Below are 288358 nucleotides of genomic sequence, written 5' to 3' on the forward strand. Positions count from 1 at the left end.
GAGCGTGGTAATCCCCAATCCCTGTCTAATCGAAGACATTAAGGTGGTACATCTCGTCTAAGTCGCCTGATTCATGAAAAAACAACAAAAACAAACTTGAAACCCACGCACAATACGATCAATATGAAAGCAAACACGAGTCTGAATTTCCAAATGACTCAACATAAAGAACCCCCTGTACCCCTCCCTGCACCCCTGCATATAGCGTACGCTAATCCCCAACTAGCAGTGTGCCTGTCGCCTCCAGACTAATCTACTAATAACTAAAGGTAGAAAACAGGAGGAACTACTAGCAGGTCCGCCATCCCCTCCCCCGACTCAACGCAGCCACATCTGCCCTTTTAACGAATCAAAAAGATAACTCAACAAGGCTATATGAGGCAGAGAATACGGATAGTTGGTCCCTTAACTCCTCCTACTGCGTACTACTTAGAATTACCCCCGTATGGTCCAACATTGACAGAATCATTGTTCATAAGTCTCCTACAGAGCCTGCGACCCAGAGCTCGGCATTTAGACATTGTCCAACCACTCTGCTGCCACTTCGGGGTTGTCGAAGAACCAGGCTTTTCCCTTGAACTCAACACGAAGGCGGGCCGGAAACATCATGGCATATTTTATCCCCTCTTCTCTCAGCTTCTTTTTGATCACCAAAAATCTCTGCCGCTGTTTCTGTACCGCTTGGGTGAAGTCCGGGAAGAACTGAAGGGTCGCGTTCTCAAATACCAATGGGGCCGCAGCCCGGGCCGTCTGAAGGATCGCATCCCTGTCACGGAAATTGAGGACTCTGGCTATCATAGGGCGGGGATTCTATTACAGGACAGGAGGCTTCAGATTATGCTTCTCTTTCTTTACTGTAATTTTCACAGCAGCCAATAAACATACAGTTTAATAAAAATAAACTACAGAGGCCATGATGCTTTGTCTTAGCCACGCCTCTATGAACCCTATAAGAGTCCTGGTAACATTCCCAGCATCCTCTTTCTTTGCTGCTCACACAGCAAGAGATAAGTGCTATGATCCTTATACTACTTTGTATTGAATGCTTATTACTTGTTACTATACTATTGAGGCAGCGTCTATGACCTGTTCATCAGCGCGCTCGCTGTGAATTTCTTGGTTGTTTGCTTTTTAGTAGTCTTTATTGCCCTTTTGCATCGGGGCTTGCGGGTGCTTTCCGCGTCGGAAGGAGCCGCCTATGCGGCTTGCTAGTAGCGCTCCAGAGCGCATACACGGAGCTCCGCTCCGATTTCATTTCAGGCATGTTGTTCAGGCTCAGCGCTTAACGCGCGCCAGTACCGGACCGCTTCGCGGTCAGTTTCCTCACCTCCGGTTGCTTCATTCGCCAGCAGGCAGCGCAAGGGCTCCCCCTCATCGCCCGAATGCCCAGTGGAGCCGCGAACCTCACGGCAGACGCGTGCAGCATGACGCGCGCCCCATTGGGCTATTTTTGGTAGGATTTGGGCGCGCGTTGGGCTGCACACGCCGTTTTTGCCAATTCCACCGTTTTTCACCGCGTTTTCTACAAGCTGGTGGATTGTGACACCTTAACAGGTTGCAAGAATAGTTTCTGCCTCTTTTGGAGTTAGCACACGCTCCTTGTACAGTTTTTCTTGGCTCTGACGTCCTTTTGGGCTGCAATAATTGACTACAGCACCTGCTGAGGGGGTCTGGTACTGGTTATTTGATTTTTCATCAGTGTGCATTGGGGCTGACCCCACCCTGACTCCCCTAGTGCCTACCTCTGGTGAACTTTGTTCTTCCTGTATTCTCACCCCACTGTTGAGGTAATGGAGGAGTGGGTGTATTTTGATGAGGAGGCGGGGGAAGAAATTTATGATGAGCAGCCTGCTGCTGCTGTGGAGGACAAAATTGTTGAGGCTCTGGATGCTTCCGTCCAGGCCTCGGTCAGCAAGGCAGTGGAAAGCGCAGTTCCTGCAACTGTACATCAAGCATTGGCAGCTGCGCTTAAGCCGATAACCAAGCAGCTGGAGAGCTTTGCAAAGCGCCATGGCTTTACAAAGGATAAGTCCACTAGGAAGACTCCACCAGCCCCCAAACCTACTCCCAATACAGCTATTACTGATCAGTGGCCACACTCTGGCGCTTTAAGTTCCCTCCCGTCTGCGTCCGCACAGGACCATGCCTATCCGGCAGGTGGCAAGGCTACCAGCAAACAACATTATGTAGACACGGACACCACTACTACCACTGATACGGATGAGGAACAGCCACCGAAGAAGAAGACTAAGAAGGACATTGCTTCGGCGTCAGACTCTCCTCCTAATACTCCCTTTACCTTCAACCCCTCTGACATTATTTATCCTAGATCGTCAGATTGGGTTCCAGCCCCGGCGGTGGCAGAGTACCTTCAACAAAATATTAGGAAGGGGTTTGATATGGAGGTTCGGAACCGCCTTAGATCAGAATGCCCTCGTCCCGACCTTGCCCATAAGGTGGCGGAGACTCCTGAGATAGACCCTAGCCTTCTTACATTCCTCAAGAAGTTCGCTAAGGACCCAAAAAAGGGGTTAGACCGAGCCTGGCGAGGTTGCCAGGACAAAATGCTGGACGTCGTTGGCCCTCTGGCCAAAATCCTGGAGATGGCCCTGCAGGCAAAGGAATCCAATGTACCAGTTGACCCTGATATCTTGGCTGGTTGGACTCAACGAGCCATTTGCCTTTTAGGCAATGCTAATTGTGCAGTGTCCACAGAGTGGCGCAAGTCCCTTTTGATGAGAATGGACTCTAATCTGACGGAACTTGCGACAGCGGAACCTGGTCCCCTGGCAGAGGGCAACCTTTTTGGCGACCGTTTCGTGAAGGATGTCTCCAAGTACGTTGGCACCTTCACTTCGCTGGATAAAGCTCAATCCGGCATCAAACGTGTGCTTCAGCAGCACCTTTTTAACAGGGCTGGACGAAGTCGGGGACGCTCGCCAGGCCGCTTCACCAATCAAGGTCCCCCCAGAGGTGACTTCGGACGAGGTCGAGGAGACTGGGACTCGACCAGAGGTGGCACTTTCTATCCCACGCGACGTCCATACTCCAAAGGCAGATACCAAGGAGGAGGCAACCGGGCAGGGTTCCATGCCCAGAATTCCTCAGGTGAGCGCAATAGATTGTTTCCATATGCCATTGGGGGGTCGCACCATTCACTTCCTTCACACTTGGAGTCTCCTGACTCAGGACGCTTGGGTCCTTCAAACTATTCAGGGGTTTCGACTGGAGTTTTACGAGACACCGAGACAGGTACACCACCCGAGGGTTCTCCATTTTTCCCAACCAGAGAAGATTTGTATAGACAAAGAGATAGAAGAATTGCTTTGCAAACAGGCCGTGGCCGAGTGCGAGTTCAGTCCACACGGGTTTTGCAGCAATATCTTCCTTGTGCAGAAAAGGGGTGGTGGTCACAGGCTAGTGTTGAATTTAAGGGACTTCAACTATTTTCTGGTCTACAATCATTTCAAGATGGAGGGGATCCATCTGCTGACGGATCTCTTACAGCCGAACAATTGGATGGTGCGCTTGGATCTCAAAGACGCCTATCTTTCGATTCCCATCTACCCTCCTCATCGCCGTTTCCTCCAGTTTCAGTGGAACAGACGGTGGTTCGAATACTCGGCCCTTCCTTTCGGGCTTTCCTCGGCTCCTTGGTGCTTCACCAAGGTGATGAAGCCGGTGGTCGCGCGCCTGCGGGAGCAGGGATTGCGCATGATAATATATCTTGACGACATCCTGATCATGGCCCAGAGCCCAGATCTGGTATCGCGACATCTTCAGATGACCATTTCACTGCTCCAGTCTCTGGGGTTTGTGATCAACCAAGCCAAGTCGGCTTTGAGCCCATCTCAGTCGATGGATTTTCTGGGGTTTGTGATCGACTCCCAGAGGGCGCAACTCAGTCTGCCGCAGTCCAAATTGAAGGACCTGAAGAAGGAGATTGTATCCCTTCTCAGCAAACACATGATCTCTCTCAGGACGATTGCCAGAGTTGTGGGTTTATTGGCATCGTCCGTTCAGGCGATATTTCCGGGCCCTCTACATTACAGGGCCCTGCAGAGACTCAAGATTCAACATCTCCAGAGAGGTCTGGCTTATTCAGACCTGGTCCCTCTGTCTCAGGAGGTGAGAGACGAGATGCGTTGGTGGTTGAGCCACGTGGAAGCGTGGAACGGCAGAGCCATTTTCGGCTCGCTGCCCGAGATAGTCATCGAGTCCGACGCCAGCCGTTGGGGCTGGGGGGCACGCTGTGGCGATGTTTCCACAGGCGGAAGGTGGTCTCCGCAAGAGCTAGAACTCCATATAAATTGCCGGGAGCTCCTCGCGGGCTCCTTCGCCATCAAGACTCTCTCGCCACATCGGAGCTCTTGTTGCATCCTCCTTTGGATGGACAATGTCTCGGCGGTACGTTACATAAACAAGCTAGGGGGGACGAGATCGTCCATGTTGGTGGAGATAGCCAAGGATTTTTGGCATTATTGTCTCGATCATCAGATCACGATTATTGCAGAGTATATTCCGGGTCAGTCCAACGTGATAGCGGACTGGAACTCGAGACATCTTCGGGATTACAGCGATTGGCAGCTGCTTCCCATAATGTTCAACTGGCTTCAGGATCTATGGGGTCCATGTCAGATCGACTTATTCGCATTCAGGCTGAACCGGCAGCTCCCCAGGTTCTTCAGCTGGAGGCCGGATCCAGCGGCGGAAGCAACGGATGCCTTTCTACAGACCTGGTCGGGGGCGGTGAACTATGCGTTCCCCCCCCCTTTCTTCTAATTCCACGAGTGGCCTCACACATTATCAAACAGAAGGCGGAGGTGGTCTTAGTGACGCCTCTGTGGAGTTCGCAGCCCTGGTTCCCGATGTTATTGGGGATGTGCTGCGACCTACCCAGGATGCTCCTGTGGTCGGAGAATCTCCTCCTAGGGCCTCTGCGGGAACAGCATCCGTTGATCCTATCTCAACGGATTTCGCTGATGGCATGGAGGCTTTCAGGCAACAATGGAGTTTACCTGGAGTTTCAGGAACAGCTAACGACTTTATCAAACAGGCCTGGGCCCCTTCCACGAGAAAACGGTACTCTTCAGCCTGGAAGGGTTGGTTATGTTGGTGCGTGGAACGGGATTTGGATCCCGTGGGGGCAGGACTTTCACTCGTAATAAATTTTTTGTCGGACAAAGCAGCTAGTGGTTTGGCCTATAGATCCGTGAACAACTTCCGGTCAGCCATTTCCGCGGGGCACGCCCACATTGACGGGAAACCGGTGGGTATGCACCCTTTGGTTTGCAAACTTCTCAAGGGCATACGTGTCGTGAACCCTCCCAAGCCCAAGTATTCTGGGCTCTGGGATGTTTCTCTGGTTATCAAACTCCTTGATAGTTGGCCTACTAATGACTCGCTTTCCAGAAAACAGTTATCTGCGAAGCTAGCCATGCTATTATGTCTGTCAGCTTGCAGAAGATCGTCGGATGTACGCGCCTTGGACGTTACAGGTAGAGTATTTACTCCGGAAGGAGTTTCTTTCACCATTACAGGTCGTACGAAGACCCTTTCTAGACAGGTTGATTATAATGCTTTCCCTACTAATCCCAAATTATGTGTGGTCCAATGCTTGAAAGCTTATGAGGAGTGTACTCGTTCTTTGAGACCAGCTGGTCTCACACAGCTTTTGATTGCTGTTCAAAAGCCATTTAAACCTGTGTCCTCCGCTACTATTGCAAGATGGCTTAAGTTTATCATGAAGGAAGCTGGTGTTGATGTTCAACTGTTTGGGGCGTACTCGGTGCGTGGTGCCATGGCTTCGAAGTCATATTTATTGGGAGCTAACATTCACGATATCATGCATTGTGCTGATTGGTCGTCTGAATCGACATTCAAACAGTTTTATTATAAGCCAGTGGGAGACATTACATCTGTTGTTTTTGATACAGCGTTAAACTAGCATAATCTGAAGCCTCCGGTCCTGTAATAGAATCAAAAAATAGCTAGCATTCGCGCCAAGAATTTTCAATTCTATTAAGGACACGGAGGCGAGGATTATCCCACCCGGCTATGTTCAAATGTATGATCATGCTTACCCACCTGTTTTGATATGTTTCAGACTGTTTTATACAGGAATTACGGGTTGTTATATTTCCTTTTTTTCCTAGGCAAAGACAAGAAGTCCGAATGAAGAATCTTCAGTTGAAGAATGAAGTTGGAACGATGTTCCCTGTTATTGCATGTTGGAGAATTTTATAGACTTTTGGTTGTTGGACTTATTCTGCAAGTTCGTGCAAAGAAAGAGGATGCTGGGAATGTTACCAGGACTCTTATTGGGTTCATAGAGGCGTGGCTAAGACTAAGCATCATGGCCTCTGTAGTTTATTTTTATTAAACTGTATGTTTATTGGCTGCTGTGAAAATTACAGTAAAGAAAGAGAAGCATAATCCTCGCCTCCGTGTCCTTAATAGAATTGAAAATTCTTGGCGCGAATGCTAGCTAATTTTTGATTCACCCCCGGTCGCGGTCTACCACCCGGGACCCTATGGGCACGTTTAACTGTGAAAAAGTTGCTGAGGCCTTTGGGTTTAAGATGATTGAGTATGTGATTTTCCACAAAAAGATCCGGTGTGGGCCCCTCTGATTTCTCCGGCACTCCCAGTATGTGAATATTGTTATGCCTTGCCCGGCCTTCATAATCGTTGAGCTTACGATCAGTAAGATCCCTGGAAGTCTTGAGATCGCGCACTTCCTGCTGCAGCAGGTTGACGACATCAATGAGGCTAGTTGCTTTGATCTCCAACGATTTCACTTTCTCACTTGCTTTTGTGAGATCCGCCCTTATTAGCCCCATTTCAATTGTCACGGTGTCAAGCTTACCGTCCAACGCCTCCATCTTCTGGCCCAAGGAAGTCCGGACTCCAGTGATGGCAACCATAAGATCCGCCAATGTAGGCTCTTCACTTGCAGGAGTGTCTTCAGAACCCCCCGCAGGGCCCCTTTTCGTCTCGCTCGGGGAACCCGTCGGCAGGGTATATCGATTCAGCTTGTTGGATTGGATTTATCTAGCCCCCCACGTGGACTTAGGCTGAAGCTTGTCCGAGTCTGCTCTCCCCGCCATCTTACCCCTCGTGGAGCCAAAGGCCCTCTGAAGTCAGCCGTCTGGTTCACGGATACTTCGCCAATCACAATAGCCAGAAACGGGATGTCTCCAATCACGTCACTCTCTCCCCCGTCGGACCCAGTCCAGGAAGTCAATGCAGGCCTACATTCAGACCCTATCCGGGCGGGAGAGATACAACCTAAGTCAGTGGTCAAACGCCCCTGCCAGAACCTCCCCGACGGTTTGCTACCATGTACAGCACTGCCGCGGGCCCGCAGTCTCTATCCGCACCCTGGGTAAAGCCAAGACCAGGTGCAGTCCAACGTTCGATCAAGCACTGAGCAGGTTCCAGGACCCCCAAAACTCATCGGGGACTCACAGCCATCAGCACACATGGTAATCCAATCATACAGGAGATGTCCGCGCCTTACCGCCGTGGTTCCATGAGGAATCTCGCGCTGCCAGGTCCGCCCGACAACACAGAACAATCACCGCACCACCCCGTCTCCTCCGGGTGGCGCAATACACCCCTCGGCGGGCTGGACTCCTTGGCAGCGGTGCTTCAGTGTCCCACTCCTTCGCAGGGTATTATCCCATGGGTTGGGGATCTCACGCAGGTCGCGGGGCCACAGCCGCACCTCAGACCACTTAGGCCAGGTCCTGCAGCTCCGCAGCGTCGCTGCGCCTCTCCGTGTGATCTCTGCTGGTTGTGGCACGATACTGGGCTGATCGCCTAGCCCGATGCAAGCAAAGTCCATGCCTCAGTGTCTTCGCCAGCTCACTCTCTCCAAACGCGCCGAGGCTGGTCTACCACAGCGCGTTTATGTCCGTTCAGGGCCCACCAACAGACGAGCACAGGATATATAGGCTAAGGGAGAACACTCAGCAGCTCACAGGCGCATCTTCAAGCTGCCGCCTCCAGGTGTCCGGGTGGGCCGGGCTCTTCCGGCCGCAGAGGCCGGTGTTGTTCACCTCCAAGGCGGGCAAGTTGCAACTCGAGGTCCCGGCTTTACAGTCTGACGGGCCTCGATTTTGGAGACGATATTTCTCGGTCCCCGGACGTCAGAGAAATCGCGGAACTTCGCCCCTAGGCACCGCTACTGTTCCCCTGCCCGGGATTGAGGTCAGGAGAAGACGGACGGCGGAGCCGGTCTCTAAGCGGCCATATTGGTCGCAGACGCGGCTCCTCCTGTCTTTATTTAGATTTAAAACAAAACCACAAACGACAAAAATCCACAATACTGTACTTAAGATGGTTGTTTTAGCTTAGTTCTATTCAGTTCTTAAGATGCAACACTTTGCGTCAATGTACCTTACGATCCGTTGCGCTTCCTCAAAAAAAGTGTTGCAGCGATGGAAATGCGGCAAAGTTCCGGTGCAAAGAAAGACTTGAGGATCTTCCAGATGCGGCACGCTTCTCCGATGTTGCGAGAAGTCTCGGCTTGATGCGTCAACTGAAGCGGCGACACCCTTGTTCAGACATGCGACGACGGCGGCTTTGGCGGCGACACTCTTCTCCCTCGATGCGAGATGCTTCCGCTCGATGCGGCAACTGCAGCAGCGACACCCTTGTTCAGAGATGCGAAGACAACGGCTACGACGGCGGCACGCTTCCCCGTAGATGCGAGGCACTTTTCTTGATGCGGTGAAATGCGTCAGCTACAGCGGCGACACCCTCCTTCGGAGTTGCGACGGCAGTGGTGGCGATGGCGACATGCTTCTTCCTCTTGAGTCGCCCTTCCAGCTCATTGCGACACGTAGTACCTCAGAAGGCCCCAAAACAGCAGCAGACACTCACAAAGAACTCTGGGGAGCTGGGGTTTGAAGTCTGTTGTCCCTGAGACTTCAGCAGAAGGCAAGCTCTGTTCCAAGCCCTTGGAGATCCTTCACAAGTTGAAAATAAAGCACACAAAGTTCTTTCTCCTTTCTTTGGCAGTCAGGCAACCACTGCAGGCCAATCCCCCAAGCAGCACTTCAGCTTAGGGATAGTCTCTCCTTAGTTTCTTCAGGTTCTTCACCTCAGCAAAGGTTTCTTCTTGTAGTCCAAAAGTGATCTGTTTTCTTGGGATCAGGGTCTAAATATTTATACCCCAAAATCCTTTGCCCTCTGGGGGCAGAGGGGCCTTTGCCTAGTTCAAACCAATTCTGGAGCACTCTGTTTACGTGACTCCTTCTTTCCTTTCACAGTGCAGGGCAGAAACATCAGACGTCCCACAGGTGGTGGAGCCAGCATTGTGGAGGGAAAGCACAGCCCTGGAGCACTTTGTTGACATGATTCCTTCCCTCCTTTCACAGTGCAGGGCAGAGAAATCAGACGCACCACAGGGGGTGGAGCCAGCACTGTGGGGGGCAGGCACAGTCCTATTCAGGTCCCAGGTGCAACTCCTTCCTCCCATCTTGATGCAGATCTCTCTATTCACCACTGGGCTGACTCAATCTGTCTCCTGGAATCCCCCAGCCCTGTCACTCAAACTCCAGATAAGGAATACACAACCTAGAAGAGGCAGGTTTGGATAGTTAGACAAGAAAATACCTACTCTCTAAAAGTGGTATTTTCAAACACAAAATGTTAAAACCAACTTCACTAAAAGATGTTTTTTATCATTCTGAGTTCAGGCATACTAAACTCGAATTTCTACCATGTTCCCTGACAGTTAGGATTATAAGATGTAGTATTCTAACTGCCCATTCTGGCCTATGGAGAACAGGTAGCCTTGCAATAGTGAAAAACGAAAATGGCTGTAATTCACTATTATTATAGTATATATAGTATATATAGTATTGATGATGCTTCGGAAACGAATATATTGAATTGTTTTGTATTTCTATTTTATTAATGGGTAGGTTGTGTTTGATTGTAACATTTGTAAAAACCAATTATGATTTAAAAAAAAAATGTAAGTGTAACATTTCCACTGACATACTAATTCAAAATTAGATTGCTTCCTGGTGCGGTAGTAGCTCTGGGTATTGAAATCACAAGACATATATTTCTGCAGTATCAATAAAGATGAACCCGTAGCACACACAGTTTTAGGATAGGCGTGTAAATGCCTTGTGAGTAAAGACAAATAATGCTCCTGTTTACTGTGGCAGACTGTGAATTATTTCAGTATTTCAAAAGTTCACCTTCAGAACTTACAAAAGCTTTCATCTTTTGACTCATAATTTTTTATAACTGTGCTGCAAAAATGTACCACTTAACCTAAATCCTTTTTCCATATTTTATTTTTGATAGCCTTATACAATTTGTTGCATTCTTAAGTTATGCCTGTAAAACTGATACTCTGTTCTAAACTTTTGTCCTTTAAAATGGTCATTTGTCAAAAATGTTCTCAGTGACTACCCAGAATTTGAGTCGGTGAATGGTAGTCATACTTACCTGATACTGTGAGATGTGTGTTTTTTTATTCTCCGCCCTGCCCTTTCCAATGAGATTGTTAGTTATACCTTATGATAGAGAAGCTATGTGGAAGGGGTGTCATGGAAAAATAGAATGAAATTGAACCTAGACCAATAGATTGGTATTATGGTAAATGATAGGCCATGAATAATTTGATTTCTTTTACTAACTGTTTCAGTTATTGCTTAGCGATGGATGAGTAGATGCTTCTTTTAGCCTCGACTTGGCTACTCAAAGGTATGTTTGACCACTTCCTGAAACACACAAAAGTCGATGGGAGGAGTGCTTGCAATAAGTCTAACCATTGGCAATCGCTCGGGTAGCAATCCAACCCCTCATTCTATTGCCCACGGTGCCACCTCAGATTAGACCCATCCATATGCAAATCAGTCTTGGGCCTGCTCCAGTGGGAGCCCGTGGACAGTGAGTGGTAGTGACCCTTGTGTGTCAGAGAAGGTCACAGGAGCACTAAGGACTGCGACTTGTTCTACCCCATTGGAGAAGTGAGGATGATGAAGGAGCACTGTCACCCAAGTGTGGGACCCAGAACAGGATCGTCGTAGCCACCCCCATTGGGAGTGAGTGAACACTTACTCCGCAGGACAAGCCACAGAGACGAAGGAAACTTCCAATCGATGCAGGAGTGCGATAGCGAGTGAGAGAACCTGCACCCATCGAGTACAGTTGTTGAGTACGCATGCAGCCAACTCACTTGACTTGGGCTAGAGCTGCTGCAACGCCAGCGGATGGGCGCAGTCCAGGACTTCGCACACTAGAAAGACTTGTTTCAGGCCTGACAGCCCCGAGGGATCTTGCTGCCAATTCAATATCGAATGCGCTGGAACACTATTGACTTTGAATCAGAGTCACAGTGGACTCTTGAGCCCTGGGTGAACTTGCTGCTAATTCAAGGGTGAGTGTGCTGGAAGATTATTGCCTTCAAATCAGAGTGGTAGTGGACTCTTGAAACTCAGACTAGTGGGGCATGCCAATAGTGAATGGAGAATAACTACGATCGCTAACACAAAGATTGAGTGGGACAGGGGATTGCCAAGGAGGGCGGTGTAATTGCTTGTGAATGTTGTGAATGTTGTGTTCTTACGTTGTTTGGGCAGCGTTAGAAATAAAATACTTCTCCACTTTCATAAATGTGAGTATTTGGCGGGACAATGATGTATGGCTGCTGCTGCTGTGTGCATTTTGAGTTGTGAGCCTGTGTTCACTAATCTGTATCCACACCTCCCCCCTACTCCACTGAGAGAGTCTTGGGCTGCTTGAACCATGAAACTTTGAGAGTCAAGTGCAGAAGGGCCAGTTACTCAGAATTCAAAGTAAATTGGTCCCCAGGCCCAGTAATTCCTGCGTGCCCCGTGGCCCTCTAAAAGGGGTACTGATACTGGCTTCCCCACTTTACCTAAATATGCTACAAAAAAAGTTAATCATAAATCGGAGTAAAGCCCACAGAGACATTTCCCTGGAAACTTTGTTATTTGGCCTCTCTGTCTGAATAATTGCCACCCCAAGTGTGTTCTACTGGGCTAATTGGAAACTGTGTGATGAGGAGAATTGGTATTTAGTACCAACCTTCCCATTTGGCTAAAGTATGTCCTCATGTGAAATTACCTTTTGATCATCTTCTTCCTTTCCACTTTTTTATCAAAGAATGAAAGTATCTGAAACCAGTCTTAAAAAAGTTGGTAAGTCTGTGGCAAAAAAGACACTGGACTGGGAATCACCTCAGTGACCACTTATGCGGTCTATTCTTCAAAATGTTATATGGTGGCAAAGTAAAAAACTTTGGAGCAGGCAGTACCGTGTTACAATCTTGGGTCATTAACATTCACAAATTATTTGATCTTGAGCAAATCATACACTCTCCGTGCCACCAGATCTGAAATATGATTGAGCCTTAAATTTGAATTAATAGGATAAATAAACATCAAGGTTTTATTCCCAGCACATATCCCGGGCATATTTTTCATTCACACATTCAGGGTTGTCTAACTACAAGTGCCCATATTTGCTGTTAGCATCTCTAAGTGTGACTTTGACCCTGAAGATGCATTGTGCACAACCTACAGCTGCAGCTCCTCCATCCCACTTACAGCTCATAGATTAATTAAGGCAGGAGACCCCTGTTTTTTAAAGACAGAAATGTTCTAATTGTATCTGTCTCATGCTTAAAGTATCCTTTCTTTCAATGTTAGTTAATTGAGAAAATAAATTCCACTGATTTCGTTTGCACTAGCTCCCTCTTTCCTGTTTCGTAATGTTGGCATGTATGTAACTGGGAGAAGCAAAAAGAAGAATATTTGGTCTCCCATGCTAATGGATTGCTGGCACTAGGACAGACTCCCTAAATATGAGACAAAATTGCAAAAACGTGGATGGTTGACCAGCCTTCATCAGGACAGTCATTATGAAATAAATGCAATGTTTTTTTTTTTACCAATTCATGTTACGGAAAATTACAAACATATTAAGGGACAAGCATGTATAAATGTTATCCAACCCACCACTCACATAAACAACCCACAATGAGTTGTGTACCTTATTCTGTTAGTGGTGGAAGCATCACTGAAGGCTCAAGCTAAATGCCTGGCTGCCTGGCTCTGGCACAGCTCAATATACTATTGAACCCTCAACCCCCAAAAGAATCAATCTTTTGCCTGCCACCCACACTCTAACCTCATGTGCCTTAATTAAAAGAGAAAGCGATACAAAAGGGGGTATGATGGACAGAGCGTTTGAACAAATCAAACACTCACCCCCAGTCAACTGATCTGGGTTTAATCCATCACCATTCCTTAGTTCACTCCGCCACCCCAGTTCAGACATGGCCATATGCAAATCAGTCTGACCCTGTGCCTCATTTGAACAGTCCAGCCCGAACTGCCAAGCCATGTCTTCCCTGGACCGGAAACAAGCATCCTGGGACCGGTTTCGGATTCATAATCCTCATCAGCCAGGCTATCTTGAATCCAGTGGCCAAGTGAACAAGGGACTTTTTGCAATTAATTAATCTTTAATGTAAAACAGGACCGAGAAATAAACACCCATTTACTGGCTGAATTGTACCATTTGAAATCATAAATCCTGGAATTAATCCCAGCTTCCCAGCCTTGACCAATGTAGTGTGGTCCTAGGTTATCATTCTTAACATTTCCTTTCAATCGTTGTTTACTGTAATTAGCAGCTAGGGGTCATTAGCGCTGCTATTGAAAACATTTTAAAGTGTTTTCTTAGATTTTCTCTATAAAGTATGTACTGATAAGAGGAAAAAATATCGACTTTTGGTGATTTTCATAATTCTTTACTCACAGGGACATTAAAATACTGGTCCTGCCACTATGTTACCAGTAGGGTTGCAATGTATCCATGTGTTAAGTAAATGCATTTGCTATGTGTGTAGAAATGTGCACATATTTGTAACCCTGTGCACTATTGTGTGGACATGATTTTATGGCCTCAAGAACTGTTTCAGTACAAGCTCACAATTAAAGTCTTACATGTAATTTGTATTTAACCTCCAATGTAGAATGTGTTTGTTTGTAGTTGTGTTTGTACTGCAGGTGCGGACAAAGCCTTATTAGTTAGAAAAGAAGGGTTTTTGTTTTACTTAGCAAGGTATAAGAAGATGGATCTTGGCACAGAGATACGCAGTATCGAGAAAGGAGGCGAGTTCCCATGGAGGAGCAGAAGAATGGCCAAGGACGAATTAAGTACCAACTTATCGACGTGGAAAAGGTGGTGCCAGTAACCAATTTGTGCTGGAATCGTGGATAGTTACTGGAGATGAGCACGTGACTTACCTTGAGTGCAACAAATGTTTAATTCTGTAATGTATTCAGGGTCAGCAAGACATCTTAGGTCTTCATGAGGTACAGCAAAAAACACAGTTGATGGACAGAATGTAGAACAATGTCATACATTCACCCCAGTACAAGGATCTGGGCCTAAATCCATCGTTTTTTTTGCACTCCACACCACCCTGGGTTAGACACTGGCTATATGCAAATCAGCCTTGACCCTGTGCCTCATGGGAGCAGTCCAGCCCGAACTACCAAGCCATGTCTTTCCTAGACCGTAATCAAGCATCCAAGGACCGGTTTCTGGCTATCAGCCTTCATCAGCCTGGATAGCTTGACTCCAGTGGTGTGGAGAGCCTGGGACTCACGTCTGAGCATACCCAGCCCACTCGGGGTGAAAATTGCAAAAAACACAGTTGATGGACAGAATGTAGAACAATGTCATACATTCACCCCAGTACAAGGATCTGGGCCTAAATCCATCATTTTTTTGCACTCCACACCACCCTGGGTTAGACACTGGCTATATGCAAATCAGCTCTGACCCTGTGCCTCATGGGAACAGTCCAGTCCGAACTACCAAGCCATGTCTTTCCCAGACCGGAATCAAACATCCAAGGACCGGTTTCTGGCTATCAGCCTTCATTCAGCCTGGATAGCTTGACTCCAGTGGTGTGGAGAGCCTGGGACTCACGTCTGAGCATACCCAGCCCACTCGGGGTGAAAATTGCAAAAAACACAGTTGATGGACAGAATGTAGAACAATGTCATACATTCACCCCAGTACAAGGATCTGGGCCTAAATTCATGAGGGTCAGACCTCTGCTTCTGCTTTGTGTGGCTTCATGCTACTTGACTTTTGGTTGGAGTTTATTTTACTGAAGACTCTGACAGCTTTCTATTATTCATACTTACTCAATGCTTCTTAGTTTAGGGATGTCCCTTTTAAGGAATTGTAGGGAGAGGTAGAGCGCTCATAATTACCTTTCAGAATCATTTCATGCAATTTAATGTTCAATTCTTTTTCTGATTACTTGCATCATCATAACTGAATTAGTTGTATGCTTCTTGTTCTATAGAGTACATCTCTTCAGGAGATTTGGATTCCTTCTGTTTGTTCTGTAGTTCAATACTGTAAGTAGGTAAGTAAAGTATTTATAGAGCGCATGAATGCCGAGGCGTCTTGATGCTGAGTGTTGCATGTGGTGTATGTTGTTTAAAGGGACTGGGGCAATTCACTTTGAGGGGAAAAGCCATGCCTTCATCAACAGGAGTCTATTAGGTTGTAACCTAGTAGTGACCGGCAACTTGTTCCAGAGTGTGGTCGACCGATAGGATAGGCTTCTTCCCCTGCATCAGGCCCTTCGAATTTTTGGGACCTGAATTAGTCCTATGTTAGCTGATCTAAGATCCTGCCACGTGGAGTACCATAGAAAGAGTTTCTACATGTCCAATGCCCCCACCATACAGTGTTTTGCGTACCAGGCAGAGAGCTTTGAATTCAACCCACTGCTGGACCGGAAGCCAATGAAGTTGCCTGATGCTGCTAGAGATAGAGTGGTATTTGGGAATATTAAGCAACACTCGAGCTGCTGCTTTCTGTAGAGACTGAAGTTTTACTAATTGTCGCTTGTCAATGCCCAAAAACAGCACGGTGCCATAGTCAATTTTCGAGAGAATTAATGCAGCTATTACAGTTTTTCTAAAATCCTGGGGGATAAAAGGCAAGATTTCGCACAGAATCTTTAGTAAGAAGAAACATGAGGAAGTCAGGAGGTTAATCTGTCCTGCAAAGTTTAATTGGTCGTCCAACATCACTCCCAAGTTCCTAGCCTTTACAGACGGATGGAGGCAGCTACCTGCCTCTGTTGGCCACCATAATTGATTCCATATGGGTGGGCCCTTTCCAAACACCATGACCTCTGTTTTATCTGTGTTCAATTTAAGAAAGTTCAGATTCATCCATCCCATAATGTGCTTCAGACAGTTATGAAAACTCCCGGATATTGTTTCTACACTCGATGAGATAGATATTACTGAGTGTCGTCAGTGTAAGAGACCAGCAAAAAGCCATGCGCTTTGTTTAGCTTGGCCAGAGGGGTGGCTTAGATGTTAAGCAAGGTCGGCGACAGTGCTGATCCTTGCGGTACTCTGTATGGGAGGCAAAACCTCTCTGATTTAAGATTGTCCCAGCACACTGATAGAGATCGCAGGTCACCCGGCCAAATAATTTCACCATACACGTACCAGGCCCATATACTTGTTTCAATTTATCATATACCTTAATCGGGTGACCTTACACTCTACTACCAGTAACCCTGGTTCCTTCCTATTTTATTCCTCATGTACCCGACTTACCAATCCACCGTTACGGGTACCTATGATCACAATGGATCAGGGAGCTAGCTGTGAAAGAAAGGCAGTTAACACAATACCAACTTTATATTTTCTCTTTGTATTCATAAAATGACCACAAACTACTGGAAAGTTTTAAAAGTTTATCTAGAATTCAGATTCGGAGAGCATACAATTTACTACCAACAGGCAGTCAATAATCAACATAACGAACAGCACATAACCATAAAGAAAGAACACTAAGGCAACCATTTATGAGTCTATAGGGAGGTAAGAACAAAATGTAATATGCTAAGTAGATTCGGGAGTGGATCACAAATTAGAATTTTACTGTTTGGGAAATACTTCAAGAGTAAAAGATTGGAAATCATATACATATATAGGAGGGGGAAAAAGTGGAACACGCTATAGTTCTAGCATCATTACTTCAAATCAGATATGTAGGAGAAAATTATAAACCACATCTATAATTTATAAACAGTATGGAAGAATTGTACTAAAAGGTAGGGTAACATAGGAACATGCTATGGAGAATAAAATGTACGACTTCTCATATAGTAGATTGCGGAAAGCATGGAAAATTAAACAAATGCAAAGGTGTGTCTTTATTGAAGCAAAAGACAGAAAATAAAAGGTGCAGTATAGAGTTTTAACACTATATTTACCTAGACTGGTGTGAAGACCAACCCTGGCCACGAGTCAGTTAAGGACAGGAAATACCCCAAGGAAGGACAGTCATCTATGGGACAGCAGGTGCAGATGGGACACCCCAGGACAGGACAGGAGAACCAGATTAGGATCAGGACAGGACCACCAAGGCACGACCAGCACCCGCAGTTCGGAAGCAACGCCTGCGCTCCACCCTCTCTGCAGCTATTAGTCAGAACCCCGATTGGGTTAGCGAACTCTCCAGCAAAGTGCTCCGCCAGCACTTAAGGTTTAGTAAAACCTTAGAGTCTATGGTCAAATTCGGACAGAGTGCTCCGCAGCGCTCTGTATTCAATCACCTATTGAGTGCGTTGGGTCAGTGACAGGTCAGCTATTCAGACAAGTCGGACAATTTCTCTAGCTAAACCTAGGCTAGTTATACTGTTTTCGGGTCAGTGTACCACCCCCCAAATGTTGCAAGTGTCAGAATCCCCTATTTCGATTGGTCCCCAGGTAGGATAGGCTAACACACCAATCACAAGCCTGAATTTGCATTTTATGGGACCGCCTAGTGATTTTGGGGTTCTCACAAGATATTTGACAGAATACAATAGAAAATAACAATTGTAGCGAGTTAGGAACAGTTCAGCTCCATCTTGCTGGGTTAGAGGTTACGTTCACAGGAGCATCTTGACTGTGGCTGCCAGCTGGCTGAGTTCCACTGCTCAAGGTTGCCTTCTCCCTGCCTGTGCGACATGCGCAGTAGAGACTTTCAAGATGGTTCGCGTCTCCCTCAGGCCCCCAATATCGCGGTACATGAAAAGTAAGCGAAAACAAATTAATAACATAGAATATAAATGAAATCATCGTATATCATGAATAGCTGCTCTATACCTCTTACTATAAAATATACTATGGCATTAAGATTAGTGCAAACGACAATAACACAAAAGCATCTGCACAAGCTTCACCATGTTAGGACACAGACAGCCATTTTAGACGCAAGTACGCAGGCGCACAGTTTCCCACCAGAACTGCACGTACGTCACGTCACGTGAGTGTGACTAACGCATGCGCAGAAGAAACCCATCAAGCGGCGGCCATTTTTAGGAACAAGGGTTACTTAAATTAGTACACACATAGGCAAGCATCACTATGATACACACACATCAAAATTAAAGGGAAATTAGTAAAACATACAGGTTGAGTTATAGGATTATAATTTATTTGAGGTTCTTGATTACAAGCAAGTCGCGTAATATGCGAAATCTTGCTCTATCAACACCATCTGCTCCCTCGAGGAGAGGCACGAGGAGAGTAGGGTTAGAGCTGTGTCTTTAATACCTAATGATGCTGAGATTGATTTATATGAATATATTTTTTAATTTTTAATTAAACCTTACTAATCTCAGATAATTGTCGAATTAATTATTGTGTAAGAAAATTAGTTATACTCTAATAAGATTTCATTGTGATTGTTTCCTCCCTCTTACCTCTCAAGCAGCTAAAAAGACCATCTGGCTGAGTTGGGATTTTTAGGTGGGCCCCAGCTCTCTTAACTTGAAACAAAATTGAAAGTATTTATTTTGTAACATTACTTTTCTTCCCCTCTTTGCTTTAATTATTAGGGGCTTGCTAACACAGCACGAGAACATATTTAAATGTGTTTTCTATTTATATTTGCTGTTTGAAGTATGTACAGATAAGGGCTAAAAATACCGTCTCTAGGTGATTTTGCTTTGTTTTGTACCAGCCAGGACATTAACATACCCAAGGCTTTAAGTGGGCCGGGGACAGTTCTAAATAATATAATATAATAATATCCACATTTGTAAAGCGCACAATCACCCGTTAGGGTCTCTAGGCGCTGGGGGCCGTCGGGAAGATTAAGCAAGCTATTGCCCAGAGTCACATGGTGCTGGGCTAATCTGCCGCCGGTGCCGGGGATCGAACCGTGATCGCCAGATTCCGGAGTTAGTCGCCCTGGCCGTGGAGCCACACCTCTTCCTCAGGTGCTGAGACAGGTCCATATAGGGCTCTGTATTTTTGCCCTCATCCTCAGGGTGAAAAAAAAAATCTTAACTCAGCAGCAGTGCCACACTTCTCCCCTGCCTTTGCTGTAACTTCAAAGAGACTCGTTATAGTTCTTTCACAGTCTCATCATGTCAGAACTGAAGCATCAATATTATATGCAACGAAGCCATAGCTATTGCTTATTTAGCTTTTGCAACTAAGAACCATTGACAAAGCCAATGTATCTGGATGCAGTGAGAGAAGCCGCAAAATACCAGTCCTGCAGCACGCTATACTAAGCATAGATTTTTCGCTTACTGTTTTAAAGCCACACCCTTAATTACATCGGCCAAGCCCCTTTGAGAGACATCCCCCTTCAGCTTTTTTGAGACATTCCCTCCCTCCAGCTTTTTCATCCCACTTAAAGCCCTGACCATACCTTTATTTATTTAATTTAATTTATTTATGTATTCTACATAGCTGCCAAGGTTTCAGATTGCTATGTGTGACATTTTAATATTTTAAGAGTAATTATGAGTGACATTTCAATGACTATGAGTGACACTGTCTCGTGAGCAAAATTAAGCAATGAAGAGGAGGGAAACAATAATTCAGAAATTGCACACAGTTGAGGAACGAGAAACTAAGTTAACTGCTGCAAAAAGTAAGAAATATAACCGACTTCCATTGATCAGACTAGCTAAAATTGCAGAAATTAGATAAAGCAGCTTGGAAGTGGTTCAAAATGTCATTATAATCAGCTGAATGACTTGCAGTCTCCCTCAACAGCCACCAGTGACCTGAGCTGTAATGCAACTGAAAACCAAAGCAGAGCCAACTGTGTGAGTGACAGGGGCACAGGCAAACTCAGAATAAGTCTAGAATGGAGTGGTAGGCACCTGATTGAGATGATCCACACTTCTCACACAGAACTGGGTAAGCTCTCAGGTATGTTTGCAGTCTGTTTTCATGAGTTTAAATGGTTAAAGTTCTCTGAAGTTTAAGATGCCCTAATAAATCGAAAGTAATCCGCGGCATTTAATTGGACGTCGTGAATAAAGACGGCACAGTGTATTCTACTTCATAAGAAGCTCTAATAAATATTGGTTCGGTAAAGGAGTGGGGTATGCTTTGCTGTGCTAGCTGCCCTGACCCGGGCAGACTGAGTTTCTGAATAAGTGAAAGATCCACTGTGGCCTTCATGTGCTGCCTCTTATCTCTTTTCCTCTACTAGTGAGGAAGAGAGTGACGCTCTGAACAAACAAGGAGGCCCAATGAGAGGGTGGGTGGGGGGGCTCCTTTGCCAAGCAATAGAAAAAAAACCTTTCCAGTCGCTCTAGAGCCCTGCGGCCTCTCCCAAGGCTTCACCAAGGAGAGATAACCGAGATGCGCCGGAAGAGCTGCACGTGTGGGTGGGGGCTCAAGCCAGCATCTTAACTTAGCGCACACAGGCTCTCTCTCCCACTGTCCACGACCATTCGAACATGAGGTGATAGCAAAGTTTTACTAACCTCACTGAGAGGGGCCCTCCACCTCCAGTCTGTCCAGGCGGCCCCAGTGTCACAGACTTCTTTCCGTCGGCTACAGTAAAATATTGCATGATTCAATGGGGGGCGGAAATAACAATTTGCTCGTTGTGCCCGAGCCGATGCAAGCTGGCGGACGGTGCCGTAATTATAATTAGTGCTCCCTTTAACCATGAGCATCATGCTGTGCAGCCCACAAACTATCAAGCTGCATTGAGCGCCCAAAATAAACTGCGCGCTTCCACAGTGAGTCAGTGACGTCCCCCGCGATGACATCAGCCAGTAAGACCCGAGGAGCGGCAGTGATTCAACCAAGATACAGCCTGCTGGAGCAGCGCGCAGAAGCCACGGGATGCGCGCTGCCACAGAGTGACTCAGTTTAAATCAGGCCTGACAGTCCCTCAGGCTAGTGACATCCTCAAATACTGGTAATTCACTCAGCTTTTAAATACGCTGATTTGCGTGACAATTTTTTCACATGCGGTAATGCGGTAATGAAACTTAAAATGCGTTAGTGTCACACCGGATGTGTGACACTTGGCAGGGCTGATTCTAAAGTTTTATATAGCGCTTGCTTGACCCGTAGGTATCAGAGAGCTTTGCATACACATTGTAAAAACAGAAGGAGATTGCATTGCATAGTAGGAAGGCAACAAGGAAGCAAAACAGAGATAAAAAAAATACAACATGAAAAATAAGTAAGCCAGTGCAGGTGATTGAGAGAAAACAAACGAAGGTGGTTAACACAGTCCGGTCACCAACTATCCTTGAATGTTCAGAGAGAGAGAGAGAGGAGTCAACCTGTTGTGCCTGTAGAAAACCAGCCACATTGGCAAACCTAACGGTAGTAACCCTAAATACCATACAAATGACAACTGGCTTGCCACTGAGCCCTCTAGTAATGGGCTTGTCGTATGGGTGGTGATGAAATGCACTTTTTATTAAATGTTGAAGAGACTTTTATCATATGTTTGCATGAACTTTCAAGCCATCTATATTTTGGGGGGTTAAAGTGAACTACACTCCATGCAGGGAATGTTTGGGGTTGGAGTGGGCGCGTCGGCGCATGCGCACGAACGTGTCGTCATTCATGTCGCGCGTGCCCCCACGATCACCCTTCCCTCCCGCCGAGCTGCAGAGCGTGCTCCGTCTGGAGCGCTCCCACCGCGCATGCGCCGGAGAGCCGTGTGCCCAGGCAGCGCGCATGCGCACCGTCTCCGGGCCAGGTGGGGGCCGCTCAACTGCAGTATTGTTGGGATTTGTGCACCAGGAGGGGAAAGAGTAGGGAGTTGGGGCAGCGATCTGTTGGGGGGTCCCGAACCCTAGCTCCGGCTGCTTCCACCTGTGCACCCCCTTAATTCATGCAGCAATGTCCCGCTGCTATTTGGATAAGGTGAGCCCTGCCCTGCCCCTGCATTCCACGGCCAGGGTGGGCTTTATTTACATTATGTACACTAATTAATTGCAATCAATAATTGTATTTTGAAATTAGCGAACTGATATTTTAACAATATTTTGTCGCTCGTGCTCTCTCAAATAAAGTGTTGCAGCCCTGGTACTGCCAGGTTTGGTAGCTCTTCATAATTATTATGCATTATTATTTTTGTGATTTCGTTAATGCATTTTGATAATCGCCATAATTTGTCACGCTCGTTTTATTGCAAATTCTAATAGTTTTATGGGATTGGAAAAGGACCTGACGGTCCCAGGCTGTACTGAAAGCTGCTCTGTATGATATTAATGTAGGTGCGTGTGGTGAGATCTGCAGGAACTGCATTTTTGAGGACTTGGAGAATGGAGGAAAGTGATGTTTCTGGACTTTTTTAATGATAAATGTTATTATCTTACTTTTCACTCACCACGGATGGTTTCTTTGCAGCGCTGTAAACAAATTACATTTAGCCAAGTCAATGGTAATTATATCACCAATTGCATTAACACCTTAGTAGTTAGTTTAATCTTTATTTCGGTTCTTTAGACCATAAAAGCACATGAAGGCATTATACACAAACAATTGCATTATCAAATAAGAACTTCAGTTCAGTGAAATAATTGAAATAAAAAAAAAACATTTTTACCCATAAGAAATCAGTGAGTATTACTACCTTAGTAATTGCATGTTGCTCATTGCCACCTCTGCCCCGGATTCGAAAATATGAATGCATCAGTGCTCTCTATTTATTCCATGTCGTTCTTAACCACAGTCTTGATTTTTTTCCCTTTGTACTGTAATAGTTTTAAAGTGTACTCCCAAATGAAAAAAAAAAAACAAAAATATAAGTTGAATGCAAAGTACAGGGTGAATTACTGGTAAGTGACAGGTAGTTACTGGAGATCTGTTATCATTTCTCCACTTTATCATGTCAACAAACTGCAGGGCAGGTATTAGGAACTATTAACTCCATGAAATCCTTGAGAGTGCCTAGAGGGATGATAAGTATTTAAAGGTGTCATGAACAACAAGTGGTACTCCTACCCAAATATGTGGTAACAGTTGGAAGGCCTAACAGTTTGTGTCAAAACTCTGATCTGCCAAAGTTTTTACAGCAGGTGCATTAATGCACCAAACACTTGGACGCAAATAGATTTTTTTAAGGCGAAACAATTCTTAAAGCAAAAAGATTTGTACATCTCTTCCCATTAGCACAAACTGGGTGACCTCCCCACCCCCTTCAAGGCTTCAGGGATGCCACTGTTACAGACTGCTGCTGAACATGCTCCCTACCCAGGTTTGCTCCAGACAGGTCAGAGGGAACATTTACCTCTCTGCCTCAGTTGGTGTTAATTCAGCAAAACAGCCTTTTAATGCAAAATGCTACAAATGTGTTTTTAAGGAGTTTGTAGAAGTGCCAAGGAATAGAAATAACACTGAACTCTGATTAAATTAAAGGATATATTAGGAAGGCCTGATTGTTGTTTGTACTGGTGCTGAAGTGTGCTCCTGATATTTTTTACAATCCTGTCTTTCTGGCGGTGTCTTTAGATTTCCATCTAGTAATGGTTTTCGATCACTGGCTTCTTTGTAGAATTTTAAACCCTATGTTAATTTCATCAGGCATTGAGTTCTCAAATGATGATACTTTCAACAAGTGGAAATACTCAGGAGCATGAGATGATCAAGCTGTCTATGACAACGGAGAACGCCTGTTCCCAATTGAGACTTGCTTTTTAAAAAAGAAATATTTTTGGAGAAGTGTGGCTCACTCAGGAGCATAAGATGATCAAGCTGTCTATGACAATGGAGAACGCCTGTTCCCAATTGAGACTTGCTTTTTAAAAAAGAAATATTTTTGGAGAAGTGTGGCTCAATGGTTAGAGCGGCAGACCCTGATGCAGATGTCTGGGCCGGGACCAGGGTTCAATTCCCCGCCTCGGCGGGTCTTGGGCTAAAAATTCTACGGACCTGATCATTCTCGCCTCGGTGCCTATTCCAATCATGGAGAGCCCACTCTGCAACTCTGGGCAATAGCTTGCTTAATCTCCACAACGGCCCCCACAACGCTAAGGATGCCTGGCCTCCACCTTGGGGGTGCCCAGGAGTGGACACCTCACAGGGAAAGCCAGGATGGGTTCCACAGCGGTATTCGTACAAGCGCCTTGAGACCCTTGCGGGTGAGTAGTGCGCTATACAAGTATCAATTTACATTTTATTGAATGTCATCCGACCATGATAATAATACAGTTATGACATCGTAAGGTGCAAACTTAGAGTTACAAATAGCGTACAGAGTGAAGTTATAGTACATCTACATCGCAAAATAGAGACTTGCTTATATGAAAAAGAGGGATGTGGTCTAGTTTCACCTATATTTATTTATTTATTGAGAGTATTATAAAGCGTAAACATGGCCCAAGAGTGCCGGAACGCTGTACAGAATAAGGTAACATACAGATTACAGATCAGACCTCGAAAAATCTACTCACCCACTCACTATGGCGGATCAGATTTAACAGGTCAAGCTTTTTTAGCACCTACTCGTCCATTCTAGGGAGTGAACTTGAGCTGGAAGGAACAGGTGTTCTGTTCATTCAGAAAGTGAATGAGCAATAAAGATTCCTTTAAATCTTATTTTTATCTCGACTCATTTGCTGTCTGTTCAAGGACAGAGATCAAATGTTAGTTTGTCTTTTTTACAAATTCATTCTTATCTTAACCTGGAAAATGGTGTTTGCTTTTCTTTCTCTTATTACAGTTGGAGGTTTTTGTCAATCGAGCCTTCTGACCATCATTGTGAAACAAAAGGCTGTAAGATGTCAGTTTGTTTCTAACGCAGAACATTTAAACAGCTTGCAAATGTAGAGTATTTATATAGCGCACTTCTACCCGGAGGCCTCGTAGCGCTGTATTCATACCGCTGTGGAACCCATCCTGGATTTCTTGTGAAATGTCCACTCCTGGGCACCCCCAAGGTGAAGCCAGGCATCCACAGCGCTGCTTGGGCCGTTGTGGAGATTAAGCAAGCTATTGCACAGAGTGGGCCCCATGATTAGACTAGGCACCGAGGCGAGATTTATCAGGTCCGGGGAAATTGAGTCCAAGAGCCGCCGATGCGGGAATTGAACCCTGGTCCCGGGCCAGACCCCTGCATCAGGGTCTGCCGCTCTAACCATTGAGCCACACATATTTAAAATATATCAGGAATTATGAAAGTACATTTTATTTTTGGTAATTCAGAAGTGCGATGCGATCAAAGATTTAAATAGAAGTAAAACAATCAGAACACTACTTGGTGATGTGCATATGACAAATATTTGTAGAAACTCAATTTCCAAAGAGTATACACTATAGTTTGATCAGTATAACTACATGTCAGTGGGAAATGTTGTGGCCATTTCTATGGAAAATCTGCTGATAGCAAATAAGGGTGGGACCATTTAATGCTTCAGGTGTGTATTTATTAAAAGTGATAGTTTTTAAGCAAGACTTGAGAAACATTCCTGCCCCCGCCCTGATGACAATGCTGTTTAGTGAACTATGAGGCAGGTCAGCGTCGTGTGTATCTTATATGTGGCTTGATTTGTATTATATATGGTGCAAAAGTTTAGTGCTTTAATTCAACAAAAGTGTTTTTCTACAGCAGATATGCTGAACTCGCATATTTGAAGGTGCTCACATATGTTGTAAAATAGCAAATGGCGGCTCAGTGAATAAAAAAAAAATTGCCCAGGATCACATGATTTGAAACCAGTTTATAGGGCAAGAGCATTATAATTACGTCAAGTAGATTATTTAAGTCAATAGACCTGCAGGTCCAGAAACATTTTTATGTTTTTCCGCAGTCTGCAGAGTAACCAAATATTTAATGGTAACTTGCAGTTTAAGTATGCTGGTTGCAATGTATGCAGAAAAGTTACTGTGTAGGTAGCAAGTTAATCAAGTTGGGTACAATATATGCAAGTAGGGAACAGTGAAGCCCGAAATGTAAAGGTGATGCAACAGTTACATAGGATGCGTCTAATCAATCTACCTTTGGCTACAGTTAGCATGGCTGATTAGGCCAAGCTTTACAATATAAACAGCAGGTAACAATATAAGCAGAGATTCAGAGGTAATGGTACATTAGCGTCTGAAGCATCCAAGGCAGTTAACTGTGGTACGTTACAAGTAGCATTGAACTAGGTACAGATATAGCCGTCCAATGCAAGATCCAATCCATCACAGCAGTAAGTACGTTTTAAAAAGAAGTTATTTCACTCTCTTCTTGAAAGTCAGAGAGGAGCCGTTCGTGTGGATCACTGGTGGTAAGGAGTTCCATATCCTAAGCGCACACAAGTCCGAGCTTCTCAGTGTGAATCTTCCACCAAATAAGATTGGTTTAAATGGCAACTATTTTGAGGTTCAGTGGCGTACAGCTTTGTGTGTGACACAAGCTATCTTTAAAATGCATTGTGCTTTGATAGGTAGTAACTTTAGAGCAATTATTAAGGGAGTGATGTGCTCGTAGCGCCTTATTCCGATTACTAGTCTTCAAGATGCGCTGAGCATAGTCCTTACTGGTGCTATTTGAGATCTGGGTGTGTCGGTACACACTGCATTACCCTAATATAGCCTGGCAATTACGAGGGCTTGCCCCACATTTCAGAACTCGGGTAACAGAATGAATGAATTGATTTTCCTAATAAGCCAGTGTTGATCTAGGTGATCACGTTTAGGTGTTTGTCAAGGGAGTTTCCAAGAGATCCCGTGCAGTTGATGGTAAAGGATTACATCCAGGGCTTTAAGTGGGATGAAAAACCTGGGGTCGGGGGGTCTCTCAATGGGGCGTGGCCAATGTAATTAAGGGCGTGGCTTAAAACAAGTAAGCTAAAAATCTGTGCTTAGCATAGTGTGCCGCCCGACTTGTATTATGCTGTTTCTGTCATTGCATCCAGATATATGATACAACAAGTAACATCATACCTACAACAAGTCAGGACAATTGGCTTTGTCAATGGTTGTTACTTGCATAAGATAAATAAGCAGCAACTATGGCATGTATATATTATTGAAAAAGCTTCCACTTAAAGCCCTGGTGACACCACGACAATGTTGATGCTCCTGAGTTTCAAAAAGACAAGGGAAATCCAGAGAGAAAATGACTCTTTGAAGGATTTTTCTTCCCCTACAACGCTCACCTGGCATGATGTCATTCCGTAACTTCTCCACTAGTGATAAGTGAGCAGTGTGAGCATGCACACGTGGATGTACCTGCTGTCACTGCAGTCCAGAAAAGAAAAAAACCGCATGTGCCAGGGTAGGAAACAGAGCCCGATAGAGACCCGTTTCGAGCCCCCCTTTAAAAACCTGCCGGTGCTCAGCTAAGCACTTGAAGCCGTTGATTACCTCCTTTAGAGAAGAGATTTTTAGGAAGTGTTGTTTGTCATTTGCTTAAAGATGACACTGTAATTTGGCTTGGGGAACAATTGAAGTTAGAAGTTCCATGTATAAGTTAAAGAGAATCAGGGATAGGATGAAACCTCGAAGAACTTCTTGGTTGACATGGGTTGGATTAGATATGAAGTCCTTTGTTGAGGGAGGAGGAGAACCATTTAAGGACTTGTCCTCCTCAGATCCATTTGAGTATTTAAGGTGTTTAGTAGAATGTTGTGGTTAACAGTGTCAAAGGTCAAGGAGAGGTCAAGGAGTATTCTCCTTTGTCCAGTATTGCAAGGGCATCCCCATGATGCTGAATATGGCCGTCTCCAGGCTAAAGCCACCTCTGAAGCCCAAAGCTATAGTAGTAACTTTGTTCATATATCGCTTGCGACCTGAGTTTTGCCATTTTGTAGTACCGTGAGTAACAGATATCTCTGTTGTCCAGTGCATAACTATTTTTTTTATTGTGTAAGAATAAGAGTGCAGACTTGGACCGTCAGGATTTAAAGATGTGACCTAGTGTTCTACCCACCTCAACTGAGAGCTTTTAAGTCACAGAGGTATTTCAACGCTCTGTACTTACTGTCCGCTCTCAGTCTTTGGGTCTCATTGAGAGACCCCTGATGTGGAGTGTTTTTTCCGCAATCCCAGAATTAGCTATGCTGGGGGTGCTTATAACTTTGGGCATGTGGAGTTAACGGGGATTCAGGATTGAACCCTGAGGCTTCCCCAAACAATGAGGATTTCAGGGGGAATTGCTGATTCCTCATTCTCCCCCACAGTTTCCTATGGGATATTTTGGCTCCTTTTAGCCTTGTTGTTTAGATGAGAATCCTATTTAAACAAATGCTGAATGTTGGTTTTAATAATTGATTACTGCTCTTAAGAATGTAATTGTTTTGTTTAACCAAATAATACACTTCTTCACGTATGCACTACTTACATAGTGCCAAAAAAGAACCGGCAACACCAGAAAAGGTGGTAAGTAATTACATGTGAGAAATGGGCGTTTAAGTGTGAAAGTTGCATTGCTGCCAGTTGTGCCTAATTTTTAAGGCCCACTAACTTGGTCGGTTTCTTTTAATGCAACTAGAAACCATAGTGTGCTTTTTGCTTCCTTACTTAGCAACAAAAGCTACACCTGCGCCTTATCTATAGCAGCAAATGCCTTGTACTCTGAGACCCCGAATTAATCATGTTGTATACAGGTATGGATTTATATATTAAATAACTTCGGTTTAGTTACCTTTAGCAAGAATGGATGGGAAACACTCTGGATGGAGTCTTGTTCTTTGACGTCACCTGGTGTCGGTTGTAAGGTGGGCTGGTGTGTCTTTGTAGATTGATTGACAAACCGGCCACTACAATTCTTTTAAGCATAACATGGCTCGCTTTCATAGACCCAATTCATTTCTCATGCCTACGTGGAATTGTAAAATCGCCTTTCTAACAAGAAGGTCACTTCACTTGGACTGGAGTGGGACAAAGGTAAATCTCAATATCACCCCCCAATAGGACCAGGGTGGTGTCTCAGAATGCTGTGGCTCAGGGAGGAGGCAGGGTTCCTGAGGCTGGCCAGGTTGCTACCACTGAAGAAAAATTCCTCAACACCTTGTGACTGAAAAGCAGAGGCCTCAAACTCTGCTGAGCAGACAGGTTGCTACTGAAGCTGGCGAAGAAGTTCATTTGCTAAAAATTATAAACTCTTGTGACAGTGTCATATCTCACTGTCACTTTTACTGAATATATTCCCCAGAAGCTTCCCTGATTATTGCAAAGATTTTATATTCATCAGCTATTTGTAAGTAAATAAAGTGATCCATAATATGACTTTGAATTTCTGTTCCAGGCACCGGTTACGTTTCGTGATGTTGCTGCTTATTTTTCTGAAGAGGACTGGACGGTTTTACGCAATTGGCAGAAAGAGCTGTACAAAAACGCCATGAGGGAAATTCACCAGGCTATGATCTCACTGGGTATAGTCACACTGCTTACCTCTTTTATTTATTTACACTTTAAAAACTCCTGTATTCTTTTAGAGATTTTGTTTATATGTATATAGCGACTACTTCGAACTGAACCTCCTCTAAGCACATGCATACGTTATGGTGTGAATCAAGTATCCCAGAATGGTGCTGGAAGCAGAAAACCAAGGGCCAAGGTCTTCCAAGCAGTGTGAGCAACAATAGGCACCTAGGTAAAAGAGTCAGGTAGCATTGTGCCTCAAAGTTGTATAGGGCCTAAATTTCGTCGATTTTAAAGGTTTATGTGATCAGGAACCTTTTCCGTGTGGGCGGGTAAGCCTTTGATATTAGGTGGTACTAATATATCACGGACAGAATTTTGCCTGATGTAAATATTGAATTATTAATATTGTGTCAAAAAATAATACCCCATTACAGTTAATAATAGATAATATATAATACATGTTATGTTAGTTTTGCAAATGCTTTTTAAAACAGGATATTTTTGGAGTATGATAGTTACTATTTGATATTTTAATATACAACCTTTGTCCAGGGAAGCGGGTACATTCCCCTCCCCCATTTTGCGTTGTGCTTTCTTACTTGCTATATATATTACATTTAAAAAGCCTCTATGGATTAAATGACGTCAGACGTGGAGTGAAGAGGAGGCCAAGAACGCCATAGGTTTGTTGTGCATTTTTCACTTCTTAGGTCAGAGGGTTCCCGAGCCGAAAACTTGATACTTCCTCTGAAAAAGCAACAAGATTTAAAAAATAAAACGGAATTTCTTTAGGCAGGAATCAAACCCTGTTGGGGTGTAAAGTCTGGAAATGGTGCATAGCTAGTAGTTTGGCTGTCTACAAGAGGCATACATAGCAGGAATTGATTGATACTCCATTTGTAGATCTCTCAATTATTGATAGGTATGTCACAGTTGCTAGGATTCCAACTTATGGAGTACAAGAATGTTTCAGTGTTAAGCGCTTAACTCACTGAGCCAGGATTATAACCATTGCTATTCAAGTAGCTGTATTTTAGACACAGCATGTGCAAGTTCATCTGTTGTACAAGGAGCCTGTGGAGGTTTCATTGGCTTGATTTGGTGGTTTCCTAGAGCCTGTGACCTTCAGCGATTCTGATAACCTTCTTGTCGGTGTGCTACCTGCTGTTTGGACATCAGTATTGCACGTTTTGTGTTTTTCATCTGATAGATTTCAAAACAATTGAAATAATGGGGTGGTTTTGAGCTGTTAAGAAGGAAAGGATGCATCGACGGAGCTCTAGGTAGTGGTGGCGCTGCTATTACTGCGTCTGTAGGGATGGCTATGGTCATACTGGTATGCACTTTGTGACTGCGGCTTCTGCATATTGGAATTCGGATAAATTAATTGAACATGAGGGATATCACAAAAGATGTTTAGCTTTCTTAGCGGTTGAGGTATAATGCCTCTGTCTTGGCCAATTGAGCTTGAGGAAACACTTGTCATCCAGCCTTTTAAGTTTTTCAGGCCTAGGATTTTCCATTGATCTACAGGCATTGTTGCATTAATGACTACTAGGTGGCTATGCCAGTTAGTTACAAGAGCTACCAAAAGGCGTAGCTCTGATGTAAACTGTAGCTCTAAAATAATTCTTTCAACTAGGCAGTGTATATGGAGATCAACAGTGTTTGATTCCGCAAGGTGGTCTTCGGGAAACTGAGCAGACACTGATGGCGAGGCAAGCGCTTTCTGAATGATGCCATCCTGAGTTCTTCAGCTAAACATATTCCACTTCCCAGAACATCCTCAATTTGCCAGCTAATTCCATCTCTAGCATTGTGCACTGGAGTGTTCATTCTCAACCTGTGCCTAAAAAGACAAAATATTCCTTTTCAGGTGCAATTCTTGTTGAACATGCACTCCCAGCTTGATTAGTCCTATGGTCTTCTGTTCCAGTTTTTCAGTCAGATTAGGCTTGTTCGTTCCACAAAGTTTTAGTTCCCGCAACCTAGGAGTTTTCTTGTCAGTTGTCAGAAGCATGTGCAGTGACGTTTGTACTCCTGTCATGAGCAAGTGCACTAGACTCCTCTTGTCTCCTGAAAACTCTGCCAAATTTACTCTAAAAGGTTCTCCTAGTGGAAGGCAGCAGTGATCCAAGAACAAAAGTTGCTGTACCTTTTGAGGTGCCCCAATCATCACCTTAACTAGCTTAACTTCGCAGACAAACACTGATTGACCTGTTGACTCCCTTTTAGCAGTGGTGCCATTTCCTATTTAGGTTGCCAAATCTCGTGGCAGTACCGAACTATACGTACTCTCTGAGAATGTACCTCATATGGAAGAATGACGCTTGAGTCAGGAGGTAGACAAGAAGAAGCAGGTTTAATCCAAAGTAGTAACAGGACCCATCCAAGCCACAGCCAGCTCAAGTAACAGCCACAGCCTCTCTCGTTTAGAACACAAGCTTTTCAAATAACATTCTAATCCCTGGGAAACACAGCATAGAACATTCCCATGGTCATACCACAGAGTCACCATGGTCCAGGGGATGTATGACATTACAATGCATGCTTTTACCACGCATGCCTTTACAACGCGTTTTTTACAACGCAAACCTTTACAACGCATACCGCTTTGGGGTGCTGTATAGTGAATAGTTTAATTTACTATTCCAACTCCAGTCCCCGTGGACACTAGGGAAGGTGTTGGATAGTAAATTAAACAATGGGGAGAAAACCAAGCTCCCTGATACTGTGGTTAAAGGTAGTAAAGAGTGTTCTAAAAATGTCACCCCTCTAAGTAATGGTATTCAACACCCACCAAGCACCCTGAAACCCTGTCAAGGTCTTGTAGCTGGTGGTAACAGCAGTTCTAGAATAAACAATGCTGTACCAAATAACTCCCAGGTTTCCCAGGTTCCACAAAATGTTCCAATATCCCGCCCTGCTGTTCTAGATACAAGTTGCCCCACACTCCTTGTGACAAAGCCTCCCCCTAGGATACCCCCCATAAATCTTACCCCGGATTCTTACCCTTTTGTGGCAGTCCTTACCAATGTTCCTCCTTTATTGGTAGGCCAAAGAGAAACCTTCCAGATGTTAAAAAACAAGGTCATGCACTGGTTAAGGGCTAATAGACCATTGCCCGGTGAAGTAGATGGTTTGATTATCGGGGTAAGAAGGATTAATTGGATAGGTTGTACTCCAAAAAATTCGGGGGGGGGAATGTATTATAATTAATTTCCAAGATCCAAGGGTGGTAGGTTGGATCATGAGGCTGGGCTGGGGCACTAGCAGTGGTGGGATTGGTATTGTGGATCTTACCTTTTTCTACCCAAGACCAATTGGTGCCCAATTTGGTGGGAATAGAGATCTAGGCAGTTCTAGTTATCCACCACTGTCAGGGATCACCCCCTTTATTGTCCCTTTGTCACGACCAAACTTTTACAATGGTCAAACCTACAATTCCTATGATGGGATGAAAAATTCGGGGTGGGGTTGTTGACGAAAGTCTGGTGATTTACTGAATATCGTGGGTAGTGTGGCAAGGGGGGATTTATGTGAGAATTCTGTGGTGTTCACTTTGGATACAATAGTGCATCCAAAAGAAGTGACTAGTGGTGGGAAGACCGTGAATTGGAGGGGAGACTGTGGGGCGCGTATGCAAAGTTTGGGGGGTGACGATTCGTTGATAACAAGCACCACTGATACCCAGGAAACTGACGCTAATTCTGTGGATACTGTTGTAGACCAGGAAGGGAACTCTGAGAGCCCGATTAACCTTCCATCCACGTTAGCTATTGGGGTGGAAATCAGAGATGGCTCTAGCCCGGGGAAGTTTTTCTCGTGGAATATTGCGGGGCTAGGTAGTAGACTATTGTCCCAAAATTGGATAGATTTTGTCAACGGGTTCGAAGTGTGTCTATTCCAGGAGACATGGGCTTGCGATCCCATCTTCCTCCCAGGCTACTTAAATTTTTCCATTCCAGCGAATAGAGGTGCCAGGGGTCGACCTATGGGAGGTCTAACAGTTTGGGTCAAGCAAGGTCTACAAATTAAAGTGAAAGTGCTGGACCTGGGTTGTAAGGATATCCAATTGCTAAGAATGGCATCGGACAAATGGGGTGCAATAGACATCTATAACATTTATGCTAGGGGTACCAACACCAGGAGCTCCCCCACCCTAGAGGCCCTGTCCACTTTCCTTGAATCACTGTCCCTGGGGAACAGAGTGGTAGTGGCTGGTGATTTTAATAGGACCTTCGAACCGTTGGATAACACGGAAAATCCACTAGGGCAAGAGGAAGAGATCCAATGGGGTGTCCCGACTCTAAACCTGGTTCCGGTCAAACGGTGGACGAAGGATATATTGCTATTAAATGCAATGTGCCTGGAATACGGGTTGAGGGCCCTTAATGGAAGGACTAAGAGTGACCAGGAAGGTGTTTGTACATTCGACAATGGCCACAACAAAAGTAGAATAGACTATGTCATTTGTAGCCTTAATTTATGGCAGGGGGTATCCGATATGGTAATAAAGGGAAGATTGGAAAGTGATCACAATCCCCTTTGTGTCACCCACACTTGGTGGACGGCCACGCCAGGCAGTTCGCAACCTCGTGGTGGAGTATTACCTGTTATGGCCAATGACATGCGCAGAGTTAAATGGCCAAATGTGCTGGCGAATGTAGTATCTATGGACTTTATAAGCTCAGAGGTGGATACTGCAATCGCCGCCATGGAGATAGCAAGCCCCGTAATTCCTGGGTCCAGTGTAGCCACAGCCATACACGACAAGTTTTTCTCCCTTTTAAAACCACATTTCATGAGATTGTCCAAGGCAAATAGGAAAGTCCCACCCAACCCGGCTAGGTGGTTTAATAAACAGTGTAGGGCAGCCAGATTAGAATTGGGTAGAGCATGTAGAAGCAGGGATAGGGCTATGATTGGTGTAGCCAGGAAACACTACAATGTTAGTGTTCGCCTGGCTAAGAAAAAATGGGATGAAGAGTATTGGGATGAATTGCTGGAGGCCTCAGGGGCAAGGGATTGCGGGCTTTTCTGGAAAGTTGTGAAGTGGGGTAGAGGTGGCACCCCAAATAAACCAGATAACAATGTCGATGAGGCATCCTGGGTGGAGTATTTCAAACCCCAGTATGCAGAGATAAGGGAGGCTGTGGCTCCAGAAGCAATCCCAGTTGTATTCTGTACGGAAAGTTTGTTTTCCACCAAAGAAGTAGAATTGGTAATTTGCTCCTTACAAGGGGAAGGGCACCGGGTTTAGATGGGATACCCTCTGACATATTCAAAAATGATAAAGTACGGTGGGCCAGGTATGTGACCCTACTGGGAAATGCCATAGCAAAAGGGGCTGTAATCCCAGAAATATGGAAGGGAGCAATAATCATACCCATCTACAAGAAAGGTGACCGGTCACTCCCGGCCAACTATAGGCCAATAAGTTTGATTGCCACTGTCCAAAAAGTGGTAAGGAAGATGGTGGTAAATAAACTGATGGACTGGGTAGAGGAGAACAATGCTCTGTCCCCTTACCAGGCAGGTTTCAGGCGGGCAACCAGTACGGTAGACCAAATATTCCGTTTCACTATGTTGCGGTGGGGGACGGTGCTCCTTGGCGAGGGCAGCCTATATGTCGCTTTTGTCGACTTGCGGGCTGCCTTCGACCTGGTCCCAAGGAGCAAGCTCTGGACAGTTTTGAATGGAAATGGGGTCCCGCCTGAGTTGCTCACTTTGATTATGAGGCTCCACGAGTGCAATTTTGCCAAAGTCCAATGGGGGTTGAATGGGGAATCCACTGTCGATTTCCCGGTAGAACGGGGGGTGCAACAGGGATGTGCAATGGCACCCTTGCTCTTTTCCCTATTTATTAATGGAATTGTGGGTAGGATGCTGGACGCAAGTGTAGATGCACCTTCGCTAGCGGGCATCAGGGTCCCGATCCTGATGTTCGCTGACGATACTTTAATTGTGTCCAAAACCCCGGCTGGATTGCAGCGTGCTTTAAATATATTTGATGCTTTCTGTGGGGAGCATGGCCTTGAAGTTAATGTTGGCAAGACCAAGCTGATGGCTTTCTCCCAAAGGCGTAGACCTCGACCAAGGATATTTCTGAACAACATTGAGCTCGAGGTAGTAAGTGTTTTTACCTATCTTGGGGTTGAGATATCTAGTAAGCCAGGTTGGTCCCACCATATAAAAAAAGCGGTACTGAGGCACCAGCAGATTGCAGGGGCACTTCGGGTGGAGCAAGCAAAATCAAAAACCAAGCCTATAAAACCGGATCTTCTCGTCTACGATGCCAAAGCTGTAGGGTCAGCCCTATATGGGGCAGAAGTGTGGGGTTTCGAGAGGCTCCCTACCTTACAAAAATCAGAGAATAGGTTTCTAAGGGGAATTACGGGTCTCCCCCAGAGTGCGCCATTAATCCCGCTCGTTCTTGATCTAGGAAGGAGATCTGTTAGTGACCGAGCTAGATTAAGGCCTATTCTCTAATGGAGACGGCTATGAACTACCCCAGAGATTCGACACTATGCCGACGGGTTTCTAGCCCTAATTAAAGCAGACACCTTCCACAAAATATCATGGTTGAAGAAACTCAGGGTCGTTCTGGGTGAGCTTGGCCTCCCTAACCTTTGGGATAATCCATCTGGGAAAGTATTCCCAAGTAAAAACACCATTAAGACCCTTTATTGGGATTACATAGAAGAAAGACTCTGGAGGAGTACAAAATCCGAAACAATGGGGGGAAGATTTTTGGAAATTAAAATGAGACCTGTATTAGAACAATATTACTGTCCCAATGGACAGGAAGTTATTTTTCCAGTTAAGGTCTGGTTCCCTTCCCTTGCGATCCTTGACGGGTAGATGGCGGAGCTCGAATACCTCATGCTGTCCGGTGTGTGGCACAATTAATGAAAGCATAGGCCACTTTTTATTTTCATGCGAGGCCTATGCTATCCCAAGGAGAGTATGGCTGCCCCCAGTTTGTAGAAACCTTGGGGCATCTAGTGGTGCTGAGGGGCTACGAATCATCTGTACCTACACTGATATGCCCATTGTGCTTGAAACAGCAAAGTATTTGGGGTGGGCATGGTCCATTAGGCGGCGGATTTTATCTGCTAATGTGAATTGATATTGTTATATAAGTTAAATAATTTTTTTTCTTGTTAAAGCTTGCACAACTGTTTTAAATGTATTTATATGTATGAAATATGGATTTTAATTAACATGTATGTTTAAATGTATGTTTGTGCTTTTATGAGTAAATATCTCGAATAAAGCTTTACAACAACAACAACAACAAAAAATGAAACTTATTCCCTATCCTAGAGCGCCCCCCAGCGCAATGCGTTGTAATGGTTTGCGTTGTAAAAGTTGCATCGTAAAGGCACTGCGTGGTAAAAGTTGCGTTGTAAAGGATGTTTCCCGGTCCAGGTGTTAGGGTCACAACGCCACCATGACACCCAGGATACCACACACCTTCCCCCGTTAACAAAAAGAGAAAAGATGCATGAAAATAAAACATACACGTACAAGAATTAACAGTAAAAACAAGCATTTAAGAAACATACAGCCTGATTCATCAAGCTTAATTGCGCTCGCAAAGGGCCAGATTCTGAGAATCTGGCCCTTTGCGAGTGCAATTTTTGCATTTGGGATTCATCATCCTAAATGCAAAATTCGCTATTAAAGAATTCGCATATTTGCGAGGAATTGCATTTAAGGAATCTCTATTTGAGATTCCTTAAATGCAATTCATGAACCATTTTAAAATACCGAAATCGCTATTTTGGGCCGCTATTTACCGCGAGGTCAAACCTTGTGGTAAATAGCGAAAACTTAGAAAAATGCCTTTAGGCCCATAGGAATGAATGAATGGGGAGTTATTCCTTATTTGCGATTAGCAATTTGCAAATCGCAAATAAGGAATGTGTAGGAATCGCATTTCTTTATGCAATTTCTACATGAATCCCGTTTTGCAAGTCCTTAATAGCGATTCCTTATGAATCGCTATTAGGGGCTCGCAAAACGGGAGAATGATGAATCAGGCTGTACAGTCTTTCAAATACTCTGGCTTCTTGACAGCCCTAGTGGATTTTCGTGAAGAATCAAACAAATGATTTTCTTCTCTGGATGTATGCTCTTCACCCAAATTGGGATCAGAACACACCGAGATTCTACCTAAATTCCATATTCTATGATCATGAGTTCTTACAGCATTATTAAACACTTTAACAACATACATAGGCTTAGAGAATTTGACCTTAGAGCCAGGAAGTCTAACAACCACCTTATCTCCGACATTTACTGCTGTATGTTTAGTAGATTTCCTTGCATCAAAGTTCACCTTCCTATCTAGACATTTATCCACTTCTCTTTTCCTCCACTCAACTGTGTTCCTTGTAGATGTGGGGCTAGAAACAGTCTCTTACAGACGTCTTACCCATGAAGGTTCAACAAGAGTACAAGAAGCCCTACCTTTGAAAAAAACAAAAGGAGACTGACCCGTAGAACTGTGTGGAGTCACTCTATAGTCCTCACTTTTCTTTAAAACTTGTTCTTTCCAGTTGTACCCAGCACTTTTAGCCCATGAGATGGTTTCCTTAATTACTCTATTAAACCTTTCCACCATCCCGTTGGTTTCTGGATGGTAAAGAGAATTTATTTTATGTTTTATGCCTCTACTCTTCAAAAAGGTTTCCATTTCTTTTTTTTTTTTTTTCAGAACAAATTTTATTTGGTTTTGGCAGTTGACAGAATATAAAAGAAACACCGCTTCCATAGGAGCAGGAAGACAGTGAGCTTATAAGAGCGATAACAGTCAAAATATTCAATCAACATTTCCCAAGACCCCCTTCCCCGTGTTACAGCCCAGTTCCCACCCCCCACCCTGCACGGTGTTTACATTGTCCAGAACAGGAGCTTGAGCATCGTGAGAACAGTATGTGGTTCAGTTTACTCAGGGGCAGTACGAATAAGGTCTATATCAGTGGCACGTGTCGCCGGTGGGTCCAGTGGCAGGCCCCTATAGTCTGCCCACTTCTTCCAAATCCGGTAGTGCTTCGTAGGGCAGCCCCTGGCCTCAAAGATTGGGCGTTCCAGACCCATGTTGAAGTCCATGCCTCGCTTCCACACCCCTACCAGCGGAGCTCTGGGGGCTTTCCAAGCTTGGGCTATGTCTCTCTTGGCCACTGTGAGACCCAGAAGAAGCAATTGGCGTTTGTACCTATTACCCCCCACTTGTTCCAGAACATGAAGGAGGCCCAGTTTCGGTGTGCGAGGGAGTTCCCATGCCAACACTTCCTCGAGACAGTCCCACACGCCAGTCCAAAATCTCTGCAGCCGTACACATCCCCATACCATATGTAAGAAGGAGCCTATCGCGCTTCCAAACCGCAGGCACTCCGGGGAGGCTATCAGCCCCGCCTTCCACAGTCGCTCCCTCGTATAGTACGCCCTATGTAGGTACTTGAATTGGATAAACCGCAGACGCACTGCTATCGCTGCTCCTCTAGGGGCCTCCAGGGCTTCCCTCCAGTCTTCCTCCTCCAACTCCCCTAGCTCACCCTCCCAGACCGCCCGCAGTTTATCAAGACAGGGGGAACAATGGGTCACCAGCGTTTGGTATATGGTCGAGATTTTTTTGGTTTCCAATTCCCCCATGAATATCTTGGCTTCTAAGGGGCTGAATTCTGGTAAGGACGTCATGCCTGCTATTGCGGGGGTTAGGGCGTGTCGGAGCTGTAGGTATCTGAAGAATTGGGACTGGGGCATGTCATATTCCTCCCGCAATACTTGGAACGATTTGAGGACCGAGCCCTTTAGAACGTGGCCCAGCGCCGAGATGCCAATAGCGTCCCAGCCTTCAAAGCCCCGCAGTGACGCCAAACCAGGCAACCTCCCATTGTGCCATAGGGGAGTCTCACTCGTTAACCTATTCCACCACCCCATGCGGCGGAGAGCGTCGCGCCACACTCTGAAGACGACCTGGGTGACCATCGGGAGTCTTTTCCGGATAGCTGCCGAATAGAGGATAGTGTGGAGCGTATCCGGGTCCATCAGATACCTCTCCAGGGCATAGGTCGGGTCACCCCGATCCCCATACCACCATTCGTTAAGGACAAGCAGGTGCGACGCCTGATAGTAGGACTGGACGTCCGATGTGGCCAGCCCCCCACAGTAGGTTGACAGGAAGCAGGTGCGGAGCGCCACTCTCACTGCACCCCCAGTCCATAGGAACCGACCCAAGGCAGAGTTCACCTGCCGAAACCACTGCGGCGGAACAGGGTACGGGTGATTTTGTAGTTGGTAGAGGATACGGGGCAGGGCCACCATCTTAAAAATGGCTGAGCGGCCATAGACATTCAGGGGCATCCTGGACCACGTCTGCATATCCGAACGGATTTTGTCCCAGACTGGCACTATGTTGTGGGACCACGACACTCCCGGTACATCCGTCACAAAGACGCCCAAGTATTTAAGGCCTCCCGCCGCTTCCTGCAGGACTGAGGCCCAGGGACCCAAGGCTCCCCGGTCCCCTAGGACCCATAGTTTCGACTTCCGGGCGTTGATTCTAAGACCAGACACCTCACCAAAAATGCGCATTATTTCCAGACCCTCGGCCCCGATTTATTGAGGTCTGTGAGGAAGAAAAGCACGTCGTCAGCATAAAGGGCAACCCTATCCGATGGGCCTCCCACCCACTCCACTCCGCGCAACTGGGCATCTATCCTCACCCAAGCCGCGAGCGGCTCCATAGCCAAGGCGAACAGGTAAGGTGAGAGAGGGCATCCCTGCCGGGTGCCTCGACCAATGGGGAACGAGTTGGAGACCGCCCCCGCAACCCTGACCGCTGCCGTCAGGTCCGTGTACAGCTAGTGAATGGAAGACAGAAAACGTGGGCCCAGATTGAGTCGGAGGAGGAGTGCTCGAAGATATGGCCAGCTTAGGGAGTCTAAGGCGCGGTCTATATCCGCCAGTAGAAGGGCCGCGGGGATACCCGCCGCCCGCACCGCCTCCACCACCAAATGCGCGCGTCGTATATTATGTCTCGTTGCTCTGTGGGGCATGAAGCCTGCCTGGTCCGCATGTATCAGATCTGTGATATGTGGGAGGAGGCGGTTCACCAGAGCCTTTGCCAGTATTTTTGCCTCGAAGTTCAGCAACGAAATCGGACGGTAAGATTCCGGGCTATCCTGGGGCCTCCCCGGCTTGCAGAAAACCACAATCTCGGCATGTCGCCAGTCTACTGGCAGTCTTCCACGGTCCCTAGCCACTTCTAGGGCCTTCTTATAGCGTAGCCCTAATTGGAGATGAAACATCTTCATAAATTCACACGGGAACCCATTGGGCCCAGGGGCCTTGCCCGTGTTTAGTCCGCCTAGAGCTTCTCCCAGCTCCTCCGCTGACAACGGGAGGTCCAGTCGATCCCGGGCCTCATCCGAGAGTGCCCGGGGTGGAAGGTCAGCTAGGAATCTGTCGATCTCCTCCGCTGGGAGGGAGTCCCGAGGGGCATACTGTGTCTCATAGTATTGAGCAAACGCCTGGGCCAGGACCTCGGGGTCCGAGATAGGGCTACCCGCGACGTCCCGGAGCCCCGGCAGGGGTTGGGCTTGATAAGTATCTTGACACAGCCTATATAGCATCGTTCTAGATTTGTCCCCCCATTGATAGATTCTGCTCTGCGTAGCGAGCCAATTCTGTCGGGCCTCGTCCAGCAATAAGGAGGTGTAAGACCGCTGGAGGTACAGTAACTTAGTCACCTCGTCTCCGTTCTCCCCTGTTAGGCAGTTCGCCTCTTGGCTTCGTACCTGGGCAGCCGACAGAGCCAACGTGCGGGTCCTACGGTTTGCGGCACACCACGCGATGTCCACGCCCCGAAGCACAGGTTTCAGGGCTTCCCACAAGGTCAGGGCATCTACACTCGGGTCCTCATTCTCCGTCCAGTAATGTGCTATAGCCTCCCTCATGTGTGATTGGTAGTCATCGCGCTGCATGTGCCACGTGGAAAGGCGCCAGCGGAATGGCTGTCGCCGCACCCCCAGGCCCAATGTCAGAGCGATCGGGGAGTGGTCCGACAGGCCCCTAGGAAGTATGGAGGTAGAGTCGACCCTTCCTATCCAGGGCTGCGGGACGAACAGGTAGTCTAGGCGAGAGAAGGATTTGTGGAACGCAGAGACAAAGGTATATTCGCGATTGCATGCATGGTGATAGCGCCAAGTGTCAACCCATCCCATTCCTCGCACCATTCTGCTCAGTAGTGTAGTAGCATCAGAAAGCTGACCGCCCCCGGGTCTACAGCGATCAAGTCTCCCATCCATCACGTCGTTCCAATCGCCACCCACAATCGTCAGCACAAGTGGGATGTCAGTCCATATATCAAACAGTCGTTCAATCAGAGCGTCTTGAAGGGGGGGTGGAGCATACACACTGCCAAAGACCACAGGCTCACTCCCCAGCTTCCCCTTGACAAACGCGTACCGTCCATGCACATCCAACCACTGTGTGTCATGTGTGTAAGGGACCCTTCGATGTATCAAGATTGCGACTCCCCTGGACCCTCTCGTGAACCCCGCATGGAACACCTGTTCATATCCATACCTCCGTAAACTAAGGACTTTGGTGCCCATAAGGTGCGTCTCTTGGAGTAGCAAAACATCCGCTTTTTCAGTCTTCCCCAATCGCAGAACCGCACTTCGTTTAATTTTATCGAGCATCCCTCTCACATTCCAGCTCAATATGCGCATCGAGGCTCGCGAAGGGTTCGCCCCCTGTCCTTCAGCCGCCATCAGTCATCCAAAATCTGAGATCGTCGGGCCACCAAGACCACACATACACATACAGCTGCCTCCAGGTTCTCGTAGACACCGTGCTAGAGCTAGACCCAACTCCCCCCCCCACAATTCCCGTAACTCCCAAACCCCCGTCTCCCCCTCTACCCCCCTCCCCTGCCCCAAACTGTACCAACGACCCCCCCTCCAACCCCCCACCCCATACCTCAGCAACATTGAAGTACCTGTCGCGGTGCAGGCAATCTCAACCCTCCAACGGGAGGTCCAAGACCCACTACACCAATGGATCCCACCCAACTACCCGCAAAGTATACAACAACCCCCCACCCGACACGCGGGAATGAACTCCGGGAGTAGGCCCGCTCTCGTACGAGCGTCTCCCGACCTACCGCCCACCCATGAGTAAGGAATCATGAAGTTCATCTGGAAGTGGCATGTCCAAGAGCAGCGCCAGGCCTGCTCCATCCGTCAACGCACCTCATCAGCCCTATAGGCCCATTTCTAGAATCAGCGTGAGTGTGAGGATCTCAAGATTTTGAGGGGGAAGAGTCCGTCTCCTCCGGTGCCTCGGCCGTCTCGTCGCGGGGAGGCGGGCGCTTCTGGGAGCGCGACCTCCAGTTACTCCTGCTGCGTGATCTTCTAGGCGTTTTCGGGGGTCTCCCGGTGGTCGATGAATCAGAGTTCCTCCTAGGGGGGGTATTCACCTTGACCCGCACCGTTTCGTCCGTCCACTCGAACACTTCCTCCGGGGAATTGAAGAACTGGGTGCGGGATTGGAAGACCACCCGCAGACGAGCCGGGAAGAGTAGAGCATATGGAATTTTGAGCTCCCGCAGATGTGCTTTCGCCGCGGTGAACGACTGTCTCTGCTGCTGGACCAGTTTTGTGTAATCCGGGAACACAAGGATTTTGTGGTTCTCAAATATGAGAGGGTCTTGGGCGCGGGCTTGCCGTAGGATAACATCCCTATCGTGGTAGTTGAGTAGTTTGGCAATCACCGAGCGGGGGCGGGCTCCAGTGGGCGGTTTTTGAAGAAGTGCCCGATGCGCCCGCTCCACCACAAAGCAGCGCGACAGGGAGTCCGGGGGGAGCCATCCCATCAGCCATTGGGTCAGGAAGGCCTCCATGTTCCCTTTTTCGCAGTTCTCCGGGAAGCCCACGAAGCGCAGGTTGTTTCGTCTGGCCCTCCCTTCCGCGTCCTCCACCCGCAGCGCAAGTCCCTTCTGGATCCCCTCTATGGCGGCAACTTTCTTCTTGAGAATTACCACGTCGTCCTCAACTTCCGTGATCCTGGATTCTGTTTCGGTGATGTGTGCGACCGCATTGCGTAGGTCCTGCCGGAGCAGGGTCACGTCGGCTCCGACTGCTCCGATTTTCGCGTCCAGCGTGTCCCTCGACTGCGTGATCGCCGCCATCAACGCTGCATTGTCCGGCCCAGCGCTCGGGGGACCGCCAGAAGCCCCCCCACCCCCACTGGGTCCTGCGAACTTGTCCATCGGGCCTTGTTTGGAAGCGTTGCCGCTGTTGCCCCCTCTCGTCATAGCGCAAGCAGAGTAATAATCACAATCCCGGGGGGAAGCGGCAGCCGAAGGCACCCCTCACTGTATGCGCGTTCTTTGATGATGAGCGTCTCTGGGGTCGCCGGGGCAGGCCTTGGCCCCGTTAGGGTCGGAATGTGAAGCACACCCCGGCAGAGCACTCGCAATTCGTTATATGCCCAGTGGCTTGAAAAGTGCTGGGTCTACACAGCCGAACCACACGGCAATGGGGGTCACTCACCCCGCTTCAGGGGCCGCCGGAGGCAACCCAGAATCTGTGCCGCGTCTCCCGGCTTCCACGCCAATATGTCGCGGGGGCCGCCGGCCAGCTTGTGACTGTGCTGTGGGTTGTGGGGGTCTATCTAACCCACCTCCCTCACCGCGGTCCGATGCGACCACCGAGCCGGGGTGCACCGATTGTCCGGCACCCGGGGAGAGTCCAGCAGAGTCGCAGTGCAAATGAGGAGTGTGGGGGGGGGACCGTTAGGGGAGTCGGTATGACGGCCGCCTCCCTGGTGCTCTAGTATCTCTGTGCCCCGCGGCTCGAAACCGCCGCCGAGTGGGGCCAGGCACAGTCCCGGAGTGTCCCCTCCCCCACTGGGCCTCGCGCCCCACTACCACTCCTCACCCTTCCACAGCCGATATTCGGGCGCCGACTCCGTCCTCCTCCAGCCGTCGTTATTACTGCAGCGCCAAGCGTCCAGGCGCGGACGGGGTCAGCCCAGCCTCCCCCGCCGCTCCGCAGCTGCTCTCCACTGGAGCGGCACCTTCCGCCGGCACACCCCGGCTTCCCTTCACTTCCGGGCGGGCTACCCGGCAATCGAGGTCCCGGCCGCGGCGTGGAATGAAGGCCCCGTCGCCGTCGGGCTTCCGACGGCCGTATCTCTCCGGTCCCGGACCGCCGGGACACCAAAGTCACTGCCGAGGTGTCGCCTCCGGAGCCGCTTGCAGCCACTCGGTTTGGGGTGCAGTACGGTCGGGGCGACGCAGGATGCAGGTAGGATTAAGAATCGGCGGGACGGAGCTCGTTTAGGCTGCGTCCGCCATGTTCGTCGCCTTGGCCACGCCCCCCCTTTCCATTTCTTTTGATACCAACTGTAGTCCATTATCTGTTAAAATGGATTCAGGATATCCTTCTCTTGCCATGAGGCTTTCTAAAAATTTAATGACATGAACAGTTTCTATACCAGAGGTAAAATAAATCTCTGGCCACCTTGAAAACAAATCTAAAAGAACCAAAATAAACGTTTGCTGCCCATTGGAATGAATAGGACCCACAATATCTAAAGCTACCTCCTTCCATGGTGTAGGAGAGTAGGGTCTGCAATCCTATGATCACCCAGATTTTTGCTTTTTGCTGCACTGGTTTACGACTTTCCCTGGCTGTGGGCCTGCTAATCAGACCCACAGCCTAGCTGTTCTCTCTATCCAAATTGTACTCAGGTACTGAATTGGCACTGGGCCCTCTCCAAGTCCCTGTACCCAGGGCTGAGGTGTACCCAGAAGTCTCCCAGGGGCTGAAGCATGTATTATGCCACCCCTGGGCTGACTAACTAAACTGACACAACTGGCTGCACGACAGCTGGGGCAAGGTGGTGTACTCACCCTTTGCTTTAGATATAGTATACCTATATCTAACCCTAAAATGGACACACAGATCTCCTATCAGTCACTCCTATGGCAGGCCTTAACAATCCTGAAGGCAGAGTGCTTGGAATCGTGTGAGATGGTGCTCTGGCATGAGCTGAGCCTGTCTGCGGCTTTCGGGATCCATCCCTTGGCCGTTTCCATGATATCGCATACCATATACTCTTAAGTGCATTATAATCCTCGCGGTTAAATGCCAACTCTGGTATCGCTTTATCAAAACATGTCGAGTAAGGTGTCATACGAATTGGAATACTAACCCCTCGCCAATTCTGGCGACGGGGTTAGCATTCCACCCTTCTAGAGGGACACGACATGTATGTAACCCCTAACCCCGGTTAAAGTCAAACAGGGCCTCAGCTCCACAAAATGGATGCTGCCACCGAGACACAAGTCTGCCCTCCTGCTGCTGGGAGTCCTCCCAGAGCAGGAGATAAGGACAAAGGGTTTCCTGCCAGGGGCGGTGCCAGCACCGTCCCAGACAGGGTTTTGTGTATTGTAGGTAGGCAGGGCTTTAGAGGAAGGTGACTGCACGCGGCACCCCGGTGCTCACTGTGCATAGGCTGGCTGGAACCAGTTCCAGGGTCACTCCAGACCCTGTGCTGGGGAAAAGCCTGCCAAGGAAGTGGGTGTAACCACCCCCCTCCTAGTCCCACCCCTAGGGCAGGACTTAGTCGCGTGCCAGCCCCTTTTTACAGGATAAAGGTAGGAACTGGCCCCCTTCCAAATCAGATCATCTTTGAATCCTGAAACTACTTTCCACGAAAGGAACTCAAGACTTCTTCCTAAGATTTCTCCCTTGTGACTAAGGAGTAGTCACCCTGCATCCGCAGGCACCATCTTAAGAACACTGCGGTCTGCTGCAAGTCTCTCCTCCGGATCAAGACTGCCCAGCTCGACGAGAACCGGCTTCCCTGGCACCTCTGACCTCTACCTACATCATCAGTCACGCTGAGATTCGTGGGTGTGACGAGACCTCGAGGGACCGGCCATCTTCAAGACTGCACGACTTCTGCACAGCAAGCCCGCCGAGTAATTTCCTGGTGAGTGCTGTGGGGTCCGAGAAGCCCCCACCCTGAGCAGCTCCAGCACCGAAGAGCAGCCCCCCAGCATCTCCACGATCGGCGTGGTGCCCTTCTGCTTTTTGCTGCTCACCGCGTTGTTTGGCTACTAGCCCGCTGGCTTGTGGCCTTCCGAACGACGCCCGACGACAACACTGCTGCTGGTCTGGTTGCTCCAGACTGGCCCTTGCTTCCCTCCATCGGAGAAGTACCCTGGACCCTCCTGGTCCGGCTAAGACGCCATTTTAGGTCCACCGCGTGGGCCTTGCATTTGCCAAGACTTGTTGCCCAATCCTGGGTCCAGCGACGTCGACAGCAAGAACCTTCGTGGGACAGCTCGCACCTCCATCCTGGTCGCCGACAACGCCTCCTGGTCCGAGAGACTGCAGAGCCCAGCAGCGCCCACTCACCTGACTGCGGTGACTTCGCCCGGTGCCATCCTGGTGCCCACTCAATCACTGGCTAGTGATTCAAGAACTTGGTCCCCTCTGCTTTCAGGTTTCCTTCTTCCCTGATCCAGGCTTGGATCCATCGAACTTTTCTTCACTGGTCGCCTGCCAGCAACTTCTTCCTTCCAGGCTCCTGGTCCGGCACGAGGATTCCCGACGTCTTTTCAGACCTATGCAGCTGCAGCCCCTGGGCTAGGTAACTTCGGCACTTCGGTGTCCCAGCATAGCCTCACTATTCAAGGGTCAGGATCCACTGTCGTTTTCTCCCTACCAGGTCGGGTTCGCCCGTGAACACTAACTTTGCCTTTACTAGCTTCCATAGACTTTGTCCCGCATCCCGCGTAAGAGTGCACACTCTGCACCAGAGTCCCCTAGGCCTCCTAGAAGTAATCTAACGATTCTATAGTCAAGTCCTAGCGATTCCAAAGCCTATTAGTACTGTACTTACCTGCTAGTAATTTCGCATTCCACTCTTAGAGTATATGGTTTTTCGTGCCCCTCGGGCATTTGTGTATAACGTGCTAACTTAAGTATTTTCATAAGAGTTTTGTTGTGTGCTTAGCACCCTGTCCTCATAAAGAGTACAGGGTTGTTGTGATTCTAATAAATACATTGTTTATTTTCATAACACTTGTGTGGTGTCCTTTCACTGGGTGTTCAAGGGGTAATGTGATGGTAAAACAGCTGGCTTAACACGCCCTCTAGAGTCTTAGCCTTAGACTGCTCGTATCCATGCTACTAGGATAGCTGGTCTATAAGGTTGACTTACAACCAATCATCAATAAGGGTTGTTTGGACTGATATATAGTGATCACTAGAATAGTGAACACTGCACATCAGGCCAACTTCTCACATTGGTGGCAGCGGTGGGATTTGAGCTTGCTGTTGTTTTACCACACATGCCCTAAGAATATCTTGTGAAAGATCACATAAGTACTAAAGGTACATATAACTTAGCTTAGAATACTCTGAGTTCTACTGAACCAGCTGTTGTAGCTCCTAGGGCTTAGCACACCCTAAACTACAACTCTAGCAAGGGATCAGTAGGCAAACATATAGTGTAGGTAAGTGCACCACTTACACCTCACTAGAAAAGCATGTCTACCCAGGGAGATTCTACTGAGACTCCCCTGGTCAGTGTTGACCCTCCACAGGTCACTTCAAGATATGCAGCTCTCAGTTTCCAGGAGATGAGACAGATCTGTGTCTCCAGAAAACTGAAGCAGGGGTCTAACCCCACCATTCCCTTTTTAATAGGTCTCTTAGAGACTTATGATGCGAGAAAGCTTTCTCAGCTAGATGGGAATATGCCAGCCTTAGAGGGTACCTCTGGGGATCCAGACCTCCCCAACATTGCCAATGCAATCGAGGAGGAGGAGGATCAGGAGGAACTCTCTGGGGATGAGGTAGACAAAGGTCTTGAGGTAGTCAGAAGGCTAACCAGGACCAACTTAGACTTACTTGGGCTAGGATCTGGGGGACCCCCAGTACTAACCCGAAGTGGGCCTAACCTTGGGGTTAGGAGAGATAGATCTCTTTCTAGGGACTCCAATAGATCTCTGCACTCTAATGCCTCTTCTCAGGGGAGAAGGAATCCTCCACAGAGGAGATTTACTTCCCCTCAGAGAAGGGAGCATGAAGCTAGGATGAGACAAGCTGAACTGAGGATTGAAAGGGAAGAAATTGCCCTGGCCAAAGAGAAGCTTGCCCTGGCAAGAGAGCAGCAGATGAGTGGGTTAGCTCCCACTGGTGGCAGCAATCTCCCAAGAGATAGAGAGAAGGGTTTAGATACTAAACACCTGACTAAAATAGTGCCCCCCTTTAAGCAAGGGGATGATATCCAGAAATGGATGGCTGCTCTGGAGAGGGCCTGCACTGTGCAGTGCATTCCCCAGAGTCAGTGGGCAGCTATACTGTGGCTCTCCTTTGATGGTAAAGGTAGAGATAAGCTCCTCACTACAAGAGTAGAGGATGCTAACAATTACCAGGTCCTGAAGAATACACTGGTTGATGGGTTTGGTTTAACCACTGAGCAGTACAGGTTGCTGTTCAGAGACACCCAGAAAACTCAGTCTCAGGACTGGTCTGACTTTGTGGATTGTGCCACTAAGGCTTTGGAGGGCTGGTTGCTGGGTAGCAAGGTTACAGATTACACAGGATTGTATAATCTAATGATGAGAGAACAAATTTTAAACAATTGTCAGAACCAGTTGCTGCACCAGCACCTTGTTGATTCAGATCTGACCTCTCCCCAAGAATTGGGAAAGAAGGCAGACAAATGGGTCAGAACAAGGATCAAGCAGAACCAGAACCAGAACCAGGGTGGTCAGAAGAAAGCAGACCAGAAGGGTAATGTTAAGAATGAGCAAAATGACCAGAAGTCTTCACCAGGTCCCCAACAAACCAAAGAGGGTGGGGGTCAGGCTTCCCAGAAGAAGAAGACTCAAGAAGGCCAGTCAAAAAGGTGGTGCCAGTACTGTAAAAGTAAATCTCACTGGTTTAGTGAGTGCACCAAAAGAGGAGGACAAACTCCTGCCACTACAGCCCCTAAGGCAACTGCACCCCCTAGTACAGTCAGTAGTGGTAGTGTACCTCCCAAGGCATTAGTTGGGTTAACCTTGGGTACTGAGGGGTCTGACAACCTAGTTGGCACACTCACTCAGGCTGTCCTTGTCTGTACAGGGGATGTGGATATGTCCCCTGAAATAAGTCCCAATACTTTGGGCAAATACAGGCAGACACCTTTGATTAATGGCAAAATGGCTCAGGCCTATAGGGACACTTGTGCCAGTGTCACCATGGTGACACCTAACTTTGTGGACCCTGGACAGATCATGCCAGGTACTGATTTCCTGGTGACCAATGCCAGCAATGTCACTACTAGTCATAGTGTGGCAATTGTGGCTTTCTCCTGGGGTGGAGTGAAGGGACAAAAGAAAGTTGTAGTCAGTTCAGACCTCCCAGTTGATTGTTTGTTGGGCAATGATTTGGAGTCATCACTATGGTCAGAAGTGGAGCAGAGGACTCACATGGAGATGTTAGGCTTGCCAGCACATGTGCTTGCTGTGACTAGGTCACAGGCCAGAAGATGCCCCACTGAACAGGTGCTGGATCCTGAAATTATGGACCAGACACCTTCCAAGAAGAAGAGCAGTAAGGGTAAGGCTTTGCCTTCCCCCTTACCCCAGGTTGAGGATCAAGTCTCTGAGGAGGCTGATCTGAGAGAACTGAGGGAAACTGAGCCTAAAGAGCTTGAACTTGATCAAGTTGAGTTTCTGGGCTCAGGGGGACCCTCCAGAGCAGACCTGGGGAAGGAACAGTTGAGCTGCCCTTCCCTTGAACCCCTCAGACAGCAGGCTGCTGCTGAGGCTGCAGGGAATGCCACAGGTGCCCACAGGGTATACTGGGAAGATGGACTCCTGTACTCTGAGTCAAGAGACCCCAAGCCTGGTGCAACCAGGAGGCTGGTCATCCCCTTGTCTCTGAGAGGTTTCCTTCTCACCTTGGCCCATGAGATTCCCCTTGCAGGTCACTTAGGTCAGACAAAGACTTGGGACAGGCTTGTCTCACACTTTCACTGGCCCCATATGAATGAGAATACCAAGGAGTTTTGTCGCTCCTGTGTCACTTGCCAAGCCAGTGGTAAGTCAGGTGGCACAACAAAGGCCCCCCTCATACCACTACCTGTGGTGGGGGTCCCCTTTGAAAGAGTGGGGATTGACATTGTTGGTCCAATGGAACCCCAGACAGCATCAGGGCACAAGTTTATACTGGTGGTGGTGGACCATGCCACCAGGTATCCTGAAGCTATTCCCCTGAGGACCACCACAGCCCCTGTGGTGGCAAGAGCCCTAGTTGGAGTGTTCTCCAGAGTGGGTTTTCCAAAGGAGGTCGTTTCTGACAGAGGTACAAACTTCATGTCAGGATATCTGACTGCAATGTGGAAAGAGTGTGGTGTGAACTACAAGTTCACCACACCCTATCATCCACAATGCAATGGGCTTGTTGAGAGATTCAACAGGACCCTCAAAGGGATGATTCATGGACTACCTGAACCTCTTAGGAGAAGATGGGATGTCCTGATCCCCTGCCTCTTGTTTGCTTACAGAGAGGTCCCACAGAAGGGGGTTGGCTACAGCCCTTTTGAGCTTCTGTATGGGCATCCTGTGAGAGGACCCCTGTGTTTGGTGAAGGAAGGATGGGAGAGACCTCTCAAAAAGCCTGCAACCAACATAGTGGACTATGTACTTGGTCTCCGCTCCAGGATGGCTGAGTACATGGAAAAGGCATCTAAAAACCTTGAGGCCAGCCAGGAACTTCAAAAAGCTTGGCATGACCAAAAGGCTGTTCTGACTGTGTACCAGCCAGGACAGAAGGTGTGGGTGCTGGAGCCAGTGGCCCCAGCAGCTCTGAAAGACAAATGGTCTGGGCCCCACACCATCATTGAGCAAAAGGGAGAGGTTACCTACTTGGTGGACCTTGGAACTCCCAGGAGCCCTCTCAGAGTGCTCCATGTTAACAGGCTCAAGGCATATGTTGACAGGAAGGACATGAGCTTGCTCATGGCCACAGATGAGGGACAGGAGGAAGAGAGTGACCCTCTCCCAGACCTGCTCACTCAGAATCCTGATGATGGATCAGTTGATGGTGTTGTCTTTTGTGGCAGCCTCTCTGAACATCAGCAACAGGATTGCAGGCAAGTTCTGCAATCCTTCAGACATATGTTCTCTCTGACACCCAGCCAAACTGATTGGTGTACCCATGATGTTGACACTGGAGACAGTCTGCCTGTCAAGAGTAAAATCTACAGACAGCCTGATCATGTTAGAGACTGCATCAAAACTGAAGTGCAGAAAATGTTGGAGTTGGGAGTCATTGAGCCCTCAGATAGCCCTTGGGCTAGCCCAGTAGTTCTAGTGCCAAAGCCTCACACCCAGGGTGGTAAGAAAGAGATGAGGTTTTGCGTAGACTACAGAGGCCTCAATGCAGTCACTAAGACTGATGCCCACCCAATACCAAGAGCAGATGAACTTATAGATAAATTGGCTTCTGCCAACTTCTTAAGTACATTTGATTTGACAGCTGGGTATTGGCAAATCAGGTTAGCTGAGGAGGCCAAACCCAAGACAGCATTTTCTACCCCTGGAGGGCATTATCAATTTGTGGTAATGCCCTTTGGACTGAAAAATGCACCTGCCACCTTCCAAAGGTTGGTGAATCAAGTCCTCACTGGGCTGGATGACTTCTGTGCAGCATATCTAGACGATATTGCTGTCTTTAGCTCCACCTGGGAGGATCACCTGGTCCACCTGAGGAAAGTGTTAGAGGCCCTGCAAAAGGCAGGCCTCACTATCAAGGCCACAAAGTGCCAGATAGGGCAGACACAGGTTGTATACCTGGGCCACCTTGTAGGTGGAGGCCAGGTTCAGCCACTGGAGAGTAAGATACAGGCCATCAAGGACTGGACTCCTCCAATCACCCAGACTCAGGTTCGAGCTTTCTTGGGCCTGACTGGGTACTATAGGAAGTTTGTCAGAAATTATGGGTCCATAGTGACCCCTCTTAATGACATGACAAGCAAAAAGATGCCAAAGAAAGTTCAGTGGACAGCAAGCTGTCAGAAAGCATTCAATGACCTAAAGCAGGCCATGTGCACAGCACCTATCCTAAAGAGTCCAGATTACTCCAAGCCATTCATTGTCCAAACAGATGCTTCTGAGTTGGGTGTGGGGGCTGTTCTGTCTCAACTGAATTTTGATGGTAATGATCAGCCTATTGCTTTCATTAGTAGGAGGTTGACACCCAGAGAGAAAAATTGGTCAGCTATTGAGAGGGAGGCCTTTGCTGTGGTCTGGGCCCTGAAGAAGCTGAGGGCCTACTTGTTTGGCACTCACTTCACCATTCAGACAGACCATAAGCCCCTCTTGTGGCTAAATCAGATGAAGGGTGAAAACCCCAAACTGCTTAGGTGGTCCATTTCCCTACAGGGGATGGATTTTACAGTGGAGCATAGACCTGGTACTGATCACAGCAATGCTGATGGGCTCTCCAGGTATTTCCACTTAGAGCAAGAAGACTCACCTGGTCAAGGTTAGTTTATTGTCCCAAAGTTTGGGGGGGGGGGTCATGTAGGAGAGTAGGGTCTGCAATCCTATGATCACCCAGATTTTTGCTTTTTGCTGCACTGGTTTACGACTTTCCCTGGCTGTGGGCCTGCTAATCAGACCCACAGCCTAGCTGTTCTCTCTATCCAAATTGTACTCAGGTACTGAATTGGCACTGGGCCCTCTCCAAGTCCCTGTACCCAGGGCTGAGGTGTACCCAGAAGTCTCCCAGGGGCTGAAGCATGTATTATGCCACCCCTGGGCTGACTAACTAAACTGACACAACTGGCTGCACGACAGCTGGGGCAAGGTGGTGTACTCACCCTTTGCTTTAGATATAGTATACCTATATCTAACCCTAAAATGGACACACAGATCTCCTATCAGTCACTCCTATGGCAGGCCTTAACAATCCTGAAGGCAGAGTGCTTGGAATCGTGTGAGATGGTGCTCTGGCATGAGCTGAGCCTGTCTGCGGCTTTCGGGATCCATCCCTTGGCCGTTTCCATGATATCGCATACCATATACTCTTAAGTGCATTATAATCCTCGCGGTTAAATGCCAACTCTGGTATCGCTTTATCAAAACATGTCGAGTAAGGTGTCATACGAATTGGAATACTAACCCCTCGCCAATTCTGGCGACGGGGTTAGCATTCCACCCTTCTAGAGGGACACGACATGTATGTAACCCCTAACCCCGGTTAAAGTCAAACAGGGCCTCAGCTCCACAAAATGGATGCTGCCACCGAGACACAAGTCTGCCCTCCTGCTGCTGGGAGTCCTCCCAGAGCAGGAGATAAGGACAAAGGGTTTCCTGCCAGGGGCGGTGCCAGCACCGTCCCAGACAGGGTTTTGTGTATTGTAGGTAGGCAGGGCTTTAGAGGAAGGTGACTGCACGCGGCACCCCGGTGCTCACTGTGCATAGGCTGGCTGGAACCAGTTCCAGGGTCACTCCAGACCCTGTGCTGGGGAAAAGCCCGCCAAGGAAGTGGGTGTAACCACCCCCCTCCTAGTCCCACCCCTAGGGCAGGACTTAGTCGCGTGCCAGCCCCTTTTTACAGGATAAAGGTAGGAACTGGCCCCCTTCCAAATCAGATCATCTTTGAATCCTGAAACTACTTTCCACGAAAGGAACTCAAGACTTCTTCCTAAGATTTCTCCCTTGTGACTAAGGAGTAGTCACCCTGCATCCGCAGGCACCATCTTAAGAACACTGCGGTCTGCTGCAAGTCTCTCCTCCGGATCAAGACTGCCCAGCTCGACGAGAACCGGCTTCCCTGGCACCTCTGACCTCTACCTACATCATCAGTCACGCTGAGATTCGTGGGTGTGACGAGACCTCGAGGGACCGGCCATCTTCAAGACTGCACGACTTCTGCACAGCAAGCCCGCCGAGTAATTTCCTGGTGAGTGCTGTGGGGTCCGAGAAGCCCCCACCCTGAGCAGCTCCAGCACCGAAGAGCAGCCCCCCAGCATCTCCACGATCGGCGTGGGGCCCTTCTGCTTTTTGCTGCTCACCGCGTTGTTTGGCTACTAGCCCGCTGGCTTGTGGCCTTCCGAACGACGCCCGACGACAACACTGCTGCTGGTCTGGTTGCTCCAGACTGGCCCTTGCTTCCCTCCATCGGAGAAGTACCCTGGACCCTCCTGGTCCGGCTAAGACGCCATTTTAGGTCCACCGCGTGGGCCTTGCATTTGCCAAGACTTGTTGCCCAATCCTGGGTCCAGCGACGTCGACAGCAAGAACCTTCGTGGGACAGCTCGCACCTCCATCCTGGTCGCCGACAACGCCTCCTGGTCCGAGAGACTGCAGAGCCCAGCAGCGCCCACTCACCTGACTGCGGTGACTTCGCCCAGTGCCATCCTGGTGCCCACTCAATCACTGGCTAGTGATTCAAGAACTTGGTCCCCTCTGCTTTCAGGTTTCCTTCTTCCCTGATCCAGGCTTGGATCCATCGAACTTTTCTTCACTGGTCGCCTGCCAGCAACTTCTTCCTTCCAGGCTCCTGGTCCGGCACGAGGATTCCCGACGTCTTTTCAGACCTATGCAGCTGCAGCCCCTGGGCTAGGTAACTTCGGCACTTCGGTGTCCCAGCATAGCCTCACTATTCAAGGGTCAGGATCCACTGTCGTTTTCTCCCTACCAGGTCGGGTTCGCCCGTGAACACTAACTTTGCCTTTACTAGCTTCCATAGACTTTGTCCCGCATCCCGCGTGAGAGTGCACACTCTGCACCCGAGTCCCCTAGGCCTCCTAGAAGTAATCTAACGATTCTATAGTCAAGTCCTAGCGATTCCAAAGCCTATTAGTACTGTACTTACCTGCTAGTAATTTCGCATTCCACTCTTAGAGTATATGGTTTTTCGTGCCCCTCGGGCATTTGTGTATAACGTGCTAACTTAAGTATTTTCATAAGAGTTTTGTTGTGTGCTTAGCACCCTGTCCTCATAAAGAGTACAGGGTTGTTGTGATTCTAATAAATACATTGTTTATTTTCATAACACTTGTGTGGTGTCCTTTCACTGGGTGTTCAAGGGGTAATGTGATGGTAAAACAGCTGGCTTAACACGCCCTCTAGAGTCTTAGCCTTAGACTGCTCGTATCCATGCTACTAGGATAGCTGGTCTATAAGGTTGACTTACAACCAATCATCAATAAGGGTTGTTTGGACTGATATATAGTGATCACTAGAATAGTGAACACTGCACATCAGGCCAACTTCTCACACATGGCCCACGAGGAAGCTCCCTGATAACCATTGGTTGGACCCTGACAAGTTTGGACTTTTCTCTTCTAGCACACACTATACAATCCCTTATGACCCTTTCCACCTGTATGTCCATTCCTGGCCACCAATAAGAGAAACAGAGTCTCTCTTTTGTTCTAGACATACCAGAGTGCAATTCATGGGCCATATCCACCAAAACTTTCCTGACTTCCAAAGGAGGTATCAACCGTGTGCCACGTACCAGCATTCCATCACACACTGCCAATTCATCCTTCACACCCCAAAACTTGGAAGCCTCTTCCGACGCAACATTTTTTTTATTCCAACTGTTACGAATTAGATCCATTACTTCAGACAGCACTGGATCTAAAGATAACTTAAGCCGACACTGACTTTCATCAATTATTCCTTTACTCACAAAACACACATGTAAATCACTTTCAAACCAGTCTTCATCATCTACTTCTTCACCAGAACCATCTACAAGTCTAGAAAGAGCATCAGCTACACTGTTCTCCACACCAGGGATGTACCTGATCTCAAAATCATATTCTTGGAGTGCTATGACCCACTTGCTGATCCTCCCAGAAACTTGGTCAATCCCCTTTTTAGAAAAAATCTCACACAAGGGCTTGTGATCTGTCTTAAACTAAAATCTTGTTCCCCACAAATCTTTTAGTTTTTTGATCACCCAAAACACTGCAAGAGCTTCACGCTCAATTACAGAATAACGTGATTCCGAATCCTTAAGACCTCGAGAAATGAAGCTGATGGTTTCGAAACCATTCTCACTCTCTTGTTGAAGCACCGCACCCAAACCTTTAACACTGGCATCCGTCTTAACCACAGACGTTTTTGAAGGATTGAAACCCTTGAGATTAGGTGCATTGTTGAGTTTTTTTTTAGAGAAACAAATTCCCTATTGCAGTCGTCAGTCCATTTGAATTCAATAACTTTCTTCAAAAGCCCTCTCATATTTGAGCAATGTTCTGCAAAACCCTCAACAAATTTGTTATAATACTCTGCCATGCCAAAGAACTTCATAAGTTCCTCTCTGGATGATGGGGCTGGAGAATGAGAAATAGTGTCTACTAGATCAGATTTCGGAGCAATTCCTGCACCAGAAATCGTGTGCCCTAAGTAGTGAATTGAAGAGGTCACAACGCTCCCGCATCGATTTTACACCATAAAATTGAATTATGTACCTGCGCGGCAAATGCTCTCAGCCCCTTATGAAATTTGAGAGTACAGTACCTTGAGTGATTCAAAGTAAGCAGAGTGTTGAGGATGTTGGGTCCTTCTTTGGTCCAGCTGCCGACTACGCCAATGTGAGAATGTACCTCAGATGGAAGAATGACGCTTGAGTCAGGAGGTAGACAAGAAGAAGCAGGTTTAATCCAAAGTAGTAACAGGACCCATCCAAGCCACATCCAGCTCAAGTAACAGCCACAGCCTCTCTCGTTTAGAACACAAGCTTTTCAAATAATAACATTCTAATCCCTAGGAAACACAGCATAGAACATTCCCATGGTCATACCACAGAGTCACCATGGTCCAGGTGTCAGGGTCACAACGCCACCCAGGATACCACATACTCATTCTTGCGAGATCTTTCGTGAGTTCTTGAATTTGTATTTGGTGGCCTGTTTGCCAAATGCTGCAGGAAAGTGCATCTTTGTGTTGATCCTGTGCCTATTGTGGGACTGTGTATCGTTGATGGTACTAGCAACGTTATCTCTTTCAATGCACACGTATCATTACAGAAGCTAGGTTATAAAACATAACATGTACTCCACATAACAAGGCTTGCAGCTGCAGGCGCACTCTCGTCATATGCCACCTTGAGATTTTCTGCAGTGTCTCTGAGCACTGTGCTTCTTGGACAATCAAGCCATTACAGGTAAGGGGTTAACCCAATACGAGTTTGTGGACCTGGGTACAGTTCGGTGTAGAAAGACAATGGTTCTCAAACCAATCAATCTTTAGAGTAAAATCAATTACAATTTCTTTGTTTTAGAGCTTAAATAAATCCCACACTCTTAGAGAGAAACAATACATTTGCAGAAGAATTATATATAATAAAGGATGTGCAGCAACTGTATTTGTATGAAACAAAACAATTTTTCCAATCGATAAGGCTTCTCAAATTTTATGCAGAAACGTTTGAAGAGGTTGCTTCAAGGGGAACGTGCAAAGGAGAAAAAGTGCTTAAAGATTGGTGGGTGGGAAGATAATCCCAAAGTGGAAATGAAGAGAAATAGGAAAGTTCAATGTGGGATTGATTCAGCATATCAATCTTAGTGACCTGGTCCAAAGTATTTTACATGGTCTATTTACATCAATTCTTACAATCACAGATTGTTAGCATGTGAGGCACGTAATAGGTAAGGGTTGGTTGGGTCCAGGTACATGGGTATATATTTGTCGACGTTTCGACTCGGCTTGTGGCACATAGGGAAGTTGAGCCTTGGTCTGTGAGTCTTCCTCAGGACAGGGATCTTGGGGAATTAGGAGGCAACCAACACGTGGTTTAAGAACCTCATGTGATGGAGAAAAGGGGTGTCTATCAGTACATGATACAAGCTGATACATCCAATCAAAGAGTAACTGTACAGTAAATGTGATAGGGGTGCTTACCCGCACGAGTTCATTGCGGGGGTGAATACATTTGTTTTGTTTCATACAAATACAGTTGCTGCACATCTTTTATTATATATAATTCTTATGCAGAAGTATTGTTTCTCTCTAAGAGCGTGGGATTTATTTAAGCTCTAAAACAAAGAAATTGTAATTGATTTTACTCTAATGATTGATTGGTTTGAGGACCATTGTCTTGGACAATCAAGGACCTCAAACCATGTTGGTTCTGTTTTCCATGGTCAAGGACTCACTGACCCTAAGTAGAACACCTTAGTTTAGAGGTAGTTAGTTGCTAAATTTGTAAAGGCGATAACGTGATAACTGTTAATTGAAGCTAGATGGTTCCAAATGTTCCCTTGTGCAGCATGACTGGGTTTGCACATAGAAACTGTAGGCATCCTGGAAACGGCGCTGTTTCTCTTGGATTGGAACACTGTTGATACTGTGTGAGGTTCTGCCTCTATATTTGTGCATCCATTCATCTTCTTTTTAGTTGTTTAAGGGCAGATATCTCTATACTAAAATGTGTTCAGGTTGGATGAAATGGAACAAGGGTTTGAAGGAAAGGGATATAGAAAAAGTCAGTGAAAAATGAACAAAACAAAAACAAGAGAAAATGAAAACTGGATTTTAATGAAAGAAACTGACCAATGTCGGGATTTGGGTGATTATATTAAAGTGAAGGCACCCGTGGGATTACAGGAATGGTTGAAGTACACTAAAGCCATGAGGGTAACAAAAACTTTCAAATGTCCAATAAAGACATGTAATAGGCAAATTTGGAATAAAACTCAAGATAGAGACATTTTCTTTTCTGGCAAGGAATGTGCAGAGTAACAGGCAAAGGGTGGTACAGGAGAGAAAGGATAGGGAAGTTGTTGATCCCTATGATAAGGGGGATGCGACAATTTAGAGGAGAAGGAGTAAAAGAGTACGGAGATCTCCTAGGTATTTCAGTGATTATATTAAACATTTACATGTTTGTTAGAAGTAAATTAAGTACTTATCATTTTGGGGCGCTAGAGGGCGCCGGGCAAGATGGCCGCACGAATGTGAGGCTCTGCCGGATCGGATCGACATCCTGCATATATCCTGCTGATTCCGTCCCGGTGAAGGGCCAAGTGTTGCGGCCAAAACCGGAAAACTGCTATGTGCCTGATCGGCGCCGAGATCCTGGCTGATTGGACTGTCCTTAGAGGCGAGTGAGCTGCCTGCCGGAGATCCGCCATACTAACGTGCGGGAGAGGAGGCGGTCCCCGGAGTGTACGGCGGAGCGGGACCTAGAGACTGCGGCTGTGGTGACTGCTTGCTGGCCGAGCGCTGCATCGGCATATTGGATTGCTGGAGGGGGCAGCCAGCCAACGGCGGTGTTCAGGAGCCGGCAGGGATCGGTCCGGCTTCCTCCGGTTGCGGTGAGTGGGGTGGCGGCCTGGGAAAGCCCGAGGCTGCGGAGGCGGCGCTGGGCCGCACTAGGCCGCGCCGTGCGAGCTGTGACTGGTGGGGGCGGGGCGGGTCTGCAAGGGCAAGCGGGGGAAGCGTTGGCTTACAAAATACCTGCGGCTGCCCCTGGGGAAGCATTGCCTGGGACAAACTACGTCGATGTCGCCGGAAGAAAAGCTGTATGCTATTTGTGGGACTGTGCTGTGAATAGTTACCCCTAATGCCTGTGCGAGATCGTGAAGGATCGGGCTGTGACTGTGTGGGCCATTTTATGCGACTGGAATGCCGGGTGCAAATCGCGCACGCTGAGGGAATAGATAAGGTCAGAAGCTAGGGACGCAGCGGCCCGGAGATATCTGTTTGGCGCCTTGGAGGAGAGGACTGGGTTGGCGCTGTCGGCTTCTCACAGTGGGAGACGTAACCGAGGAGATCCTAAGCGCGCCCTCCATTTTGGGATTTAGGGCCTCGTACCATACGGAGTTGCCACTGCAGTGAGTACTGCTGTGTGGGCTGCGACATGGGTAGGACTGAGAGAAATCAGCCTGAGTTGGTGTTTGAGGCGAAGAAGACCACCATGTCTACCGCGCAGGAGCCACCGGTCACCGACGCTGCTGGAGCAACGGACGGCACGCCGAATTTGGAGGGGGTCCTCGTCGCCATGCAGAAGACATTGCAATCCATTGAAGGCACCATGGAGGCGGTTAATCATAGATTGGACCACATGGCCACCCAATTTGATAGGCAAAATGAACAGATGGGGGAGGTAGAACAGAGGGTATCAGCCACGGAGGAAGGTTTGACCGTAGTGTCTACGAAAGTGTTTAACATGGAGCGCGTCCTGGCAGTCATACAGGCCAAGAACGAGGAGTTGGAAGGGAGGTCCAGGCGCAACAACATCCGCGTCACGGGCCTACCCGAGTCCACAAATGTTGGTCGCATGGAAGATTTCATGGAACGGCTGATCACTGACATATTTGGGACGGACCAACTGTCTCGAGTGTTCATAGTTGAACGAGCGCACCGCGCTCTTGCTAAGAGACCGGTGTCCGGGGCGCCTCCGTGACCAGTTATTGCTCGAATACTGAATTATAAGGACAGGGACGTGATCCTTCGGCTGGCGCGAGAAAAGGGCACCATAGACTGGCAAGGCAGTAAACTGGAGTTCTATCCCGACTTTGCGGTGGCGGTGCAAACGGCAAGGAAAGAATTCCAGGCTGTGAAACAACTTCTTAGGGCCGAAGAAGTTCCGTACGCAATGCTATATCCCGCCAGACTCCGGATTGGATCGCCGTCCGATAATAAAATCTTCACCTCATCAAAGGCGGCTATGGACTATGCGAAAAAGCAAAAGAAGAGAAAAAGAGACGCTGATGCGGCACGGAATAGGGATGAAGAAATTCTGGAAGAGGCTGAGTGATCGGGTTCCTCTGGATGGCACGGACATTCCCCTATGACTCTTGTGCTGTGGCGTTGATACATACTGATCTCATGATCGTGAGTTAGGATATTGTGAACTAGGTGTTTGCAGTTTGCAGGCGGAGTCCGGACTGGAGGAGATAACTGGACTGGCCTTCTGTACACTGATTACGGGGATCTGGAATTGAGTACCCTGTTAATGTTTTTGCTTGCGGTGCTTTGTGGAGCTCACCCGCTGGAACACGGGTGGGGGTGGGCCGTCTGAGCTCCTTTGATAGAGGGGTGGAATATGGTAAAGTTCACTGTCAGATCTTGCGATGTTATGATTACTGTTGGGTGACTAATGATGGCCTCGGGGCCTGTTCCAGTATTTACAGCTTGTACCTTACATTTTACTATGTGGGCCGGGGGGCTTGGTTAACTAGGGCGGAGATTTGACTGATTATTCCGATCCTCTTCCACTACACGTGTTGGTGGAAGATGGGGCACCTCTACGCCCCCGCTTATGGGAGTTCCCCACGATGTGCTCCGAATAAGGGATTTGGTTGGAGGGCGGGGGGGTTGGGGAAGGCTTTGGCAGGTTGGGGGTGCTGAAGTGGGTGGGGGGAGGATGGGAGCAGTTAGAAGGTTTCAGATGGATACGTTGCTCAATGAGTGTGTGTGCGAAGGGGGGGCTATGATTTCATGATAAGGGCTGATGTTACGTAGTATTCTCTGGCTGATGATTATACTTCCTTGCGTGCTGGGTTACTACTTCTACTGTTGGGAGGCGAGCTCCACTTGCAGGCTGATGGATTGTGAAATGGACGGCTCTTATGGCTGAGAGTGGGAAGCTCTGTTGGATAACGTGGAATGTGCGCGGACTGAACAGGCCGCAGAAATCTCGACAAATGCTGTCCTTTCTTTCTAAACATGGGGCACAGGTGGTCTTTCTACAGGAGACACATCTCCGGGGCAAAGCTATTGAGGCCGTGGCTAAACAATGGGCGGGAGTGAAAGTGGCGACGGACTATTCATCCTATGCACGGGGGTCATGATTTTAATCAAGAAACAGGTGCAGTTTGATTTGATGCATAAAGAGATTGATAAAGAAGGCAGGTACATTATTCTACAGGGGAAACTCTGATGATATGCGTGACTTTGGCTTGGTGGATGTGTGGAGGTTGTGACATCCAGGCTTGCGAGAGGGTACTTGCTATACTTCTGCCCATGACACTTGGTCGAGATTGGACTATTGACTGGTTACCCGTGATGTCAGTGGTTGGGTCAAGCGTAGCGCCCATCTGCCCAGGACACTTTCAGATCATGCTCCAGTGCTACTGGAGGTGGGCTGGCCGTTGCATACTCCAGCTCCTTTTTCATGGCGTTTAAACCCAGGTATGCTGCAGGATCAGGTACTGCGGGAGGATTTGAGAACCTGTATTGCAGACTTTTTTGATAGAAATATGGGATCTGTGGAGAGTATGGGAACAGTTTGGGAGGCGTTCAAGGTTACAATCCGTGGTGTGTGTATAGGTATGCAGTCTGGGGTGCTTAAATCACTGAGAAACTCTACAGATGCTAGAATGGCTGCGATTCGAGAGAAAGTCACTGAGTATAACGAGCTAGCTGACCAGGAGATTAATTTCTTGTCCAAACGCACCAGGGCGCGATACTACCGTGAAGGGGGGCGTGCGGGTCGAGGCCTAGCGAATAGAATTAGAGAGCCATGGGCGAGGTACTTCGGCGTTCAGGAAATAATACATGAGGGCGACAAGGTCACCAGTGCTGCGGGTATCCTAGATTGCTTTGCGCAATACTATGAGCAGATGTACAGCTTCAGGGACACGGCTGATGAGGTGGAATTGGCGCAATACTTGGACGATATCGCTCTAGTTTGGCTGTCTAAGGGGCAGCAAGATTTTTTAATGCACCATATCACGGAAGGGGAGTTCCCCAATGGCAAGGCGGCAGGCACAGACGGTTTACCGTCAGAATTTTATAAGGAATACGCTGATCTGTTGTTGCCACGACTGGCGGCTGTCCTGGAGGACTCTTTGGAACAGGAACAGGGACAATTACCAGCCACGATGAGGGAAGCTCTATTGGTGGCTTTGCCAAAGCCTGGCAAGCCTCCTAATCTGTGCGAGTCATTTAGACCTCTGTCTCTCATAAATACAAACGTTAAGATCATCGCTAAAGTGCTGGCGACACGGTTGAGGCTGGTTCTGCCTGTGATGGTTCTACCGGACCAGTCTGGTTTTGTTCCTATGCGCTCCACGACACACAACCTAAGGGCCTTGTTCACGATTTTACACCTTCTCAAGCCGGAACTTTCCGCGGTGGCGGTCCTATTTTATGCGGCCAAAGCATTCGATTCGGTGGCTTGGAGATACATGCTGGTGGTGTTGCACCGAATGGGTGTGCCGTATTTTTTCACGTCCTTAATCACTTTACTGTGCACGAAGCCGATGGCCAGAGTGAGGATTAATGGCCACGTGTCGGCGACATTCTGTATTCAAAGGGGAACTCGACAGGGGTGCCCTCTTTTGCCCTTGCTCTTTGCTCTTATGCTAGAACCGCGGGCCTGCATTTTGAGGCAAAGATATGCTGACGCAGCGTTGAGGTTTCCGCTTAGGTCATTTGCAGTATCCATGTATGCGGATGACATGGTGCTATATATCAGAGATCCGGCTCTGCATCTGGAGAGAGTGCTCAGGGAGTTCATAAGGTTTGGGCTTTATTCTGGTCTCTCGATAAATTGGAATAAATCCATTCTGTTGCCACTCACTGACGCCACCATACCATTCCCGCTAGAATTTCCATTAGAATGGGCATCGGAACCGGTGCGCTATCTGGGAATCTGGGTGCACAGGGACTGTACTGAAGTGCTGCGAGCCAATTACGGAGTGGCGATCTCGAAATTGGAAGATCAGGTGCAAAGATGGAGTAGGTTGCCGCTATCGTTTGCAGATAGGGTATCCATCATTAAAATGGTGGTGCTACCTAAGTTTCTGTACTATTTTGTCAATGTGCCCATCGCCCTGACGTCACACTTTTTTGCACAACTTCAATAGTTACTTATCACGCTGGCCTGGGCCGGTAAGAAAGCACGGGTGCGATGGAATGTGCTAACGAAGCCATACGAACTAGGGGGATTTGCAGTGCCGGATATGAAACTGTACTATCTATGTGCGCAGGCTCATTTCGCTTCCTATTGGATATCGGCGCCGCCATACACACCGCATGTCGCGCTTGAGGCTGGCGCAGTGACTGCGCGACCATTGAGAGCCATGTTAGTGAATCGGTACTCTGTGTTTGAGAAAGGGGAAGTGGACACGGTACGTAGTACACACTGCGCTTGGCAAGAGTTAGGCAAACGGTCGGATAGATTACCGCTGTATGCCCCGGATATGCCGCTGCTATATCATACTGAGATATCGGTCTCTAACGAAGTGGGTGCACTACAGCTTCTCCAAGGAGCTGGCGTATATAACATGGGGCATGTGTTCCCTGCTGCTACGTTCATTCAGCTGCATACTCTGTTGGATAACACGACTAATCCTACTATGGCCACATTCCTCTATGTTAGGCTACGCGCAGCGCTGCGGGACTTATATCCCTCCTTCCCGGCTGAACCCCCAGTGTTGAGTGCCTTACAGTTACTGTACTCGTCAACGACACGTGTGAAGCTGATATCGCGTTTATATCGAGCTTCGCAGGAAGATGAGGGTGGGGGTGGGGCGCTGGCGAAAGCGAGATGGGACGCAAGTTTACCAGATCCGCTGACTGATGAGGAATGGAATGAATGCTGTTCTGGGACGGGTGGATTTCGCGGCAAATGGGAATTTCCGTCTCATACACTATAATTATCTACAGCAATGGTATTACACACCTGCACAATTGATGAGATATGGGTTACGTGATCACTCTAGATGTGTGAGATGTGGCGCAGAAAATGCTGACTTCATACACTTGGCGTGGGGCTGTTCTAAGGTATACGAGTTCTGGACTGCTGTGACGAAAGCTCTGTCTGAGATGACTTCCATAGAGGTGCCTGCGGAACCGCGATTGTGTTTGTTGGGAATAGCTTCGGGATTGTCTGTTGGAGCTCGACGTTTGATAGTGTTGGCGTTGCAGGTGGCCAAGCGTAGAGTGGCTATGACGTGGGGAGGGTAGCGAGCACCGACTGTCATGCTATGGTTGCAAGACATGGCGTATTGTCGTGACCAACTGACCTGTTACTATGAAGAACTGCCAGAAGCATCGAGGCCTAGAGATGTGTGGGGACCGTATACACTGTATATGTTGTCAAGGGCAGCAATGGAGGGGAGTCCCTAGATCATGACTGGTATGGAGGGCAGCCTCTGCTAAATATGAGTGACATAAAAGTGACTTATTCTTGCAAAGACTACTGATGGAGTGTCACAGATGGTTCATGACTTTGCCATCCCTCACTGCATGCTAGTTACGCACGCCCTAGAAGTTGTTCTATGTACCTCTCTGGATGCACACTTGAATATAAACTTTACTGAGATTCGATCTGAAACCTGAAATGTTGGATGGGGGGTTGTTCTATGGTTATGTGCTGTTAGGTTGCCTATGAAAAGAGACTGCTTACTATATGCATTAAGAATACTTACGAGACTCAGCTTCCGTATTATTACCTACTTTTGTTTAACTACTTCATATGAATGGTGATGATACGTTTTTGAATGCGATGAAAGACAGATGCTCATTGCAGCCGGCCCATGAATGGGTTGTAGGCTTCAGGCTGTGTTCTTGTACTTTGACCAATAAAAGTCTTTAAAAAAAAAGAAAAAAAAAAAAAGTACTTATCATTTTATTCTTTCTTTGCACCACATACCTGTGGGGTGTGTTGAGTATTTCATTTTGTAAATTTATACCCTACAGTTTTCTTTCTGTTGATAGTATTTTATTGAATATTAATTGGCTTTAAAGCTTTTTTGTTTTCTTTCTTTTTGTGCTGACAAATTAATGTAATATTTTTATTCTAATAAGGGAGAAGTGTGGGGTTCTACCTTGATATTCATGTATTTATTGAATTTTCTATGTTAGGATGGAATATTGGTATATGGTTGGCAGCGGCAGGGGATGCTGTAGCAGCTTGGATGAGGTTCCATCATAAAGCGTGCTGACACAAGATCCATTGTCTGTATTTTGTGGGGAAGTTTCCACACTACACAGTCAGCTGGTCAGTGGCTGCTCCTCACTTTGGGGGTTAGTCCAGCTCCCCCTCTTCAGGAAGGAACTCCTGGTGCCAGGTGTCTATCCAGGCCTGGAGGAAAACAGCAAGAAAATGTTCTTCTCTAGCATTAAATTGCCTGAGCGGGTACAGCAGTTACTGCAGTCAGGGCCGGTCCTAGGATTTTCGGGGCCCTGGGCAAAAGGGAATGTGGGAGGCCCCTGAAATCTACATAAGTGACACCTTCTGATCTCGGGGAAGCTGCTTTGTGCAGACTCCACTTGGGCCGCATCTCCTCTTCTCAGCCACCCCAAGCAACTCTTGTACAGCCCATTTCGAACTGAAGGTGTGAGAATCGCTTGGGGGCTGAGTTAAACCTGTGTGGGCTAAAGTGCTGACAATGGGCGCCCTGCTGAGTCTCTGAACTGGCTGCCTGAGAGGTGTACCCTCCCCTAGGCCTTCCCACACCATCCCTTAGAGGCCCCAGGAGGGGGGGGGGGCTCCCATGAGCCAGTTTGTGAAGCATTTCTTTCACTCTGATAGGCAGACATACACGAGGACTAGTGGGGTGTTAATTGCCATTGTGGGGGGCCCCATCCTGGCAGGCAGAGTGCCAGGCCCTGGGCAGCTGCCCACACTGCCCATGCCTAGCGCCGGCCCTGAATGCAGTTGTCCAAAACGAGCGCGCAGTATTGGCTCCATAGGTACTTTTCTTCTAGAAGATCCGGTCAATGAGTGGCCTCGAACTTTGAAGTTAAGACGCCCACGGGTTGATTACTTCATCAACGCAATGTTAAGGCCACTCGAGAAAATCAGACGGCGCTAAACAGAAAAGTAGAGGGCAGGAAGGGACGGTATTCATGAGAGTACAAGGAATTTTGGGCCATATGTAAAAAAATTAGGAATTCCGATTTCCTATTTTCTAGTATCTCCAGATTGCAATCAGGAAATCGGTATTCCTAATGAACGAAGTGCTTTTATTCCCACATAGCAATTCCTAATCGGTTGCAAATTGACCTACCTCATTATTTTTGAGGTAGGTCACAATGTATGAAACTCTTTTTAGTTTTTCATTTAGCGATTTCTAGTGGGTCGCAAATTGCCATATCTCATGAATATTAATGAGGCAGGCAGCCATTTATGACCCATTATGAATTGCATCCATCACATAGATGGTGGCCTGCTGGGGTCAGCAGACCATCATGTCTGTGTTTGCTTTTTAATGAAGCAATCTTCTTTTTCAGTTCTCCAGTACTGCCTGATTCTGCGAATCGGGCCGTTTGCGACAGGAACAGTGCTTTATACATTTGTCCCTTTGTCCCTACGATGACTAATATTGTAGGTTGTGGCATCTGATGATTTCCAATAATACCAGTAACAGTTCCTTTTTTAGGTCTCACCTACCAGGCAGCTTATAACTTTGTGAAAGACCTCTTGTGGAACTTACTGTAACATTACAGTGGGCTTAGAGCCCGCCCATTGCTTACCATTGCTGGCTTTAATGTCACTCTGATTTGCTTGCTTATTATGCTTCTTTGCCATCTCTTTGTTTCGTTGACAGGTATCCTTCCACTGCTTACATTCGAGTAGTTTATTTTTTATTTTTCATTCAGCACTCCCAGCTCCCCAGCTGGTATTTGAGGCAGAAGGTGTACTTAGCATAACTAGGAAAGAGATGTTTTTTCTCACAATAGCCCACAAATCTTCTCCTTGGGTTACTGCAGACAACCAATTGGATGGAACATGTTTCACTTCTGAATTCTGCAGAAAGTAAGTAGAAAGTTGACAAGCAGTTTCCTTTAAATTCAGGCATTCCTTATCTGTTTAGATTCTGTTCAGTTTCCTGAATGAAAATGTTTGAAAAAAAAACATGCATATTATAAAGATTGAAAATATTTATTTCAGTCTAGAGTTTTGAAATACTTTAAGATATGTTTGCTTTACCTCCAGTATTGCAAAATATTTTTGTTAACCAACAGTTTGGCACATGCTTCATTAATGTGACCTACTTACTGTGCCAATGATTCCTTTATATAGCCCGTGCTGAAGCCGTTTTTGCTTGTTTTAAAGCCCTGAAAACAAGAAGTGTCAACTCAAAGGGGGAAAGGATGAGTTGGGTTTGCCAGGAGTTATACTTGTGACCTGAAGGTCATGCCAGATATCATCACTGGGGATTTGTCACTCATCCTCTTTGCTGGCTAACAGCGTGTGTTAAAAACGCAGACGTAATAATGGTTAGGCATGCCGGAATCCTCCAGCAATGTGCATTGGCCTGTAGATACATTGTTTTTGCTTTTTGGGAGTGTTGGTGAAGATGAACTGCAGTAGTAGTAGTAGTAGTAGTAGTGTTGTTTAGGTCTCGCCTAGGCAGCGTGCATGCGCTGTTTTAGGAGAGGGCCTTTAGCAATCGGTCTTGACTTTTCAAGCACTTGCACTCATGCTTGTGGCGGCATCCACCTTGCGGGAGCGAGCAGCAGCGCACGCGCTAATTGAAAACCGATGGCCCGCTCGCCGCTGCTCGCTCCCGTAAGGTGAATGCCAGCACAAGCACGAGCGCTAGAGGTTCAGATTGGCACACATTTTTTAAAATTTCTTTTCCATCTGCCTTGCGTTTTGCATTGTTGTTGTATCGCAGCTGGCGGCATACTTGTGCTTCTGATATTTTCTTCGCCATTAACTTTTGACCGGCATTTATCATTATCATTTCATCGCAATTGCCGCTGTACTGGTGCTTGTGAGAACTTGTTTGGCATAACAACTGTTTTTGGCAAACTTTGGTTTTTAGCGCTTTGCATTTTTAAATTTCGCATCAGCATTGCTTTTCTCCTCGTCATTGTATATGTATGCATTGTAATGCATGTGTGTAAATAATGGAACATCCTCGCTCCTTAACCTACACAATAACATATCGTATGTTTAACCGAATTCTTTGTTGTCGGCACCAACAACATGCACAAAGCTGTTAAACTTTTCTTGTAGAATAACTTTTCAGAGATAAGTGACATCCCGTGTATGTGGTGAACTGGGCTTGCACGTAATCAGAACTCTTGATTTGTTAAAAATGCACGTATTCTTGTAAATCAGCGCAGAACGGAGTGCAGTTTTAAAATGGAAAATTAACTTTCATTTGAGTTGCTGCATCCGAGCGTCGCGCGGTACATTGGGCCGCCCTTGCTTTCTCAGCATAAATAGAGCAGGGTGCACTGGAACCTGGGTATGGTGTCAGCGGCAGTGGTGCTCGCGCTGCTGTATGAAACCCAATGTTCGGTCTCCCTCTTTATTACTATCTCATAGGCTAGAATTGATTCAGGGGCACACAGAGTGATTCACACCCCATGCAGCATGCTAGCCTCCGCTAACACTGTGGACAGCACCTGGTTATTGAAAATATCACCAATGCAGCAGATTCACTGGCACAGGGGTTAGGATTCAAGTGTTCTGTTTTGATGTCTCAGCCTTCTCTATTTATTATCCTTTTCAAGAGCCCAAACTGTATTGTCCAGAGGGTCTAATCCTCAGCACCTTTACAGACATTCATATTTTTAGGTCTCGCCTATGCAGCGCACATGCGCTGCATAGAAGGGGACCTCTTGTAAGCGATGAGTTTTTTTGGCCCAAAACGTGCACGCTTTGCATTGCTTTCTATTGCAATGCTTGCGCGTTTGGAGTTTCCCTTGCGGGAGCGAGCTTTGGCGACATCTGTTTGTAATTATCTTGCAAACAGATGGTGCCCCTGCTCGCTCCCGCAAAGGAAACGCTGTGCGAGTCTCGCTCGTTTAACTTTGAAACTAAGCGCAGCTTCGCTTCACGACACCGCGCTTGGTTTATTTATATATTTCTTTACTTTAGCACTGAGTGCAGCGCCCGCTTCAAGGACACCGCGCTCAGTGTTGAAGTTAAGAAATATATGAAGAAACCGAGCGCGGTGTCCGTGAAGTGGCGCAGCGCTCAGTTTTAAACATCCAGCATGTCTCTTGTATAGTTAAAGGTTGCAAACACGAGTTACTCTTTGCCATTACTCTTGTTGAAGACAATTTGGCGACCGAGGTAACGACTCACAAATGGCTGCCATGGGCCAATCTTGTGAGCAAGGACAATGGCCTTGCCTCACCTCTGCTTGGAAAGTTAGATTCTTTAATAGTCAACGTACAGTGAACATCTAAGGCCTCTGTGCCCTGGTGCAATCGTACCTGCTGCAGCATTGATAGCGACGCCCCAGCCTTGGTAAGAGCAGCCCCTACGAGGACCGAACTGCAAGGACCTGCGTTTCCGCTTGAGGGAATAAATAACCGTGCAATAACTCATGCCTGTTCCCACTTTCAATGAGCAATGGGTCGTTTTAAATTTAGTGCTGAACAGGTGTAATACTTTTTCTGGTGTCTGCAAAGCAATGTATTTTTCTTGAGGAATAATTCTTTACCCCCTCGTCTCGGCCTAGTTCGCCCCATATCTCAGCCATTCCCCCTCCCCCGCGGGCATCGCCGTTCGCAACAGGCATCGTCCCCCCCCCACTCCCCGCTGCCCCCTCCATGGCTCCTGTCAGACTCGTGCTCCCTTCTCTAGCTTTCCCCCGCACTTCCCCTCTCCAGGTGTCGGTCTCTGTGGTGAAATGTCCTCAAGCTTTCTTTGTGTGTGCAGCTCTTTTTACATGATTCCTTCTAATCTCTTACTTATGTGCTTTTTTGACACACAGTGCATGGAATCACAGAGAGCAAACTATCCTGTCCGATCGTTTTTACGAGCGAGTGACAAAAACGACAAGCTGTGTAGCTGCAAGAACTGTTGAATCTTTACACCTCTCTAGCAAAGACTAAAATGAAAGCAGATGCCTGCGTGGGCCTTCAGAGTTGTATTGCTCAATTCATAGACTTTTTATTGTATTTTCATTTTTCTTTTTGTTGTACGAGGCCCATCACACCCCCCACAATTTTTCCCTACCAGTTTAATTTTCCTGACTTGAAACTCTGCTCGCAAGGTACCATTTGAGCTTTCACTTGCTGCTTGTATTTTGTGTTTGTTTTTCAATAGCACAGCAAGTGTCTTTGATTGTCCTTGAGAATGCAAGCAGGCAGGTAGGCTGCTCTCAGCGTTCTTTCTGAAAGAGAAGCATGGCCTGCAGTGTTTGTTTTGGAGAAGGTGGACCTTTGATTGGTGACCAGTGTCTGGTGTAACTGCCGGTGACTAATTGTTTGGGCGCATTAGCGGTGTCTCTGTGTATTTTCTTACTGCTTGGGAAGCCAAACAAAGAGTGGGATGAAAGTGAACTGTCTGCTGGGATTTGACTTTCAAACACGTTGTGTCTGGAAGGAAAACAAGCATTGGCCAATAGGTCTCTCCTTTGTGTTTAACCATATAACAGTTGATGTTGTTGCACCAAGGATATTATGCTGCATAACTAAATACTTATAAGGTCTCCAAAGCGCGACCTATTGGCTATGCCAATGCTTGTTGTTGTTTTGTTATCTGCTTTGCACATGATTATTTTTTATTGTCATTATTTGTTTGTGGTGCATACATTTTAAATTCTGAAGAGGCCCAACATACGAGACTCGGTGGATTTTTTCATCTCATGAATTATGTGTATTAGGTCAGTTTTTAGGTTTCGCCTGTCGAAAGCTGCGCAAGCAGCGTTTCGCGCAGGCAAAATCTTTTGTTTAGAGTATGTGAGTGTAGTCCCACCCCTCTGTTCCATTGGCTAGCTCCATAAGTGGAGGCTAGCCATTGGAACAGAGATCTGTCCGTCAAAGCCGGAGCAGATTCGTGGGCGTTCCCGAGACTTTTAGGCTTTTGCCCATGTTATGCGGCTGTGGGCGGTGCTTTTTTTTTGGGGGGGAGGTTTGTTTTGGTCATTTCTCCTGGAAGGCACCGCAACGAGGACGTCTGCCTGGCATCGGCTAGCAGGTAAGCGGCATATTTTACTCCCATTCCAGCCCCCCCTCCTGCTGTCCGTGAGCCCGTCCCCCCCTCCCGCTGTCCGTGAGCCCCTCCCCCCCTCCCGCTGTCCGTGAGCCCGTCCCCCCTCCCGCTGCGTCCCTGCTCTTAAAGCGTCTTACAACGGCACACTCATCAACGCTTGCTATTTTACGAGAAGTCTTCTAAGTATTTTGCTGCGAAATTATATGTCCCCTGAGCCTGCCTTCAGTGCAGAGCCGCACATGGGAGGAGAGAACCCGCACATACTCCCGCCGTGCTGCCGCCTCCCAGCTCGCCCCCAGCCTGGAGCCGGCGAACTGCCTGCTCTCTGCGTGCTTCAGCTTGTGCGGTGTATGGGTGGATTGTCCGCTGCTTGTCTGTAGCCCGGAGAGAGAGGAGCGGGTCGTGAACACGCCGCCACAGTAAAGGTAAACTGCGCGGTACGGGGGGGATCTGGGAACTTGGGCGGTGGTGACGAATCCAACCCGGCTTTACCTAAGTTCATCCCAAAGGCATTTGAATCTCATTGTCGAGTGTGTCAACTTTTTACTGGGATTTCAATTGCAGCGTATGCACTTCCGGGACTGTGTGTAATTGATTAACTAAGGCATATGGGTGAACTTTGGATGTTCTGGGACGTTTGACGCTGCAGTAGTGTATTTTACAAGCAGGAGACGTTTGTGTTGTAGTCTTCTGGAGGAGGTAGCATTGTTTAAGTGTCCATGGGACAAAGTTGTCAGTGCTCTGAATTCTAGGACTTGCCAGCCAGATCTGCGGTTACTTCCCCTCCCAACCAGGGTTATTACCTCCTTGGGAGAGGTGCGTCCTGTTCGTAGTGCCCCGTGCAGTTTGCCAGTCCACTGACCCCCCCGTAGAGGGTCTCCTGCCTTGCCACACCTCCATTTGCAGAAGAAAGCAGTGTTGCGCACTTTAGCCACTAAGCATCCTTAACACGGGGTACACGCTGTCACTCCTTCTCTCAGCCCTCCACGTTTCGGTCTTCCAGGCACTCGACGCACAGAACGAGGGGGTGGGCAGAGATCTCCTTGGCACTCAAAGCCCCTCTTGCGCCCCCCCACCCCCTCTCTCACGGGTGACCGCTTAACCCAGCCCAGCTTTTAACCAACGACTGGCTGCATTCTAAACTTGTTGTTTCGTATTCGAGGACTCCCAAGATTGTAAGCAGTGCATTCAAAATCCCAGGATAAGTAAGGTGTCTCACGTGACTCGAGGCTTCTGGGCAGTGACAGCTCACCCTTGTTTATGAGGGAATATCTCCGGCCATGCATCAGGGACGATGCTTGCTACCTAATTAAACTCTTCAAAAACTGTAATCTGGAGTTTTCCTCGCAAGGCCGGAGACCCACTTTGTTCGTGAAACCATCGGCTTTCTTTTCGACCAGTTCACTATTTGTTAAAGTGGTCTATAGCCTTCAGTGAAAAGTGATTGCTCCAAATGAGACCTTACACTGTCAGAGCACCCAACTTGCTCTTTGTCAGACAACTGTGATTTACAGGTTGCTTGTTTTAACTAGTGTAATTGTATTTATACAGCACTTACTACCCATGAGGAGGCGTTGAGCGTTTTTTCAGTGGGCACCAACTCTTCATATTTTAACATTAGAGATGCCAACACAAATTGAAGTGCCTCTTTGTCGTAAACCCAGGGCAGTGCTACCACTCATGCTGTTAAAGATTCTGCATGTCTGGGCTGGCTACTTTCTAGTTCTGATCGGTTTACGTGTGACTGGTGGCAAAGCAGCTAAATTGTGCATACAAAATCCACAGCAGGTGACTCTTACTGCTCCTCATCACAGACCAAAATAAAATATCCATATTGATCAACATGCATCTATTTACATTTTGTAGCAAATGTTTTAAATGCGAAAATAGCATACTGGAAACCTTCTCTGTATACTTGGGCCCACATCCGTGTTTGCCTGCTTAGAAACCACACTACTGTGTTGAGTTAATTAGCACGGTGCGCCAGGAAACAAAATAACCAGGTGTCACACTTCAGCTGCTGCCTCTTTTAAATAGACTGTTTGCATGATTTATGTCAACATTTATCACAGTTAGCTTTTGCTCTGGGTGGGTGTGTGTGTCTCTGGGTGGGTGTGTGTGGCTCTGGGTGTGTGTGTGTGTGGCTCTGGGTGTGTGTGTGTGTCTCTGGGTGTGTGTGTGTGTCTCTGGGTGTATGTGTGTGTGTGGCTCTGGGTGTGGGTGTGTGTGTGGCTCTGAGTGTGTGTGTGTGTGTGTGGCTCTGGGTGTGTGGGTGGCTCTGGGTGTGTGTGTGGCTCTGGGTGTGTGTGGCTTTGTGTGTGTGTGTGGCTCTGGGTGTGTGTGTGTGTGTGGCTCTGGGTGTGTGTGTGTGTGTGGCTCTGGGTGTGTGTGTGTGTGGCTCTGGGTGTGTGTGTATGTGTGTGTGTGTGGCTCTGGGTGGGTGTGTGTGTGGCTGCTCTGGGTGTGTGTGTGTGTGGCTCTGTGTGTGTGTGTGTGTGTGTGTGTGGCTGGCTCTGGGTGTGTGTGTGTGTGGCTCTGAGTGTGTGTGTGTGGTAGTAATTGCTGTCTGCTGAGCTCGTCCGTAGGGTACAATAGGTCTCACATTTGCGAGAGATTAAGCTAATGGCAATGTAATTGACAATGCCATTTATTTATCTGTTTTCCAAAACCAACACATGAATACAAATTTTGACATTTACAATGCCAATAGCTCTAACTTTTCCAAAGGCGAAACCATTGCATTGTAAATGCTTGTTCAGGTTGTGTCCCGTTTTTCACAGTTAGGTTGATCTTTCTTTTACACACTTAACATAGCATGCATTTCAGTGAAATGCTTCTTCTTTATTTTTGCAAAATGTGTGTTTGTTTGTCAGCAGAATATTATCAGTGGGTCCGCTGATGCCACTGTGGAAATGTGAGTCTTTTCTGGATGGCCCTCAGTCCTGGCCCCACTGTGGACTTTCTCCTTGGATGCTTTTAGCTGGCCCTCTCTGGATGTTGACTATACTGCACTGAAAGCTCAGGTGCTACCTGCACGAGGAAGAGCAAGCAATCAATCAATCAATCATGCCATTTGTATAGCGCACTACTCACCCGGGAGGGTCTCAAGGCGCTTGGGGGGAGGGGTATGCTACTGCTCGAACAGCCAGGTCTTGAGTTGTTTCCTGAAGGCGAGATGGTCCTGGGTCAGCCGAAGGTGGATGGGGAGGGAGTTCCAAGTCTTGGCAGCCAGGTAAGAGAAGGATCTTCCTCCGGCGGTGGCTCTTCGGATGCGTGGTACGGCTGCGAGGGCGAGGCTGGTGGACCGTAGCTGGCGGGTGGGCGTGTAGAAAGTCAGGTGGTCGTTGAGGTACTTGGGGCCCAGGTCGTGGAGAGACTTGTGTGAGTGGGTGAGAAGCCGGAACGTGATCCTCTTGTCGACGGGGAGCCAGTGCAGGTTCCTCAGGTGGCTGGAGATGTGGCTGCGTCGGGGGACATCCAGGATGAGTCGGGCGGAGGCGTTCTGGATGCGCTGGAGTCTTTTCTGTAGCTTGGCTGTGGTTCCGGCGTAGAGGGCGTTTCCGTAGTCCAGTCGGCTGGTGACGAGTGCCTGGGTGACAGTCTTCCTGGTCTCGGTCGGGATCCAGCGGAAGATCTTGTGAAGCATACGCAGGGTGTTGAAGCACGATGAGGAGACGGCGTTGACTTGTCTGGTCATCGAGAGGGAGGGGTCCAGGATGAAGCCCAGGGTGCGTGCGTGGTCGGTTGGCTTGGGTGCGGTGCCCAGGGCTGGGGGCCACCAGGTGTCGTCCCAGGCGGAGGGCGAAGATCCCAGGATGAGGACTTCCGTCTTGTCCGAGTGCAGTTTCAGGTGGCTGTCCTTCATCCACTCGGCGACGTCTTTCATCCCTTCGTGTAGGCAGGTTCTGGCGGTGTAGGGTCTCTGGTGAGGGAGAGGATCAGCTGGGTGTCGTTGGCGTAAGAGATGATGTTGAGGTTGTGCTGGCGTGCGATGGCTGCAAGAGGTTTCATGTAGATGTTGAAGAGGGTGGGGCTGAGTGAAGATCCTTGCGGGACGCCGCAGATGACTTCGGTGGCCTCGGAGCGAAACGGGGGGAGGCGGACTCTTTGTGTTCTTCCGGCGAGGAACGAGATGATCCACTCCAGTGCCTTCTCTTGGATACCGATGTTGCTGAGGCGCTGGACTAGGGTGCGGTGGCAGACCGTGTCGAACGCAGCGGAGAGGTCCAGGAGGATGAGGGCCACTGTTTCCCCCTTGTCGAGCAGGGTCCGGATGTCGTCGGTGGCTGCGATGAGGGCGGTCTCGGTGCTGTGGTTGGCTCTGTAGCCGGACTGCGAGGGGTCGAGGGATACGTTCGTCTCGAGGAAGGCGGTCAGCTGTCTGTTGACGATCTTCTCGATGACTTTAGCAGGAAAAGGGAGGAGCGAGATGGGGCGGAAGTTTTTGAGATCGGTGGGGTCCGCTGTAGGTTTCTTCAGGAGGGGGCTGATCTCGGCGTGCTTCCAGCTCTCCGGGAAGGTGGCGGTGTTGAAGGAGGCGTTGATGATGTTCCGGAGTTGGGGTGCGATGGTGGAGTCGGCCTTGTTGAAGACGTGGTGTGGGCAGGGGTTGGTCGGTGATCCGGAGTGGATGTTGTTCATTTTGCGGGCTGTGTCTTCGGTGGTCACTGTGGTCCAGTGGGGGTGGGGGGCGTTGGTTCGACGGTTGGGTGCGTGGGTGGGGCACTGAAGCTGTTGTGGATGTCGGCGATCTTGCGGTGGAAGAACGAGGCGAGGGAGTCGCAGAGGTCTTGGGACGGAGTGATGTCGTTGGTGCCGGTGCTGGGGTTGGAGAACTCCTTGACGATAGTGAAGAGCTCTTTGCTGTCGTGGGCGTTGTTGTCCAGTCGTTCCTTCAGGGATTTCTTCTTGGTGGTGCGGATGAGCTGGTGGTGCTTGCGGGTAGCGTGTTTGAGGGCGGTCATGTTGTCGGTGGACAACATGACAAAGAACAGAAAAAAGAAGAAACAAACATTGGCAAAGCCAACAGGTCTTGCTTTTGGGACATTATTAAATATTTAGTTATGCAGCACAATATCCTTGGTGCAACAACATCAACTGTTGCATGGCTAAACATGCACAGAGCTACGGATGAGGCTTCTGTTATGCCAATGCTAGTTTCTCATAAAAAGCGATCTGTACTAAAGCCTATATTACCTTGATTGCAAGGTAATCTTTATCATAGTTCTGCATTTCTTTTCATGTTATATAACAATAAAAGTACTTTCATGGAGGCTCCCTTGCCTTCTAGTTTCAGTTCAGGACAGTAATGAAGCCAAAGGAGCCTTCAGTCCTGACCACCTTTCATTCCTTAGCTGTTTCTGCCTTTTATGTGCTAACCCTACATTTCCATGTGCTACCACTTTAAATCCAAATCTGATGGCTTTGCTAATGCTTGCTCTTTGTTTGATTTATATTGTGCCACTCGTAAATTATTGCAAAACAACAGTTGATGGACAGAATGCAGAACAATGTCATACATTCACCCCAGTACAGAGATCTGGGCCTAAATCCATCGTTTTTTTGCACTCCACACCACCCCAGTTCAGACATGGCCATATGCAAATCAGCCTTGACCCTGTGCCTCATGGGAACAGTCCAGCCCGAACTGCCAAGCCATGTCTTTCCTGGACCAGAATCAAGCATCCTAGGACCGGCTTCTGGCTATCAGCCGTCTTCAGCCAGGATAGCTTGACTCCAGTGGTGTGGAGAGCATGGGACTCACGTCCCATGCTCTCCACACCACTGGAGTCAAGCTATCCTGGCTGAAGACGGCTGATAGCCAAAAACCCATATGGCCATGTCTGAACTGGGGTGGTGTGGAGTGCAAAAAACGATGTATTTAGGCCCAGATCTCTGTACTGGGGTGAATGTATGACATTGTTCTGCATTCTGTCCATCAATTGTTGTTTTTGCACTCGTAAATTATTGTCACTTTAGGGTGCTTTATCTGCACTCCAAAAATTATGAGCAATTAAGTACATAAAATATAAATAGGCTTCTCGAAACTAAGCTCTGCAGTTAATCTATAACCCCCTTTCATGCAGACTGACTTACCTAATTCACCAACAATTTGTACATTTCCATTTATTTGAAGAACGTGCTTAGTATTAAGAAAATGTGCAAATTACCTGCAATTTAACTAATACATATAAAACAGAATGGATGGATGAAATGGGCATACGCTCTGGCAACAGAGGCTGAAATATGTTGTGTGGGCAGGAGTACAGTACAGTAAATTGACTTTATTCTAAGATATACACAGCAAAATACTGCAGACTACATTTGACTCTTCTCTGGATGTCTGGATTTTCGTGACTGATAATCAATAACGTTGGACTCCTTGAAAGGAGAGCTTTCATTTTAGCTGTTTTTTGTGATTTGGTGATAGATGCCTCTTTTTGGAGAGATGTTTTTGAAATAATTGAAATGATCCTTTTACGCAATTTTCCCAGATTATAGGGAACTGTTTCGTTTAATGATATGTGGTCTCATGGCCATTTGTTAACAGTGCAGTGTGCATGGGTTTATTGAAGCATGATCATGGCAAAAAGAAACGCAAAAAATAAAAACTTATGATAAAACCAAAAATAGAGGACTGGGGGCCATATGTAGAAACCAATCTGCGATCGCAAACGCTGAAATTCGCATATTAGCAGTGTACAATGTAGCACACAAAACCCCCCTCGCAAAATAAGGAATCGTAAATTATTTTGCGATTGCATTTAAGGGATCGCAAATTGGGATTCCTTAATTGCAATGAAAGAAGCACAACTGAAAGTGCGATTTGGCCTTAAGGAATTGCAAATTACCACCAACTTCAAGTTGGTGGTAAATTGCGATTTCACTTAAAAATGCACTATTTCGCATTTTTTAAAGTGCCATGTGGCGCACATACACGCAAGGGCATGTATGTGTGCCACATGTGCACACATGCACATTTCAGGGGTGCAACAGGGTGTCCTTTTGAAACCCTGCCACCCTTGAAATTGCATTGTCAATTTGCGATTCCCTTATTGCTAATCGCAAATTGAGAATGCCTTCCCATTCATTCCTATGGACCTCCTAGCCCATAAGAATGAATGGGAAGGTTCCTTATATTGCGAATATCAATTTGCGATTCGCAAATAAGGAATATGTTGGATTCACAAAATTATTAGCAAATCCCACATACATTGCATTTTTTGATTCTCAAATTGCGATACGACGAAAATCGCAATTTTAAAATCGCAAAACAACATTTTGATACATAAGGCCCTAGGTTGCGAGTTTAGGGTCTCCTTGTTTTTAACAAGAAAAATATCTATTTCCAAAAGGGGAAGTCAGAAGTATATAATAACTAAGTCTTTTAACTGATGATATGGGGCCAGATGTCGGTAATCTCAATTTACCTATTCTTAAATACCGAATTTTACCGATTCGGTATTTAACAATAGGTAAATGGGATGTAGATAAGATTCGGTAATTAAGAATCGGTATTTACCGATTTGGTATTTACCGAATCGGTAAATGCCGAATCGGTAATAGGGGGAACCCTTTCAAGGGTGGCAGGGTGTCACAATGACACCCTATTGCACCCCTGAATAGTACATGGGTGCACATGTGGCACGGCATGTATGTCTGCCACATGGCACTGAATAAAAATTGCTTTTTAAAAGAAATTTGTTATTTGCCACCAACTAATAGTTGGTGGTAAATAACGAATCCTTAAATGTAAGAAGCACTCACTTGAGTGCTCCCTACATTACGGATTCGGTAATTTACCGAATCGGTATTTTAAGAATTCGGTAATTTACCGAGTTCTTAAATGTGGCCTCCTACATCTGAAAAGCCTAATACCGGTTGGTAACAGCCGAAATTCTGTAATTTCGGCCGTTACCAACCGGTATTAGGCTTCCTACATCTGGCCCATGGTTCCTAAAAAGTAGATCTCTACATGTAGTGGCTTCAAATCTCTTTTTTGCCCTCTTTCCCTGCATCTAGTTTGTCGTTTACGTTCCTAATAACTACTAAAAAAGATACCTTATAATGAAGATTTTATTATTGTGTACTAGGTATCTTTTCATCTTGTGCATACTGGTAATCCTTACAAAAGTATAACTTTATGTGTACTTAATTATTTTGTTCTAATATTTAATTTGTAATCTTACAACCTGCATATATCTTTTTAATACAAATTGTTTTAAAAAAACAATTGCAGAATCAAAAATACAGCCATACCAAATGTAATAGATAAGTGCAAGTCTGAAAGTAAACCACACATTTGGCTGTTCCAAATAATCCTCTTCTAGTTGAATGTCCACTGATCAGCTATTCATAGCTGGACTTTGGGATGTGCGATGTTCTTCTTCCGTAGCGTTGATACTAAATGCTGGGACATTGATCTCTATCTGGCTGATGGTGGTTAATTTGATCTGACAGGAACCCAGGACTGTCCTTGTGTGCAGAGATATGAACTCTCATTCGTGGCTTATCGGCAACCAGTGTCCAATCCCAGGAATGACGGGATGTGAGATTTGTGTCTGGCCAAACACCATTCAGCAGATCTTGTGCTGGAAGCCTTTGATAAATTGCAGCTCAGTAATGTGCTTTCTCATCCAAACATGCATACCCATACAAGGTTTTTAATTTTTATTTTTTTAATTTTTTTTTTAAAAACCTTTATTGTACAGAAAGCGCTCACAGATACGGGCCTACAACCCATCGGGCCGGCCACCACAATAAAAGAAACATAGCAGGCAATACAGAAGCTCCCACAGGACATCACAGCAATCCATATGAGAAGCAGAGGCAAGAAGCCACCGAGCAACCATCACGTACAGGATGAGAGAAGGTTGATTTTATAATAGAAGAAAGGGTGTCTCAGAATAAGGGCAATCCGTAAAGTCCAGAGGGCCGTGGTGGGCCGCGAACAAGCAGCAGTATCGAACACAGGAAAATTAAAAAAGAACAGGTACATTTTGGCAAAGTCAGAACGTGAGTCCCACAGTAATAAGCAAATGCAACCGCTGCCCAGCGCCCTCCCACCACTACGAAAACACACAATAATACACAGAACTAAAAATAGGCTTGCAAAACAAAGAGCCCACTGCCACAACAACCCAGGGGACGAAAGAAAAAGGGGGAGAGGGGAAAAAAAAGGGGGGGGGAAAAGACATAGGAAAAAAAGGGGGGAGAAGTAAGAACGCAGCATCACTGCACGCGCCCCACGGCTAACGAAGCACTCAACAATAGATTAGCACATGGAACCAGTGGTAACAGGAGGAATGAATGCGTAGTAAACTGTGACGGCAGGAATACCAGAAGGCCCATGCTAGCAAAAACACCCCAGGGGGCCACATGCCGACACCGCGTCTCGAAAAAAGGGGATACATAAGAGCCATAGAACCAAAAAAGGAATGAGGGGAAAACACAATACAACAGACCCCCCCCCCCCCCACTCCGGACATCCCACCCTGCACCCCTGCAGAAGGCTATGGCCTACCCCCCGGCAGCGTGCCTGTCGCCCTAATCAGAACCCGAAATATAGAAGAGATAAAAGTAAGCAAGAACCACAAAGACAAAAAAAGAAGGGAAAACAGGGAAGTAGCAACGGGAGAGGAGCCATATAATCAAAACCCCATCAGCTCCCACCCTCCCGTCCGAAAATACGCAGAACCCACGGGAAGATAATAAGCACAAGGATAAGCTCCAGGAACACGAAGGAGAATCGAACATAGTCCTACAGTTACAAACGGATCATCCGATCATACCGCAAGATAACAGTCCACCGAGGCAAGTTCATCTCAACCCTGTCCTTGTTTATCCCAAGCTGTAGTCGTCCAACGCACAAGGAACCAGATCATGTGGAACAGGAGGTGAATAACAGGGAGTCCGATCGGCAATCCACACAAGTCATATCGATTGTGACCCGGATGAACCGGAAAGGACGGCAACCACCTCAGGCAATGCAGGCACAGTTCCGACGACAATATGAGGGAAGCCGATCCGGCGGAGCAATGACAGGATCTTCGTTCGGCCATTCGAGGCAAAAAGGGAAAGGGAGATCCAACAAAGCCGGTCCGGACGGGACCCGGCCGGCGGACCCCCTGTACAGGGGGGAGCACAGGATGAAGGAGGGCAGCGGACATCCGTACACCCACACCAACGGCAACCGCCGGGCCCACGACCTCCAGGAAAGTTCCAGCAGCACACAACAAAGATGAAGCCGCACACACCGGGGGGGGCTCGGCAGGCCCCGGCAAAATGATCCTCCTCCAGGTCAATGATAGGCGCGGCCATGGGAGCACTCCAGGAGCGCAAGGCGGCGAGGATGTCGCCAAGTGTAGGCTCACCTTTACGGTATTCAGCAAACGTGCCATGCGGCGGATCAGCGTCGCCAGTCTCGGCCAGTCCGAGAGACATGGGGTCGGCCGCCATCTTAGAAGCCCGGCGGGGCCGCGGCAAACTCCGACCCCCGTCCGGACACCAGCGGGGCAAACAGGATACAGCCGACCACCAGCAGAGGCACCACCAGAGCAGGAAGGGGGGCCACCAGAAGAAGGCGGGTCGCCGGCTCCCCACACGCCACCGGCTCCGCTCTCCGAGTCCGGGCGGAGGGACTCAAAATGGCCGGACCGGAGAACAAAGGGGAGACGGGCCACATACACGGTCAACCCCGTCCATGGAAGGCAGCGCCCCAACACCAGGCCGCAGGACCGCCGGATCAGGCCCGGATAGCCGTAATCGGTCTAATTGCACATCGGCCTCTCCGACCGAATCCACACCGCCACCAAGGGCCGGCCACAGCGCACCGCCCCGCCCGGGCGCTGCCAAGGAGTGTCAGGCCCGCTCGCTCCGGAGGCCCCGAAGCAGACAAGGGTGCAGCCCAGGATCCGCGGCACCCAGGAACAAACGGATCAAACGGTAAGTGCCTGTGAAATGTCGTAGTTCCATAGTCTATCAAAGAATACTTCCCGGGGCAGGATAAAACACAGGATAGACGTTCCAGACAGGAAAGCGAACGGAGCCGAGCTAAAACGCGGCCATCTCGGACGCGAGCTTGGCTCCTCCCATTACAAGGTTTAATAAAGATATTTTTCAAGAATCCCAACTGTTACTGTTTGTGAAGGAGCATATATGGGGGATGCTACGAGTTGATGGGATGTTTGCCGTGGTTGACTTTTCGAGTGGGGGACTAACGATTAATGATTTCAAGGGGGTATTAAGCATATAGGTACAAAGTTAGCAGCGTGGTACAGGCCATTTCTAATTGGCAATATGTTCACATTCTTTTAATAGTTTGTTGGGTTTTCATGGTCTCACGGGGTTTGTCAGTAAAGGTGACGGTCATTTGAGGGAGGTTGTGTGAAGGAGAACTTGATGTTTGTGGTGTTCTGTTCTTGGAGATTGCACTATATAGGATACAGTTCTCCTGGACTATATGATTTGGTTGGATGTCCTTGTTAATTTTCATTTTTTTCAGGGAATAATTTGATTTGTGAGTGGTGGTTGCATGCTTGTGATATGCATGACAGATGTGATCAAGGTATTTGTTTGGGACACTAATCTGATTTATTTTTAGGACATTGCTGTGTGGTCAATATGGGGATTTTTGTTGTAGTCCATTAGCCTTGTTTCTAAGTGGCATTCCCTCTAGTTTGATACTGCTTAGTAGCTTTATGTTTGCTATTGAGCCGCTAAACCAGCTGTGGTTCCTCTCACTCAGAAGATTTGTGTAGGGGATTGGATGAGAGGAAAACATGCTTGGAAAGTCAAAAGCATTGATACCTAAGGCTTTTCTTCTGTAGTTTATAATCTCTTAAGACTTGGGCCTTCGCCATGTATCTGTTTCTGATAGGTTAGTGTCACAAGAATCGTAGGGAGTGCAGGATCTGCGGCAACATTTTAAGGTCCACACAACACGAAAAATATCTTGCACTGGTAAACAATGCGATAGTGTTATGGCAGAAAAAAGTACTGGTGTCTCCGGGGATGTACAAAGAAGGACAAAACAAGTCTCTGTTACTTCGGTACACATCACTAATGAGTATTGTGACCAGATCTTAAGATCACATCTCTCAAAGGATAAATATAGAATTGAGGGTGTTCAAAAAAGAGTAATCAAACTAATGCACATCACATTTTAAACCACGAGGAGAGGCTGAAGAATATAAATTCTCTAGAACAAAGGAGGGGTAGGAGATGTAATAAAGACACTCACATTCATAGTCAGAATCAAAGCTTTACCAGAGGCTGTGTTTGTTTATGAATGGCTCCTGAAGCAAGATGTTGCAATGGGGAATTGGCGGATGAAGAAGGGAGGAAAGTCTGCATTAACAGCATCACATGTTTTCACTGTAAGGTTAGTGAATTTTTCATCACTTTCTAGCAGAAGTGGTGGAAACACTAAGTATAAGCACATTTACGAAGGTCTTTGGGCACACAGGAAGAACACTTCTTTGTAAACAAGGAAAACGCTGGAGATACCGTAGCTAGCTGTCAAAGGTAGGCATGGAATGGGCAGGCTGGGATTAAAACCTATTGAAACCATTAAAACAGTCTACAAAGCTAAAACAGTTTGCGCTGTCATCTACGGGGCTGGTGTCTGGGGTATGTCGTCCGCAGACCATCTCCAAAATCTGGAAGATATTTCTCCCCAAATCTTCTCCAAACTATAATTGCCATCTAGAGTTTGGCGTACCCTACCTGATCGTCAGTATTAAGCTGGCACCAATCATGTAATGGCATTCAGTATGGCGTAGGAACACCGTGAGCCTAACTCAGCTAATTATAAAAAAGTGCCTAAAACTAGAAAATTGCCACAAAATAGCCTGGCTACAGTATGTGGAAAAGACTTTGATTGACACTGGGCCTAAGCAATTGTTCGAGGACCCTAGCTCTTGCCAGTAAATCTCAAAGCTCGAACTCGAGACCTCCTATTTAAAAAAGGCATCTTTTGACCACTATAAATCCAACCGCCTAAAGAAACTGGCTATCTTGTATCTATCACTCAATCAATCAATCAATCAATCATTTGTAAAGCGCACTACATACCCGCAAGGGACTCAAGGCGCTGGGGAGGGAGGGGGCCGCTACTGATCGAACAGCCAGGTCTTGAGTATCGTCCTGAAGGTCAGCAGGTCTTGAGTCTGTCGTAGGCTCAGTGGGAGGGTGTTCTATGTCTTGGAGGAGAGGTGGGAGAAGGATCTCCCGCCGGTGGTTGTTCTTCGGATGCGCGGGACGGTGGCAAGTGAGAGGTCGGCGGAGCCTAGCTGGCGGTTGGGGATGTAGAAGTATCGTCTGTAGAAGGAGAACCGTCTATTGAGGTAGGCTTGGCCGGTCTTGTGGAGTGCTTTGTGTGTGTGGGTGAGGAGCTTGAAGGATATCGTCTTGTTGACGGGGAGCCAGTGCAGGTTTCTCAAGTGGAGGATGATGTGGCCATGTCGTGGTACATCGAGGATCAGTTGTGCTGAGGCGTTTTGGATGCGTTGCAGTCGTTTGAAGAGCTTGGTCGTGGCTCCCGCGTAGAGGGCGTTTCCATAGTGGAGTGCTGACGAGGGCCTGGATGACTGTCTTTCTTGTATCTGTCGGGATCCATCTGTAGATCTTGTGGAGCTTGTGGAGGGTGTTTAAGCAGGAGGAGGAGACTGCGTTGACTTGCTTGGTCATTGAGAGCGTTGAGTCGAGGATGATTCCCAGGTTGCGTGCGTGGTCGGTGGTTTTCGGGGCTGCCCCCAGTGCCGTCGGCTACCAGGAGTCGTCCCAGGCTGAAGGGTTGGAGCCGCGGGTGAGGACCTCTGTCTTGTCCGAGTTCAGCTTCAGACGGCTGATCTTTATCCAGTTGGCGACGGCCTTATTCCTTCGTGGAGGTTGGCTTTGGCGGTGACGGGGTCCTTGGTGAGGGAGAGGCTCAGTTGAGTGTCGTCGGAGATTAAGTGTATTCTTATCTAGGAATAACCAATAACTCCCAGCACAGATACATTTGAATCAGATTTCAGATTAATTTAATACCCTTGATGTTGGGTTTCCCTGCAAATAAGTATACCCATTCCGATCTATCAGCCTGTCCTTGTGAAATGGTATCAAAGCAGTCTGATCTCCATAATGTTTTATTTTGCAGTTTTTATAAGTCTGCACGTGCAAGGTATATTATTCCAATTTTAAAAAGTTTAAATTTTGATCAATTCAATTCAATAATCTTTATTCGGTTTACAAAAAACCCATAAAAGATACAAGTTAAAAACTATATGAACATACAAATAAACAAGCATTGGCATAGCCAATAGGTCTTGCCTTTGGGACCTTATAAGTGTTTAGCCATGCAACAGTTGATGTTGTTGCACCAAAGATATTGTGCTGCATAGCTAAATACTTATAAGGTCCCAAAAGCGAGACCTATTGGCTATGCCAATGCTTGTTGTTAGAGAAAGTATTTGGTAATAGCTGGGCGTGTGTGCATGTTGTTCCCAGCTGGACTAGAGAGAAAATGCCATAATGTAGCAACATCTTACTTTACAACATTATGGATGCTGGGAGTAGAGCTCATTTGCCAAAAGAACAGCAGAATTAAGCTAGCATTGTAAGTGGGGAGATTAAAAGACTTACAGCGAAAATTATTAAATAGAAGGGACTTCTGATAAAGGGATATTTTCATTGCACATCTAGGATGGCCTAGATGTTCATCCATCTTTTAGTTTATAAACAAAAAAGCTGTAAATCCTTGAATGTGTTATTATGACAACAAAGTAAACAAATATGAAAGACTCAGTGAGTGAAAAGCATGGTGACTCGATTTGCTGATTTATGGATTTTTTCTTTAGAAGCATGTGCTATTGGGATTCCCTAGCCTATCGAAGGAAAATCCTTTCAGGAAAGTAAAAACATCACCCAACATATATACTGGTACTCAATTACATGCTACACGTCATATCTGATTTGCAGCCCAAAAAAAAAATGAACCCCTCTGTTCAGCATACGTGAAAGTAAAACCCTGGCTTCCTACTGTAAAACATACACTCTACAACCCAAACTCAACAATGGTATGTATATAAGCATCTCCATCTCTCAGTCTGAGTCCCTTCATTATACTATTCAGTGGTGCTACATATATATGTTTGACGCCATCTCAGAAGCAGTCGACATTCTTGCCCCGTTCAAGCCCCACTATTGCGCCAGGAAACGCCCTTCGGCCCCCTGGTACTCTGATTCCCTTAGACTTCGTAGGCAGGAATGCAGAAGACAAGAAAGACGTTGGAGAACTCACCTTGACCCTGATGAAAGGATCAAACATAAAAATCTTATTTTAGGGTATAAGGCCGCTATTCTAGTGGCTAAACAATCCTACTTTACCGACCTGACTTCCTCTTTCAGTTCCCCTAAAGATCTTTTTAAAATTGTGGACTCTGTCTTCCACTCCGTCTCCAGATTCCACCGTCCCCTCTCAAGTACTCTGTGACCAGATTTCCAAGTTTTTTTACACCAAAATCGCGGATATTCACTCTGCCCTAGAAGCCCTCAATTCCACTCAGGATTCCTCCATGCCCTCTGATCCTTTGCCCCGCCCCGCATTGTTCTTGGTATCTCTAGGACGTTTGTCCAATTTTCCCCTCCTTTCCTATGAAGGTCTGAACGCCCTTCTGGACAAACTTAAATCGGGCTCCACCTTGGACCCTTGTCCTCTCAAAATATTGAAAGACTGCAGAGAGGCTCTGCTTCCCGCCTATCTCGATGTTATGAATTCGGCAATTTCTAACGGCGTCTTCCCTGGATCATGGAAGCTGGCCATTGTAAAACCTTTATTGAAAAAGCCAATATTGGATCCCGGTATCCTTAAAAACTTTCTAACTATTTCCCTTCTCCCAGCCCCTGCCAAAATGCTTGAAGCTCACCTCAACTACCATCTTAGCGCCTCTCTGGACAATTCTTGCCTGCTAGATTCCTCACAGCATGGCTTCCGAAAGGCGCAAAGCACAGAGTCAGCCCTCACAGTGGTGGTAAACAACATCCGCGCCAAGGTCGACAGAGGTCATCCTACCATCTTGATCCTGCTCGACCTTACAGCCGCCTTTGACACCCTGTCCCCATCCATCTTGTCTATGCGGCTCGGAGAGATGGGTGTGGTTGGACCGGCTCTCGGTCTTTTGACATCCTTCCTCACCCATCGTGCCCAAAAGGTCAAACTGCGTGACTTCCTATCCTCTGCTAAGCCGTTGCATTGTGGGGTCCCACAGGGCTCATCGTTGAGCCCTACCTTATTCAACATATATGTGGCCCCCCTTGTAAGGCTTGTTAGATCGTTCGGATTGGAAGTCTTATCGTATGCTGACGATACCCAGATAATGGTCTGCCTATCTCATTCTGTAGAGTCCAAGGCCTTAAATTTTAAGAACTGTATGGAAGCCGTGCCAGGCTGGATGGCATCAAACTTCCTCAAGCTTAATGAGGAAAAAAACGAGATCCTCATTTTTGGGGGTAAACAAGATCTCTGGTCGGATGACTGGTGGCCGTCCTCCCTTGGACCTTGCCCCAAGCCGTCTCTAGCTGCCAGAAACTTGGGGGTCACCTTCGATACCGCTTTGGCGTTCGATAAACAGGTTAACAAAACTGTTTCAACCTGCTGCGGGGTTCTGAGGATTCTCAGGAAATTAGTACACTACCTCTCCCCTGAAGCTCGGAAGCATGTTGTTGTGGCCTTTGTCTCACACCGTCTGGATTATTGCAATGCCCTCTACCTTGGCATATGCAAAAAAACGTATTCACCGTCTCCAGATTATTCAGAAAGCTGCAGCCAGGTTTGTGGTGAATGCCCCAGACGTGTCTCTGTTACAGGAATCAGAAAAAACCTCCACTGGCTACCTGTACAAGCCAGGATCAACTTTAAGGTTCTGGTTCTGACCTACCGTGCTGGGTGCTGAGGACATTGGATCTCTCGTGTCATTCTACACCCCGGGCAGGGCCCTCAGGTCGGCTCACAAAAATCTCCTGGCGACCCCTCGGATCGCCAAGGCCAGGTGGGGAGGGAGGGCGTTTTTCTCCCTCGCCTCTAAATTGTGGAACATGCTTCCAGCTGACTTCAAGGGCCAGCCATCTCTTGCCCTCTTCCGGAAAAATCTAAAAACCTGGCTATTTGCAGAATCCTACCTATAACATCTGCTTCTTTCAGTTGCCTCCGATCATTCAGTTGTTTTGCTTTTACCATCTTTTGCGCCTTGATGCCTCCGGGTTAAGTCGCGCCATATAAATTCACAATTCATTCATTCATTCATTCATTCATATATCATGTCAGAGCAGGAGCACCCTGCATATTACCGCTGCTGACACCAATGTTCTTTCCACATAGGCTACTCTATTAACCCAAAATCTGCCAACCAAGACAACCCAACACAAGAACATGCCACCTGTCTTCCGAAAATCACTTGGTGTGCGGCTGCCATTCGAATTACAGGATGTTGCCCGTGTAAAGTAGCTACTGGCAGGAGGTGGTGTGTGCATGCGCAGTGAGGGCTGGGCCAGGAAGGGTGGAAGCAACATAAGGGCAGGGACAAAAGCTCACCAACACAGGCTCTCCCATCCCCAAACAGTAAACAAAGCCCAATGCCTCTGCCACTGCTCATCATGCAAAGGGATGACTTACCGGGCAGTAAACTGACACTATGGGGAGCCGGGGAGCCGACTAACAGACGGGATCACAATGTGTGTCAGCCTGCAATGTTTAAATGCTGCGTTTGACTCCGAGGGTGGTAGGAGTGCGGAAGTTCTACTAACCTAAAATCTTCCAACCTAGACAACCCAACGCAAGAACATGCCACCTGTCAGCTGAGTATCACTTGGTGCGCTGCAGTCCTTAAAATTACAGGATGTTGCCAATTTTAAAGTGGCGACCGGCAGGAGGTGATTGATGTGTGTGTGTGCAGGGGGGCCCTAATGGGTGGAAGCAACTGTAGGGACAAGAGCACGGGAACACAGGCCTCCCTCTCCCCAAACAGCAAACTAAGCCCAGTGCCTCTGCCACAGCTTTCCCTCAAGCCAGTTTGCATTGTGCTAGTTGCATCTTCCATAGACGCGCTCTGTGGTGGGGGAGGGGGAGGGGTGTTGAAGTAAGGTAAAGGCACTCAGAGCGGCCATAAAGTGCGTGCAAAGTAAAACAAGATGCACCTCCGCAAGAGCAGTCTTCACTTTTTCAAGCACTGCACTTGTGCTTGTGGCGCGCTCCTGCAAGATCGATGCCGCCACAAGCACGAGTGCAGTGCTTGAAAAAGGGGAGAGCGACGGCTAAAGGCCCTCCTATGCAGCGCATAGTGCTGCATAGGCGAGACCTAAAAAAACGCATTTTGGAAACACAGATTAGGCAATTAGCAGTCTTGATCAGGTGTTTGAGGTTTACACTTAAAATACAATAGTAAAAATATCAGACAATCAATGGGTATAATCCAGTAACTAAATCACTACAATGTACTAAGTGAGACTCAATTATTTTCAGAAAGGTATAAAAAGTTGGAGCTTCGTATGTGCATTTGGCTGGACAAGTAAAGTGCAAATGCTTAATTAGTGCAAAAAATGCTTAGTACAGTACAAGTTTAAGAGTAAAGTGCAGATGCTGTGATAAGAACTCCATACAGCACGATATTTGTCAACAGACGCTACTTAAAATTTTCTACTGCTTTTCATCAAATGTGGGGTGGATATAAAATGCTAATGTAATGAAGTGTATATATAGATTAAAACAAACAATATATAACATTTCTTTGCCCCTATTTTCCTTTTGAAAATTCCATGTCTTTTTTTCCCTCAGTAATTTGACAGCCAACAGATATTTACTAATGCCAAAAACTATTTTCTGCGAATTGCTTTTCAATATTCTAGTCGCATCAGTACAAGACCGAACACCCAAATTACAGCATAACGGTTTAATCCATTTTCGCCTTGGTGTGGCATATGCTGGGCAGAAAAATAACGTGATAGTAATTTTTTTGTATATTATGATTGCATAAAAGGCAATGATCATTGAAATCGTACACAATGGGAGTTCTCACCTGCGCTCCAGTATATCTAAGTTCAACAGTAAACCCAGCACAGGCTAGCAAATTTTTGTTTTTTTTAAATGCACATGATACAGTTATAACATATAGCACAGTTATAATCCCAATATCGTGACCAAGAGTTCCTGGTCACAGACAAACAATATCCATTCCTCAAATCCTGGTTTCAAAGAGATTTTCAATAAATCCAAAAGATTTTCAATAAATCCAAAATGACTAAATCAATATCCACAAACTATATATTTGGTCGTAGAATTCTTCTTTATTCTTAGCTTCTTATATTTGTTGTATCAAACTTCAAGACATTCAGTCAACAGCCAACACGTGTTTCGTCTGGCTTTACACATTAGCCAATGACTTCATCAGGGCTGTATAATAGACATCAACATAAACATTTGTCAATATTTGTTTTTATTCCAAATTAATTTTTAGTAGCTGAAAAGTCAGTGAGGAAAGTATAGAATCATTGAAATCGTCATCATTTTTCAAGCCCCATTTTGCTGTGTAGGATCCACTTTGCAAAATACCATAACAGAATTTCTTATATAAATTTTGATCAATCCCATGTAGCACTTTATTTTTTAAAGACTCTTCCAGACCCTTTGATAAGTTGTTCAGTAGCTTCTTTTTTATTGGCCTGAATGAGTAATAGGAAGACTCTGCACATTAGTACTGTTTAATTAGGTATGGCTCTTAAGACTTATAGCTATTAAATGGATGGAAACTCTGCATTCTGTTGAATTGGTTAAGACGTCAAGGACTCTGACAGATATGTTCATGATAGTTTATTATTACTAGAGCCAAATCAACTACGTCAGTAGCGGAGTAGTGGTGCTACCTGGTACAGGAGGACTTTCAAACTCGATTGAAACATCTATTTTGTTTGTTTACACCTTGCACATCTGCACAAAAATGGTTTTGGCTTTTACTATTCTAAATGCTTTTATCAGAATCTGTATTTTTATAACTTTTATAACCTTATGTGCTGTCAATGGTTTTATATGAATTTACGCATGTGGCTTTGTAAAGTGATCCGTAGTTGTTTTTCTTTTTATCTGATTTTATGGATTTATCTATAAATCCGAATAAAGATTTATGATTGATTGATTGAATGGGCAGGCTGAAGGGCCATACTTCTTTGCAGCTCATAAATTCTCTGTTTATATGCCTGATTGCTTTAAACTGAAGCTCTGCCAGATTGAGAGCTACAAGGCTCTAATTGTAATACCACCTTTTCCTCTTAAGGCTACAACATTGCCAACCCCGACACTTTGCTGCGAATTGATAAACGGGACCGGGCGCAGGTACGGGACCCCCATGATCCAAAAAGAAGAGTTGACATTAATGATCCCACTTCATGTAAGTAGAAGTTTGAAAAAATCTCTGCGAATAGGAGGGCACCCTACCTCTTGCCTCTGTGACTCCCACGAGACACTTCCCTAAAATACTCTTCATTTTTGTAGCTTTTTATCAAGCTGGCAGCCCTGACATACTGATGAGGATCGTGCACAAGGAAAATCGCCACTTGCCAGAGGAAACAGGAATCCTGCACAGCCCAAACACTGGTAACTTGAATGATTTTTGGAGATTTAATGTGGCAAACTCTACTTCATCCCTCCATTCCCTCTCTCTCGCTTGCCCTCTGTTATGGTCTGATCCCTGCGGATATCTGCTATGTTACCTAGTGTTTTTGTGCTTCCTCCTGCGTTTGAGGCCCTACTACATGGTTGGGCATGAAAGTGTCCCAAAGCAAGTTGGCAGCTGTTAAAGAAATTGAGTAGTTTTCAGCTGACACACATAATGGTATTCAAATTAATATGACATTGTCCTTTCCTGTTTTTCTACTTTTCAGTATAAATTGATGTTATGGAACTACACTGCTCTCTCAAATATCACTGTCTGCTTACGCAAGACTTGAGTCATAAATACAATGAAATGCTGGGACCTCTGACAACTAGGATGCCCTCAGGAGCTGTATTCTCTTGCATTTCAAACTGTGTTGCTAGTATCCTGTTGCAGTAGAGGAGCATCAAACTCCTTTCCGAAAAGGCTGTTGCCTGGGTTCTGGGGCATACAGTTAGAACATAGCTAAGTTTTGGTGGGTATTGTAAGATGCTTCTCTAAATGAGTATTTGTTAACATTGTATTCTCTTGAAGCTTGTAGCTTTGGTAGATGCAGGGAATATGTGCACAGACAAGGAAAACTGGGTGTAGGTGTCTGGCTGTTAGTTATGTTATGTTATGTTATAACCCATTTGTAAAGCGCACGTAGACCAAGGTTTCATGGCGCTGTTCAGAGTAGGATGCGGGCAGGACTAATTTACTCATATGCCTGTGTGAACAGCCAGGTCTTAAGCTGCTTTCTGAATCGGAGTAACTCAGAGCAGGAGCGGATCTCTAATGGAAGGGTGTTCCAGAGTTGTGGTGCCAGGAACCCGAAGCGACGACCGCCATGTCGCTTCCGTTTGAACCTGGCACTCACTAACAGATTTTGATATTTGGAACCGAGATCGCGAGTGGGAGTGTGCCTTAATATCAAGGTATTAATAAAAATGGGGCTATAGCAATTTAAGGACTTGAATGTTAGGCAAGCTGTTTTAAAAATCGACCGTTGGAGCAGTGGAAGCCAATGTAGCTTCTTTATTAGGGGTCTTACGGATTGCCATTTAGGCTGCTGATAGATCAATCTCGCAGCCTGGTTTTGTACCAGCTGGAGCCTCTTGATCTGATACAGAGGGAGTCCTAGATAGATTGAATTTGCATAGTCTAGGTGAGACAGGACCAATCCTATCACAACTTGTATCAGTGCTGCCTGGGTGAGCAGGTGGTGTATCTTCTGGATCTTTCGCAATTGACAGAAGCATTTAGATATTACTGTACCCACCTGAGTATTCATAGAGAGATCTCTATCAATAGTTACCCCTTGACGTTTTACAGAGGAGGAGGGTTTGGGAAAAGGCCCTAATTCTGTAGGCCAATAGTGGGGGCCCCAGGAGATGCAGCTGTCTCCTATCAATAGCACCTCCGTCTTCCCGGGGTTGAGCTTTAATTGATTATGATCCATCCAATGGCGGATAAACACCATAGTTTCCTGAAAGTTAGTGATAGACTCAGTTGAGTTATCTATGGTGAAAGAGAGCTGCAAGTCGTCCGCATAATTAAATGTGGATACTTTCCTCTGTTTTAAAGCTTTAATCAGGGGAAGAAGGTAGAGATTGAACAAATGGGGGGACAAAGAAGATCCCTGTGGGACCCCACATGTGGTGTTCGATCTAGAAGCAGTGAAATTTGCTAAGCGAACTGCCTGCGTACGATCTTCCAAAAAGGAGGCGATCCATTTCAAGGCCTTGCCCTTAAAGCCTGCCCGTCCGACACGGTCCACCAAGATCTTATGGTCCACCGTGTCGAACACGGCAGACAGATCTAAAAGGACCAGTGCTTGGGGGATTCCAGCATCAGCCTTCCTTCGGAGCTTGTCCAGGACTGCCAAGATAACCACCTCCGTGGAGTGAGCTGGCCGGAAGCTGGCTTGGTGGGAGTCCAGATATCCAGTATGTTCCATAAAGTCGGACATACATTTTGCCACGTGTGCCTCCAGCACCTTAGCCAGGTAAGGGAGCAAGGAGATGGGGCGATAATTGGAAGGTTCCGAACCTTCCGACCTTTTTTAAAAAAGGGACCACTATGGCATCTTTAAACGATTTAGGGACACAGCCTTGAGTTAATGAGGAGTTGAGCAAAGACAAGGCAGGCTGAGGAGTGATGGAAAAAACCTCCCTCAGTATGTGCGGTGGACAACAATCCCGGGGGGAACCTGATTTTACTTTAGACAGGAGAGAGTGATTCAGCATTAATTATAGGGAAGATGTCCATTGTAGAAGTATTCGTGATAGTATCAGCCGGAGGCTCAGTTAATGGAGAGCATACAATGCTAGCTTTGATAGCTACAATCTTTTCCAGAAAGAAAGTGTTCAGCTTGTCGCATAGATTTTGATTTTGATTCGGGATTTCTAAAGCGCATAGCTACCCTCGGGCGTCCCAGCGCTGAGTAAAGATTGACAGATTTCCTAGGGGTGGATTTATTGGGGAAATAACCAGGTCTTCAGCATTCTGCGAAAAGAGAGGAGATTGTTTTCTTTGCGGATGTTGAGGGGGAGGCTGTTCCAAAGTTTGGGAGCATTATAAGAGAAGCGTCGGCCGCCCGTGCGAGCTTTCCTTATTAGCTCCAATGAAGGAGTTGGTTTAAGTGACAGTCTATCCGGGTTAGATAGCTCATCCACAATCGAGAAGATCTCTCTCGACTTGTTGGAAGAGGTAAGGATCCTCGAGGAAAAGTGTTCTACCTTAACTGCTTTAATGGCTTTATTATATTTTACCTGCTCTTGTTTATAAAGGATCCTGCCCCCTAAGTCATAACGAGCTCTCCATTTTCTCTCCCTCTGGCGGAGTAACAGTTTCATTTCTTTTAATTCCTTGGTAAACCACTTATGAGCTTATGCCTTTCGATTAATCCTGATCTTTTTTAGTGGTGCAGAGTGGTCGCTCGCTGTTGGTAGCCACAGCGAGATCTGAGAATCATAAATGTCCACATTCTGCACAGGACTTGGCATAGAGCTAGTTAGAATGTTCATAAATTCTGGCTTGTCCATAGCATTCCAGCATCTCACTGAGCCACCCTCAAATAGGGGGGGGCTTGACTCTTATGGGCAGAGTTAGTTGGAATGTGACCAAAAAATGGTCAGACCATATGCATGGGAGTACCCTCAGGGCAGAAATAATCGGGTTTGTCGTCCAGATCTGGTCCAGTATATGGCCTTTCTGATGGGTTGGCGTTAAGAGATGTTGTGTAAAATTTAAATTTGTTAAGAGGTTAGTGAATTCGAGAGACTGAGGGCCGCATAACGGATCGCCGAACCAGTAGTTAAAATCACCAATGAGCAAAATATTTGAGTATTTAGTTGCTAAGTTTGCTATCTGCTCGCTCAAGGTGGAAGGTCAGGCGATGTCTAATGTATGCTTGACCTTGGTTGTGGAGGGCCTTGTAGACGTGTGCCAGCATCTTGATTTTGCATCGATTCTGGATGGAGAGCCAGTGAAGGTTCCTGAAGTGGGTGGTGATGTGGGTCTGTTTGGGGAGGTCGAAGATGAGTCTAGCGGCGGAGTTCTGAATCTTCTGGAGTCTTTTCAGGAGTTGGGTGGTGATTCCAGCAAAGTGTGCATTGCCATCGTCTAGCCGGCTGGTGACTAGGGCTTGAGCCCTCTGAAGACTTTTTCAGAGGATGCAGAGGGTGTAGAAGCAGGCAGAAGAGACTGCGATTTTCTGGCGTTTCATGGTGAGTTTGCTATGCAGGATGATATCAAGGTTATGGACATGGTCTGTGGGTGTGGGTCCAAGTTCGTAGGGCCACCAGGTGTTGTTCCATGGGGATGTGTTGTTCACAAAAATCAGCACTTCTGACTTGTCCGTTTTGATCTTTAGGCAGTTGGACGTCATCCAATCAGCTACTCTCATCGTGCAGTTGTAGAAGTTGGTCCCAGTAGTGGAGGGGTCTTCAGAGAGCGAGAGGATGAGCTGGGAGTCGTTTGTGTAAAATATGATGCTGAGGCCATATGTTCTGATGATGTTGGCCAGGGGCATCATCTAATTGTTGAACAGAGCAGGGAACTGGGTTCTTGTTCGAATACCCCCCCACACACAATGTTTGCCTGGCGTTTACTGCAGCTTTGACTGAATTGTACTGGGTTCCTGCTAACCAGCTCCCCAATACCAGTGTTCTTTCTCTAAAACTATACACTTGTTTCCCCAACTGGCAAAACCTTTAGTGCCCACTGCTTGACGTACTGAAGAGAGTCCCTATGGGCAGCGGCATAAATTGTGCCACCCTAAGAGACCCCTCACCGAGCACATCCAAGGCTGCCATTGTAGACTGCATGTCTTGGTGCAGATAAAAGTGAAAACACAACATGTCACCATCCCTGTGTGCCATGTACCCTAACACTGCATGCAATATTTGTAAGTCACCCCTACAGAAGGCCTGACAACCCTAAGGCTAGGTGCTGAATATTACATGTGAGGGCATACCTGCCTGTGTTGGTCAGTTTTATTACTGCCAGTGCAAATGACCAGGGAAGCCATTCTAAAACATGTGCTGGACACTGGTGAAAACTAGTTCCCTGGCTACATGATGGCTTCACTGAAAGGGATGTTTAGTATCATCCACCTCTTAACGATAAACCCACACTGATTTTAGTGATGGATTTAGTGATGGACCTTAGAGGTGCCCCCTGAAAACCTACCAGCCTCTGGTGTGCTCCCTGATTGGTTTCTGCCATCCTGCCACCCAAAACACTCTTCTGATCTCCTAGGGTGAGAGCCTCTGCCTTCTGGAGAAGCAGAACAGAAACCTGTCTGGGAAGAGGGTGTAAAACCCCCTCCCACAGGATGATGTGCTGATTAGCCTTACTTGGCCGGCAAGCTTCAAAGAGTTGCTGCCTTTGAAATGCAAATATGACTCCCCCTGTCAGGAGAGGAAGCCAACCTCCTTGTCCAGAGCCCCTTTGGCTCCTGGACTGGCGGTAAAATGATCTAGCCAGGTAGGCATGAAACCCCATGGCTAGTACCACCCCTAAGGAGGGCTAAACTGAGCTCGTCGAAATTTTTCAGAAGTAGCCATCTTCATGACGGCATGCTTTTTATTTTATTTTAAATTGTTTTTATTAAGATTCATACAAATGGCAAGTACAAACAATAGGAACAGGTGTTCCAACAAAAAAAACGTCCAGCTTGTCGCTAGAGTAATATACAAGGCTTCATTGAACAAGACATCAGAGTTACACAAATGAAATGTTACATCAAGCATGCAGCACGCTCAGGTCAGGTAACTATATGTCTATACACATCACAATTTTTAGTGTAATCCATGCAGGGTAACATGGAGTTTCACGCCAGTGGTATGGATGGCGCATATAAAACAGGGATGTTAGCTCTCTTCCAGAGTGCACTCCAAACCCAGGGAAGGGTACAAGCCGTGTCCACATCTCCCCAAGGACGTTGTGACTTCTGGTACAGCGCCACCCCAAGTGGCACTGGGGCCACCTCGTCAATTTCCACCGCTACATGAGGCTGATATGGCGTCTGGTGCACCCAAAAATTGAGAAATTGAGCCTGAGCCCATAAAGCATATAGCTTCATGTCAGGGGCGCCCAAGCCACCCTGTCTTAATGGAAGCATCAGCAGGTCCCATTATACCCTGGCCTGCCCTCCCGCCCACACCAGGGATAGTAATTGCGATCTTAAGTATGAAAAAAGTGTTGCGTGAGGGGTATCAGCACGTTGACAAACAAGTATAGAAACTTTGGCAAAATAAGAATTTTTGTCAGCGCTATCTTCCCAGCGATGGATAGGGGCAATTTAAACCAGATTGCAACTTTACCCTCCAACTACTTGTATGCCCTGCCAGAGTTCAAGTTCCAGATCTCCTGTAGAATCCGGCTCAGCCATACCCCCAAATATTTGACTGCCTCATCCTCCCATCTCAATGGGAATTCAGATGTCACTATTGGAGTTCCATCTATCAGTGGAAACATTACTGATTTTGTCCAGTTGATAGAGATACCTGCCAGTCCTCCAAATCTGATGAATTCTCCAAGGACCGGATATCGGTTTTCTTCGGGGTTGAGAATGTACAGGGTCACATCATCCGCATACAGCGGGATCAGTAGGCTACGTGTGCTGAAACCAATTCCCCGTGCGGTATGATGTTGCCGGATTCTGGCAAACCTGGGGCTCCATTGGAATAGCAAAAAGTAGGGGCGAGAGGGGGCAACACTGTCTCGTGCCCCGCGATATATGGAATGGGTCAGATAGTAGATCATTGACCCTGATCCGGGCAAGCAGTTTTGTATATAACAACCTGATACGAGTTATAAACTGATGGCTCAATCCCATGTGTGTTAATATTGTAAACAAATATGGCCACTCAAGCGTGTCAAACGCTTTTGTTGCGTCTAAAAAAAAGGCAGCAGCGTGGACACTCAGGTGAAGATAGTGCAACACTGAAAACAATGTGCGTAAGTTGTGTTACGTCGATCATCCAGGGATAAACCCTGATTGGTCCGGGAGTGCAATCATCGGAAGGAGCGATTGCAATCTATTTGCCAGCAGATTAGAATAGATCTTTACATCTACATTAATCAAGGATAGTGGCCTGTAGGAGTCAACCTCTGTTTCTTTCTTCTCAGGCTTCAACAGCGTTATAACGCTGGAAGAACGCCCGCCTCCAATGCCTCCTCATGTACTGCGAGCAATCTAGGGGCCAATTCCTCTGCATATGTTTTGTAGAAAGCAGTAGTTAGGCTATCCGGCCCGGAAGCTTTATTGAGCGGCAAACTTTTTATGACCTGTGCTACGTCCTCCACCGTAATGGGAGATCCATATAAACTCTGGTGTTAAACCATACCAGGGCAATAGAGTCTAAAAAATCCTGCAGGCCTTCTGGGCTGGATACCTGGGTGGCAGTATACAGGGAAGAATAAAAGTTGGAGAACTCGTTGAGAACCCAGGTTTGGCCCCTAATAGTATCTCCACTAGCAGTGTGTATCTCATGTATGAAGGCAGTGGACCTGGATAGACAAATCATACCCGCCAGTTTGAGGCCGGTCTGGCACCTTCGCCATATCTTCTTGCCTCTGCATATTTGCCCAAAGATTTGACTTCTCGCTGCGATTCCTCAGCAAACTCCAACAATTTTGCATTTAGAAGAGCAGCTGAGTCCTTCATAGAATAGAATTGTCTCTCAAGTTCCCTTATCTGTCCCTCTAAGGCAGCTGTAGTGCCCCTGATAGCTTTAAGCACTCAGGCCTGCCTTGCGATACGTAAAATATTCAGAAATGTCAGATTGGATTTCCTCTTTAAAGGCCTCGTCTAGGAGTGCATGGGGGGTAATCGCCAAGTGAAAGCGCGCGGGAGGACATCTGGCAGTTCAAGTGTCCAGGTGGCAACATCCCGCAATACCAACCAATAGTCCAAGCGGGACCAGGCCGCATGATGGCTAGAAATACATGTCCCCTCCCTGAGCTCCGGGTGTCGGACTCGCCAAATATCTAGCAAATCACTGTTAGACATAATATCATGTAGTGTCGCGCTAGCCTGAGGTTGTCAGGTGTGAGCCTAGCCCTATCTATCGATATCATCATTCAGTATGGCATTAAAGTCTCCGCCCCAAATTATCGTTTGTCTACCAGTTGCTCTAATCCGTGACCAAAGGTCGCAGAAAAATTCAGGGGAGTCGACATTTGGTCCATACACCGGCACTAGTATTATAGACATACCGCCCACCCCTCTCCGAATCAGTACCGCCACTCCCCGTGCGTAGTTGGAATAAATAGCGGAGTGTGTTTCTCCCCATCTGCTGTGAGGCAACCGATGTGATGGCTTTACTTTAAGGTGCGTTTCCTGCATGAAGCATATGTCAATGTTGTGTCTTGCTAGATAAGCATGTACTAGTCTGGCATTCCTGCCATCGTTCAACACCCTAACGTTCCATGTGAGGACATTCAGTGTGCTAGTGTGCGGTCCCTCGAGAAGCGCTTGCATCCATCCCTTGTTGCTGAACCCCGCAGCTGACTATTATTCCAGTGCATCACTCCAAAGTATCCTGCATCGGCATGCTGGCATAAGACCAAATTACCAAACCCCCTCCTCCACCCACTCCGACCCCCCCAATCAGGTTGTAGTATACCCTTCCCAATTCCAACTTTGGAAAACTGCAAACATAATATAGGGAGACTTCCCATGGAGGCACGGTGAAGCCGGCGAACTTTCCTGTCTGCACAGGGTGGCCGGGAGTAAAGCGGACAGGCATTCAGCGGCTACTAGTATACATTAAGGATCAGTTATATATGCGCCGCCGGGGCCCAACATCTTGCAGTACAGATCTAATCGACAGCAGATCACCACAGGGAACCAACCGTGCTCGGCGAAATAAAATAACTGCACAGCATATTAAAACTTCAGCAACTAAGCTAGGCAGAAACTAAGTTATAAATCAATCATTGTCACTTAGCCGGCTTCCTGAATGTCCTTCCACTGCTCCTTAGACCTCTTACCGCCAACATCCTTGGCAAATTTCAGAGCAGATTTGGCATCCGTGAAATAGTGAGCAGTGCCATCGTGCGAGACCTTTAGTTTAGCTGGGGAAAGTAGGGAGTAAGGGATCTGTGCCTGCATAAGGATGCGCTTGGCTGGGAGAAATTCTCTGTGTGCCGCCTGCACCTCCAGGGTAAAATCCGGGTAGAAGGAAATGTTATTTCCTTTGTGATTTATTTGTCCCTTTTCCCTTGCCAGGCGCAGGATAAGGTCCCTGTCTTGGTAATTTAGTAGTTTGGCCAGGATTGGTCTTGGCGTCCCACCAACAGGAGGTTTCAGGCCCAGGGATCTGTGAGCCCGTTCAATCACGAATACTGAGGACAAGTGAGGGTCAAACAGCTCATGCAGGAGGTCCGACATGAAGACCTCCATTTTGGAAATAGCTGTGGTCTCCGAAATTCCAGTAATTCGGAGGTTATTCTTTCTAGACCGCGCCTCCAAATTATAGTTCATGCCCATAATAACGCACAACAATTTATCCATATGTAGCAATTGTTCCCTGGTTTCGGCCAGAAACTCATGAAATTCAGTGTGCCTGGGAGGCTCCTGTGGCGCTCAGCATTTCCTCGCATCTTCACTGCTCCGCCGTCGACGTTTGTGGAGTCCTTTGGTGGTGCTGGCAGTTCTTCCTTGCGACTCCTTCGGCACGGCTGTCCCAGCTTCCAAATTCCTAAAAATTCACCAGTTCATCGCAGTAGGACCTTGAGGGCGACCCAGCGACCCAGCCGACTCCTCGCCGCACCCGCTACGCGGGTGCCGCTTCGCGCTGGTGTGCGCAGCGTACCAGTCACCGGACAACAGAGCAGCAAGGCGGAGGTAAGGGGCAGAGGCTCGGCGGGGCTGCGAGCGTGCGGGGACTCCAGCATCCAGGAGTCCCTGCGAGACCACGGACACAGCATCCGGTCCGCTCTCCCCGCTGGCTCGCCCCCCCGTCCGCCTGAAGCTGTAAAAGGAGGCTTCTTCCACCACCTGTTGGGGCTTTAATTTTATCTTACCGGCGCAGTTCACCAGTTCATCGCAGCAGGACCTTGAGGGCGACCCAGCGACCCAGCCGACTCCTCGCCGCACCTGCTACGCGGGTGCCGCTTCGCGCTGGTGTGCGCAGCGTACCAGTCACCGGACAACAGAGCAGCAAGGCGGAGGTAAGGGGCAGAGGCTCAGCGGGGCTGCGAGCGTGCGGGGACTCCAGCATCCAGGAGTCCCTGCGAGACCACGGACACAGCATCCGGTCCGCTCTCCCCGCTGGCCCGCCCCCCCGTCCGCCTGAGGCTGTAAAAGGAGGGTTCTTCCACCACCTGTTGGGGCTTTAATTTTATCTTACCGGCGCAGTTCACCAGTTCATCGCAGCAGGACCTTGAGGGCGACCCAGCCGACTCCTCGCCGCACCCGCTACGCGGGTGCTGCTTCGCGCTGGTGTGCGCAGCGTACCAGTCACCGGACAACAGAGCAGCAAGGCGGAGGTAAGGGGCAGAGGCTCGGCGGGGCTGCGAGCGTGCGGGGACTCCAGCATCCAGGAGTCCCTGCGAGACCACGGACACAGCATCCGGTCCGCTCTCCCCGCTGGCCCGCCCCCCCGTCCACTACGCCCTCCATATAACATAACCTTACTCCCGCAGCGCGGGACGCAGCCCGGGACAAGACCGGGCTAAGAGCGGGCCCTCTGTGGCCCTCCGGGGACCGAGGGAGCCGGGCCGGGGCAACACTCCTTAGTCCATTCCTGTTCTAGTCATTTATATATGTGAGTGCGAATCTACTGCTTTATATTATATTAGTAACAACTATCACTGGAACTTACTATGCCCCCCAAACCTGTTACTATGGACAACTTCTTAATTAAAAAGGTTGCACTAATTAACAGCAACAGAAGGGCGTCCTTGGGATTGGAGCTTCCTTTGACAAACTCCCCTGAGCTTCCACTCACCGTTACAGATACTCCTTTGGAGGAGCCCCCTGCCCCTACACGCAAAGCTACGACGGTAGTTGCTTTGATTCATGCGGGTGCGAATGATGAGGTTTTCAACACCCACGGGGTAGTCACAGGCTCTTCCGACATACAGGAGCCTGTAACAAAGGATCCCCCAAGAATATTTAGGAAAGCCCGAGTGAGGCGCAGGGGAGAGCAAAGGAAAAATAACCACAAAACCAAACAAGGAGGGGGGGGAGTGTTTGGTCCTATATCGGTATGTTTTGAACCTAGAACAGGTAAAACAGGAGACAAGGGGGATGTTATTGCGTCTGAATGCCCTAGAGATTCTCTGTTACTTATTGATTTGTCATCTTCAGGGGTCACGGATAATACAGAAAGGTCCTCTTATGACCCAAACATGATTAATAAGCTCCCTTTGTCCAGCACACCTACTAGTTCTCCTGTATTGGACCTACTTACTGGGAATGATACTGTTAGGCTATCGGGCTCCCCTAGACTCCCTATTGACCCATCTCCTATGTCTCCAACATCCCCCCCTACTATAATTAATAGTTTAAAAAGGGGAGGTGAGCCACTGGGTAATCGTGCAAATAAAATAAGAAAAGGGGTTGTCAGTGTGCCCTTGAAACAAGCTGGCGAAACTCTAGAAGGGGAGGTGGCCATGATGGCCAAAATCGCAGAACTTATTAAGGGAGCGATGCAACCACTCCTAGATAAGACAACTACCTTGTGTGCTCATTTAGATCAAATAGAGAAGAAGGTTGAACACAATTCCCTTCTCTTACTTGACCTGGCAAAGGAGCTAGGAAAATCTAAAGTAAATCCACCTGTAAAACCCAAGGCCAATCCACCTGTAAAACCTATTCTAACAGGGCCCCCTCCGTCACTAGCACCCATAACACCAATAGTAAAAACACCAGTATTGCTGCAAAAACAGAGCTCCGTACAAAAGGGGGTAAGAGCAGGTAGCCCTGCAATTACGTTAATTACTCCAGCCCCAAAGACGGCTATACCCCAACAGGTGGCTCCGGTAATTAATGAACAACCAACTAAACAAGGGGACACCCAAAATCGAGATGGTAGTAAGGATCCGCCAATGACCAAGTTAAGTAAAGGTAACATTTCGACAACCGCCCCTATTAAAACTAAACTTAATTGTGTCGTGGACTTAACCCCTGACTCTGCCCCTTTTGTCATTGTTATGGCAGGGGTCCCAGAACTCCTTGCAGGCAAAAGGGAAGATCACGGAGCGCTACGAAATAAGGTTGTTTTCTGGCTCCATGATAATAGACCGTTACCTGCTTCAATAAATGGCGAAATCCTAAGTCTAAGGCGTGCCAATTGGGTGGGGGTTAGGCCTAAGGACAAAAGTGGTGACGTTATAATCATCAACTTTAAGGATCATAGGGCTGTGAGGCATATTGGGGATTGGTTCGATGCTAGTAGCAGCGACTCTATCTCCACGCATCTTCTTTCTTATTTCTATCCCTATGCACCCTCAAAAAGTCTTACTAATTGGGGGAGGGACAGGCAGCTTTTTAAGAAGCCAGTCCGTCAACGCTGGGGGTTTGAAAAGGCGAGATCATGGGATAGGGATGGGCCTGGGGGCAAACTGCCTATGCAGGCTAGTTCTGGTTACGCAAGTGGTCAAGGCCCCTCTTTTTATACTGAGAGCCCGGAGGACTTTTATTCCAGGAATGATTACCAGGTTTACCAAAATCCACCTACCATCAATCACTATCCACCTTATTTCGGACCTAATGTTACCCAAGGGAGACCATGGAATAATAGAGGACCGCTGCCACCTATGTATAATCTACCGATCCAAAACCGCTATCATATTTTGTCGGGCTTGGATGGTGTAGATTGACAGCAAGCCCAGACTCTCACGGAATCTGTGGCTGAGGAACGGCTCCCACCCCCAGTTCTTCAAGTCTCTATTAGGGGCAGGGTACTCGCCAGCATTACTGAGGTCCCCATTAATTCACTTCATGAATCTCCCATATTAAATAAGACCGGCATCCCAGACGGGTTAACAATTTGTGATAGTGTTTTCCCGGAACAGATGCAGCCTTTCGGAGATGACATTAGTGGGTCCAGAGAACAGATAGGGAATGGTCCGATACAAGCGAAGAGTGATTTTTGCCAACTGCTTTTCTGGAACGTAGCTGGGTTGAGACAAAAAATCAGCAACCCAGCATGGGATCTCATAATAAGCGGTCAGGATATAGTGGCCCTCCAAGAAACATGGACTCAGGACCCAATCCATGTAAATGGCTATAGGACTTTTTTTACCCCAGCAATTGGAGGACATTTTGGAAGGGCTAAAGGAGGTTTGATCACGTTTATCTCAAACAACCTTAAAATTAAACAGGCCCATTATTATTTACATTCCAAATACTTCCAGCTTATAGTTTTAAGAGACCTAAAAGGAGCAAAGATTATTATTATTAATTTTTATAATAATATTCCGAGGGAAGAAATGGTGGTTGCAATGAAGCAACTCAAGGAGGAAGTTCAGGTAGAGGTAGATAAAAACAATGGAGAATTTGTAATTTTATGGGGGGGAGATTTTAACTGTCCACTTTGTCCCAAAGGTAGTCAGGGACTATGTGGTCTAATGACAGATAGAGACACGAATATGACCCACTTTGACCATAATCTAATGGGGGATTTGCTGAACGAAATACTATTTACGTTTGACTTAGGGTTTGCTAATGAAACAGCGCTAAAACCCGCACCCTTTATTCCCACTTTTGTTGGTAGAGGCTTGACGTCAACTATTGATTTTATTATCACCTCCAGCAACCTTAACCATAGAGCGGTGGAGGTTACAAACATCCCATTGCCGATAAGTGATCATTTCCCGCAATGCCTTAAGGTAGTTGATCTATTCCCAGACCCATCTACGGCCGCGCCTCCTGTTGGGGCAGCGGTTGATGTGGTTCTTGGGAGACAAAATGGGTACTCACTTAAGTGGAGCAAAATAGTCCCCGCAATGTTCTTTAAGAAACTCTGGGAGGCGTGCTCTACTAGCTTTTTGACCTGTTTGGGAAATGATGCGAGTAGTGATCAAATTATTGAGCATTTTGGTATCATTGCCGCAAATATAAAAAGCAGTTTAAGGGTGGAGTCAAAGCGTAGTGGTAAGGGATGTAAGAGCTGGTTTAATAATGCATGCACTAGGGCGCTGAAAAATTTAAAACATGCAGTTCATAGAAGCCCCAGAGACCTAGGCGAAATAAGAACATGTAGGTCAGTATACAACCAGGCCCTTAAAGAAAGGAAAACTGCGCTAAATAAGGAGGCATTAGATTCACTCTGTGAGGCCTCACAATCCAAAAATTCTGCTGCATTTTGGAAAGTAATCAATACACCTTTTCCTTATGAAACCCACACTGCGCGAATTAAGATTGCAATAGATGAGGATAATTGGGTGGATCATTTCTCCAATCTTTATATGGCTCAGGATGACAATCAAGGAGGAGGCCCACAGATTAGTTTGGATTTACAACCAGGGCCAAATTTGATTGTTACACTTGATGAGGTATTGCTTGCTTTAAAAGCAACTAAGGGAGGAAAGGCAGCTGGGCCCGATGGGATCCCGGCGGACCTTTTTAAAGCAAACTCTGAAATCTGGGGCCCTATATTGGTACAACTTTTTAACGCAGCTTTGTCAAGGGGCTTAAAAGATTCCTGGTTCACCTCTGTTATTGTCCCTATTTACAAGAAGGGGGATAGAAACAGCTGTGCCTGTTATAGGCCCATCTCCCTTCTTGATTCCTCAATAAAAATCTTGGGTCGAATAGTGTTGGGAAGACTCCAAAGCTGGGCGGAAGAAAATGACGTCATGAGTGACTTGCAATTTGGTTTTCAAAAAGGGATCGGCACAATTGAGCAAGGCCTAAACTTAATGTTACTACAGCACAAGTATATAAGGATTAAGTCGGAACGCTTGTATTTTACTTTTGTGGATCTTTCATCTGCGTTCGACTGCGTGTCACATGCCAAATTATGGGCAGTAATGAAAGGTATGGGAGTGGATAATACTATCATTTGTTTTCTGAGGGAACTTTATAGTGGAGCCACAGCTTCTGTTCGCTACGGTAGAGGGGGGGAATGCTCCAGAAAATTCAGTGTGGGTCGTGGAGTACGTCAAGGTTGTGTGCTGGCACCTTTTCTCTTCCTCCTCTACATTAACGGGCTTGAGCATCATCTGCTGCATGAGTGCGGGGATATGCCCAGGGTCGGGAGGAGGGCAATCCCTGCGCTCATGTATGCGGATGATGCCGTGCTTATGGCACGCACACCGCAGGCTCTGCAAAAGCTAGTAGTAAGCTTTGAGAAGTTTATGCTGAATCTAGATTTGCTGGTTAATTGTAGCAAAACATTCACAATGAACTGTGGCCCCAAATCAAGTAAACCAATGAAAAGAATGTTTTTAAATAATCTTCCACTAGACAATACCCCAACCTTTTCTTATTTGGGCATTTTATTTCATGAGTCAGGTTCATGGACAAGTGCAATTAAGGCCAGAACTCTTTTATTTATGAAAACGATCATGGCTCTAAAGAACTTTGTCAGAAAATTGGGCAGGAAACCAATAAAAGAACTATTAACAATATATAAAGCAACATGCTTATCTGTGGCTATGTACGGCTCAGGTTTGTGGGGGTACGCAAATGTTGATCCTATCCAGGTTGTGGAAAATAAGTTTATGAGGGAAGTCCTTGCTGTTCCACAGTGCGTTGCCACATTCAATTGTCACGCCGAACTGGGTCAATCTCATATATCAGATATTATTAAAATTCAACCCATCCTGTTGTGGCACAGGGTTTGGACTACAAATGAATGTACTATGAACCGGGCTCTTTTACAGGACACCCTGCGCCTGGAGCATGTGGAGAGATCACAGTGGCTGGGATATGTTAAGTGCTTCCTAACTGACTTGGGGTGCTATTCTTATTTTTCGGATCCATCTACAATGGATAGCATCTCAAGGAGCACATTAAAAGCCCTCTGCCTGGACCATCTTGAGGACAAGAGGAGGAGAGTTGAAACTCTGAAACATTCTGTACAATCCCACCACCCTACTCTATGCGAGACTAAGACTGTACAGCCATATCTTTCCCTGCCCATGTCAAACTATGATCGTTTTCTTTTAACTCGATTTAGATTTTGTATATATTTTAGATTGGTGTCCTTTCCTAGTATGAACCTATGGACTCGTATCCTGCCCACTTGCCCATGCGATGGCATTTCACAACAATCGGACATTCATATCCTTTTCTTTTGCAGATTTTATAGAGCCTCTCGTATTGAAATCATCGTCCCTTTTTTAAAAGAAATGAATTTAACCAGATGCCGCCCAGCTTTTTTAGAGGTCCAGAGAATGGATACGGTTTTAACTGTAACTGTGGTTTTAAAATTTTTTAAAACTGTGTTTCATTTACGGAAACAAATGACTAGAGAAATGGTTTAAATCTCCCTCACTGAACACCTATTTTTAGAGTTGTAATCATTGTAGCCTGTTGTATATGTTTGTTACTTTTATGGTTATTTGTATTTTAACCGAATAAAGTTTTGAAACTGAAACTGAAACAGTGTGCCTGTTCTCCAATCTGTCCAATCTGGTCTCATGTGTGGTCACCTGGTTCTTCACGGAATCTAACTGGGTGGTCAAATTATCCAGCTTTGTGTCGATGTTTCGCAAGCTGGCGCGCATTTCCAGCATTAATGTCCTTAAATCTTCCCCCTGATCCTCTGCCTGCGAGCCCTGGTTTGAGGCACCCTGCGTGTCAGGGTCAGGGTTGGTTTGCCTAGTAGAGCGTTTATTCTCAAAGTTCAGCTTGGGCTGTTTTGTATAAGGCTTGCCCATGACTCCGGCAATCAGCAGCCCGCCCAGGGCTCGCACCACTACTTCTGCAACGCCACCCACCACACAAGCGACCGCAAGTCAGCAGGATAATCTCAGCCTCAGAGGTCAGGACACCTCCACTGTAGCTTCGCACTCCACAGCGCCTGGCCACACCCCACTTATGAACAAGTCTCAGCAGATCAGCTGGCAAATACTTCCCAGGATGGGCCTTACCTCAAGTAGCGCCAGTGTCCCATGTGCTATATATCTCCGTTAGCGTGGGCAATGGGGTAAGCCGTGCACGGGCCAATTCGGGGCTCCCATCCAATGCTTACTCCCAGCCACCTGTGCACCACTTCCTCAACAATCGGGCGCAGGATGACGTCTCAGACTTCCCCTTCTCCACACCTCTTTTTTTTCCCAAGCTCAGCAACTGGGTCTTCCACACTTAGTCCCGATCTGGTGCACTTCCCCTCCTATGTTTCATGAGGAAGCACCCTGGCATACATAAGTCATGCAGGCAGTGTGACCCTATTCATAATGATATATCTTTGAATGGCACTCACCCCAAATTCAATCTCATCTGACCTGTGCTTCCTTGTGCTGCGTGGTCTGTGCACGATGGCAGCCGCCCCAGGATTCCTTTGCACCGGGGCTCCGGCTTCAATCCACAACTATGTGGACTGCTACCCACCAATTCACATCCCTCCGTGCCTAAATAATTAACCGTTGCCTCCCAATGCCGCCGCCGGGCTCTCCGCACCCGCAGGGGGTAGTGTGTAGACTGCCACCGCTCTCGGTCACCAGCTCTGCTTTCCGCCGCCCCTCAGTGCGCTTTTGACACAGCAGGCCCCCACAGCCGCGGGTCCCATTTGCCGAACACTCCGGTCTCTGCACAGAGCAGGCCGCAGCGAGCCTGCCGCCGCACAGCACGACCCTCCGTTTCTGCCGCAGACCATGCGCTTCAGGTGTAAAAGCAGCCGCACCACAGGATTTGATTTCCCCACCACTCAGGGGGGGCAGTTAGTGGAAGTTTCTGTGCAGCCTTTTGATCACAGCCACCGCGTCGGGGCACCACCTCGTCTGTCTCTGATTTTGAAGCCTAAAATGGTGTCTGCGGCCCTCTGCCTCACGTTCCTCCGTGGCACCCCGTTGAGCCACCAACTCTTGATGGCGCCTCTAATCCTCTTGCACCTGCAAGGATTTTCACCGCCTCGAGCGCCCCAGGCACAGTAGGCCCCTGCAGCCGCGGGCTAAATTTTTGGGACAGCCCGGCTCTTGCTCGTACCTAGCTACGAGGATTTAGCCGCCGCACCGCACAATCGTCCGTAGCTTTGGCAATCAGAGTGCAACACTCCCGGCAGGAGCCCCACCGCAGGCACCAGTGACCCCTCAGCCCAGGGGGGGGGGTAATGTTCGTACCGCTACTCCCCCTCCGTGTGCAGAATTATATCAGGATTGTCTCCCGGCTGGCGGAGCTCGCTTACAAAACTTCCGCGGCTCGGCTAGCCACGCCCCCTTTGTGATGGCATACTTAAGAGTTCTGGAACAGGGTTATGCTCAATTCCAACAGGAAATTGCGATTCTCATATTTACATGTTTAGAGAATCTGGATTTCATTAAAGACACGGAGGCTGACATTATGCAAAGTCTTTTATTGCAGGCCCCAAGCAGCCGCATACATCACAATAGACTAAGCTCTAAAACAGAACAATGGCAACACATAAAGCCCATGAGACAGCAATAATCTGCCTCTTTTAAATGAACAGTCCAAGAAAGAAAGAACTTTTCATGAAAAACTGTAAAATCCAGGTCCAACGGGAACGAAGAAGTGTGAAAATGATGAATAAATGGATGGTGGAGGAAAATCCAATGAAGATAATGAGGACGATGGAAGGAAATCCAACGAAGATAATGAAGGGAAACAGGAATCAAGGATTTTCTGAAAAGGAAATCAGAAAATAAGTTCCAGAGAACAAGATTGCAGAAGGCAATATAACAATGGTACATTACAATCAAATGTAATAAACAAGGCAGTATAACAAAATATTGCAATAGAGAAAATATTACAAACAATAATATCAATTATAGCACTCACCACCACCAGAGGGTGGGAGGGAGGGATAATGTCAGCCTCCGTGTCTTTAATGAAACCAGATTCTCTAAACATGTAAATATGAGAATCGCAATTTCATAACAAGACCGGAGGCTACATTATGCATGTTGGTAGCTTTCTAAAACAACATTAGACATGTGCTCAATAGGTTTACAATAATGACGAGCAAATGTACTTGCATTAGACCAATCCGCAGCCTTAAGGATGTCATCTAACTTACCTCCAGACCAGAGAGACTTACTGGCCATAGCGCCCCTTAAGGAATGAGCTTGAAATTTATGTAAGTCCACACCAGCGAGACTCATGGCAATTTTAATCCACCTAGCAATAGAAGTGGAGGAAATACCTTTATGGGGTTTAACGAAAGAAATTAGCAATTGAGAGACACCCTGAGGACGGAGAAGAGCCATCCTTCGATCATATTCCTTCATGCATTCAACAACGCAGAGTTTAGGGCAAAGATCAAAACGAGGATAAAAAATAGAATCAGACATAGTCTTAGTTCTCCTGACACCAACTCAAACTTGACACCAAAGACATTGTAAGAACGTCTTGAAATTTCAAGAGCTTTGACGTCAGAAGCTCTTCTGCAAGAAATCAGACACAATAAGGTAGCCAATTTAATAGAAAGATTTTTTTCTGTTCAGAAAAGAGTCAGGAGGCCAATTGTTGAAGAGATCAAGAACCAAATTGACGTCCCAAAGGGTCTCATATTTGGCTTTAGGGGGTCTCTTCAAACGGATACTTTTCATAACTCTACAGACAATAACATTCTTACCAATTGTCTTACCATTAATAAGAATGTGACCAGCAGATATAGCAGATCTATAACAATTAATAGATCTATAACTCAGCCCCCTATCAAACTGTTCAACCAGGAAGTTGACTATGTCAACAATAGGGGCCTCCAAGGGATCCAAGTCCCTTTCCAGGCACCAACGTACCCATATTCTCCAGATACTATTGTATCTGTAGTGTGTGCCAGGAGCCCAAGATTCCTTGAGGAGGGCTGAAGCCGACTCCGAAAGTCCTGAGATTGCATTAGATCTCCTGACACCTTCCAGGCAAGAAGGGATAAACTCTCGTTCAGAATAAGGGGATGCATTCGACCGTCTATGTCGGAGAGAAGATCTTCCAGGGAAGGAATCAAGAAGGGGACACTGCAAGTCAGTTCCAGAACGGTTGGGAACCACGCTTGAGAGGTCCAGAAAGGAGTTATCAACACAAGGCAAGATTGTTCTCGTCTCACTTTCTGAAGGACCCTCTGAATCATTGCAAAGGGGGGAAAGGCGTAACCCCGGACGTCCTTCCAAGATTGTAGGAAGGCATTGACTGCCAGAGCACCCGGGTCGGGCATCCAGCTGAAGTACTTGCGAGTCTGAGAGGTTAATCTGCTTGCGAATAAGTCTACATCCAGAGGACCCCAAATCTTGTTCAGGGTGCTGAAAACAGAAGGATTCAGCTTCCAATCGCTGTAGTCGATAAGGAATCTCGAATTCCAATCCGCTGAGAAATTTGCTTCTCCTGGAAAATATTCTGCTTTGAGGGATATCTTGTGTTCCAGACAAAACATCCAGAGTTTCTTGGCTAGGTTTGACAAATCCAAGGACTTTGTTCCGCCTAAACGATTGATATAGGCTACAGCCGATATATTGTCCATCTTCAGAAGGACGTACCTCCCCTGAAGGGAGTGCCTGAAGCTCATAAGGGCATATAAACCGGCGGTCAGCTCTAGGAAGTTTATGTGATGACAAGATTCTTCTTGAGACCAAAGGCCACCCGTGTTTTGATTGAGAAAACAGGCTCCCCAGCCGTGAAGGCTGGCGTCTGATTCCAAGACAAATTCTGGCTTGGTGCCAAAGATTGCTTTGCCATTCCAAGCCTCTAGATTGTCTAACCACCAATTTAATTCTGAGCGGGCTTCCAGATCCAAAGAAATCCGGTCTTCGTACCAAAGTCCGGACCTCAGAGCCCTCGCTTTTATCCTTTGAAGGGCTCGATAATTGAGTGGTCCAGGGAAAATAGCCTGAATGGAGGACGATAGGAGACCCAAAAGTCTCGCAAGTTCCCTCAGAGATAAATCCTGATGTCTCAGCACATATCTTATCTCTTTTTTTATTTTGGAAACTTTTTTCGAGGGAAGAAGAAGAAGACAGCGTATTGTGTCCACGGTGAAACCTAGGAACTCGATGGACATTGTTGGAGTCAAGGACGATTTCTCTTTGTTTATGATAAATCCCAGGTTCTCCAGAAGATTCATAGTGAAATTCAAGTCCCGAACCAGTTGGAGAGGATCTTGAGACATAATAAGGATGTCGTCGAGGTAAATAATCAGACGAATCCCTCTTGACCTTATATGAGACACAACCGCTCTCATGACTTTGGTGAAACACCAAGGTGCGGAAGAGAGTCCGAAAGGAAGAGCTTGGAACTGATACAAGCGGTCCTTCCAAAGGAATTGAAGAAAAGGTTGGTGAGCCTCAGCCATGGGGATGGTGAAATAGGCATCTTTGAGGTCCAGTTTGACCAACCAATCTTTCTCCAAGAGGAGGTCCCTGAGGAGGTGGATACCCTCCATCTTGAAATGCCTGTAAGTCAGGAACTTGTTTAGGTCCCGTAAATTGATCACAGGTCTCCAACCTTTGTCCTTTTTTTCCACCAAAAAAAGGTTGCTTATGAATCCCAGCTGATCGGATGGGACTTCCAAGATTGCGCCTTTCTGAATCATAGAAGAGATCTCTTCTTCTACGATTTTTTCTCGTTCCAAGGACATGTGAATCTTCCTGGGAAAGGAAGTTTGAACAGGAGGATGAGTGAAGTCTATCATAAAACCTTTTACTGTATTTAAAATCCAAGAGTCTTGAGTAATCAGGTGCCAATTCATTGAAAAATGTTTGAATCTTCCGCCTTCTTTTAGTGGAAAAGAAGGAGAAGGAAGAAAGGTAACACTCACCTGAGGGTGTGTTAGAATTGGTCGATCCACGGGATCTGTAGCCTCTGCCTCTGCCTTGGCCTCTACCCCTTTGTGGGTAGAATTGCGGGGTATTAAACTGTTGTTGTTGGTATCCTCTTCCAAAGCCACGACCTCTTGAGAAGGGCCTTTGATTGTAACGACCGGAAGATTGGCCTCGTCTTCCGGCCCGACCAAAAAGGTTATTGTTATTAAAAACCTTGCGCATATTCTGTTGCGCCTTATCAAGAGCGGTAAATGTGGAAACGTATTTTCCAAGAGATTTAATTAGGTCTTCCCCGAAGAGAAAGCCTTTAGGGTTTTTTGAGGGTTCTTTGTCGGCCAGATCTCCCAATTTTGGATTTATTTTAATAAGGACAACTCTACGTCTCTCAGAATTAATGGAAGCGTTAGCATTCCCCAGGAGGATAATAGCCCTCTGGCTCCAACCTCTAATCATTTTGGTATCCAAAGGAGTACCATTGATGTGAGAGTCCTCTGCCGAGTCCAAGATTCTGTTCAGAGGTCCTAGAACGTCCAAGAGACGATCTTGGCATCCCTTAAAGGATTTTTCGACCCCTTTTCATGGGTCACGCCCAAGTTTGAACAAAAATGTTATTAGCTCTGGGTCCAAATTAGGTGTATAACAAACCTTATCTTTGAGAGAAGGCTTTGAGCATTCAGCTCTGAGAACGTTCCGAGTCCCCCTGTCAAGGAGATTTCTGAGACATTTTTTGATAAATTTTGACACATGGTCTTGAGGTACCCAGTCAGAACTCCTGGGATGTTTAAAGTTTTGAGGCGAGAGCATTTCCTCTCCCAAGGGGTCGAGGATCGTGCTTTTGGAGGGAGAAGGGAGTTCATCTGTAAATTCATCAAGAGCCTCTTGACCATCATTAAGATCGAAGACATATTCATCAATGAAATCGGAGGAATTAACGGATATGTCATCGTCCATATCAAAGGTTGTGCGGCAAACAGGTAGGGGGTGTGAGAAACTGGAAAATGGCTGTCGGAGAGTTTCGGCAGAGAGAATAACTCTACACGCTGTCCTAAGGGGAGCGTGTTTACCAAGTCCCAGATGCAGACACAAACGGTAAGACGCGTAGGGATAAACACGCGTAGAGTTTTGACGTTTGTCGTGCCGGGGGGGGGGGGGGGGGGGTGTCTAACGAAGGAGACGAAACCTAGTGAAGTCTTCATTCCGCTCGCCTCAGCTTTGGTAAACGAGAGGCGAGCGGTTTCGACAAAGGGGAGCGCTCATCGCGCGAAGAAGGGTCGGGGAAAGCCGAGTAAGAGGGTTGAGACACACGGCTCAAGGGTGAAGGGAATCGGAGGAAAGGATCTCCATAAATTGGAGATCGGTAGGGAAGAGTGTTAGAAAGGGTGGGGAGTAAACCACGCTTCAACAAAGAATACACTCTGAAAGGATGTTATCTATTATAAATAAACATCAAGGATATCACTATCTTATCTTAAGTAAACATTAAAGATATCATAGGTTAAAACTATAATAAAATAGACTGTAATCCAAGGAAAGAATTTCTTATAAAGCAAGAAAGAAAGTTGTCAACTTATCTGCTTGGAGCCGCATTTAAAAGAGGCAGATTATTGCTGTCTCATGAGCTTTATGTCTTGCCATTGTTCTGTTTTAGAGCTTAGTCTATTGTGATGTATGCGGCTGCTTGGGGCCTGCAATAAAAGACTTTGCATAATGTAGCCTCCGGTCTTGTTATGAAATTGTCATATAGGTGGCATAGTGACCCCAAGGGTCAGTAGCCCATTGGTTACTACTCTACACTGCCCAAATGCCCTATAATTGAGAATTTAGGAGAGCCCTAGGCACCAGAAGAGCAGATACTGAAAAAAGAAAGCGAACAAGAAGAGTCGCACAGCAAGAACAGAAGACCCAGCAACTGACTCGGCACCAACCCTACCGGCCTGCCTGCTAACTTTGCCTGTTGCACAAGAAGTCGAGTTGTCCCGCAACTTCTGAGCCTCCAAAAGCCCGGGAGACCTATCAGCCTTTGCCTAGGAACTAAGATCTCCTGAGGTACAGCGGAACTATCTCCTGCTTCTTGTAGACAGCAAAAGCAAGCCCAATTAGACTCTGGCCCTGCCAAAACCCAACACCCGCAAGCACCAAGGCACCCGAGCCCCCCTGCCCATGTCGAAGTGGACCAATGGTGTCAGCGTGGGCCCCAAGCCCTCAAGGTACCGAGTCCTCTGTGGAGTGAGTCCTTGTGGCCTCCCCGACGTCGCCTGCAGCCTCTGTTGGCAGGCTTCCTCAACCACGAGTGTTGCCGGACAGAGAAACCCAACACCCCAAAGACCATCTGCACCCAGACGCCCCGTCCAGAGGAGGAGAAGACCAAAGGTGTCCCTATGTCCCCAACATAGGAACATGCTGCCTTAGGCCTTGACCACCACTCTCTTTAACTCCTGGAGAAGGGCCCCATAAGTCACTGACAAGAACCCATAAACCACATAAAGGTTTCCTCCCATCGGTTGCCATTACAGAACTTGAAAATTGCAGTCGAATTTTTGAACTGGAAAATAGTCCTGTCCTCTTTAAAAATTGTACTTACCTGAACGATTTTCTTCTGATGCCTAAACATATATAAAGATACTTGCTATTTTTATAAATTGTCGTGGATCTTCTTTTTGAGTCGTGTGTCTCATTTATTTACCATTGTTTGTATTTTCAGATGTCTTGCACTCCTCTGTGTTAAGCCTAAGGCTGCTCGACTACACTACCCCCTAACAGCACACATTGGGAGTGCCTTTGCATGCCCCCTGCCCACTCACAAGGGAACCTCTGGACTCTTTACATAGTATATCAGATTTTTTTATATCTATATCCATATCCATATCCATACTAATATTATAAAGAGAGAGCCCAAACCTTTGAGGCGGGTAATCTCAGTAACCACAGCACCAATCACAACACCCAATACAGCATTGGAAAGGGCAGTTGCAGCAGAAGGACATAGGCTATGCAGACGGATACAAAAATGTATAAAAAAATTGCAAAAAACTACATCATTCAGAAGGCCGAGGGCCAAAATAACATCAAACAGGAAATGATGTAATAATGTGACTCACTATATTAAGACTGAGAGCCTGGAGCCAAATTGATCGTGAACAAGGGATATGCTACCCCGAAACGCGTAGATTTGTGCCTGCCTGCTTGAGAAACTCCATGCTGTGAGGATTAAATTCAAAAAGCACATAAGTGAAGACAAACGCGAGTTCGTCCTGTTTTTTTGGTTGTGGATTTAAATGCGGCGTGGTTCTGTCGCGGGGATTTGCGAGAGAGCGCAGCAAATTCTGGCGAAAAGGAACCGAAGGGTATCAATATATATATATATATATATATATATATATATATATATGTCCATACTAATATTATAAAGAGAGAGCCCAAACATTTGAGGCGGGTAATCTCAGTAACCGCAGCACCAATCACAACACCCAATAGAGCGTTGGAAAGGGCAGTTGCAGCAGAAGGACATAGGCTATGCAGACGGCCACCATATACATATGAAAGGTAAAAGAACCGTGCCAGCAAAGTAGTCCCTTGTGGGCGTGTCTGCGTTCTGTGTGTGGGCGTGTGCTGGGGGCGTGACAAACGCTGGGGGCGTGTGGTACGTTCCACCCTTCATGCCATAAGAGTCGGAATTGCGCCCATCAAGGGGCACACTGGGGCCGTGACAAACGCTGTGGGCGTGTGTCCGCGTTGGGGGCGTGTGTCTGCCCTTCATGCCATGTGAAGCGCCAATTACGCAATTGTGCCGCATCAAGGGGCACGCTGGGGGCGTGTGCTACGTTCCGCACTTCATCCCATCTGGGTCGTACATTAATCAGATCATCTGCTGTGGCCGTGTGCTGGGGCGTCACAAAGGCGTTCACCTCGAAGCGAGGTAAGTAACCATTCGCAAGACTCCCTTGGGGGACTGCCTGTTGTCTCACACATACTGGGGGTGCCGAATGCAGTGTGTGGATTGGCCTGGGTACTTCTAAAAAGCACTCGGGCCGAAAAGCGTCGGTGTGGGTCATAAAAAAATAAGAACAGCGGGAAACAATCATTCAAGACTCACATAATTCTAATTGTTAGACGGTTGCCGCTGGCCCTCAAGCGGGGGAACACGCGACTGAGCGTGTCTGCGGGGACAATTACTGCAGCCTCTCATGCACGCTGTTACTGAACTATCACATTAAACCAAATTACACGCGCCTGCTAACATCAGCCAGGGCTGTAGCCGGGCTCAGGCGGCGGATCACTCCACTAATTACATGCGCCTACTAACATGAACCAGGGCTGCAGCTGGGCCTCAAGCGGGGGGACACGCACCTGCTAACATCACCCAGGGCTGCAGCTGGGCCAAAAGCGGGGGAACACGTGAATGACCGTATCTGAATACACACATTACACACATTCTATTTCATACCCGGACAACGTCGGGACGGGCTGCTAGTATCACATAAAGAGACAGCTTCCTACTGTGTGGCTGAGGGATGAGCCTTGCAGGACGCCGCAGATGGTGCTCTTGGGTTCGGAAGTCAAAGGTTGTAGGCGGATTCTCTGTGTTTGTCCTATGAGGAAGGATACAATCCATTTGAGGGCGTCTCCCTGAATCCCGAAGTGGTGGAGTCTCTTAATGACGGCGTTAAATGCTGCTATGAGGTCGAGGAGGATCAGGGCTGCTGTTCCCCCCAGTCGAGGTTCTGATGTCATTGGTGGTAGTGATCAGGGCAATCTTGGTGCTGTGGTTGGCATTGAAGCCAGATTAGGAGGTGTAATGTTTTTTTTCTGTTTACAGCTGGCCTTTGAGAAAGCTTTAGCTGCCTTGCCAGACTGTTGTTTTTATAAAAAATAAATAGATAGTATACATACAATACATACAGAGAGGAGCTTTTGGTCAGCAGAATACATCCATTGGTCAGTTTAACTTTCACATTTTACTTCTTCCTGCCACAGCATACAGCAGGGGCAACGGGATGCCCCATTCTGCCTATTGACATCTTTCACTTTGAATGATTGCACAAAACCTGTGCAAATTGTTCACTTCCACCTAAAAATAGTCCTTTCTCTTCAGTGACTTAGCTGGTTTGAAGTGTGCGTTTTATATTTATACGTTAGAAGACCATTTATTTATTTTGCCTCCTCGTCACCTGCCCTGTTCAATAGGGATTTATTTTCTGTCTGTGTTTTTTAAGTTTTAAGTTCGAGTTAAGTGATGTAACATGATAGCTGCCTGCAACATGAGAGTTCAGTTAGGTTGTGATTTATTATTGTCTCTGTGACAGACAATTATACTAAAAGAATACTAAAAAAAAAGGCAATGAAGCAGCAAGGCTTGCTATTTAAATATATCACCAGTAAAACACCACATCTCTGAATGTTTTTTAAATGTAAAATGGTTATTGCAAGAACATCACAGCCCTGTTAAGGTGGCAGTACATTGTTTTATTTTTGTGAATACTTGTTTTATATTTAATGTTGTTGCACAGAGCCTCTTGTAACTTTTTGGCCTCTGTGCCTTCATTCAAGTCAGATCAGATTGCTTTGAAGCCACACATTAATGCATGCTGACTGTTTGTGTTGTTTTACTTGCATGGGGCTTGAATTATGCATTGGTACAAGGCTTGCTGTGGGAGTGGAAGAGAGCAGGTTGGTTTTCATTGCTGTCTCGCGGTGAAGGGCATTAGGATGGTTTCCACGCCTGTCTTAGGTGGGATAGAGGAGAGAGGCTTCCTCTTCTCTTTTAGGCGGGGGAATGTGCAATACTTGCATTGATCTACTGTGTAGCATGCAGAGTGGTATGTATTGGCCTGCATGTGATAAAGAGTAACTGGGCTTCTACTAATCTATTGCAGGTGTCAGGCAGTAGGATGGCCCACTGCTCTCTCTTGGGCTGAAGGAGGGTAGTAAGGCTCCCATGCTGGAACAGAGTGGGATGGCTTTTTTGAGCTCTCCTGTGTAGGAGAAAAGTAGTTTGGCTTTCCTGCTCTCTCCTGAGCTGGAGGACCGTTGTGTATCTCAGTGGAGAAAGAGAGATTTTTTTTCATTTATTTTTTTTAAGTTTGTTTTTATTGCAGAATTAGAAACCAGACCTCAGAGTAGGTCAACCAGTACACCGAATGCTACATGCAACATATAACTGACGTGAAAGTTGTACACAGCCATTCAGCCCACATCCCGGAGGCTGGGCGGCGCGTCACAACCTTCGTCTTTTCCTCTGCATGAAGATGCTACAGTATCCACCCCATCCGGGCGGTCGGTTAACATCATCATTCAGTATCTGCTTTTATCCCCCAAACTCCCACCCCCCTTGCACCGACAAACTGACACATACGTCTTGCGGGGACAACGTCAGCAGTGAACATCTGTCCCTATGCAGTCTGTCCAATAGTTCTCCAGCGATCCTCTCCAGGGTCCTACTTTTATCGCTATTTGGATATTCGCTGTCATACCTCAGGGACCTTCCATCCCGCAATCTAGCTGCACACCCTACCTGTGGGTTCCCCCTAGACAGTGTCGCAGTGCCTAACTGCCCCTCGTGTGTTGTCCCCCCCCCCCTCCACCCCCCTCCAACTGCTGCTGATGCGGGCCCGTGTAATCTATGCCAACCCTGGAGCACGCTACCTGTCAGGAATTGCTGTCGGTCGCCTAAACATCATGTAGTTCCGTCCATTCAGTTCGTCTCACCTTCATCCCCCACCATGTAGTCACGCAATGCTTGAACCACCGTTTCCCATGCTTTCGCCAGATCCAAGCTTTTCTCGCTTTCAGTCCTAGCAGCTTGTCGCATTCTGATAGCGCTCTCACATCTGGACCATTTCAAAGCTCATTCATCCACCTCCTCACTGACGGGCCTTCCTTAGATTTCCAGTGCCAGGTGATCTCCCTCTGAGCCAACATGAGTCCAAGGTCAATAAACTTACTCGTCACTTTCGTTCTTTTAGTATGAGGGAACCAAAGCAGTAGACATGCCGCCATATCAAAGTCCACTTCCCTATCCGTAATCACGTTCAGGATGTCCCCCACTTCCGGCCAGTACGTTCCTAGTCTCGGACACCCCCACAACAGATGATCCAGATCAGCTGCAGGCGCCAAGCATCTCGGGCACATTGCATCATGTACCCGAAAATACCTTTTAATCCTCTCCGGGGTCAGGTAGGCCCTATGGATGATGAAGAAATGTACCTGTTGGAATCGTGCGTTCCTTGTACCCTTCCAAGTTCGACTTAGAATCTGACTCCAGACCGTGTCCGGTATGGGTTTGCCTATGCTACCCTCCCATCTTGTCCTCAGTGCTAGCAGCGGTTCCAGTCCCTCATTCAACATTCTGGCGTGAAGGCAAGTCACCGCTTTGACAGTACCCGCCGCCATTACCACATATTGGCATGCCATGGTCGCCTCCGGCTCGGCCAGCCCTTCCCTCCAGTGTTTCTGCAGCGCCGCAATCACTGCTGCGTGCAGTAGAAAGGACCCGTCCGGTAGGCCAAATTGCTCCTGCAGCGTCCGAAAAGGGACCAACACCCCATCTAGGTACAGGTCCCCCACCATCTGCACGCCCAACTCCTCCCATTCTAATAGCGGGGACCAATCGCCGCCATGCGGTAGCGCAGTCAGCATCCCCAGCGGTATTTCCGGTGCATATAGTCGGGTTTTCTTCGCTCTCTTCAGACTCCTATGCCAACATAACTTGAGCGTTCGTTCCTCCATCGTGAGAGCCCTCATATCTAGTTTCTGTTGCATGACTATGTATGACAAGACATGTCTCTGGATACCAATCCCACGTTCGTGTTTAGTCATCAATGGTTCGCACACCGCTAGCCCCTCCTCCGGATCGCCCCTCGGGAATCTGGTACTTGTAGTGCTTTAGTGGATCACCCAGGTGGGTGCAAGTCGGTACTTGTTGGACTGATGAATCTCTAGACCCGATACATGTCCCGGGTTTTAGGATATCGCCCGAGACATGTCTCGGGTTTCGGGATAACTTCCCTCATCAGTAGAGAAAGATCGTTAGGGGTGGAAGAGAAGGCCGCCACACAACCGTCAAAGGCCTCGATGCCAGAACCGGCACGCAGGTGCGTCGTCCAAGAGCCCGTCGGCCCAAAGCTCAAGGGAGCCGTATTGTGTTTAGTCATCAATGGTTCGCACACCGCTAGCCCCTCCTCCGGATCGCCCCTCGGGAATCTGGTACTTGTAGTGCTTTAGTGGATCACCCAGGTGGGTGCAAGTCGGTACTTGTTGGACTGATGAATCTCTAGACCCGATACATGTCCCGGGTTTTAGGATATCGCCCGAGACATGTCTCGGGTTTCGGGATAACTTCCCTCATCAGTAGAGAAAGATCGTTAGGGGTGGAAGAGAAGGCCGCCACACAACCGTCAAAGGCCTCGATGCCAGAACCGGCACGCAGGTGCGTCGTCCAAGAGCCCATCGGCCCAAAGCTCAAGGGAGCCGTATTGTGTTTAGTCATCAATGGTTCGCACACCGCTAGCCCCTCCTCCGGATCGCCCCTCGGGAATCTGGTACTTGTAGTGCTTTAGTGGACCACCCAGATGGGTGCAAGTCGGTACTTGTTGGACTGATGAATCTCTAGACCCGATACATGTCCCGGGTTTTAGGATATCGCCCGAGACATGTCTCGGGTTTCGGGATAACTTCCCTCATCAGTAGAGAAAGATCGTTAGGGGTGGAAGAGAAGGCCGCCATACAACCGTCAAAGGCCTCGATGCCAGAACCGGCACGCAGGTGCGTCGTCCAAGAGCCCGTCGGCCCAAAGCTCAAGGGAGCCGTATTGTGTTTAGTCATCAATGGTTCACACACCGCTAGCCCCTCCTCCGGATCGCCCCTCGGGAATCTGGTACTTGTAGTGCTTTAGTGGATCGCCCAGGTGGGTGCAAGTCGGTACTTGTTGGACTGATGAATCTCTAGACCCGATACATGTCACGTTCAGGATGTCCCCCACTTCCGGCCAGTACGTTCCTAGTCTCGGACACCCCCACAACAGATGATCCAGATCAGCTGCAGGCACCAAGCATCTCGGGCACATTGCATCATGTACCCGAAAATACCTTTTAATCCTCTCCGGGGTCAGGTAGGCCCTATGGATGATGAAGAAATGTACCTGTTGGAATCGTGCGTTCCTTGTACCCTTCCAAGTTCGACTTAGAATCTGACTCCAGACCGTGTCCGGTATGGGTTTGCCTATGCTACCCTCCCATCTTGTCCTCAGTGCTAGCAGCGGTTCCAGTCCCTCATTCAACATTCTGGCGTGAAGGCAAGTCACCGCTTTGACAGTACCCGCCGCCATCACCACATATTGGCATGCCATGGTCGCCTCCGGCTCGGCCAGCCCTTCCCTCCAGTGTTTCTGCAGCGCCGCAATCACTGCTGCGTGCAGTAGAAAGGACCCGTCCGGTAGGCCAAATTGCTCCTGCAGCGTCCGAAATGGGACCAACACCCCATCTAGGTACAGGTCCCCCACCATCTGCACGCCCAACTCCTCCCATTCTAATAGTGGGGACCAATCGCCGCCATGCGGTAGCGCAGTCAGCATCCCCAGCGGTATTTCCGGTGCATATGGTCGGGTTTTCTTCGCTCTCTTCAGACTCCTGTGCCAACATAACTTGAGCGTTCGTTCCTCCATCGTGAGAGCCCTCATATCTAGTTTCTGTTGCATGACTATGTATGACAAGACATGTCTCTGGATACCAATCCCACGTTCGTGTTCTGGCTCCCTGAATTCCCTGGCGACGTGTTGTGTTAAAATCTGCAGTTGTGCCGCCAGGTAGTACAATTCAAAATCAGGGACCGCTATCCCCCCCTCTAGCTTGGGCCTAGTCAGAGTACCCAATGCCACCTTGCGCCTCCCGTGACCCCAAAGGAAGCCAGTGATAAGCACCCTCAGTTCTCTAAAGACCCGCTGCGGGATCCATATCGGTAGAGTCCGGAAATAGTAAAGCAGCCGCAGAAGTGCTACCATCTTCAGTAATGCTACTCGTCCCATCACCGACAGAGGGAGGGAGGCCCAAAAGGCCATGCTACCTTTCAGCGCACGCACGCAACGTCCTACGTTGCCTTCCAGTAGGTCCGCGGCCCCATGGTAAATGCGCACTCCCAGGTAAGTGAAGCAGGAGGGCTCCCACCGCACCTCCATCGCGAGTGGGGGGCACGGTGCGCCCGTCCGTAGCGGAAACACACAGGTTTTAGCCCAATTTACCCTAAGGCCTGATAACTGCCCGAATCTAGCCAGCATATCCATTGCTCCCCCCAAGGCTAGTCCGGTGTCCGCTAGGTACAGTAAAAGATCATCTGCATATAGTGATACATAATGCGTCTCTGCTCCCTGCGTGATCCCTCTATACATGACACCCGACCTTGCTCGCGCCGCCAGCGGTTCCATCGCTAACGCGAACAGCAAGGGGGACAGTGAGCAGCCCTGCCTCGTCCCCCTACATACAGGGTAAGCCGAAGATATAACCGGCCCCAGTCGCACCCTAGCCGTTGCCGACGCGTAGAGAACTCTCGTCCACCTCCTAAAGCCTTCTCCTACCCTTAATTTCGCCAACACCACATCTAGGTACCCCCACGCGAGGCTGTCAAAAGCCTTTTCAATATCAACTGATAATACCGCGGGGTCATGAGGTGACGCCCCGGCACCGTCCAATATCCGAACCAGACGGCGTATATTCATTGATGTATTCCTGGTCGTGATAAATCCCGCTTGATCCCTGTGCACCAGTGTGGTCATGTGCGGTAGTAATCTGGTGGCCAAGATACGGCTCAAGATCTTATAATCCACTGTCAGCATAGACAAGGGACAGTAAGATGTTACATCCAATGCCTCTCTGCCAGGTTTCAGCAGTGGCACCACTAGTGCTTCCCTCATCGATTCAGGCAAGCGTCCCAGTTTCTCGGCTTCCGAGTATGCCACCAATAGTTTGGGTGCCAAGAGGTCAATAAAGTTGGCATAGAACTCAATCGGCAGTCCATCCACCCCATGAGTTTTATTTCTGGCCATCTGTTTGATAGAGACCCTAATTTCAGTAACTGTTATGGGTCCTCCTAGGTCCTTTGCAGCCTTGCCATCTAGTACCGGCAGTGGTACCAATTCCAAATATTCACCTATCTCAGAGACCTCCGCTTCTAGTTGGCATTCATATAAGCTCATGTAGTAGGATTGAAAGCGCACCAGAACCGCAAGCTGTGAGTAGACTATGTCCCCCTTTTCCGTTCTTATACTCATGATCGGGCACCCTCTAGGCTCTGGGCTAGCGAGCCTGGCCAGGAGCATACCTACTTTGTCCCTTTCCGCGTGCACCTTAATGGCATACAACTTATAATCATAGCACCGCAGCCTTTCTGTTTCAGTCGCCACCACCTCCTTAGCCTCTAGTAAGCGCTCTTGTAGGTCTGGACGTTCTGGTCTTCGCTGTTCCAAACCCCTTAACACCTCTTCCGCCTTCATCAGATCATTCAAAACTGTCGTCCTTGCATTCGAGAATTTGCCCATGCACACACCTCTCACCACCACTTTCATCGCATCCCATTCTTACGATCTCGTGGTGGCTGAGCCCTCATTCATCTCAAAATAGTTTTCAATGCCCTGTTGGACCGTGTCTCTAAACACCGGATCTTCTAGCGTGTCAGGCCGCAGCCGCCACGTTGGGACTGCTGATCTCGCCTGCTGCCACCGCACTGACACCAACAAGGGATTATGATCTGATATAGTCCTGGCTAGATATTCCGTGTGAGTTATCACAGCAGCTAAAGGCCCACTACATAGCACCGAGTCCAATCTAACATGCAGTGCGTGTATTGCTGAAAAGAAGGAATAGTCCCTAGCCTCAGGGTGTTGTTCCCTCCACACATCTACCAGTCCCCATCTGTCTTGCCAGTCCTTCCTGTGAGCGGCTAGCCTACGTACTGGGGAGTCGGCCAGGGGTGGGTGCGATCTATCCAGTATCACATCGGTGATCGAGTTAAAGTCACCCCCTAATATGACGGGGCCCGCCAGGAAACAGGCCAGCGAGCTCGTTAAACAATCAAAAAAGCGGGCCTGATCTGCGTTGGGGGCATATATACTACACAGGACCACCTCCCTACCATAGAGCCTCCCTTCTAGTGCCACATATCTACCCTCAGGGTCCACCCGCTGGTTCGTAACTTGGAATGGTGTCCCCGCCCTTATCCATATCAGCACTCCTCTGGCAAATGCTGAGTATTTGGTGCCAAATACCTGACCATGCCACCTCCTCTGCAGTGCAGTGCATTCCTTCTCGGTCAGGTGAGTTTCCTGCATCATTGCTATCTGGATGCCCCGCCGCACCAAATAGGCATGCACCTTACGACGTCTCACCATCGTTTGAAGACCACGGACATTCCATGAGATGCATTTTAAATCAGGTAACGTCCCTATTACAGTTGTCTCTGCGCAGTGTCAATGATAAACAGTAGGCTCCCTCATCGCAGCAATTGTCTCAGTGGAGAAAGAGAGATATCGCTCTACTGCGGTTTCCGGAACTGCGGAAGTAGTAAAAAAAAAATGTAAATCCAGAACTTGTATAGCGCACAAATCACCCCCGAAGGGGTATCTCGGTGCTGGGGGCCGTTGGGAAGATTAAATGAGCTATTGCCCAGAGTTGCATGGTGCTGGGCAGACCCCTGTCGCCGGAGCCGGGGATTGTACTGTGATCCACAGCATCCAGCGGCAGTCGCCCTGGCCGCGGCACCAAGACTCCAAAGCTCCCCTAATGGGATGTAGTAGAATTGTTGACTCCACTGCTCTCTCCTTTCCTGGTGAAGAATTTATGGCTCCGCTGCTGCCTTCGTGTAGGTCCTCTGCTCTCGGCTGGGCTGGAGGAGAGCTATAATGCTTCTGTGCTCTCTCCTGCATGGGGAAGAGTCGTTTGGCTTCACTGCTGTCTTCTGGACTTTCACTGCTTTTCCAAGGTGAGGGAGAGCTGTGTGGCTCCACCGCTGTGTCTGTGGTGGTTTCTTTGGCTGGACTGCAGCAGGAGAGTTGTGTGGTTTGGCTGTTCACCTAGGCTCTGCGAGAGTGATATGGCTTAAAAGCATATCTCCTGGAATGGAGTACAGTACTAAAGCTACAAAGGCTGGCGAGTTGTTAGGCCTCCAGTGCTCTCTTCTTGTTATAATCCCACTAGTGGTACCTTGTCATGTCCTGAACAGCAGGTAGTACATGGTCTGGTGGTGTCCTGGTGTTCCTTCTTGCCTTTTTTTTTTTTTTTTTAGATTTTGGTCTCCAACACAATGCACACTCTATTAGTTGCACTCTCCACTCGTATTTCATTCTGCATGTCATTCTGCTAACATTGTGGATGGTGGCAGCCCAGAGCTGCAAAATATGTGATGGAAATCCACAATTGTAGATGTGTTTTCTTGGCAGGTAACGATCACACTGATTTTGACGCTTCCTTCAGATTGCAAAGGAAGACAAAATTGCACTGGAGAGACCCAGTGGTGTCGGAAAGAAGCAAAGTTGAGGATGATCTTGACGCAGGTGAGAAACAGCTCATAGAATGTTTCCTGATTAAAAATAAAATGTATTTCTCCAAACTCACACCTGTTGACTCTCAACCCAAAGACAATGGAATGAGCCGCTACCTCCTGGTCCAGGCTAGGGGGCTGCTGCAGGCAGGCGCATCTGATATTTATGGATTGCTGCAACGGTGGTGGCTATTGTCCAGCCCACCTTCACTTGTAACGGATGTACGATGTTACAACGAGATCAAAATGATCGCGGTACATCACAACGCATCTTTTACAACGCAAGTCGTTACCACGACTTGTTCTGTAGGGTGCTGGACTTAGGAATAGTAAGATTTACTATTCCAACTCCAGCCTACGTACAGTAGGGAAGGTGTTGGAATAGTAAATCTACTATTCCTTAGTCTAGAGCGCCCTCCAGCGTTGCGTTGTAAAAGACGCATGGTAATGGCACCGCGGTGTTTTGACCGCAGTGTAAAGGTTGTAGACCCTTGTAACATACTGAGCCTACAGCAGTCATGTAGCCCATAAACCAAGGTAGAAGCCAAAAAGAAGCATAACTATGAGCTGAACTCTCAGATGAAACTTACGGCGGTTGCGGAACGGGTGCAATGAGTTAGTCCCTCCCTCCCACCCTATTCTTCCTAGTGAGTATTTTTTGGTTCTATCTCTCCGCCAAGAGAATTATGAAAAGATTAAAGCAGAAGGTTACTTTTTGTGAAACAGTTTTGAAACCTATTGCATAACAGGTTTTACAAACAATTCATATAAACTAGGATTACAGTTGAGCATGGCCTCATGTCACTTTCCAAATTGTAGCATTTTCCTTCACTGCTAGCTCCAACTCATTTAATTTTCCGAATCTTTTCCTCCCATATAGATTCTCAGTCTCATCATATGGCTGAGAATTTATTTGGAAAGACTGGAACGAAACATCAACATCATCAGGTGACTAACAGAGCATTAATAAAACACTCAGATGTCAGCTACACGTTTCTGAAAATAAACTAATTCCCCCAAAACAAAACAAAAAAATGTTTTTATAATCATATGTTTGTGACAATTCTGGCAGATTGATGTCAACATAATACAGAATCATATAAAACAGCAGATACGTGTTTAAAAGAGGCAAGGTATTACAATTTACCATTTCTCAGTGTCCAGCAAATAATTTCTAACTCACATAGGAAACCATAGAACATTGTATCGCATAACGTTTAGCTGGAATAAGGTCCTATGTTAGGCTTTCCTGCTTTTTCAGAAAACACCACTAAGAATGCAGTGACTCAAAGGCCATTTAGGTCTGAAGTTCATTGGAAAATCTGTTGTATACTATACATGGTCTCAAGGTCCTTAGGTTCAGTGTCCCTTAGACATTGACTCAGGAACTGTTAGCCCTTGGCTTGATGACAATATAAAAGTAATATTGGACCAGCCCAAGAAATATGTTTATATACCATTGTTCTTAGCTTTATTCTTCTGCCTGCATTGAAATGTAAAAGGGACTATTTAACGTTGAAAAGTGCACCATGTCGTGAGAAATGTAATACTTTATCTGATCCATGCACTGTGTGCATAAAGGAATTTTATTTTGAATTTTTGAATTGTTTTGCACTGCAGCAGGCATTTTTTGTGACCATCAAACTCATTGGCTTTGCTAACGCTTTTTATAATGGATACGTCAAAGTACAAGTCTCAATGAATATTGCTGTTTATTGCAAACTTTGTAGTGTCTGATAGCAAATGTTCTCGCTGTAAGGACACGTCACTCTGCAACGAGACCAACATCACTGAATATTGTGATGAGTGCTGCGCTGCCCCTCATACATTTTACGGCTATCCCTTGAAACCTGGATTAATCCAAAACACTGCTACACATGTTGCTCTCTACAAAACCATACTTCTTTCTCCCAGACTCCAAGGCAACATCATAAAGGGGAGGACTGCCCCTGTCTTCCACCCATGCCTCTCTCTCACCCTCTTTTGAATACGGGTTAACACCAATCATCTCCCCTGCCAAGTACAGTGCCCTTTCCAAACTCTTAACCCTGGTCTTCAAAATCATACATGAATAGGCCTCAAGCTACCTCTCAGGGACTATTATCGAATATATCCTCTTAGGTATAAGTCAACGGAGGAGTATCAGCAATAGTGAGAGCTGTCCCAGCGATTTGGCTAAAAAAAGTTAGGAATTTTGGAGCTTTGTTCTGCACCTCCAGCTGGTAAACCCTCTTATCTATAATTCACCGGTGGACGTCCTGCTGTCCTTCTCTGACTCTGCTGTTGGCATTTCCAAGGTGCAGTGGCTATCCTGGCTGTTAATTCCACGAATGAAAGTCCTGAAGATTGTGCAAAATGATCATCTAAAATCATACATGATGTCTCTAGTATGATGGGAAATACCTCCCCCTTCCCTGTAACCCGCCCCTCTCTGCCCATTCTATCAAGGATACTGAGTACTATACATGTGAGTGCTGGTGATATTCCCCTACTATGAAAGTTATATTTCTAGGGACTCCAATTGGTGATGGAAATAGTTTCATTAAAAAATATATATATATATAATAGAAGTTTTGTAACGCGCTACACACACTTTTGACCTGTAGTCTCTGACTATGGTTCAAAGGAACCACATCACTAGTGAGACCTCTACCCGGACAGACAGAAGCCGCAGGAAAGATGCACACCCAATTCTGAGCAGTGTTCTTAATGTGCCATGTTAATTACGTGTGCAATACCTCTGGCGATGGGTACCAGAGGGTAAAATCTTGAAACATGTTTTACCCTTTGCATAGGATTTAAAAAGAAACATTTATTGGGGGATGTGGTGGTGATCATTTGAAGTTTATTTGTTGTTGTTTTATTCTTTTTCAATACAAAGGGCATCTCTGAGCAGGTGGTGGAAGCTACAGGATAGTCAAGAAGGCACTTGAGAAAAACAGAAGATGCACATCTGGAGCAAAACTACTTTACTAGTGGCAGATTGTTCGTTAGGCATAGTGGCTCGTTCTCACCAATTACGAACAGACGGCACTTGCTGCATGCCCTCCTCCCAAGGACCATGCCCTAATGCTCAAATTTTTTATGGAAAGACTTCTCCGCATGCACTGACTAAATGTTTTTCTTACAACACCAACACCTTTTAGCAAAGATGGTAACGTTACCCCCGCAATCCCTGAAGCACATAAGCAATCCCTGAAGCAAATGCTCCTTAGGACCAGATAGGGAAGCAGCCTTGATTAACTGATGGCCCTGGGGTGTTTCTTCACACATCTGCTCCACAGCGCTAAAGATCATGCCTGATACTCTTCTGTACTGTTTGATGAAATGCGCGTGCATGTAATGTACTGTATGTGCCCTCATCCTGGACCTTCAAGCCTCCTCACAACCTCCATCCCAGAGACCAACAGAAGGAAAGCAAAACTTTTCTTGCACGATAACCTTAACTTCTTCAAAGCACAGGTGCAAAAAGAAGATTGCACATAAAGAAGGTGATAGCAATGAGTGATACTGAATCAATGTGCTCAGTCTGAGGTGAATGTATGATGGGATTCCACATTCGGTTTTCACGTCTGCTTTAGGAACTCCGTCATTTGAATGAATGCGTCTTTAGCAGACGTTTGTTCAGAACGCAAGTCATTTTAACAACTTGCCCTAGGGGGTGCTGGATATTGTAATAGTTAGATTTCCAATTCCAAATCAAGTCTGCGCAACAGTAGGGAAGGTGTTAGACTTTAATACCAACACCACTTCATCATTGCGCCCCCCTAAAACAAGTCGTTGTAACAACTTGAGTGCAGAGCGATTGCGTGCTAAAGACGCATTCATCTGTTGCCGGCGCTGTGAAGGCACAGTGTGATTCCAGCTTCATCATAAAGGACGTTTCCTGTCTGATGCATCTCTCTCAGGATGGAGTGGCACAGCCAGAGCACAGAGCAGAGCTCTGTGTGAAAAAGAGGAGCTGGATCCTGGAGAATGGGCCAACCCTCCAAGAGAAACAGGCAAGAAGACTTGGGGACCAGCCTCTAAACAGATGCCAAGTCAGAATCCCTCTTCTCAGGAACATGACTTATTATTCTCAGAGGAAACTGAGTCTGAAGTGGTTAGGCTTTACCATGCACATCTCTTGAGCCCAGGGAGTCCCTGTAGCATGGATCTGTGCCAGGGACAAGGAGGCCAGGGACAAGACACCTGTCCCACTCTTGAGACCCTGAGGCAGCAAGCTGCTGCACAGGAAAAGGGTGATATCAGTGGCACCCACAGGCTCTTTTGGGAGGATGGACTCCTATACACTGAGGCCAGAGACTCCAAACCTGGTACAACCAGGAGAGTGGTTGTACCTCATAGGGTTAGAGAGTTTCTCTTTACTCAAGCCATGATATCCCCTTAGCTGGGCACCCTGGCCAGGATAAAACTTGGAGTAGATTGCTCAATCATTTCTACGGCCAGGGATGTCTCAGAAGGTGAAGAACCTTTGTCAGTCTTGTGTCACCTGTGAAGCCAGTGGCTTAGGAGGCCACCGGAAGGTCCTCATGATTCCACTTCCAGTGGTTGAGGTACCCTTTGAAAGGGTAGGGGTCGATATTGTTGGCCACCTGGACCCTCCAAAAGCCTCAGGGAACAGATATATTATGGCGGTAGTGGATCATCCTATTCGGCACCCTAAAGCTATTCCCCCTAAGGACCACCACTGCCCCGGTGGTGGCAAAAGCCCTTGTTGTTTTCACCAGGGTTGGTTTCCCTAAAGAGATATTATCAGACAGAGCTACCAACTTCATGTCTGCATCATTAAACCACGTGTGGGAGGAGTGTGAAGTGAATCACAGGTTCACTACACTATACGACCCACAAACTAATGGCCTGGTGGAGAGATTCAACAGACATTGAAAGGCATGATTAGTTGACTCCCTGAAAAACTCAGAAGGGAGATGGGATGTCCTTCCATGCCTGCTTTTTTCCTACAGGGAAATGCCACAGAAGGGAGTGGGGTTCTCACCCTTTGAACTTGTGTTTGGTTACCCTGTTAGAGGTCCTCTGAGTCTTGTAAGAGTACATGGAAAAAGCAAGAAAGACCTTCAGGCCAGCCAAGAGCTTCAAAACCAGTCGTATGAGCAGAAGGCTGCTCTGGGTTCAGGAAATCCTGCAGTCTTTCCTACATAGGTGTTGTGTGATCTGGGGGGAGGCAGGCGAGTCAGCATTTGAAGATGGAGGCCTGCCACTATCCGTGACTATGTAGGCCATCTGGTGCACCCTCATATTGGCTGCTGGCTGAATTAGTTTTATTGCCTCACCATGAGGGGTGGAATTATAGTAGGCGGCCTTGAAGCCTCCCTAACATGCTGCTTCCAAAAGGAGCCTCTGGCCAATGGGGTCTGAAAGGCACCCATGGACCTGGCAATGTTGGTCTCCTCCTTTAGCCCTACGTTTTCGTCAACCTAGGCCCAAATAGATTTTCCCTATCGAAGGGCAGACTGAAGCCTGAAATGCAGAGCCATGTGAGGACATTTGGTTTTGGCCCCCCATCCCCTCCCTTCCTGGAATCTGTGCCTGCAATGCCAAGGGCACAGTAGATAGTGGCATTAATTATACTAGGGGGAGCCTCTGGATACACAGTGGCTTTAGAGATACTCAGTGCCCTCTGAAGCTATCTCCTCTTCCCTCTTCCTGAATTCCTCTGAATATTCTTGACTAGCTAGCTCATGCATCTTATCCCACAATGCACTGTCATAGCGGGAGAGAGGCCACTGAGTTGGCTGTCCTCCAATGGGTAAAAGCTCCTGCAGTCACAAGATCATCTCTGCAGAGGTGTCTTTTAACGTCAGAGTCTTCTTAAAAGACCTGGTCATGGTCAGGGGGAGCCTCTGGATTCACCATGCAGGCGCCGTCGTGGCGATCAGGAGAGGTCTGCCAATGCCAGACTTGAGGTCAGGATCGCTCAGGAGACTTCACTCGACATGCGAGCTACTCAGACTAGGACCGTGGGTGTTGGGTGTTGGGTGCAAAGTTGGCAGGAGTCATGGTTCCAGCTGGATCAGGTGCCCTTGGAGTAGTTTTCTATTGGACAGGTCTGCTGTACATGGGAGATTGAAGACTTTTTCGAAGGCAGCCGTCTTTCCAGGGTTTTCAGAGGTTGCTGGCTTCAAGACAGGTCGCAGGTTCGTTGAAGCTGGAGACAGGCCGGTAGGACTGGGGGAGCCACCTAAATACAACATTTAGGAGTGTTTTAATGGAAGTAGCAGGTAAGGCCAATGGGCACCTTACCTGGGGTTACTACACCCTTTATTATGCCACCCTCCTGTGGGAAGGGGCATAAACCTAGCCATGATTGAAGGGATCCCCACATCTTCAAGATGGCGGGGACTGAAAGATGTGCTTTACCTCACCTCCCCGAACTTAGGGGTGGAGTTGGCAGAGGTGGACACACCTCCTATTCTTCTAGGTTTTCCAGACCAAAACTAGCGTGGGGGTGTAAACCGGGGGCTGACATCTGCTGCTAGCAGTAGAGGGCATGGGTCGCATTACAAAGGCTATAGGCCTTAGAAGTTTCTTCTTTGAGCACTGGCCCATCCTAGTGGAGGAGGTGTAACACCTCTGCCCAGGATGTGCATTGTCTTTTGTCCCAAATAGAAGAAGCTATCCACCCAGGGGACCCGAAACATAGCTGTGTGTCGCAGGCTGACTAAAGCCAGTCCGTGCCCACATCAGTGTTGGTAGGTTTTTCAGGGGGCACCTCTGAGGTGCTTTCTGAGTACATGTTTTAATAAATCTTACACTGGTATCAGTGTGGATTTATTACAAAGAGCTGTTTGGTACCAAACACTCCTGTTTCAGTGAAGCCACTATGGTGCTGGGGAACTCGAATTGTCGATTTTCTAGCCCATGTCCTACTTATTGCTTACCTGGCACTTACAATACTTAAGAATGGACTTATGTACTGTAGGGAATTATTATTAATTTAATTTATAAGGCGCAACAGCTACCCAAAAAGGGTTTCCTGGCGCGGACCAGGCCAAGGAACAGATACCAGCTTAATGATTATTGATTAAAAAGCCAAGTTTTTAAGGATTTGCGGAATTGGACATATACAGTTTCTTTCCGAATTGATGTAGGGATGGAGTTCCAAGAGGAGGGGCCAAGATATACAAACGATCGGCTGCCCATCAGGGATGGTATGACTCTAGGCACAGAAAACTTCCCTTGGGTGGACGAGCGAAGACAAAAAGAAGGCCCATAGGGATGAACTAAGGACTGCAGATATTGGGGAAACACACCTGTTTTGATTCTGAACATGTAGCTCAGGGCTTTGAACTTAATTCGGTTCTCCAGCCTGAGTCAGTGAAGGTCCCGCAAGTGACCAGAAACAGAGGTGGCTTTAGGAACCTGGCAAAGCAATCTTGCAGCAGAATTCTGAACCATCTGTAGCCTACGGGTCACCTCCTTGTTTGCCCCCAGATAAAGAACGTTACCGTAGTCCAGTCTAGAGGTGACAAGCGCCTGGACTACTGTTCTCTGGGTATGGTCTGGCAGCATCCAAATAATCTTTTTTAGCCATTTCAGGATGGTAAAGCATGTGGCAGCAACCTTCACGGCTTGATGTTGCATAGTTAGTGAGTCGTCGATGATAACACCCAAGTTGCAAACTTGGCAAGAGGGCTGAGAAAGAATACTTATGCAGATATGCCCTCACCAGTGGTTTAGTGCACTTTGCCATAGGGCTGTAATAAATGAAGGAGGGTTGACTTAACTATGCCTACAGGTAGTGCTGGCTGGCATGGCACCCAGGCAAGGTGCCATGTTGGCTTTGTCATTTTCCACCTGAGAAGAGCATGCAAGCTGCAAGGGCAGTGGCATGGTCCTGGTGAGGGGGGGTCTCAGGGGACCCTCTTCAGCTCCCATGCCCTAGGTGCCTAGGGCACCACTTACTAGGGACTTACATGGGGCAGAAGTACCAGTTGGCAGAATGTTTTAGGGAAGGAGCACAGTGGACCTGGGTGGAGAAGCGTGGCTCAGTGGTTAGAGGCGGCAGACCCGGAAGCTGAGATCAGCCGTGGACCAGGGTACGATTCCCCGCCTCGGCGGGTCTGGGGCTCAAAAATTCCACGGACTCGACAATTCTCGCTCCGGTGCCTACTCGACTCACGGGGTCACACTCTGCGACTCTGGGCAATAGCTTGCTTAATCTCCACTACGGCCCCTCGCGGCGGGATGCCTGGCTTTCACCTTGTGGATACCCTGCCGGGGTATCTCACAGGGGAATACCAGGACGGGTTCCCTAAGCAAGCGCCTTGAGACCTTCGGGTGATTCGTGCGCTATATAAATCGAAATACATTTACATTACATTTACATTTGGCAGGGACCCTGTGCACCATAGTCTAAACCACATCAACACCAGGCAAAAAGTGGGGGCTAACCATGTAAAAAGAAGTACTTTCTTATACTTCTGAAGCCTACAGTCCAGCATTTTATCCTTTAGCTACAGGCCTATATGCATTTCAATATGGCTCTGCTTAGCAGTCATAACAGCTTACATGCATAAAAGGGAACAATTCCTTATTTTTTTGTCCCTCTAGCTAAAGCAAGACCTCCCAGAGTTCTTCCTGCTCGGATGTGGAATCTCAGTGTGGTCCTTAAGAGGCTCACGGACACCCCCACCCGCCTTTGAACCTTACATTCTTGCCCTCTCCAGTTCCTCTCTTGGGAACTAGCTTTCCTCATAGTCATAACATTTTTCAGATGCATTAGTGAGTTGCAGGGCCTCAAGGTAAAAGAACCCTTAGTTCAGGTTCATAAGGACAGGGTAGTACTCAGAACCAACCAAAAGTCCCTCCCATTTTTTACAGATCTAAACCTTACTTTTACATAAATAAGTCACCCATAAATAGACCATATTGTCCATAACTTTAGCTGTAGCAAGGCTGGCTGTTCCATAGGAAAACACTCTGATGCAATATTGAATTTAATAATGCTATCTCCAACTAGGAAACAACTAGAAATTTAAATTATTGGACTCTTTGTAATATTTATTCAAAGCCCACATTTATTGTTACCATATGATTTTTAATAACTATTTAGGAAAAGGGACTTTTAGAATGTTACCTTTGCCCTGCCTGAACTCTCTGGAAGCTCCTTTTTCATTAGCCTCCAGCTGCAACCCTCTGCATGCTCAACCTTAATTGAGCTGTGAAAACTGCTCTTAAAAGCAGAAGTCCAAAGGCCCGGGTCTGGGGAAGTGTTTCTGTTCCTTTGACATGATGACCATTTGGGCAGTGCCCAGAAAGTTAGTTAACTTCAAAGGGTCACCCCGTCTCAGGCTGATGTCAGATGACAAAAACACAGGCCCTTTTTTGTTCCCCCAGCCAGCCAGGCTCCAATCACAGTGGGGAGAAGACCGCCCCCACCGAACTAGTTTGAAATGACCACAGAGGTGGGGCCTGTTCATTTCTCAGATCTCATCTCTGTGGCGGGCACAAAGGTTCCCTACAAGATTGTTGACAGGAGGGTATACAAGAAATCCTGCAAAAGTGTGTGGGGTTAACCCTGGGAATTTCTACCCCATTGGTAAGGGAGGGGACATGAGTCACCCCACAGACATGAAAAAATGTGGCAGCCCCAGTATCCTCCTTAGAACACTTCCTAGACCTAAGGACTGTAACTGGTATCTGAGAGCTGAGAAGAGCCCTGAAGGACTGGATCTACTCTTCCTTCTTGTACCCAGGACAAAGAAGTGGAGTTCAAGGGTCATAAGTGTAACCTTCTATTCAAGTTAAAGGGACACAGCACGTTACAAGAGGCCTTTTCTGCAACTACTGGGCTGACCGTTTGAAGTGAACCTGCCCTGGACACTGCTGGAGCCTTCTGCTGGAGTGAATCTTGACCTGTAGCAGAAGTGTCCTTCATAAATCTGGGCCTTACTCCCTGCTCGTGCTTCACCAACAGTGGTGTTGACAGCAGTGGAACATTTCAATAGTTTGCATGCCCTTAGTCCCTAAGAAAGTATTTAGGAAAAATATTTCATCCAAATCATTGTGACATTGTCAGACCATTGTCAGACCGGATATCACTAAGTACTTGTATACTTATGAATTCTTCTAACCTCATATAATGAGGCATTAAGATGGGGGGGGGAGTTTGAGTGTGCTTCAAAAGAAACTCCCCAGGTGCGGAGGTTTGTGGTTGCAGATGTGAAGTTGCTTGGACTGCAAGAACATTTTTCTTGAGAATGATCTCTTGATTACCTAACTCTATGCTCCCTTTGAAGCTGAGATATGAACTAGGGATTACTGGTGTATGTCAACAGCCTAGGTCTCAAATCTGCCTAAACCCCTTAGTGTGCATCTCCAAAACAAACCGTCTGCAATTTGGGAATTACCATCGATAAGAAACTGTCCATTATTTTTTTTTTTTATAATATATTTTTATTGCAGATTTACCATCAAACATTGAAATATTGCAACCTTCCCAACCTTGATCAATATAAAACAGAGTACTGTAACAATTGCACACAGCCATTCAGCCCACATCCCGGAGGCCGGGCGGCGTTCGTGCCCAGTCTATCACCCGATAATAAACTGTCCATGAAAGCACATGTGAATCGTGTAATGGGCACCTGCTATGCCATCTGATAGAAATTACGGAAAATCTTTAAATGGCTACCAATTGAAACCCGGAAGCCACTGGTGCAGGGCCTCATTGTTAGTCGCATGGACTATGGTAACACCTTATTGGCCTCTATAAATGAAGATCTTTTTTCCAAGCTACAGATTCTGTAGAACACGGCACCCCTATTAATCCTTGATCTGCCCCCTCGGTCGCCATCCGTCCCCAATTTGAAGCTTCTTCATTGGCTCCCAATTAGGAAGAGAGGGCAGTATAAAATCTTGAGCCTAACACATAAAAGTGTTTATGGCACAGGCCCTGGTTATCTTGGGAAAAAACTGAAAAAATACCAACCTGTTAGAACTGTTAGATCTAGCTCTAAGCTCCTCTTACTTCCCCTGCGGGTTCGCACTGTGCGTAACGGTGGCCGATCTTTTTCCTATCTTGACCCTTATTTTTTGAACCAGCTTCCGCTCCATCTTACGTCCATCCCAGACAATCGACGTTTCTGTAGTGAACTAAAGACTTGGCTGTTTTCTAAGTGAAATGGGACAGAACTCAACTAGTTGAAGGGTCTGCAAGCGCCTTGAGACCTAACGGTGATATGAGCGCTATACAAGACTTTTTGACTTTGACTTTGTCCATATTGCAACAGGGTATACATGTACTTTTATCATCTTGACCACACATGCGCATTACCTGGTTAGCTCCTCTATGAAGTACACTTCTTAAATAGGACCTAAACTAGGTCTGGGTGAATCAGAGAACAAGCCAATTAACTGTAGCCAATATTAGAGCCTGATGTTGTGAGGACGGGCAAAGCAGACTTTTAAATGCCACCTTTAATTCCAGTCTGTGTCCCAGATACCTGAAACTTTAAGCAGCCCCTGGCTGTGAGCCCTTCCCATATAGGATAACATCAGTATTTGAGGAGAGGTTTCATGTAAAATCAGACAGGCTACACTTTTCAAATGATATAGGAGAATCCATGTTAATTGATAATGTGTTTAGATAAAGGATGTAATTGTCTATGAAGAGGCTTTCTAAGTATCTATGTGGATGTTGCAGAGTATACTGTCATATTAAGACAGTGTGTTTGGGAAGCAGTGGAATTCCTTTTAGAGGTTAAGTTGTCTTAGTAGGAACTAAAATAATTTTTGAAGCAAAATTAGAATATTACGGTTCCATGTGGGCATTTCTAGGTTTTGGAAGTAGGATTTTTGCACTTTAATAGAGACTGATTTAATCTTTTATGTAAGCAGTAGTCCCACCAAGTTCAAGTTTTATTTTACATTTGATATAGACCTAAGCTGAGGTCAACAAATACACAAACATAGTTTTAAAACATTTATCATGATGCCAATAACATCAGCTTTAAACATTTATAATGTTAAAACTTTTCTTCATAATTTCTTAAGGCAGCTTTAAGATAAAACTAATTTGATATTTATACGATTAATAACAGATACATTAATACGATAGTTTTTCTATAGCTTAGATGGATTTTATGAAAAAGTGACATTGTATCCGAGGCTGATAGGTCGTAATGTCGGCTTTAAATAGTTATAATTTTAAAACATTATCGTCATGAACCTTAAAACAACTTTAAAAATGTACACAGTTGATAACAAGCTGATTCATCCGGTGGTGATTTTCAGAGCTTAATTAGGCTCTGTATATTATGTCTGATACTCATAGGCCTTAAATACCTCCTCCGAGCTTCTACAAGGGCAGGGTTAGGGGAAACAGATAATACATGAGTTAGATCTTGCATTCCTCCCTTACACAAATCACACATCCCAGTTATGTGTTCATAATTATTCCTCTTTGCTATATATATTTACAAAGGGAAAATTCCCAACCTCAGTGAAAGAATACAGTACCAGACCCTGTGATTTAATGAGAAGTATGTGTATTTCACTGGGGATTTACAGTCTAGAGTTTTTGCATATTCTGTATAGTGATTTAATTGAAGACAATGTTCTACGTCCAGGTCGAAACTTAATCTTGGGGTCATATTCTTTAAAATAGCTTCAAAAGTGCTGGTGTCCACGTTTGTAAAAGTGCTACTGTGCAGTGAGACAGACTAAAAGCTAGATTAAGTTTCTTATATAAAAGTGTCTCGTGACGACTCTTCTCTAAAAGTGTCCAATTTTAAAATGTGCCTTAAGGAGCCAGAGTCAGCCAGTAAAAGATAATATGCCCATCTTAATATATTCGAGATAGCCCTTGCGTATATGCTGGATTAGGACAGTTTGAGGCGTAATGCTTCGGCCGGGACAGCTTGATTTACTCTTATCTGTTTCCGAAGAGAATTTCCTTTTCTTATTTTTACAAATTTCCAGGTTTTTATGTGTATATTGTTGTACAAACTTTATTCGATAGAAAATTAATCATAAAAGTATACAGTTTATACAGTACATTAAAAAGATAAAAGAGTAGAGGGACAGCACTCGTGTATATTCAACCATCCTCATATACTACTCACTTTAAATTATCTAAAATCAGACTCAAGACTGTTTACATAAAATTTCTTAAAAGACACTTCCTGCCATAAGGCTGTCCGGCGGTTAGGCTAAATGGGGCGTAAGCTTGGCCCTCCTTGGGAGGCGGACTTTGGCTCAGACATGCCTCGCTTAGGCCCAGTTGCACAACTAGCTGTCTCAGGTTGCACAGCCACTTGATTTTATTAGCTGTGTTGTGCAAGATAAGTTCGTCTAGGGCTGCAGCATAATTATGTAGCTCCTGGGTCCTTCTTAGTCGCACCCAAAAAAGTAATGGGCGCAAACGTACTATATCTTTAAGGGTGCGCCTACCCAGATCTAGCCGTAGAGGGATCAGCGGGGTGGAAACTGGGAGGGCCACCAGACCTCGCATAAACTTATTTTCTGATGTGGCTAACTCCGTTATATTCTCAAACCCCCATAACTCAGAACCGTATAGGGCTGCCGGTAATACTTGACCATCATATATTGCGAGAGTCGGTGCCACAGGTTTACTCATCGACTCCCGCTGTTCCCTTAATACCACCCCTGTAACTCTTTTGTGGTTTAATAGCATTTTGGCCAGGTGATCTTTCCATTTCATCCGGCTGTTTACCCTTACACCCAGGTAATCAAAGGAGTCTACCAACTCCAAGGGGACGCCATTAAGTAGAAAGTTGTTCCTAAATCTCTTGGAGGGTGAAATGGCCATAAGCTTTGTTTTAGAGGTGTTGACGGTGAGGCCTCTGTCAATGCCAAACTCACTAAAGCGGTCCAGGAGTTTTTGGAGACCTATGGGGGATTTAGAGATCAAGATGGTATCATCCGCAAAGAGTAGAGTAGGTGTTTTTTCCCCCGCCAGGGATGGTGCATCTGCCGCTTCCTCCCTCAGATGATCCACCACACCATTCACAAAGAGGGAGAACAGGGTCGGTGCCATAACACATCCCTGGCGGACTCCACTCCTCACGGGCACCCTCTCTGTCAGTTGCCCCTGGGAGTCCCATCTGATCCTCGCATAATTCCCCTCATGTAGCTTTACAATGAAACCCAAAAGAGGCTTTGGGAAACCCATCTTCTCCAGGATATCCCAGAGCCTTGCTCGGGGGACCAGGTCGAACGCCGTTTTGAGATCTATGAATGCTAAATAGAGGCTACCGTTGTTAATGGTCACAGCCTTCCAATAGATCGCAAAAAACGGAAGAGCTGGTCCATTGTGCCCACCTTCTGGCGAAACCCTGCTTGGAAGTGGGAGAGAACGTGCTCCTCTTCCATCCAGACACCCACCCTAGAAATGATGACCCTGCCAACCACCTTCTGGATCACGTCAATCAGACTGATCGGTCTGTAATTGGCAGGGTCATCTCTGGGGCCCTTTTTGTATACTGTTACCACCTCAGCTCCCTTCCATGAGTCTGGCACAGGATAACCCTTGGAGATCAAATTCATTACTAAGGCAATAAGTCTGGCCCAGGCATCAGGATCATTCAGGAGTAAATCTCCTGGTATCCCATCCTGGCCAGCTGCCTTCCTGGGGGTCAGATGTTTAATGGCCAGAATTACTTCGGAGGGCAGAAATGGTTCTTCAAACCTCAGTGGAGATTGTATCCTGGCGTCTGAATCGGGGAGAGGTAAGCCTAATACTTCTCTCCCACCATACAAGGCAGAGAAGTGGGAGTGCCATTGGTGTTCCGTTATATGGTTAGCAATAGGTGGTATACTTTGCTGCCTAGCCTTATTGATCAAATCCCAGAACAGCATGGTATTCTTCTTATTGGCTGCAGATTTAAGATCCTGCCAATGTTGTTCCTCCCACTCGCGTTTAGCCAACACTAACACCCTCGCATAATCCTTCCTAGCCGCTCTAACTAGTGAGGGATCCTTTTGGAGCAGGGCGACTGTTAGCTCCTTCCGTTTCGCCTTGCACTCATCTGAATACCACGGGTTACTCGTTGTAGCTGGTTTATTATTCACACTACCCCTTTTAACCTGAACTACAAAGTATTGTCCTATATCCTTTATCGTGTTCTTATAAGCCGAGGAGAAGACCACCCCCGGGTCACCAACACTTCCCAGTTCAAGATTCTCCAGCTCTAATGTTAATTCTGCTACGTGGTCCCTAATCCTCACCAGGTTCCCTTCCTGGCACTGGCCCTTATCCCATTTCAACCTGCGGTTACCATTATAAGGGATAACTTCGTTGGTTGTCCTCACAGGGGTTTTATGCCCACTTCCCTTTAATTTACCCCACCTTAACTTCGCGCATAAGGGGTTGTGGTCACTATCCTGCGAGGGTACGACCGCCATATCTATTAGGTCGCGCCACAGTGTAACGTCCAGTAAGGGATGTATGACGTTACAACGGGAACTTTTACATCGCATACCATTACAACGTGAATTTTACAACGCAGGATCATTTACAACGACTACCTTTACAACGCATGTCATTACATAGCAGATGCTATTACAACGCATGCAATTACAACGTAAGTATAGGTAAGTATATCATTTTTAAATATATAATAAGTAATAATAATTTAATTTCTTTATTTAATTTTATTAATTTAAGTAATTTTTTTAAGTTATTTTTTTAATTAACCCTTAAAATACCCCGTACCCCAAAACCCAAACCTAGCCCTGAACCCTTAAAATACCCCTGTACCCCAAAACCCAAACCTAGCCCTGAAACCTAAAAATACCCCTGTACCCCAAAACCCAAACCTAGCCCTGAAACCTAAAAATACCCCTGTACCCCAAAACCCAAACCTAGCCCTGAAACCTAAAAATACCCCTGTACCCCAAAACCCAAACCTAGCCCTGAAACCTAAAAATACCCCTGTACCCCAAAACCCATACCTAGCCCTGAAACCTAAAAATACCCCTGTACCCCAAAACCCATACCTAGCCCTGAAACCTAAAAATACCCCTGCACCCCAAAACCCAAACCTAGCCCTGAAACCTAAAAAGACCCCTGTACCCCAAAACCCAAACCTAGCCCTGAAACCTAAAAATACCCCTGTACCCCAAAACCCAAACCTAGCCCTGAAACCTAAAAATACCCCTGTACCCCAAAACCCATACCTAGCCCTGAAACCTAAAAATACCCCTGTACCCCAAAACCCAAACCTAGCCCTGAAACCTAAAAATACCCCTGTACCCCAAAACCCATACCTAGCCCTGAAACCTAAACATACCCCTGGATCCCAAAACCCAAACCTAGCCCTGAAACCTAAAAATACCCCTGTACCCCAAAACCCAAACCTAGCCCTGAAACCTAAAAATACCCCTGTACCCCAAAACCCAAACCTAGCCCTGAACCCTTAAAATACCCCTATACCCCTAAACCCAAATTAAATAAATGATTAAAAAAAGATAAACTTACCTATACTTACGTTGTAATGGCATGCGTTGTAATAGCATCTGCTATGTAATGCCATGCGTTGTAAAGGCAGTCGTTGTAAAAGATCCTGCGTTGTAATAGTAGCGTTGTAAAAGTAGTCCGTTGTAAAAGTTGCGTTGTAACTGTTGTTTCCCCCAGTAAGATGTAATCTATTCTGGACGGGCCGTTAAGCCGGTTAAAGGTCATTGCACCAGCGCGATCAGAGATTGTCCTGCCGTTTAATGCTCTTAAGTTAAATTCCATGGTCAGGGCATTGATCTGTATTGCCCTTGATGACCAGTTTTTAATTGGAGCTAATGACAGGGCTGGGATAGACCATCTAGAGTCCTCCTCCTCTATGCCCAGGGGATCCTCCCTAGATAGGGGTTCGAATGTACAATTAAAATCCCCTCCCACTATGATTTTAGAGTTTGGGGGGCATTCGGCTAAAGCCTGCTCTAGGATCGCCAATGTACAAGGGTTTGTATCCCCCGTAATCTATCTAGAATAGATGTTAAATAGGTGTATCCTACTCCCCTTAGTATGCCCTGCGAATGAAATATGTAGGATGTCTCTAGTCGCTACATCATGGATGGTAATGTCCCAATTCAATCCGATTTTTACCCAGATATGAAGTCCACCCGCCGGTCTACCCCTGCCAGAGCTTGATGCGGGCACGAAAAAAGTAGCATAGCCAGACACTGGGAGTAGGCTCCAAGTTTCTTGGAACAAGCATACATCGAACTCCTCGATGAACGCGTTCCAATCGGGTAAGGCCATCTTTTTTTGTAGAGTCAATGGGTCGCACTCCGACTCCACCCACCAGTGGGTGAACCCCAGGAGCATCACGGTAGATGCAGTTTTGTAGCGAGTGCGCTATTTCGAAAGTTCGTGTGTTTTATGCAAGTTTGCAGCACCAACTCTGGACACCGGTGTTTCGGAATTATTGTTCCTCGTCAGCAGAGTGTAGGTTGGTCAGGGGTTTGCTGTGCAGGCTGCCAAATGTTCTCAGGTTGATACCTCTCAAGGCGCGGGTGCGGGATCCGAGCTCGTCAGCTCATAGCTCGAGGGAGCCATTTAAGTAGAGTCAATGGGTCGCACTCCGACTCCACCCACCAGCGGGTGAACCCCAGGAGCATCACGGTAGATGCAGTTTTGTAGCGAGTGCGCTATTTCGAAAGTTCGTGTGTTTTATGCAAGTTTGCAGCACCAACTCTGGACACCGGTGTTTCGGAATTATTGTTCCTCGTCAGCAGAGTGTAGGTTGGTCAGGGGTTTGCTGTGCAGGCTGCCAAATGTTCTCAGGTTGATACCTCTCAAGGCGCGGGTGCGGGATCCGAGCTCGTCAGCTCATAGCTCGAGGGAGCCATTTAAGTAGAGTCAATGGGTCGCACTCCGACTCCACCCACCAGTGGGTGAACCCCAGGAGCATCACGGTAGATGCAGTTTTGTAGCGAGTGCGCTATTTCGAAAGTTCGTGTGTTTTATGCAAGTTTGCAGCACCAACTCTGGACACCGGTGTTTCGGAATTATTGTTCCTCGTCAGCAGAGTGTAGGTTGGTCAGGGGTTTGCTGTGCAGGCTGCCAAATGTTCTCAGGTTGATACCTCTCAAGGCGCGGGTGCGGGATCCGAGCTCGTCAGCTCATAGCTCGAGGGAGCCATTTAAGTAGAGTCAATGGGTCGCACTCCGACTCCACCCACCAGCGGGTGAACCCCAGGAGCATCACGGTAGATGCAGTTTTGTAGCGAGTGCGCTATTTCGAAAGTTCGTGTGTTTTATGCAAGTTTGCAGCACCAACTCTGGACACCGGTGTTTCGGAATTATTGTTCCTCGTCAGCAGAGTGTAGGTTGGTCAGGGGTTTGCTGTGCAGGCTGCCAAATGTTCTCAGGTTGATACCTCTCAAGGCGCGGGTGCGGGATCCGAGCTCGTCAGCTCATAGCTCGAGGGAGCCATTTAAGTAGAGTCAATGGGTCGCACTCCGACTCCACCCACCAGCGGGTGAACCCCAGGAGCATCACGGTAGATGCAGTTTTGTAGCGAGTGCGCTATTTCGAAAGTTCGTGTGTTTTATGCAAGTTTGCAGCACCAACTCTGGACACCGGTGTTTCGGAATTATTGTTCCTCGTCAGCAGAGTGTAGGATCGTCAGGGGTTTGCTGTGCAGGCTGCCAAATGTTCTCAGGTTGATACCTCTCAAGGCGCGGGTGCGGGATCCGAGCTCGTCAGCTCATAGCTCGAGGGAGCCATTTAAGTAGAGTCAATGGGTCGCACTCCGACTCCACCCACCAGCGGGTGAACCCCAGGAGCATCACGGTAGATGCAGTTTTGTAGCGAGTGCGCTATTTCGAAAGTTCGTGTGTTTTATGCAAGTTTGCAGCACCAACTCTGGACACCGGTGTTTCGGAATTATTGTTCCTCGTCAGCAGAGTGTAGGTTGGTCAGGGGTTTGCTGTGCAGGCTGCCAAATGTTCTCAGGTTGATACCTCTCAAGGCGTGGGTGCGGGATCCGAGCTCGTCAGCTCATAGCTCGAGGGAGCCATTTAAGTAGAGTCAATGGGTCGCACTCCGACTCCACCCACCAGCGGGTGAACCCTAGGAGCATCACGGTAGATGCAGTTTTGTAGCGAGTGCGCTATTTCGAAAGTTCGTGTGTTTTATGCAAGTTTGCAGCACCAACTCTGGACACCGGTGTTTCGGAATTATTGTTCCTCGTCAGCAGAGTGTAGGTTGGTCAGGGGTTTGCTGTGCAGGCTGCCAAATGTTCTCAGGTTGATACCTCTCAAGGCGCGGGTGCGGGATCCGAGCTCGTCAGCTCATAGCTCGAGGGAGCCATTTAAGTAGAGTCAATGGGTCGCACTCCGACTCCACCCACCAGCGGGTGAACCCCAGGAGCATCACGGTAGATGCAGTTTTGTAGCGAGTGCGCTATTTCGAAAGTTCGTGTGTTTTATGCAAGTTTGCAGCACCAACTCTGGACACCGGTGTTTCGGAATTATTGTTCCTCGTCAGCAGAGTGTAGGTTGGTCAGGGGTTTGCTGTGCAGGCTGCCAAATGTTCTCAGGTTGATACCTCTCAAGGCGCGGGTGCGGGATCCGAGCTCGTCAGCTCATAGCTCGAGGGAGCCATTTAAGTAGAGTCAATGGGTCGCACTCCGACTCCACCCACCAGCGGGTGAACCCCAGGAGCATCACGGTAGATGCAGTTTTGTAGCGAGTGCGCTATTTCGAAAGTTTGTGTGTTTTATGCAAGTTTGCAGCACCAACTCTGGACACCGGTGTTTCGGAATTATTGTTCCTCGTCAGCAGAGTGTAGGTTGGTCAGGGGTTTGCTGTGCAGGCTGCCAAATGTTCTCAGGTTGATACCTCTCAAGGCGCGGGTGCGGGATCCGAGCTCGTCAGCTCATAGCTCGAGGGAGCCATTTAAGTAGAGTCAATGGGTCGCACTCCGACTCCACCCACCAGCGGGTGAACCCCAGGAGCATCACGGTAGATGCAGTTTTGTAGCGAGTGCGCTATTTCGAAAGTTCGTGTGTTTTATGCAAGTTTGCAGCACCAACTCTGGACACCGGTGTTTCGGAATTATTGTTCCTCGTCAGCAGAGTGTAGGTTGGTCAGGGGTTTGCTGTGCAGGCTGCCAAATGTTCTCAGGTTGATACCTCTCAAGGCGCGGGTGCGGGATCCGAGCTCGTCAGCTCATAGCTCGAGGGAGCCATTTAAGTAGAGTCAATGGGTCGCACTCCGACTCCACCCACCAGCGGGTGAACCCCAGGAGCATCACGGTAGATGCAGTTTTGTAGCGAGTGCGCTATTTCGAAAGTTCGTGTGTTTTATGCAAGTTTGCAGCACCAACTCTGGACACCGGTGTTTCGGAATTATTGTTCCTCGTCAGCAGAGTGTAGGTTGGTCAGGGGTTTGCTGTGCAGGCTGCCAAATGTTCTCAGGTTGATACCTCTCAAGGCGCGGGTGCGGGATCCGAGCTCGTCAGCTCATAGCTCGAGGGAGCCATTTAAGTAGAGTCAATGGGTCGCACTCCGACTCCACCCACCAGCGGGTGAACCCCAGGAGCATCACGGTAGATGCAGTTTTGTAGCGAGTGCGCTATTTCGAAAGTTCGTGTGTTTTATGCAAGTTTGCAGCACCAACTCTGGACACCGGTGTTTCGGAATTATTGTTCCTCGTCAGCAGAGTGTAGGTTGGTCAGGGGTTTGATGTGCAGGCTGCCAAATGTTCTCAGGTTGATACCTCTCAAGGCGCGGGTGCGGGATCCGAGCTCGTCAGCTCATAGCTCGAGGGAGCCATTTAAGTAGAGTCAATGGGTCGCACTCCGACTCCACCCACCAGCGGGTGAACCCCAGGAGCATCACGGTAGATGCAGTTTTGTAGCGAGTGCGCTATTTCGAAAGTTCGTGTGTTTTATGCAAGTTTGCAGCACCAACTCTGGACACCGGTGTTTCGGAATTATTGTTCCTCGTCAGCAGAGTGTAGGTTGGTCAGGGGTTTGCTGTGCAGGCTGCCAAATGTTCTCAGGTTGATACCTCTCAAGGCGCGGGTGCGGGATCCGAGCTCGTCAGCTCATAGCTCGAGGGAGCCATTTAAGTAGAGTCAATGGGTCGCACTCCGACTCCACCCACCAGCTGGTGAACCCCAGGAGCATCACGGTAGATGCAGTTTTGTAGCGAGTGCGCTATTTCGGAAGTTCGTGTGTTTTATGCAAGTTTGCAGCACCAACTCTGGACACCGGTGTTTCGGAATTATTGTTCCTCGTCAGCAGAGTGTAGGTTGGTCAGGGGTTTGCTGTGCAGGCTGCCAAATGTTCTCAGGTTGATACCTCTCAAGGCGCGGGTGCGGGATCCGAGCTCGTCAGCTCATAGCTCGAGGGAGCCATTTAAGTAGAGTCAATGGGTCGCACTCCGACTCCACCCACCAGCGGGTGAACCCCAGGAGCATCACGGTAGATGCAGTTTTGTAGCGAGTGCGCTATTTCGAAAGTTCGTGTGTTTTATGCAAGTTTGCAGCACCAACTCTGGACACCGGTGTTTTGGAATTATTGAGAGGTATCAACCTGAGAACATTTGGCAGCCTGCACAGCAAACCCCTGACCAACCTACACTCTGCTGACGAGGAACAATAATTCCGAAACACCGGTGTCCAAAGTTGGTGCTGCAAACTTGCATAAAACACACGAACTTTCGAAATAGCGCACTCGCTACAAAACTGCATCTACCGTGATGCTCCTGGGGTTCACCCGCTGGTGGGTGGAGTCGGAGTGCGACCCATTGACTCTACTTAAATGGCTCCCTCGAGCTATGAGCTGACGAGCTCGGATCCCGCACCCGCGCCTTGAGAGGTATCAACCTGAGAACATTTGGCAGCCTGCACAGCAAACCCCTGACCAACCTACACTCTGCTGACGAGGAACAATAATTCCGAAACACCGGTGTCCAAAGTTGGTGCTGCAAACTTGCATAAAACACACGAACTTTCGAAATAGCGCACTCGCTACAAAACTGCATCTACCGTGATGCTCCTGGGGTTCACCCGCTGGTGGGTGGAGTCGGAGTGCGACCCATTGACTCTACTTAAATGGCTCCCTCGAGCTATGAGCTGACGAGCTCGGATCCCGCACCCGCGCCTTGAGAGGTATCAACCTGAGAACATTTGGCAGCCTGCACAGCAAACCCCTGACCAACCTACACTCTGCTGACGAGGAACAATAATTCCGAAACACCGGTGTCCAAAGTTGGTGCTGCAAACTTGCATAAAACACACGAACTTTCGAAATAGCGCACTCGCTACAAAACTGCATCTACCGTGATGCTCCTGGGGTTCACCCGCTGGTGGGTGGAGTCGGAGTGCGACCCATTGACTCTACTTAAATGGCTCCCTCGAGCTATGAGCTGACGAGCTCGGATCCCGCACCCGCGCCTTGAGAGGTATCAACCTGAGAACATTTGGCAGCCTGCACAGCAAACCCCTGACCAACCTACACTCTGCTGACGAGGAACAATAATTCCGAAACACCGGTGTCCAAAGTTGGTGCTGCAAACTTGCATAAAACACACGAACTTTCGAAATAGCGCACTCGCTACAAAACTGCATCTACCGTGATGCTCCTGGGGTTCACCCGCTGGTGGGTGGAGTCGGAGTGCGACCCATTGACTCTACTTAAATGGCTCCCTCGAGCAATGAGCTGACGAGCTCGGATCCCGCACCCGCGCCTTGAGAGGTATCAACCTGAGAACATTTGGCAGCCTGCACAGCAAACCCCTGACCAACCTACACTCTGCTGACGAGGAACAATAATTCCGAAACACCGGTGTCCAAAGTTGGTGCTGCAAACTTGCATAAAACACACGAACTTTCGAAATAGCGCACTCGCTACAAAACTGCATCTACCGTGGGGCTCCTGGGGTTCACCCGCTGGTGGGTGGAGTCGAAGTGCGACCCATTGACTCTACTTAAATGGCTCCCTCGAGCTATGCGCTGACGAGCTCGGATCCCGCACCCGCGCCTTGAGAGGTATCAACCTGAGAACATTTGGCAGCCTGCACAGCAAACCCCTGACCAACCTACACTCTGCTGACGAGGAACAATAATTCCGAAACACCGGTGTCCAAAGTTGGTGCTGCAAACTTGCATAAAACACACGAACTTTCGAAATAGCGCACTCGCTACAAAACTGCATCTACCGTGATGCTCCTGGGGTTCACCCGCTGGTGGGTGGAGTCGGAGTGCGACCCATTGACTCTACTTAAATGGCTCCCTCGAGCTATGAGCTGACGAGCTCGGATCCCGCACCCGCGCCTTGAGAGGTATCAACCTGAGAACATTTGGCAGCCTGCACAGCAAACCCCTGACCAACCTACACTCTGCTGACGAGGAACAATAATTCCGAAACACCGGTGTCCAAAGTTGGTGCTGCAAACTTGCATAAAACACACGAACTTTCGAAATAGCGCACTCGCTACAAAACTGCATCTACCGTGATGCTCCTGGGGTTCACCCGCTGGTGGGTGGAGTCGGAGTGCGACCCATTGACTCTACTTAAATGGCTCCCTCGAGCTATGAGCTGACGAGCTCGGATCCCGCACCCGCGCCTTGAGAGGTATCAACCTGAGAACATTTGGCAGCCTGCACAGCAAACCCCTGACCAACCTACACTCTGCTGACGAGGAACAATAATTCCGAAACACCGGTGTCCAAAGTTGGTGCTGCAAACTTGCATAAAACACACGAACTTTCGAAATAGCGCACTCGCTACAAAACTGCATCTACCGTGATGCTCCTGGGGTTCACCCGCTGGTGGGTGGAGTCGGAGTGCGACCCATTGACTCTACTTAAATGGCTCCCTCGAGCTATGAGCTGACGAGCTCGGATCCCGCACCCGCGCCTTGAGAGGTATCAACCTGAGAACATTTGGCAGCCTGCACAGCAAACCCCTGACCAACCTACACTCTGCTGACGAGGAACAATAATTCCGAAACACCGGTGTCCAAAGTTGGTGCTGCAAACTTGCATAAAACACACGAACTTTCGAAATAGCGCACTCGCTACAAAACTGCATCTACCGTGATGCTCCTGGGGTTCACCCGCTGGTGGGTGGAGTCGGAGTGCGACCCATTGACTCTACTTAAATGGCTCCCTCGAGCTATGAGCTGACGAGCTCGGATCCCGCACCCGCGCCTTGAGAGGTATCAACCTGAGAACATTTGGCAGCCTGCACAGCAAACCCCTGACCAACCTACACTCTGCTGACGAGGAACAATAATTCCGAAACACCGGTGTCCAAAGTTGGTGCTGCAAACTTGCATAAAACACACGAACTTTCGAAATAGCGCACTCGCTACAAAACTGCATCTACCGTGATGCTCCTGGGGTTCACCCGCTGGTGGGTGGAGTCGGAGTGCGACCCATTGACTCTACTTAAATGGCTCCCTCGAGCTATGAGCTGACGAGCTCGGATCCCGCACCCGCGCCTTGAGAGGTATCAACCTGAGAACATTTGGCAGCCTGCACAGCAAACCCCTGACCAACCTACACTCTGCTGACGAGGAACAATAATTCCGAAACACCGGTGTCCAAAGTTGGTGCTGCAAACTTGCATAAAACACACGAACTTTCGAAATAGCGCACTCGCTACAAAACTGCATCTACCGTGATGCTCCTGGGGTTCACCCGCTGGTGGGTGGAGTCGGAGTGCGACCCATTGACTCTACTTAAATGGCTCCCTCGAGCTATGAGCTGACGAGCTCGGATCCCGCACCCGCGCCTTGAGAGGTATCAACCTGAGAACATTTGGCAGCCTGCACAGCAAACCCCTGACCAACCTACACTCTGCTGACGAGGAACAATAATTCCGAAACACCGGTGTCCAAAGTTGGTGCTGCAAACTTGCATAAAACACACGAACTTTCGAAATAGCGCACTCGCTACAAAACTGCATCTACCGTGATGCTCCTGGGGTTCACCCGCTGGTGGGTGGAGTCGGAGTGCGACCCATTGACTCTACTTAAATGGCTCCCTCGAGCTATGAGCTGACGAGCTCGGATCCCGCACCCGCGCCTTGAGAGGTATCAACCTGAGAACATTTGGCAGCCTGCACAGCAAACCCCTGACCAACCTACACTCTGCTGACGAGGAACAATAATTCCGAAACACCGGTGTCCAAAGTTGGTGCTGCAAACTTGCATAAAACACACGAACTTTCGAAATAGCGCACTCGCTACAAAACTGCATCTACCGTGATGCTCCTGGGGTTCACCCGCTGGTGGGTGGAGTCGGAGTGCGACCCATTGACTCTACTTAAATGGCTCCCTCGAGCTATGAGCTGACGAGCTCGGATCCCGCACCCGCGCCTTGGGAGGTATCAACCTGAGAACATTTGGCAGCCTGCACAGCAAACCCCTGACCAACCTACACTCTGCTGACGAGGAACAATAATTCCGAAACACCGGTGTCCAAAGTTGGTGCTGCAAACTTGCATAAAACACACGAACTTTCGAAATAGCGCACTCGCTACAAAACTGCATCTACCGTGATGCTCCTGGGGTTCACCCGCTGGTGGGTGGAGTCGGAGTGCGACCCATTGACTCTACTTAAATGGCTCCCTCGAGCTATGAGCTGACGAGCTCGGATCCCGCACCCGCGCCTTGAGAGGTATCAACCTGAGAACATTTGGCAGCCTGCACAGCAAACCCCTGACCAACCTACACTCTGCTGACGAGGAACAATAATTCCGAAACACCGGTGTCCAAAGTTGGTGCTGCAAACTTGCATAAAACACACAAACTTTCGAAATAGCGCACTCGCTACAAAACTGCATCTACCGTGATGCTCCTGGGGTTCACCCGCTGGTGGGTGGAGTCGGAGTGCGACCCATTGACTCTACTTAAATGGCTCCCTCGAGCTATGAGCTGACGAGCTCGGATCCCGCACCCGCGCCTTGAGAGGTATCAACCTGAGAACATTTGGCAGCCTGCACAGCAAACCCCTGACCAACCTACACTCTGCTGACGAGGAACAATAATTCCGAAACACCGGTGTCCAAAGTTGGTGCTGCAAACTTGCATAAAACACACGAACTTTCGAAATAGCGCACTCGCTACAAAACTGCATCTACCGTGATGCTCCTGGGGTTCACCCGCTGGTGGGTGGAGTCGGAGTGCGACCCATTGACTCTACTTAAATGGCTCCCTCGAGCTATGAGCTGACGAGCTCGGATCCCGCACCCGCGCCTTGAGAGGTATCAACCTGAGAACATTTGGCAGCCTGCACAGCAAACCCCTGACCAACCTACACTCTGCTGACGAGGAACAATAATTCCGAAACACCGGTGTCCAAAGTTGGTGCTGCAAACTTGCATAAAACACACGAACTTTCGAAATAGCGCACTCGCTACAAAACTGCATCTACCGTGATGCTCCTGGGGTTCACCCGCTGGTGGGTGGAGTCGGAGTGCGACCCATTGACTCTACTTAAATGGCTCCCTCGAGCTATGAGCTGACGAGCTCGGATCCCGCACCCGCGCCTTGAGAGGTATCAACCTGAGAACATTTGGCAGCCTGCACAGCAAACCCCTGACCAACCTACACTCTGCTGACGAGGAACAATAATTCCGAAACACCGGTGTCCAAAGTTGGTGCTGCAAACTTGCATAAAACACACGAACTTTCGAAATAGCGCACTCGCTACAAAACTGCATCTACCGTGATGCTCCTGGGGTTCACCCGCTGGTGGGTGGAGTCGGAGTGCGACCCATTGACTCTACTTAAATGGCTCCCTCGAGCTATGAGCTGACGAGCTCGGATCCCGCACCCGCGCCTTGAGAGGTATCAACCTGAGAACATTTGGCAGCCTGCACAGCAAACCCCTGACCAACCTACACTCTGCTGACGAGGAACAATAATTCCGAAACACCGGTGTCCAAAGTTGGTGCTGCAAACTTGCATAAAACACACGAACTTTCGAAATAGCGCACTCGCTACAAAACTGCATCTACCGTGATGCTCCTGGGGTTCACCCGCTGGTGGGTGGAGTCGGAGTGCGACCCATTGACTCTACTTAAATGGCTCCCTCGAGCTATGAGCTGACGAGCTCGGATCCCGCACCCGCGCCTTGAGAGGTATCAACCTGAGAACATTTGGCAGCCTGCACAGCAAACCCCTGACCAACCTACACTCTGCTGACGAGGAACAATAATTCCGAAACACCGGTGTCCAAAGTTGGTGCTGCAAACTTGCATAAAACACACGAACTTTCGAAATAGCGCACTCGCTACAAAACTGCATCTACCGTGATGCTCCTGGGGTTCACCCGCTGGTGGGTGGAGTCGGAGTGCGACCCATTGACTCTACTTAAATGGCTCCCTCGAGCTATGAGCTGACGAGCTCGGATCCCGCACCCGCGCCTTGAGAGGTATCAACCTGAGAACATTTGGCAGCCTGCACAGCAAACCCCTGACCAACCTACACTCTGCTGACGAGGAACAATAATTCCGAAACACCGGTGTCCAAAGTTGGTGCTGCAAACTTGCATAAAACACACAAACTTTCGAAATAGCGCACTCGCTACAAAACTGCATCTACCGTGATGCTCCTGGGGTTCACCCGCTGGTGGGTGGAGTCGGAGTGCGACCCATTGACTCTACTTAAATGGCTCCCTCGAGCTATGAGCTGACGAGCTCGGATCCCGCACCCGCGCCTTGAGAGGTATCAACCTGAGAACATTTGGCAGCCTGCACAGCAAACCCCTGACCAACCTACACTCTGCTGACGAGGAACAATAATTCCGAAACACCGGTGTCCAAAGTTGGTGCTGCAAACTTGCATAAAACACACGAACTTTCGAAATAGCGCACTCGCTACAAAACTGCATCTACCGTGATGCTCCTGGGGTTCACCCGCTGGTGGGTGGAGTCGGAGTGCGACCCATTGACTCTACTTAAATGGCTCCCTCGAGCTATGAGCTGACGAGCTCGGATCCCGCACCCGCGCCTTGAGAGGTATCAACCTGAGAACATTTGGCAGCCTGCACAGCAAACCCCTGACCAACCTACACTCTGCTGACGAGGAACAATAATTCCGAAACACCGGTGTCCAAAGTTGGTGCTGCAAACTTGCATAAAACACACGAACTTTCGAAATAGCGCACTCGCTACAAAACTGCATCTACCGTGATGCTCCTGGGGTTCACCCGCTGGTGGGTGGAGTCGGAGTGCGACCCATTGACTCTACTTAAATGGCTCCCTCGAGCTATGAGCTGACGAGCTCGGATCCCGCACCCGCGCCTTGAGAGGTATCAACCTGAGAACATTTGGCAGCCTGCACAGCAAACCCCTGACCAACCTACACTCTGCTGACGAGGAACAATAATTCCGAAACACCGGTGTCCAAAGTTGGTGCTGCAAACTTGCATAAAACACACGAACTTTCGAAATAGCGCACTCGCTACAAAACTGCATCTACCGTGATGCTCCTGGGGTTCACCCGCTGGTGGGTGGAGTCGGAGTGCGACCCATTGACTCTACTTAAATGGCTCCCTCGAGCTATGAGCTGACGAGCTCGGATCCCGCACCCGCGCCTTGAGAGGTATCAGCCTGAGAACATTTGGCAGCCTGCACAGCAAACCCCTGACCAACCTACACTCTGCTGACGAGGAACAATAATTCCGAAACACCGGTGTCAAAAGTTGGTGCTGCAAACTTGCATAAAACACACGAACTTTCGAAATAGCGCACTCGCTACAAAACTGCATCTACCGTGATGCTCCTGGGGTTCACCCGCTGGTGGGTGGAGTCGGAGTGCGACCCATTGACTCTACTTAAATGGCTCCCTCGAGCTATGAGCTGACGAGCTCGGATCCCGCACCCGCGCCTTGAGAGGTATCAACCTGAGAACATTTGGCAGCCTGCACAGCAAACCCCTGACCAACCTACACTCTGCTGACGAGGAACAATAATTCCGAAACACCGGTGTCCAAAGTTGGTGCTGCAAACTTGCATAAAACACACGAACTTTCGAAATAGCGCACTCGCTACAAAACTGCATCTACCGTGATGCTCCTGGGGTTCACCCGCTGGTGGGTGGAGTCGGAGTGCGACCCATTGACTCTACTTAAATGGCTCCCTCGAGCTATGAGCTGACGAGCTCGGATCCCGCACCCGCGCCTTGAGAGGTATCAACCTGAGAACATTTGGCAGCCTGCACAGCAAACCCCTGACCAACCTACACTCTGCTGACGAGGAACAATAATTCCGAAACACCGGTGTCCAAAGTTGGTGCTGCAAACTTGCATAAAACACACGAACTTTCGAAATAGCGCACTCGCTACAAAACTGCATCTACCGTGATGCTCCTGGGGTTCACCCGCTGGTGGGTGGAGTCGGAGTGCGACCCATTGACTCTACCATCTTTTTTTGTAGCCCGGCCACGTTCCAAGATAGCAGATTAATCACCTTGTGGCCTGTAACAAATATGTCAGTGGTTACTCCCTTTTCTCCCACCTGCATGCAGGGAATTGGGTCACTAGCTTCTTCTAAGGGGTTATCTAATTCTCGGGGTGGAATGATGTCACCAGTATCCCCCAGAGGCTTTTGTTGTGTTATAAGTACGTCTCTACTGCTGTCATGGAAGTTGGCACCTATAAGGTTCTCTTGCCCAGTCCCACAATTTGACGCAGCTGTAGGAACCCTATTTTCCCAATTTAAAATACTTGGTGATATTGCATGTCAATCCACCATATCCAAGCAGCTAAACCTATTCATGATCGGGAAACCACCCCAATTATCCCTAAAAACTGGTTCTGAGGATGGCTGCTCCCCCCAAGGCTCCCAATTCCTGCCCCAGTCTTGATTTCCTACATTATGCCAGTTGTTATTTTCTCTAGGATCCCGAGTGGGCCCTCTCATTAAAGGGTAGAAAAAGGAAAGTCGCCTAGTGGCTATACCCTCAAACCTGTCTTCTGTGTCTCTTGAACAAACTTGGGCGGCAGTGTGTGGATCCGCAAAGTTAATCAACACACAGTCTCCCTGTATAGTTTTCCTCTTGTGCCCCAACCATGCCACCCTCCGCACTGTCACGATCTTACTTATACGTGTGGGGGTAAAGGTCGATTTTGGTTAAGCCAGTGTCGAACCTTATTAAATAGTGACCAGTTGGATTCCTCCTGGTGATCCTCCAGTTCTGGAACCCCAGTCATGACCACCACATATGGTGTGGCCTCCGGGGGGAGGTTCAGCACTCTTCCTCTGTTGGCTACTTCACCAATTTTTTTCCGCTTTGACTGTGTGGAGTGTTCCCTTGATGGTGTGGCTCCTGCACGGGGAGTGTCGAGACCTATATTAGTTGTACCTTCCTTTTCTACTCTTTTCTCAACCACAGGGGCCTGGTTGGTATTGATGTTCATTGCTGGTGGTGCAGGTTTTTTGAGAACTTGTGTTATAGCCATGTTAGGGTTTAGTTTATTACTCCCTGCTTTTTGGGCCCCAGATGTTTTTTGGTTATGAGGCTTAATACAAAGATCAGCTAGTTTCTTTTCAATATGAGTTAATCTTTTCTCAATGGGAGAGAGGAAGCGTTTAAAGAGTTCCTCTACCTTCAATAAGAGTTGGGTGTCAGCCATTTCCCCACTGTTCCTAACCGGGCTAGTTGGGCCCACTACATTCCTGGTATTCCCGGGCTCTGTTATAACGTCGCTAGCCTGGGGATCATAGTTTGCATTTTGTTTTGGGGTAGCGGCCTCAGTAGACTTTTTCTGGTGTCGTCCCCTTCCCTTCACTCTATTTTGTTTGTGTCGTTTGGGGATTGCACCCTCCTTCCTGCCTCTCAATGTAGTAGCACTTGTGTCTTCCTGGGTGGTATTAATAACTAGGTCCGGGGTGTTTTCCAAGTCAGTACTTAGTTCAGAGGCACATGATAAGTGAGAGACTGAGAGGTCTACCGTATTGGGTAAGCTACATCTAGCAGCGTATACCTCTGCCTGGACATCTATAAGACCCACAGCCTTAGATTGGATGGGGGTTTTGGCCATCGCAAATGGGCCCATAGATGATCTTTTCTTTGCCATGGCGAGATCTTGGGACACCCTACGCTCCATTAGTGTGATCCCTTGATCAATAAAGGTATTAGCCCTAATGATAAAGTTGTCCAAGGTGCCCGTTGTTAGAGTCCCTCCTGCAGCTGTTTTACTTCCAGTCTCTCGGGTAGACATTATTTAAGGGACGGAGCAGCAGTCTATGCAAAAAATCCCAGATAGCTACAATAAAGTACATAAACGGAGTACTCACAAGGGTAGGCCGTATGATGGATGTAAGGGGGGTGGCCCGACCCGGCCTAGTCCGGTCTTGAACGGGCTTAACGGGCCCGCCCTTGGCCCGGGCTTCGCCCGGCGGACGCCCGCGCGCACCCGCGCTGCGGGGATGGTCAGTTGATTTTATGCCCTTCCAGTTTCCTTAGAAGGGGGCGTGGCGTTTTCCTAGCACCTCCGGGCGCAGGCAGAGGCGTCGCAGGTGCGCCTTGTGACCCCGGGGCTGCTGGTAGTGGTAGTCCCGCTGGCCGTTTCCCTCACGGCGCGGAAAGGCAAAGGAAAGCACCCGGCCGTTCCCCTCACGGCTCTTGGACTGGTGCAGCAGGTAGGTTCCTTCACGTCCCGCACTGCGGCGGGAGCTTGCCGTTTTTCTAGCGCCTCTGGGCGCAGGCAGAGGCGTCGCAGGTGCGCCTTGTGACCCCGGGGCTGCTGGTAGTGGTAGTCCCGCTGGCCGTTTCCTTCACGGCGCGGAAAGGCAAAGGAAAGCACCCGGCCGTTCCCCTCACGGCTCTCGGACTGGTGCAGCCGGTACGTTCCTTTACGTCCCGCACTGCGGCGGGAGCTTGCCGTTTTTCTAGCGCCTCCGGGCGCAGGCAGAGGAGTCGCAGGTGCGCCTTGTGACCCCGGGGCTGCTGGTAGTGTTAGTCCCGCTGGCCGTTTCCCTCACGGCGCGGAAAGGCAAAGGAAAGCACCCGGCCGTTCCCCTCACGGCTCTCGGACTGGTGCAGCAGGTAGGTTCCTTCACGTCCCGTTCACGTTATGTGTATATACTCTAGACCATACATTTAGATGGGGGGATTTTCATACGATAGACCTCCAACAGAAGTTGGAAATGTCTATTTCCGGGAGAGGAGTATAGCTTCAGCATTGCTCCTACATGGGCTTCTGCCTTTCGACTTATGTGATGTAGGTGGGAGTAGTCCCACCAGGATGCAGTTCCTACTTCATGATTAACTATCCTTTTTGTGTTTGTTTTCTACATAACAGATTATCCAGTTATTACATCTGTGTTTTCGTTAAGTCAAACGCCTGAGCAAGGATCACACTACCGCAAGCTGGAGCATAAAAGAAAAAACACAGGTAACTTTGTAATAATAGCATTGCCTGTTTCATATAGAATACGTGGCCAAAGTGCACCATGTGCCTAAAATAGTTGTTGCTGTTATTGCTCATCTCATTGATGCTTAGCATTTCATGGCACCAAGTTTGAGAAAATTAAGAGAACCTTCCGAGTATTAGATCATGGGAGTGTTAAGTCACTCACATGTGGGTGGAACCAATACACAGCAAATTGAGTCATGTTAACTGGGTGGCAAAAATGATGTTTTTGCCGTTTTGTAAACCGTGGTGGACACGTGATGAGTTGGTTGGTCCTGCTCCTATCACAAGGTCTCTAAAATCTTAATTATTCTTCTCTACATCCACCATGGAAAAATTGATAGGCCGTTGGGTAAAACATGATCAATCAGTAGCGTGAAAGTACAGCTCTATTTCTGTACACATACTCTAATCTTCAGAAATGACAAAGAACTTAACATCTGGTAGAATGGAGGGATGGACCAATGGCTCAATGATGTTAAAAACCCAGGACAACCAGGCTGCTTTCAAAGCTTGGGGAGAGGAGTTGGCCGGACGGCCAGGGCGGTCGACCTCAAATCTGGGGAACTGGGTTCGAGTCTCGGCAATGACACCGAACTTCCTGTGATTCTGGGCAAAGCACTTCATCTCCCCGTGCCTAACAAAAATGAATGTGTCCTCATGTAATGCAACTGGTGCTATGTAAAGCGCTCTGATACCCGATTCGGTTCAAGTTTGCAAAATATAAAACCCTGTAACAAAAAAAAAAGCCCTGGAGGACATATGTTTTTCCTTGTCGATGCCAAGTGGTTAAGGAGATCCATGGATCCCAGTTTGTATTTGTATTTTGTATTTTGTAGTTGTAGTTGTATAGCGCTAATCACCGGCCGGTCTCTAAGCGCTTTTTGGAGGCGAGGCTAGGGGTTGTGGGCAGATCGGAGAGATCCCACAGTTGTATAATGTAAGTCTTGCATCCACAGGCCAGATCAGTCAGCCAAGTATCCTCTTTATCATCTCCAATTTTGTCTCTCGAGCAATGCAAAGGTGGTGGTGCTGTAGCTACACCGCCCAAATGCTTCTTCTGAGAAGTACAAAGTAAACTCATTTTGTAAAATACCCTCTTAAGTACTGTGTGTAACCAGGTAAGATGACCCTTGTCCTGCATCCCTATCTCCCCTTTGTGTTGCCAGTATCTTCACCCTTTGTGAGGCTTTTCCGTTATCTATGCAGCGTGTAGACTGAATATCCCCTGAGTCACAGGAAGGTGGTTCTTTTCAAAAGGGGAGCAAAGCTAACAAAAGAAATCTGAATTAGGATGGTTGAATGGAGCTGCTGCCATCCTCTTCATTGTTTATCCTCATCTGTACATCCCCTTAACATTCCACTTATTTAGATTTCAGCTATTTGGCCTGGGCAAGTCTACTCCCATGTGATGTCATTTTATTTGTTTGCAAAGTGCATTAAGGGAGGCGCTCCAGGCTTGTATTTTGTCATTGGTTGCACACGTGGGGTGTCGCTGGTTAGAGATAAAATTAGCATTGTGCAGATGTGCCTTTGTTGTTCCAGGAACAATGGTGTAGTCAGCACAAGTAACTTCAAACAAACTCTTATAGGGTATCACAAATTTTCCTCCCAAAATATGAGAGCAAGCAGGAGAGTTTGCAGTCAATTGAGGTGGATTTGAGGTCACTTCTTTGAATTTTTCAGTGGCTGTGATTTTGGATTTGGCTTGATCATACATTTCAGGCCTGATCACAGTGTGTGAGACCTACAGTTTGCTTCTGACACAGAATTAAGACCTGGGAGCAGGTTTGCAGACGACATGGGATTACAACCCATGTGCAAATTGTACGCATCACAGATTTTTGCCCAGTTATATTTGCTACAAAATGGACCACACAATATAAGTACATGTGCTAATTGCACAGGTGGATTGTGATCTGACATAAGCTACTAGACTGCTAAGTGCCGTTCTGCCATGCTCAAAGGAACAAAGCACTTGATAAATACTAAGCCCCACATAGTCACTATAGAGTGTCCCAGAAACTGCACAATTTGAATCTTGAACCAAGTATTGCACTTTGTAAAAACACTATGGACAGCATGTTTTTTACAGGTCCCGGGACAGGAACGATTGCGGCTCAGATGGCTTCCTCGTTGTTCTCATTGATTATGTAACATTTTATATACTTTTTTTGGGTGGCGACAAAATTGGGGCTCAGAAACAATCTGTATAGTTCATAGTCATCCGAAAGTGTCTAATTTGTTGTTGCTATTCATAGTAGCGTGTTAAGTCAAGAGCCTGCAACAAGAGTGGCTGTCATGAGCAACAACAGAATGCACACAAACCTTTGACATCACATGATAAATAGCATACATATTCATGATCAGCAGGCAATTATTCTGTTGTGGATGTACTTAATCTGTATGAGATTTCTTCTGTGTGTCTCTGCTGTAGAGCAGGTGGTGCAGCTTTCTTTTCTTTTAAAGCCTGGAGCACTACTCAGCTCTCAAGTCAAGTGAAGTCAAGTCAGAATTTATATAGCGCACTACATACCCATAGGGTCTCAAGGCGCTTGAGGAAGGGGGGGGAGGTTTACTTATCGAATATCCATGTTTTAAGTTGTTTTCTGAAGGCTAGGTGGTTTTGAGTAAGGCGGAGGTGGATGGGAAGGGAATTCCAGGTCTTGGCCGCTAAGTAAGAGAAGAATCTTCCTCCCATGGTGGCTTTGTGGATGCGCGGAACAGCGGCGAGGGCTTGGTTGGACGAACGCAGCTGGCGGGTGGGGGTGTAAAAGGAAAGGCGCGTGTTGAGACAATCAGTTCCAAGTTCGTATAGGGCTTTGTGTGCGTGGGTGAGGAGACGGAACGTTATTATCTTGTTGACTGGGAGCCAGTGAAGGTCTTTCAGGTGAGCGGAAATGTGGTCTGTGCGGGGGATGTCTAGTATGAGTCAGGCTGAAGCATTTTGGATGCGTTGGAGTTTTTTCTGTAGTTTCGCGGTGGAACCGGCGTAAAGGGTGTTTCCGTAGTCCAGACGGCTTGTAACCAGTGCGTGGGTGACCGTTTTTCTTGTTTCGGTGGGGATCCAGTGAAATGTTTTTTTGAGCATGCCAAGGATGTTGAAGCATGAAGATGAGATGGCGTTGACTTGTCTGGTCATCGAGAGTGAGGAGTCCAGGATGATGCCCAGGTTCCGTGCGTGGTCCGTCGGTATGGGGGCTTTTCCTAGGGCCGATGGTCACCAAGAGTCGTCCCAGGCGGAAGGGGATGAGCCTAAGATGAGGACTTCCGTTTTGTCCGAGTTCAGTTTCAGACAGCTGTGCTTCATCCACTCGGCTACTTCTTTCATCCCTTCGTGTAGGTTGGTTTTGGCGGTGGTTGGGTCTTTGGTGAGTGAGAGGATCAGCTGAGTGTCATCAGCGTAGGAGATGATGTTGAGGTTGTGTTGACGTGCGATGGTTGCGAGGGGGCTCATGTAGACGTTGAAGAGGGTGGGGCTGAGTGATGATCCTTGCGGGACGCCGCAGATGACTTCGGTGGCCTCTGACTTAAAAGGGGGGAGGCGGACTCTCTGAGTTCTTCCAGCGAGGAACGAAATGATCCAGTCCAATGCTTTTCCTTGAATTCCGATGTTTCTGAGTCGTTGTATCAGGGTGCTATGACAGACTGTGTCGAAGGCTGCGGAGAGGTCAAGGAGGATAAGGGCGACTGTGTCTCCATTGTCCAGTAGTGTTCGGATGTCGTCTGTTGCTGCGATGAGGGCGGTCTCGGTGCTGTGTTTGGCTCGGAAGCCAGACTGTGAGGAGTCGAGTGATTTGTTAGTTTCGAGGAAGGTGGCGAGCTGATTGTTAATGGCTTTCTCAATGACTTTGGCAGGGAATGGGAGGAGCGAGATGGGGCGGTAGTTTTTGAGTTCGGTGGGGTCAGCTGTGGGTTTCTTCAGAAGGGCGCTGAGTTCGGCATGTTTCCAGCTATCTGGGAATGTGGTGGAGTTAAGGGAGAAGTTGATGACATCTCGGAGATGGGGTGCGATAATGGAGTCTGCTTTGTTGAAGATGTGATGGGGACATGGGTCTGTAGGGGATCCTGAGTGGATGGAGTTCATCAGGCGAATGGTCTCTTCTGTGGTGATTGGGTTCCATTCGAGAAGGATATTCGGAGGAGGTAACGGTTCGGAGGTGAGTGGGGTGGATTGGTTTACAGGTGTGTTGTCAAAGCTGTTATGGATGTCGGCGATTTTGTCATGAAAGAATGAGGCAAGGGAGTCGCAGAGGACTTGAGAGGGGGTGATGTCGTTAGAGCTGGCGGTGGGGTTGGTGAATTCTTTGATGATGTTGAAAAGTTCTTTGCTGTTGTGGGCGTTGTTATCTAGTCGGTCTTTGAGCGCTGATTTCTTGGCTGTCCGGATTAGTTGGTGGTGTTTGCGGGTGGCGTTTTTGAAGGCGGCTTGGGTGATAGTGTTTGGGTCTGTTTTCCAAGTTTTCTCAAGGGAGCGGCAGAGCTTCTTGGATTTCTTAAGGTTATCGTTGAACCAGGGGGCGTTCTTGCTACCTTGCTTGGTTTGATGTTTTTTCAAGGGTGCTAATTTGTCGGCCGTTTGGGTTAACCATTGTGTGAGGTTGATGGCGGCTTGGTTAGGGTTCGTTGAATGGGCAGGGGGTTTTTGAAGAAGAGATGTTGAGATCTGGTCGATGGTGATTTTGTTCCAATTTCTTTGCAGAGTTGGTTGAGGGTGGTTGTGGGTCGAGGTCTTATTGTAAATAAAGTGGATGCAGCTGTGGTCCGTCCAGTGGAGGGGGGTGGTATGAGTGAAGGAGATATGCTTGCTGGAAGTGAAGATAGGGTCGAGTGTGTGTCCTGCATAGTGTGTGGGGGTGTTAACAAGTTGTTTGAGTCCGAGATTGGCGAGATTGTCCAGAAGGGTGGTGGTGTTACTGTCGTTGCTCTTTTCCAGATGGAAATTGAGGTCTCCCAGTAGAATGTATTCTTCTGAAGGGAGGGCGTGTGGGGTGATAAAGTCAGTGATGTCTTCGCTGAATTTTGTACGGGGTCCTGGTGGCCTGTAGAGGAGGGTGCCCCTAAGTGTTGTCTTGGGGTCGGTGTGGATCTGGAAGTGAAGGTGTTCGGCGATAGCGAGGTTGTCATCTGAGCTGGTTGAGACGCGGATGGTATTCTTGTGGACGATGGCGATGCCTCCTCCTGTTTGGATGGGGCGGTCCTTACGGATGATCTTGTAGCCGTCCGGGATGGCTATGGTGATGTCTGGAGCTGAAGAGGCATTCATCCAGGTTTCTGTTAGGAAGGCGATGTCCGGAGAAATGGTGTCGAGTAGATTCCAAAGGTCGATGGCGTGTTTGTGAACCGAGCGGGTGTTGAGAAGGATGCATTTTAGGTGGTTGGTTTTGGCTCTCTGTTTGGTGTTTGTGGATTTGTTATGGGACTTGACGCAGGTAAATTTGCAGGAGTGGCAGGTGAAGGGTCCATGGGTGTGTCCTGGTGCTGCTTGGGCGCAGTTAGTGAGTCGGCCGGGGTTGAGTGCAAAGAGGAAGGAGGCGTCGTATGTAATGCGGGGAGGGTGGGTGAAGCGGGGACGAGGGGGTCTGGCTCTGGGCGCGGTCCAGGCGCGGACGGGCGTAGACGGGCTTACCTTTGGCGCACCTTCGGCGCGACTGTGGCGCGATCGCTGCGCGTGAACGCTGCGCGCAAGAGCATCTGTCATATATAGATAGTGGAGGGGGGAGGGGCGAGGGAGGAGCAGCTGGGAGGCGGGTGCGGGGCGGGAAGTCGAGGCAAAACAACGACAAGCAAACAGTCAAAATGGTAGCGAGCCAAAAAGCGCTACAGGACGAGATGGGGTACGGCGCTACAATCTGAAATCAATCTGAAGTGCAGCAAGTCAGGTAATAGGCGCTACAATGCCTAGCAGCTTTAATTAAATAAGTGCAAGCAAGTACAAGCAATGCGTGCAGAGCTACAATGCCTAGCAGCTTTAATTAAATAAGTACTGGCAATGCGAGCAGAGCGTGATCTAAACGATACCAGCTGATGTGAGGGGAGCAGCGAGGGGAGCGACCGCTTCGCCGAGGATCAGGACGGTCACAGCGCTATTTCCTGATGTGTAGGGCTATACTCTCTGTGGGAGGGAGGAGCAGCTGGGAGGCGGGTGCGGGGCGGGAAGTCGAGGCAAAACAACAACAAGCAAACAGTCAAAATGGCAGCGAGCCAAAAAGCGCTACAGGACGAGATGGGGTACGGCGCTACAATCTGAAATCAATCTGAAGTGCAGCAAGTCAGGTAATAGGCGCTACAATGCCTAGCAGCTTTAATCAAATAAGTACAAGCAAGTACAAGAAATGCGTGCAGAGCTACAATGCCTAGCAGCTTTAATTAAATAAGTGCAAGCAAGTACAAGCAATGCGTGCTGAGCTACAATGCCTAGCAGCTTTAATTAAATAAGTACTGGCAATGCGTGCAGAGCGTGATCTAAACGATACCAGCTGATGTGAGGGGAGCAGCGAGGGGAGCGACCGCTTCGCCGAGGCTCAGGACGGTCACAGCGCTATTTCCTGATGTGTAGGGCTATACTCTCTGTGGGAGGGAGGAGCAGCTGGGAGGCGGGTGCGGGGCGGGAAGTCGAGGCAAAACAACGACAAGCAAACAGTCAAAATGGCAGCGAGCCAAAAAGCGCTACAGGACGAGATGGGGTACGGCGCTACAATCTGAAATCAATCTGAAGTGCAGCAAGTCAGGTAATAGGCGCTACAATGCCTAGCAGCTTTAATCAAATAAGTACAAGCAAGTACAAGCAATGTGTGCAGAGCTACAATGCCTAGCAGCTTTAATTAAATAAGTGCAAGCAAGTACAAGCAATGCGTGCAGAGCTACAATGCCTAGCAGCTTTAATTAAATAAGTACTGGCAATGCGTGCAGAGCGTGATCTAAACGATACCAGCTTATGTGAGGGGAGCAGCGAGGGGAGCGACCGCTTCGCCGAGGCTCAGGACGGTCACGCTCTAGATCCTCAGGCCAGAAAAGGGAACAAAGAAACCTGTGGGCAAAAGTTCACCATATAAATTCTGCAATCAAATAATAAAAGCAAGCATAACTCTTGTAACGATCACAAGCCATTAAACAAATAACAGATAATAAATGAAACAACCATTCCGCTTGTAAGAATCGTAGGTGATTTGGTGTACTCACATAGTATACAATGCACAATTGCTTGCACATTTAGCCAAGCTGATCTTGTTTTCTTGTCTATTGTCAGTTTTCCAACATAAGGAAACGCCACACTATTATCAGGATCTCAAGAAAAAAGCTGCCAAAGGTGAGTTAGATCTATTATTTAAAAGGATCACATTTTCTAAAGATTGCCTCATATTGTTGCAAGTAATTCATCTGCCTCAAAATTGCAAAATACATATATTTTCTGATTACATAGGGGAGCAAATGTGATTATTGGTCATGCTCAGCCATAGACCACTTGCATCTAGAAACCATTAATACTTGTTTTGTAGAACTCTTGACAATTCTCATAAAATATGCACACTTTACCTCTGCAGATACGATGACCAAATGACTCGAAGGAATGAAACTCTTGTCTAGACTTCTGATATCAATGTCAACTCACACACCTGCTGTATTGCCATGATATTTGAGCCATTGGGTCCTACAATCTGACTACAAATGTTTTCACTTTATGAAAGACACAGCATTTTGGATGAAAGAAGAAAAACAGTAATATTGAAAGTGCAAGCATTTAAAGGTAGCAACAAAACTAACTTCAAGTAAACTCAGATAAACAAGCTATAGTGGAATTGCAAAAAATGGCCCACTGTCTCTTGCCTCCTGCACTGGTGCTTTTTCTGTTTTTGAAAAGGCACTACATAGTTACGACCTTTCCCTGGAACTCAAGCATTCAATGAAGATCACAGCTGAAACATCATAATCCACTCCTGTTCTTGCACTTGTACTCATGATGTAACACCTCGACTAGCGCACCATATGTGTATTACCCTGCCCACGAATAATTGGTGTGGTTCCGGACGCAAAAAGAATTCACCTCATAAACTTTATTGCTGCAACAGCTTGCTCTCTACTCTGCTGTCTTCCTACCCTCTTTCAGTTCAAGATCTTCCACACAACCTCCATCACTGCCATAACTGTCATCCCTAGTCCTTAAAAACAACATTACAGCCAGAGCATACACCCAGGATGATGCGGTCCACTCGATGAACGATGAACGATCATGTCCCTTTAATCACAAATCATAAGGAATTAGCATTGACCCAGACTAAGCCAGTCCAGCTCCTCGTTTCTAAAAGCACCAGTGGTCACCCTGGAAGAAAATTATTTGCCGGGATTAATGATGCTTTCAACTTCAGAAATACTTTTCAGAACCTTGGAAAAGCTTTAGAGCATTTACGCACATCTCACACTTTGTTGAATCAAGTAAATCAGCTTAGGAATCCTTTATCACTTAATCAGTCACCATACGCAGATGCCCGCCAACTTTCAAAAATTGTCCTCCATAATCCACCACTTAAGATGAAAACTTGTTTTGCAGACTGACTGACGCAAAAACTGGTTGATAAGATTTCTAATCGGCTCACCAGGAGGTTTCCCTTTGCTGTCCTGCTTTTTCTACTATGTAATTTTCTACCTGAGCCATGATGATAATTACTCAAAACGTTCGGGCAAAAAAAGAACTAGAATCCCACAAAACCGAGTAGTTACTTCAAACAGTGAGACTGTGTATGAAACAAAGTAGACAAAGGATACTAATGCTTTATATTGGTTGGAAAAAAGGTCAGAGGCTAGTTATAGGATTGCGTTTTCCCCTGACTGTTGTAAGCATTGGATCATTGACTGGGTGCAAGAAGCAGAAAGGAGACTGAGCACAGTTAGATATGCAATAAAATATAAGCAACTAGGAAAATTGACAGCACATAGATTGCTGCACATTTAAAACTCAATTCAACCAAGACTGAATGAATTATGTCCAAAACCAAACCTAACAACATCATGGCTTGTGATTGGTTCTCACCTGCCCTCACCAGTTAACAATATGATTTTACTTCTACATTGACTCTCAGCTATCTTTTGAAAACTTAAAAAAAACTCAGTTTGTTTACTATCGACTGAATATGTTCCATAAATTCAAGCTCTAATATGAAAACTGAAACCTTTTAACCACGCTACAAACATGCATTCTCCACATATCTATGATGGTCACTGTCAGAAATCTACTTTTTTTGCATGGTCGCCCCAGATTGTTCGTTTTTGATAGACCCTATTATTTTTATTGTCTTTAGAACTTTGTGCACTTCACCCCGGCTAACCAGTAGTAAACTGCCTGTGCTCAAACATGCTTGAGTTGGCATATTCTTAATTGGTACATTGAACTTACCTATAAGTCAATAGTATATGGTACAAGTTGTACCCAGGATGTGGAAGTTGAATGTCACAAGTAGACTGCAATCCCAGTTATACTGCCCATTACAGTAGCAAACATAGCTTTGGGTGTACCATTGTAGCATGACTGCTGTGGTTTTAAACCTGCAACCCAACATGCTATAAAAGCATTTTCATAGGAGATAAGCTCCCTTTTAAATATCAGTAAGTGGCCCAAACATGATATTTGATATTTTAAAAGGGGACACGTATCAAAATAATATCACCTTGTCCCTCTAGTGACAAGGCCCAGGAATATATGTTCACTGCGGCATACCTTGCTGGCCTATATAGAAAGACAGAATATAGATTAACATATTAATACTATATCTCGGGAATGGGAGCAGCTAGAAAATAATGTAAACAGCTATTAATTTCAATTTAGTGGTAAAGTCAGATTATGAATAAGTATTAAGGAAAAGTAACTTTTAGGACATTACTCTTTCCTTTCTTAAAATGTCAGAAGTTTAAATAACATAAGCCTCTGGCAGCTCTAAGCCTATGCTCAAGCCTTAAAAAGGTGGGAAATGCCTCCCTGAAGAAACAAATTACTCAACTAAATAGGCAGAGATGACTCCTCCAAGTTCAACAGCATTTTCAGGGTGGGGGTTGTGGGCCTTCTTTGGACACCCAAGTGTAAAATCCTGCTTGACATCTAACACTTGGGGCGCACTTGAAAGGGATAGAACATGATGCTCTGGTTCCTGAAGGACCCTCCTTTTGTCTTATCAGACTTCTGTCTCTCTGTTTATTTTGGGTGCGGTGTCTACTTCAAACTGGATTTTAGTGTTAGATGTGGAAGGCCACAAGGATTACCAGAGAATACTCCCCAACTCTCAGAGCCCAAGTTAAGTTAAGTGTGAACGAAGAAATTTCACCATCTTGGATTTGGGACATTCGTTTTTGGGCCTATTTTCAGTGAGGTAAACATGAACTGCTGCAAAAGTTTAGTCTGGGAACATTTACCCTATTGGCTAGGAAGGACTAATCCTCCCCCACCTGCTAGTGCCAGGCATAAATGTGTCATCTCCAGGCACCCACTTCAGAACATTGTCTGGACCTGGGAAGATCAAAAGAGGATTGGAACTGGTGTCTGTAACCTGCAATGGGCTCTGAATGACTCACCTGCTCCCTGTTTTTCTCAGGACAAAGTAGTAGACTCCAGGATTTAGGGAGACAAGCTGCAAGAGGCCTTTTCCTGGAAAAACCCAGCTGAGCAGGGGCAGCTGAACTCTGCTTTTGGCGTCTGTGTTATACCCTGTAAGTCTCTCGGTGCCTGACTTAAGTTACTGGAGGCCTTATAAGTGTTCTCCTGTGGTTGGTTGGGACTTAAAAGACTAATTCAGAAGGTAAAACCTTTGACCAGGACAAACCTGGTGGTGTGTTTGATCCTTACTCCATTGCAGGTGGCTTGAAATCTCGCTCAGGAACTTGGCCTTCCACAACAATTGGCTATCATTAGCGCTTGCGCTTTCTGGTGCTATTTTTGCATAAAAAGTTTTTAAAAATTATATCTCCAGTTCCCCATATCGGACGTGTTAGGTCATCAGTTTCTCTGCATGAAAGTGACCCCAGAAACCACTTTTAATAATTGAACCACATTTCAAGGTTTAATTTGGATATTTTATATAGCACCGACATATTTACTTGTGGTCTCAAAAGAGTGTGTCTAAATGTATACAGTTTTTGTGACCAGGATGACTTCTATTAGAGTCGATGTTTCATAGATTTTGTAAAAAAAAACTTTAAAAAAAAGTTGAAATACATGAGAGTTATGGAAGAATAGGCTAATTTCGTGATTATTCAGAAGAAGCAACATTTTTTTCTCTTTGATAATGAACCTGGTCCAGGCAATTTGAGGCAAAAGTAGGGTAGCACAGTGGTAAAAATGTATTGGGTACATAAGTGTTGTACCAACATTAATGTGATTTGAAACAGTCAATATATTTACACAGCTAAACAAAACATGAGCAGTAGCCATGCTTGCAGGGTAAAGTGCAAATAATACAAATCTGGTTCAGATGAACCCAGTGGTCACCAACATCCTAGAACCCAGAGGAAAATTGTGCATAACATGCATGACCAATCTTCTCCATACATGTTACTCATTGTAAACTATTGGAGAGACCGTGGTGTGAAAACTGCGAAACTGAACAAACTGAATTGTATTGTTCAAAAAACGAACGTACGCTAATTAAAAAGTTGTTGTGCATCTGTGCTTATGCATATAACAAGTGTATGCATGTAAGATATTCAACAATCTGTGCCCACTCAGTTTTGTTGTGGTTGTGGTTGGACAGATATGACTCCTGAGAACCATTGTTTAAAAGATAGAAAAAAATACCTTGATGATCAGCCTCCCAGCACTTTAATTTGTAAGACTGAGATAATGTGAGAAAACTCTAAGGTCAAATTAGTTCTCAAGTTTATCTTCCCACATAGTTAATTTTCCTTTTTAATTGTGATTCTTCGGTTTGTGTACCTGTAACCCTAATACATTGTTTTTATTACAGGTCCACTTGTCCCTCCCTTGATTATTCTACTTGATGAAGAACCCCCTTTTGAGAAGGAAAAGGAGTCAGAACGAGCAACAGCTGGTGAGTAAAGTCCACCAAGTATGAATTGTAGGAAGACTTTTTGGGTTCTCTTTAGATGTTAAAAAGTTCTGCTTAGCAAATTATGAGTCGTCTGTTGATCGCAGAGGGGTATGTCAATAACATATGGTGCAAGTCTTGAAGAGCCAAGTTTCGTTTTAGACAAGTGTCCGGTATCCTCTGTAATATGTGGTTTAAGCATTTTGGTGTCCGGTATGTTGTATCAGTTTGAGTCTAACATTTATGGAGACCTTGGCAGGGAAACTCAAGGTACAGAAAATTCCATTTCTGTTATCTGTCTACTTTGGCCCACTCTTTGTTTGTTTCTCAATAGTTCCAGCCAAGTCATGTTCATGATCCCATACCCTGAAAAGCAAGAATGCTAGAATAGCTCCTCCCACCTTGAAGAGTAGACTCACAACAATATGTATTTGGGGTTCTGGTACGCCGCATCCCCAGGCTGGTTAGGTTGCCTCCCCAAGACAACATATGTTAAGTATTGACTATGCTGATTGAATATTGTTGCCTAAAGCTAGTGAATGTTTGAAGCAACATGTGTTCATAATAACAACCCACCCTGGAAACTTCTGCTTCAGACCCTAGCTTTGTAAGCTGACGTCGCTGCCTCCCTAAACCTGGGGTAACATCACAGCAGTATATCTGGAGCACATGCATCGTCCATGTTCGTTTGATGCAGCACCTCCAGCAGAGTCTAACAGTGTGCATTAGTTACTTGAAAGAAGTGTTTGCCAACCAGAGCTTGAGGAAATATTATGCCTCAAATTGTGCACCTCACATGATTAAATTACTCCGTCCTCAACTCAGTGAACCATTTAGCTGGGTTTTATGTTGTTCGGGGCATGTGTGGTGTAGATCACATGCTTTACATACTCCTTGCAGCTAGTGTTGGGTCCAGATGTTTGCAAGTTGTTTTTCTTCGAAGAAGTCCTTCCAGTCATGAGGTAAGGTGACTTCTCCTTTCGGTAATAACGCGCATGGGCATCGACTCTATTGTTAGGTTTTTTTTTTCTGCCATCAGGTTCGTACATAAATTGCTGCGCTCCGGTTCAAAGCCGTTCCCCTCGATGCTCAATCTTCTCTACTCTTGATTGTATTGATTTCGTACCCGTATCCCACTTCTCCACGTATCGGTCAAAGAAAACCTTTAATTTTGATCAGGAAACTCATGGATGCCGTCGGGCCTGACCGCGTCGGTCCACCTCGCAGTCGATGGAATGGACTCCATTCAAATTCTGTCCTCTGTGCCACGAGAAGCACCGGCGCACTGGCTGTCACTAAGTGTGCAACTTGTGCATGTCCCCCGAACACAATGAACAGGACTGTGACGCGTGCAGATCGTTACGATCAAAAAAGACTCTCCGTGATCGTCAGTCTCGACGTCGTTAAATGCAGAGCCGGAATGTCGAATATATGCTGGACATCTTCGGCGAAGATTGCGAGCAGGAGGAATTCAACGCACAAGGTGCCATAGAGGAGATGGAGGAGCAGACCATCTTAGTGCCTGGAACTGACTCGGAGATTGAAGAGGACTTACCATTGGGCCACGGTCAAGGTTGCGTGAGTACAGAACATGCCTTGCCCCAAAATCCAAATCATATCAAACATAAGGCTTCTGTGCCACCCCTACCTTCGGGTCACGATCGGCACCGAGACGATGTTTCTAACACCCCACCTTCAGAAACAAGTAGTCAAGCCTTCCGGCTCGGGACCGAGTCGACTTAAAACAGGGTTTGAGCTGAAACCTGGTAGCTCGAAGCCGAAACACACTTCGGAGCCGAAATATTCAACGTCCAAATCTAAATTGTCTTTGGAGTCTTCCGCACCGAAATGGCAGTATATTCCGGTACCAAAGTTATTGGTGCGGAAATCGAAAGACGCTCCTCCTAGAACACAGGATCATATTTTTTACTTTCCACCTCCCAAAACAGATCCTGGACAAAAATAACTGTACATCAATCCAGCTACAGAACGTCTGCTCACTAAACTGAACCAAAAGCATAAACCATAGTCTGCAGACATACCATATACAGTTCCACTGAAGAAGAAGAATACTGGGACTAATCCTTATCCTCCTCCTCTTCCAATACGTTCCCCTACACCACCACCTCCACCTCTCCTACACCAGAGCCACTGCCGGACTCTCCACTGTCACATCCTGATGATTATCATGAAGATAATTTAGATTATGTAAATGAGGAAGATAATCTATTACCAGTAGACCCCTGGAGGGATTACGATTTTGATCAGCCGGCAGATGACACAGATCTTTACCCTGCGAAGCCTTCCGTCCTGATGATAATGTAGGGTATTTAGAACTGTTGGCCAGAGCTGCACAGTACCGTGGAGTACAATTATACAAAGAATCACTTGAGGAAGATTTCTTATTTGAAACATTAGGCAGCACACATGCTCAAGGGCATGATGAGACATGTAGATTATATATTTAAAGACCCTGTCAGAGCTCGAATTCTCACTTCTATAATAGATAAAAAGTACAATCTGTCTCCATCTGATCAAGCATACAATAAAGGACAGTTGCCTTTAGACTCCCTAGTGGTTTCTAACCCTCGTAAAAGGGCTAATTCACAAAACTCTGGAGATGCTCCCCTCCAGACAAAGAATCTAAGCTGCTAGATGCTTCTGGGTGTTAGCGCATTGCTAACACCCAAGCCCATTTAGCCAGATATGATGGAGCTCACTGGTATGAAATGGGGCAACTGCTCCAGTATCTCCCAGGTGAACACAAGGCTAAAGTACAAGATTTAGTGCAAGAAGGGAAGCTCATCTCTAATTCATTGATTAGATGTGCCTTAGATGCAGCTGACACTAGAGACAAAGAAATAAATACCAGTGTGTTACTCAGGAGACACGCTTTGTTAATAATTTCTGGTTTCAAACCAGAAGTTCAACAGTTTATTCTAAATACTGCATTTAATATGCAACACCGTTTTAGACCTGAGGTAGATCAGATCTTAGAAAAAATGAAAAAAGATATTGAGCTAGCCAAATCTATGGGTGCATTACAGTCTCCTAACCGTGGTTCTTTTCGTTGCTCCTTTTACTGTGTTGGCTCCAAAAATACATTTTTTGACGCCAATATTTACTCGTATAAAGGAAACAATCAGCCCTCCTCCATAAGAGGTTTCTTCAGAGGAGGATATAGAGGAAACTACTTTAAAGGCAGAGGCAGAGATACCGCTCCACGGAACTCTGCCTCCCCCATTAAACAGTGACTTACTATCACCCCCGATCATTAACCTGTCAGGGAACATCTTCAACAGTTCCTTCCCATTGGCAGTAAACGACAACAGACAAATGGGTGTTGTCTAGAGCTTGCAAAATGAACAATTGCTGGACAGACTACAGAACAATGTCAGACATTCACCCCAGTACAGAGATCTGGGCCTAAATCCATCGTTTTTTTGCTGACCATGCCATTTCAGTTTGGACCCAGCCATTGTCTAGAGCTTATCAACAATCCTCCAAACATTCCTCCATGTGTTCACAAAATGTCACCAGAACATATACATCTACCCAAACACGTAATAGGTAATACAGTCTCTAGTGCCCAAAGAATCCATGGAACCAGTCCCACTAAAATATCAAGGGTCAGGGGTTTACTTCCGGTATTTTCTAATTCCCAAGAAGGATGGCTCTTTGAGACCTATTTTAGACCTCAGAGAACTCAATCAGTATGTACTGTCAAATCATTTCCATATGGTGACACTTCAGCAAGTGCTCCCACTTCTACAACTAGGCGACTTCATCGCTACTCTAGACTTAAAGACTTTAACCACTTTAGAAAAGAAGTGCATAGCGCTAAGACTTCTTAAACCTTGGCTGCTCCCCAATTTCCTTTCCTAAAGAGATGCTAAGCACAAGGTCTGCAATCGCTCCTCTTTTGGGCTCTGCTCTAGACCATGAAGTGGTGACTTAATGGGGTAAATGACTTTAAACCATGGCTTGGTAAAAGGGGAGGGTCTGCACTTTATGTCTGCTGAGCAAACCTGAAGTGTCTGCCTAGTGTGGTCTGGGAGCAGGAGTGCAATGTCCAGATCCTAAGTACAGGACTTTGCAAAAACCAGGCCATGTTTTGTGTTTGTCAGAATTATCAGTAGGCTAGGTACCGCTTCACCTGTGTTGCATGGGCGATCACGCCTGAGGGACGATTGTTAAGGATAATAGCATGTTTAACACCTCTTGAAATTTGTATTTTTCTGCATAAGTGAGATATCCTATTTTCTATTGTTTGCTATGTTTCTTTACGTGACAGACAGCTATGTAATAAATGTCATAATTAATTATTTGCTTTCAAAGATTATGTACAATTTACAGTTCGAGGCATGTGGGCTGCTAAATTCATATCTATAGCATAGATCGCCGCCTAGTGTTGGGTCCGGATGATTGCACATTGTTGTCCTGGAAGAGTCTTCGAAGTATCACGAGATAGGTGGCTCCTCCCCTGGACTACAGTGCGCATGGGCATCGACTCCATCCCCAGATTGTTTTTTTCCGCCATTGGGTTCAGATGTATATTCGTTATCTCCAGTTGAGAATCGATATAGACTTTTCTTAAGGCCTGAAGGCCTTTTTCATATACCGTCGGTATTGTTTTGCACTCGGTGCCCAGCTCTGCTCCGGCTCAGTTCCCGAGTCGGACATCCCGAGGAGTCGCGTGGCTCTTCGGTGCTCGAGGCCCAGTCGACGCAGCAAGACTTTCGACGAGACACATCATGGAACGGAGCCCGTTCAAGAAATGTCCCGTGTGTGGATCGAAGTATCCCCATATCGACGTCCACCCGGTGTGCAACAAGTGCCTGTCGCCGGACCACGATGAAGCCAACTGTATGGCTTGTTCCCGGTTTCGATCGAAGAAGACGATTCGACTTCGGCGCGTGGCGTGCCTGGAGGCCCAGCAGTCGGCCCCGGCACCGGTGGACATCTTCGAGAGAGAAGAAGCAGACGAACAAGAAGTTCATTTGCAGATTTCACCTCCGGCGGAGGTGATCGACTACGACTATGACGCGGACGTCGAAGCGCTCGATGCAGAAGAAGTCGTCGACGAGGTAGGAGATGACAACGAGGCCTATGGGGCCATGGAAGATTGCTCAGGCGAAGAGCTATGCCCCGTTCGAACGATCACTAAGGCTCAGGTCGCGGGATCGCCACACGGCCTTACCCAAGACCTTACACCCAGATCCACGGGCCCGCCGTTGGTCAAAACGAAACCGAAAGTGAAACCTTCGGTGTCGACAAAAACGAAAGTGATGGAGACGCCGTCGAAACAGAAGACGTCTGTCCCTCTGGCCGCCCCCTCGTCTTCCAATACGTCGGGCAGCCGAAGCCGAAAAAGACTGTCGACCTGGTGAAGAAAGGCGTCGAGCCAAAGTCGGTCAAGGGCGTCGATCCAAAATCGATCAAGGCTGACGAGCCGAAGACTGGGGCCCCACACACAGGAGTCAAGGCCGCCGACCCGAAGTCGTCGGCGCCAACGACCGTCGATGCGGAAGGAGGACACGGCGCACCTAAGAGGGCTGATCCTGTACCTCGGCCGGAAAAGACCAAGACATCAACGCTCGAGTCTTCACACACTGGTGGACCGAGGACGTCTGTCTGGTCGACGAAACCGTCCGCTTCCTTTACGAAGCAGGTGTCGGACTCACTGCAACGCATCAGGAACAAGGCTTCCGCGGTCGATCCGAAGGATGCCACAACACCGAAGCAGGCTGCCAAAACGCCAAAGTCTTCGACGCCACTCCTGTTTACGTTGCCGCCGAAGGTGGCACCGAAGGCCTTCGCACCAAGGTCGGTCGCCACAGCGCCCGTGCAAGGGTCTGCAGGGTCGAAGCCTTCTCAGCAGCTTGGAAGCTTGAAGCATCGACAACCCTTAATGGAGGAGCAGTCGGAACACTTTATCGACACCGACACCGGTAAACTTACCCTCTACAAGAGAAAGATCACGGCGACACAGCCTTTGGAGTCCTACACGATTCCTTTGAAGCGCAAGAAGCCTTCTACAGATTCCCCGGTTCTGGTGGAGCCACTTGCTCCACGGACTCCAAGAGTTGCTACACCCTCACCCACTTATTCAGATGTGGAGGCTGGGGAAGGTGATGACAAGGAGTATAACTTTCCTGCCAACACTGATCCTGAGGATCACCAGGACTCTTGGGCAGATGCAGGGGACCCGGGGGATCCGCAAACTGCCCCGGACACTCAGGTGTACAATATCAAACCCTCTCCTACTGAGGATTCTGCGGCATTTAATGCTCTTATTGAGAGGGCGGCTAAAAACCACGACGTGGAGCTGCACGCTGACCCTATTGACGTGGACTTCCTCTTTGATACCTTTTCCACGGCAGAAAAGACTGTCAAAACTCTCCCAATGTTGAAAGGGGTTCTCAAACATGCTGCAGACATTTTTAAGGAACCCACACGTGCCAGGGTGATCAACCCTAGAATTGAAAAGAAATATAAGCCGGCACCTGGCGACCCTACCTACATCAAGGGCCAGTTGCCATTGGACTCTCTGGTTGTTTCTAATGCCCAGAAGAGGGCGAATTCGCAAACCACTAGTGATGCTCCTCCCCCTGACAAGGAATCTAAAGTGCTGGAGGCATCGGGGAAGAGGGTGGCGGCTCAAGCAGCCAATATCTGGCGTATCTCAAACACTCAGGCACTCTTGGCCAGATATGACAGGGCACACTATGATACACTAGAGACCCTGTTGCAACATCTACCAGATCAGTATAAAGAGGCAGCGTAAATGCTCATTTAGGAAGGGAAGCTCATCTCCAACGCTTCTATTAAATGTGCACTGGACGTGGCGGACACCGCGGCCAGGGCCGTTAACACCAGTGTGATGTTGAGACGTCAGGCATGGCTCAGGATCTCCGGTTTCAAGCCACAGATACAAACCACCATCCTCAATCAGCCGGTAAACCCTGATAGGTTATTTGGTCCTGAGGTGGATACCACTCTGGAAAAAATAAAGAAGGATACCGAGACTGCAAAGTCCATGGGAGCTCTCCAGTCCCAACAGTTTAGGGGCAGTACTTTTCGTCGCTCAGGCAACAGAGGCCAGATGTCCCAGCAAACGCAATACACTAAAGGTGGGGCGCAATCCTCTTACACCAAGCAGAGTAGAGGCGGCTATCGGGGCAACAGTGCCAAGGGCAGAGGCCGTGGAAATAACAACTCCCGTTCCTCTGCCACCAACAAACAGTGACACCCTGCCGCTGCCCCCCGACCATACCACAGCTGTCGGAGGGAGACTCCAGCAGTTCCTGCCAGTCTGGAAATCCATCACCACAGACAGGTGGGTCAGAAAACGTATCCAGTTCGGTTATTGTCTGGAGTTAACATTCACTCCACCCAACATGCCACCAAAACACCGTCCTATGTCCACAGAGCATTTGCACTTATTGCAGCAGGAGGTACTTGTCATGCTGCAAAAAGGGGCAATCGAGCTCGTGCCGGTGGAGGAAGAAGGCACAGGAGTGTACTCCCTGTACTTCTTAATCCCAAAGAAGGACGGGTCCCTCAGGCCCATACTGGACCTCAGACCCCTAAACCAGTATATTCTCTCAGAACACTTTCATATGCTGATGCTGCAGCAAGTTCTTCCGTTGCTCAACCAGGGAGACTTCCTCGCAACCTTGGATCTCAAGGATGCATATTTTCACATTCCACTACATCCATCACACCGAAAATACCTCAGATTCACCATTCAGGGTCGGCATTATCAGTTCAAGGTCCTACCTTTCGGGGTGACCACGGCGCCCAGGGTGTTCACGAAATGCCTGGCGACAGTGGCTGCGCACCTCAGGAGGCAGAACGTTCATGTTTACCCTTATCTGGACGACTGGCTTGTCCAGGCAAAGTCGGCCCAGGTGTGCGCCGCAAACATGTCCCACACCATTCACCTTCTTCACAGTCTGGGATTCTCACTAAATTATCCTAAATCGCACCTTCAGCCAGCCCATGTGCGGCAGTATCAGGGCGCGACAATAGATACTCTGGCAGCCACGGCTCAGCCAAATTCTGTGAGGATCGACAGCATTCAGTCGCTCATCCAGAAGTTCAGACCGCAACACTCGCTTCCAGCAAGAGTGTTCATGCAGTTGATAGGCATGATGGCCTCCTGCATCTTCATAGTCCCGCACGCGAGGCTACATATGCGTCCGCTTCAAGAGTGCTTGGCACGTCAGTGGAATCAGGCTCACGGACAGCTAAAAGACCTAGTGTTGGTGACCGGTCGGGCATACAACTCTCTGCATTGGTGGAATCCACACAACCTTTGCAAGGGCCGACCGTTCCAAGAGCCTGTGCCACAAATTATCCTGACGACGGACGCATCTCTCCAGGGTTGGGGAGCTCATGTACTCCTCTACCCGGTGCAGGGACTATGGACAACGCAGCAAAAGAAGATGCACATCAACTACCTAGAACTGATGGCAATCTTCATGGCGATGAAGGCATTCAAAGTACATCTGTGCAACAAAGTCGTGTTGATCCGGACGGACAACATGACAGCCATGTACTACATTCAAAAGCAGGGAGGTACACACTCTCCACAGTTGTCTCATCTGGCTCAGAGCATGTGGAAGTGGGCCATTCAGAGGAACATCTTCCTCATGGCGGAACACCTCCCGGGCAAGGACAATCAGATGGCGGATCTGCTCAGCAGGTACAGCCACCAAATGCACGAGTGGGAGATACATCCATCAGTACTCCACCCGTACTTCCAGCAGTGGGGTCATCCAGAGATAGACCTGTTTGCCACAAGGGAAAACGCAAAATGCCAACACTTTGCCGCCAGGTTCCCTCACCCACAGTCGCAGGGCAATGCGATATGGATGAACTGGTCAGGCAGATTTGCGTACGCTTTTCCCCCAGCACCTCTCATACCGCTGGTGGCACGAAAGCTAAAGCAACACTCGATGACACTCATCCTGGTTGCTCCAACGTGGGCACGCCAACCATGGTACACCACGTTTCTAGAACTCTCCGTGGTACCGCATCAAAGGCTGCACCTCACGCCCAGTCTTTTAACGCAGAGCCATGTCGACATTCAGCACCCAGACCCGCAACAGCTCAACCTGGCGATCTGGCTCCTGAAGTCTTAGAATTTGGCTACCTTAACTTGCCTCCCGACTGCATGGATATCATACGGGAGGCAAGAAAGCCCACCACCAGAGCTTGCTATGCAGCAAAATGGAAGCGGTTTGTCATTTACTGTACAGAACACAACATCAATCCGCTAGACGCATCCACTCACAACATCATCTGTTATTTGTTACATCTTTACAAATGCAAGCTGGCATATGCTTCCATTCGGATACACTTATCCGCCATAGCAGCTTATCTCCAAAACAGGCAGCATCGCTCCGTTTTCAGAGTGCCTGCCATTAAAGCCTTCCTAGAAGGACTGAAACGGGTCATCCCTCTCAGAACCCCGCCAGCTCCTGTATGGAACCTTAATGTGGTCCTCACCAGGCTGATGGGCCCACCTTTTGAGCCTCTGCATTCATGCGAGGTTCAGTTTTTAACATGGAAAGTGGCTTTTCTAATAGCCATTACGTCTCTGCGACGTGTTAGTGAGCTCCAGGCGCTCACTGTACAAGAGCCATTCATACAAATTCACTCGAACAGGGTGGTGCTGCGCACTAACCCTAAATTTCTTCCTAAGGTGGTTTCACAGTTCCATGTCAATCAGACCATTAAACTGCCCGCGTTCTTTCAAAACCCAGAGACAGTAGCCGAAAGAATGCTCCACACTCTTGACGTCAAACGAGCTTTGATGTACTACATCGATAGGACCAAGGATTTTAGGAAGACACAACAACTCTTTGTTGCCTTTTCGGCCCAGCACAAAGGCAACCCCATTTCCAAAGCAAGTATAGCCAGGTGGATCGTTAAGTGTATTCAAATTTGCTATCACAAGGCTAAGCGCACTTTAATGGTCCCCCCCAGAGCCCACTCCACCCGCAAGTTGGGGGCCTCCATGGCTTTCCTTGGTAATATCCCTTTGGAAGACATTTGTAGAGCAGCCACATGGTCTACACCACACACATTTACTAAACACTACTGTGTAGATGTGCACTCCAAGCAGCAAGCAGCTGTAGGGCAGGCTGTTCTTAAGACACTTTTTCAAACGTCTGCAGCTGGCACAGGCGGCCGCCGTTAATGGATGGACTGCTATATATTCTATGCTATAGATATGAATTCAGCAGCCCACATGCCTCGAACTGAATATGCTACTTACCAGTATGCATCTGTTCTTGGCATGTAGGGCTGCTGACATTCATATCGCCCGCCCTCCTCCCCGGCGCCTGTAGCGGCTGCAGAATTCAAACTTACTCTTAGCATGGTCATCGCTCACACTGTTACACTCCATCTTCGCCACAATGGCTAAAAACAATCTGGGGATGGAGTCGATGCCCATGCGCACTGTAGTCCAGGGGGAGGAGCCACCTATCTCGTGATACTTCGAAGACTCTTCCAGGACAACAATGTGCAATCATCCGGACCCAACACTAGGCGGCGATCTATGCTATAGATATGAATGTCAGCAGCCCTACATGCCAAGAACAGATGCATACTGGTAAGTAGCATATTCATTATCAGTAGCTGTAGGTACTTATCTCAAACTTCTGAAAAATAGAGGAATCTCTATGGTCTTAGATTGGCCACATAAAAAGTATACTGAAATTTAAAAAAATGGAAAACTAAGGGGCAATTTAAAATTTGGCAGACATGATATCCAATTGCAAATGCCTTTGCAATTGGGTATCATTGCAAAGGCATGATTAGCCTGACTGCCAAACCTTGAGTCCTCCTACTTCATTTAGAAACTTGCAAACCTTAAGTTTTCTATTGAAGGAACTGTAATTTGCTCTGTTGATAGCAAACTTCCTTTGACAGCCTGCGCAGTAGGGTCTTTTAGAGGAAGGAAATTACACCGTCCCAGTTGCCTCCCCCACATTTAGGGTAAACTGTGCAGTCTTTAATTTCCTGTCAGTCCGCCCAAGCAAAATCTGCCTGTGAGGGACAGGATTTTCTTCTTAAATCACTCCCCCCGCCCCCAGCGCCCTTGTAGAAAACCCCCAGGGTGTGGGAGATTCTTAGTTGTTCGTTTTTTCTGGAACAAACTCCTACTTTAGAAGTTTGTTTCTGAAAAACAAAAAATGGTAAAGTTTGGTGAATGGCCTTCTAAACGAACAGCTGTCATCCCCCAAACTTCCTGTACATTGACATGAATCCCAGTGACAGCGTTCCTGTCGATGAATAGAGAAAACCGCTGTGCCAAAGCTTATCTCTAACATTGGTTGCCAGCATTTCGTCAGGCCGGGGGACGCAACGTCTACAAACACCCAGACACACTGTGCTCCACCAAAACTTAAAGCACACCCTAAGTATTTATTTTCATCAGAAGGACTGATTTTGTGAACTAAAGTGATCCGCTGTTATTGTATCACTTCAAGAGCCTCTGTCATGCCTGCATCTACGTCAGTGGCATGTTTTTACTAAAACTGTGGATGTTAAGTTATAATTTGCTCATCTGTGGTTCCTCTTGGGATTAATAGAGGAAGTCAATCGTTGGCTACTAGTATGTTAAAAAGTACTTTGAATCATATTCATACATTAACTTTTATTTAATTGGCAGGAAAGGGAACCAAAGCCAGAAAAGGAAAAAGAAAAGATGCAATAAATTCTATGAAAAAAACAACTCTGTATGAAACTTCAACTGGAAAACTTAAGCTGAAGGTGGTGCAGAAACCTGAGAAAAAAGGAAAACCAGGAAGAAAACGGCGATGGTCAGAAAATAAAGAGGACCTTGGAAGAGAGCAATCTCCTGCATTTGAAAACGGTTTCAAACAGTCAACACATTCCACTTCATATGACGAAATCTCTAAACTAGATAGTTTAGATAACTATGAAGAATCTGAAAGTAGTCAGAAAAGCTCAAAGACTCCTGATTATCCACCAAAAACTCAGCAAACGGTTGGACCCTATGACTGTGATGAATGTGAAAAAAGTTTCAGGCATAACATTGATCTAATTCAACATAAAATGATACATTTGGGGCCGGGTATCGGGTTTGAAAAAGTAAAAAAGGTAAACAAACCAGGCCTTTATCCATGCAATAGGTGTGATAAAAGTTTTACGTATAAAACAAATCTTAGTAGACACCAGAGAAAGAATACCAAATGCCGTGAAACCATTAGTCGTAAGATGGGCTTCCATAGGCCCCAGCGGAGAAAACGTGGTGGCAAAAGACCTCACAAGTGTCCTGACTGCGAAAAAAGGTTCAGTACAAAGGGGAATCTTTTTCGGCATCAGAGAACACACACAGGAGAAAGACCTTATGAGTGTGACGATTGTGACAAAAGCTTTGGTAGAAAAGAACATCTTTCTACACATCAGAAAACACATACAGAAGAAATGCAGGCAGACGTGGAGCCAGAAATTCCAGAAATACCAGAACCTGTATATTATCAGTGCACTGAGTGTGGGGAAATTTTCACTGACAAGATAGTCCTTCTTAAACACAAGATAAGACACAGGGCAGAGAAACCTTTCCAGTGTACTGAGTGTGGTAAAAGTTTCGGCCTTAAGGGAACTCTTGTCAAACACAGGAAGACACACTTACATAAAAAGGCTTTATTGGAGACCATGATCCCTATAGAGGCACCTGATGCGGAACCCCTGTCGCCTCTGACAGACCAATCCCCTGCATCTATTGATCTGAGTGATAGCCTCAGTTTCTCATTGGGACTGATGGGCCAACCTCAGAAATACACAGGGGATAAGTACCACACATGCGGCCAGTGTGGAAAGAGTTTTAGCTCTGCGTCATACTTGCTGAAACATCAGCAGATGCACACAGGAGAAAACCTCCACACATGTCCTTATTGTGGGAAAGGCTTCCTCAGCTCGTCAAGCTTGATCACACACAAGCGAATACACACAGGAGAGCGACCTTATCAGTGTAGAGAATGTGACAAAAGTTTCAGTCAGAAAGGGAATCTTAACGTGCACCAGAGAACACACACTGAAGAGTATGCAGCTATGATGAAATTGCAAGAAAGGCCGCAATCTCGGAATAATTCGGATCAATTTTAGAAAGGCATTTCATAGTATCACGCACTTACTAATTTCCCAATGCCTTGAAATGTGCAAAATTCACTACGGTTTGATGAAATTACCTAAATGTAATGGTAAAAATGTCAAATCACACTGAACTGTGAGAAAGGACAGATAATCATATAATCCACCTAAAGATTATTTCAGGGAAGATTATTTGTATCCACTTTTATTCTACCTTCTACGTAAACAAAAATTAGTTATTTTGGGTTTAGTTTACGCTGTTAAGTACATTTATACATTTACTGTGTGTTGCTGACCAAAACATTACAGTGTATTTCAACTGAAGGAAGAGATTCACGCAGTAAAATATTTTCCTAAATATTTCGATACTGTGTTACGAGTTGGCAAAAATGTAAATGCCAAATTAGCCAATAGAAAACCACATTACACACAAAACCTCAAAATATATGAAGAATACTACAAATACAAGTGCAAAAAGAGATGTTCAAAAAATAGTTGAGACTAAACAAGCAAAGAATAACGCAGAATATTAAAGCCAATGCTGAAATATTCCCTAAGAGTATACCAAAATTAAGATGTCCATTACCACATCATTCCTATTAACCTACAGCATTGGAATCAATGCCAATATCAAAGTGTTTTAAATTAAGTGGTCCGAAAACATTAATTATTCCAGGATCATCAGCTACACTCCGTGCCCAGCAATTAGTACTTTCTCCCAAATAACAAAAAAAAATTTGACCTAAAGTGCCCTTAGATTTTAGGTCTAGGCCATTATGGCCTTCTTGCCAGTCTTGAAAAATCTCAAAACAATCCAACATTCTCTGGTATAGTATTAAAAGTACTTAAGCAACTGCTTTAATGATCAAAAACAATCATTTTTTTGTGTTGGGATGAAGGGTTGAATAAAAATCCCTGGAAAGGGTGAATGTGTAGAAGAAGAACTGGATACCTTGAAAATAGAACCAGAACAGAAAATACTTTGTGGTAAAAGTTAATTGTCCTCATGCATGTCTTCAAGAAGAAGACTGGTTTGTAGGCCTGAACCCAAAGAGCAGTCCTATTTGAACAAAAACACTATAGTTGGATATCCTATATATGAAGAATCTTTGTACATACTATAATGAAACATTTACTTCCAGTCACAAATCTCATTCTAATAGGCCTAAAATCACACTAGAGAGGAAAAACAAAAATCCTTATTTGAGCAAGGCTTTTGTCTGATTTGAATTCAGACCTGAATAAAGCCCTACACAGAGTCATTTTGAATATTGAATTGTCCGCACTCCAAAATAGCACTTTGCTAATGTGAAGAAAACTTGCATCAAGTCTGAAGAAATAGTATTGAAGAGTGTATGTATTCAAGAGTCTAAAGACAGACAGACAGGAGTAGTGAAAAGGAGATATGCATGACTGGGGTGTCAGATTAATAATGAAAGCCCAGAAAAATGAACTGTGTTCATACTGGTACACAGGTGCATCCTGTGCTATTCTGCCTATTAACTGAGCACTACAGAGGATGTATGTGTAAATGCAAAAATACAAACCAATACTGAACAGCAGAAACGAAACGCCGCAGTATTCTTGAAACGAAGAGAGAAATATATCAAAGGACACGCTAGCGATGTCACCTGCATGAAACTTACAGAGATAGTTGTTAAAAAGGTTACCAAACAGAAAGAAATACATTAATTACATCAATGAAACTGCCTATGTACTGTGCTTTCTTGTTTTGCTTAACTAATCAGTATATTATTGTATACTACCAAAAGAATGCCTCTGGAGCTAGCCACAAAACCGAAATAGCCTTTGCTATTTTCTATGCCAAATGGTGTGCAGAAAAAAAGTACAGCCCTCTCAGTGTTGCTGCTCACGATACCTTACTAGTTCCAGAAGGCTCAAGTATTGAAAACTATATATATATATATACATATATATAAATTGTGATCACAGTAAAGCAGACCTTTAGCCTTCTGATGTAAAACCAGGTGTAAATTGTGCTATGACAGACAAGTTAGAAGGGACTTCTCTCGGAGCACTAATCCAAGAGTGAATGTGTATTTTTACGCTTAGTGTGAGTAACGCTTCACGCAGACAGTGGTCTTCAGTTTGGCACCGCAGAATGCACCTCTCAAAAGAGGCAATTTCAATATACCTCTGTAAATGCCAGAATTACTTTCAATGGAATTACTGTATTTTCAACCATTTTGGTACAGGTATCTCAAACAGAAATCAGTTTTAAAGACACTAGCTTCTTGTTAAATTGATGATTGTAATGAATATAAGGCACTTTTTGGGAAAATCGCACCACATAATCACCACTAGAAGAACACTCATTAAAAGCAACATATCCTCATGAGAAATGTATTAGTCAGAAAAGATTAGAATTTGGGAGATAAAAGTTAAGCCTGTGCCCACAATCACCATTCCAATCACTTTGTTGTGAATGGGGAAAACCAAACCATGAGCAAAAGTGATATTGACGACCACTATAGATGCAAAGGAGAACACTCCTCGATGTAGTGTGTGCTCGGACAATCCATGGATGTGGTTCTATCCTAGCAGCCAAAGAAGAAAGACCATGCACCTCAACACATTGTGCTTGGGAACAAAGCTCAAGGCTGTTCTATCAGATGTTATTACAGCATATTCAGGGCAAGGTTCATACCGGCCGAAATGTAAAAACAATCCTCTGCGCTTGGCAGCAGTGACTGTGAAAAAAGTCCTTCTCTGGTGACTACGACTCAAAATGTCCTGCAAGACTCCAGAGTACAGTACATTTCAAATATAAAATGTGGTTATCATTTCAACTTTGCAGAAAAGTATTGGTAGGTCTAATCTTGTCTTTGTCAATGCTATTGACTGAACAACAGGCCGGCTCCACAGAGGTTACGTATGTCACAGGTAACACTTCTATAGTGATGTCATTCCAGATAGTAGCACGTGGCGGTGGGCCTGTGTGTATATGAAGATAGGTGATGACATAGAGCGTTCAAGAGAATCTAATGAAGAAAACGTTTGACATTATTGTGGCTTTGAGCCACCGGCTTGGTGTTGGGACATTCTTTTCCCCCTAGAGGTCTTGCTTTCACAGACGCACGTTTCAAGAGAAAATTATTGTGCACTTGTACTCTAACACCCTGCCGCTCTTCACTGTGCTTCCACTCCAGTTGCTTTTCTGCACATGCACACTGACTCCCAGGAGCACAGTTCACAGGAGAAAGCCAGTGTAGTAGTCTTATTTTGTATAGATATGTTCACATTATAATCCTTTGTTGATGTTTTTGTTTTTTTCCCTGTAAAAATGTTTTACTTGTATTTTTTTTATTTTTTATTCCTAGCGGTTACATCTTTTCATACCATTCATCGTGCACAGATTTTGCCACTGCTGTAAATACCATCATATTCAGACTTTTGAACATGTCTAAAATCATGTTAACATAAGACTGTTAATTCTGCAGACCTGTCTGGTTTTTTCTTTTTGTCCTTTCTTAGTCAGGAGGATACATTACCAAAATCTTGGTTATCGGAAGAGGACTGCACAGGTGTCCATGTGGGGCACTCTTGAGTAATAATGCTTTACCTGCTCGTTGCACAACAGCACCTCTTCATTATGAGTAGCGGTTGAGGACACCTATCCTATGATTTTAAGTTTGAATTTTAAAATGATGCATATATTACTTTATTTTAACTAAGCAGAGTGTCTGCTGAAATTAAGTTGTGTGCTGTTATATTTTCCAGTTAATGCAGCAACATTTTAGAATTCCTGTTGGTATAGGTGGGAGGGGCGGGCTTGCGGGTAGGTTTCTGTCTTTCATTTACCAGAGATGTAATAAAGCATTATAGAGCGAACCCTTTCCACTGGTCCTGCTGAATCTCTCTTGAGCATTGACTGAATTATTTTCTTTAAAGGCCTTCCCTTTGTTGCTGTTGTAGGATGGGCAGTCAATGCCCTCTTCATCTGGGAAAGTGTGAACACATCAAGTAGTGAAAACATTTTGTGATATAATAGCTTAAACGATGCACTGCATAGTTACATTTTGGTGCTACTTTTTGTGTTCTGTTTAGTGAAATTGTTAGGATTGTGTTCAGTAGGAGAAGATCTTTACACACTTTAGTTATCTGTTGGCCGGTAACTGTATGTCTACATTAGCAGCAGCAGGCATTTTGTTTTCAGGTGATTTTCAAAGCTAGCTGTGATTGGGTTAAAGTGGCCTCCTTGATGGGATCCTTAGAAGGCATTCTGATTCCTTCACACCTTCAGTGCCATTTTGATTCTGTGGCTTATGTGTCAGAGACATGAAAGACATTACTGTCCCTCAAACGACAGTGGATGAAAGAATTGAAATATATTTCAGAAGACAATGAAAAAGAGAGGGTCGACATCAACTCCATTGCAGCTTGTGAGCGTAAGAAAAAAATCAAGAAGTTGCATTACTCGAGAGGTGTAACTGTATTAAGGTGAGTGTCTTACAACTTCACAGATTTTGTTAAATACTTTGAAACCTTCAAATCAAATAAATCTTTATTGGATAGTAGAAATGTAATCGTTAACGAATAAAAGATACAGCAAAATTTTATGCAATAATTCCGTGTTAACCATGGAAGACTACAGCATGTTAATCAGTTGTCTTTAAAATGCCAAATTAAAACGCTAGGCGCAATAAAATGCTCCCAAAGATAAGTAGGCTAAAATCGATAAAGAATACTTTTATATGTAAGACTTTGGATGAAGCTATAACTTTCTGAGATTGAAATATCCACCAACAAGATCATGGGTTTAACAGGAAATTGCGATAGAGAAAATAAAATGCACATGTGCATTAAGACATATCATTGGATCTCCATTAATTTTCTGTTGCGCAGAACATTTTTCAGGAATTGTCCCATGACATAACATGCATGTGGATCAGACACCTTGCAAAGAAATGTACAAAAGAAATGAATCAATGTTTGAGCGAGGATTCATTAAACGGACAGATCAGAGTAGATTTTATATTTCACTGAACTGACCTAAAGGGAAACTAAGGTGGCATCTAATGCTGCTCAGACAAATTTGGTCAGAAGTGCCACCTTCATAAATTGCAAAGCTATCACAGTAGGACTTTGGTGGGAAGGAGTTATCTTAGCAGTGGTATATTAGGTGCTGTTGCTTAGGGCTGAAGATAGTCTTGAGCTGCAGCATGTAGAAATACCTCTGATGGTTACTCCCTAAGTTGGATTTCCTGCCCTTCTTGTGCTGGATCTGTAGCTAGAGAGACTGAAAAGAGTAAAACTTCAAAACCGGTGAGGTTTGGAAAACGTAGTAGAAAGATTCTCAACTTTGCGGAGCCCTAATTGGATTGACAGGTCAGGATGTGAGATATCTAACAATTCTCACTTGAAAGAGTGCACTGGCAAAGAACGAGAGAATGGGCTGGCAGGGCAAGGTACTGTAATCTCAGAATGAAGATGAGGTTATATAACTCTAAGTGGCATAGGGTGCATGATCTCAAAAATTGAAGACGAGAGGGAACCCTTTGCCTTACCAAATGAATAGGGTACTGTTAACAAGTACAAAGCAAGTTTTTCCTTTTGTTCTTGCACACTCATAATAAGTACCTCTACTCACTCATGCACATCGTCTCCCTTCAACCGGATTCTAAATTATTTCAAACAAGGCCCAAAAAAAGGACTGTTAAAAACAATTACAAATTTTAGTGGTATAAACTACTTAATTCCCAAAACTTTACAAGAAAAATAATTCATACACATTATACCCTTATAATAATAAGGGGGAAATTAATACATATCAATAATACAAATGATACCAATAATAAGAGAGAAAAGAAAAGACAATACATTTTGCCTTTCAGAAATACACATTCGTAGAAGAAAATATGCTAACTGGAACCTGATATGTTGACTCTCGCTTGATATCTACTGATCCAGCCAACCATACGAATTGTGCAAAGAATGCGTTGATGAGTTTCGATAGCGTTGTCTCACTTTAAACCATATTTCTCAAGACATTACTATTACTCTCATTATTAGACATATACTTGATCCTAAATGTAGTCCTGTTTATTCAACCAAAGCTTTATTATAATTTCTGACATCAATTTCAGTTGATCCCTGGCATTCACATCTGATAATGAAAGCCCAGATCGGGTATCTAATTGGCAGGATGTACAATGATAGCAAATGATCAATCTTGTAAGTTGTAACTACGTGCATGAATTGCACTTCGTGAAAAACACTTCTGACAGGATCTTGATGTGTCTTGCTGTAGTCAGACACTGGTTGCAATCTTCTATAAAGAGCGTAGAAGTTTGTCAACCGATTCCGTAGCTGCCCTTCATAAATTGGGCCTGTAATAATCTTCCCAAAAAATCGTGCTGGGCTCTCCTGGCTTAACGGCTCTCAATGGCTCAACTGCTCTCCTGGCTCAACTGACCCAGTGTCATGAAGTGCAATTTGAGGAGGGTGGTGGTATATCACTGGTGTTGGTTTGTCGGTTCCATCCATACATTCATCAGCTTTAGCCAGGCCATGTCAAGATGACGGTCTGACGCAACATCCACTCTTCTCATCGCTCTCACATCCTACCGGACTAGAAACTTGGAGTACAACAGTGACCAATGTGAGCAAAGCCCACAACTTCATCATGCATGCCTGAGGAAAATTGACCTATGGCAGAAGACTTTCCAACTCCCTGCTCATAAAGAAATCATGAAAAGACTCTGGGGTTGTGTAGGTCACACCCTTCACAAACTCACAGTCAAAAGTCAAAAAGTTTTTATTGATTTGGTACTCAACTGAGGACCACAATTTGTATAACAAGAATTTTCAATACAATTCAATATAATGATAAGAAGGGTTTTAAAAATTTATAAAAATTATAACAGACAAATTCATTAGGGGGGTGTTTGCATGCGGTTACAAAATCTTTTGCAGTAACTATTTTACAATTGCGATATATAGGGTCTAGATATCTTGACCTTGCAGTTACTACATTTGCAAAAGTGCATATGAATAAAAGATGCTCTATGGTCTGATTTCCCCCGTGACAGAGGGGGCATGACGGGGATCTACCCGGGGACCATCTGCAGGTAAAAGTTAACACTGGCAAAATACCCAGGCGCATCATTGCGATTGTTCTCCTAGCGCCATGTGTGAGGGAATACCCTAAATAGGGATGTTCTTGCTTGTATTCCAATAATTCAGTGAAAGGTTTGTACAGTGGTAATTTACTGCAGTGGGAAAAATCAAGATCAAAACTCAGTTTGGGGGTAAAACATTTAAAGAAAAGTTTGAGTTGTGATGGTGTCCAAGTCAACAGAAGATCAGAGTTAATATTGGCTAATTGGAATGCCGCTGTCATGTTTCTTCGGAATATTGAATGTGAAGCATTTTCATCGAAAGACTCAATCTTTAGTAAGAATCGTAATGTACCTTCTTTGGCATGAAGGATGTTATAGGCCCACCTAATTATATTAGCTACCGCTGTTGCATATGCGCTAGTGATCGAAAATTCAAGTCTTAGCGCTTGCACCGGTGTTGCTGTTGAGACTTTCAACATTTTTTAAAATATTTTTCCTTCTTTTAGATCCATATAGGACCACTGTTTGATGGCAATATGTTCAGTGGCGTACGATAAAACCGGGGGTATGTTTGCTCTGTACACCTTTAGTAATGTGGAAAAATGTCTGTTCCCTGTAGTGGAATACAGTCTCAATAAAGCCCCGGCGTGTAGGTCAGATTTAATTTTTAGATGATTGATTTGTTTGAGGTTTTTCAGATTCTTTGAAAAGATCCTACCTAAATATGTATATTCCTCGACCTCTTCTATATGTTCTTCGCCCAACTTCCAACAGTACTTTACTTTCTTTTTCTTGGCAGTAAATGCGACCACTTTTGTTTTGTTTAGATTGGGAATTAAAAAGTTGTCTTTCGAATATTTGTGTAGGCTGTCGAGAAGGCTTTGTAATCCAAAGGGCGTTAGATCCAACATGACTATGTCATCGGCATATAGTAAAGCATGTATGCTTTGTGTAGCGATCTTTGGGGGCAAGCTGGAGCCTTGTTGCAAATAAAATGGAAGGTCACTAAGATACAGAGAAAATAAAATCGGTGCTAAGAGGCATCCTTGTTTGAGGCCGTTGAACGTACTAATTGTGTTGGTCAAACCTTCTTCTCTCCCCATCTGGACTTGGCACCATGTTTTGTTGTGGAGATTGACAACAACCCTTAGCAGTTGTTCGGGGATACCCAGCCTCCTCAATTTGTTCCACAGAGTTGGTCTGTCCACCCGGTCAAAAGCTGTTGAGGAATCAATGAAGGCTGCGTATATTGGTTGTGATCTACCTACTGTATATTTGTCTAATATAGACTGAAGAGTTGCTATATTGTCTATGACAGAATGGTTGGGTCTAAATCCTGCTTGGAACATTGGTATGAGACCCTGCGAGAATGCCAAAGATTTTAATCGATCTAGTACATCTGCGGCAAACATTTTCCCAGACGCATCCATCAGTGCTATTTGCCGATAATTACTGGCTGTATTTTTGTTCCCTTTTTTATATATTGGAATAATTATACTACCCAGCCAGGATTTCGGTATTTCTCCAGTTTCGAAAATTTAATTAAAAAGAGGAGAAAGCAGCAGGCTCCATTCCTTGGGGTCAATTTGGAGGACCTTGATAGGAATTTGGTCGGGTCCAGAAGCAGCCGTGCTTCTCGCTTTTCTAATGTGGGTTGCAATAGAGTTTGACAAGATCTTATTGATTTTAGTATTGTTCCATTCCGATATGGAATCGGAGTCCTGCCCTGAAAGGTTAGGTGGGTTGGGTTTATATAAATCGTGCAGGTATATTTCCCAGTCCTTTGGCGAGACTGGAATAGCATCGAGTTTCTTTTTGGATCCAGTCATATTAGCAATTAAAGACCAGTATTTTCGTTGATTATGATCTCTAGCGGCTATTTGAATATCTACCCAGTTACGGTCATGCAGTATTTTTTTATGCTTGTTTTTTTCTCTTTGTATTTGTTTTTTAAGTCTATTGATTTCTGCCTGTGTTGTTAGTGAAAAATTCAGATGTTGTGCTCGAATAAGTCTATTGAGTTTTTTTGCAGCAGGAAAGTTCCGATTTTTATTTTTATTAGTTGTTATACTTTTCCCGTAAGTGGCTTGTTGAGTTTTATTTAGAAGTGTGTTTTTAAGGTTATTGATTATATATTCAAAATTTGTGATAGGATCATCTGAATGAATGGTAGTTAGTAATTGAGTATGGGTGACCAGAGTTGTAATATTGTCCAAAGTAGAGGAGTTCCAAAGGATCCGCCTCTGGCTAATGTTAATTTCAGTTTTGCTTTTCTGGAATGGTGCCTGTTTAGTGAGGGAGGTATATGCCATCCATAGAGTAGTTAGATGTAACAATGCATGGTCGCTTTCCTCTGTAAAGTAGACATTCAGATGCGTGACTGACTCCTTTTGATCCAATCCGCAAATTAGGTAATCGAGAATAGAAGGTGTTCCATTTCCCCGTCTGGTCTGTGATGCTGGTATATCGCCTTCAGTATTACCGTTAAGTATTATCCCGTTTATACTTGGTAATAGAGATAAAAGCGACCTACCTCTTTTATCAGATTTATTACCCTTAGGAAATTTTGGAAATGGCATTGCCAATGATTCTTCTTTAGCTGAATTGGCCCATTTTCTGATTTCACTATTTGAAATTTTTCCATTCAAGTCGCCCATTATTAGAAATGGCATTTGGGTACGATTATCAAGGGTATAGCTGATTGTATCCATTATCTCGTCAAAAAGGACATCGTAATTATTCCCTGGTGGAGCATAAATATTAAAAAGCAATATTGTTTTTCGAGGACCTGTGGATAGTGAACTCAATGCCACCTTAATACACTGCAGGTTTTCACACTTTGTGTCAATGTTTTGTTGGTACCATAGGTATTTTTCACTTAGGAGGATTGCCAATCCGCCCCTTGCGTGGCCACGATTCGATTTCTTTGCGGGAATGTCGTAAACGTAATATCCTTTCTGACAGAAGGTTGTGATTGCCCAAGTTTCCTGGAGGACCAGGATATCAGGATGGTTTTTTATGGCATCAGTCATTTTGTTGGTAGTTTTTCCCACCATATTCCATGATGTGATGCTCAAGCAATTACTAAACAGAATATTGCTGTTGGTTAATTATTTTGTTACTGTTAAGTGTCTCTGATATCCAATCCCAAGATTTTGGTGATTTTTCGACAATACTTCCTTCTGAATCTTTACTCCATACTATCCTTTCTCCTTCGTTCACTTGGATTTTTAAAGTGTTATTACCCAGAGCATATGGTACCGGCTCTTCCCAATTATTGAAGGATTTATACTGACGTTTACTTAGTGTAGAAGGGTTAAAAAGTCCGTTAAATCCTTTGTTATGTTTAATATTCTTGGGTTCAGATCTTGCAATTACGTCATAACCGTTTTTGTGTAATGTTTCTTTCTCACTGAGAATTATCCCTGGGAGTACTGGTGACCAGAATAGTACCAACGCTAATTTGTTATTTTCTTTTTTCGGAAAAGTCACCAAATCTAACTCATTACTTGTGAGCAAATGCAGGGAAGGTATTTGTTGAAGAAGGTTGACTATTCTCCCACGGTTCAGTGGCACGTTATCAGTGGGGAAGAGTTCCTCAATTATGAGATATTTTGATGTTATTCCTTCCCCAAGTATAGATTTACTGGTGTCTTTTTCTATTATTCCTTTAGTTATCAGCCCTGTTTTACAAAGTGGTGTGACCGGAAAGTATACATCTGCTTTTGGGTTTAAAGGTTTCGCATTCAATTTAGTTTGGTTAAATGAGAATACCTCAGATTTTGTAGCATTAGAGTTTATGAAAACTTTTTTTTCCTCAGCAGTTATTGTCGGAGTTGTTTGTTTTTGGAATCTGAGTTTGCGCACCTTTTTTTTGTGAATTCTTCTTAATAACTTTCTTTTCCTTTTGTTCCCTTTTGCACTTATGACTCCATCTATATCTGAGGATTCATCCTTGGGATCATTTTCTAGATCTTTTTGAATGGTTATTACATGGGTATCACCAACCTGCTCGAATTCGTGTGAGACTGATTTATGCGTGGATTTCAAGAAGATAGGATACTGCATAGTGTTATTTTTTGGTTCTTCTTTGAAAAGTTTCTTAAGTGAGTAAGTTGTAGATAATGTGTTGTTCCTTTTTGATTCCTTTGTTTTTATTTCCAGTTTTTCTACTTTAGATGTTTGTGTGCTTTTATCAAGTTTGTCAGGGGACTGTGTTTTTGTAGTACAATTAGCCAATTGACCATCAAGGTTTAGCGTTTTGTCGTGTTCTTGTTTTTTTTTATTGCATTTGATGAGTCGTTTTTCCTTTTTTCCTCAACCAGAAATTTGAGTATTCCAATTTGGACATCAAGGGTGTCGTCTGAGTTTACTAGAATATGACCTAGATGGGTCAGAACTGATTCCAGTATTTCCTGCAAGATGAAAAGGGCTTTTGACGTAGGTGTTGCAGGATTTGCTGAATTTTGGTTTGGAAAAAAAGGATCTAGAAAAGACTCGTGTGCTGAGTGGTGATGAATTGATTTTCCTACAGAACTGATGTTTAAAATATCTTGAGTTAATGGTATTTCGGAGTTATTATTTAGTGACTTTATGTTGTTACACAAAGAAACTTCAAGGCAGGTTTGACTCCTTGAAGATTTTATCAACTTTAAGGGTGTAGAGTGAGATATCTCATGATCCATTTTATATTTGTCCTCAGTTAGCAACTTTTCTATTTGGTTACCCTCGAAGTCTGAGGCACTTGAGTTGTGTGCGCGTTGTTGGTTCGGAGACGAAGGACGTTTTTCCTCCTTGTTTTCCATAAGGTCAGTGTTGTTTCCTGCTTCAGAGTTGGTAGAGAATATTTGATTATTCGGTGATAGAGCAGAAAAGTATTTTGTGATTGCAGAAGTACTAGATATTTTGTCGTGCTTCAATGCTTTCTCAGAGGATTTCCTAACAGCTTCCTCAGTTCCCAAACGTTTCATATATATTGTGCGCGATCGTAGTTTTTTCAAGGCCATTGAAGTTACATGGATGTCCGCTGATGAGAGGGAGGATTACTATAGCTCCACTAGGACGGGTTCAAAAGATTTCCTAGGAGACTTATTGAGAGAAAGAAAGTGCCAGTTTAATAAATATGGAGATATCAGTAAATTTTCCCTGATCCTGTACCTTGCTGGTATACTTAGAACCTCTGATTAATCTTGCCACGACCCTCACTAGGAATTTGATGTTAATCGCTTAGCGTTCCCTGGGGTCTGACGCGAATATGGGGTGGCCCGTCCCGTCCTCAGTCGTCCACGGACGGCCACAGACGGCCCGCCCTTTGCCCGGGCTTCGCCCCGAGCTTCGACCCGCGCACGTCCCGCGATGCGCGTAACAGGACTTGTTTAAGTAATATTGGTGTATCTAATTGTTGGGGCGTGGCACTGGGAGGGGGCGCGGCTCACGCGGGAAGAGGACCAGCTGGGAGGTGTTGTATGCTGGTCCTCGCAGTCCCGGGGCCGGCGCCTCTCTCTCCTCTGCGGCCACAAGGTGTCTCTAGCAGAATCCAGCGACGAGTTAGCAGGTAAACTGCTTCACAGGCTCCAGGGGAAAAATGAGCAAAGCACAGCAGAGCAGATCAGGCTAGCAGCAGCGTCAGTCTCACGAGCAGCTCCCGCGAAGCGGGGGCCGTGAGAAGTTATCGGACTGGCTGGGGGCGTGCCACTGGGAGGGGGCGCGGCTCACGCGGGAAGAGGACCAGCTGGGAGGTGTTGTATGCTGGTCCTCGCAGTCCCGGGGCCGGCGCCTCTCTCTCCTCTGCGGCCACAAGGTGTCTCTAGCAGAATCCAGCGACGAGTTAGCAGGTAAACTGCTTCACAGGCTCCAGGGGAAAAATTAGCAAAGCACAGCAGAGCAGATCAGGCTAGCAGCAGCGTCAGTCTCGCGAGCGGCTCCCGCGAAGCGGGGGCCGCGAGAAGTTATCGGACTGGCTGGGGGCGTGGCACTGGGAGGGGGCGCGGCTCACGCGGGAAGAGGACCAGTTGGGAGGTGTTGTATGCTGGTCCTCGCAGTCCCGGGGCCGGCGCCTCTCTCTCCTCTGCGGCCACAAGGTGTCTCTAGCAGAATCCAGCGACGAGTTAGCAGGTAAACTGCTTCACAGGCTCCAGGGGAAAAATGAGCAAAGCACAGCAGAGCAGATCAGGCTAGCAGCAGCGTCAGTCTCACGAGCGGCTCCCGCGAAGCGGGGGCTGCGAGAAGTTATCGGACTGGCTGGGGGCGTGGCACTGGGAGGGGGCGCGGCTCACGCGGGAAGAGGACCAGCTGGGAGGTGTTGTATGCTGGTCCTCGCAGTCCCGGGGCCGGCGCCTCTCTCTCCTCTGCGGCCACAAGGTGTCTCTAGCAGAATCCAGCGACGAGTTAGCAGGTAAACTGCTTCACAGGCTCCAGGGGAAAAATGAGCAAAGCACAGCAGAGCAGATCAGGCTAGCAGCAGCGTCAGTCTCACGAGCGGCTCCCGCGAAGCGGGGGCCGCGAGAAGTTATCGGACTGGCTGGGGGCGTGGCACTGGGAGGGGGCGCGGCTCACGCGGGAAGAGGACCAGCTGGGAGGTGTTGTATGCTGGTCCTCGCAGTCCCGGGGCCGGCGCCTCTCTCTCCTCTGCGGCACAAGGTGTCTCTAGCAGAATCCAGCGACGAGTTAGCAGGTATACTGCTTCACAGGCTCCAGGGGAAAAATTAGCAAAGCACAGCAGAGCAGATCAGGCTAGCAGCAGCGTCAGTCTCACGAGCGGCACAACTCACAGCAAACACCGCCACTCAAGGCCTCATTTGGAATCCTGCAGGGAAAAAGAAAAGAGGATGGCCAAGAAACACCTGGAGTTGAGGCCTCGAGGCTGACTGCAAGGAGATGGGTTGCATCTGGAGTCAAATTGAAAGAAAAGCCCAGGACAGAGATGACTGGAGAGTCCTGGTTGACTGCCTAAACCCCAAGAGGGGTACTGGCATAAGTAAGTAAGTAAATGAACTGTGCAGATATTTCAGAATATACCTGAATTAGGAAACCACAAATTAAGCATGTTTTGGGGCAATTCTGAAGTGTGATAGAAACCAATATCTTAATACGATCAAAACAAATCAATATACTAGATGATGACATTTCCACACATTATTGTTTGTGCACTGTATAATTTTATCAGTAAATCTGTATGTCTGCGCAAACGTAATGGTCATTTCAGTTGAAGATGTGTTATCTGTAATGGCAGTGTGCTACCACACCTTGCATACTCTACTTTACGCCGCTCAACTATACTCTGCGTAACTCCAAGCCACTGTACTCTACTATGCCCCACTCCACTCAACGCCTCTCTACTCCACATCTCTACTCTGCACCACTCTACTCTATGCCAATGCACTCTACGCACCTCGACTCTACTCTTCACTGCATTCTACACCCCTCAAGTCTAGGCCACTCCACTCTACTCTGCACTACTCCTCTATACTTCACTCTGCACTCTACTCCAATGTACTCTACTGCTCCAGTATGCACCACTGCACTCCAAGCCACTCTTACTCACAGCGCTTCATTCTACTGGGACACCTTCTACTCTACACCACTGCACTCCATGCCCTGCCCTCTACTCCACTCTGCACCACTACACACTACACCACTCTACTATTTGCCACTGCACTCTACATTGCACCATTCCAACCCATTCTGTACCACTCTGCACTATGCCACTGCACTCTGTGCCACTCCACACCACTGCTCCACACCACTGCTGTCTACACCATTTCACTCAATACCAGTGCACTCTACGTCGATCTACCCTGACCCACTCTACGCCATTTCACTCTATGCCACTTAACTCTACGCCAACCAACTTTGCACCATTGCTGTTAGACTTGGCATCTTTGGCGTGGTTTCCCCTGACTTTTTGCCTTTACTTCCTGTATTTTTGATGTGCGGATTTAGTTTTTGCTGGCTTAGATGCTTTGGGCACTTTCCCACGGTTGATCGGTGTCAAAGTGCAAGTGCTCCCTCTATAAATTGCTGTTACAATTGGTTCTCCCTGTTTGGCATTTTTTATTTACTGGTAAGTCCCCATTAAAGTGCACTGAAGTGTGTGAGGGCCTGTAAATCAAAAGCTACTAGTGGACCTGCAGCACTGATTGTGCCACCCAGATGAGTAGCCCTGAAAAGGTATCTCGGACCTGCCACTGCAGTGTCTGTGTGCATTTTGTTAACTCTCATGTCGACGTCCTGAAAGTGAAATACTGCTAATTTAGTTTTTTCCTGTTGAAAGGCTATCTTGCCCCATGGAATAGAATGAGAAATGCTTTGGAACATCTTACAAGTATAACTTCCCATTGGGACAATACAGAGAAATAAAGTTTAGGCTCTTTGAACTCAGAATTTAATAACTAATCTATTAGTAAAGATGGTTTTTAAATTGTGTGTTTGAAAATGACACTTAAGTATGCATTTTCTTGGTTAACCATTCTGTGTGCCTCTGCCTGTTTGTGTATTGACTGTCTGGTTTTGGAGTGACAGGAGCTGGGGATGTGCATTCACTGTAGCCACTAGGGGTGTTTAGGTGTGCCTGGCCCTTCCTGAATGGGGCTTAGCTGTATTTAGAGTAGAAGGAGGAGATTTCCTTGCACCTGAAAAAGGCCTGTCTCTCTTGCACAATGCTGTCTCCCCCCCCTGTGGTCATACTGCACCAGTGAGTACAAAACCGGTTTGGATTGGGCTCAGAGACCCTTGTACAAAGAGAACAAAGACATTTTGGGGTATACGTATTAGACCTAAAACCCCAGAACTTTACATTACTTCTGGACTCAAGAGGAACCTTTGCCAAGGAGAAAAGCTGAAGAGCTGTGAGGAAGAGTACTGTCCCTTTCCTGTGTCCTGGGTGGGGTTGGCCTGCAGTTGCTGTTTCTGCCAAGGAGAGGACAAGACTGAAACTTTGCTTTGAACCTGCTTGAAGATCTCCAAGTGCTTGTGTGTGCTGGCCTCCTGTTCTGAAGTCTCGGGGACAGAAAGACTTCACCCCCAGCTCCCCTAAACTCTGTTGCTGAGAGTTCTGCCCTGATAGAGGGTGCATGTTCCAGTTCTGGGCCTCTCGAGGTTGTTCCTGCTGTTGGGAGCTGGAAGAAACCTAAAGAACTGAAGAAATTGATGCATCGCACTTCTTGCAGCTGTTTTTCTGACCTAGACTGCTGTGCGAGAAGAATCTCCACACATTACGCGCTGCTGCCAAAACTGACACAACGCCTGTTGCCGCTGCAACAACAGGCGCATTGAGGGATTGCAGCTGTAAAACCGATGCAGCTCTGCTCGATGACATTCTGGATTTCCACGCATCATACCTGTGCGGCAAGTTTTCCTGACAGCACCCGCTGACCAGAATCGTCTTGGAGTCAAAGCATCACTTCCCTCTACAGACTAGATTTGACGTATCACTTCTGGGTGCAGCAGAATTGTTGCATCTCCTTCCCATGGTCTCAGCAACTGACGCATCTCTTTGTTTCTCAACACTTCCCATCTCTGCGGCTGTTTGGCCTTATGAATTTTGGCGCATCTACAGGTACTCTGTAAGAAATCACTCATCTATAGTTTTCTATGGCCCCAGTTGTTTGAAACCTTTTTAAAGTCATATTCTTATTACATGTATGTTGGATTTTTGTCGTTTTGGTCTTGTTGAGTTTAGATAAGGATACTTTATTTTTCTAAACTGGTGTGGTGTCCATTTGTGGTGTTATCACTGTATTACTGTATGTTTTAAGTACAAATACTTTATACATTGCCTTTGGGATAAGTCTGTCTGCTCGTGCCAACTACCCAGGGGGTGAGCAGGGGTTATCGAAGTGTTTAATTCCCTTACCCAGACTAGAAGCCAGGGTCCCTATTTGGACAAAGGTACCTACCTCTGCCAACTAGAGATCCCTATTTCTAACAATTGCACTCTATGCCACTGTACTCTCCACCACTGCATTCTACTCTGTACCACTCTGCTGTACGCTATTCTATGCCAGTGAGCTGTATGCCACTACACTGTATGCCATTCTACTCTGCATCACTCCACTCTACGCCACTGCACTTCAAGCCACTCTAATCTCCTCTACACCACTGCAATGTACCCTGCGTCAATCCAATCTACCCTGTGCCACTCTACGCCACTGCACTCAATGCTACTTTACTCAAAATTAAAGCCCCATACGCCATTATACTCTGCACTACTGCACTCTACACAATACATTCTACACTATTGCACTCTACTCTTTGCCACTCTACTCTGCACCACTGTACTCTATGCACTGTACTCTGCATCACTGTACTCTACATCACTACACTCTACGCCACTGCACTCTACACCATTGCACTCTCCGACACTCTACAACACTGCATTGTACTCTGCACCAGTCTATTGTACGCCACTCTACTGCACTTTATTCCAATGCACCTGACGCCCCTACACTCTACGCCATTCTAATCTAGTCTGTACCACTGCACGCAGAATACAGCACACATAGAAAGAAGAAAAAAACAAGGAGAAAGAAAGATATTTCTTCTTGGGTACGCCTCTCCTCTGGTACGTTCCAAAGTTAACCTGTTCTTGTAAATCTGGGACTACGTCAAAATCCCACCCACATAACACCCATGGAAACTAATCTCTGGCGCAGAGTAACAATGCAGCGATTTGCACTGTGCTAGATTACTAGAGATTTAGGAAGCCACTCAGGACCACGCAAGGTGGCCTTGTGTGGCTTCATAAATCTGATTCTACCTTTGCTTCGAGGGGGCTCATAAACATGGCCCCCATATGCTTTTTTGCAGTGAGTGTTCTCTGCAACGACCAGCGTGGAGACCTCAGGCACTAAAATAGGAGAACTTGTTTTTGCCACTGAATAGGAAGGTGGTATACGGTAGGGCTTTGGGGAATTTCGACTGTTTGATGAGAAAGTTTAAGGGAAGGTGCGGTTGCGACCAGAGGTCCCCGCAGGACACTCTCCACTTTGTTTTATTATGCCCCTTTTATTCGTACCCACGGACAATGTTTTTAAAAGCAATTTTAAGGCAAGGTAGATTTGACCAGGCAAAGGTGGCACTTTTATTTCTGAAATTGTCAGCAGACCCATTGACACTATTTTGCACAGTAAACTTTTTAAGATCGGCCGCGAGATTGAGGAATACTAGAGGTGAAGATTAACCATTGATGATCTCCGCTAGATCTCCGCTAGATGAATGAATGTGCGGTCGCATCCAACATTCCTCAGGATTTCTGTTTGCACTGCATAAATTATTTATAAATATGACTTTGCTAAGGCCTGGAAGACTTTTTAATGTATTTGTTTTTATGATCGTTTTCTAACTTCTATGTAACTTTTTATGATACAAATGTCTTTTTTATGCACTTTGTATGGTATTGTTTTTATACCGAATAAAGTAATCTGATGATGATGATGAGAAAGTTTGGTGTTTTTTTGGGACGGCACCTCGAGAGTATTTTACAGACACAAGCGGCATTTAATATCATTGTCAATGAAAAATAAATGGAAAAAATACGAAATCTAAACATTTTCCCCCTTTATAATGCAAACAGCAAATACTATGAGAATGCACGTTAAAAGTATTTTAGCGCAGTTTGTACTAGTCCAACATAAGGTCGGAATTGCAATGCTGAAAATAATGGACAGGATGTTACACGAAATAATTTTCAATTCCGTTTGGAATCCGAAATAATCATGAACAAAAGAACGGTTTCTTTCTCAAGGACGGACCTGTAAAAAAAGAAATTGCAACACAACCGTAATGAAAAGAAAAGCCGCGCTGTCCCTGTTCGGCGCGATTGCGAGCCGCCTATGGAATGCTGATGTTTCCCTGGGGCGGCGCGTGCTGGTCTGACAGCCCGCGCGCGGCCCGGTGTTTGTTTGGGTGACGCTTCTGTCTGCACGTGAGCGAGAGACCCCGCCCACCAGCAGGAGCGCTTCAGAACATTCAGCGGCGCATGCGCGATGGAGCCGACTGTTAGTCTGCGCATGCGCACGTCATTTCACACACCTGGAAGTAGTAGCTTGCAAGAGCTTGTTGACTTGGAAGATCCTCACCCCGCGGACGGGGCCCTCGAACCCGCGTCCTCCGGGCACGGGGCTTCCTCGGTCGGCCCTGTCGGGCACCTGTCTGCTCTACCGACTCCTGCCCCCTGAGATCTATTCTTGTCTCTCCTGGAAAACCACCAGCTCTCTGGCCAGGGAGCTCACCTGTCAGTGCTCAATGAAAATGTCCCGAAAAGAGACCGCGCAGGTGAGCACTGTTTAATCTATATGGTGCATATATTGTAAATCCTCGGTCAGAGTTGTCATCATCAGCCTTGCTCATGTTGGGTAGGTCTGTGGATGTTGATTGTTGAGGTTGGTGACGCTGGTGTTGTGCAGATGTTGATTGTTGAGGTTGGTGAGGCTGGTGTGCAGATGTTGATTGTTGAGGTTGGTGAGGCTGGTGTGTGTCATGTTGTAGCCATTCGCTGGGCGGCACATCAAGCACAGGACGCAGGTTAGTAGGGTTTATCCTTTATTAGCATATTGTACAGCTACTCGTCAGTGCGTCCGTCCTCGTCCCTGTCCTGGTCATTGTGTGTCCTCTTCCTGTCCCGTCACCGGAACTGGTGTCCGGTGACGACCTGGTCACTCTCCCATAGGACCCACAGGGTCCTAACGCCCTACTGTCGGTCGCCCCCCTTATCAGGACATGACATCTCCCCCCTTGTTGCAAACAAATGTTCATGACACATTTATCATAATCACTGTCGCCCACCATTGACAGTCCACATTCACAGGTACATTAATGAAGGGGAAAGAACGAAAAGAGAGAGAGAGAGAGAGAGAGAGAGAGAGTACTTGTCATTATACATTTCTTCAATGAGTCTCTGTTGTTTACTGCATGCCCTTCGTGAATCTAGTGTCTCCATCGCTTCCTTGTCCTCTATCTTCTGCCTTCCATGTGGCTGCAGTTGTCGCTGCCATTTCTTCTTTCTCCGCCTTCTTTGTCCTTGAAATGCTATCTCTTTCTTGTTATTCGTTGTTTGTCGTAGACAGCCGTTATCATTAGTCCTGGCCCTGCGGTGCCTCTTTCCTTTATTTCCCTGGTGGCGCTTGTCCACTTTGCTCATTGAATGTCTTTGTCCTTTCTTTTTGCTGTTCTTTCTCCTGCGGTATGTCTTTGCGTGTTGCTCCTTTTTACCCCTTTTTTCTAGGCTCTCCTTGTCCTTTTAGCCTTTTTTTTTTCTTCTTCTTCTCCTGTTATTCTCCTTATCCTTTTAGCCTTTTCTAGGCTCTCCTTGTCCTTTTCTCTTGTGTCCCTTTTGTGTCCTTTTTTTTTTCTTCTCCTGTTATTCTCCTTGTCCTTTTAGCCTTTTCTAGGCTCTCCTTGTCTTTTTAGCCTTTTCTAGGCTCTCCTTGTCCTTTTCTCTGGTGTCCCTTTGTGTCCTTTTTTTTCTTCTTCTTCTTCTGTTATTCTCACTGTCCTTTTAGCCTTTTCTAGGCTCTCCTTGTCCTTTTAGCCTTTTCTAGGCTCTCCTTGCCCTTTTCTCTTGTGTCTCTTTTGTGTCCTTTTTTTTTTCTTCTTCTCCTGTTATTCTCCTTGTCCTTTTAGCCTTTTCTAGGCTCTCCTTGTCCTTTTCTCTTGTGTCTCTTTTGTATCCTTTTTCCTTCTTCTTATTCTGTTATTCTCCTTGTCCTTTTAGCCTTTGCTAGGTTCTCCTTGTCCTTTTCTCTTGTGTCCCTTTTGTGTCCTTTTTTTCTTCTTCTCCTGTTCTTCTCCTTTTCTTGTGTCTCTTTTGTTGTCTTTGTGTCTCCTTTTTCTCTCTTTTCTGTTTCTTTTGTCCCTTCTTTCCTCGTTATTTTACTCCTCTTTCTTCTTTCTTCTTTTCTTTATTGCCTTGTAACTTCTCTTTTGCTCTTTCCTTGTCCTTTTGCAATCTTTGTCCTTTTATTTCTCTTTGTTGTTCTGCTTTCTTTCCTTTTTGTTTTCTTTTCTCTTCTCTTATTGCACTGTCTTCTTTCTTTTTCTTATTGCTCTTTTTCCACTTGTGCGCTCTTTTGCCCGCTATTTATCCTTTATTCTTCAATCAAGACATTTATTTCCTTTGTCTCCCTTTTCAGGCCTTTTTCCGTGCTTATCTTTCTTTTCTTCTTTATCTTCTTTTTTCTTTCTATCTTTTCTTCTTGCTCGCGTTCTCCTTAATTCACCTTGTCTTATGTTCTTCTTCTTCTTTGCCCTTTGCCTGGCTTTGAAATGGCTGCTCTGTTCTGTCCTTTGATCATTTCTTGAGTCTCTATTTCTTTCTGTATGCTATGTTGTGCTCCTTTTTCATTAATTGTCTTTGTACTTATTTCTTCTCTTTTATCTTCTTTTGCCCCTTGTTTTTCTTCTTTGTTGTTTTGTTGTGGGGATCTTTAGTCCCTTTCTCCCTCTGTTTACCTTTTTTTTTTTTTCGTGTTCTTTAATTGTCTCTTCTTTAATGCTCTTTCACTTATTTTTGTCTTCGCCTGGCCTTGAAATGGCAGCCCCGCTGTTTCTTATGGCTTCTTTCTCCAATGTCCCATTTAAAATGGCCTCCGTTCTCTCGCGAGATTTCGCGATCGAAATCTCGCTTTTCCTGACCTCATGATGGCCTCCTCATTTGTTTCCCACTTTCATTGGCTCAGCCGCCTGACTTAGTGATGGCCGCCGAGACTCCTAAGCTCTCGCGGGACCTCGCGCCTTCTTTTCAAAGGCCCGCGCTTGTTCTCAGCGCTTACCGCACTCTGCTGCATCTTTCCACCGTCGTTGTCTGGTGGGCTCCCGCGTCGCTCTTCCCGTCTTCCATCTCCTTGCGGCGCATCCAGGGTGCGCACCTCTTTTTTTCACGATGGTGCTGAACACACGTCGATCCGTTTCTTTCCCTCGTCGCCAGTGTCATGTTGTAGCCATTCGCTGGGCGGCACATCAAGCACAGGACACAGGTTAGTAGGGTTTATCCTTTATTAGCATATTGTACAGCTATTCGTCAGTGCGTCCGTCCTCGTCCCTGTCCTGGTCATTGTGTGTCCTCTTCCTGTCCCGTCACCGGAACTGGTGTCCGGTGACGACCTGGTCACTCTCCCATAGGACCCACAGGGTCCTAACGCCCTACTGTCGGTCGCCCCCCTTATCAGGACATGACAGTGTGCAGATGTTGATTGAGGTTGGTGACGCTGGTGTGGTACAGATGTTGATGAGACTGGTGTGCAGATGTTGATTGTTGAGGTTGGTGAGGCTGGTGTTGTGCAGATGTTGATTGTTGAGGTTGGTGAGGCTGGTGGTGTGCAGACCAGTGCTTGAAATGGAAAAATAGAAGTGCAGGTACTCTGTACCATAGTACCTGCTTGTTTCTGAGAAGTGCCGGGACTCTCTAATTAAACATATTGCATTTCTCATGAGAAGTGCAGTGACTCTCCCTCTCAAAATAAAAAAATGCTGGTACTCAGTACCGGACAGTACTTCCCATTTAAAGCACTGGTGCAGCCCTTTTGTAGTAGTCTGGAAGCTGTGGAGATGGACAGTCAATAAATCAATTGTTCTCACACTTACATACCTCTGAGTGATTACTACACCTTTGTGTGTGTGCATGTGGACCTGAAGATTGCCTGTCCATGGATGGATAGCTAGTGGAGCTCTTTGCGGTGCAGGGTGATAAGGGTGCACTTAAAAGTCTGGGTGTGCACCTGGCAGTGCAGGTCATTTGCTCTTAGATTCCTATGTAAAGTGCGCCGCCTTAGTCCACCTTGCTGGTGGTGAGGGCCTGAGGGACGGTTCAGCTGGCTTTGAATGGAAGCCACTTGAAAATCTCCATGAGTGTGTGGCAACAGGCCTTCAACACTGACCTCAAAGCTCTCCTCCTTCAAAGACACTTCCAAATTTATATCATCTGAAGGAAGTCCTTCCATTATAGAAAACTCTGTTCTACATGACTATAGAAGTGCCTTCCCAATGTGTTCTTGTGATTTGAGAGTCTGCCATTTATTGCAGTACTATACTTCTACTTCTATTGTGTACTCCTTTGTAACATGCACACGTCACTTTCCCTCTTGTAATGTATCGATTTCTACCTCTTGTACTTTGTTTGCTCTTGATACATGTACAACTGCCACCATTGCCTCATGTTACGTAACGACTTAACTCGTTCTTTGATATCTGATTGTCTATCCATGGAGTCCTGGAAAAAAATCCCATGGTTATTGTACGTTTCCAATTTCTTAAAGGACCTGAATCGTACATCCTACTTCACGGAGCCCTCCTCATCAGCTGATATCAGCAGAGGTGCTTTAAAAAATCTTTGCTTAAATCATCTAAGGGAACTTCGCCTCTCCAGCGAAGTTTCCAAGCAAACTAACGTGCAAGTACTAATGGTCCAAGTCTCCCCTGGTATTCAGCCTTATCTTACTTTTTATCTTTCCAATTTTGAGAAATATGTACTAACCAGGTTTTGTTTTAACTTATTTTTTCGTCTTGTTACTTTCCCCACTGAGTCAAACTGGTCTCACGACTTGATCAAATGCCCGTGTATCTTCCCAATCGACTATCCACCTCACTCTGTTTTGCCGATATTACGAGCAACCACGTAAGCGTTGGATTATCCCTCTTCTCCGCCAAATGGGGTTGAGGACCTGTCGCCCAGCCTTTCTGGCACTCCAACTAGTAGACTCCCAATATGTAGCCAAAAACGTTGCTCTTTTCTTAAAATTTTGTTTGAAGGCACGTAGTAAAATTGGGTTACCGTCCCTCTGATTTCATGTTTATTAGATTCAATGTGTGCACTGGTTTTATACAAAGTTTTTAAACATCACTTTGCAATGTACTAATGTGTTTTAATGTAAATCTTACTTAAATTGTATGATGTACTTTTTATGATTACTAAGTGTTAATCGAATAAAAGTTTTTGATACTGATACGTAACGTTTGTTCTTGTATTTTGAGTATCTCCCATTTAGTGCATACCTCTATTTCTACTTTGTACGCTTTTGTAACATACACACGTCACTTTTTTTCCTCTTGTAAGGTATCGTTTGCTACCTCTTGTATTTTTTTTGCTCTTGATACATGCACAATTGTCACTATTGCCTTATGTTATGTAACGTTTGCTTTTGTAACATGCTGACTTGCAATTTTTCCTCATGTTTGTGAAGCGCTCTGCCACCTTCGGGTAAAGTCTGCGCTATATAAAACGCATAAATAAATAAATAAATAAATAAAACAGTAGGCAGGGTCTTTGTTCACTTCGCCTGTCCTATCGAGCTGGTTGTCTACTATTATTCAGATGTTATTTGTATGGGTCAGTGGATTGAGTGTGGGTCAGTGGATTGAGTGTAGGTCCGAGATCACCAGACCCCAGGGTGGAGTCACATAGCGAGGTGTCTTTTACCTCAAAATCTAATTACACCCCATCTCTTCACCAAACTGAAAATGGAAAGCTGCGCCCCCACAGGTCTGTTTCCAAATTCACTGGAGTCTGCAGAGGGGCTAGAGCTGGCCTCAGGAGCTTGTTGAGGAGGTCCCGTTACATGACACTGGGGGTCAGTGAGTGGAGAAGGATGCTGTCCGGTGTCTTTTACCTCAAAATCTAATTACACCCTGTGAGAAGTTGGCCTGATGTGCAGTGCTCACTATTCTAGTGATCACTATATATCAGTCCAAACAACCCTTATTGATGATTGGTTGTAAGTCAACCTTATAGACCAGCTATCCTAGTAGCATGGATACGAGCAGTCTAAGGCTAAGACTCTAGAGGGCGTGTTAAGCCAGCTGTTTTACCATCACATTACCCCTTGAACACCCAGTGAAAGGACACCACACAAGTGTTATGAAAATAAACAATGTATTTATTAGAATCACAACAACCCTGTACTCTTTATGAGGACAGGGTGCTAAGCACACAACAAAACTCTTACGAAAATACTTTTAAGTTACCACGTTACACAAATGCCCGAGGGGCACGAAAAACCATATACGCTAAAAGTGGAATGCGAATTACTAGCAGGTAAGTAACAGTTCTAATAGGCTTTGGAATCGCTAGGACTGGACTAGGGAATCGTTAGATTATTACTAGGAGGCCCAGGGGACTCGGGTGCAGAGTGTGCACTCTCACGCGGGATGCGGGACAAAGTCTATGGAAGCTAGAATTCACAAAGTTAGTGTTCACGGGCGAACCCGACCTGGTAGGGAGAAAACGACAGTGGATCCTGACCCTTGGATAGTGAGGCTATGCTGGGACACCGGAGTGCCGAAGTTACCTAGCCCAGGGGCTGCAGCTGCATAGGTCTGAAAAGACGTCGGGGATCTCGTTGCCGGACCAGGAGCCTGGAAGAAGGAAGTTGCTGGCAGGCGACCAGTGAAGGAAAGTTCGATGGATCCAAGCCTGGATCAAGGAAGAAGAAAACCTGAAAGCAGAGGGGACCAAGTTCTTGAATCACTAGCCAGTGATTAAGTGGGCACCAGGATGGCACCGGGCGAAGTCACCGCAGTCAGGTGAGTGGGCGCTGCTGGACTCTGCAGTCTCTCGGACCAGGAGGCGTTGTCGGCGACCAGGATGGAGGTGCGAGCTGTCCCACGAAGGATGAAGTCGTTGGCGTCGAAGTTACCCAGGATTGGGCAACAAGCCTTGGCTAATTCAAGCCCACGCGGTGGACTCAAAATGGCGTCTTGAGTGGACCAGGAGGGTCCAGGGTGCTCCTCTTCTGGGAGGGAGCAAGGGCCAGTCTGGAGCAACCAGACCAGCAGCAGAAATGTCGTCGGGCGTCGTCAGGAAGGCCACAAGCCAGCGGGCTAGTAGCCAAACAACGCGGTGAGCAGTAAAAAGCAGAAGGGCCCCACGCAGATCGTGGAGATGCTGGGGGGCTGCTCTTCGGTGCTGGAGCTGCTCAGGGTGGGGGCTTCTCGGACCCCAAAGCACTCACCAAGAATTCACTCGGCGGGCTTGCTGTGCAGAAGTCGTGCAGTCTTGGCGATGGTCGGTCCCTTGAGGTCTCGTCGCACCCACGGTTCTCAGCTGGGCTGTAGAGGTGGGTAGAGGTCAGAGGTGCCAGGGAAGCCGGTTCTCGTCGAGCTGGGCAGTCGGATTCCGGAGGAAGGACTTGCAGCAGACCGCAGTGTTCTTAGATGGTGCCTGCGGATGCAGGGTGACTACTCCTTAGTCACAAGGGAGAAATCTTAGGAAGAAGTCTTGAGTTCCTTTCGCAGAAAGTAGTTTCAGGATTCAAAGATGATCTGATTTGGAAGGGGGCCAGTCTCTACCTTTATCCTGTAAAAAGGGGCTGGCACGCGACTAAGTCCTGCCCTATGGGTGGGACTAGGAGGGGGGTGGTTACACCCACTTCCTTGGCGGGCTTTTCCCCAGCACAGGGTCTGGAGTGACCCTGGAACTGGTTCCAGCCAGCCTATGCACAGTGAGCACCGGGGTGCCACGTGCAGTCACCTTCCTCTAAAGCCCTGCCTACCTACAATACACAAAACCCTGTCTGGGACGGTGCTGGCACCGCCCCTGGCAGGAAACCCTTTGTCCCTATCTCCTGCTCTGGGAGGACTCCCAGCAGCAGGAGGGCAGACTTGTGTCTCGGTGGCAGCATCCATTTTGTGGATGCTAAGGCTCTGTCTGACTTTTAACCGGGTTATAGGTTACAGGCATGTCGTGTCCCTCTAGAAGGGTGGAATGCTAACCCCGTCGCCAGAATTGGCGAGGGGTTAGTATTCCAATTCGTATGACACCTTACTCGACATGTTTTGATAAAGCGATACCAGAGTTGGCACATAACCGCGAGGATTATAATGCACTTAAGAGTATATGGTATGCGATATCATGGAAACGGCTAAGGGATGGATCCCGAAAGCCGCAGACAGGCTCAGCTCATGCCAGAGCACCATCTCACACGATTCCAAGCACTCTGCCTTCAGGATTGTTAAGGCCTGCCATAGGAGTGACTGATAGGAGATCTGTGTGTCCATTTTAGGGTTAGATATAGGTATACTATATCTAAAGCAAAGGGTGAGTACACCACCTTGCCCCAGCTGTCGTGCAGCCAGTTGTGTCAGTTTTAGTTAGTCAATCCAGGGGTGGCACAATACGTGCTTCAGCCCCTGGGAGACTTCTGGGTGCACCTCAGCCCTGGGTACAGGGACTTGGAGAGGGCCCAGTGCCAATTCAGTACCTGGGTACAATTTGGATAGAGAGAACAGCTAGGCTGTGGGTCTGATTAGCAGGCCCACAGCCAGGGAAAGTCGTAAACCAGTGCAGCAAAAAGCAAAAATCTGGGTGATCATAGGATTGCAGACCCTACTCTCCTACATGACCCCCCCCCAAACTTTGGGACAATAAGCTAACCTTGACCAGGTGAGTCTTCTTGCTCTAAGTGGAAATACCTGGAGAGCCCATCAGCATTGCTGTGATCAGTCCCAGGTCTATGCTCCACTGTAAAATCCATCCCCTGTAGGGAAATGGACCACCTAAGCAGTTTGGGGTTTTCACCCTTCATCTGATTTAGCCACAAGAGGGGCTTATGGTCTGTCTGAATGGTGAAGTGAGTGCCAAACAAGTAGGCCCTCAGCTTCTTCAGGGCCCAGACCACAGCAAAGGCCTCCCTCTCAATAGCTGACCAATTTTTCTCTCTGGGTGTCAACCTCCTACTAATGAAAGCAATAGGCTGATCATTACCATCAAAATTCAGTTGAGACAGAACAGCTCCCACACCCAACTCAGAAGCATCTGTTTGGACAATGAATGGCTTGGAGTAATCTGGACTCTTGAGGATAGGTGCTGTGCACATGGCCTGCTTTAGGTCATTGAATGCTTTCTGACAGCTTGCTGTCCACTGAACTTTCTTTGGCATCTTTTTGCTTGTCAGGTCATTAAGGGGGGTCACTATGGACCCATAATTTCTGACAAACTTCCTATAGTACCCAGTCAGGCCCAAGAAAGCTCGAACCTGAGTCTGGGTGATTGGAGGAGTCCAGTCCTTGATGGCCTGTATCTTACTCTCCAGTGGCTGAACCTGGCCTCCACCTACAAGGTGGCCCAGGTATACAACCTGTGACTGCCCTATCTGGCACTTTGTGGCCTTGATAGTGAGGCCTGCCTTTTGCAGGGCCTCTAACACTTTCCTCAGGTGGACCAGGTGATCCTCCCAGGTGGAGCTAAAGACAGCAATATCGTCAAGATAAGCTGCACAGAAGTCATCCAGCCCAGTGAGGACTCGATTCACCAACCTTTGGAAGGTGGCAGGTGCATTTTTCAGTCCAAAGGGCATTACCACAAATTGATAATGCCCTCCAGGGGTAGAAAATGCTGTCTTAGGTTTGGCTTCCTCAGCTAACCTGATTTGCCAATACCCAGCTGTCAAATCAAATGTGCTTAAGAAGTTGGCAGAAGCCAATCTATCTATAAGCTCATCTGCTCTTGGTATTGGGTGGGCATCAGTCTTAGTGACTGCATTGAGGCCTCTGTAGTCTACGCAAAACCTCATCTCTCTCTTACCACCCTGGGTGTGAGGCTTTGGCACTAGAACTACTGGGCTAGCCCAAGGGCTATCTGAGGGCTCAATGACTCCCAGTTCCAACATTTTCTGCACTTCAGTTTTGATGCAGTCTCTAACATGATCAGGCTGCCTGTAGATTTTACTCTTGACAGGCAGACTGTCTCCAGTGTCAACATCATGGGTACACCAATCAGTTTGGCTGGGTGTCAGAGAGAACATATGTCGAAAGGATTGCAGAACTTGCCTGCAATCCTGTTGCTGATGTTCAGTGAGGCTGCCACAAAAGACAACACCATCAACTGACCCATCATCAGGATTCTGAGTGAGCAGGTCTGGGAGAGGGTCACTCTCTTCCTCCTGTCCCTCATCTGTGGCCATGAGCAAGCTCATGTCCTTCCTGTCAACATATGCCTTGAGCCTGTTAACATGGAGCACTCTGAGAGGGCTCCTGGGAGTTCCAAGGTCCACCAAGTAGGTAACCTCTCCCTTTTGCTCAATGATGGTGTGGGGCCCAGACCATTTGTCTTTCAGAGCTGCTGGGGCCACTGGCTCCAGCACCCACACCTTCTGTCCTGGCTGGTACACAGTCAGTACAGCCTTTTGGTCATGCCAAGCTTTTTGAAGTTCCTGGCTGGCCTCAAGGTTTTTAGATGCCTTCTCCATATACTCAGCCATCCTGGAGCGGAGACCAAGTACATAGTCCACTATGTTGGTTGCAGGCTTTTTGAGAGGTCTCTCCCATCCTTCCTTCACCAAACACAGGGGTCCTCTTACAGGATGCCCATACAGAAGCTCAAAAGGGCTGTAGCCAACCCCCTTCTGTGGGACCTCTCTGTAAGCAAACAAGAGGCAGGGGATCAGGACATCCCATCTTCTCCTAAGAGGTTCAGGTAGTCCATGAATCATCCCTTTCAGGGTCCTGTTGAATCTCTCAACAAGCCCATTGCATTGTGGATGATAGGGTGTGGTGAACTTGTAGTTCACACCACACTCTTTCCACATGGCAGTCAGATATCCTGACATGAAGTTTGTACCTCTGTCAGAAACGACCTCCTTAGGGAAACCCACTCTGGAGAACACTCCAACTAGGGCTCTTGCCACTACAGGGGCTGTAGTGGTCCTAAGGGGAATAGCCTCAGGATACCTGGTGGCATGGTCCACCACCACCAGTATAAACTTGTGTCCTGATGCTGTCTGGGGTTCCATTGGACCAACAATGTCAATCCCCACTCTTTCAAAGGGAACCCCCACCACAGGTAGTGGTATGAGGGGGGCCTTTGTTGTGCCACCTGACTTGCCACTGGCTTGGCAAGTGACACATGAGCGACAAAACTCCTTGGTATTCTCATTCATATGGGGCCAGTGAAAGTGTGAGACAAGCCTGTCCCAAGTCTTTGTCTGACCTAAATGACCTGCAAGGGGAATCTCATGGGCCAAGGTGAGAAGGAAACCTCTCAGAGACAAGGGGATGACCAGCCTCCTGGTTGCACCAGGCTTGGGGTCTCTTGACTCAGAGTACAGGAGTCCATCTTCCCAGTATACCCTGTGGGCACCTGTGGCATTCCCTGCAGCCTCAGCAGCAGCCTGCTGTCTGAGGGGTTCAAGGGAAGGGCAGCTCAACTGTTCCTTCCCCAGGTCTGCTCTGGAGGGTCCCCCTGAGCCCAGAAACTCAACTTGATCAAGTTCAAGCTCTTTAGGCTCAGTTTCCCTCAGCTCTTCTAGATCAGCCTCCTCAGAGACTTGATCCTCAACCTGGGGCAAGGGGGAAGGCAAAGCCTTACCCTTACTGCTCTTCTTCTTGGAAGGTGTCTGGTCCATAATTTCAGGATCCAGCACCTGTTCAGTGGGGCATCTTCTGGCCTGTGACCTAGTCACAGCAAGCACATGTGCTGGCAAGCCTAACATCTCCATGTGAGTCCTCTGCTCCACTTCTGACCATTGTGATGACTCCAAATCATTGCCCAACAAACAATCAACTGGGAGGTCTGAACTGACTACAACTTTCTTTTGTCCCTTCACTCCACCCCAGGAGAAAGCCACAATTGCCACACTATGACTAGTAGTGACATTGCTGGCATTGGTCACCAGGAAATCAGTACCTGGCATGATCTGTCCAGGGTCCACAAAGTTAGGTGTCACCATGGTGACACTGGCACAAGTGTCCCTATAGGCCTGAGCCATTTTGCCATTAATCAAAGGTGTCTGCCTGTATTTGCCCAAAGTATTGGGACTTATTTCAGGGGACATATCCACATCCCCTGTACAGACAAGGACAGCCTGAGTGAGTGTGCCAACTAAGTTGTCAGACCCCTCAGTACCCAAGGTTAACCCAACTAATGCCTTGGGAGTGACACTACCACTACTGACTGTACTAGGGGGTGCAGTTGCTTTAGGAGCTGTAGTGGTAGGAGTTTGTCCTCCTCCTCTTTTGGTGCACTCACTAAACCAGTGAGATTTACTTTTGCAGTACTGGCACCACCTTTTGGACTGGCCTTCTTGAGTCTTCTTCTTCTGGGAAGCCTGACCCCCACCCTCTTTGGTTTGTTGGGGACCTGGTGAAGACTTCTGGTCATTTTGCTCATTCTTAACATTACCCTTCTGGTCTGCTTTCTTCTGACCACCCTGGTTCTGGTTCTGGTTCTGCTTGATCCTTGTCCTGACCCATTTGTCTGCCTTCTTTCCCAATTCTTGGGGAGAGGTCAGATCTGAATCAACAAGGTGCTGGTGCAGCAACTGGTTCTGACAATTGTTCAAAATTTGTTCTCTCATCATTAGATTATACAATCCTGTGTAATCTGTAACCTTGCTACCCAGCAACCAGCCCTCCAAAGCCTTAGTGGCACAATCCACAAAATCAGACCAGTCCTGAGACTGAGTTTTCTGGGTGTCTCTGAACAGCAGCCTGTACTGCTCAGTGGTTAAACCAAACCCATCAACCAGTGTATTCTTCAGGACTTGGTAATTGTTAGCATCCTCCACTCTTGTAGTGAGGAGCTTATCTCTACCTTTACCATCAAAGGAGAGCCACAGTATAGCTGCCCACTGACTCTGGGGAATGTTCTGCACAGTGCAGGCCCTCTCCAGAGCAGCCATCCATTTCTGGATGTCATCCCCTTGCTTGAAGGGGGGCACTATTTTAGTCAGGTGTTTAGTATCTAAACCCTTCTCTCTATCTCTTGGGAGATTGCTGCCACCAGTGGGAGCTAGCCCACTCATCTGCTGCTCTCTTGCCAGGGCAAGCTTCTCTTTGGCCAGGGCAATTTCTTCCCTTTCAATCCTCAGTTCAGCTTGTCTCATCCTAGCTTCATGCTCCTTTCTCTGAGGGGAAGTAAATCTCCTCTGTGGAGGATTCCTTCTCCCCTGAGAAGAGGCATTAGAGTGCAGAGATCTATTGGAGTCCCTAGAAAGAGATCTATCTCTCCTAACTCCAAGGTTAGGCCCACTTCGGGTTAGTACTGGGGGGCCCCCAGATCCTAGCCCAAGTAAGTCTAAGTTGGTCCTAGTTAGCCTTCTGACTACCTCAAGACCTTTGTCTACCTCATCCCCAGAGAGTACCTCCTGATCCTCCTCCTCAACTGCTGAATCAGTGTTGGGGAGGTCTGGATCCCCAGAGGTTCCCTCTAAGGCTGGCATGCTCTCATGTAACTGAGAGAGCTTTCTGGCATCATATGTCTCTAAGAGACCTATCAGAAAGGGAAGGGTGGGGTTAGACCCCTGCTTCAGTTTCCTGGAGACACAGAGTTGCCTCATCTCCTGAAAATTGAGAGCTGCATATCTTGAAGCGACCTGTGGAGGGTCAAAGCTGACCAGGGGAGTCTCAGTAGAGTCCCCCTGAGTCGACATGCTTTTCTAGTGAGGTGTAAGTGGTGCACTTACCTACACTATATGTTTGCCTACTGATCCCTTGCTAGAGTTGTAGTTTAGGGTGTGCTAGGCCCTAGGAGCTACAACAGCTGGTTCAGTAGAACTCAGAGTATTCTAAGCTAAGTTATATGTACCTTTAGTACTTATGTGATCTTTCACAAGATATTCTTAGGGCATGTGTGGTAAAACAACAGCAAGCTCAAATCCCAACCGCTGCTCACCAATGTGAGAAGTTGGCCTGATGTGCAGTGCTCACTATTCTAGTGATCACTATATATCAGTCCAAACAACCCTTATTGATGATTGGTTGTAAGTCAACCTTATAGACCAGCTATCCTAGTAGCATGGATACGAGCAGTCTAAGGCTAAGACTCTAGAGGGCGTGTTAAGCCAGCTGTTTTACCATCACATTACCCCTTGAACACCCAGTGAAAGGACACCACACAAGTGTTATGAAAATAAACAATGTATTTATTAGAATCACAACAACCCTGTACTCTTTATGAGGACAGGGTGCTAAGCACACAACAAAACTCTTACGAAAATACTTTTAAGTTAGCACGTTACACAAATGCCCGAGGGGCACGAAAAACCATATACGCTAAAAGTGGAATGCGAATTACTAGCAGGTAAGTAACAGTTCTAATAGGCTTTGGAATCGCTAGGACTGGACTAGGGAATCGTTAGATTATTACTAGGAGGCCCAGGGGACTCGGGTGCAGAGTGTGCACTCTCACGCGGGATGCGGGACAAAGTCTATGGAAGCTAGAATTCACAAAGTTAGTGTTCACGGGCGAACCCGACCTGGTAGGGAGAAAACGACAGTGGATCCTGACCCTTGGATAGTGAGGCTATGCTGGGACACCGGAGTGCCGAAGTTACCTAGCCCAGGGGCTGCAGCTGCATAGGTCTGAAAAGACGTCGGGGATCTCGTTGCCGGACCAGGAGCCTGGAAGAAGGAAGTTGCTGGCAGGCGACCAGTGAAGGAAAGTTCGATGGATCCAAGCCTGGATCAAGGAAGAAGAAAACCTGAAAGCAGAGGGGACCAAGTTCTTGAATCACTAGCCAGTGATTAAGTGGGCACCAGGATGGCACCGGGCGAAGTCACCGCAGTCAGGTGAGTGGGCGCTGCTGGACTCTGCAGTCTCTCGGACCAGGAGGCGTTGTCGGCGACCAGGATGGAGGTGCGAGCTGTCCCACGAAGGATGAAGTCGTTGGCGTCGAAGTTACCCAGGATTGGGCAACAAGCCTTGGCTAATTCAAGCCCACGCGGTGGACTCAAAATGGCGTCTTGAGTGGACCAGGAGGGTCCAGGGTGCTCCTCTTCTGGGAGGGAGCAAGGGCCAGTCTGGAGCAACCAGACCAGCAGCAGAAATGTCGTCGGGCGTCGTCAGGAAGGCCACAAGCCAGCGGGCTAGTAGCCAAACAACGCGGTGAGCAGTAAAAAGCAGAAGGGCCCCACGCAGATCGTGGAGATGCTGGGTGGCTGCTCTTCGGTGCTGGAGCTGCTCAGGGTGGGGGCTTCTCGGACCCCAAAGCACTCACCAAGAATTCACTCGGCGGGCTTGCTGTGCAGAAGTCGTGCAGTCTTGGCGATGGTCGGTCCCTTGAGGTCTCGTCGCACCCACGGTTCTCAGCTGGGCTGTAGAGGTGGGTAGAGGTCAGAGGTGCCAGGGAAGCCGGTTCTCGTCGAGCTGGGCAGTCGGATTCCGGAGGAAGGACTTGCAGCAGACCGCAGTGTTCTTAGATGGTGCCTGCGGATGCAGGGTGACTACTCCTTAGTCACAAGGGAGAAATCTTAGGAAGAAGTCTTGAGTTCCTTTCGCAGAAAGTAGTTTCAGGATTCAAAGATGATCTGATTTGGAAGGGGGCCAGTCTCTACCTTTATCCTGTAAAAAGGGGCTGGCACGCGACTAAGTCCTGCCCTATGGGTGGGACTAGGAGGGGGGTGGTTACACCCACTTCCTTGGCGGGCTTTTCCCCAGCACAGGGTCTGGAGTGACCCTGGAACTGGTTCCAGCCAGCCTATGCACAGTGAGCACCGGGGTGCCACGTGCAGTCACCTTCCTCTAAAGCCCTGCCTACCTACAATACACAAAACCCTGTCTGGGACGGTGCTGGCACCGCCCCTGGCAGGAAACCCTTTGTCCCTATCTCCTGCTCTGGGAGGACTCCCAGCAGCAGGAGGGCAGACTTGTGTCTCGGTGGCAGCATCCATTTTGTGGATGCTAAGGCTCTGTCTGACTTTTAACCGGGTTATAGGTTACAGGCATGTCGTGTCCCTCTAGAAGGGTGGAATGCTAACCCCGTCGCCAGAATTGGCGAGGGGTTAGTATTCCAATTCGTATGACACCTTACTCGACATGTTTTGATAAAGCGATACCAGAGTTGGCACATAACCGCGAGGATTATAATGCACTTAAGAGTATATGGTATGCGATATCATGGAAACGGCTAAGGGATGGATCCCGAAAGCCGCAGACAGGCTCAGCTCATGCCAGAGCACCATCTCACACGATTCCAAGCACTCTGCCTTCAGGATTGTTAAGGCCTGCCATAGGAGTGACTGATAGGAGATCTGTGTGTCCATTTTAGGGTTAGATATAGGTATACTATATCTAAAGCAAAGGGTGAGTACACCACCTTGCCCCAGCTGTCGTGCAGCCAGTTGTGTCAGTTTTAGTTAGTCAATCCAGGGGTGGCACAATACGTGCTTCAGCCCCTGGGAGACTTCTGGGTGCACCTCAGCCCTGGGTACAGGGACTTGGAGAGGGCCCAGTGCCAATTCAGTACCTGGGTACAATTTGGATAGAGAGAACAGCTAGGCTGTGGGTCTGATTAGCAGGCCCACAGCCAGGGAAAGTCGTAAACCAGTGCAGCAAAAAGCAAAAATCTGGGTGATCATAGGATTGCAGACCCTACTCTCCTACACACCCCATCTCTTCACCAAACTGAAAATGGAAAGCTGCGCCCCCACAGGTCTGTTTCCAAATTCACTGGAGTCTGCAGAGGGGCTAGAGCTGGCCTCAGGAGCTTGTTGAGGAGGTCCCGTTACATGACACTGGGGGTCAGTGAGTGGAGAAGGATGCTGTCCGGTGTCAACACAGGCCGCTGATCCACTGTGTCACGGGTGCCCAGTAGTTCTAGGGTTGAGGTTGAGTTCTTCTCGGTGCAGCACACCTCATTCCACTGAGATGGAGCCTGAACAAATTCAGCTTCAGGGTCGAGATCTGCAGTGGCCCCCTGGCGACCACAGACCTGCTACCACTCCGGTCACGCTCAAACCAGGGAGGGGACCAAAGACGCTATAAGTTCTTGATGGTAACTGAGAGAATGCACTGCAACAGCAGGGCACCACTGGCTTAGCTCCAGGCAGTGTCCACAACGTAGGTACGGTTCAAGTGGACTTGTTTAAAGTTCATTCCACTTCTTGAGGGCAGCACCGTTGCTAGGTAACTGTTGCTTGATTTCTTCTCTTAGCACACTCCCCTTTGGGGAATCACCTCCGCACCCCTCTCTCAGTGGGCCAGGTGGACTCCTTTCCAAATGTCTCCCACACCACTCCTCTAGCACATACCTGCAGATTACTTCAGGTAATGTTCCCTCACCTCCGGGAGACTGGCTTTCAAGCACACCAGCCCTGAATCTCGGATGGTTCCCTTACACTCTTTGGACGGTCACCCACACTGGTGACCGTCCAAAGCATTTTTGTGTGATTCAGCCTTATATTACTTTTTCATATAAGGATTGTTATGGGTCTGCTTCAAGACTGGCAGTTTTCTTTGTGTTTCTGTCAACTCCACAGCAGACACAGGACACTATTTAAAATCTGACTGGGAAGTTACCCCATCATAAACGTGCTGTATGTCCCTTCTGCTGTACAGGACTTTCAGCAGAGGGGACATCTTCCAAGTTTTGATGGAGTACACTGTAAAAAGGGCCCATCGTGTTTATCTTCAGGTGATAATTCATCAGCAGGGGACTGCTGAGTGGAGTCACCAAGTAGAGCTTCCATAACACTAGCATCAAGAGTGAATCCCTCCCACCAGCCTTTTAAGAGCAGGAACTCTGGTGGGGGTGTCAGACAAAAGGCAGGCGCTGACTTTAAATGTTCATTCTGTGTTATGAAAGAGGCCGCTGTCTCCACCTCCCCAGATCCACCATCTGTACTAATAGGAGTACATCAAAAAGGGACAATTAAGATGGGACGCCGCCAAATTGTCACTTCTGCACTTTCATTAGGGGCCCTGTCTCCATTCTCTCACACTTCAGAGTCTCTTGCTTCACAAAAGCCAAGGGAATGCAAGCCATTGTCAATGCTAGTCTGAAAAGCTACTTCTGACATACGAATTGCACAGCATTCAGTCAGGGACAATCCACAATGGATTTAGCTGACTGCTACATATAAAGCTGCTAGTACTGTCCACATGCCCCTACTCACAGAACCACACTGAAGCCATTGCAACAAACATATCATTTTCTTCTTATTCGGAACAAATTTAAGGTAGTTTTTTTGGGGGCGTGAAGGAATTCTGAATCTAACAGTCCTTGCCTCATATTTCAGCTTTACTTACTGATCAGTATGCGCACTATCTTATTACAAAGTAGGGAATAGAGAAGATAATTTCAAAGAAAACAGAATAATGGAACGGTGCACTGCGTGCTGCGAGGAGAAACATGGTCTTGGACTGCCGGCCACCTCCCCCCTTAAAACACTGACTGAATTACCCAACTCAACCAGTCGACACATGGGGGTCTTTGGAAGTCAAGGGGGGGTACAGGGCCCCCCCCCCGGCCGTATTTATTAAAATATAAAAATAAATCAAAAATTTTAATCAAATAAACATTTCTGACAATTATTAAAATGCACACTTTTCAGAAGATTAGATTGACATCCGTTTCGACATGGTATGATGGGCTAACCTTAACAAATAGCTAGTACAGCGTGTTTCCTAACGTAATCTAATCATCCTGAAAATTAAACTGCATTCTAATATTTTTAATAAAGTCCTACGGCAAGGTCGCCAACCGGTGTCAGATCCTTTTACAGCTGCGCTCTCACGTTGAAGATGCGCATGCGCAACCCAGGGCACGTTACACCCACGTGCGCTCCCTGAACTCCATTTAACCATAACAGGAGGGCCCAGACACTCGCGCACCTTAGTGACGTCATAGTGTTGTGAGGGGTGGCTACCAGCCTGAGGAAAGCGTAGACTCCCTCCCCCGCACCCTTTAAAACGGGATATCATATCCTGCCCCTGAAGTTCTGAGAGAGACCAATGGCCCCTCCCGCGGGCGGCCCCTTTCGTGAATGGGTCCGCCCCCCCGTAAGGACCTTAAAATGCTGCTCACCGATTAATGACCTTACCGCCAGACACACATAATAAATACGACATTGCTATTCTAAAAGGAAAAAAGGCCTAAGGAGAAAATTGTTAATACACAGCAAAGCACAAAACATATACATATACAGATACTCCTGTAAGCGGGAAAAAGGCCTAAGGAGAGAATTAGTTAAATATCACGGCACTGCACAAAATATTTACATCTGTTCTACCTTCCAGTAAACGGGAAATTCAAGGCCTACTGGATCAAACCCCCTAAACCTATAGTCCGGCACATTGACAAACCTGATTCTTACCATTTGCCAGGCCCCAAGGTCTGCTAACAAGGGATGGAGGGTGGGGAAAATTACACGGCCCCACGGTGGGGCGAGGAGCGAGCCTGGGAGCGCGGGCACAAAGAGGCCGCTTCCCGCGCTCCCCAGGCTTTTAACCCTTTCGCCGCCGCGACCCCGCCCCCTCGCCCCGGAAGCACACCAGTACTTCCGGGGCGAGGGCGCGGGGCAAGCGGCCCCGAAAGGGACGGGGTGTGGGAGGGGCCGGGCCCCGCCATGCTTGCGTGGGGGCCTATTGGCCCCCCCTTGTATCATGGTCTTGGACTGCCGGCCACCTCCCCCCTTAAAACACTGACTGAATTACCCAACTCAACCAGTCGACACATGGGGGTCTTTGGAAGTCAAGGGGGGGTACAGGGCCCCCCCCCTGGCCGTATTTATTAAAATATAAAAATAAATCAAAAATTTTAATCAAATAAACATTTCTGACAATTATTAAAATGCACACTTTTCAGAAGATTAGATTGACATCCGTTTCGACATGGTATGATGGGCTAACCTTAACAAATAGCTAGTACAGCGTGTTTCCTAACGTAATCTAATCATCCTGAAAATTAAACTGCATTCTAATATTTTTAATAAAGTCCTACGGCAAGGTCGCCAACCGGTGTCAGATCCTTTTACAGCTGCGCTCTCACGTTGAAGATGCGCATGCGCAACCCAGGGCACGTTACACCCACGTGCGCTCCCTGAACTCCATTTAACCATAACAGGAGGGCCCAGACACTCGCGCACCTTAGTGACGTCATAGTGTTGTGAGGGGTGGCTACCAGCCTGAGGAAAGCGTAGACTCCCTCCCCCGCACCCTTTAAAACGGGATATCATATCCTGCCCCTGATGTTCTGAGAGAGACCAATGGCCCCTCCCGCGGGCGGCCCCTTTCGTGAATGGGTCCGCCCCCCCGTAAGGACCTTAAAATGCTGCTCACCGATTAATGACCTTACCGCCACAGGCCAGGTAGTTTACCGACTATCTGGCCCCCCCCACCCGCCTACACTGAAAGGTCATAACTTCATAATCCAAAAACCCTCTACCCCTGCTATTTAGTTCCCTATCCCTAGGGCATCCCCGACTCTGTCCACTGGACCCCCCACCCTGTGAGTAGAGCGTCTAATAAACGTCAACCCCTCATTATCAGCCGACTGTTAGTCTACTTGGTCCTGAGATGAGCCCCTGTGGGATATTCTGCGATTAATGTGTATGAAATAGTTTCTCAAACCAAGTGTGGATCCTCTTTATCGAGTGATTCTTCCCCGAGTGACTCCTTGCACTCGCCTAGTCCCCCCCCCCCCTTTTACGTGCCGCCTGGGGAAAACTGAGCCCCCCCTATGGTGCAGTCTGGGTCCTATCATCGTTACCCCATGTCCTAAAATGAATGAGGGTGTGGGGGCACGCCTCTCGAGGCTCCCTGCAGATGCTATGACCGGGGGTATCCTGGTACTACCATTCTACCCTTCCCACTGGCATACTGGACAGTCTGCTACCCATCCACACCTAGCCACTACGCTCTGGAAAGTGTTAAGTGTATGGTACTACTTTTACCATGGACGTCCCTACTTCCTGAACAGGGGAAATGAGGCGTTGCATAGGCCTATCATTCCTGGGGTTGCCGAGGCTAGGAATGCACACCCTTGTGTACCGTCCCATCTCTACCGTTGTCACTACCGATTGTTGATCTATGCATATACCATGCTGACACTGGTGGCCCTGCGTGCACAGGCGCCGTTACTGGAGGTATACAATATCCTGTTAAGGCAAATACTGCCATTTTTGTGAAACAACATCCTGCTACATTACTGCCGCCAGCCCAATTAGGGGCTTACACACCGAAACAATCGACTCTGTGTTGGCACCTCCTGCGTCTTTTGATCGCTCGCCCATCACACTTGCGTTGTTGTTTGCCATCCTCTACCTGACGTAAGCATCCCTTGGGCTGTCCACCTGTAGCAGCTGTTGTGATGCGGAGCACTCCAGATATCCACCATGGACCCGGCCATACATAAATGAAAAAGATAAACACAAACCATTAGTGTTTCTGGCGATAACTGCTGTACACGTGCTAGTCTTACATTGCCATCACTTGCTACGTTTGAGATACAATTAGCGTCAGATGCATACTCCTAAACACTTCCGACTAAGTGTTGAGCATAACCTTAGTTTGTGTCCCCTGTAGCGTGACTATATTAGTGTTACGAAGAGTGCCCTGTAAAATGGCCTTCATTAACGAATACTACCCAGTGTGTAGTGTAGTGACACAAAGCATGGAGTCCCCAGTGCATACCATAGCGCCCTCATGACTCCTTAAGGATGATTAGGATATCAGTTTAAAGGAACAGTCAGTTTGTATTGGCACCCACCCACCCAATCACAACTTGATGAGATATACGTATTCTAAGTATCGAACCCCTCGCGCCTGACTGTTGGCTACGACAGTGGCTGACAGTGGTAACGCGTAATATACTAAGGGGCAACCATCACCCATATGTATTATTCTTATGATACCAGAGTGAGCATCATTCCCTTAACAAGTTGCAAGTAACAGGTGGCCCTCCAGCTGCCACACATGATTTTCCAATCAATTCATAGTATACCGCCACCTATTGAAAAATCATGATGCAACATTAGTTTCAACAGATCAGGGTTTAATGTGTTACCGTTCATTAACCCATTCTGCCTCGCCCCAGTTCAGGCCTGGTCATATGCAAATCTGTCCGAGCCTCCTGCCCATATAAGAGCACCAGCAGTATCAAAGATGGGATTTAGGCATGGTCACGACCTTCCTCTTTAGATCCACTCTACTATGGTGAGTCCTTTGCGTGCTATATGTCCCCTGAGCAAATTGCCTGAAACTAACAGGCCTACTATGGCATGGCGATTCCCTGGCTGACATTTCGTACGGCTGCCTTACTTAGGCAATCACATTTGGTACGGCTGCCTTACTTAGGCAATCGTAGTAGCATTAACTTGTGCTACACATTTCCTAGATATGGCTCGGTCAATGTTTAAAGCATTTAGCACTATCTACAGAGCATCTCAATGAAAAGGAGTACCACTATAAACCAACTGTAAGTAATTCAGACAAAACAGGGTTCTTTGCCTCATAGCCACCTAAAGGGACCCGAGGAAAGTGCACTATGCTCACATAATCTGGCTCCCTGATCTGGGTATATCAATGTTTAAGGCCTTCTGAACCATCTACAAATCCTCTCAAGGAAAAGGAGGAACACTACAAACAAAATCTAAGCAATGCAGACAACAAGAGTGGCAACACCCCAGATTCCCCTCAAGATTCACCAAAGAATGCACTTGAGGCCTCCCTTTTCCCAGTGGCCAAGCCCTGGACGTCATAATCACCTGATATTCGTTGCATTCAGTAATGCATAAGGTTCAGAAGAGAAGAGTTGGATGTTCATGAGATAACCACATGACGCCCCCACCTAGGAATGAGCCAGGTGAAGCCCAATGTCACAGGTGAAGCCCAATGTCACAGCATTTAACCCCATGCGGGCAGCTTTTCATGCTCCCTGCACTCAACCATTCTGACAAATGATCGTTTAAAGTGTTCTTGCCCCAATGTAGGTATACAATGGGCAGCATCTCTGTGAGATTAGAATTAACATATTAAGTGCATTTAGATACCGTGCCTCTAAATATAACATATTTTAAAGCGTGTTGATTATCCTGCAAATCTGTCATGGGTACAGCCCTCCTGTGCCTACATTGGACATTCTTGATTCAAAGAAAGAGATAAAGATCTTCCAATTTCAGCAGGCAATTATTTGTGGCCCTGAAACATCCTTTTGATTAACTTGTGAGCTAAAAGCCCCACTGCCATATTGCTATCCCCTGGCCAACTATTTACTGAACCACCTTGTTTGTAAACAGGTGTGATAGGATGTGGGATAGTACTTTACCTACCCACACTATTCTACTTAAAAAGTCCAAATGCCTTATTGCTATCCCCAGTAGCAGGTGGTCACCCTGGTCAACAATTTACTGGACCAACTTGCTTGTAAACAGGTGTGATAGGATGTGGGATAGTACTTTTCCTACCCCACTATTCTACTTAAATGAAAATTCGTGAACATCAGAGGCTGGCAGTTGCTGGTAAATTGAGCCCAAAACCCGCCAAGACGGGGGATTGACTCCTGGTCCCGGGCTAGACCTCTGCATCAGGGTCTGCCACTCTAACCATTTGAGCCACACTTCTCCACCCAACTGGAGCCAAACAGTACTTGATATAAACGTGTACACATTAATACATCCACTTTGGGCATTCGAAATTGAACTGGACTGATCACGTCACTTCTAGCATAAAATATTATTCCACTGTGGCTCTGTATGCAGAAAGGAGTTGAGCCTATCATTTTTCTTCAGCTTTCGTTGGCTATCCACCTTAATCACAAGATATGTGTTTTAATGTCAATTTAAGCATAATTGATGTAAAACATAGGGACAGGCTAGAATTTAGTGTACAGAATACTCTGTCACCCACGTGCAGTAATACTCTATCCACCAACCCTCAGTTTTATAGAGATAATGTCTGACAAAGGGAGACACACAATATCCGCTAACTGATGACCCAGGTCACGGGGCATAATCAGTAATCAGATACTGACAATTATAACAGAAAGCGTGAGGGAAACAGTCCCGCTGGGGAAGAGAAACTGCCCTTACAGCTGTATACATATCTCGAAATATCTCGAATTATTATGCTCTGGACTAAAGTACCTTATGTTGTACATTATAAGGTTATAAAGGTTGGTAAGCCAATACACTTGCGGGGAGAGCCGAACCAAGGGTCTGGCTCAGATAGCTGAGCACGTGCCGAGCCCTGAAAATGTTTGCTAGGCAAGTCACTCAACCCGCATTACGTAAAACAAGATAAATGCGCTTCTCTATTAAAATTGTGTATTTCTATAACATATGAAACTTTGAGGTTAATACTACATCAGATCATGGCACTGCACTGAGAAGTACTTACTAAAGCAATCGTTTTTAAACAAACGATTAGTGCAAGGCACTTGTCGTGTAAAACCTGTCTGTGGTCCCCTATTGTACCAGAGCAACATCATAGTCTATTAAATCAAGCACAAAAGGTTTTTTGTACAACTAGTATTCTGAACGCAATAGTCGAAAGTGCTTCCATACATAATGAAGAAACATTTGGCGTCAGTGGGAGTATTTCCTTATTTGAAGTGAAAATACTCAAACTAGTAATCACAATCCGCTAACACCTCTAACAGTAACATTAATTTGTCAGCAGGAAGGCATAAAAGATTCCTTATTTCTACGAAATCACATTTTTTGGCCCCACATTTAAGCAGCAACTATCTACACAAACAGCCTTATCGTGTGATAAGCATGTGAATAAACTTCTTAGAAATAATAAATCAAGTCAATGAACACATTGTCACCAAATGACGTGGGCTTGAGGTACAACGTTATTTATGTGTAATAAGCGCGCAGGGCCTCGCTCGCATCCGAATGGCTTCGGTCTGCTCCCGGGAAGCCGTTAAACAACTTAACTTCACGCCAGGCCCAGACCACGTACTCTGAAACGCATGGCAACCTGCTTTAATGAGTGCCTCTGCTTACATTTGTTGTTACCTTAAAGCCAGCCCTATTGACTCTGCTAATGTGTGTTCTATTATATAAATGGGGATAAACACGTCCTAACGTACACGCTGCCAAATAGCAAAATATTTAGATTTGGGCCTAAATTCTTCTCGATTGTCGCCTTATCTCGATTACCACAGGCGCACTGTGCAGTCTGGCACTTTTTGCTTTACCTAAAATACAAGCGATCTGTGTCCTCGCACTTCAAACTGTGCAACGCTCCTAAATATTTTGTCTCCAATTGTCAACAAAAAATCCACACGGCCTGAATTCGACACCACAATTACCTTCCTACTGATCACTATCACTGGCTGCAGCTGGGGCGTGCTAAACAGCGTGGAAGTTCAAAAAACAAGCTATCCTGTAATCGTAAGCTTGTACTGAATCGGCTATCAGGGCGCTTTACATAGAACCACCTAGTTATGTTACATGAGGACACCTTCATTACGTTAGGCACAGTGAGAGTAAATGAATTTGCCCAGAATCACACCTTATTTAAAACTGCCCTGCTTCATACATTGATCAAGCTTTCCCACCCAGTATAAACAGAGTCTGGCCCCACCTAAAGACTCAGCGATCAGTTTATTTTTACAGAAACCCCGCATGGTCTCCCATCCGACTGCTGCCCAAGCAGACCCTGCTTAGCTCCGTTAACAATTCTTTACCCTAACGTGTATTCAAAGTTCGCACACGCTCTGTTGGGCCGAACCGTACCTTGCACCCGACAGGCTCTGCCAACACTGGTGTAATCACGAACGCTCGCTCCCTGTGCCCATTGCTCCATCGCGCCCGTCCACAAAAACCGCTCCGGTGGCATCGGACCCCCCGATTCAATCGCCGATTGTGCGTTCCTGGCTTGAAAGTTACAACCTGAAAAATAAGAGAAGAAAATTACACGGCCCCACGGTGGGGCGAGGAGCGAGCCTGGGAGCGCGGGCACAAAGAGGCCGCTTCCTGCGCTCCCCAGGCTTTTAACCCTTTCGCCGCCGCGACCCCGCCCCCTCGCCCCGGAAGCACACCAGTACTTCCGGGGCGAGGGCGCGGGGCAAGCGGCCCCGAAAGGGACGGGGTGTGGGAGGGGCCGGGCCCCGCCATGCTTGCGTGGGGGCCTATTGGCCCCCCCTTGTATGAAACGAACCCTGTTGCTACAGAACAAAAGATTTCAGCTGAAATGAAGTGTTAGATTGTTTTTCTGTAATAGGCTTTTTGCCATGCTTTCTCCAACCCTCCTTTTGCTGTGCTCTCCCCAGCTCGTGGGCTGTCTTTTACAATGTGATTAAACTTTATTAAACAAAAAGTTAGTGGGTTAAAATAAGATGTGCTTTTGCAGGCCGCAGTCACGTTCCACGATGTTGCTGCCTATTTCTCCGAAGCAGAATGGAAGCTTTTACACGAGTGGCAGAAAGAGTTTTACCAGAAGGTGATGCAAGAAATTCACCAGGCCCTGATCTCGCTGGGTAAGTTGCATTGTCTGACATAGTCTCATCGAAAGGGCTTGCCAGAGAGGCAACATTTAGAGGAAAACTCCTTTAAAATGCAATTGTTGCATTGATCCTGTTGAAGGAAAATTGTCTCAAAATCTGCTTGTGGGGACTCTTGCCATGCCACACCGAGTTTTGAGCATAATAAAACAATGTGCCACGCTCTAACACTTTATTATCCTAGCTAGAAAATGCCTTCCTTTGTTGTTTGGTTTGCCTTTGGTGTGATAGCAGAGTTTTGTGCATAGAACATTATATATTTATATCATGCAAGGACCATGCAGGGAGATCTTTGCCAAAGCCTAAGCAATCCGGCACTGCATTCACAAACACCCAGTTAACCTTATCAAAGGCTTTCCCCGTCACCAGTCCTGTAGCAATTGTATCATTTTCCTTTCTCGTAATGTAGCTAAACTGCATGACATTATCATATGCAAGCCTTCTTTTCTTGAAGCCCTGTGGGGTAGGATGAACTTGGGAGTCTAGGACTGACTGAAGCCTATCAGCTAGGTCTCTGGCATACAGTTTGCAATGTCCAAATATGGTACAGATTGGGTTGAAATCTTCCAACCTAGAGTATCTTTCCCTTCCTTTGGAATGACCACTATGTTAACTTCAGCTGCTGAGCCAATTCGCGTAGTGATGAAAGATTGTTTTAATTAGACAACTAAGTAACATCTTTCCAAGTGCAGTAGAAAGATGCCCGTAGGTCGTGAGAACCTGGTGCTTTTCCCATTTTCAGCGAATGGAGGTCTTTAAATAATTCAGACCTTTCCATTGGTCTGTTAAGAGATCCTGTGTGCTCAGTTATATAGTAGGTATGGTAGTGCTTTTAGAAATCCTAGGAAGGACTCTTAGGAAACTGTGGTGTTAAACAAATGTAAACTTTATACATTTTTTCACCTACCCATAGTATTTCTTTTTATGTAGGTATACACCTTGCCCATGTCCTCTCTAGGGAGATTTTCGCTTTGAATTTATTGTTTTTCAAATATGTGTCAAGGAGTTTACTAATTTTTTCATGCACAGAATTTGAGGGCCTTGTTAGTGAAAATTAGGTGAGCTTTTAAGCCTAAACGTTTTTTGTATTCATCTATTAAAGAGTTCAGTTCATGAAGGTGTTCCTTGAATTTCTTGGGGGACAGTTAATGTTCCAGTATTGTGATTTCCTACCAATCTAGTCTAGATTTGTCCTTATTATGCTTTTTGCTCATAATACTGATCATAACTCCTCTGTATTTGGCTATAATGACATTTCCAAAGAATTTGTGGGGAGTAGCATAAGGGCAAATTATGTTCTAGAAAATCTGAAATGGCTCTTTTAAACATTTGTATGGATGATGGGTCCCATGTAAGAACGTCTTTCAAGTCAAGTAGCTTTTATTTTGGTTGAAAACTATACAAAGAATTTATATAGTGCATACAAACACACTGTGCAAAATCTAAGGATTTTAATAAAGTGCATTCACAATCGAAGCTTCATACCATAAAATACTATCAGTTAAAAAGCTAAACAATTAAACCATGATTTAAAAGTGAGCATGACAGTTAAAAGTTCAATCCACACTTTTTTCGTACACTACCTACTGCTAACAGGTATCTACTTAAGCTAAAAACTAAATTTGGGGTTGTATCAACTCTCACAGCATCTGAGTATATCCTAAACCCCATATTATAGCACATCGGGCAGATCCATTTCCTTCTAAACTTGGCATATCCTGTACACAAGAATTAAACATGTGCAACATTTTCAGAAGTACATAAAGTGCATAACGTGCAAATGGACTCTTCATTGCCAATATTGTTATTTGGTTTCCACCTGCCGGTAAAATCTTTAATCTGGAGAGGTTCAAAACAAAACTTCATATACAGTATTTTTGCCAAGTGAGATTGAATAAGATCCAAATACTCTTCAGAATTTGGCTTTAGTTTAGCAGTAAGGAATTGTGTGCTCAACTTGCCCGATCTAGGGTTTTGGTGGAGGTTTTTCAAATCGTGCTCCCATTTTCTAATACTTTTTTGCGTGTGGTGTTAGTGCATGAGGATCCATCCACAAGGAAAAGATAGTCCTAGCTTTTCGAACCATGTCTGGACATGACGGAACCAGGGAAAGGTATTGGATTTACCAAGATCAAGACCCAGTAGTCCCCTGGATAGTAGGAAAGTCGTTCATTTTGCTATATGATTTTGATGTTGTGAAGTATGTCTAAAACTGCATGTTATTTTGATTCATGTGGTCTGACACCAGCATAAGTTCAATTGTGGGTTCAGTGGTATTCACAAGGAAACCACCACCTACTACTATTTAATCTACCCCAGACAACAAATGGTGTGGTGTGTTTTTAATTCATACAAGCAAATCACAAATGTGTTGAAAGTTTTTTGGCCTTATAACATTTTGTTTCTCATCAATGTCACTTGTTTTTTTATTTTTATAACTAAAGGCTATAAAATTGTTAATCCTGACACTTTACTCCGGGTCAGTCAAAGAGAAGATGCTTATTCCTTGGATGGAAGACAGAATAAGAGGAGAAGGTCTGACACGAATGATCCACTTTCGTGTAAGTATCGATGATTGAAATACTGCTGTGACAGGACGGATGTCTTGCTGCAGAATGAATGGCACGTGTGGGTCCAGTTTATGTTTGGTTTGTAGTATTTGATCTTCAGCAGACAGCCTCATAAATGCACTCATCCTAGTACAAGCGCATAACAACATGTCTTTCTCTTGCTAGCTGGTTATCCTTCTGCCTGCCCTGATATCTTGTTTGTGATTAAACAAGAGGAAAATGTGTATTGCGAAGACAGGAGTAAGTCAGAGGAAATGGAAATCAGCAACAACTTCTCCAAAGGTAAGTTCAGTATTCTTGCTAGATTTTCAATTATCGGTATCTCGCAATCAGCCCTCGCACCACTCTCTCCACCCACTTCACCTGGATCCTTATTACTGTTCAATCAATGCTACTACAATGAGGCATCAAAGTAGATCATTTTAAAGGGTTCGCCCAGAAAACGATACTACAATACGTCTCAAAATCCAAACCGACGTCTTCAAACAAATCCACATTCTAGATCGCGTGTTGTTAGGGATTGTGAGAGATGCAGGACTCTCTATAGAGAGCTGTTTTTCCTCCGCATTCAATGGCCTCTTTAAAGCATCTTTCAAAGCCACAATTTTACAAGCTAGAGTTGAGATTGCTCTTGTGCTTATCCTTCTCTTGTCCCCATTCTGTGCTTTCTACTTCTGATGGTATCTGTCTCCAGACTGCATCATCTCTTTGCATTCCTAAACAGTTATGTGAAGGTGAGCTGGGGAAGTGTGCAATTCTGAAGATGTGACTGCTAACACCTACAGGAGAACATCTAATGTGTACTGACTCAAACAGTTTTGTTTTTTGCTCTTGCATGGGAAACCGAGCCCTGGTTTGAGTAAGTATCCTGGGGTTGCATGTATAAAATGTAAATTAAGAGTGAGTAAGTGCATAAACCTAAATGACACACTGCGAACATGAAGCGGTGAAGCTGGCTAAACAGATTTTGGAGTGAAGTTAGAAAACACTGCAGGGAAGTTAAGTTACTTGCCTTACATATGTTTTGCAGTAAGGTGGTTGAGAGGGGTCCAGCAAGACGAAAATTGAGACCTAACACTTACCTAAAGCTGGCAAGATACAGAATGACAGTGGGTTGAACCGCTGGTGAAGAGATCTGTGAATGACCTGTAGATCAACGGGTTCAATCATATCAGGGCTAGCTCGACTTTCCTTCATTTTGGTGCAGTAAGATAAGTTGGCTTTGAATAATGCACATTAAAGATGTCTGTTAGCAGTGTGGTATATATTTGTGTTATATTCACAAAAGACCCGCACACTGTACTGCCTGCCCTGTGCAGAGCGGCTGCTGCTTGAGATGCCTTTGCTACAGTAAAGGTGCACACAGGAAGCTCCCAAATGCTCATTGGAACTAAGGCTGTCTTCAAAATTCATTAATTAATTGCACCATTTGTTATAAGATATACATGCTTCTTCAAAGTCCTGTTTTTCGCTGCTATAAGTAATTCTACTTAGAACTTTCCCAATGATGCTTTCATTAATTTCGCGAGGGTACTGAAATGAACGTGAGTAATTGAAAAATGACATTCAAATGAGGTTCTTATTAACAGGAGGCACGGTTACCAACCCCAGTCAGTTATTCAAGATAAAAACTGAGGAGAACCAATGTTTTGAGCCTCCTTGGGACTATGAAGAACAGGACAACACTGATGGTCTCAGCACAGGTCAGAAACAATGGCATGTTTTTTGTTGTTATTATTTACACAAGGGAGTACTGTCTCCTGTGCACTGGTGTCCTGTTTGTATGTTGAAGAACACCATGACCCCCCTTTGCAGGGGGAATCGTTCATGTGTATATATTTCTCTGTTATCCCCTCTTTTGCCATGCTACATTTAAACCCTCGAGCAGTGAAAGTCCAAAAGAGAGTACAAAGTGCTTTTGTAGTACTTTGTCTAAGTAGGGAGCCCCATAGTCAGCATAAATCCTTTACAGAGTATGTTGATTTCAGCTTGTAAAGGCCCTGAGAAATGTAATGACATATTAGGACAGTAAGTGAAATAAAGAAGGCCCCCATTGGAGCAGCTTACTGCCCTTCCTTTGAAACGTTGTGGTCAGGTTATAGTTTTGATGTTGTTTTTAGACTATTGCATTCTTCATGTACTAAAGATTTCCATCCTGATCAGGAATATTGTAAAAATACATGAAAGCTACAACTGCTGATGAACAGTGTTTAGATTTCTTAAATGGCGTGATCCATCACATATGAAAAGAAAGAATTTAAATTGCAAATCACTTTCCTCACTACGTTCAACTTTTTGCAAATACCTGGAATACAGACCATTCAAAATGATGGGGCTCAGTGAATGGACGAATTTACCTTAAGACGTCTACTCTTTACGGTGGGGTGGAGGATCAAACTGAAAACTGCCTACATATCTAATTTGACTGGGGAGTGTGATGCTTTGGCTTACTAGCTCACAGTGCTTTAATTTGTTTTTTAGGTTTCGTCCTGGCGTTGCAACTGCGTAGCAGTTGCTCCGCCCAGGCGAAATCTAATGTTATCTCTATAGTGTGGACTTGAAACCGCCCCTTCTTCCATTGGCTAGCTCCAAAAATGGAGGCTATCCATTGGAAGACACGGTTGTCCATCACTCTTTCCCGGTCAGAACGCGAATCGTGGGTGTTTCTGACTCTTTTTTAAGCCCCGCCCCTTTTTGCCGTGTGTCCCGGGCCGCGCTGTGATTGGCATCCGGCCCGGGACACCCCCGTGACGTCATTCCCCGGGCCGCGCTGTGATTGGCTGCCGGCCTGGGACCTTACTTGTTAACTCTGGATTTTAAAAAAGAATGAGGTCGCAGGCAGTCCATAGGTTCCTTATTTGTCTTCATCTGGACCCAGCAATAATCGCTGGTGCTTGCGGGGCATGTATCTGAAGCCATGTACTCCTTGTCCAGTTCTCAGTTCTAGCTGTAGACGGGGGAGTCGAGAACACTGGGTTCTGCGAGGGAACGGCAGCGGGACAACACGAAGGCAGGAGTGGCATTGAAGGAACTGTCCCGCAGAATTCAGGACAGGCGGAAGGACACGTCACGCACTGCACCGACAGGCAGCCTGACCTATGGCGAGGGGCCTGCGGGGAGGATTCGGGGTGGGGCCTGGGGCGCACAGGTCTTCGGGCTCCATCCGTTCATCCCCGGACACAGCCACCCCCGAAATCACCCACACGTCCAGGGAGCCGGAGGTGTGAAGGACAGGCCTGTCCTGGTCTGAGAGGGCGTCGAGGGCTGAGGTCAAGCGGTCACCAGCGGTCCCAGGAGGGCTCCACTCCCGGCTCTCCCTCCAGCGCACAGTTTGGGTGGAGGCGCTTGTGACGCGCTGCACCCACCTCGGTGGCGGTTCCTCCTACACGTTCCCATCCAGTCGAGCAGCCGAGGCTCTCTGCATGGTCTCACCCAGGCCAGGGGGGCTTCAAGGCGCTTGTGACGTATGGTACCTACCTAGGCAGAAGGGGTGTGGGCAGAGGGGCCTACGTGTTCCTCCTACACGTTCCCATCCAGTCGACCAGCTGAGGTTTTCTCAATGGTCTCCCCCAGGCCGGGGGGCTTCAAGGCTGCTCTCCCGCGACCGGCTCTTGGACTTCCGCCCGGGGGAGCGCGTCTGCATCCGGCCAGTGCCTGCGGAGGGGGTAAGAGGGCCTTCTCGGCGCCTCTGGGTCTCGATCTTGAGCTGGCACTTTATCCGTCCTCTAATAAACGACGATCGTTGCCAACTCCACTTTCCACTTTGATATACACCTTATGGCTGATGTGCAAGCCATGGGGCACTTCACACCTGCGTCCAGGTACATACGTGCAGAGATTCCCCCCCGCCCCAGTGCTTGTGTCACGCTGCCCTGCTGAATAACTACCGAGTGGCCCGCACACTGTATCCCGCATTCACGCAGCACGGCGCTACACCTGGGGCGCGTCAAGGCGCCGTTTTGAGAAAGTTCTTGCCTCGGATCTTGGTCACTTCCGCCAACGTGGCCAACTCCAGCCGTTCATCCTTGCGAGCCGGCGTTATAAGTCGCTACATAAAAACGTGAATAACTCACTGATGTCTGCCACCCTTAGGCGCTACATAAAACAGCCGTGCGTGTCGCACTGACAGCAGCCGCCTTTAGGCGGTACGTAAACAGGCCGTGCTTGTCGCACTGACAGCAGCGCCTTTAGGCGCTACACAAATACGCCGTGCGTGTCTCACTGACAGCAGCCGCCCAGGTGATTGTGGGATGAGGGTGTTGGGCCTCGTTCCCACTCAGTTCATGCTAGGATCGGCGCAGTCGCTTCGGCCTGCTCCTGCTGTTCGAGGTATTTTTATGGATCCGTGATTTAGGGCCCTGTCCGGCCCGCTGCCGGCTCACCGTGCTGTTGTGTGGGACCGAGACACGCGATGTGCTGCCCTGGGCACCGAGGCGCTGTGCTGCGGCTCAGACCCCAAGCGCAGTGTGTCGTTGGGGGTCCCAGGGCAGGGGTAAAGCCTTTAGCCTGATTATTATGTGCCTATTAATCCTCACATTTACAAGTTACACTAATATAATATTAGCTCATGACAGGACCTCTACTCCGGGCCCCTACCCATCCTCCCCACTGTCTCCCCTCTGCTGCTGCATGCCCCCACCTCCTCCTGCCCTGCCTGAAACAGATACATTACTTAACCAGAATATACCTTCTAATTCTCTTCTGCAGGATGACTTGACCTTTGCCCCAAAAACCTCGGTCATGTATTTAAAATTAAGGAAAGCGTCGGGACACCGGCACAGTCCTCTGAAAACCGGGACTGTCTGGGGGAACCAAAGACGCCAGCTCACCCTCTGCTGGGGGCGACCTCGGCAGGGCAGGGGGCTACCTCGGCAGGGCAGGGGTAGAGTGAGTGTGCAGAGTGAGTGTGCAGAGTGTAGAGTGCGTGTGCAGAGTAGTGAGTGCAGAGTGCGTGTGTAGAGTGAGTGTGCAGTGTAGTGAGGGCAGAGTGCAGAGTAGTGAGGGCAGAGTGCAGAGTAGTGAGTGTGCACAGTAGTGAGTGCACAGTAGTGAGTGTGCAGAGTAGTGAGTGTGCAGAGTAGTGAGTGTGCAGAGTAGTGAGTGTGCAGAGTAGTGAGTGTGCAGAGTAGTGAGTGTGCAGAGTAGTGAGTGTGCAGAGTAATGAGTGTGCAGAGTAGTGAGTGTGCAGAGTAGTGAGTGTGCAGAGTAGTGAGTGTGCAGAGTAGTGAGTGTGCAGAGTAGTGAGTGTGCAGAGTAGAGAGTGCAGAGTAGAGAGTGCAGAGTAGAGAGTGCAGAGTGACTAGGGAGTGTAGAGTGACTAGGGAGTGTAGAGTGACTAGGGAGTGTAGAGTGACTAGGGAGTGTAGAGTGACTAGGGAGTGTAGAGTGACTGCAGAGTGCTAGGGAGTGCTAGGGAGTGCAGAGTGACTAGGGAGTGTAGAGTGACTAGGGAGTGTAGAGTGACTAGGGAGTGTAGAGTGACTGCAGAGTGCTAGGGAGTGCAGAGTGACTAGGAAGGGTAGAGTGACTGCAGAGTGCTAGGGAGTGCAGAGTGACTAGGGAGTGTAGAATGACTGCAGAGTGCTAGGGAGTGTAGAGTGACTAGGGAGTGTAGAGTGACTGCAGAGTGCTAGGGAGTGCAGAGTGCATAGGGAGTGCAGAGTGCATAGGGAGTGCAGAGTGCATAGGGAGTGCAGAGTGCATAGGGAGTGCAGAGTGCATAGGGAGTGCAGAGTGCATAGTGAGTGCAGAGTGCATAGGGAGTGCAGAGTGCATAGTGCAGAGTGCATAGGGAGTGCAGAGTGCATAGGGAGTGCAGAGTGCATAGGGAGTGCAGAGTGCATAGTAAGTAAGTAAGTAAGTATGGAGTGCAGAGTGCATAGGGAGTGCAGAGTGCATAGGGAGTGCCGAGTGCAGAGTGCATAGGGAGTGCAGAGTGCATAGGGAGTGCAGAGTGCATAGGGAGTGCAGAGTGCATAGGGAGTGCATAGGGAGTGCAGAGTGAGTAGGGAGTGCTAGAGAGTGCAGAGTGAGTAGGGAGTGCTAGAGAGTGCAGAGTGAGTAGGGAGTTCTAGGGAGTGCTAGAGAGTGCAGAGTGAGTAGGGAGTGCTAGAGAGTGCAGAGTGACTGCAGAGATTAAGCTAATGGCAATGTAAATGACAATGCCATTTATTTATCTGTTTTCAAAACCAACACATAAATACAAATGTTGTCATTTACAATGCCAATAACTAACTTTTTCAAAGGCGAAACCATTGCATTGTAAATGCTTGTTTATTGGTTTTATCGGCATTTGTAAAAGCAACAACAACAAGGCCAGAGCCTCAGGAAAGGGTAGGGAGGGGTGGGGTAGAGAGTCAGGGTTTAGATAAGACACAACAGTTTATACATTTTCTTGCTGCAAATAGGAGCAAGAAAGAACCACTACATCAGAGAAAGGGTCCAAATCAACCAGGCACACCTTCTATGTGCATCTCAGGACCCATAGAGCTTGTTGGCAAAGGCTTAGGGGCTAAACGTTCAGGCGCACAGGTTGTCTCCACAAGCAAAGGGTCAGTTCCTGCAGCCGGCAGGTCCCCGTCCGTGTCGGACGTGATAGTAGGCTCCATTTTTCTCAAGTGGGTCTTCAGTGGTTCCCAAATGTCCTTTGGTTGGGATCTCGGCGGCATGAACTCCCAGTAGTTGGAGAGCTGCTCTTGGCAGTAAACTGCATCCTGTAACCAGTTCTCAGCCTTGGGCGCGGATCGCTTGCCCCAATGTATAACTATGCGTCTTTTGGTTAAAAGCAATATAAGGGCAGTGAGAGCCTATCACCAGAGGGGACATCTTTGAAGTGTCCCACAAGGCCAACCAGGCGGTTCTACGGTGGTGAGTGGACCAGGTAAACGGCAGTCCATTAGCCAGCCACGGATGGACACTCCCAGGCGAGATGGAGGAATGTGGCCCGTGGTACGGCACATCTCAGACAGTGTGCCTCCTAACCAGTCCCATATGATGCCATTGCACCGGAGTGCAGTATAGCCTGCGTAGGAAATTAAAAGGGATGAGCCGGAGTCTATAGTTAGGTGAGGGAGCCGCAGGGAGGCCACAGCTCACTGCGGCCTCACTGCAGCTTGTCCATTGTGTTTCGGAGATGGGCGGTGGGGGGCTGGTTTTGAGTTCCCATGCTGAATGAGTTGTAAGGGCGCATCCCAGTGTCTTTCCCTGAATCTGCATATAATCGGGTGACCATCTTGCGGGGGCAGGGGTTTGTTAACAGGTTTTCCAGCGTGTGTAGTGTGAGAGGCGGCGCGTGGAGTTTATTGTGCAGCGTGCAACACGCAGCTTGTCCATTGTGTTTCGGAGTTTGGGGGCTGGTTTTGAGTTCCCATGCTGAATGAGTTGCAAGGGCGCATCCCAGTGCCTTTCCCTGAATCTGCATATAATCGGGTGACCAACTTGCGGGGGCAGGGGTTTGTTAACAGGTTTTCCAGTGTGTGTAGTGTGAGAGGCTGCGCGTGGAGTTTAGCGTGCAGCGTGCAACATGTAGCGCAGACCTAATGGTAGAGGAGGAAATCTAGCGCGGCAGGTCGAGGGCAACCCTCAGACATTGATGAAAAGTTAAAATCACTTTGGGAAGAACGGTCATTTTTGCAATAGCAATCTTTCCTGCCATGGAGAGAGACAGTCAAGTCCAAGTTGGGATCGGCTCCTCCAGCCACACCATAGTCCTTTCATAGTTTACCCTCCATAGCTTGTCTATGTCCCAGCTGAGCCAAATACCTAGGTAGCGAATCGGGTCAGTGACCAACTGCAGGGCGTGCTCAGAATCAAACTGTTGTGAAGTGGAGGTGAGAGGGAATAGAGTGCATTTAGCCCAGTTTATATTGATACCTGAGTACCCACCGAATCTGATTCCCTCATGTATAAAGGGGGCCAGGTTTGTTTGGGGTCTCGTGTATAAGGCGTGATGTCAGCGTACATGAACAACAAGATCCTCCGAGCTATGAAATTAAGGCCCCCCTGGGCATGATTCTGCCGTAGCCTAGCAGCTAGTGGCTCTGTCGCTATAGCAAATAAAATAGGGGACAAAGGGCATCCTTGCTTGGTCCTACAAGTGACAGAGAAAGGAGAAGAAATCAGCCCATTGAGGCGCCGTAGGCGAAGCATAAAGGAGACCAATCAGGTGCAGGAATCGGGGGTTAAGCCCGTGTCGTGGAAGTGGATGGAACAAATGCAGACACTCATTAAGAATCAAATGTCTTGGGAGGAGCTTGGCGGGCATCCGTGATGGCCGCGTGAGCACAGCGCTCTCCGGACCCCCGCCACTCCCGGCATGATATCCTGAACATATCCTGATTTCTTACAAGGGCTAATGAAGAGGAACCTGGGCTGATCTTCATATTGTTTTTGGATTTCGAATTGGACCAGGGGCACCGAAGCTACGTCGACTCAAACTTTCGGGGCCCGCCTTGGTGGCGCGCCCGGGTCTTGGTGAGGCTCTGTTGCCGTGCCTGAGTTGAACAACAGCGGCAGGGGGACTCGACCCATGGGTCCCCCTCTTAACTTTCGGTTTCGATTCTGATTCGGACTACGTCTTCCAACGGAGGTGTCTGGCCGGTGCTGAGTCCAGCGGCGCAAGATTGCAGTTGCACCTTTTGCCTGCTTCGTGTCCTTCCGGGCCGGTTCACACCTCGACTTGCCCTCGCTGCTGACTTTTGCCTCCGGCGCCCTGTCTTCCTGCGGCCATTTTCACCAGGTCGCGCGGGTCCCTTGGGGACGCTGTCTCCACTATGACTGGCAGAGGGGACCAAGAGAGGCGAAAGACCAAGACGCCCCTTCGCGGGGGCCCGGTCCAGTCTAATATCATGGACCGGTATACACAGTCGAAGGTGTCCCCCGGTGCCACCTTGCCTGGCCCGAGTGCAGTGGGGCACCCTTTGGAGACTTCGGCGGAGCCGTCCCTGCAGGACATCATGGGCGCCATCTCTGGCATGAGAGAAACCATCGGCCAACAGTATGAGGCTCTGGCCCACAAAATTGATACTGTGGCTATTGATGTGAACCTGATTCGGGCCGACTTATCTAAAACCAATGAGAAGGTGAAGTCATTGGACCTCAAGTCATCTAGCCTCACGGCCGACGTCTCGGAGATACAGACGGAGATCGGCAACCTCAGAAAGGTGAACGATTTCATGACTCAGCGCTTGGAGGATTTTGAAAACAGGGCACGGCGCTGTAACGTGCGTGTGATTGGTGTTCCGGAAAATCCTGATCCGCATTCTGTTGATCTCCTGGTTGAGGACTTGATACAAAACTACCTTTCTCCATCCGGATTGAGCAAATTCTTTGCGGTGGAACGTGCCCATCGTGTTCCGGGTGGCCAGGGCAAGCCGGGCGCCCCGCCGAGGCCCATTGTCGCAAAACTTTTTCATTATAGGGACCGAGACGCTATCCTGCAGGCCTCGAGAGTTAAGGGCCCGGTGGCCTTCGAAAATGCCACGGTGAACTTTTACCCGGATTTCTCACAGCTTGTGCAGAGACAGCGAATGGGCTTCCGTGGAGTCAAGAAGCGTCTTCGGGACTTGGGTCTGAGATACGCTATGCTTTTTCCTACCAGGCTACGAGTTGAGTACAGTGAACGGACCCTTTTCTTTGATCGACCTGATTCGGTAAATGACTGGCTGGACTCTCTGCCGGACCGGCCTAATTTGACTGATCCCACCGAGCACCCGGGGTGGCGTGGAGAGCTGAATTTGTTATCAGGGCCCCTGTCTCCGTATCATGTAATTTCTTCCTGGGTTCTGTACTTGAGCGCTTCTATTTTCTGAGTATTCTCTTCTCCCTTTATCTCTGTCGGGGTGGCGGGTGTTACAGGGCCTTTTCCTCCTCCGGGGTCTTTTTGTAGAACGGGGGTTTTTGGGCGACAGGCACACTGCATGTTGGGGTGGCTTCTTTGTCTACTGCAGGGGTGCAGGGTGGGGGGTGTTTCCTTGGGTGTTGGGGGGTGGGTTGTTGGGGCGTTTGTGGTTTGTGTTTTGTTTTTTCAAGGCGATTCTATCTTGATGATTGTACTTTCAGTGTCATGCTCATTGGGGGATGGTTCCTGCATTACCTCGTGGGATGGGGGGTAGCGGGTTGAGGTTTATTTCATGGAATGTCAATGGTCTAGGGGATCGTATAAAGCGGGGGGTGGTGTTGCGATGCCTGCGACGTTTGCCTCCCGATATTGTCTTTCTGCAAGAGACACACCTAGTGGGCAATACTTGTCGCGCGATGAATAGGTGGGGCTATCGTCTTGTTGCGCACTCAGGGTTTACAACGGGTTCCAGGGGGGTGGGCATCCTTGTCCGGGCTTCCCTTCCCCTTGCGATAGATGATGTAATCCTCGATGATCGGGGGCGTTATGCCGTCCTCGTGGGACGATATGAGGGCAGGACCCTTTCCCTGTTCACCGTCTATGTGCCCCCCGGCCTGCAGACCTCTACCTTCTCTGATTTGGGCCGAGTTCTGTTGGGACTCCCTGATGGTGCTCTTTTCATGGCTGGTGACTTTAATTCTGTTCTCTCTGGTCTAAGTGATCGTTACCCCCCTAGGGATACTCCTTTGGCCCAATTATGGCTGGGCGGTTTTTTGGATACTTTTGGTTTGGTGGACTGCTGGAGACTTATGCACCCCACTCAACTTCAGTATACTTTCCACTCTGGGGCCCATGGGAGTTTGTCTAGACTAGATTACTTCCTCATGCCAGCTGAACAGGCATCGGCTGTCCGGGAGATTAGACACCTCCCCCGGGGCATCTCAGACCATTCTCCGCTCTGGCTCTGTTTTGATGTGGGGGTGGAGGCGGCGGGCCGGGTGGCTCCTATCAACCCCTGGTACCTAGCCTCCCCTGAGACCCGTGGTCAATTGATTACGTCCCTGGACAACTACTTTCTGGAAAACGAGGGGTCTGTCTCTTCTGCGGTGTCCCTATGGGAGGCTTTTAAGACAGTAATTCGTGGGCAGGCCCTGTCTCTTATTGCTGAAACCAAAAAGGCGAGGAATCGGGAGGTGGTGGATCTTGAGACGGAAATTCTTGAGATGGAGGCTGACCTGGAATCGAGTGTCACTCGTGACAAACTCCATGCCCTGGGTCTGAAGCAGTTTGCCTATAAGTCTCTGGTCACAGATGCAGCAAAAATGATGTTTAGAGAGCAACAGGGTCGTCTGTATGATGTTGGGGACAAAGCGGGTAAATTGCTTGCCTGGTTGGACAAGAAGGAGAGGGCGAATCGAGTAGTGCCTGTGATTCTGACCTTGAATGGTGTGAGAGTGACGGACCCGGTTGAAATAGTGGAATGTTTTGCGGACTATTTTCGTGCGGTTTACTCCACAGTGTCGGAAAGGGATGAAGACGACTCTCGCCTCTTGTTGCGCGACATAGCTTTGCCCTGCCTCTCCAATTTGGAGCGGGTCTCTATGGAGGCCCCGTTCTCTACGGACGAAGTAGCGACTGCAATTCGCTCTCTCCGTTCGGGCAAGGCTTTGGGCCCGAACAGTTTGCCAATCGAGTTATACAAACTGCGTCCTGATAAGATTGCGCCCTATCTTCGAACAATGTTTTCGGAGTCCCGTAAGCGGGGTGCTCTCCCTTATGACCAGCGCCTGGCTACGATTGTGGTAATTCCTAAAGATGGTAAGCCCCGGGATCTTTGTTCGTCATATAGACCCATCTCCCTGTTAAATGTTGAGCCTAAGGTTCTTGCCAAGATCTTGGCTACTCGCCTCCTAACGGTCATTAGTGACTTGATTCATCCGGACCAATCCGGATTTATCCCGCACCGTAACACAGCTCTTAATCTGCGTCGCCTTCATGGAGCCATCGCGAGGGCGGGGCTTCTGACGGAGCCGGCCATTTTGGCTTCGTTGGACGCCTCGATGGCCTTCGACACGATAGAGTGGCCCTACCTTTGGGCGGCTCTTGAGAAGTTTGGTTTTGGCCCGGGGTTCATCGGATGGGTGAAGCTGCTGTATACCGACCCCCTGGCACAGGTCGTGGTTAACGGTCGAGTGTCGGCTCCCTTTTCCCTTGGTAGGGGGACCAGACAGGGGTGCCCCTTGTCTCCGCTACTTTTTGCTCTCGCATTAGAGCCGCTAGCTGCGTGGATTCGCTGGGAGCCTTCTCTCAAGGGTATACGTTGGTCCCCGGATTTTGAGGACCGTGTTTCGCTTTACGCGGACGACATTCTTCTTTACCTTACTTCCCCGCGTAAATCTTTGAATGTTTTATTTGACGTTCTCACCTCGTTTGGCAAGAATTCTGGTTTGGTTATAAACTGGACTAAATCCTGTGTCTATGTTATTTCGGGTGATCTACCCCCGTTGCCGAATAGGTTTCCCATCCAGGTTGTTCAGTCCGGTTTCAAATATTTGTTTTTTTTTATTACATTGGATTCGTCGCTCCGGTTTGAACGTAATCTCCTTCCCCCGCTTCATAGACTGAGGCTGGACGTGGCTCGCTGGCGTAAATTACCCTTGTCGCCGCTGGGCAGGGCCGCCCTTTTCAAGATGATGTCCTTACCGCGATTCCTTTACGCACTCCAGAATTCCTATGATGATATCCCCGCTACTTATTTCCGAGAGGTCGAGAGTCTACAAAGGCAACTGATTTGGGACGGGCGTCCACGTATTGCCCTTGCAAAGCTCTCCATCCCTTGGTATGACGGGGGCATAGCACTTCCTGATATCAGGAGATATTATTGGGCTACTCAACTGTCTGCCATTAACCACTCGATGTATTCCCCGGGTCCGGATCCGGCCTTTGAAATGGACAGACTCCAACTGCCGGGTGGTGACTTTAATAGAGTGCTTTACTCTAGGTCGGCTGGGCTCCACCTTACGGAACCGACTAGGATTGCGGTTAGTGTGTGGCGCGCTGCGAATGTGAGCTTGGGGTGGGATGAACGAGTGACGCTGGCGACTCCGCTTTATGCATCTGAGCGTCTGGGATGTCTTTGGACAACAAAGGGGTTTGACCGCTGGGACATGATTGGAATCTGTAGAGTGGGTGACGTGTGTGCGAATGGAGCGGTGAAGTCCTTCGAGGCCCTTCGGAATGATTATGACCTGAGTGATAGGGAATTTTTTAGATATTTACAGGTCCGTCATGCCCTCACTTCTGTTCTGGCTTCCGGTACCGCCATCCCCGAGTCCTCCCCCCTTGAAGATCGTATCCTAGATGGTCATCTCCCTGATAGCACTATCTCCTTGATTTATAAGAAGCTGATTCACAATCGCGCTGACTTGCTCGTTCAACTTAGAGAGGCATAGGTCGGCGACGGGCTGGAATTGGATGACGAGGATTGGCAGTCGGCGCTATCTTCTCCGAAAGAGGTCGCCATTCCTGCCCGTCTCCGTCTGGTTCAGCTCAAGATCCTCCACCGGGTGTATGTTACTGGTCCTCGTTTGGTTGCGATGGGTTTTTCCCCGGATGGCCTATGCAAGCGTGGGTGTGGGATGAGTGCTACGTTTCTTCACATTATTTGGGAGTGTCCGAGGGTGGCTGCCTATTGGACTGAGGTACTTGCGGTGATGGCTGATGTGACTGGAATTGCCCTGGTGCCGGAGGCCCGGAGATGCTTGTTGAACGTGTGGGAACCCACCGACTATTCGGTGGCCCAAACCAGATGGGCGACCCTGGGGTATATGGTGGCGAAGCGGGACATAGCGCAACTTTGGGGCTCGCACAGGCCCCCCACTGTCTCTGTGTGGGAAGAAAACATGGACTGGTCTATGTTCCGCGAAAAGACTGTCTACACAGCCAGGGGCAGACCCAGGGCATGGACGAAGATCTGGTGTCAGTGGAACGCCTATCGCGGAGATATTTGTGCTCCTCCCCTGGTGGAGGCCCCTGAGGTTCCCTTATCACCCTAGGGTGGCGTTCCTGAAAGTTCGTGTACTGTCCTTTGGCTTGATTGACCTCCCCGCTGTCCCCCCGCCTGGACTTTTCCTACTGATTGTGACTTCGTATTTCTGATTAGTGGGTTCCCCCCCCTCCAGGGCTGACTCTCTGTGTATTACTCCTTCGCCTTGTTTTTGATGTTTGTTGCTTTTGGTGTGATTTAAAATAAGAAAATTGTCTTATCCTGTGCCATATTGTGGGCGACATTTTGTGTCCGGTTTGTGCCTGACCGCCGGAGTGGCGACCACTGTTTTATATTACATTATGCTCCGATCTTAGCGGCCAGCCCGTGCGGTTGTAGGCCCATCTCTGTACACATGATTTTGTTGCTCAATAAAAGTTTTTAACCAAAAAAAAAAAAAAAAAAAAAAAAGAATCAAATGTCTTAGTGGCGTCCAATAGTGCAGAAACTGCTGCCAGTTGGGGGTCTACAGCACGCATGAGGACAAACATTGTCCGGAGGTTATAGACTGTGGAGCGGCCAGGTATGAATCATGACTGATCCGGTCAGACGATGTCCAGCAAGAAAGGGTGCTGCCAATTAGCGAAGTGTTTAGCAAATATTTTGTTGACGTTTATTATGGAAGGCAGTCAGTACAAATCGCATCGGTTAGCTGGTGTTTCAGGTTTCAGTGTGGTGATGATGACGCTTCTAGTGGGGACGGCGGCAGCACACTGGATGCCAGGGAATCTTCGTTCAGAGCCAGGAGGTGTGGAGCTAGAATTGTGGCATATTCCTTGTAGAAGGAGTTGGTGATACCATCTAATCCCGGTGCAATGTTGCTGGGGAGGCTCTCTTCCACTGTGAAGGGGGTGTCTAGTTACAGGCGACGAGCCAGGTGTAACCAGAGCAACTGCATCATATCTAGGTAGGCAGTCAGGGCTTTCGCGTCAGGTTAGAGGGTGGCGCTATACAGCTGGAACTGGAAGAATGCCATGGTTTGTAGCAGGTCATCGGGGCTCGTGTGCCTACCCTCCTGATCATCATTAAGTTCCACCACATTGGCTTAGGCCAGTGGCTTCCAGAGCATATTAGCTGCCATCTTTCCGGAAAGATCACCTTCGCTATAACTTCATTGACCGGTGGGGGTAACAGGTTTGTCTCTGAGCCTCCTCCATGCACGCCAAGATTTTCTCCCTTACGGCTTCTAGTGTGTGCATTTTGTATTGTGTAAAATTCCGGTTCAAAAGAACGGATGTCCCTGTCGAGCTTAGCCAGCTGCACACGCATCACTTTTAATATGCCCAACTGCTTTGCTATGCAGACTCTGCAGCTTATGACTTAGAATGTTTCCCACAGTGTCGATGGGGATTCTACTGAGCCCTTGTTGTGGGCATAGTGTTGAATGATTGCTGTTCAGACTTCCCTGAATACCGGGTCGTTGGGGTCTAGGCGCCAGGTGAAAGTTCAGGCTGTGGCCAGTGGAGGAGGTATCTACAGTAGAATGGGGGTGTGATCTGAAAGAGTACAGGATAAATGCAGCATGTCAGAGGTCCAAGTGTGGATATCTCGGGTGAGTAGTCAATAGTCTATTCTAGATCATGTGCCATGGGCAGACGTAGCGCAGGTGCCCTTTACGCTCTCAGTGTATTTCAGTCTCCAAACATTCGATAAGCAATTGTCACACATGGGCTTGCGGAGCTGCACCGCAGCGTTGGGATGGGATTGCTAAATGCGCTGGAGCAGTCTGCTGTGTGATCTAGGATGACATTGAAATTGCCCTCCCCCACATAATAACTCCGGGTCCCATGTTGGCTGATAAGCATCAAACTTCTGCAAAGGACTCTGGACTGTCCATGTTTGGACCATATATTGAGACAAAAATGACTGGGTGCATATATATATAGTGTGCAGGCAGTAATTACATAGTGCCCTTCCTTGTCACATATCACCTGTTGCATGTGCCAGGACAGCCCTTTTCAGATACGTATGGCTTTATCTCTAGTGTAGTTGGAGTATAAGGACGCGTGATTCTCAGTGCACCACCCAGCCCGAAGGCGGGAGGCAGTTGCCTGAGTTAAGTGGAGCTTGTGGAGGAAGCATATATCTGCATGGTGTCTATTGATATAGGCGTGGATGAACCTTGTCTTCGCTGGTCGTTCAACTCACAGACGTTCCAGGTCACGCATCGTAGAGTATTCATCGTGCTACAAAAGGGGGAGTGTGTAACTTATTAGAAGTGGGCCCAGCACCTCGTACTATCCCAAAGGGGCAGTGCTTCAGTGTGGTGTCTTGGCAGGTGTGTGTCGCCCATATTAGGGGCTAAGCACCAGGGTCAAAGGTACTAATGTTGAAGGCGCAAAGGTCTGGAGCATGCCTGTCATCCGGCAGCCCTGTCATTGCAAAGGTCCCCCAGGAGCATCTTCGTTATCCCTGAGGCAGCCCTCATTTTGCTGTGTTGGGCCAGCGCGAGGACTGGTGTCAAAGGAATTTAATTGCTGCTTTGACATCAGTGAGGTAGTGGGGTTTTCCTTCACGTTGAATCGGCAGTTTGGCTGAGTAGAGTAAGGAGTAGGTGATTTCCGCTTTTTGGAGCAGACGTGGAGGAATTCATGGCTGGCACCTTGTACCGCAAGTGTGAAATCGGGATAGAAGGAGACATTGTTGTCCTGATAATTGATGGTGTGATGGTCCTGCAGCTTGCTCGTGAGCATGTCACGGGCTCTATAATTGATAAGTCTAGCGACTATAGGTCTTGCTGGTGCGCTTGGGAAACCCAAAATTATGAAATTATGATTCTCCCTGGTGAGAATTCCCCTGCTTTGTAAATCGTTGGCAGGATGTAAATACATGGTGCCTGAGGTGATGGATTAAACATGAATTTGAATTCTGTGTCACTGATAAAGACGAAGATCTCGCCAATATGCCAACCTGGATTCAATCTTTTTGGTTGTCTTGCAGTGGGTTGTTAGTCAATCTAATCAAGGCTAAGCTGTCCGATAGTTATCTATCATTTCTTTCATGTAGTCACTGTTCTTCATAACTACTATATTCCCTCCTTTGTCTGCTTCCTTTATAATCATGTTTGGTACTTTAGAGCGTGTATCAAGTGCCACACGTTCTTCTCTACTCAAATGTTTTTTTTTTCATATGTGGGTCTCATAACATTTGTCCTACAATATGTACAGTTCATTAGTGACTGACTTGTGAAATGTGTCTATCAGGTTGTCAGGTGGTAAGTTAGTTATAAAAGTAGACTTGGGTTTTAACCCACTGTCTAGATTGAGATTAGAGGAGATGTCCAAATCAGAAAGTAGATCAAGCATGGGGGGTGGTGGCCTGCCTGTGTCATCTAGTGATAACAGTAGGTGAAGATCTTGTACGTCTTTTATGGACCAATGGCATTCCGGCGGGTATGGAATGGACGGTAAGACCTAGTTTTGTTGCTCATCAAAAAACATCTTTCATTTAAGGTGCCTAGTAAATGTAAACAAATCAACATGTATCTGCACAAAGTCTGGCGAAGATGTTGGACAGAAGTTTAAACCTTTGCATATCACATCATTCTGTTGTTTACAGAGTATAGTTTGGCAAATTAACAATTGATACATTATCTGTTGAGGTCTGGACAACATTTGTATCTAGAACAGAGCTCAGCCTCATTGTCAGTTCTTCTGATTGTGGGATACGGACCTGGTGGTTACCTCGTTCTGAGCATTTGATGTGCCTCCCACTTATTTTTTTTGTGTTTATGTTCTGTTTTGTTGTAGTTCAGTCTTGCTCCCTCCCTGACCCGTTCTAGTTCCACTAAAAAAAGACAATGAGGATATGTTGATGGATGGTCCTTTCATTACATGGGTAGAGTCATGTGTGTCACTAGTCTTGCTACTAATACTTGATATGTCAGACATGTTAGCTGAGGTGGAGGCCATGCTCTGTTTCCATTGTAGTTATGTATTTATAAATTACAATATGTCCATGCTTTACCATATCAATATCAAAGCTGCAAGTTAAACATTGACACCCTCTCTCAGTGAGAGAGGCTTAAATGGTCCAATCAACTACCGTTATAAGGTTTGCTGCTGTTTTCCAAATTTAATGGTCACTGATTGAATTCTTTGCTTTGCCTGTCCAGCAGGGTTTCCATTTCTCAATCCTGAGGATTCTTTGCGGATGGAGGAAGGTTCTCCTGGCTTGGAACGAGGTGATGTTAGGACTGATCCAAGCTCAGGTGGGATTTCGCTGCTTCTAAGGTGTTGCACCATTGGACCTAGCCAGTGAGTGACCACTCCTATTCTAAGGTCAATTGCAAATAGGTCTGAGTTGCTGTTTTAGACTGCTGATGTTTTGCTTGAAGTATTGGAGTTTAAATGCAATAGTACCTGGAATGTGTGATCACATTGTTGGTGAAAGACTCCGATTGCATGAGGGCCTTTTTTAGCTTAAGTGAGTTGCGCGTGATGCTAACAAAAATTACAAAGATAAAAGTACCTCAATTTTTCATGTGTCCTGACTACATCAACAAGTAGAATTTTAATGTTTTCCATAAAACAGTGTTTAATAATACTCAGTTCTATGCAAGGCTCCTTAGTACCATAAGGATACGGGGAGTCTTTTGTATCGTAGAACTTCAAACCAATCATAGGAACATGCTCAAACTATATATGTAAATGGCACACAGTCAAGTCAGCACATAACTAAAGACAAACCCATACAACCCATACAGCACAAGCATACACAATTGCCTTTAGGTACAGCAAGTTCCACTATCAACATACATTACCATTTACTCCATGCACTGCAGAGTATATTTGCCTTCCTTACGATGCTCCCCTGAATTTTGTCTACATAAGCATTATTACTGTCTTGTTATATTTGCATAACTTATGGTTGCAATACCTGTGTTTCTCTCCTTGTTTGTATACATGTTTGTCCGCCAGTTGTTTCTCTGCACCAATTCCAAACGGATCTATTGCTGTTTTCTTGTCTCTGTTATCTGATGGAGACTTCTAGCCGCAGATTCTTTACCTTTGAAGATCCAGGCGTCGGGCTGGATCCAGAATATTTTTCTTAGCAGTACCCCTGTGTGCCGGTATGTGGTGTCGGTCGACTCCGCGTGACTTAGTTGGTGATGTGTTCATCGTCAATATGACCGCCACTCTGGTGCGCTGATGTCAGTATTTTTCTATCTGCGCCAGCCAGCACATATCCGTCTAAGAGGGCTATCCCCTGTCATTTTTTTGACAGACTTTTTTCGACTTTTTGTCGACTCCCTTTGGGGTGTTGGATGTCTAGTAGGAAGACCTTGGGGTTCAAACCGTGCGGCACCTGTCACCGTGCCATGTCAGTCACGGACCCCCACTTAGTGTTTCTCTGGTGTTTGGAGTGCGACCACAACACAAAGTCGTGCTCCGATTGCCAGGCCATGGCGTCGAAGGCTTTGAGGGAGCGGTCCCTAAAGCTGATCGTGGCCCAGCATCTGGCACCCCAGAAGTTGCCTCGTCAATCTTGATCCCGGTTCATGTCTCGGTTGAGAGGAAGTTCCGAGCCCCGCTCCTGTGAATCGAAGTCTTCTTCGTCGAAGTCAGGTAACGGGTACCACAAGAAAAACAAGAAGCTGAAGCATGCTTCAACTTCGCCCCGCCCATCTCTTGACAAGGCGAAGGACCCTCGGCGTCTCGAGGCCCCGCTCAGTGCGGGTGCCTGGGTCGGCTCCGTGCTTCCCTACCTTCCTGGGAGCAACATCCACCCAGCTTATGGAGTTTTATGACACCAAGTGTGCCATATTTGGACGGCTTGACCCTGCCACCGTGCCTTCAGGCCCCGTCAGATGACTGAGGAGTCACCATGGGTTCCGCACCTTCAGCTCCGGCCAGTTACCACGCCTCCAACTGGACCCATTCCGGGGTCTGGACCTGCGCCTGTTTCACCTCCACAGTGACCTTCCTGGGAGCTGTGTCCATTGCCCAGGACCTCGGTGTCGCCAGCGCCCACCGGCGGCAGCTCCCCAATCCTCTTTCCTGATGACAAGCAGCAGGTTGGGTGTCCTCCGTACGGCTCCATGCCCTTCAACCTGCCCTATTCTGAAGGGTTAGGAATGGATGAGGAGGATTGGGAGGGGGAGCAGGATCCCTTAGAAGTCCCGCTACCACAACACATGGACTGGTATGAGGAACTGGGTGATGCCAGTGGTCTGGACACCTCCCCAGATTCTGGCATGCTGTCGCCACCTAACCTGGCGATGGAGGAGGGGGCATCATTTGCTATGGTGGTGCCTATGGCTGCGGAGGGCTTGAACCTGCAGCTCCCAACGGTGGCAGTCAAGACTAATGTCTTGACAAAGGTCAAGCAGCCTGGTGTCTCCAGCTTGCAACCTTTGCTGCCTTTCAATGAGTCCTTAACGGACGTCCTTCTGGGCACTTCGGCCAAGCCCAGCACAGGGGCTGTGGCGCGTTCCCTTCCGCACCTTTGGACAGGGAATCCTAGAGACTGGAAACCTTCAGAAGCAAAAAGTTTTATTCTGTAAGTCTAAAATTTAGGTTAGTGAACACCGCATGCCTTTTGAGATGTTATTCCCATTCCATATGGGACACTGTTGCACAGGTGCTGTCCAGGGTCTCCGAGGAGTGCTAGATCCTATTCTCCAAAGCCATTTTGGACGGGAGAGATGCAGCAAAATTCGCCTTCAGATGAGGCTTGGAGAAGACAGACTTGCTGGGCAGAGCGATTGTCACTACTGTGGCCGTACATCGCCACGCCTAGCTGAGGATAACTGTTTTTTCAGGGGATGTCCAAGCTAACCTTATGGACATGCTCTTTGATGGCTCCCGTCTCTCCGGAGACAAAGCAGATGCCGCCATTGAGCGTTTCAAGGACTCGCGGGCTACGGCCAAGTCCTTTGGCCTCTCCACAACGTCCCAGCCTGTATCTGCCTTTCGCTCCTTTCGTGGCTACGGAAGGAGCTACCAACTGAGCAACTATATTCCAGCCAAGTGCAGCAGCTTCTGCGGGCTCGTGGATGCGGTTCACCCCTACCCCGTGTGTCGGGAGGCCAGAAGTTGAGCCAAGTCACAATCCCCTCCTCCACTGCAAAACCTTCCTTAGTCCGATCCCCCAGGATCATTCACAACCAGTTGATGGCAAAGTTCGCCATCATCTCCACCACTTGCAAAACATCCTCTCAGACAGTTGAGTGTTGCAAATACTCTCAAGGGGCTACTACCTCCCCTTCGAGACTACCCCTTCCGCTATGCCTCCAGTGTATGATCAGCTGACGGAGGATCACCTTGCTTTACTCCCATCAGGAAGTCAAAACTCTCCTGGCCAAGGGAGCTATAGAGATGCTTCCCGAGCTAGAAATAGGCTGTGGTTGTTATTCCCGCTATTTTTTGGTCCCAAAGAAGGACGGAGGCCTTCGTCCTATCCTCGACCTCAGAGCCCTCAACTACTTCCTCAAAAAAAGAGAAGTTCAAAATGCTCACCCTTGCTCACGCCCTTTCTACCCTGGACCCGGGAAACTGGATGGTAGCGTTGGATTTGCAGGATGCCTATTTTCATATCTCCATCCTACCTGCCCATTGTCGCTACCTGAAGTTTAAGGTGGGCCACGAGCACTTTCAGGTTGCCGTGCTCCCCTTCTGCGTCACCAGTGCCCCTCTCGTGTTCACAAAGGTGATGGTAGTGGTCACAGCCAATCTGCGGAGATCAGGGGTTCCAGTCTTCCCCTATCTCGACGACTAGTTGATGAAGGGGGTCTCGTCCCAAGCAGTCGTCTCCCACCTCCAGACTACAGCGAACCTCCTGCATTCGCTGGGGATCACTATCAATGTGCCGAAGTCACATCTGACTCCCTCTCAGATGCACCCTTTTATTGGGGCGGTTCTGGGCACGGTGTAGTTTCAGGCCTATCCTCCCGAATGGTGAGTCCAGGATATTCAGGCTATGATACAGATTTTTCAGCTTCTATTCTGGATTTCAGTGAGAATGACTCTGAGACTGTTGGGCCTCATGGCCTCCTGCATCCTGCTGGTGGACCATGCAAGATGGCACATGCAAGCTCCTCAGTGGGACCTGAAGTTCCATTGGGCACAGCATTAGGCAAATCTCACCGACCTGGTTCAGATATTGGAGGGCACTGCGAAAGACCTGCAGTGGTGGCTAACAAACTGAAATTGGGTCAGAGGCAGACCCCTCACCTTTCCCTTCCCAGACTTTACAGTAGTGACGGATGCATCTTTTCTGGGATGGGGCTGCCATCTGAGGGAGGTGGAGATCAGAGTACTCTGGTCTCTGGCGGAAGCCAGGCTCGATATCAACCTGTTGGAGCTTCGGGCGATCTGGCTGGCACTGAAAGTCTTTTTACCATCCGTCAAGGGAAGGCTAGTTCAAGAGTTCACGGACAATTTTACTGCCATGTGGTACTGCAATAAACAAGGTGGAGTAGGGTAGTGGACTCTTTGTAAAGAGGCCCTGCACTTCTTACTTGGCTGGAACATCAAGGCATTTCCTTGGTGGTTCAACATCTGGCTGGTTCTCTGAATTCCAAAGTGGATGAACACAGTCGAAGTTACCTTGCGGATCATGAGTGGCGTCTCAATCCGGAGGTGGTACAACGTCTCTTTCAGTGGTGGGGGAAGCCTTGGTTAGATCTGTTCGCCTACGAAGAGATCGCTCAATGTCAGCAGTTTAGCGCATTGGAGTTTCCAAGGTGGCTCTCGCTCAGTGATGTTTTTCGTCGTGAGTGGAGATCAGGCCTCCTGTTTGCCTTTCCGTCCAGAGTGCTCAAGAAGATCAGGAGCGACCGGGCACAACGCATTCTTGTGGCTCTGGATTGGGCACAGAGAGCTTGATATCCAGAGCTTCTGGATAAGAGCATCAATCCTCTGATCAAGCTATCCCTTCTGGAGCATCTTCGGTCACAGCAGCTGGGAAGGGTCCTCCACCGGAATCTGTCCACTCTCCGCCACCTAGCGTGGTGATTGAGTGGTTACAGTTGACAGCTTTTGACCTTCCTCCTGAAGTCTGCGAGGTTTTTCTGGAAGCTAGGCACCCCTCCACGAAATCTGTATATGCCTGCCGATGGTATAAATTTTGTAAACATTGTACAGAACGGTCTATCGACCCTTTTATCTGCTTCTCTGGCATATATTCTCCTGATTGCCCTTTCCTTGGCCCAGCAGGGCTCTGCTTTGGGCACTTTAAAGGGCTACCTTTCGGCCCTCTCCACTTTTCTTCGAGTGCCATATCAGCCTTCACTTTTTGAGCTCCCTATGGTGTAGAGATTCTTGAAGGTGTTAACCTACTTGTTTCCCCCTTCTCCTTTTCTTATGCCACAATGTGGCCTTAATTTTACTTTCTTGATGTGCGCACCGTTTGAGCAGACGCACAACTGTCCTCTACTGTTGCTCACTACCAAAACATCTTTTTTGGTCACAATTACTTCTGCTAGGAGGGTGAGCGAACTACAGGCACTGTCGTTACAGCCTCCTTATCTGACAGTCTTCCCAGACGAAGTGGTTCTGAGAACTTTTTGTCCAAGGTGGTAACTCCCTTCCATCTGGGACAGTCTGTTACTCTGCCCACATTTTATGCACCTCCGCATCCTTACAAAGAAGAGGAGTGTCTCCACCGCCTGGACCCACAAAGATTTTTATCGTTCCACCTTGATCGCACAACGGAGTTACGGGTGGATTACCAACTCTTTCTAGAATATGTGGGAACAAAGAAGGGGCGTGCTGTCCAAAAGAGGATCATATCTAGCTGGGTTATCCTCTGCATCAAAATATGTTATGCCTTGGCAAAGAAGCAGCTTCCTGAAGGCCTTGGGGCCCATTCCACCATGGCAAAAGCAGCCACCACAGCCCTTCAGCGTGGTGTTCCTATTTTTGATATCTGCCAGGCAACCACGTGAGCAATTTTCACATATTTGCCAGACACTATTGCTTGGATTCTCAGGTTCGCAGAGGGGGCCTGTTTGGCCGCTCTGTCTTACAGGATTTCCTGCATTAAAGCTTTTCCGCAGTTCCTCCTCCGGGGACGGTATTGCTTGGGTATCTGTTCAAAGGTAAGGAATCTGCGGCTAGATGTGTCTAACAGATGGACAAGTTACTTTCCTTCGGTAATGCCTTATCTGGTAGAGACATGATCAAGCCGCAGATTCCTTACCAATCCACTTATCCTCCCCGCACTGAGGAATTGTCTTATAGTGTCAGGGCTGTTCCCCTTCAGGGCACTCGTTTCTTTTTAAACACACCATGGTCAGTCACTTCATAGCTCCTCACTTCTGACGTGGAAAGTCGTAAAAAGTACTGACGTCAGCGTGCCAGAGTGGCGGTTATATTGACGACGCAGACGTCCCGATGAACAAGACACCTGCGACGTCACGCAGAGTCGACCAACACCACCTACTGGCGTGCAGGGGTACTGCTAAGAAAAATCTTCTGGATCCAGCCTGACTACTGGAAGTTCAAAAGGAATCTGCGGCTAGATCATGTTTCTGCCAGAAAAGTCGTTACCAAGGTAAGTAACTTGTCTGTTTGTGTATGCTTGGGTACCCATTTTGAATATATGCCAGAGCTTTTGTCTTCAGTAGAGTTTTTGGAAGTACTTTCTCTGCAAAACACTGTGGCTGTGCTAGTCCTTGTCCCTTTGTCCAATTCAGCTGTAGTTTCTGGGCAGCTGGTGCTGCTTCAGGTTGGTGGTGGGAGGCCCTAGCAAATTACATTGAAACAGTCCTTCTTAACTGTAACTGAGACAGTGAATGTGGGAATATTCAGCTTCTAGGTCATATGTTCATCCTCTTCCTAAGAGTTTCACATTGCTGACGCAGCTTGTTCCCATTGCAAAAACAGCCATATGCCCAGGCATTCCTCCACCCAATGTTCATGCTGCTGCTTGCCATTTGTTTATGCGTGCTGCTTGTATTTTACTGCATTTCTTGCTTTAGTCTTGTGTTCCGGTTTGTCGCTGTGATGGCGATTGTTATTGGCAGTGCCACCCAAACCATGGGAACATTAACAATCCTCCATGGTCTTCATGTCCTTTTTTTGGTTTCGGGATATTGTGAGCCATGGCTTCGGGCTGCTGATTTCTGATCCTCGCCGCTATGACCCTTCCGGTGTCAGGAGACCAGCTGAGAATAGTGGCGGACAGTACCAGGAGGAACTGCCAGAAAAACTCCTATAGTCTAGCAAAATGTGCTTGATTTGACCTGGGCAAATTAGGCAGAGCAGGCAAGCACTTGACTGAAGATTGCAGCAAATTGCTGCAGAGGGAGAATCGCAGGGTTCATGCAAGCAGCCTTCCAGGTGAGGGGCCAATGCAGCGTTTGTTGCGACTTGTGGCTGCCTTTGAGTGTAGTTGAGCAGAGCTGTGAACGGTTTATCCTTTTATGGTATTATCAAAAGCAGCGTCTTCTTTTTTACCAATTTTGCTAAAAAGGAGCATCCGTTAGAAGGTCATCCTGGTGTCCCTAGCACCTTGTTGACTAGGGTTTCTTAAGACGCCATGCCATTATCCTGTCTTTTCTCTTTTTTTCAATCTTGCGCAGTCTTCTTTTTTTCCAAGATTCACAGAAACCTAGGTTTCACTGAGTCACTTAGTATTTCAGCATTTATACCAGCCTTACCCTGAAGGTACCTAGAAGAGACAGTAAAAGGCTACAAAAGTGTATCATATAATATATAATAAGACATTTTTAAACCTCACCTTTACTGTTTATCATGAAACAGAAGATCGACCAGATTGAGAACTTGAAAACTGCTGAACGATTTCCAAGCCGCAGGGCCACACCGTGCTGTACATAAGAGAAAGATAGAATTACGGACAACAGCCAATCAAAGTGAAGGGTGGTGAGCTGTATGTCATTGCCTCCTCTTCTATCCTCACACAATGCAACTTGCTCCACTCAGTGAATGGAGCCCAGGAAATACAAAGCTTGTGTTACTTGATGCCTACATTGCCAGCTAACTCAAAGATGCTTCATTTACATAAAAATCAAAGCCATTCCAAAGTCTGTTTTTCTTTGTTATGTTAAGAGTATTTGTATACAGTGTTATTATCCATGAGAGTATCCTGGCGTGGCAGGTGTGTGGGCCTTGACCACTGGCGTATTACTCTAAGTACAACTTCTTTAGATTTTTGCGGAATTCAAGAAGAGAGGAGCAGGGCCTGTTGTGTGGTGGGAGGTCGCTCCGTCCAGCCTGCTACAGACAGTAGCTCAAGATAGGCAACTAAATGCAGTACTAAATGCAGAGGACGTCAAGACAAACCTTCACTTGTTCAAGGCTCAGCAAGTGCAGTAGGAGGGACAATAGAGCAGCAGACTAAGCTAAACTCACCTATAGAAATAAATATCTCTTAACAAGGCTCAGGAATAGCAAAACACACCAGATCAAACAAATATTGCTCCATAGCACCTGTCCAGCACATTTTCTCACTGATAAAGTTCAGGTGCAATTGTAGGGGCAAGCTGCCAGTTCCTGAAGATGAATCCTCAAACTCTGGTCCTCTCATGAAACCCCCACCTGCATTCCTCCCAATGGATTGGCATAGGAAGTTTTTTCCAAATCGCTGGCAAATGCACTTGTTAAACCTACAATTACTCAGCTTTTTTGATGTAATTGAAAGAAGTACCTGTAGTAATTCAAATTATAGTGATTGCAAGGAGAGCACTGAAATAGCCAAAGGTCCTCTGACCTGCCAACCAGGAATACTGAACCCAATGCAACTCCCATAACGGGTCCAAAGGATACTGAGAGCAAATGCCAACTAGAGAACGCACCTTGTAAGCATGTAGAAACTAGTATCAAAGGGCATTTCATGTTTTACACATTGACAAGCCTAGGGTTAAACTTCGCTCCCATAAAAATAAAAAAAAACTTGCTATACTTTTGATCAAAGCGCCGCAGTCCCAAACAATTTGTCGGAAAAAGATGCTGTGCGTCTGCTAGCAAATCCTGATAATGACGAAATAAAACTGGAAGAATCATATCAGGTTTGTGAACACCAGCCCTGAATTATAATGTGACTGAACATGTGAACTGCACATGGGCATCAGAGGCATCCTGAAAGGCCTCAGGTAGGACTCAAAATGACAACCAAGGGAAACTCAGGCCATGGGAGGATTTGTGATTTAGTGTCTGTTGTGTAAGAAATCAAGACCCTTTTAGGCATGGGGAAGGAAACAGATAATTATCACTATGGCATCTCATCTACATGGGGACCACTTAATATGGAGCCTCCAAGAGAGCAGAGGCAAAAAATGCTGATGACTCTGGCCAGAAGCTGAAATTGTCATCCCTGACTGTACCAAAGTACTAAAGCCAACATCTAGTATGCGTTGCATGGAGCACCACGAGGTAGATCCCTACAAACTCCTTGTAGACAAGGAACATGGAAAAGTGGTACTCTGGAGTCCAACTTTGGCCAAGGGCTTGGAAGGACCATCTTGGGGGGGTCAAAATATCTCAGTAGATGAAGAATATTAACAGCTTAGCAACAAAAATAGAGGACCCTGATTTCTTGATTTCTGTCACAACCTTCGACATAATCTTGTTGCTAGAAACTTGGCTAACGGACCCACAGCATATTGAGGGTTACACATATTTCGCCACACCAGCAATAAGGACCGGTAGATTTGGCCTCTGCTCTGGCAGGCTGACCACCTATGTTTCCATGACGAGCATAGCCTCAGCAACACTCAAGGATTCGATGTCAAATGCAACACTAACAATCACAATTAGTATTGTCGTTGATGAAGAAGAAACTGAGGTGTGCATAATTAACTCCAATGTCCATCAGAAACGCAAAGCGAAAGACTCGACTAAAATTACTAACCAACTGGTAAAGTATGCCACAGAAATGGAAAAGCCGACGTTTATCTAGACAAGTCACCTAAATCATTATCTCATTGGCTCGGCAGAAGGGGAGGAGGCATCAGCTCTAACTGGAATATACAATATTCCCATACAATGCGTCCAACTGTACAGAAGGAAGAAATGCCGCAACAGCAGCTTCCTCGATGATCTAGAACATCTAAATCTTCGAGCACTAAACAGAAGATTTCCGGAAGACTCTCCTCCAGTTGAATCTTTTTATTCTGCAACGATAAGTTCCATACTAGACTACATCTTTGCAAGCCTCGCGCTGTTCCCACACATCCTTGGGTTCAAAATGGGGGTCAAGGGCAAAAGTGACCATCGCCCTCAGGAAATCCAACTAACAGCCACCACACCCAGATCAATTAGGCCAGACTTGACCTTGGGGCCAATTCACACCTCAAATTTAAAAAGGATCAAATGTACGACAAATAACTTAAACTTGCAGGCCGAAGCTGCAATTCAACCTTTTAATTCGCAAGCTTCCAGCACAGATGATCAAAATGCCTACTGAGGACATTTTACTGTCATACTACTAGAAAAACTTGCAGATACCTTCCCTACAAAAGAAAATATTCGGAAAGAATGCAGAAAAAACAAAATACAGAAAGATCAGAGAGCACATCTCAAGTCACTCAAGAAATCAATAAACTCGACACTGCGTAAGCTGAAAAGATCCCCAGGGAACTCTAGCGCACAAGCATCCCTGAATGAGCAAAGGGCATTGTTAAAAAGACTGAAATGGAACATCAAGAGAGATCGTGAGAACAAAACCTGCGCAAAACTCCTACACGACACAAACTGTAACAACAGTGCCCGCTTCTGGAAAACTGTGAACGGGGTCATGCGCCCACAACCTAAGGGCGTAGGGTCTCATATTCCGGCAGCAAACTGGATAAAATATCTTACCAGCCACTTTAATAACCAAACAGGAAATGCAGGAGCCCAAACAGCCAACAGCTGGATCCCAGAGGGTCAAGCTGAAGCAAGCATAATTGAGATTAGGGAGCAGGAGTATCCAGCCACAGGAAACAAACCATCAAGCGCAGCTAGCTGCCCGCTGTCACTCTCAATTAAAAAGCAGATTGCCAAAGAGAGGAAAGAAGGAGCCCCGGGACCGAATGGCATTCCACCTGCCTTGTTCAAAGCGAAGAGCGAAGACTGGGCGGATATCCTGCATCCTCTTTTTCTGGAAATCAGGCTGCTATACAGAATGCCAGAATCTTCGAGGGGCTCGACAATAGTCCTAATTTATAAAAAAGGAGACAAGGCCGAGCCCAACAACTATCTTTTAGTAGCTTTGATTGACAATGATGCGGAATATTGCACCATATTAGAGGAGTTTACAATCTGGGCTGAGACGAATCCGATAATACCGCTGAATCAGACCGGGTTCCGCAAAATGGCTAGCACATCTACAAACATCCTTGCAATCTCTCTAATAATCGACGCAGCAAAAACCTCCAAATTACCTCTACACTTGTGTTATATTGACTTTAGTTCTGCCTTTGATAATGTAGAGAGAGGCAGACTGTGGTGGAAACTGGTGCGATGGGGCATACCACAGACTATTCTAAAAATGCTGCTGCTTCTACACACGGACACCTGGGTGCAGGTAAAACTAGGCGGCGGCACCCACCTCTCCTCAAAAGTCCCCACCACAAAAGGACTGAAACAGGGTTGTGTGCTTGCACCAACCCTGTTCAACCTATTAATGGCTGACCTTCCTAAGGTGCTCGATGCTTGTAACTCCTATTCTCCAAGGGTAGGAGGGAAAACCTTAACCAATCTCATGTACGCAGACAACGTAGTTCTGCTTAGCCACACTCACTTCGGTCTTCAACACCTACTGACGGAAATGCAGAACTACACAACAGAAAACTACTTAAAAATAAATTTGAGCAAGACCCGGACAATGTCAATAAATAATAAAAAGAACTTACAGAGGAACTGGTTTCTAGGCAGCATCAAAATTGACCCAGCTTGCGAGTGCAAGTATCTAGGAGTCATATTCGACAAGGAAGTGTTGTTTGGATGCCAGAAAGAGGAAATAAGAAGGAAAGGTCTGCTGACCGCCCTGACGATGAAAAACCTTGCAAACCAATTGATGGGACCGACTCTGACCCTGCACCTGAAGGTAGTCTAGGCTAAACTTCTCCCCTCGATAACTTATGGCAGTGAGGCTATGTGGGGAAGAGATGCTAAGGAGCTGGATAACACGAAGGTTAAAGATTACAGAACTATGTTCAGCCATGAAAACGCAGCTTGTATGTACTGAAACAGTGAGAGGTAATGATCCAAGAGTTGTTGCGGAAGCAACTTATTTGGGAGTCAAGATAAGGGCATCAATGTCTGAGGTAGTGGAGGTAAATTGGGGATCGCTATACAGAAACATTGCAGACTCTTTGCAGAGGTGGGGGAGGCTGCATTTCACTTTAATTGGCCAAACAAATATATTAAAAATGAATATATTACCATGGGTATTATACCTCTTTAGAGCATTGCCACTAGAAATAACACCAGCTCAACTCCAGAAGTTACAGTCTTTGTGCTCTAGATTTATATGGACCCCTGGGAAGCCGCGGAGAGCCATTAGGTTAATGACATTATTTAAGGACGGGTGGGTTAGCGGTACCTGATTTTGTTTTATACTATTATGCTTGTTTCCTTCAAAAAATGTTCATTTTATTGTTTGGAGTGGATGAGGGCAACGCAACAATATCAAGCTCTAGTAGCTCTATTTATCACTTAACTTTAGGAAGGGAAGCTTATTTAGGGAGATAGAATGGAGCTATTTTAAAAGAACCAGGTTCAAAACTGTAGCAGCAGTAAGTAAAGTATGGAAGAAAGTGCGTAAATTGAATAATTTAGGAGCTCTTTGGTTATTCTCCAATAGTTGGGGTAAAACTGCTCCCATCCACTTTTGGTGATAGGATGGCGAGGGTTTGGCAAGAAAAAGGAATCAGGTTATTAGGGGATTTGTATGATCATAGGGGAGCCATTAAACAGTTTGAGAAGTTATTACAGGTTCATAAACTATCACAGTTTCATACGTTTTTATTTCCTAATAAAACGCAAATTGAATTTAATTTCTAATCCCTTGATGGAGGCTTTAAAGTCCCAGAGTAGAATTGGAGGGTTGTACAAAATTTTAAGCTCTGGCAAAAAGGATGATCTAGTAAGGCATATGCTACAATGGGCGGAGATTCTGGGTGAAAATGAATCTGATATTTCAATTGATGAAGCACTTATAAGATCTAATGAAGTCCTTATGTCAGCAAACTTAAAAGTACAATTTTTTAAAACTTTATTTAGATTATATTACACACCCGCGCGGATGAACAAATGGGGCAGCCGCTACAACGGCAAATGTTTCCGCTGTAGCGCAGCAAATGCTGATATAGAACATATTTTTTTTAGTTGTGTTAAATTGGATTTGTTTTTGCAAGATATGGATAGGTTTTTATCCAATATCTTAGGGGACTCCGTCCGCATTACTCCTGCCTAGATGCTTCTGGGGTTGGGGCAGTCTGTTTCAAAGGGTGGATGTATGTATAAACATAGATTGTTTTTATTTGTAGCAATGACTGTAGCCCGCTTATGTATAGCGCGGGACTGGTTATGTCCTGAACCACCAAGGTTTGAGGTTTGGAGGGCGAAAATGTACACATTAGCTAGTTTGGAATATAGTTTATATGCATTAAAGGGGGTAAGGAAACGGAAATTGGGGCTTATGATTTGGGATCTTTTTTTGGTTCATATGAATAATTGAGATAATAAGTTGTAAATATGTATAGATGTACGACTTGTATCATATGATGTATGGCGGATTTAAATACTAGTATATGTCATTGGGGTATCCTGAAGAGTGATGGATGGCATGATTATCTGCATGTTCCGATTTGGCGTCACCTTGATTATCTAGTTCCCACTGTGTATAGAGGATATTCATATATTTTATTTAAATTTTTCGATGCATTAACTCTCTTGGTACTTAATTTTTGTATTTAATTCTTGTTATTGATTCACAGAGCTCTATTGTAAGAGTAATTTCTCAGAAATTTTATATCATGTGTCTGGAAGTGTGGAATTAAAATAAATAAAAATAAAAAAAGAACTATGTTCAGTCTTCCACCCTACACATAACCTGCTCAAATAAGGTTGGAGTTTGGCCTTCAACAACAAGTCTAGCCAGTTATGGCGCTTACATAATCTGCTAGCACAAGATAAGAAGTGCCACTGCAAACACGCTAAACTATCTGCTGAGGCACGATATACAGTATAGGGAGTTCTATCAGGTAAGAAGCTACCTTCAGTTAGCCTTGGAAACTGCCAAACTTTCTGGACTTTGGGATGCACAACTCGGCTATTTCAACTTTAAAAAACTAGTCTGGAAAAACATAAAACAAATCTCCTTAGTGGAGTAAAAGGCGAGCTTCTCAAATAGATCTCATGCCTGGATGAACCTTAACTCCTACAAATTACTCGCCCCACAACCATACTTTAACCAGGGCTATCCCAGGGCCATAAAAATTAACTTCCTAAGGTACAGACTAGGGATCCTTCCATGCACCCAGCACCTACCACCATGGCTGAGGACAAAAGGACAAGATACTTGCAGGCTGTGTAACACCCATAATGGCGACATTCTACATTTAATTTGTCTACGCAAAGAGCTACACCAAGCGCGGCAACAGCACCTTAAACAACCTCTGAAACAGATAGGCATCCACACTAGGAGGCAAGTGGTGCTGGCCTGCTTAAATCTAGTAAACATCCAACTAAACTGCAGATTGGTAAAATTCCTGATGTTGGCCAAACAAAAAATGCCAAAAGCCTGTCGCCGCAAACGGTCCAGCAGATGGGAAAAGGTCTTAGCGGAACCACTTTAAGGATGCTCGGCAGTAGCAGAGGGATACATCTTGCAACAAGCCGAGATAACTTGAACGATGTGACAAATGGGCAAGCATGGCTGTAGTATGGAAACCTGAGACAGCACATCACAGCATCCAGTGAGCAAAGGACTTTCCTTAACAAGCATAATCTAACTGTGATTTTAAACTGCCATGAATTTTCTACCTTTGGCTTGCAAAGATGTTCTGTAGCAACTGTAAGAACTAAAAAGGCAGTTAAGGCGGAGGAAAGTATACTGAATGTCTATTTATATATTTTTTTAATTCTTTTAAGTGTAATATTGCAATGGTTTTAGTTAACTATGCAAAAATAAAATAAACTTAAACTAGTAGATGAAGAGGGACACCTTTTTCCAACCAGAGCAAAACAAATGATGATCTGGGTTTCTGTTGCTCTAGTGGGCAAAGTACAAGTAAAACAATTCACACACATAATCTGCAACAAATTGTGCTGGATATCGGTAGCAGAGTACTTGCTACTTTTATAGTCTATTATTCACTGGGGCACAGCAAGGGAAAGAAATTAGTATTCATGATGCTAGAAACCTATGTGATGGATTCAACAGCTGCAGCAAAGGAAGTGGAAACTGGAATTATTCTAATTTATGGCGACTGCAACACAAAGCCAGATGAAGGAGTTTTTAAAAAGGAATTAATTTATGAGGAGAATGCATGGAACCCACCGGAGCTCAATATGAAATGGTGGCAAAACTCCAGGAAGGGAAACCATGTGGGCCAATGATGGCAGGAGGCTGCCATCGCGCTCTCAGCGGGCTCACTGACATGCATACCCAGGCAAAAATACATTTACAGAATCAATTTTGTTGATTATGTGGTACTCCGTATTGAATTCTGGCACTCAATAATTGCTGTGAGATTGCAACACAGAATAGAAAGCAAACATGTCCCACTCATTGTGCATACTTGTACGGGCTAAGGCAGGCCCCATCTCAATCTGAGCACCCATTGGGACTGGCAGATCTGGATTTGAAATCAAACCCAAGGCCATTCAGAAATAGATGGTTATCCTTATTCTTTGAAAAGAAAATCTCAAAAGAACAAGTTCAGAGACATACCAGAAACGTGAGAAGCCCCAAATCGGACACTCATTGAAACCTTTCAGAATTTACTGGAATTAATCTCAAATTTTACAAAGACCAAGAAATCAACAACAAGCAAAAACAATATGTCAAGCTAAAGATAGTTTGACGAATGTACCATGAATAAATAGTTAACACAGGTCCTAAGATATCAATGAACAAGGCTAGCAGGGGAAACAACAGTGAAAGTCCTGACAAAAGTCTGTGTGAAAAGCACATTAAGCAACACAGACTCAGTGGGTCCCCAGTGAGTCTAGACCTGGGATATGGAGATGAAGAATGGTTAAATCACTCCACGTTACAAAAGTGGCAAGTTAGTATTTTCTGAAATCTGAGACGAAATGCAAACAGCTAGACTCTGAGAGTTTAACACTGAAGCGCCACTATTTGCCAACAGGGCCCTGCAATTTACTAAACGTCAGGTTGTCCATGCAATGCTTGGTCAAAACAAAATACAGCATCTTTCCTTTGAGGGAGTACCCTTAATCCTCTGTTGTGCCTGGATTATCCTGAGGGCTCCAGTTTCAAGAGCAGTATTCAACGCAGTCTGAAAACTTGGTGAAGTCCCATGCTTTTGGAGAACCACATAAATTGTTCCCATCATCAAGAAGAGCTCCCTGACAGACCCAGGTAATTATCACCCAATCTTGCTGTTGGATGGAGCTGGGAAAATATTTGGAACCTTTATTTGATTGCTTACAAGACTGGGAAGAAAGGGAAAGGATCTCAGTCTGCATTCAGGCAGCTTCAAAAAAGGGGTAGGTGCAGCACTGCAGTGTTGCTCTGAAATATCTTCTGCATCCTCCAATGGTCAGGTATGGAGAAAAAAAGTAGACATGGGTGATTAAAAGGGTTGCACACTACCCCCACTATTAATTACTGTGTATATAAATACACGTGGGCAGCTACCTACATTCCCTCAATTTGAAGACACAGAAATTGGGCAATGAATGAACACCTGCTTGCCAGCAATGCAGCATTTTCAACTCAGACAGAGCTTCCCATGCCTCACTTGCTAAAGGTTTCTGAAACTTACAGAACCATTAAAAGAAAGCTTTCCATAAGTGCAAAACAATTTTATGATTATAAACCCCAAAATAATTTGAAGAGTACCCTTCATGCCAGTTTAACTCCTCTGGAGTCACTTTGATTATCTAGGCATAAGGTACAAACCTAAACTGAATTTGGCCTTAAAAAAAGGGAAAAATGTACTCTATTAATCAAAATGTGGGAGTTGTACTACACTGTAAGAACAAAATGTTGGAACTACAATCCAATCAATTTTTGACAGTTATAGATTGAAAGGTGCAGCATTCACTGTATGTAGTGCAGACTTATGGGGCTTTAGCAAAGTAATCAAGCTTCAAAAAATAGAACACTGCTTCCTACTGCACCGAGGAACACGTAGCCCCATGAAAGCCTTATGACTCAAACTGGTATAAAGGAAATAATTCATCTAAAAACAGGGCTGTTCAAGATTCGACTGTGGTTGAATTCTGCAGTCAAAACTGTATCTAAAATCTTTGCTTGATATTTTGACCCCAGAGGGCTTAGCGAAAGTTCAGTGTCTAAACCATATAAAAAAAAATCAAAAGCAGTAGGATGCTTTAGCCTCTGGGACAACCTGAGCCCAGTGAACAAGACCAAGAATTGTTTTAGTAAAAGCAAATTACTAGAAATTGAAAAAATATAACACCTGTAAAGTGCTATAGAAGGTAGCATATCTGTCTACCTACAGGGACAGAACAAAATAGATCTGTGAACCCTATTTGACATCATACACCTAGAGATATGAAGAAGCTTGATATAAAAATGCAGGCTTGCAGCCTTACCTGTGCTTGCCTTCACTAGGAGATTGTCTGTAAGGTCTGTAGGGTCTAGTAGCTGTGACCGTGGCGGGCCTGACATTTTGAGCCAATTCATGCCTTTTTGTACAAAAACCTTGTTTAAGTAAGGGTCTACTCCGCCAGTTGTTTGGGCAGTATATCATCATGCTAAGAGGCAATGAAGTTTTGCTGCTCAACTGATGAGGCTGTGATTTTCTTGCCTTTTCCAGCCTACAGTGCATCTGCCTGGTGGCCCACAATACAGAATCCTGATGCTATCCAATGGTGAATTCGGCAGTCATTCTAAAATGATTAATATGGCCTCATGTTTTATGTTGTTATTTAAAATGATCAAGTATTTGTGATTTTTATTGTAATGCTTTCAACTGGAAAAAAAAGAGATTGTTTAATGATAAAGAGTAAGCTTTCGCTGATGAGTGCACCCCACTTCTGCTTACAGGAGTAGATGTTAGCCACTGAGCGGCTGAATCTCCCGTGAGTTCCTGCCAGGTTTTCGGTGGATATATAATGAGCTTTCAAATCTTTGTTGAATGTGCCCCCCTTCTCCAAATAGAAAGTATGGTGAGCTTTATCTTGACGCTGAGCCCTTTCACACTTTGGTTTTCTTTTTGTGACAGAACATGCACTCATAACTTCGGTCGTGTCATTCGTCATGAAAGAAGAGGGAGAAATCATCTCTGTAGACCAGCAGCATTCTGAGAGGAAAGGGAGCATCAGTAATACGACAGGTATGTGCAGGTTTCTCATCACGGTAATAAAAAATCTGTATGACTAATACACTGGTAGTAAAACTTTCAGACACCCGAAGACACTGCATTGTCCTCACTCGCTTGAGATTATGACTCCCATACATAAATCTTAGATGTTTGGTTTATTTTTTATAGATAATGTTGCTGTTGTCAGTTTTCCAGAATGCAGGTTGCTTGACCTGAAATGCCAGAAACCGGTCCTCGGAAGCTTGTTTCCGGTCCAGGGAAGGCATGGATTGGCAGTTCGGGCTGGACTGTTCCCATGAGGCACAGGGTCAGACTGATTTGCATATGGCCATGTCTGAACTGGGGTGGCAGAGTGGGCTAAAGAACGGTGATGGATTAAACCCAGATCTGTTGACTGGGTGTGAGTGTTTGATTGGTTCAGATGCTCCGTCCATCACTACCCCCTTTTGTACCACTGGGCAAGAGTGGGACAAGCAAATGTGAGGCGGTAATTGGAAAAACCAAAGTTCACAAGTGCAGTTAGATGGGTTCGTAGTGCAAAGTTTGCACAAGTAAAGGCATTGAAGGTTGTAATGGTTAGTAAAGGAGGATGTGGCCTAACGGCTAGGGCGGTCGACCCTGAAGCTGAAGAACCGTGTTCGAGTCTCGACAGGGATGCTCAACACCCTGTGATTCTGGGCAAATCACTTAATCTCCCCATGCCTAACAAAAACCAAACATAAAAATGATTGTGTCCATTTGTAACGCAACTGGTGCTCATGTAAAGTGCTCTGATTACTTTGGGTCTAGTTCGCGCTATATAAAACTCTCTAAAAACAAACACAAAAAATAAAAATATGTAGGAACACTTTCCTTGCAGCGGTTTCTTGAAGTGAGCAGTGTTGCTCCAGAAAGAAATATAACAAATATACAATAAAACAGGACTAGGATTAGATCACCTAAAATACTCATCTATAATGTCTCTATGTTGTTCCATAGGAAGATTTGAATAATTTTACTTATCTCAGAAAATAACACCAGAAGCTTCAGACCTGTCTTTAAGCCATCGATGCAAAGTCCTTAATACCCCCCTTACAATTGCCCTTTGACTCAGGTGCCATAGTGTCCCCACAGTTTAGAAGGATCATCTAGAAAACCTCTTGGAGTGACATTCAAAGATGTGTTGAGTGACAGAAAGTACAAGTATTAAAATCTATCAACGGAGAATTGTTATACAACTTCATGCGGCTGCATGAATTATCACATGGTCTCTTAACTATTAGACCTCATTGGACTTTTTACTCCAAGTGTTTAGTGATGATGAGAATCAATTTATTACTGTTGACATAACTAACAACCCCCAGTGTATTATATTAAGTATGTGATAAATTTCCATCATTTTCACACGTAATTAATCCACATTCAAACATAGATCATTGGTAGAGTCGGAGCTATGATTTAATCTCATTTAGCACCTTGAGTAGCAGTGCGTGAGCTGATCAGAGAATCTGATCGACATCCCGGTCTAGAATCCTCAAGAAGCGCTCCACCAATCTTGTCTTCATTCATGGCTTCTGCTTTACCTCTACACTTCACAGCTCTTAGTCCTTCTGCTTCACCACTCGACCACATGTAACAGTACAACCTTCATGAAATCCATACACTGCCCACCAAAACACTCATTAGCAGAATTGATCTCTGTCTGCACTCCTTGTTCCCCTTTCATGCTACAAAGCTATCCACCACCACCTCACCCTCGTATGCTACAAAGCCACCTCACCCTCTCATGCTACAAAGCCACCTCACCCTCTCATGCTACGAAGCTATCCACCACCACCTCACCCTCTCATGCTACGAAGCTATCCACCACCACCTCACCCTCTTGTGCTACAAAGACATCCACCACCACCTCACCCTCTCATGCTACAAAGCTATCCACCACCACCTCACCCTCTCTTGCTACAAAGCTATCCACCACCACCTCACCCATTCATGCTACAAAGCATCCACTACCACCTCACCCTCTCATGCTACAAAGCTATCCACCACCACCTCAGCCTCTCATGCTATGAAGCTGTCCACCACCACCTCACCCTCTCATGGTATGAAGCTATCCACCACCACCTCACCCTCTCATGCTTTGAATCTATCCACCACCACCTCACCCTGTCATGCTATGAAGCTATCAACCACCACCTCACCCTTTCATGCTACAAAGCTATCCACCACCACCTCACCCTTTCATGCTAAAAAGCTATCAACCACCACCTCACCCTTTCATGCTACAAAGCTATCCACCACCACCTCACCCTCTCATGCTACAAACCTATCAACCACCACCTCACCCTTTCATGCTACAAAGCTATCAACCACCACCTCACCCTTTCATGCTACAAAGCTATCCACCACCACCTCAGCCTCTCATGCTATGAAGCTGTCCACCACCACCTCACTCTCATGCCATGAAGCTATACACCACCACCTCACCTTCTCATGCTACAAAACTATCCACCACCACCTCAACCTCTCATGCTACAAAGCTATTCACCACCACCTCACCCTCTCATGCTATAAAGCCATCCACCACCACCTCACCCTCTCATGCTATAAAGCCATCCACCACCACCTCACCCTCTCATGCTACAAAGCCATCCACCACCACCTCACCCTCTCATTCTATGAAGCCATCCACCACCACCTCACCCTCTTGTGCTACGAAGCTATCCACCACCACTTCACCCTAAAATTTTAGGAAGCAATCCACCACCACCTCACCCTCAAATTCTAGGAAGCAATCCACACCACCTCACCCTCTTGTGCTACAAAGGTTTCCTCCACCTCACCCTCGCATGCTACGAAGCCAGCCACCACCACCAGATCACCCTCCCATGCAATGAAGCCATCCACCACCACCTCACCCTCTCATGCTATGAAGCTATCCACCACCACCTCACCCTTGCATGCTACGAATTATTCACCACCACCTCACCCTCTCATGCAACAAAGCCATCCACCACCACCTCACCCTATTATGCTATGAAGCTATCCACCACCACCTCACTGTCTCGTGCTACAAAGCTATCCACCCCCACCTCACCCTCTTATGCTACGAAGCGATCCACCACCACCTCACCTCACCACCACCTCACCCTCAAATTCTAGGAAGCTATCCACCACCACCTTACCCTCTCATGCTACAAAGCTATCCACCACCACCTCACCCTTTCATGCTACGAAATTATCCACCACCACCTCACCCTCTAATACTAGGAAGCTATCCACCACCACCTCACCCACTCATGCTATGAAGCTATCCACCACCACCTCACCCTCTCATGCTATGAAGCTATCCACCACCACCTCACCCACTCATGCTACAAAGCTATCAGCCACCACCTCACCCTTTCATGCTACAAAGCTATTCACCACCACCTCACCCTCTCCTGCTACAAAGCTATCCACCACCACCTCACCCTCTCATTCTATGAAGCTAACCACCACCACCTCACCCTCTCATGCTACAAAGCTATCCACCATCACCTCACCCTCTCATGCTGCAAAGCTATCAACCACCATCTCACCCTTTCATGCTACAAAGCTATCCACCATCACCTCACCCTCTCATGCTATGAAGCTATCCACCACCACCTCACCCTCTCATGCTATGAAGCTATCCACCACCACCTCACCCTCTCATGCTATGAAGCTATCCAACACCATCTCACCCTCTCGTGCTACAAAGCCGCCCACCACCACCTCACCCTCTCATGATACAAAGCTATCAACCACCACCTCACCCTTTCATGCTACTAAGCTATCCACCACCACCTCACCCTCTCATGCTACAAAGCTATCCCCCACCACCTCACCCTCTCATGCTACAAAGATATCAACCACCACCTCACCCTTTCATGCTACTAAGCAATCCACCACCACCTCACCCTCTCATGCCATGAAGCTATCCACCACCACCTCACCCTTTCATGCTACAAAGCCATCCACCACCACCTCACCCTCTCATGCTATGAAGCTATCCACCACCACCTCACCCTCTCATGCTATGAAGCTATCCACCACCACATCACCCTCTCATGCTACAAAGCTATCCACCACCACCTCACCCTCTCATGCTACAAAGCTATCCACCATCACCTCACCCTCTCATGCTACAAAGCTATCCACCACCATCTCACCCTCTCATGCTACAAAGCTATCCACCACCACCTCACCCTCTCATGCCATGAAGCTATCCACCACCACCTCACCCTCTCATGCCATGAAGCGATCCACCACCACCTCACTCTCATGCCATGAAGCTATACACCACCACCTCACCTTCTCATGCTACAAAACTATCCACCACCACCTCAACCTCTCATGTTACAAAGCTATTCACCACCACCTCACCCTCTCATGCTATAAAGCCATCCACCACCACCTCACCCTCTCATGCTATAAAGCCATCCACCACCACCTCACCCTCTCATGCTACAAAGCCATCCACCACCACCTCACCCTCTCATGCTATGAAGCCATTCACCACCACCTCACCCTCTTGTGCTACGAAGCTATCCACCACCACTTCACCCTCAAATTCTAGGAAGCAATCCACCACCACCTCACCCTCAAATTCTAGGAAGCAATCCACACCACCTCACCCTCTTGTGCTACAAAGGTTTCCTCCACCTCACCCTCGCATGCTACGAAGCCAGCCACCACCACCAGATCACCCTCCCATGCAATGAAGCCATCCACCACCACCTCACCCTCTCATGCTATGAAGCTATCCACCACCACCTCACCCTTGCATGCTACGAAGCTATTCACCACCACCTCACCCTCTCATGCAACAAAGCCATCCACCACCACCTCACCCTATTATGCTACGAAGCTATCCACCACCACCTCACTGTCTCGTGCTACAAAGCTATCCACCCCACCTCACCCTCTTATGCTACGAAGCGATCCACCACTACCACCTCACCCTCAAATTCTAGGAAGCTATCCACCACCACCTTACCCTCTCATGCTACAAAGCTATCCACCACCACCTCACCCTTTCATGCTACGAAATTATCCACCACCACCTCACCCTCTAATACTAGGAAGCTATCCACCACCACCTCACCCTCTCATGCTATGAAGCTATCCACCACCACCTCACCCTCTCATGCTATGAAACTATCCACCACCACCTCACTCTCAAATTCTAGGAAGCAAACCACACCACCTCACCCTCTCATGCTATGAAGCTATCCACCACCACCTCACCCTCTTGTGCTACAAAGCTATCCCCCACCACCTCACAATTTCATGCTACAAAGCTATCCACTACCACCTCACCCTTTCATGCTACAAAGCTATCCACCACCACCTCACCCTTTCATGCTACAAAGCTATCCACCACCACCTCACCCTTTCATGCTACAAAGCTATCCACCCCACCTCACCCTCTCTTGCTACAAAGCTATCCACCGCCACCTCACCCTCTCATGCTACAAATCTATCCACCACCACCTCACCAGCCTCTGGCTGCCTTGTGCCCCGTGTCCAGTGCTAATGCCTCTCACTACACCCAGTGGCGGATTTTTAAAGCTTAAATATCCTGCCCATCGGCACTCCTTTAAAATGTCTGCCATCTCATTGCAAAAGAGATTGGTGCATTGGGCATTCTGAGGACTTCATCCTCCTGTTGCAATTGGCCTGTGGCATAGGGGGTCTGGAAACCTGGTTGGCTGGATGAATTCATGCCTGAGGGTGTATTAATGGATGCTTGGCTAGTGTGGGAGTGTAAATGTAAGCATGCTTGGATGGCAAAGTGAATACGTGAATGGAGGGGTGGTTATATATGAGCGAGTGGGTGAATAAACAGATTGAGTGTGAATGCTTAAGTGTGAGTGGATGTATAAAAGCCATCCATTCACTCATCCATTCTTCCACTCATTCTTCAAATTGCCCATTCATACCCTTGTGCAGTCACGCCCCAATTATTCATCCATGCATGCACCAACGCACCGATCCATCCAACCAGGAATTCAGTCTGTCACCCTCTCATGGACTCGCACACCTAACTGTTGACCCATTCTCACATTCATCCATTCACCTATCTATACTACTGCACCCACAAAATTGCAAATCAACAAAAAGCATTTTCATTTATTAAAGATTTAGACCTATTGGTGATGTCAATGCATGTTTTATTAGTAGTGTATATTTCCTTTTTTCAGAGTTTGTGTTTTACGTCCGTGTTACATTTTAAAGGTTTGGGACCCTGGGCCTGAACACATTGTGTGGCCTTCTTTAGTGACATTTCAGAGTACCAAGTGCGTAGAAATGACACATCTCCTTGAAGCATTTCCCCGTGTGTATTTAGAGATAGTGAGAAAGGACTACAGTTTGCAAGAGCTCATCAACATAGAAATGCTACAGCTTGTTGAGGTTCCACATACATATTTAAGCAGACTGAATTTCAGCATTAGAAGAAACAGTAACATTATTTTGAAAAGTTTGATTTAAAAAAAGAAAAATGTAACTAAGAAAGTTGTGGGGTGGGTTCCAATATTTTTTCAGGCACAAATGAGGTTAACTATATGCATTCTTTTAAAATGAGAAGTGTTAGTTAGGGTCATCGTCGATGTCGTAGTTTCTGACCGTACAGAATATAATTATCCCCAAGGTTCCCAAAATCATATGTATTCAAGCCATACCATGTTGTCATAAATGGCACATACACACTCCTTTATGCCGTGCTGTGAATTCTCGCAATGATACATGCATTTTGAAATGTTGCTTTTTCATAAAGAGTGCATCAGAAAACATTTCTAATGTGCAAAGTCTGCAGTACCTAAATATTTAAGCAGTTCCTCTGCACAACTGCCTAGAAGACCCACGTTATATGACCGATGTATTTGAAAATTGTAATAAAAAAATGCCTCATTTATTCCAAGATTTTTAATATTTTTTTATTTCTTTGGAGGAGAATTATTTGGGCACCACAGACGCAACAAGCACCCTGTTTATACGGCAATCACCTGCTCCTCACTTTATGCCCCGTCCTGAAGAAAACAAAATACAGGTTCTCTTACAGAGCAAAGTTAAGCGAATATTAAGCATTTCTCACTCTTTTTATTACTGGTTTAGTCCAAAGGCCAGGCTACCTGAGCTGCTAGGTCTGGCATCCCACTGTGGTCTCGGGATCACTCTTTTCGTGAGTTTATGGAACCCACAGGGTTCACTTGTCAGCTCCAACCTAGTCCTTGCAGAGTATCTTGTCTGTTTGGTAACTTAATTTGGACATGAACTCCCCACTGAGTAGCTACAACTTGTTTTTCGAGCCATGGAAGAGACCAGAATAGGTACCATGCGGGGAGCCGCCAGCCAGTATATGCTGACGTGAAGATTCCCCCACCACGGACTCATGAAGCCTTGTAATTAGGAGCATTTGAATTCCATACCCTTCATAAAACGGAGGTTGAGCACCTGATTTTTTATCGATACAGCGATTACAAGTTGGTAAAAATACATACGTAAAGCTGATTATTTTCCTTCCATGTGAGTAAGCTACTTAGGGTTGGCTGTGCCCATTTGGGAGAGATTTTATCATTGGTCCTGAGGAATGCTGGGTCGAACAGGACCCCAAAGTAGAAACATGTCGACCTATTTTTAGAACAGGGGGTTCAAATTTACTCAACCCGTATTTGTCCTTACATGCACATTGTTTTTAATTGGGTTCGAATCACCCCTCTATTAAAAGTGTTGGTCGAGGGAGTGGTCTACACCCATTTTTAATCTGCACCTGTTTGGTTTATTATATCTTTACACTACTAACCACAGGAACCCGATGAAGAAACATGGCTACCTACTGTCTGTGGGTGCCTGAGGGTTCCTTTTTTCCACATTGGGAAGTCACTATTCTTTTGACACAGTTCACTTTCTGATATAAGGCACTTAAGGGTGGTGGTGGACGGGCTGTCTTACCGTTCCCCCCCCTTTTTAGAGCGTTGTATATATCTTAGTTTTGGATGCTCTTTTGTTGTTTTGAACTACAACTTGTAGGTCTCATCCCTGGTCGAAGGGACTGCTCAGTGCAAAGAGGTGCATGCCAGCCCTCTCCACACCTCTGTGTGTGTGTGTGTGTGTCTCCGCCTGCGCCCGCCCATTAAAACTGCTCTGTGTGTGGGGGCCGTGTGCACTGTCCGTGCCGCTAAGCAGGGTGTATCTTACGCTGCTGGTGCCCCATGCAGTTCCTGCTCCTGTAGCCGAAGGTAGTTTGAGGAAGGGAGGCTTGGCCCTTTTGTTGTCTCTGCTGTTCCATTGGGGTGTATGCAAGGGAGGCTTGCATCTTGCACCCCGCCTTTGTATGCTGCGTTCTCTCTGGAAGCATACGTAGTACACCCCTCCTTGTATCTTGGATCCTGTACTCACTCCCTCCAGTAGTATCAATAGGTTTGGCATTTGTAAAGTGGTGTTCACCAACACATGCACCCTATCTACCGCTCTGCAACCCACAGTTCACGTTCCCTAAAGAAGGAAAACATGAGAGGACTCTTACAGGACAGGCGCAACGCGTGCAGGGGCAGTGCAAGATTCTGTGTGTGGGAAATAAGCATGCCACTGCGGCCCCTGCCCCACCTCTTCTTTGTATCACTCAAGCTTGCACACAGGTTTATACCATAGCCAGTAAGACTGGTGTCGCTGCCTTGATGTTCTGCCTGCAGCTGCACCTTTCAAATCTGAATCTCAACCTTTCTGATGGCGTTTCACTCTTTGAGAGCTAATCGTGTCTCCAATGTTTTCCTTTCGCCAGGTGACCCAGACGTCTCTTCTCCTCCTTCACCACACCTTATACCAACAGAAAATGCCCATTTGAAGGAGCTGCCTAAAGAATGCCATGTAAACAGCTCAGGTATGTAAGAGCCGTGGAGTGTGGCACTCTTGAGTCTGTAGAGAACAGGGGGAGTTTGGGTTTCCTCCTTTCAGTGCCTGTGGTATCTCTCCTGCTAAACCCATGCTTGCCAAGAAGGTTCCAAAACTATTAATTAGCCTTAGAATGAAACTCGCCCAGTAATGACATGCCGTTCCAGTCACGGGCACTCACAGGTCTTCCATTACAGGCGTGTTCGTACAAGTTAGATATACCAATGCCGCACTCCAGGGGGAAATAAGTTGTCAAATAAAAAGCCCAGGATTTGAATTAATGTTCCAGCTAGCACCAGCTGTGTCTCTCTGCTACTGCAAGACTCAGACCCTCACCATCGTCTCTGCAATGAGCCTCAATCCTGACCCGTTTACTTAAAAAAAAAAACAAGCACAGCCCATATTTCCTTGCAAACTGGGTATTAAAGTGTAAACTTATGACAAGTATTCTCATGGAACTCCCCAGTTCGCATGGACATGTGGGTTGCTCTTGTGTTTTGAAAAGTTGACTGTGCAGTGATTTACTGAAAGCGCGGTAGTACATTGCTCTTCCCACCTGTAGGTGGTTTGTGTTCTGTTGTAATTGTTAGTTTAACTGTTTTGTTGTCAACTGGCAATTCTTCAAAAATACAACATTCATTCATTTTTTCTCTTAAATGTCACACATTCCCGCTTATCCCAATATTATTACAACTCTCATTACTACATAATGTCATACAAAGAGACCCTCTTATACACAGAGGAGTACATTGTTAAATTTATTAGCAAAGCATCACACTTTTCATCAAGTAGCTCTGCTATTTCCACTACTCCCAGACAAATGATTCTGGAAAAGCTAGAAAGAGCAAAGAAAAAGCACGTATGCACAGAATTACCTGCCCGTATGCTAACAGAATATTTTAAGCAAATATCATACCACAGGGAACTTCAAGTCCATTATCTACCTGGAATTTTCCGATGGGATAAAAAATTCAAGGGCGGCTTCAGTCATATCTCCGCAACTTGCTCCAGGCACTGGATCGTGCTTGGAAGAGAATCCGCACTTGAACATAATAAGAAAGAATTGCAAGAAATGGAAGAGCTAGAAAAAGAGTAACTAGAGTGTGATACCTTGAAGAATCCAAAAACGCACTTGAAAAGCTTAACTAAATAATTAGTGAGTTCAACACATTTGAACTAAAGATAAAAGCAGATAAGGTCCAAAAGGACATTATCAGCTTCACCAAAGAGAATGCGTAGTCGTACTTGCACGAAGACTACTATTCACAAATACAGCTGTAGTGTTGGTGTAGGAAGTAGGAATCAGACAAAGTGGAAGGTTAAGGTATTTATTCCAAGTTTGGGTTACAAGTATAAGTCAAGGAGGAAGAAACCCCACCAGGAGCAGTATGTTACTTGCTCAGCCCAGTTATCAACTGACTCCTAGAGTCCAGTACCTAGCATTCCATGACATCACATGAATGATAACATTCCACAGGATAACTAGACAGGCATAGAAGAGATGCCAGACACGACACATCTTCCCCTTTATAATGGAATCGAAAATGCAAAGCATAACCACAACAAAATAAACATAGATTGGACGATGAAGAAAGAATATGGTAAGAAACTAAAAAGGAAGGGTATAAATGGAAGAGGACACTACACATCTTATAATGGAATAGAAAATGCAAAGAATAATCACAACAACATAAACATAGATTAGAAAAAGAATATGGTGAAAACTATAAAGAAGGAACATCAAGAATAAGATGAGAAGACAATCAAAAGTATGTAGAATATAATGGAAAGAATAGAAAATGCAAAAGAAGCAAAAAGAGACACATCTTCTCTTTCAAGGACAAAAGAGAAGTACTCAAAACGTTCAAGGTTACAGTAAAACACACCAATTGGCCAGACTGGTATGAAGACATGAACCGGTGAACGGAAGACAATGGAGAAAAACACAAAAAGGATTACAAGAAAAGTACCTCAAACAGGAGAAAACACAAGAATCTCCCGGAAAGAAAACATAAAGAAAGGTGAAAAATTACACCGAACAGGAGTACGAACAATTAGAAAGAGAGAAAAAAAACAATTGCCAGTACAATTCTAGACAGACATTTCTAGAAAGAAACCCTTGCGCAAGGTAAAATAGAAACTGGCAGAACATTTTTAAAAAATCATTCAGAACTGTTGAAGAAAATTCATACAGGACTTTAGGAAAGAATAACAAGGAGAAGCTCCATGCACATACTGATGTCAGTAACATAAAGTATGAAACATGAAAAATGTTACAGAACTTTTGAAAAAGAATTACAGGAAGAAACTCCGTGCACATACTGATGTCAGTAACAATAACAATAATCCACATTTGTAAAGCGCACAATCACCCGTTAGGGTCTCTAGGCGCTGGGGGCCGTCGGGAAGATTAAGCAAGCTATTGCCCAGAGTCACATGGTGCTGGGCTAACCTGCCGCCGGCGCTGAGGATCGAACCGTGATCCCCAGATTCCAGCGTCAGTTGCCCTGGCCACGGCGCCACACCTCACCTATGAAACACGAAAAGTGCTACTCATGCACATCCACTCACATAAAAGAGAAATGGAAATTACATCACATAGTATAAGAAGTACTCAACTTCCAACTGTTACTCATGAACATCCATTCACGCAGAAGAGAATTGGAAATTACATCATGAAGAATAAGCAGTCATTTTTAAACATTACCTAAACTGCAAAAGTTACTCAAGAACATCCACTCACCTAAAAGAGATATGGAAATCACATCATGAAGTTTAAGCAGCATATTTTAAACATTACCTAAACTGCAAAAGTTACTCAAGAACATCCACTCACATGAAAGAGATATGGAATTACATCACAAAGTTTAAACAGTACCTTTAAGCAGTACCTAACCTGCAAATGATACTCATGAACATCCACTCACATAAAAGAGAAATGGAAATTACATCAAGTATTTGAACAGTCTAACCTGCCAACGAAAACAAGTAAAATACCATTAGAAAATAACCCCTGCCTACCTTGTGTTTTGGTTAAGAGTTATCAATAGTATAAATAACTCAAAAAACACACAGAAAATTTTCAGCCGATAAATGGCACTGTGAAAGGAAAATAGCGAATAATTAATTAAGTTAAAAATAATAGAACTTGAGCAAGGAATGACAAGCAGAGCTATAATCAAGTCTCATGAAAACAATAAATTAAAATAAATAAAGTAGTCACCGTAGTCATGGAATAGGACAGCAGCTCTGTAAACATCTCCATGGAAATGTGTAGTAAGCAAACAGTACCTTCCTCATGAAGATCGTTAAGAAAGATAGTTCTCAAATGATGACACCAAGAACATCCGAAAGTAAATGTCAGATGAATGAGGAAGTGCAGACACAACGTCCACTGGATCGTCAAACGAAGTCCAAAACATTTATAAAGTGAATTCTTCTGTTTAGCCATCAACGAGTTTCCTTACTCAGGTTTAACTTTATAACTCCCAAAGTCTGCACGTAGGTTCACTGGTAGTGAATAATATCAGATTTAATTTTATTGCTCCAAAGTCTGCACGTAGGTTCACTGGTAGTGAATAATATCAGAATTAACTTTATAGCTCCAAAGTCTGCACGAAAGTTCACTGGACGTGAATAATAAATCTCCGACGGCACTCAAACACATCCTATGATCCTATGACACATCCTAAGATGGCGGCACGTCCCCTGACGCAAAGCCGGGTGGCTCACAACACGTCAATTAAGCAGAACGTGTATCGGCAGTTTAAAGAAAGCCGTGACATCAACAAGGATCCAAGAGCACGTTACTAGGCTCGAGAACAGGTATGGACTCGAGCTGTTTGAATTTTGTAAACTGACATTTTGAAAGTGAAAACACATACGTGTGCACAGATCGACATTAAATTAAATGCTTAACAGAAGCTTGAGATCGAAGGAAAAAGGCAAAAAGAATGAATCCTCACGAATAGTAGAGTTTTGAAATTGACAGTTGTAAACTGACTCTCTGTAAACACACACAGCTGGCAATGACAAAGTGTTCAGGCTGACAGAGATCATGGCCCATCACTCGAATTAACGAGCACAGAAAACGCAAGGACAGAGATAGACTCAGTTATAAAAATCGCTGACTTCTTTTTATGAATTCTTTAAAAAAAAAAAATTTGAAGCTGCAGAAATCATAGCGCTGAACCAAAAACGTAGACAGCAACAGTGACTGCACAATGTCTCATTTTATAATTTCAAATTGCTCAAGAAAGAAGATGCACTCCAAGAGCTAGAATACTCGATTGGCAGTAAAACAGAGCTTCAGGACAGTAATTCAGACATGCAGCAGGAGAAGTATTCCTCAAAACAGGCAGGTAGCAGGTTATAGCAGGGAGAAGAATTCTTCAAGGAATTTAGGAGAAGTATATAGGCAATTAACAGCAGAGACTGGCACTTAAAGCATGTGGGCGACAGTTAAAGTGGTCACTGGTGGGGCTCGCAGGGTGCCAATTTGCTTATGAATTAGTAGATTGAAGAAAAGGAAGTTCAATACCTTGAAGTTTCTTTAATCTTAGAAGTCCTTGGAGTAGTTAGTAGAAGTTCACCAAAAACGTCGCCAAAATTGTAGTGTTGGTGTAGGAAGTAGGAATCAGACGAAGTGGAAGGTTAAGGTATTTATTCCAAGTTTGGGTTACAAGTATAAGTCAAGGAGGAAGAAACCCCACCAGGAGCAGTATGTTACTTGCTCAGCCCAGTTATCAACTAACTCCTAGAGTCCAGTACCTAGCATTCCATGACATCACATGAATGATAACATTCCACAGGATAACTAGACAGGCATAGAAGAGATGCCAGACACGACAACAGACCACTAGGAAAAAACGTCACCTGGGGTATATATAAAAATAACAAACTGGACACATTCTCTGAATCCACAGCAGACTCTGACTCCTCAGACAACGCGGGTGAAGTCACGAGCTTCGACTTAGGCAATTGCACATCAAATCGTTTTTTAGACCAGGCTCAGAGAGGGAGGGGCACTAAACGGAACCGACAAAAGACATTGAACCAGTTTGCGGGAGACCGTTCTGCATGTGGGGTCCGGAAGGACAATAGAACACAAAGAAAACTCAGCATTGAACAACATCAGTTATCCACATTGCATTCCTCTTTTTAACCTCTCCAGACATGAGCTGGACAGAAAGAGAGTGTCCCTTCTAATTAAGGGCGTATCTTTTGTAATAACAGACAAAACTGATTTTTTTTCAGGATTCAATCAGACCTTCACAATACTTTCAGGACCCTAAGACTAAAACACTTTTTTTAGAAAGGGAATCAACGCCTATGGTTTCAGTCTCCAATTTAAGATCAAAATCCACATCTATACCCCCAAATGCCATGATGTCTCCAGAAAGTCTAGCGTTCGAAAAAGCAGTATTAGAAGACATTAATACCCTCAAAACCTCAAGAAGTTTAACACCTTACCACATCACATGGCCAGAGAGACAATCACTACTGTCCCTCAAGAAAGAAGAGCCTATCATCATTAAGCCTGTGGATAAGGGTGAGGGTATTGTAATACAGGACAGAGACAAAGATGAAGCAGAAGTGGTTTGATACTTGAACAATCCCAATCACCATTAAAAAAAACTCATGACGAATCCTCTCTCACAAATCTAATGCAAAATACAAGAGGTGACTGCCAAGGGTTTATAAGAAGGTTTCCTTACACAATTGGAACACGAATACCGGAACAAAAAGCTCTCAAATACTCTTGTCTTGTACACACTCCCCAAAATTCATAAGGATATTAACGATCTGCCTCTTAGACACATCTTATCTGGGTGTGACTCTGTATTAGAGCCCCACTGGACAATATATAAACACCTTTATCAAGGACTATGTCCCACTATTGGAGACATATGTTAGAGACAGCTCTGATATAATCAACCTATTGAAGGTTTAGTGTAATATCCCTCTGAAGAAATTCTAGCGACTCTAGACATCGAGGGAATATCCCTCAGACTCCAAGCATTGAAGTAATACTAAAGATTCTAGACTCACGTCTTACTCCCTATCGTGTCCCTACAACATTCATTACAGAACTTCTAGAAACTGCTCTCAACACCAACTGCTTTATTTTTGATTCCACATATTATCATCAGTGCTCTGGAGCTTCCATGGGAGCAAGTTTTGTTCCCAATTTGCCGAATCTCTAGGTTGGACACTTTGAACTTGAATTCACCAATACTGTAACCAGCCCCTTTCAAAACAACGTCAAATGTTGGAAGCAATACATAGATGATATTTTTATGATTTGGAAAGGCTCAGAGGATGCACTACAGCACTTAGTCCAGTATATGAACACCTGCCAACCATTTTTTAAAATCACATATGAGCATTCTATTCCTAGACCTACAAATCAAGCATAAGAATGAACATCTGATAGTCAATCTGTAAAGTAAACTGACACAATGGATCACACTATTACAATACAGTAGCTTTAATTCACAAGCTTTGAGAGATGGACTTCCCTCTGGCCAATTTCTGAGACTAAGGAGGAACTGTACCTAGAAAGAAGATTTCTTTAGAGAAGCATCAATCCTTAGTCTCAGGCTGAGAGAAAGGGGTTATCCCAAGCGACTAGTCTAGACCTCTATGAAAAGCGCTTGGTATAGCCCTAGAGTGGAAATACTTAAAACAAAGCCCAAAAACAATGTGATAAGATTATCTGTGTCACAACCTTCTGTCCACCCACCACCAAAATTGTCAAAACCATCAAACGACATTGGCCAATCTTGAACACCATGAGCATATTCAAAGAACTTTCGCTCTTGGCGTGCAGAAAAGGGAAACCCATCAGGGACCATTTTGTCCACTCCAACACTTTGCATTGATAAACAGAACAACACACTACAAGAAATGTGGGGGCCTATCACCTATTAGAGGTCACTTCAAATGCGGCAAATGTATTACCTCTCAATACACCACAGACACGAAGGACTTCATACATGGAGATGTAAAAGTCACTCTTGGACAACATACCAATTGTGCCTCCACAAACGTAATTTATTGTATCCGGTGTCGCAGCAATTTGATATACATTGGACAGACAACTCAACCAATCAAGGCAAGAATCGGCCAACATAGAAGCCGGATTCGTTGTCAAATTGAAACTGCCCCGCTGGTACAACATTACACAGAGATGAAACACACATCTGATGACCTGAGGTGGCAGATCATTCAGAAGGCCATTGTCCTGCCAAGGGGTGGGGATGTCCTATGTATCCTACAGAACCTGGAGGGTAAATGGATTGATAGATGCAACTCCATTAGACAAGGACTGGACACACTGGAGGAATGATGCAAGTTAATTACTCTCATCTTCTATTACCATACAGAAGCAGTCCCCTTCCAGCCCCTGTGAGATGAGTGTTTCCATAGTGGCAGTATCATTAGTCCTCTTACACACCGAAAGATATTCCCATTCACAGTTGTAAAATGCAATATTACATCGACCAGACCTCGACCAACTAAGGACTCCTATCTCTGTAATTCTACTAACACCTCTTTAATGTAATGCACTTGAATACATGAATGTAGACTTATTTGTATTGTAAAGGTCTTTTATATGTGCGTATCTATATTAGCGTTTATTAATTTTCTTATTTCTTTTTGGCTAGTCTGTAAAAATGACAGCCACTTCTACTAACCATTATTAATTGAGTATGACTTCATGGGCCCTATATAGGGTCGTCTATATATGTGTGTTATTGTATCATTAATTTCTGCTGTATATATGAAAACGATGGTCACTTCCAGTGACAACTACAAATTGAGTATCACTCCGGACGTATTGACTGCACCCCCTTCCTCCTTTAAAATAAAGAAATAAATGAGCCAGTAAGATGTGTATATAAGTTGGATACCTAATAACCATGGTTAATTATTATTATTTTTAAAAAATATTGAGATACCAGCACCACCAAATAAAATACGGAATATCGGTTGCTCCGCTCAAACTATAAGAACCGCTCATAGTCGATCTAGAACATGCACCTTAAGATCTGAAAGCCATCGAGTCGCAGGTCCAGCCGCGGGACGCCACCACGCACACACGCTCACATGACACGATTGAGGTCAGGGGTCGAACACCGCAATGGGTGTTCCTTAGACATGACTGAAACCCGGACTACAGTCACTGTCAGACGAGAGTCCCCGCTGAAAGCAAATTCATTCTGCATCGCCGAAAGTGCAATCCGGCGTCCGACATCTGCAGACAAGACGTACATTCATCCATCACTGCGACTGAAGGTGAGTCAGCAAAGTATGGTGCATGGATTCTTGAGTATCTTAAGAAACCCATGGGGTAAGATTAGTAATATTCCGACGCCCTCGCACTCTATACAGACACCGATTACCCAACAAGCGGAAGACCTTGACCTTGGCTCTTCTAAAACCACTCAAACCTCTCTTATATTATAAATTGGGTACTTTTAAGGATTCGGACTCCTGCTCACGGTGAGTCCCTAGGAGAAGACGCCCCTCCCACTACTGTGATTTTTGTTAACTATGGACACAATTCAACAATAGTGCCCTTGTTCCCCTCCTTGCCCCTTATACAAGGATGATTACACAATACTAGAAACCGATACCAGCTGCACAGGCCACGTTTAAGTTGTGGGGACCAGTAATAGTCTGAGTGTCACACTTGAAGAAGTGCAGTGGTTAGTCATTGTCTTTGCACTGTTATTGACGGCACTGGCTGGATCAGTGGGTGGTGCAAGCTGCAGTGACCATAGTCTGAATCGGTAGGGTTACTTTGGCAGCCCTTTCCCTGCACTCAAGGATTTTAGGATGTGTGGGATTTAAACCAGTGAATTTGCTTTCGCTTTACTATCGACCCCAAGATCCAAATTCACAGTTCACAAAGCAAAGTGGTGAGTAACACTTTTTAGGTCGATCCTGCAGGCAGCGCGCATGCGCTGACCCTATGGCCATGATCTATTGTATCTGGAAGCAAAAAACTCTACAAAAAGGGTATTTTAGCCCGCCTGTCACTTTACATTTGTTAGCACCATAATCACTCGTTTGCTGCCTTGTAATTTGGCAGCCCATTGGGATGACGAAACTTCCTCCGCCCCTCTTGCTGCAATTAGGGTACTATTTCTTTTGTTGCATTTTTAAATAGCGCAAAATCGACCCGATTAGAGGTTATGTGACACTTTACAGGAGCACCAGTTACACCACACAACTTCACATTCATTTTTATGGCAGGGCAGATTAATTCATTTGCCCAGAATCACAGGGTGTTGAGGTGACGCCAAGACTCGAACCTGGTTCCTCAGTTCCAAGTCTGCATCCCTTCTACCTACTCCCTTAGCGCCGCTTCATTCCTAGAGGTATCGGTGCTTGCTATCCAGAGCAGCACATCAGATGTAGACATCTTGTCTCCTGCTGCAGCTTGTCTGGTGCAAGATCTTTTTTAATGGTTCCGCTCTGTGTAGCCCTTTTATCTAAAAATACAGTTTGGCAGTTCTTTTCCTTTTTTACATTACATATATGCCATCAGTAACTCCAAAATAGATTAGAAATTAGGTTAAAAAAAAAAAGACGCAAACCACGTGAGAACTGTATACCATACATGTCACTATGCTTGTGCAT

The 288358-nt window shown here is 46.8% G+C and overlaps 2 protein-coding genes across 2 annotated transcripts in view; both read left to right on the forward strand.

Moving 5' to 3' along the window:
• The first annotated feature begins 22064 nt into the window (after positions 1–22064).
• On the forward strand, positions 22065–187398 carry LOC144770839 (uncharacterized). The gene is made up of 9 exons (XM_078655622.1): positions 22065–22238; positions 29551–29677; positions 92890–93003; positions 93108–93209; positions 128069–128182; positions 160419–160511; positions 167779–167838; positions 172478–172561; positions 184248–187398. The coding sequence occupies exons 1-9, from the start codon at positions 22215–22217 to the stop codon at positions 185705–185707; spliced, it is 2178 nt and encodes a 725-aa protein (XP_078511748.1). The 5' UTR covers positions 22065–22214; the 3' UTR covers positions 185708–187398.
• A 17402-nt stretch (positions 187399–204800) lies between these two features.
• LOC144770840 (uncharacterized) overlaps positions 204801–288358 on the forward strand; it is a 129437-nt gene continuing 45879 nt past the window's right edge. The window contains exons 1-8 of the mRNA XM_078655623.1: positions 204801–205047; positions 230777–230903; positions 233372–233488; positions 233663–233779; positions 235087–235200; positions 251495–251590; positions 269714–269824; positions 278598–278696. Of these exons, the coding sequence (XP_078511749.1) occupies positions 205018–205047; positions 230777–230903; positions 233372–233488; positions 233663–233779; positions 235087–235200; positions 251495–251590; positions 269714–269824; positions 278598–278696 (811 nt within the window). The 5' untranslated portion in view covers positions 204801–205017. The remainder of the gene's footprint in view (positions 205048–230776; positions 230904–233371; positions 233489–233662; positions 233780–235086; positions 235201–251494; positions 251591–269713; positions 269825–278597; positions 278697–288358) is intronic.

Source organism: Lissotriton helveticus, chromosome 7, assembly GCF_964261635.1.
Source record: "Lissotriton helveticus chromosome 7, aLisHel1.1, whole genome shotgun sequence".
NCBI classification, from domain to species: domain Eukaryota; kingdom Metazoa; phylum Chordata; class Amphibia; order Caudata; family Salamandridae; genus Lissotriton; species Lissotriton helveticus.

Bases quoted from the DNA above. Each gene is read 5' to 3' on its own strand.
- LOC144770839 (XM_078655622.1), top strand. From the start codon at position 22,215: ATGTCCCGCTGCTATTTGGATAAG. The intron at 22,239-29,550 runs GTGAGCCCTGCC...TTTCTGTTCCAG, and splicing joins CCCGCTGCTATTTGGATAAG to GCACCGGTTACGTTTCGTGA. The intron at 167,839-172,477 runs GTGAGTTAGATC...TTTTTATTACAG, and splicing joins CAAGAAAAAAGCTGCCAAAG to GTCCACTTGTCCCTCCCTTG.